Below are 221,535 nucleotides of genomic sequence, written 5' to 3' on the forward strand. Positions count from 1 at the left end.
CCACCATCATCAAGTTTGCTGACGACACCGTCGTGGTGGGCCTGATCTCTGATAACAACGAGACGGCCTACCTGAAGGAGATTAGGAATCTGGAGAACTGGTGCCAGAGGAACAACCTCCTTCTAAACGTCAGTAAGACAAAGGAGCTGATAGTGGACTTCAGCACTAAGCAGGAGAGGAACTACCAGACCCCCGTCATCAACGAGTGCCCAGTGGAGAGAGTGGACAGCTTCAAATACCTCGGAGTTCACATCACGCAGGACCTGTCATGGTCCTGTCACATCAACACCGTGGTGAAAAAGGCCCGACAGCGTCTCTACCACCTCAGACGCTTGAGAGACTTCCAACTGCCCTCCAAGGTGCTCAGGAACTTTTACTCGTGCACCATAGAGAGCATCCTGGCGGGAAACATCTTAACCTGGTTCGGGAACAGCACCATGCAGGACAGACGAGCTCTACAGAGGGTTGTGCGGTCAGCTGAGCGCACCATCCGCTCCGAGCTCCCTGACCTGCACTCAATCTACAGCAGGCGGTGCTGGACCAAGGCCAGGAAGATCGTGAAGGACCTCAGCCATCCCAACAACAGACTGTTCTCTCTGTTGAGGTCAGGAAAGCGATTCCGCTCCATGAAGACCAACACAGAGAGACTGAGGAGGAGCTTCTCTCAATCACACCACCACACAGTACTGACCCACACATATGGTTCTTACACACACACTGGACTTTCTGGACTTTGTTTTTGCACAACACTGGTCACTATATTCTTCATTTCCAGTTAATACTTGTACAGCTGCTGTTATTGTGTATATATTTATTTATATTTAGATTTCTTCATACATTCTTATATAGTTCTATATTGTGTATTTTGTTGTACAGTTATTTTATTTTCAACTTTAATTTATATATTTTATCTTATTCTTCCCAGTTAAATTTACCCTTCATTCTAATTTGTGTTGTACAGTTATTTCATTTTTAACCTTAATTTATATTTTATTCCTTCCTAGTTAAATTTACCCTTTTTAATTTTTCATATTTATTTCCTATCTTATTCATAGCCTTTCCTTTTTTGTTTTCTTTAGGTCACGAGCAGTTGTCCAAGCATTTCACTACATATCGTACTGTGTATGACTGTGTACGTGACAAATAAAATTTGAATTTGAATTTGTTCAATACCTGTCCAAAAATAACTTAGATTTGCCCAGAAGCAAAAGTCATTTCCATTTCCCCATTACTAGGCTGTAGTATAAGAGACTGCAGAACCAGACTCACCTGGATTGATTACAAGAAGGCCTATGACTCAATGCTCCACACCTGGATCCTGGAATGCCTAGAACTATATAAGATCAACAGGACCCTAAGAGCCTTCATCAGGAACTCAATGGGGATGTGGCGGACAACACTGGAGGCCAAACTCAAGCCCATAGCACAAGTCACCATCAAGTGCGGGATCTACCAAGAAGATGCTCTGTCCCCACTGCTGTTCTGCATAGGCCTGAACCCCCTCAGTGAGATCATTAACAAGACTGGCTACGGATACCGACTACGGAACAGAGCAGTTGTCAGCCACCTCCTGTACATGGATGACATCAAGCTGTATGCCAAGAGTGAATGAGACATCGATTCATTGATCCACACTACCAGGCTATACAGCAATGACATCGGGATGTCATTCGGGCTGGAGAAGTGTAGTCGGATGGTAACAAAGAGAGGGAAGGTAGTCAGAACTGAGGGGATCGAGCTACCAGAAGGCAACATTGCAGACATAGAGGACAGTTACAAGTACCTGGGGATCCCGCAGGCGAATGGGAACCATGAAGAGGCCGCTAGGAAAGCTGCAACCACCAAGTACCTGCAGAGGGTCAGGCAAGTCCTGAGGAGTCAGCTGAATGGTAAGAACAAGATCTGGGCTACCCCTGCTGGGGTAATAGGCTGGCCAAAGGAGGAGATAGAAGCCACTGACATCAAGAAAAGAAAGCTCCTTACCATGCATGGAGGGTTTCACCCCAAGTCCAGCACCCTGAGGCTGTACGCTAAGCGGAAGGAAGGGGGCTGGGGACTGGTGAGTGTCAGCACCACAGTCCAGGATGAGACAAGGAACATCCACGAATACATCACAAAGATGGCCCCAACTGACCGAGTGCTCAGTGAACACCTCGGGCAGCAGAAACCCAAGAAAGTGGAGGAAGGCGAGGAACCATCATGGAAGGACAGGCCCCTGCACGGTATGTACCACCGGCAGATAGAGGAGGTGGCTGATAACCAGAAATCCTACCAGTGGCTGGACAAAGCTGGACTGAAAGACAGCACAGAGGCACTAATCATGGCAGCACAAGAACAAGCTCTGAGTACAAGATCCATTGAGGCTGGGGTCTATCACACCAGGCAAGACCCCAGGTGCAGGATGTGTAAAGATGCTCCAGAGACAATCCAGCACATAACAGCAGGGTGCAAGATGCTAGCAGGCAAGGCATACATGGAACGCCATAACCAAGTGGCCGGCATAGTGTACCGCAGCGGTCCCCAACCCCCGGGCCTCGGACCAGTACCGGTCTGTGAGTCGTTTGGTACCGGGCCGCAAGAGTTGAGGCTCAGGTGTGAAATGTATGGTTTTCAGGGTTTTTATCGGTTTTCAGCATTATTTTGTTATCGTTTTTATCGTTTCATTCCTGGGTCTTTTCACGTGTGTTATGAATAAATCTTCTTTTTTCGGTACCGGTACTAGTTTCATTTTGTTGTATTTATCCGCGACACCTTAAAGGCCGATCCGTGAAAATATTGTCCATGGCGCAAAAAAGGTTGGGGACCGCTGGTGTACAGGAACATCTGTGCCGAGTATAACCTGGACGTCCGGGGTCAAAATGGGAGATGCCCCCAAGGGTGGTGGAGAATGACCGAGCTAAGATCCTGTGGGACTTCCAGATACAGACGGACAAAATGGTGGTGGCTAACCAACCGGACATAGTGGTGGTAGACAAACAGAAGAAGACGGCCGTAGTGATCGATGTAGCGGTTCCGAATGACAGCAATATCAGGAAGAAGGAACACGAGAAGCTGGAGAAATACCAAGGGCTCAGAGAAGAGCTTGAGAAGATGTGGAGGGTGAAGGTAACAGTGGTCCCCGTGGTAATCGGAGCACTAGGTGCGGCTAGGTGCGGTGACTCCCAAGCTAGGCCAGTGGCTCCAGCAGATCCCGGGAACAACATCGGAGATCTCTGTCCAGAAGAGCGCAGTCCTGGGAACAGCTAAGATACTGCGCAGGACCCTCAAGCTCCCAGGCCTCTGGTAGAGGACCCGAGATATATATATATATATATATATATATATATATTTGTTTTTTTCATTGTTTTTTCATCCAATGTTAGCTGAGCTCGCCATATGAGTTATTTAGTGATATTTAATGTTAAGAAGTATTCTACTGACTTTATTTTGCAGTGTTGTGAAATTCAACTGTATTGCATTCAAAAATTGTCACTAGTTGTCTTTTGCATTGTCACTTTTTTTTTTTTTTATTAATACTGGGCTTTTTTTTTTTACACAATTTAACAATCATTGTTGTAACCTTTTATGATGTATCTTTTAAAAATTATAGAACTTGATTCAATTTGATGGTAAGAACGACAAATAAAATTTTTTTGGCTTTTATCTCATTGTTTTGAGACATTGACATTCAATCATTGCCTCATAGTTCAGTGCAAAACAATGTCTTGAAAGTGCGTCTGTGGACCATCATTCAAAAGAACCACATCCAGAAAAGTATTTATTGTATGAAGATAAAGTTTCACGGCCATAATGCAAAAAAAAAAAAAAAGTTTTCTTATTTGAGATGAGGTGATCCAGCTGAGGAGATAAGATTTACAGCTCAAAAGATCTCCTGTGTCCTTTGCCCCACAGGAGGACACAGGACATCTTTTTTGGCTGTGAAATCTTTAACAAGGAATAGGCCTCAAGAGCTGTTCTGATAAAAACTGCAAAAATAAAGAAACGCCAAAAATGATGACAATTTAATCCACCATTTCTCCGAATGACCAGATCACGAGCCTGTCTGCTGAAAAGCCAGTGGGATGTCTGGAGGTGTTCCTGCAGCTCCTGAATAAAGACAGGGATATTGCAGCCATTGCAAAAATGTATACACAGCAAGCACACATTAAAAGTGTGAAAGGATTTATTTAAAGACAGCACTTGGTGCCAGTCTACTTGTGAGAACATAGAGAGCAGTAATGGACATCTGCAGATAATTTCCCATTTTTCATCAAACTGTGTCAATTGTATCATCTGAATTTGACTTAAATAAGCATACATTCATGGATGGTGTTGAAATTTCCACAGAACAACTTGTGAAGTGGCTGCACATTACAAACCACCCCCGGTCATGTGGGTTGATAAGACGTAGCCTTCCGGTAACAATAGCGGTGCCTTTTAGACTTATTCTGAGTTAAATTGACATGTCACTGTATTTAAATAGTAGAGACAGTTTTCAGTCCTGTTTCGTTTATCTCAGTGAGTGACATTCATTGTCTGTCAGCTGTTTACAGTACTCCCATTGGAAATTAGAGATTCATGGTGATCCTGAGCAGACATTCACAACTAACTGCGAGGAATTAGCAAATGATCCCTGCGGCGCATAGATCAGTGCACTTTATCTAGCTCGCTACAGCAGCTCTTCCTGTCCTGGGTGTTGAACAGCAGTGCAACCTGTGCTGGGGCGAGGTTCTGTCTGCAGTTTTCCTCCAGGATCTCTGGTTCAGAGCAGTCGTTCCCCGCCGGGAGCTGAGTCTGCCTGAGGGCTTGAAGTGGACACGTCCCCACTTTGGGGCAGTGGGCGATAACAACTGACAGAGGCGGGTGAGACACTGTTGCCAGACCACCCTCTAAAGGGGAGATGTGAGCAGGACAGCGGCAGGAGTTCTCACAGGTACTGCTGCTGTGCTCTGTGAAAAGGTCAAAGCTGAGGCCATTTGCTTTGAGCCTGATGGAGTCCGTGATGCTGTTGTGAGTAGAGTTCCGCTTACTCCCGCTGCTCTCAAACACCTCCCGCTTCCCCAGGATGTGCCGCCTAATAATCCTACGGAAGGTGTGCCGGAACTCTCGGATGCGGTAGGCGTAGATGAAGGGGTTGACCACAGAGTTGGCATGGGATAGGATAATGGCCACATACATAACCAAAGCAGGAGGACGATCACACTGAGGACAGAAGAGGGTGAAGCAGTTAATGATATGTAAAGGAAGCCAGCAGACCGCAAACAGGCCCACAATGATGGCCAGAGACTTGGCAGCCTGGACCTCTTTCTGCAGGACGGAGCGGGACTTTTCCCCATGAGACGCTTTTACTTCAATCAGCATGAGCTGGTGGCGAGCTGCCATGAAGATACACAGGTAGATGGCCAACATTAGCAGCAAGGGGATCAGCACACAAGCAAAAAAGTTGAAGTAGACCATGTACTCCATGTCGACAACATCCTCAAACAGGCACTTCATCATGCCCGGCTGGCAGGGGCTGCTTTTGGTTTCGTTGGTGCCGTTTCTTGACTCCCCACCATGCCAGCCCATCATGGGGGTCAAACCGATGATGATGGATAAAATCCAGCATATGGCAATGATGCCTCGAGCCCGCTGTCCTGTCACCAAGCTGTTGTACCTGGACAGGGAGACAATACACGTGTCAAGCTTCAATTGTCTTTCAGCTCCTGAGAACTCAGAGATAAAGGTTTGTTTCCCTCTGCCACAATGACCTCTATAAACCTCATAAGAAAGCTTCCGTCCCTTGTTTGAATTAATTATTACTGTATACGAAAGTACCCCGCTGATTTATCATTTGCTTATGCGATCGTTCCGGGGAAGCAACTCTCATACCGGAACTACAAGAGACAAGAATAAACAAACTGAGTCTTTCAGGACTCAGGACTCCTCAAAGGAAGGAGCCTATTTTTGGTTCGCCTGTAGCACAGTGTGGGAGAGCAGCTGAGACATTTGGCTTGTTTCTATCACATTCTTCAGATGTTAAAGTGCAAAGGTTAATACTGCAAACCCCCCCCCCCCCCCCCCTCTTTAGGGATGTACAAACACAACGCAGAAGAGCCCTCACATACGTATGTTCAGCAGGAGGAGTGTGTTCGAGCCCTAAAGGGCGAGACGTCTGACCGGCGCAGCAGTGCGGTAACGATGAGGTCACAGCATCACTGTCACTGTCAGGTCTGCAGATGCACCGTCGTTGGCAAATTTGCATGTTAAATCAACATCTCACTGGGTTTGGAGCTTTTTTGTTGTTATTTTTACATTACAATAATAAAAGTAAGTTTACAAAACAGGCTTACACAGTCTGTGTAAGCAATTAGAGCGATATTTGTTTGATTGCTCCGGGGGGAATTTGCCCTGTGGGAGACGCTGTTTCTGAACAGTCTTATTCAGCCATGGAATATCTGGTTCAAATGTCAAATGTTTTAACCGACAGAAATGAAATGAAACGTTGGGCGTCATCGTGAGAATTCTACTGCTTCTGATTAAAAACACACATTGGACTAAAGTAAGAATTAATTAAGAGTTAAAACGTTCCTATTTTGTTTTCCAAATCTGATCTTCGTTTCTTTCTGTGCTTGGACATGTTGAAAAAATGGTTTTTAAGTAGTAATCAGCTGTTTTACTAATGCTAATCAACTGTTTATTGGTGCCTTATTAACACACGTAATAATGCAGTTATAAAGGATTTCACTTATTCTATTAACTCATTAATTTTGCACCAATAAATGATAAATGATCCACTTTTCCTCATGGTTACTGACCTGAGTGGTATCTTGATTGCAATGTAGCGATCTATAGCGATGGCCAGCAGACTAAAGATGGAGCTCTGTGTGAGAACCAGCACAAAGCACGCAATAAACAGGCAGCCATAGAAGTTGGAGCAGAACCCGATGCTGATGACAATGGCAAAGGGAATGGCCAGGACGCCCACGGCGATGTCGGCCACAGCCAGCGACACCACGAAGAAGTTGGTGATGCTCTGGAGGTTACTGTTGAGGGCCACGGCCCAGCAGACCAACACATTTCCCAGCACTGAGAAGATGGCAATCAGCAGCTCCAGGGTGATGTAGAAAAATTTGTCCCGCATGATGAGGCAAACAGCGAAGAGGTCACTAATGCGGGGGGAGGAAATCTCACCTCAACGTCCATAGCTGCAGCCTAGCAGCTGCTGAACTCAGCCTTGTCACCTCCAGAGAAACAGCCACTAGATTCCACAAAACAGTGACTCCTTCACACCTGCTCAGCTTAAAATACTGAAAAAGAAAAATGAATCACATGGAGCTATCATCACTCCGCATGCAGGGTGCAGTCACCTCCATTCTGTCCTCATAAAAAAGCTCTTCTGCTGTCCTCTCCCCTCAGCTCCTTCCCCTCGGCGTCCTTTTCCCACGAGCTCCTTGAAAGGCTGAGATGATGCCAGCAACAGACATCACAGTGACATCGCTCTGTTGGAAATAAAAAAAAAAAGGTGCAAAAGTGAAAAAGAAGAAATGCTCCTACAGTAGAGGAAGTGAATATGGGACTTTGTATTAGGTATAAAGCGAGGCACCCTGTTTGCATTTGAAATATCTACAAACACAATACAGGTTCCTTCTTATCAGTTATGAAGTACACTTATATGGGCGTTATAGGGTACACTTATATATAGTCACAATATTTCCAGAAGCATCAGCAGCTTTAATAAAACCACAGACACCTTTCATAAAGCCACATTACACTGCAAAACAAAAGAAGCAATGTCACTGTTCGGTTGTGTGAGACTTTTAGTTGCTGATGCCTCCTATAAACAGTCTTTCTGACCCTGCAAAAGGGCAGTGGGAGAGCAACTTGTGTAGCCTCCATCAGCACGAGCATGCACGGCTCCACGTTGTAGCAAACTGCTGTCAAAATGCAGTTTGAATCATTTATACTGTGCTAAAATCCGATGTTATACTACAATACTGCAACATAATTCAGATTTGCTCTGACAAGCACAGACTTGTGACAGTTTCTGATGTTTAAGTTCAGACACTCAATTTAGAAGTTTATATCCATTATGTTTTGTTTAGACTTTGATTGTCGTGGATTTGCGATGTGATTTCCACCATTTGTGTAGCCAAGAACAGCAGACCTTGACTCCTGTGGTAGATAAAGATTTTCAACTAGTAAAAAAAACAGGGAAAAATAAGAAATGCGATCTTATCTTGTGATAATTCAAGAGAAATGGGCACTGAACTCAACGTGAACCTGTTTTATGGATTACTTCTGCAACAGTTGTGATCACATACAATAGAAAGTTCAGAGGTGTGACGCTGCATTGGCCTTAAGCCTGCTATCGTCTGAGGCACGTCCATGCAGCAGCTTATTTTGAAAATGTACATTAATATTACAGTAAAAATCACCTTTCACAGTTATAACAGTTAACTATGACCTTAACACAACTGTAGATGGTCAACTAAAAGGCTGGCTGTACTAAACTGCAAAGCCTCAATTCTACAAAGTATGTGAACATGTTAGTGTTGATTCCAGAAGCTGCGCTGTACACAGTGTAAATGCTACATGCTGGTAAATGTAGCTGTTAGATATTTACTGTTATTATTTGTTACAGCAGGTTCAGGACAAAAGGTTCTGCTACAGTGAAAATCCTGTGTGTCCAGTTTTATAATGCATGCTGTACAGTATTATACGACGGCTAAAATGCGATTCTCTCAGTTCTGTGAGCGCTAAAACTAAAACGAAACATTGTGACCACAGGAAGTGCGCGTTGAGAGATGAGTCACACTCAGAGTATCGTAGTGGGTTTTGTAGCTGCTGTCTTTCAGGCAATTCAAAACAGATAAGACCAAAGATAAGTAAATAAATGTATTACTTGTGCTTTTATTGAAAAGCACAAGTGTGTGAATGTGAGAGTGAATGAATAGTGGAATTGTACAGCGCTTTGAGGTTCTCGAAAAGCTCTATATAAATGCAATCCATTATTATTATTATTATTATTAATATTATACGTGATTATATGACTATATGTGTATAAATGATCAATTCTTTGTTAGCAATTTTTCCAAATATGATTAAAAAGTAATATTTCAATATTAGGTTTGTTTTTACCAACCCAGGCAGCTATCTTCATTGACATAATGGTTTCCCTAGCCCCTTACCCTAAACCTAACCAGAACCTAATTGTAACCCTGACCCTAAAGCCACATTTTGAGCCTCAAAAAGGCCTTCAAACTTGTGAGGACCGGTATGTGTGTTCTCACAAGTGACTGTTGGTTCTCACAAGTATAGTAGAATGCAGATTTTGGTCCTCACAAGGATAGCTAGACAGGAACACACACACACACACACACAAACAAAAGAGGGAAAAAAACAGAAGAAAAGAAGAAGAAAAAGTTAAGCTTCGTACTTGAAAAGATTTCCCTATTTTGCAAAATATCATTAGGATGCAACAAAAGGTAAAATAATGATAAAACGGGAAGATGAACAGGGAACAGAAATAACCAACAAAGGAAAGGAACACATGTAATGTAATCTGATCTTGAAACTACCAATTCCTTATTTTGGAATTTGGAAATTTCTTTGAAAAACAAATATCGTTTTTGACCCCAGAAATGACTTCTAATGATCAAATAGGACTAAAGTCTTAATGCTGAGTACAATGTATTTGTAGATAGCAGATGGCTTTTTTGGTTCAAGTCACATTAAATGATGCAATACAGTGAATCAAAGGGCTTTTTGTGCCATAAAGGAATTTATTTTCAAAAGCTCTGTTTTTAAAGGTAAAATATTTTATACTCACAAAATCTCTCATTGACCTCATCTGAGGTGGGAATGATATGATCTGAATTTTGAGAAAAAAGACTTAAACAAATAACAAAAAGGTGGATAAAACCGAACTCCAATCAAAGAAAATTAAACCTTTTACAAGAAACAGACAAAATGATCCAAAAGAGAATAAGCGTGATGATGGAAAATGGTAAATTCATATTTAAAATCTTCTTTTCTATAAGTTTAAATGGGTGGAAACACATTATTATGGAACTGTGTCTGCAAGCGTGTTGGTAAAGTGTTGCGTTTAATGCATTTAAACATGAGTTTAGAGCATGTTTTTCTCTTTTCCGTGACTTGCAGTTTTGAATAGAGTTAAGTTTTGCTGTCAACAGGATAAGGAAGCTGTCAAAAAAGAAGTACGCTTCATACGAGCAGTATTACAACTCTGCAGTACAAAAGCAGATAAGAGCAAACACCTTTGTAAACATTTTTGGGTGAAATATCGTGGCGAGAGGGAAAAAAAGAATTGTAGCACAATTCTTGGAAGTTTGATATGGCTTGTCTCAGTCAGACTATAGTTTAGATGCCTTGATAGCTTTGAGCCGTCAGCACGCAGCTCACTGAGCTTACAAATAGAAGCTGTTTTTGTGCTGCTGAATTCCCTCTGAGGGGATGTTTGTGAAGGTTAGACTGAGTTTTCAAAGATACCAGCTGTGATGGAACACAAAGGTCTTTGCTCTCCCAGTCATGCTTTTCCCTCAGGGTTAGATGAGCCATTAATACTAAAATACTGCTATTCCACGTTTGCGTGTCATCAGGAGATATCCTTTTAATTCCAAAGGGCTTATAAATAAAGTTTTAACTGTTGCTGTTTTAAGAGATGTTGGTGTGCGACTAGAATTCCAGTGTTTTTTATGTATCAGTACTTCACAGTAATAATCCCAAAGGACAAGAAAGGAAATCATGAATTTCTTAAAACTGCACCAGTGATTCTCCCATGCTAGCCACACAGTAAGAAGCTGTCCTAAAATAAAATTATGAGACACATCAGAGAAGCTCCAGGGAGTAATAGTGAGACAGGGTTAGGGTGCAAGCTTTGGTTCACAGCAGCCACTTTGAGGGATGAAATCTGTACAAATATTGATATTTATTAGTATCTTTGTACTGAGAAAGATAAAGAAGAAGTCAGCCAATGCAGCACACCAACAATAAACCACAGCACATCACCACCCTTTACCACTGCACAAGAGAAAATTAAAACTTGAGCTTCCTGTCACCGCAGGCTCTCGCTATGCTGTCCATACAAAGTGCCAATACTGCTGCAAGCACAGTGAGTCGCCTCACTATCTCTGAGCATCTGTGTTGACTCTTTTGCACTAAAGCATCGTAGCATATTGAGAAGCAGGTAACAGTGATCAAAATTACAGTCTGATTAAATAATATAATGAAATCTGGGCTTAAACAGTAGATTTTATGGTGAGAGTGTGTCACGAAATTAACAACTGGGCTAAAACAATTAGCCAAAAAAAAAGGATTTTCAAGTCTGACCGATTTATTATGAAGGCAATGTCATTGTTAGCTATATGCCAATTTTTGGCTTCACAATTTGTAATGACTTAGAGCTCAAAATGTAAAAAGTAAAGACACAAAGGGAGAGACACCCTTCAAACAAAACGAGTGTTAGCTTAAACCATTAGCTTAGGCTCTAGATATAGTTAAAAATATACTGATAGCGAAGAGTAAGCTACTGGATAACAGGGATTTAAAGTAGCCTAAAACAGATGGATAAATGAGTGAAAATAGGGCATTGCAATTATGAATAAATACCTGTTAGCTGGAATTAGCAGGTAGCTGTAAACTGGATAATGGTATTGGATAAAAGTAGTAACTAAATATTTGGATATTACAGGTGAAATTGCTAAAGCTAACGACAAGAGTAGGTAGTGGTTGAAGCAGGTCATAGCTGTTAAATTAGACATAAGATAAGATAAGATAACCTTTATTAGGTTATCTTATAGTTATATACATAGTAGATAAATACTTAAATGTGTAGCTTAGAGTCGTGTAGCATAGAACTGGATAAATGAAAGCTAAAGATAAAAACTAATGGTTCAAAATTTTATGGATACGCAACTGCTGAAAAAAATGGAAACATTTCTAGATGAATGGTTAGAAAAAAGTTATGGATATTTTGTGGTAAGTGTTGAAAACAGGCCTACTGGTCTAAACAGTGACAGTTAACTGATGTCTACTTATAAAACCAGTCTTATTAAACAACACCCAGTTTATGATGAAACTAAACACACACTGAATATGTGTCCTACATCAAGTAACAGCCTGTAACAAATCACAAAAGACGAGTAAAGTAGAGTGGTCACTGCTGTGTGACACAGTCCACTTGACTCTGTCTTTGTGTCTGCACTTGACTCATGGCCACAGTTACTCACATGAAGACACCAGGGGCAGAAAGCAGCTGTGCACAGTGACCCCCCACCTGTTGTGGCAATCTCGCTAATAAATCAAGGAATCTCTGTATGTGTGTTCTTCACATGGAGACAAACGTTTATTCTTTCTGCCTCAGACCTGGTGGCTGTGCAGCTCAGGCCCTGACCAAGTGCACTGTCCGGTCGGGGTACTTTGAATGAGTGGTGTTCCCATTTCACAAGGTCTCTAGTTGCTAGGTAACATCTTTGACTTCACAGATGATGTCACACTGTTCTGTGACCACTGTCACCAGTTTATGTAACATAGTTTATGAATCAACATCCTCCACTCTAACATGTACATGCTACTACACCTTAGGGAGGAGACTTGTTAAAAACAAATTAATTTAAGCATATGTAACATTTGACACTTTAATAGAGGGACCACAGCGCCAGCAGTGCTGTTATCATTTCATATGTTGCATTTTAGAAGAATTATTCAGATTATGTGTCATAAAAACAATGATTGCAGGACAACAGGGGTACCTGATACTGTGATGGTAATGTTTTGCTCGTTTGTTTTTGCTTTTTATGTCTTTTCTTCTTCTTCTTTTGCACTTGAACATGATGTAATTGATTGTGAGGACAAGCAAAGCTGCATTATTTCTGTGCAACATAAACTAATTACGGCACTACAGCTGTTTTATTACTGAATCTCGAGTCTTCCGGTTGCAGAGGAAGCCCAGGTCGCAATACAGGTTTAAGAGATGAAGTATTTCATTTATTAGGTTAAGTGTTCAACAGGCCGTGTTATAATAAGCTCACCGGGGATTTTGTGGAATCACTATCAGCAGACTTTTTTTCTGCAAGCCTCTGAGAAAACCCACAGTATGCAAATACGCACTAGACATCAGTTTCCACAGAAACCTCACCTGTTTCTCATCTTGCCGTGGGCACTAAAGCAAAAATACGACTGTTACATGAAAATGTTCATTCACGTGTTCATAGTGTGAAAACTGAAAGCACTGCCAGTGAAAGTGAAGTCTGCGTTTAATTCATTTTTGCGCAAGATGCAGTCAGTCGGCGCGCACGGCTTACCTTTCTCTCCGCAGGCTTCCTTTCCTACAAATGGCAAAATTTTGATATCCAAAGGCACTTGATGAAACGAGGCGACAGAAAAAGTCGACTTAAAAATATTACGCAAATGACGGTTTTCACTTCCCACTGAGCGACCAACTTCTTCAATTCACGCCTTAAATTTTCCGTCCAGCTGCACTTCACTTTTTTTTCTTCTTTTTGTAAAGTTGACTTTAAAGCGCAGCTCAATAATAAAAACACACCATCGAGCTCTGATCGACGTGTCTCCACTGAAAGAAAGAAGACTCCTGCTTTTGTCACTTCACAAAGATGAGATCTGCTCTTTACTCTCGCTCTGCTCCGGTCATGTGAGTGTCTCTCGCTCTCTCTCACACACACACACACCCTCCATAAAACAGGCTGGCTGTACCTCAGTTTCCTCTTCGGGGTCAGACAGCTAAAAGCATGCTGTGTATACGTGATGATGGTGATGATGTCACGCGTTAAACACGGTGTGTCTGCTGTGCAACTTGAGATGCTCTGAATCAGTTAAGCCGGTTATCTTTCTAACACAGAGGGACAATTATCCGGTTAGTGCTCGGTACCAGAGCTCTGTCGCGTTTTATTACCTGGATAATGTATGTTGAGTGGAAATGTAATGTTCTAGCCCCGGGCGAGGTTCAAACCCTGCGTGACATAAACAAAGGTGCAGATTTCAGGGGGATGTGCGCTCTTTTTAAATCCCGTCGTCCGGTATGAACCGTCACCACCCCTGACTCAACTCCGTCTCGCTTTCTCGCCTTTTCTTTAAAAGTCATTCTTTTAAAAGTAGTCTTGTCCAACAGTTCTTCAGGCTTCCCGAAAGTCTCCCAAAGGGTTTCTTTGGGATATTTGCTGATTTTTCACCAACTTTCAGTCTAGTCGTTGTACCTGACATTTTATTAGAGACATTTTGTGTCTGTGTGCGTATTATGCCCCTTCACACTGACCTGTGAATCATTCAATTAAAAATACAAAGGAAAAGAAAGAAAAGGCACCTAACTCAACTGATGGAGTGTTGTGTGTGTAGACACAACAATAAGCTTTATCTACACATAACAGACAACTTGGCAAAGAATCAATTTTAAAATGTCTTTCTGTATTGTGTTACCATCTTGTTACAAAAGCACAGCATTCGCTCCAATTTCTTCATCTGAACACCAAAGACAGTCTGACAGGCATAAAATAGTGTTTGTACAGCAAGATTCTCAAAAAGATGTTTGCTAAAAACTTGGCATATCTTGATGAGACAGAAGTGTCATCAGAAATGGTGTCAATAAAGGTTAGCTGTTAGGAAGCCATTCTTAATGAAGGGAAACAGAGAGGAAAGGACGAGGAAGTTACACAAGAACAAAAGTCAGTAAGTCAGTAAGGGGTCTTATGAGTGATGAATCCAATTCTGAAGTTCTTGGTTTGTCATCAGTATGTACAGAGAGGTTGAGTGAGAGGGACAGGGAGTGTCTACAGCCATCTGTAAAAACAGTAGAGGCTCAGTGGTGTTGGCGATCTTTCCAAAATTGATGGAATTATGAAGACAGAAAAGTACTGGGTCAGATTTTGAACCACCATGTAACATCTGGAAACCATCTGATTGCCAACAACACCATTCTTGAGCGTGAATATGATCACTGCCAAAGCAATAAAAGCACACCTGGATAGACATTACTGAAGCAGTGTGGGATCATCCTGACAGAGAATGGAACAAAAGGCAGAAGAGTTCTGAATCTCTCAGTCTTTTTTATTATTGTAGGGTCTTTACCTGACAGTATAAATGGCCTTAAGGCGACTGTCTTTGTCATTTGGCACTTTAAAAACAAAGCTGAATTGAATGTCCTTGAAGAAGCCTGAAGAATTGTTCCTGAACACTTCTTACAGGAATGACAAGAAAGCTGCCTAAGATTTTCCAGGCTTGTACCAAATATTGAAACTTGAAGTTTTGCAAAATCTGTTTTCCATACTGTATTTTCGAGCATGTTTGTACATGATTCAATACATTTTTGCACCCATTTTCCATTTTCCTTGCAAAATCTAAAAAAAAATTGTTTGATTTGAGACTTTTTCACAGTACTATAGTGTTGTGATCAGTCAGCTGGTACCATGTGTAAGCACGTCGATGACCATGGAAGAAAATGGGAGCTAAGGTTTAGTAGTAATTTTTTTTCCAATATAGAAGTGCTGTTTATCCAGTACTTCTGAGGTAATGTAGCCTGCTTCTTGTTTTCAGGCTACTTGGTAATAGATGAGATGTACTTGACTTCCTAAGACCATCAAAGGTATGTGATAAGATAACTGGAATGTTGGGAGGTTTTATACATGAGCAATTAACTAAACATCCAGCGGGTTACACAATGAAACACATAAATCAGTCTAATACAAAACGGATAACTGGATAAGTGTTTTACTGTCATCCAGCCTTTTATCCTTAACAAGGTCGGGAGTGGGGGCGATGGGGCACCTGGAGCATATCGCAGCAGTCACAGGGCAAAAGGCAGGGTGAGAGACAACCACTTGCACTCACTCCTATGGCCAATTAACCTAACCCCACTAAATGCATGTCTTTGGTCTGTGGGAGAAGCCATAGCACCCACAGAGAACCCATGCAAACATGGGAGAACATGCCAACTACACACAGAAAGGCCTGCGCCAGTTGTTGGAGTCAAACTCAGGACCTTCTGGCTGTGAGGCAACAGAGCTAACCACCATGCCACCATCCTGCACTGTTTTGATCATTTGATCTGAAAAGAAGCCAGCGCAACAGAAGGACAAACAAGTAGTTCATATCCGTGTGTGTGTGGTGAACTATAATGAATGAGACGATCTGAAAGCCACACTGGATTATGTCCTACTTTGTTTGTTATGTGGTACCTGATTTTTGTCCTTTAACTAAAGACATTTGCACCACAGAACGATGCAGCAAACGTATAAACTGGTGCAAGAGAAGCAGAATGCAGGAAATAAGGTTTCTGATGCTCATCATTTCCTGGGGAAGGAACATCTTCTCCACCACCCCCACCTCCCCAAGCCCAGCCCACGGCTGAAAAAGGACAACAAACATGGCTGTTCAAATGGTCCTTTATAACTACGAGAGAAAAAACAAAGCAAAACCAGAACGCTTTTTTATTTCTTACAACTGATTATCATCATAGTGTGCACTTAATACTGTAGCTTAGTCCCTTTATACACACACGCATACATACACACATTTATTCAATCAGCTTTCACTTAGCTGAGGGACTGTTTCAGCACTGCATGTAGTGTGATCAGGAAAGTAAATCCACTTCAACGACAATCTGCATCAGACTGTAAAATGTGGTATTATTATTAAAACAATACGAAAAAAGGCAACATGGAAACAAAAAGACAAATTAAAGCATGTTCAGTGAAATTCTCAGAGCATTTTCAAGTAAACAAAGAAAAATACAAGTAGCATGATGTAGTGGACCCACTAAAGACATAAAGCTCTCTTCACATCCTCTTTAAGGGCCTTTTTCTAAAGGACCAAACAACGTCGTCCATCGCGGCTGCATCATGTGGCGGTGGAATGCGCGCCCTAGCTTTTGCTGGCCGTCTGGTCTCTCCTCAGCAGGCTGGGCTCGGCGGTCATCAATCACCACACGTCAGCACACGCTGGACGTTGTAAAAAAGAAACGGTCCCAAGATCACTAAAGCGTGATCAAAACACATTCCACTTTCAGGATCGCGAGGCTTCGAATCTCCTTTGCGCCTCTCGTTCCTGTTGGGAGCAATAAAACACATGGGCCAGCGGTGGAATCAGGCAGAGCACAATGTTTTTTTAAAAGAAAACTAACAAAAGGCTGCTAATCCTCAGCGTCTCGCCATCAGCAAAGAGCCTCTGCCTTCAAAAGTCATTAAATAACTCAGTCTCACTCCATCTCGTACACAAACAGTCGATGTGACGGGCTCGTGTGCTCACTTCAGATCACTGGATGTCCACCGCTGTTTTACACACAGTAGCAACGAGCTTTTGGCAAACGGCTCGCTTCGAAATCAACACAGAAAAATGTCGTTTCTAATGCAGCTATTGATACCAGCTGGCAGCTCTACGCACCACAGTCACCTTAACCGGAGACACGAAGAGGAAAGTCCAACATCAGCTTCAAAAACAAAAAGATTCACAGCCATCGCTCATGATCAGCGTTTCTCGAGAGGCACCAACATGAAAGAGAGGGTTTTTCCACAAAACCACGTCCGCACTGTGAAACTGGTCTGGAAATACGGCTGCAGCTTAAAAATGTCACATTTTCAGTCTGAGAAATATCTGCTGAACTATTAAGGCAGGATATTATTGTGGAATACATTAAAAAAAAAAAGCTTATCTCAGTGCAGCTATTCAAAGTGTGTGTGTTATAAATCGATAAACATGTAAGACAACGTTAGCACTGACTTCACTATAATGCACTACGCAAATAAATAGAGTGAACTTGGTATGTTGAGGCACACAGCAGTCAGACAGCGTGACAGTAATGGTGCAGACTGAAGTTAGAGTTATTACATGGCATCGTGCTCCACAGTATTTCCTTAGTAATGCTTGGTCATATTATCAACTTTATTTACACCGCAAAAGCACAAAATCACCAAAACATTTTGCATATTGCAAAATGGATTACCTAATAATTTGTGTATAATTAAAATAAACGGCCTTGCAACATTTCTGGACGTTAAAGGAAGAGTTTAAAATCTTGTGTAACATATGCGTTTGGTTTCTTGCTACGAGTTTGATCTTAATATGTCTGATTCCCCCCTTAAAGGTCACACGTTGTGCACCATTCATGTGCTTATTTGATTACCTTTTGGAAGTCCAGTTCTAGCCACCTGCAGGTGCAAATATATAAATTCACCATAGACCTCGATTGTACACAGAAAGCAAACATCTGCATCGAAACATCCAGATTTTCACATCTGGGACACTCGGGGACAAAGCAATAAAGGGAGGTGCGGGTGCTTGTTGCTTTTTTTGACACATAGTTGTGCACCTTGATTTTGAACTCTTGACTCGAGGAAGGCAAGTGTTAACCACTACCATTTTCTTCTACAAGATGAAATTTAACTTAAAGGGTCACTGATTTGACACAGTACAGGAGGTCCTGTTTGCATCGCACACACAAACATCCAAGTAGTCAGAACAGAATTTCCAGGGAAAGCTCTAAAAATAGCAGCTGAAGGCAGTCTAAAGGTGCAGAAGGAGGTGACCTTGAAGGGTAAGGCGTTTGCTTTTCACAGACAGTTCACAGAACTTTTGATCACACTTTACAGATCAGAGCCAAACTGAGGTTTTCATGTCTGGTTACTGGCAAGAAAGCAGCAAAACGCATCACTGAAAACATCCACCTGCTGCTTTAACTGAAGCACTGCTTTGGCCTAAAATAAATTTTTAAAAAAAGCTCATGAAAGTGTCTAGTCTTGCTTCCTAAAACCAGAGCCTGGCATGAAATCTACAGCTGAGTCCATTATCTAAGGTTCTAGTTTTCTAGTTACTCATAGCTTGATTATGATGAAATGTGTGCTGTATGTGCCCAATGAACGAAGTGCACGACGGCAACTCCAGGCCTATAAAATACAAACACGTTATATAGTTCTTCAAATGAATATTAGTCTAAAGTCTTGGATCTATTACAGAAAACCTATCATAGTGTGTTAGTGCGGCTTAACAACAGAAAAGTGCAGCAGAGTTGTAGAACAAAGTGCACACCTGTCCTTGAAAGCAGTCAGTCGTGATCAGCATCAATGAATGAATGAATCTGAAACTAGTTTGGCAACTCCTCAAATCCTCAGCTTTACAAACTGGAGAAGAAGAAAAAAAGAGCTTGTTTTCTGGTCTCCTGCATCAAAACTCACACAGGCACTTTATCCGTTGTATGAGAGGCATCTGTTATCGCACTGCAACATCTGGAAGACTTGGAGTAAAATCCTGCATCTGTCTCAAGTCTGACCAAAGGGAATTTACAAAGTTTTAGGGGGAAATTCCAACATGACTAACCTTTGGTTTCTTATAATGTAGAAACTGAACATTTACGGGGGGAAACATCCAGTAATTATTCCCCATCAAGAAGAAAAGCCTATGACAAACCTTATGCTGCAAAGCAGAGTGTTTAAAGTCAGATTTGATGGAATTCCCCTTGAACAAACTACAACCTGGAGAATGGGTGCAGAGCGGAGAAACGTATGCAAGACCAATCCAGATAGAAGGCACTGAGACTTGGCTTCTTTTTCACGCTGCTACTTCAGGCATGAATTGGAGGAAAAGATGAACCACAGGTATTCACATCCTGTCCTTCTCATGGCTTTCTAGTATAATGGTAAACAAACAGGCAAGCCCCTGGACTACAACTCCACACAAGGGTCTCCTTAGCTGCAGTGTGAGGATGTGGCACTTGTCCAGCAAAGTCCTGGTCTGCAGTTAGTGTTGTTAAATAGCGTGGACACACTTGCAGCATGACAGTGCTGCTGTGATGCATGGGGAGGGAGTAAGGAAGAGTTGACCGTGCAGTTGGATTGTTGCTGAGAGCTCATGACGGTCAGTGTGGCTCTGATTGTGCTGCAGGAGAAGGGCGAGGGAGACGGTGAAGTCAGGTCTCAAAGTACTTGTAGATGGCTGTAACGTAAGTCATGACACTTTGCCAGTCTGGCCTCTCTGTGTGCACCATCTCATTAATGTCCTGGAAAAGACAAACAGACACTTTAGACACTACATATTTTATATGATGTTTTTCACTTCATTAAAGGGCGTTATTTATAATTTATCAATAATGATTATGGTTAAACACAACCAAGTCGTCTTGATAATAAGAGTTGCCAACTCCAGCTGTAACAGCAGTAAGTAAACCCTGAGTGAAGCATTTGATTTATGATATGTACCTACTGATGAACAAGGCCGGATAGCATTGGAGAGGATCCTGTATAATATTTACATTTTCAACCCATTCAAATAAACTTCCAGATGAGTTTGACATTCTGGGAAACTCCTTAGACTTGAACATAATCATGTTCAATGTGAGTCTACAGCTAGCACCTGGTCAGCATGCTTTCAGTTAGCATAAAGGAAAAACAGCTAACCTGGCTCTGTGGAATGGTAACAAAATCTACCTGTAAGCACCTCCAGATCTCACTGACCAACACGTTTCATCTCATTTGTGTAATCTCAAGCATCACCCTGAAGAACGAAGTCAAAAGCCATGCACCATAACTTCCTGATAAGCTGTCTCTAAAGCTAATATAACTACAAACACTACATTTAAAACACAACCCAGATATTTAAAATTGTATTAAGGGTAAAGTTAAGCATGATTACAGCTGGTCTAACAGGTGGCTGCTGTCACAGCTCTCTGCAAGGCTTCTCCTCAGCTCATTCAAGTCACTGCTGGACCTCCTAATCATGCCCGAGCCCCTCTGCAGCATTTTCAGGGGAGCTATCTGACAAACAGCACGAGGGTGATCACCTTAACACGCTATTTAAAAAGCTGGTAGCAGTCTATAGATAGCAGTGATAATTTCATTCTTTAATAACCTTTGTAATAGTTTTTGTCAACAACCTTTTTTTGTGGAACAAGACTATATCTAAGATGAAATGTACTGACAAGATGAAAATAGAAGAAAAAAAAAAAATCCAATCAGAGCCTATTAAGTTGTATACAAAGGCGGGACGAGTCTGGAATCAATCCAATCAGAAGTAATCTCCTTGTGCTGTAAAGCTTAGTAGCGCATATTTGATCTTTGTGACAAAATATCAGTTCTTGGGAGGAAAAGAAGAGCAGATATGGACACATTTCGCAATTTGATGTCATGGGTGCTTAGTGAAGCGAGGTGAGCAACTCTCCCTGTTAAAAACAGGACAAACTTTATACTCTATATTTTAGAGATTACGAACTAAATCAGAATGTTCTGTCAAAATTATCACTGATAACCAACCTAGCTGGTATTGGTTGCCAGTCTGCAATAGATAGCAATGCAGTAAGTCTTGGTTATTATGTCTGTTTTTTTATATATACAGTCTTTGCTTAACTGGTAAAAAGAATCAGAGAGTCTGTGACAGACGAAGTGAGGTTGACAGAGAACCAGTATACACTAAAAAAGAAGAAGGAAGGCTTTGTAGATTCATATTAAGACCATTCCTTTTCAGGTAACCTTACCTTACGTTGACTTTTCATTGAGCCAACATGGTGTAGCAGTTAGAAATCCATGTTGGCTAAAGCCGCACATTGTTTAAACGCATGTACGCTTGTACTAACTTAGGACGCTGTCCAAATTTGAAATAAAAGTCAGTGTATAGCTCAGATCTGTGATGATAGATGCACAAGCAGCTGAGTGAAGTTTATGAGGTTAAAAGCAGAACTATAAACGGATCACAATTAGAAAGCAGACTGCAGGTTAACTCCAGCCAGAGATCACAACAAGCAATCTGTGCGAGCTTGGCTGCCGTATTGAAAAACAATGAAAAGTATATTCTCTATGCCATCCGTTCTAAATTTGTGTCAGGATTTTTGCTGTATTTTATCTTCATTCCTGGGGTTTTATTTTAATGAAGCTTACCAAAGTGCATTTGATGCCCACGCTCTCTGCGGCCTGGAAAGCTAAGGTGAAGTTTCTCCTCTGATGAAAAGAAGCCACAGTTTAAGTCACATGTAATGAAACCTGATGATTAAAAGAAGTTTGAGCTTTTCTTCCGAACGTCACTTGCCTTCTCCTGGCTGGTGAGCTCCTGGTACGGGATGTGTGCGGGCAGGTAGGTGTGGAGCACGGCGCAGAAGGCCAGGCCATCGTTCCAGCTGCTGCTGAAGTTGGTAATATCAATGTTCTTTAAAAAAGAAAAAAAAGAAAAAACACAACACAAAGGTGATGCATTTAAACTTTGATCATACTCGACAGAACATTTACAATCCAGACCACAAATCAATAGGAAGCTATTTTCTGGGTAAGGTGTCAAACATGACTGTACAACATTTCATCCTTTGGACCTTTACATCATGAACGTCACCGCCAGATGGCCGATCTCCACATCGTTTCAGACAACACTATTGCTCATAATCAATTCTGCTTTCACGGAACCATTTAAAATGATTTATCTGCTCGATCTGATGACGGTCCTGGGATTTTATATGAAGTGTCAACACTACTCATCCATATCATATCATATCTATCATCTTTTCCACTATCAGCTGCCATCTGACCTTTAAAATCAAAAGATTTACAGCATCCTGCAAACAACCACTTAAATTATATCCTCAAATATCTTTAATGTCATAACTATAATCTACACCATATGCAGTGATGCAGAGAGAGCACTGTGTTTATCAGAAAACTACATCACAGGATATACTAAATGTTGCCCACTTCCTGGTGAAGACCTAAGATGCCATGGTAACTATACCTTAGATCAAATAAAAAGGGTTGGGGTGATGGCAGAGGACTCTTGGCACATCTGTTTATTGCTGCTTAAATCACTCTGAGGTCGTCACTGGATTTATCTTTATTTTTTTTAACCATAGCTTTAAAGAGCCTGCGGTGAAATTAACAAGTGAGACCTACGCAGAGCAGTCAGTCTGCAGCAGCAAGTAAAGGGTACTGCAAAGTTAAAGGGTGTAAAGGGAGACAAAGAGTTCATCCCAACTCAGGAGTTAAAGTTGTGACATTATTTACCTTTCTCTACAATGAGGTATCGCTGCCCGTGGCAGAGTGCACCACTGCATCTACCTATGAACGAGGAAATGATGCCGCCTTCATGTTTTTCATTTTATCTCGCTGATAACAGTTTACTGTGCAATCTTAGCACCACATTAGACCTGCATCATGTTACTGCTTATGCACACCCTCCGCTGATTCTTCTCATTAAAAGCATTCAACTAGCATCTGCAAACATGTTTCCACAGTGTGAGTAGGTTGTTTTTAACACTCATTTGGAGGATCACGTCCACCCCCTGATCATGCTAAGAAACTTTATACACAGAATCGGAACACAAAGATCGCAAACACACAAAATTCCAGCTTCATCTTTTTATTCTTGGACTCAACTAGAATAGCTTTCCATCACTGACAGTTCAATACAATCCTTATTTAGCTTCTACTGGGCTGTGTGCAGCCCCTCAGTTCATCCTCTATCTGATTGAAAAAAGCCACTTTAACTCCCATCTGACTAACAGCTCCTGACAAATAAAAGGTACTCAGAGTAATCTGAAACCTAAGCTTTTGGCTCACATACATCATTAACAGTACATACGCTGACCTCATTACATTAAACATGGGCCAATATGAGCCATTGCTACAGAAAGTTTAGTGCTAAAACCTTTAACTATTAGAATTGCAAAGGCAGTAATTTTCCACAAGGCAACATGTCAGAATGGTTGTGCAAGAAGCCTCAAGCGGAGATGAGGAGTGGGCTTCAGAGGTCTGGTGATCTCATTTCTTTCTAACTCCACACCCCCACGTTCTATTTTCAAACTTGAACTCAGCCTTTAGATTGTATGCAGCTCCCTCTAGAGATGCAGAAGCACTTTATATACTCTTTGTCACATATAGTGTACGACTACAGCTGCACTTTACCTGTAACTTTTGAAACACCTCAGTCAGCATGTACAGTTGCTTTTTATCATGGGGACACTGACAGAAGAGAGCTACCTGATAGCCCTCAGTCTTCTTCTGGCACCACTTCAGCAAAGCATTCCTCTTAGAGCCTCCGTACTCTCTGGCCAGTGCTGACAGCGGGTCCTTTCTCTCCTCTCTGTAACAGAAACAGAGGAAAAGCACAAGCAATCAGTTTTAAGACATTTTCCATACCAAAAAGGCAACAGATTACAAGTTCATCTGATTTACTTAATGAGTAAAGAAAAGCCATCATGAGCTGGGCTATGGAAAAAAAATAAAAAAATAAAATAAATAAAATAAACACAAAAAAGGGATCAAGAAACATGAGATTAAAATCACTGACAAGAATGGAAACAGACAATGTTTTTTAAGTGCCAATGTGAGCACATTAGAAACACATCAGAGGTGAATCAGTGGATCAACATGTGGTACCTTAAGCGGCTGCGGGCTGTGGGAGTGATGGAGGCGGTTGGGGAGGAGGAGGACAGAGAGAGTGGGGAGGAGGCAGCACTCATCGCCATCAGGGAAGATGACGAAGACCCCTCCGAGGCTGACATGTCCCTCTTAATCTCCTCACTGCTCCGGCGGGTCACTGTTTAAGTCACGGGAGAGGAAATCAAACTCAGCTTTTCGTACTGAACTACTGACCGAGTTAATAATAATAATAATAATAGATTGGATTTATATAGCGCTTTTCAAGGCACCCAAAGCGCTTTACAATGCCACTATTCATTCACTCTCACACACTGGTGGAGGCAAGCTACAGTTTTAGCCACACCTGGGGCAGACTGACAGAAGCGAGGCTGCCATATCGCGCCATCGGCCCCTCTGGCCAACACCAGTAGGCAAGTAGGGTAAAGTGTCTTGCCCAGGGACACAACGACCTGGACAGAGAGCCCAGGGATCGAACCGGCGACCTTCCGGTTACAGATGCGATTCCCAACCCCCTGAGCCACGGTCGAGTTACTTCATAATTAGTTCATAAAACATAGCCAGCATCTCTAACCTGAGATCGCCTTGGAGGAGTCAATGTTGGAGACCCTCTGGAGGGCAGATGGAGGTCGGCTAGCTGAGGTTCCCCTGAGAAGGTGCTCGGCTGTAAACATCACAGTAAACACATACAGAACAATTTACTCTATGAGCAACTTCCTCTGAAATGAGATGTCATGGTGGGGGCAGAGGTCAGTAGAAAGCCACATTCCAGTCCCTCCGAGTTCAGGGAATACCGACGCACAAGGCCGACACACTCACCAAGAAAACAATAAATCAGTGAAGAATAAATGGACGACTGAAGGCTATGGCCAAGACTGCACGTTCACATGAAACACTTGAACTCATTAGTGTTGAGAATGAACCGAGCAAACCAAGCACTCATTATTTCCTGCTTATCATCCTCTACACATACAGGAAACCTGCTAAGGTCCAGGCCTCTGAGAAAAACAGTCCCTCCATATACCCTGAGAGAGGGGACAGCCCATTAATCCTATTAATCACTGTGACAAAGGACTGAAATATTATATGGGTAATCCTCATGAACAGGACAATATTCTGCATGTTTATATGCGTACACCCAGCAGCTATGAAAAGCAACAGTTCCTACATAAAGAAACAGATTTATTTTTTTATGTAGAATATGTACCTGGCATGGAGATGTCTGTGTAGCTGGGCCTCTTATCACTCAAAGAGGAGAGCGGCTTGGCTGATGACATTGACCCAGTTATGGAGTGTCTCTGAAACAGCAGAAAAACACCTTTTATTGCACAGTTAAAAAAAAAAAAAAAAAAAAAAAAAAAAATCTGAATGCAGTGATTTGTAAAACAGTAGGCGGAGCTTCACTTCTGTAATGTTATCTGAGCTAAAAGCACAACACAAAGTCACGCTGATATCATTGGAGAGTGTCACATGATCAAGTATAAGAGCCTGCAATACTATGTGAAAAGGAGAAGAACCCAAAAATCCCCACCACTCAAACCCTTTAGAAGCCCAATGCTTAAAATGTACAGTGTTGTGCAAAAGTCTTGAGCTATCCCTCATTTCTTTAAATTTTTTGGTGTGACCACCTTAATAATTCAAGCCTGGACTGTCCACAGTCCAGGCCAAACTGAAAGTTTTTTTTTTATAGTTAGTTTCTTCTTCAGGACGCTGGTAAGATCCACAACACCATCACTGGCTCAAATGCAGCTCCAACTCATTTCAAAGCCTCTTCCGTGTTTTACAAATGGCTGTAGACACTCACTGTTGTCTCCTGAACCTGCTCTACATACTGACAATTTAACTAAAAATTTAAAACTTGAATCCGTGAGACCTGTTACCACTGATTTTCAGTCCTCAGGTTTTCCTTATAAATTTCCTTTATTAAGAACAGCTTCTTGACAGACAAGGCTTCAGTGAACAGTAGATGCTTCAGCTGAAGGGCCAGATCTCTCAGGTCCTGTGTCAGGTCTTTGCTGGACCTTTTCCTATTTCTAAATGACATGAGTTTCAGATACTGTTCACCTGATGTACATGTTTTTTGTAGGACTGCCTGTTCTTCTGAAAGACCTTCAGAAATTATTTTTGAAGGTGCTCAAGACTACTTTAAAAGGATTCATTATGGCACCTTGGAAGAAGCATAAGCATGTGCTCAATGAGGAATATAATTTTTGACCTTGCACTAGTGTGAAATAGTATGTAAAGCAGTAAGCTAATAAGGGACAAAAATGCTAACATGTTAATTAAAAACCTTTTCCAGTACCTGCATGGGTGAAACAGCAGCTGCTGGGGGCGTCTTCATGGGACTGGGGCTGAGGGGGGTTCGAGGTAACGGAGCAGCCGGAGCTGTTGGAGGTGTTGGAGCCACAGAGGCACCATTTGACGTTGGACCTGAGATATAAAGAAGCAAAGGTTCACATCCAGTCATATAAAGTTTAGTTGGGACCTTCTTCAGCAAGCAGACAAGCCTGATATGTCAGGAGTCCTGTCTGCAGTAAATCAATAAAAATGCTGAAAATGTATTGAGAATATATTGTTGGGGGGTAAGACTTAAATTTATGTCACTTGTCTTAGTCAGACTGGTGACTCTTGACAAAAAACTAACTAACAATATGGGCTCTCTTTGGTGAGGGAATTTGGGAAAAAAAATACAACAAAAGCAGCAGTGAAGGTCTAAAAATCTAAAACAAAGACAGTGTTGTACCTTGTGAGGCACTATCGAAGCTCTTGATGAGTGTTTTGACGGTGGGTGAGGGCTCCGAGGAGGTGGAGGATCGCCTGCTGAGACCCATCCCCTGTCTGAGAGCAGCTAGGTCCCTCTCCACTGCATTCATGTAGTTATACACTCTGCCTCTCTCCTCATCCTGCCTGGAAAACACAAAGCACTCCACTGAGCATGTGCACTCAGAGCACCTGTGGTGTCAGTTTTGACATTATCAATGCAAAAATGCCTCTGCTCACTAATTTACCGAGATAGAAAACAGAATGTGTAATTCACAACTTATTTTTGTTTTTAATTCAACTTTGGATTTAGCACAAGCCCTGCTACTGAGCATCTAGTATCAAATTTAATGAAAATATGAAATATCCCAGTTTTTTCTCCTAAAAATAAATAAAAAAATTAATTAGGAGCTGACTATTGCAGCTCTTCCACGCGTCTCTCTGTGGGTCTTACTTGCGACTCTTGACTTCGTCCAGCTCCTTGCTCAGCTTCTCGTTCTTCTCCTGTGCTTCCTGAAGTCGGCGCCGCAGGTCACCAATCTCCTCCTGTGCTTCCGACTTGATGTCATTAGCAATGACGACAGCGGTCTGCAGATCAGCCTGGAACTGACGCCACTCCATTGACTCCTCCTGCACACACACACACACACACACACACACACACACACACACACACACACACACACACGTAATGATACAAACAGCTGAACATTGTTTATGCTCATAACAGCAGACCCCTCAGCAGTATTTTATCAATACTGTATTTAGCAGTATGGATAAATTCTTTTGGCCACCAGAGGGCAGTTTTTCCTATTTGTAATGACAGACTTTCCTTATGACAGAAACATTAGCATTCATTTAAAATCAGGCCTTCATGAATTCCCCTTTGCGCTCCGTTTAGGTTTCCATCAGCTCCTAAAGGAAACATCTGCGCTTCTAAAAATGCCCCGCTTTGTTTACCAGTTAGTTGTTACGTTTTCTATCTGCTTTTTTGTGTCAAAATATCAGGGGATTCTGCAGCAAACCTTTTGAAAATTCCACAGTGATGGAAAAATTTTGGTTTGTGGAGCTAGAAGTCATAATACTGCATTTATTTAGTATCCAGATTTTATACAAAGTACTGTCTTAAAACCTAGTTTTTGTTCCTTCTAGTATAATTTGACCTTTACTTGCTCATAATCAAACAGCCTCAATCCACACTCTTTCACAAACGTGTGCACGTTCACATTCTGTGTGGCTGACTTTGCAACAGCATGTTTCGATTTTGTATCCCAGAACTCCTGTGACAGAAGATAAAAGTTATGGCTGCTGTGATTACATTCCAGAGTTGCAAAAGTCCTTCCTGAAAGCACCACTGACTGCTGGACAATACTTTTTATTTGATAAGACTTCAAAACTCATTGTTCTGGTGCTACAGCTGTGCTTCCTGGATCATATTTCATCATCTTGGCCGGCTGACAATGAGACTGGGGGATTTTTATGGCTTCATCTGACATGGTCAGTAGAGAGAGGAACAAAATATGGGAAAGGGGAAGGGAATGATATACAGCAAAAAATGGTCCAGCGCTACGTGTGACTCCCCAGGTCACTTCATGGGTGCCTCGTGTTGTTTGCACCCGAGCTGCGTGGCTATCAAGATTTTTAGGCTGTTGGATGTCAGCAGTTTTTAAAAGATGAGCACCTTTCAGTACGAATGTCCACTTACTCTCAGCCTGCGGTGAAGAATCTTAATCTCTCTCTCCATGTCGTGCTTCTGGTCCTGCAGCTTCTTCACAGAGTCTGAAATCAGAAGGCAATGTTTGGTGATGCTATCATTAAAGAACGCACTGATTCAAAAGCAGACGTCCTTTTCATATCAGAATCTCTAAGGCAAGCTGATGAGCATGCTCACATTGTTCTACTACTTGATAAAAGTTGGCCTTCAGCACAAGCGTCCACTCGAGTTAGAGTGTGTCTGCAGCCCACTTACTTTCCAAATCTGTGATAATGAGATTGTCGTGGAGTTTCAGAGCTCGGTGCTGCTCCACCTCATCCTCCAGTTCAAAGATGGTTTCCTTCATGTCAGCGATCTCTGTGTCCTTCTCCTGCAGCTCCATGCGCTGCTTCTCCAGTGCACGATCCTGCTCAGCCATTTGCTGCTGCGCCTGCTCCTGGAAGTCTCTGTATTCACTGTCCAGCTGCGCACAAACAATTAAAGTATACTTCATTTAATTAGACAGTAGACAAGACATTAGGTAAAAACTGACTGCAATAAATCTTCACAATAACCTGCCTGCTATTATAACTACACATCTGTGCAGTTAGCTCTGTATAGTCTTTGAGAATGTGTACCATTCCTTGCTAAAGGCTGACTCTGGAGAGCTGGTGATACTAAATTTGTGATATCTGAGACACTGATGGACGGGCAGTAATAAAGCTGTAATTTCATAACCCAAAAACTGAGAGTTGTTGCACCCTAGATTAAAGTAAAGACATTTAGGTCAAACGCCTCAATTTAGCTTCTATTTGCGTGAAGATCTCATGTTCCACTCACTGTCCTTGAACTAACCTTCCTGAAAGTCTCCTGCAGCCGGCTGAGTTCGCCGTGGGCCTGTTCCATCTCCTCCTGCATCTTTGCAGCTTTGGCCTCAGCCTCCTCTTTCCCCAGCCGAACACCTTCCAGCAGCTGACAGATGTCATTTTTGTCCCCCGCAGTGTGCAGAGAGTACAACTCGGCCACTCTCTGCCTCTCTTGATCCAGCTGGGCTCGGCAGCGGCTCAGCTCCGCCTGGTCGTTGCTCACGGCTGCTTTGTACTCTTCCAGTGTGGCCGCCATGGCAGCTCGATCCTGCCTCTCCGAATCCAGGAGGCGCTCCATCTGTTGGTTCCTCTCCTTCAGCACTCCCATCATCTCCTGAGCTTCAGCATTGTCCTGCTCAGCCATCTTTAACGTGTTGGATAGGTGCTGTTGCACCCCCAGTAGCTGCTCTCTCTCAAAGCGGGCATTATCCGCCAGATCTGCGTAACGCTGCTCCAGCTCCATGTAGCGCCCACTCTTGATGTCCTCCTCCAGCACGTAGGATATATGATGCTCTTCGAGGAGCGAGCGCAGGTATTCAATCTGGCGGCCGTAGAGCTCCAGCTTGTCGCTCTGCTGGCACAAGGAGTCCATGAGGATGACTTTCTCCTCTCCGAGCCGCTCGTTCTCTCCATTCAGCTCCTGTGTGATCTGCTGCAGGTCAGCCAGTTCCTGCAGTGTCGCCTGAAGCTCCTCAGCTGTGCTGTGCTGATTCTCCTCCATCTGTTGGATGCGCTCCGTCAGACAGGCTACTGACACCTCACTGGCATTGCCACTGCTACCCCTCCGTGAACGCTCCCTGCTAGGTGCACACTCTGACTCAGATGACGAGGAAGCTCCAGATGGGGCGTCCAGAGCATCGTCACTGGAGGTGACAGCTTGGTAGACCTCACTTGACTCACTATCCAGGTTGTCTGCCGAGCCTCCATGCTGGTGTCCTGTGAGAAGATCCTCCAATGAGCCAGGGGCAGAGCCTTCCACTGAGGAGGTCATAGTACCTGTGCCACCACCATCGCTGTGCCCACTGCCTGCAGCCAGTTCTGGACTCAGGGAGGAGTAGTTGAACAGCTTGTCAGAGCCATCCAGCCTCTGCTCCAGGGAGAATCCCAGAGCATTCAGCCGATCTTTCAGCATGCGGTTCTCGCTCTTCAGCAGGTTGAGCTCCTCTCTGATGGCTTGATTCTGCTCTTGTAAGAGAATCAGAGTGGACTCCACATCAGCGGCCGTGATGGCTGAAACCTGGGGCTTCTCTTCCTCCCCAGCTTCTTCCTCCTGTGGCACCTCCTTCCCACCAAGGCCGAGTTGGGCCCTCATGTCCCTCAGCTCGCTGCGAAGGTGAAGGATTTCCACGTCTTTGCTCTTGGCCAAACCAAGAAGGTCTTTGACTTTGGCTTCCAGAGCCACTTTATCATTAATCTGGCCATCTGACTTAGACTTGCTCATACGGCCCTCGGACTCTGCCAGGATCTGGCGGCGAGAGCGCTTTCCTGAGGCCACATCCCCAGCTACAGTCCCTGATGCAAGTTGCTTTTTAGCAGTGGATGACCGAAGGCGGTCTCGTAATGAACTTGGCTCCTTGGAAGTGGATGATGATGCACGTTTGGATGAAGTACCTACAAGAAAAAGTGGATTTCTTTTATCCTGGTGAAGTAACACTGAAAAAATAATTTTTACAGCTTATCTGAGAATATGAAGAGCTCAGTTTAGCAATGTTTTTGTCTCATTCTTTTTCTTTTTTTGCTAGTAGACAATTCCCATGCTCTTATTTTGACAACTAAGCTGCCGCTAACCAGCAGCTGCTGTTGTGATGATCTTCACTATCATTGTGCTGCTTGGGTCTCTCGCTCATGTCCCAACATCATCATTTTGGTGCCTCAAGGCACCTCCTATTGTAAGGTAAAGACCTTACAATAATACAGAGAAAAGGCCAACAATTAGATGAGCAATCCCTTGGCAACAGTGAGGAAGAAAACCTCCCCTTTAACATTAAGAAATCTCCGGCAGAAGCAGGCTCCAGGAGGAGCAGCTCCAGCCACGAATACATTCCAAACCTGTGGGATACATTTTTTTGAGATACCTGAAGTTGTCTTTGGCTTGCTGTCTAAGTTGCTAGCGCTTGTGCCAACAGACGTAGTCCTCTTGGTCTTAGTGACGGCACTACTTGATGAAGGATTCCCTCCAGCCATAGCCGCTAAGAGGTCATCATTGCTTTTAACCTGAAAGAAGAAAAAGTCAACACGCTCACAGAAAAATTAATGAAATCAGAAACCTTCAGGTGCTACACGCTCCATCACTTGATGAATTTTACCTTAGACAGAGGAGCAACGGTGGTGCTTTTGGCTGGGGGCTTTCCGCCGGTAGTCACGGCCTCTGACTTTCCTCGATCGGCGCTCCCCTTACTCACCGCTGGCCGGACCGTCTTCTTCATAGTGAGCTCTCTGATGCTGAAACATTTACGGCTCAATCTGTACACAAAAAGGAAAGGAGACAGAAGAAAGGTAATGTGCGTCAGCCTCCAGAGCAATAGCTCCAGTTTTCCATGGAAGAAGAATTCTTTCCACAGAGACAATTCCCTGAACTCTTAAGAAAAAAAACTGGGACCACATCAAATAGCTGAGCACTTCTCGAAACCTCTGCCTGAGCTCAGAAATTTATTCAATACAGCCGGTGTTTGGGAGCTAATTTTGCTTTTTTTTATTTTATTTTTTTTTTTTATTTGTGAAGCCTACAATGATTAGTTTCTGGTGGATTGTTAGTTTTCTGCATATTTAAAAAATATCCCGTGTATACTGTACACCCCCAGATTCAGGAATGCAGAATAAATACTGACTTAATGGCCTCTAAAGGGCAGCCTCCACTAGATGGCTGTCATGTGTTTGTAATTGTTCTCTCAGTTAGGACTTTTAGCTGCAACAATGATACCAGAATAAGTGGCCGCTGTTGGGGGCGTATGTGCAAAGAATGTGGCTTTGCAGTCTTGGCCTCAGCACAAACAAACAGGAGGTAGGGAAAGCATCTTGCTATCATCGCAAAGAACATTCAGCAGGACCAAAAAAGGAAAACGAGATTCCACCTCCCACAGATCAACCGAAAGCTCAAATATCCGGCATATCATGAGAGGCAAAAAAAAAAAAAACCAAAAAAACCAAAAAAAAAAAAACCAACACCACAAAAAACCCAAAGTAATACATTTCACCTTGAGCTGCTAAGACATGACTTAGTGCCATTCTAATGTGAGCCACACATATACCAGTTCACAATCCTTGCTGCTTTATTTAAACAACCTGACAAACCAGAAAAGATTCCTAATGACGATTTAATCTAGGCTCCTGAACATACTTACATAGTGACAGACCAAATTAGTAACAGATGACACAACTATACTCTCTCCAACAAATGAAGAGCTTTTTACCTCTCACCAACAATGTGCTAAACCTGGCTATTAAAACAGACAACCCCCCCCCCCCCCCCCCAAAAAAAAAACCGAGGAGGTTTCACTGAGGTTTTATTCGTAGAATCTGACTTGATGCCACGATAGCAAGAAAAGGGATTTGGGAAGCAGCTGGAGACAAAGAGTAAGTGCTTTTGCACAAACTTGGATGTCTTTGAGTTCACTTACGAGGGGAAAAGTGAGCTAAAGTGATTTATTGTGCACAAGCAAACCCAACTCCAATCTACCTCTGAGTCAGTGCTCTGTTATTTTCCCAAGAAAAAGTTTGCCGTTTAAAAATGGAAATAAATACACAGACACACAGTAAATCTGACTTTAAATAGAACGCTGTGAAGCTGACCAGCATGCTGCAGTGGGCCATAAATGTTTAGACAGTTAGGTGACTAAGCCTTTTTGCTGTATCACGGCTAAATAAATACACGTAGTAAAAATGAATTAATATTTAAAGTAGGGCTGCCACGATTAGTCGACTAGTCACGATTATGTCGACTATTAAAATCGTCGACGACTAATTTAATAGTCGACGCATCGTTTGAAGCTTTGTAAGATCACAAAGGACGCAGGAATGAGTAGTAGGATTTAAGAGTGTAATAACGGACTGAAACAGAAGATGGCAGCACTGCATGTACAAGGATGCCAGCTGCCGTTAAACCCCGAAGAAGAAGAAGCTGTGTCCCAGAATTCATAGCGCAGCTGTCAACAATGGCGGCAGCTAGTTAGTTTTAACTTTACTCTTATTATTCTTTCTGGGTCACAAAATAAACGTTTAACATATTTTCAGGCGAGAATGTAGCTGTGTAAACCTCAAATATCTGCTCAGTTTATCAAGACACCACATATTTTCAAAAGCGCTCCGACGTTTTCGGAGACGTCTGTTACCCACTAGCTCGTTAGCTAGGCGGGGGCTAGGCTAACTAGAGCCGTGAGAACACCGGACTCCCGGCAAATCGTTTTCAAACCCACCGCCGTCTTTCGCTAGTCAGGTTAAACATATATATAAGTCACTTAGATAACTTAAAAATGTTATTGTTTGGCTTTCTTTAGTATTTTATTTGTTCCTGAGTAAATCGGTTTGGCTGAGATTAAAGTTATAGTTTTTTGCACAGCTAAAACTGTCAAGCAGACAGCTGATTATCAGAAGTGTGAGACGCTGGAGAATATACTCCGGTGTCCTGTTATATTTTAGAAAGCAAGGAGTTTATTAAACTTCACCGAAACAATCTGCAAATTTCATTAAAAATTAATAAACTACCATCTTGTCTTTATTTTTAGTTAGCACAAACACTTCAAGCTGTAAGCTAATGATAGTTATATAAGACCAGATGCTGCTGGTGCAATAAGCTGTACGCTGTACGTCCAATGGATGATGATCTGATTAGTCGACTAATCGCAAAAATAATCGGTGACTAGTCGACTATCAAAATAATCGTTTGTGGCAGCCCTAATTTAAAGTAAACTGCATCACCAGTTTATGTTTCCCGAGAACTCAGAATGACCTGCTACCAAGTCACAACTGTACTGTACTCAAAAACAAATACCTTTCTAACAAATTTCAGCTGTGCCTCCGGGGTGCAGGTGCTGTTTAAAATATGCCATCCTGTATCAAGTCTTCTACACAGAGTCCTCAAAAAGATCCAGTTCACACACAGTCTTTACTATCACTCTTCACAGCCTTTCTTCACTATCAATATCAGTTATGAGGAGTCTAAATGTCCTTTGTGTGCTTTTTAAGTTGTAGAACACAAATACACATCACGTAAGGCTGTTTTCACACATGAACTCGGGGAAAATGTCAGGAGAATCAGGGAAGAGCATCCTCAGAAGTTTTCTTTTCATATATTTAACACACAGTTATGGAAATCTCTGACTGAAATCTCCCTGATTTAGGAGATTGTGCTGTATGGGTACGCCTTATAGGAGGAAGAAAACAGAACAATTTTGTGTACTTTGCCACAATTGGACAGCAGATGGACATTTAACGTCCGATCTGTGATAAACACTGTTGGAAAGTAATAAAGAAAGCAAGCACAGCAATCCAATCATGTCTTGCTGTGTGTGTTGGGACCCTGCGATGGCAGGAATTTGCTGCAAGCAGGTGGGTGGGGCTTCCATGCCAACAGCCAGAGCTACATGGACGACATGACCATATTAAGCATGTCTCAGTGACATTAGACACAGCTTTTCTTATAGCAGTGAGGTTTGAACTTGTTGAACTTGTTAACTAGTTACTGGCAGAATCATGAACTCTGAAGTGTGCAGAGAAACTCTGTATAGAAACTGAAAAGAAATCATCCACGATTGATGATGGAGATCCAGAGCATACTTAACCACCCAGAAGAACACTGGGGTCTTAAAATGGTATTCCTAGAACCCTGACCTCAATCCCATAGACCACCCATGGGAACACCCTTGGGAAGCAATGGACAATAAAAGCCAGCTTGTTGGCGTTTCACTAGCTGATGATGACCTGAAAGCTTTGTTGGCTCAAACGAGGAGGAAGGGCTTGCCACAACTGCAGAATCGGCTGGTTTCAGGCCACAACCCTAAACAATTTGCATGGTTAAACTGATCTTGGGTAGGGTGTCCATTACCATTTTGTCTGCATTTTCAATGTGTATTTATCATTTTGTAATTTAAACCTAAAAACATGTTGCTGTTTTGAGAGCACAAGCAGACCATCCCACCCAAATGCCAAAACCAGTCCACTGGATCCAATTCGGGAAGAGGTCAAGGGTTCAGGTTTTTCTTTTAAATTGTCACCAACGTGTATATTACCTTTTTTTAAACAGGGAAAGTTACTTTCAACAGTCGTGGTATGCAAGTCTAAAACCAAACCAGACCGGTACAAAGAAACAAAGAAAAGCCCAAATGTGTACTTAACTGTGCAAGTCCAAACACCAGCAAGTAAGCAACATCTTTAGCTAAAGACAGCCAGAAATCAGTTACAGCCAGATTGCCATTTTAAGCAATATCCAAATATACAGTGCACACACATATACATACATATATATATATATATATATATATATATATATATATATATATATATATATATATATATATATATATATATATATATATATATATATATATATATATATATATATATATATATCTGCTTCACGCCCTGGTGTGACGGGGCTGTGGCCCCCCCACACCCTCTAGCAGATCATTACATGAAGGAACCTTTTAAAAAACAAAAAACAAGCGCGTCCATGCTCACAGGTGTACACACGGGTGATCACACCCACAAACTACACCCTTTTTGGCTCCTACCTCAAAGCACACTGTGTTCTGTTGATCTTATGTGCTGCACAATAATGTTTAACATTTAGTATTTACTGTCATATTCCCATATATCATTGTGATGTTGTTTATTCTATTACTCTTGTTCTCTTCTGCTTGCTTTCTTTTTTCTTTCTCAGCAGGTGATCCAGGTGATTGATATATGCATTTTTTTTTCTCTGCCCGTTCTGTTGGTTTTTGTCTTTTGCCCTTCTCCCCCGTCCCTCTTCTCAGCTGTTTCTCGTTCCCTCTTTCTTTCTCCCCTTCTTTCCCCCAGTCAAGTCTGTCCCGTATTCAGTAAGTGAAAATAAAATAAACAATAAAAGGTGAATCAAATGGACCATTACGGCAAGGCTGGGATGGTCAGTTTGGTAAAGTAAATCCGTTGGGCATCTTTCTTTGCCTTTAGACAACAATTCTGATGGCAAAAGAGCCAAACGGGACAGGCCAAAAAAAAAAACAAAAAAAAAACAAAACACATATGTCATCCTTTCATTGTTTACCATCCTTCATGATAAACGTTCACTGTGTATCATCATTCAATAAAAAAATCTTCTGAAATGAAAAAATAAATAAATAAATAAAAAATTCACTTTGTATTTACTCATGTTATCTTTGTCTGATATTAAAATGTATTTGATGATCTGAAACAATTAAGTGTGACTTATATGCAATCAATCAATCAATAAATAAATAAGAAAACAGGAAGGGGGCAAATACTTTTTCACAGCACTGTTTGTTCTGTGCTCACATTATAATTGAGCTCTGTTTTTTCTCCCAGGCGTGCACTCAACAAGCAGCCAGTTTTCTGAATAGCTGAATGTTTTTGAATGCAGATGTCTGAAACAGAGAGCTGCTAGCTGGAGCACAACCCTTTTTCACTGGGTCTGAATAGACATGGGAGCACAGGCTGGGGACCAACAGAGCAGCTAAATAGGGCAGAGTCAGCAGCCTTTTCTTTCACTCTCCCACTCTTGAAAACAGTATGCTCTTCAACATGCACCACACACATCACTCTAACTTGGTTAAATTTGTAGAAAAAAACATATATATAAAATAGCAAAAACCCGGTGTGTTTTCCACATTCCTACACCAGCATCTGTGATCAATTACAGTATCACAAACAACCTCGCCTAACAAACAACACTCCTGCTGACTCTACATTGTTGGACTGAGTGTTCATAGTATAACAACGTGTTTAAATAAGGGACATTAGATAAGAGGAGACAGTGAATCCTGAATAAAAATCTATGGGAGAGTTCTGTAACACAAAAGAAGCGTCTCCCCTGCCCCTCACCCCGAGAGCCAATCAACAGATAAAAAGAAAAACATATCAGCCACTCATTAGAGTTTGGAATTTCAGAATTTATAAAGGCCACTAAGCAGGAGACAATAGAGAAACACCCTTCAACCATGAGTGTTGATGTTGCACAGAATGTCCACCAGGGGTCACTCTGGAACTCCCTTTTTAGCAATGCCACATAGGAAACAGGCAGCTGTTGGGCACACTTGGGCAGAGCAAGAACAAGTAAATAAGTAACTACATATAACAAATGTTACAAAAATCTGTTTGATTTGTGTGTCAAAGGAAAAAAAAAATCCAATATTCTATATTCTTAATTCACCCAATATCAATATTAGTCTTAAAAATCCTATATAACTTTGCTCTTCTACAGTGCTGGCTGATGGACCAACAACAGCTCAAACAAGATTAGCCTACAGACTGATGTGTGTACCACATATTTTTGACCATGCTCCCATCTGATAGCAGAAGATCTCTGCAGATAGGCAGGGAGGCAGTCTGTAGCTGCAAACTGACTGCCAATGCGTCACAGCCGTTGAACCATAAATTTCCCCTCTATTGCTGGGTTGTTTCCCAACAATTTAAAACAGTGAAAGCAAGATAAAAAGACAAAAGGGCAATAGAGGATCTTAATGAACAGTCAAGCAACAGCAACAACCAGATACCCCACGTTTCAAAAGACAAGAACACTGTTGAGAAGAATTTGATAATATGGAGGTATTTTGGTTATTTAAAGTCCAACAAAGAAGCAGAGCAGCGTGCACTGCCAGTTGTATTGAGAGCGTGTTTCCACTAATTTTTTTTATCATCTGAAGCAGCACCATGCTTTAGAGCACATGCAATGCAAGACTTTACAGTTCCAGACATGTCCTTATGTACCAGAACTTACAATGGAAAATGAAGAGACTGTGATATGAGAAACGCAAGTCTATTTTACTGCAAAACACGCCAATTAGCACAGTTGACAATTTGGCATTTAAGTGGCTGAGTAAAGTAACTGAACCTCATAAGCCAACTCCCTCACCATAAACATTTCTCTCAGATGCTACCTTTTTTTTTTTAGGATGGGCAGAGACACTCTTCATGTTGGCTCATGTAACATCCTTTTATTCTATGAATGCATTGTGCAAATATAAAAAGCTTTTTAAGCCTTTTAAGCATGATTTTAGTGTCACTATTTCTACTACTTCTTTGTTTCTTCTATTCATACAGTTATGTCCCTGTAACCACTGAAATTACAACTATGGCTCTCTACCCATTCAGTCACATAGGTGCTTCAAAATAACTGCTCAAATACCTGCCTGGAGGCATTTTGAAGACGGCTGCCGGGTGGCTAAACTTACATTGAGCACAACCGGTTTAAATACAGCTCAAATATTTAACAAACAGCACAGAATGAAAAGGCCAAAGTCCACAATGTTTGCCTGAAACTGGCAGACACGTCTTAAATATTAGCCAGGCTTTTGACTGTTAACAGCACAAGTTTACAGTGGAGGAAGGGTGACTGCTGAACTGACATTCAGAATCTATGAAATACAAAATGACATCAGTTTAAATGTAATAAAGGTGCCTATTTTGATCAGGATGCTGTTGAAAGAAAATATTTATAAATGTATAAATATGTCTGTGAATGTTCTCAGTCATTCAGGTCATTGTAGTCTAGGAAGCTTGGAAAGAAAAGCGTCTGGACTTCTTTAAGTTGCTTGAAGACGTTTCACCTCTCATCCGAGAAGCTTCTTCAGTTCCAAGGTCAAATGGTGGAGAGTCCCAGATTTAAGCCCTATGGGAGTGTCCCTCAAGAGCCTACAAAGGACCCCCTAATGATCTCAACCTAATCACCCGTTTCACACCGAGCCAAGGTGTGAAAACGGGTGTAGGTCACAATCAACCAAGGTTTAGAGTGAACTCATTGTGAAACCTAGCCCTACCCTATCGTGATTTACTGAGATCAAATGGCCCAGGATGTGAGTGGACGTTAAAGGGTCTGGGAAAGGATCTCAAAACTGGATTATAGATGGCAGACAGTTGATGTTGTAAGCCACCACTTCTGTTCAAAGATGGTCCTTCACAGTGGACATAGATGGGGGAGTGAAAGAAGCCATCTATGTCCACTGTGAACAACCATTTTTGAACAGAAGCGGTGGCTTATGACTTCCCAGACACCTTAACGCCCACTCACTTCCTGGGCCATTTGATCTCAGTAAATCACATGATAGGGTGGGGCTAGGTTTCACAATGAGTTCACTCTAAACCTTGGTTGATTGTGAGCTACACCTGTTTTCACACCTTGGCTTGTGTAATTAGGGGGTCCTTTGTAGGTTCTTGAGGGACACTCTCATAGGGCTTAAATCTGGGACGCTCCACCATTTGACCTTGGAACTGAAGAAGCTTCTCGGATGAGAGGTGAAACGTCTTCAAGCAACTTAAAGAAGTCCAGACGCTTTTCTTTTCAAGCTCTATAAATGCATAAAGGTGCAAAGCTCACTGTAAACCATGCAATTAAAGCTGAGATAAGCCAAGGGGCAAGTTCCCATTATTTCAAATTAACAGAGCTGTTGTAGTTGATTTCGCTGTCAATAAGTGCACTGGATCTGATCCAGGGTTGCACAAAAACATGAGCTTGAGACAAAGAAGAAACAGTGTTTGAGAAAGAGGTGGGGGGGAAAGCACAGTGGTCTAGTAAATAACCCTTCCCTGCGCTCTTTCTTTAACTGCGGGGAGGCACTTCCTTGCCATAACATCAGCTTCCTGTGGTGGCGTCCCCCAAGAAAAAGAAGAAGAAAAGAAATGTCGACCCTGCAAGGGTGACTGTTTACAAAGACAAGCAGAGATCAGTCCAGTTGAGACACAGACTTTTTCAAACCTCAAATTTGACTTAAAAAATGTCTGGTTATTAATGCCAAACAGGAATGAACCATCTTATGACAAAGCTTTAACTATTTAAATCTTTAAATCTATAGACTAGTGAGTGCTTATGGTTTTTGCACTCAGCTGTCAAATGCACATTCATCTATGCAAAGGGGTATTTATGTACTGCACCCATACAATAATACCGTTCTCCTGTACACTGCTGTTACTGAGTCAGTCTGATCACCTCCTGCAGTGACACTTTCAGTCACCTGAGAAAGAGCGGCTCCTCTGTTTTGTTTTGTTTTCCCTTCACCACCACATAGCACTGATGCACAAAGAATCACAGCCAACAACTATGTGGTGTAACCACAATATCCAGAACTGCTGACTAACATCTTACTCGTATATCTAAATCCAGTTATCAGTTTGGTCACAGTCCATGTTTAACCACTAACCATGTGAGCTCTTCTCCCAGCGGTGGACCCTCTTTCAAAGACGGGTAAATCCGGTGTTACTTGAATCCTGCCACAAACTCTGTGTCCTTGGGCCTGCTCAGCATATTTATAAGTGCCACAGAGCACGTTAAAAGTAACCGCTTAACTGATTAACTAGTCGTACATTTTCTGTGTTCGGTGCCACTAGAGAAGAAAGTCTCCAAGACTGAGATTTCCCCAAAATGTGTTTTTGTTCTATTCTCAAAGACAAATCATTCATCGGCCAGAGACCACAAAGCTATATTTCCCCTTTACTATCTTCTGGAAACTAATCTCATGAGGAGACTGTGGTATATTGATCTCTCCAAACTGTTGACAAAAGTTGAGAGACATCTGTGGACACCTGGTTTTACATATAAATATATATGTATCTAATTTTCAATAAATGGAGTATACGAATAAGTCACATCTTTGAAACAGCATGGTCAACCAAAAGACAAGCTGAGATATCAGTAGTGTTGACTCCTCTGAAACAGCAACACAAACGTCAGCCCTAATACGACGTGTGAAATGTACACGTATGTCATTTAGCCATTTTATTTTAGGGAAAAACAATCTGCCCACACTACGGAATAAATGAACATTTGTACTACCCTAGGAAAAACAAATAGCATCTTAAAATTATTGACATAACCTAGCTAGCTAGTTAGCTGTACTGTCAGGCAGGCAGTTAGTAAACTTCCTGCTTTGCCTTTCAAAACTAAAGCACCAACCTAGACACGTAAGCACACCCCTCAACAGCTACTATCGAAAATGTCAACAGACGAGTGAAAATAACAGTTAAAGATGACATGAGGTATAATGCACGCAGACACAAGATGTATTTTTTTTTTAACTGCAGATACTTTTAGCTAATGAAAAATGTTCTGCAGCAAAAATCAGGACATATTTAAAACACTATTTAACAGTTAACAAAGCATAACGGCAACTTTATTTTGAGGGAAAATCTCGATTTAACAATAGCTCTGGTTTTACTGGCACACATGAAACTACTGTACGAATGCCCCCCGCCGAGACTACTTGGCAATCTACTTATTGTGAAATTATTTATGAGATGACTCAAAGCACGCTCGTTAGCTTGACAGCTTATCCAAAATCGGGTGTAAGGGTTAAAACAACATTATAAGCAGTAGTTAAGCCAACACAACTAAGAAAACTAGGCTTGGTTGTTCATGTGACCTCGGCGTAGGTGCCTGCGTTTCTTTTCAGTCTGTTAATTTCACCGCGCTGCCAGCAAGAAATATCAACAATTATGTCGCTAATGCTATTATTAAGCTAACAATGTTAGCATAGCCGGCAAAAAGACAGCGCCCCTCCACTTAACTGCAGAAATATTCCTACCTAAGGTTCTCCTTATCTCCCAGCTTGGCAGGTTAGGGCCCGATAGGCATCCATTTGCGGTTGCTAACAGTCTGCCTAGCCCACAACGTGTTACGGCAGCGGGCAGCACCGGTTTCGGATGTCGGCTCCCTTCTGTTGGCAGCAGCCGCCGCATGAGCCTCTGCCCCCTCCCCGTGTTGGATCACCTCAGCATCACCCGCAGGAGGGACACTCCACTGCCTCCACCATAAGCAAATATGTGGTTAATTTGTAACCAAATTAACGACTTTACACGATTTAATTTAAAATGAAGAAACTGGAAAACCATTTGGATGAATGCTTATCCTCTTTTAATCTCTAAGACTAGTTTGAAATATATCTGAAACCTCAAGTATTATCACACTATTTATGCGGGCGGAAAAGTATCAGAATATAAACATAGACAGGGACCCAGCCACAAATCCGGTCTCTGGAAAACTATAAATTGAGCCTGATTTGGATGTTCGCTCCTGTTTTCACTAATCTAATTTTCAGTGAAAACATTTCATACTCTTGAATGTGGTTTAGGCTCAGTTCAGTACATTTCATTCATTAAAGAGGAATAAACCCCTTATCCTGATGACACTGTATACTGAAAAAGGACACAAGAAGAGTTTAATACTGCCAAGTATTTATTTACATATCACACTGGTCATCCTAAAAGTTATTGCTTATTTCACATGAATCAAAAGCCTTTAGACTTTGTGCTAACAAGTTTAAATACTTAAAATGATTTGGAAAAATGTGAATACACAGTGTTTTTTTTTCACAGAGCTTTAACTTACACTAGGTACAGCATGTCAATGATAAACTTATTAATAACTCTCAATACATGAGTGCATAACTATGCTTCAAGGATCCTACTGGGAAATGTTTGGTGCTCCAGATCATCATATCATTCCCAAGTGCTCTCATTTCTACAGCAGTGTGGTTTTTGTTATATAAAGGTGGAAGACTACAGAGAAGGAATGCAGAAAGTAATATATATATATATATATATATATATATATATATATATATATATATATATATATATATATATATATATATATATATATATATATATATATATATATATATATATATATATATATATATATATATATTCCAGCTGAATACATCAGTTCAGAAAGAATCTAACCAAAAAAAAGTGGATGCATGAATTATGGGTAAAAAGACAAGTGTGAAATTAACACACAGCACAGTATACATTCCATGGGTGGAAAAAAAGGGCTTTTTCTGGAATGATTTTTCCTTTCACTTCTCTGTACCTCCTCCAAAAAGAATTGGTATGTACATGAAAGTTGGCCCGGACTCCACCAGAAGAACCTGTAAAAGGTCACTACACAAACTGTATAGCACAGAAAACAGTGTTGAGGTCAACATGCCTGCATGTTGCTGCATCTTAACTACAGTTTTCAGTCTTATACATTTTAAATTCTGTACAAAATTCAGAGTGTGTAAACATTAGGATAACTGAAATGTTCTACTGATCGTCAGCAGGGAAACATTGGCACAGGTGAGCTTGAAACCAAGTCAAACAGATCTACAAAAAACAAAAATATATTTAGACTTCAAAAATATAAGTCTGAAAAAGTCCATCCACCCCACATCTTATAAAATCCAGCAGAAGTCATCCCCTATGGATATGGAGCTGATGTGCACAGTGACCAAACAGAGCGGGGGTAAACATTAACATATCGTATTCTAATATTGCTTTTAAAAATGTAAATTAAAAAAAGAAATCATATATTTTGTCCACACATCATAATCAGATGCTTTTTACTGACACAGCAGGTAAGCTTAAACAGAACAGGGCATGGTCATTATAGCTCCAGGAGAAATGGCTTTGCTCATGGTGGCTGTTTCCAGTTTTCAGTGGGTCGAAGGCTCCCCCTGGTGGTTACATGAATAGGAAACCAGCAGCGTCCACCTGTTGAAGCAGCTGAGCTTCTTCCTCACAGCGGGACGTCGCTGTTATACTTCAGTAGAGAAGAGAAGGCTCTGACGTTTGCTGTCAGGTGTGGGAATGCTGTCAAGCTGAAGGAAGTAGAGAAGGACTTGGACCTATGGAGACACACGAAGAAGGGATCAGACCCATACGGGCTCTCTAAACGCTGCAGTTTCACTCATCACGGGTTTTACCTGAGCCATGACCTCTAGGGACCAGCAGTCGTTCATGGAGATTGGCTGCGAGCTGCTTGAGAGTTTGCTGTCTTTTTCAGACGGCCGAAGCAAATTGGGGCCAAAGACGGTGGCTATGTTGTGCAAAGACATCTTATTGATGATTTCATTTTCAGCCACCCTATAAGAATGATGTAAAAAAAAAAAAAAATTAGTTTAGCAAAATCCTAACTAAACAGCACATCTTCACCAAAAGGTATAAAATGTAAATGCAAGAGATGAGGTAAAAAGCGATGTCAGCAAATTGATTCTGTATCAAAAGTGTGCAAACAATTACATTCAAATTAGTTACCATAACCATCTTTTACCACACAAAATTCATATTTAACTAAACTATGAAACATCCACCCATCTTCATCTGTTTGTGAGGCAGCAGGGTAAACAGGATATTCCGAATGTCCTTCTGGGCAGCAATGTTTTCTAGTACCTCCTGGGAGATTCCAAGATTTTCCCAGGCCAGATGAGATAAATTCGCTTACGGAAATTCTGAGTCTACCTCAGGGTTCCCAGAAAATCACAAAGATCAAGTACCACCAAGAACCATGTCTGTGGGGCTTTTCTGATGTGAAGAATCATTGGCTCTACTTTAACCCTATGTTTAAGGCTACATGTCCAGCTACCCTACAGAATAAACTGATTTCAGCTGCTTACAACACTATTCAGAGCTCATGATCATATTCTGCTTTCTCAGTACTCTTTTCACAAAAAATGGCCCTAAGAGGCAAAAAAAACCCTTGATATATAAATGTAATTCTTTGAAGATTTGACAGTCTTGTTTAATGTTCTTAAAGTGTCTTCTATTTTGATAACTCGGTACGTGCTATAACAGATTTAATGAAAGCTGTTTACCTTTTCAAGTGGTCAAGCAGGAAGAGAAAAGTCAACAGATTAGGCTCCGGTAGGGACAGCAGAAGGTTGACCATACAGCTCTCCTTGGCCACACTGTCAGAAAGAGCTGTAAGGCAGATGCACATATGAATATTCTGGTGACAAAAACAACAAATGTATCTCCTCCTGACCAACAAAGATGCTGTAGGGGTGAGTTAAACATGAGGTGGTGACTAACCAATGCCTCCAGCAAAGTTTGGGTACAACTCATCAGTGAAAAGAGGCTCCGGCAGCTCACGGAAATACAGCTTCAGTGTTCCCGCGATGGCGTTTACGTCCATCTCCCGCATCATGAGAGCCACGTCCTTGTTGTCTGCAAGACAAATGAGACATCGGTCAGTATATACCAAGGAGTACAAGAGCTTTGAGGAAAAAAAAAAAAATAAAAAATACTGAGCAGGGTGGAAGTCGATTTCTCAGGACTCTTTTCTTACATTTGTCTTCACATCAAGTATATTTGTTCTAAAACAGCTGTCTCTGTTTCCCAAGTTTAAAGTGAACTCACTTGAATCAAAGGCAGCCTTCAGCGCCTGAATGTCAGTTGCGACACCAGATACTCTGTAAATCCCAACTTCGTCCATGCCCCGTCGCTCAATCTCCTCTACACACTGGCGGACAATGAGCGGGACCTTGGAGCGTTCTCGCCTATTAATGACACAGTGGCACAAAAACAAGGTTACAGCTACTAAGAATTCCACAGATCGTAGAAACAGGGCATGTAAATCAGACCACAGCTGAATCTATTTACTTTATCACCAGTACTAATGTTTTTAAAGACCACATTTGCATCAATCTGTTCTGACTTGTGGCGGTCTAGCTTCTTTCCTTTTGTTTTTTAGTTACAGTCAAATAAGCTTTTTCCACATAAGGTAGTTTGGCATGTTTCTGGCGTGAATGACAAAATGAAAAAAATCCCCTTTGGTGCTTCACCTTTAGGGTCCTGGTGTTACGCCAAAAACAAACAAACTTTCACATATACTGACATAATGAAACATGTTAACTCTTACAAATAGATAATAATGACAGTCAACACATAACAGCTACTCACTTTGTTACTGCGTTGATTTTCACTCCAAAGACGCCAGACTGCTTCCTGGAAGGCATTCGCTTCAAACTGAACTCTCTGCCGGTGAACTTCATGGAAAGCTTCACCTCAATCTGACAAAAAGATTAGATAAAGTCAGCCTGAGTGATAACAACAAGTCCAATCCTAAAACATAACATAAAGAGGCAGCAAAGCGACTTGATGATGTCTGTTTTACTGGACTGTTAATCAAAAGTTAGCAACTGTTGGCAAGTGGCCAAAGCAGGCTGGCAAGTCGAGCCCCATAGACCCCCATATTTATATATTACTTTGGTTCAAGCTCATTTCTAGCGTCGATTTTTCATCTTGGACTCTACTAGAGTAGCTTTGCATGATTCACAGTTGAAGATGGTCCACAGTTATCATATTTATTTCATCCACCATCTGAAACAAGCTGCTCTCCCTCCCTGCGTCCTTGCTTTAAGCCAGCTTTCTTTGGCCAGGCTGCCTCTCTCAAACTGAAGGTTTTAACAGCACGTCTGCGGGGCTTCTTTGCTCAGAGCAAGAGCTACTTGCCTGAGATGTTATTATGTTTACCTACTTTCATTGCACTCATCACTCAGCTTTTAGCTCACTGGGATTACTCGCACATGCTCTGACATCATTGTCTTAATCTTAATATGAGATAAGGAAAACATAGCTGATCTCCTTTAACAACGTGGCACAGTTGATTCCAGTTAAACAGAAACACAAAAACAAACGAACTGGTTAAACGGAAGATGATGGATGGCATATTTGAGACATCTTAAAGTGGATTTTAAGCAGCCTTAATACTTTCTTAATATCTATTCATCATTAATAAGAGGAAATGGTGAGACAAACAAGGAGAACCAGCATTTAAATCTCAACATTTATCTTTCCAGTAAATTTTGTGTGGACTCGACACTGAAACCCATCAATCAGCTGCCGACTTCGGTGTCATTCCTAATTTAGCCGGTTCTCTCTGGTCAGCTGGAAACACTCACCCCATTCATGGTGATGACTGTCCTCTGCCAGTCTTTACTTTGTAGCGTCTGTGGATCCAACTAGAAGGAAAGAAAAATAAATAAAATGGACAATGAGTTCACAATTTAAAAAACAGAAAACATGCGCCTATTGATCTGAACTGAAAGTTAGTGAGCGAGAACAAATTTAGGGAAAATTTCAGTGTAATTGCACCACATGTCTCTGCTGGTGTTATCCCATTCCACTAATCTATTTGAGGCATGTGACTAACAGCAACTGCCAGCTTTTATTTACAGTGATCAGGCATGAGTAATGTGATAACATCACGCCCTCACCACTAAGCACCGTGTCTGTCCAATGCGACAGATGTTCTGTCACCCAAGAAACCATCGAATCTCACTGAGATAATCCTTTGCTCGGTGAAAACAATTTTCTTATATAATGCTTCTTTATCCAAAAGATAAAAAAAAACAATCACAGGCGCTACACTACACGTTCTAAACCTCAAAAGAGTTCAAGCCTGACAGAAATAGGGTTTTAGATATCTGCCAGGAGGAGGAAAAAAGTGCTTTCCGAGACAGCCCGCAGCTCACTTCCACATTACCACGTTACCTTTGGTCTGATCAGACTGCTGCGGACTCTCTCCCACAAACGGGCCCCTGTACTCGTGGGTTTTCTTAGAGTTGCGTCTCCCTCTTCTTCAAGCCTACCCTCTGCCTGATCCATGATCTCCTCTTCCTTTGGGTTACTCTCGCTCTTTATTTCTGGCATTTGCGTTTCTCAACTCCGAAAAGCTTTTTCTGCGGACTGATGGTAAACAAACAAAGAAAGCAGCACTGTTCCACGGATATCACAATTTTCCAAGCCGGCACACTAACAAGAGCAGCGGGTCCTTGTTCCCCGAATAACGAGCCATTGAAGAATATTGATCCTCTTCATTGAATCTTTAGTAAAAAAAAAAAATAAAAAAAAATCGTGTCCCGCTGTCCCATCTTCACATTCATGCAATATAAGACTCCATATCCTTTCATTCCACTGGAAGTCAGAAAGGAACAAAGCCACACCAGTCAGCCACGTTTGCTTGTGTGTTGTTCTACCTCCCAGATGGATTTGGGGGATTAACTCCTGAGAATCCCCTCCTACCCTCATTACCAGCATGCTTCACCCCTGCCGCTGCAAGGAGTGTTGGCTGGTAAATTTGCATATCAAGTAGCCTAAAGAGGATCCTCTCAGCCTAGTTACCGATTAGCACTATTGACCTTTAACATCAGAACTAACACGTGCCTCGTCTTCCTCATATCTGACGCATTACTTAATATTCAAATCCACGATACACCCGACTGGTGCCCTACTTCGGAGCTGCTAGCAAATATCTGAATGCTACCCCCCACCATGCCCCCTCCTCTAAAGCTCCGCTGTGTTTTGACCCACCTGTCCAGCAGTGAAATCCCTTCACTGCCAGATCAAACAGAGCCGTGAGTCTTTCTCGCTCTGTTATACTCTGGAGCAGTGCCAGCAGCTACATTCGGTCAACCCCAAAGTCTAATCCGTCTCCTGTCACTACACCCAATCAGGGGGTCAAGCTGAAGTGACCCAGTGGCAACCTCAAGACTCATTTCTTTTTCCAAAGGCAAAGGGCTCCCACAGGGCAGGATTAGCCAACACAGATAAGACAACACTGTGAAGTGGCCAGAATCAACAGACTAGAGGGCGCAAGCTCAATTTACAGAGGCAGAGATTTGTGCGTGGAAATGTTAAGATTTAAAGTCGAGATCAGTATCAACACTGGTCTATAAAGACCAGGGGAAACATCGGCCAAATAGCGTTTATGTATACAGCCTTTAATTCACTCATTTTGCTGCACAAGTTCACATATGTAACAGAGTAAAAGGTTTACAAATGGAACTTTCAGTTGAGTTCTTTACTGTGATGAAGAAAAAAAGAGCCTGTGACAGGTTGAATTAATGAGACTCACTAATGCTGACCACAGTTTAAAGGGTTCACAAAATGTTATTCCCAGCTGGAGTTAGTGTGTTGCTTTGAGCTCTTTGTAGAAGTCTTTCTGCTGACTGTAATATTCCTGCTGCATCTGAGAATCCAACGACTTGCTTCTTAAAGTCAAAGTGTTGCATGCATTTATGCACATGCCATAATGGCGCCAACTTCATGAATTATAAATTGTAATAATAAATTATACCCAAAATGTAGACTGAGTACACCAGGACCTGCCAGCAAATGGCAGTGTTCACAAGTTGTTTTTTTTTACATCATACAGTATCCCAGTGTCCTGGCACAGACATCATTTTTGTTGACCAACTTTAAAAAAAATATGTGTAGTCACGCAAAATATTATATAAACTGAACCATTTTCTAAACTCCCAGATGTTCATACTGATTTGGACCAAAGGAAAGCTGCTATCGGTCAGATCTTGAACTGGTAAATCTAATAAGAAGTATCTTAAAACTGTAATCGTTCTTTGAAGTTGTTTTTTTTATACAAACATACAAACTTCTGCTGTGACCCACATCTTCTGTTTTGTGTCTGTACCTTTATTTGTCCTTTAGCCACAATCTTGTCTGTGACCTCTCCGTCTTCTTTGCAGCACTTCTCGTAGCAGAGCAGCCTCAGCGTTTGAGAGCCCTCCAGTTCAATCTCAAACTCCTTGTGCAGGAACAGAACAAATGCTCATTAGGTTTCAGCCGTGTGCACATTTGTGTGAATTTTTGAATTTCCTTGAGTATACAATGGAGTTTTTTTTTTTTTGAACTACTCAAATAATTTCATGCAAAATATGTGGGCGAGTTTTTTGCTTGAGTAAAGGGACGTCTTTTTCTGCTTACGGATTTGTCTTCTCACCTCGTTCCAGTTGGGCTCTGTGCTGTCTCTGTACATGCGTGTTTTAGCTTTGTTCACAAAGTAGCCAAAGGCATCCACCTCCAGAGAGCAGTACAGGTCTAGCGGGTGGAAGCAGAAGAACAGAGTAATCAAAGTGAAACTTAAAACTGAGCATCCACATTAGTCACCCAGCTGAGACATGCCCAGACTGTGCTGTGTGCTTCCTCTGTCTCTGCAACTGACTGCTGGCTTTGGACCAGAACCCTCTCTTTCTCTTTAGTTAATGTGACTCTGATATTCATTTCCCAGTAAATTTGTCCCAGTCAACATCACTGGCTGTTTCCTGGGAACTATTTTTTTTAAACACACTGTGACAAACAGTGTAAAGTTTCTCAAGCAGGCGGTGATTTGAGCACTCAAAGGTGTATTTGAAGAGGCTTGTTCATGACTAATCCCACTTGTTCTCCTGCAGCTGCCCTCCCAGCTGACAGCCGCAGAGAGACAGAGAAAGCGAAAGGGAGGAAGCGGGATGGGTCAACACACAAAGTGATGTGAAACTACATGCAACCTTTACAGTAATCAACAAAATGATTTCTATTTAGAAAAAAAACAACAACTTTAAGACGCCTACTCAAGCTCTGTTTGAGCCCCGATGCAGAGTGGACAATGACATTCAGGAAGCCATATAAACCAGGTGACTCATCATCTGTGGAAGGAAAGGAGGCAGGAGGGTCAAATGTTAAGTACAACACAAGGCTGTATTAAAACGTAGATTTAATCCAATGCTATACAATCTTACCCTCCTTATTCATTGTCATTGGAATTGTGTGAACAGTCTGGAGCTTCACACACGAGTTGGTGAGCATCTGCAGCTCCAGAGAAGTCAGAGAGAAGCTTTTAAAGCCTGTATGTTACAGTGAAAGGGGGTGAAAATAACATTGAAGCTGCTTCAACAGTGCTGCCATCCTGTCTTAAATTTTTATAAGAAAAAAAAAAAAAAACATACACTTTTTCTGCTGCTCACGAATGAGCTCCCTCCACTCTGCACGCTCGTAATCAGAAGAGATCAGAAATGTGAAGCCCTGAAAGGCAAAAGGGGGAAGAGTATTTCAATAATTTCTTGAGCTCAAATGGTGCAATTTCATTGTATCAACTGCAGAGGGCAGTAAAAACCAAATTAACAATGACAGAAAAAACCTATTTCATATAAAAAGTCTTTACTCCTTTCCCTAATTCCCTCCTAAGGACCCCTGACTCACTTTGCCGTTTCTGTTGGCCACCCTGAAAGCCATGTTGGGAGACATGAGAAGCAGCAGGGACTCTTGCTCTGACAACTTCTTCCTCAGTCGCTCAATCACCTTGGACCCTTTAGTGGTTCTCTGCAGATAAACAGGAGCAGCGTTAATGCAGTGCAGGCCTGTCTAGACACTCAGCTCTACTCACATGTTAATCTGTACTTCCTCAATTTATTTTTGCTTGTTTTTTTGGTACAAAGCAGTCATCACCCTGGTGGTATGATGCTGTTTGTTCTGAACTCTGTCACATATGTTTCTGTAGTCACCTTCTCTCTTTGGATATCGTTCTTGATCTGGGAGATTTTGATCTTCAGTGCATCAATCTCCTCATCCTGAACGAGAGGAACGGGGCTGGACTCGCAGTCCTCGATGGTCTGAAAGGTCAGGTCAGCCAGGGGGATGTACCACTTACAGTCATACTGTTGCCCTTTCCTGTTGAAATACAAGATACAAGAAGGCTACAAATAAATATATTTTTTAGCTGCCTTTATAATCGCTTGTTAGCAGCGTCAGAGTACAAAAACTGTTTGATTAAACTGAAATAGTTCTATTTTCAGCAAAGGACAATTTAAGTTCCTGGGAGGAGTCACTCTCATTTCCCCAACGGGGGTTTAAACCAGTGGATGTTCCAGGTCACATGCCTGCATCTGTAACCTCAGGCTGGACGCTGACCCAGACTCACCCTGCAGCCTGTTTCTTCAGCTTGGTGCAGAGCAGCAGGTCGGTGAAGAGGAAGACGTGACGGAGTTTCCTGGAACCTTCCACCAGCTCCACCATAAAGCGATCCCTCAGGAGCTGACGGTTCTGCCAAAGGAAACAAGGGATCAGTGTGTACAAAGCATGTCACATCTCAACCAGTATACCTATCCTGCTGCAGGGTAAACAGTGGCACACCACAGGAGGTGCTGAGAGTACACCGTCTAATTTAGGTTTGACGTTGTTGCGCCGTTTAAAATGGTTTCACATTATATAAGTGCTGATGGTTGTGAATACTTTAAACGCTGCGGTGTTGCTACTGCTCTCAGATGAATTCAACCCAGTAGTATTTATCCACCCAGATTGTTTTGAAGTGAAATGCCCAGTGCTGGAAATAAAGGCTATTACGACCTTCGCTTATATATAATGGAACTAAATGAAGCTTGCCTTGTAGTGTTCAAAACGCCAAAAAGTACAAGAGAAAAACTCAGCAGTAAATTCTCTTTCCAGAAACTTTAATCCAGTGAACTTTTGCTGTGGGCAGTTTCACAAAGGAGTTGCCATGTTGATACACACAACTAAACCACATTAATAAGCATCATTATTACTAGATAGAATATTGGTTTTAGCCTCTATGAATAGTTTGTCCCTTCCTGTACAAATGCTGGAGGGAGTAATTGTTTCAAAACAAACCCATTTGGATGTTGTAAAGGATTAAAGTTAGGGGAATGGTTGTATTGGCTGGTGGATGTAAACACAGACCGCTAATAGTTTCTCTGCTAGTTCAATTCACTAACCAGGTTTCTTTTGCCATAGCTGTGTTTGCGCATCAGTTTTAATGAATGAATGTCCATCTTTTGTATACAGTTTATGCCCGTGAATAAAGGGTAGCTCTAGAGGCCGCATGATAGAATGTAAACATAATGGCGTCATCTGAGCATACTACGCACATATGCTCAGCTGCTCATTTACACAAATCTAATCAGTCAATCACATGGTAGAAACTCCTGTCATGAGTTTATCCATGTAGAGATGGTCAAGACAACTTGCTGAAGGTCAAAGTGAGCATCAGACTGGGGAAGAAAGGTGATTTAAGTGAATTTGAACGGTCTGAGTATTCCAGAAACTACTGACCTACTGAGATTTTTTCACACGACTATTTCTGTAGTTTACATCGAAGGTTCCGGAAAAAAAGCAAATATATGCAGTGAGCGCCAATTCTCGGGGTGAAAATGCCTTGTTGATGCCAGAGGTCAGAGGGGAATAATCAGTCTGAAAACAGTCAGGAAACAATAACTCAAATGCCCACTTGTTGAAACAAGATATGCAGAAGAGTTTCTCTGAACACAGCACATTAAACCTTGCAGAAGACCACACTGGGTGCCAGTCCTATCAGCTAAGAGCAGAAAACTGATGCTACAATTCACACTGGCTCCAAAATTGGACAACAGAACACTGAAAAAATTGGAAAAACATTGCCTGGTCTGATTTGGTATAACCAGCATGAAAGAATGAAGCTTGATCTCGGGGGTGACTGTCTCTTTAAGCCTCTTATGCTCTGTGTTTCAGGTTCTTATTTGGCAATAGGTTCTGATACTGGAGCCTGAGCTTATGCTGTACAATGTGATGACACTAAGCTTTCCTGCAACAGCATGCATCTAAATTCCTTTTCTTCCCTCTGACCTCTGGGATGAGGCTGTTTACAGTGACACTGCCCATATGAGACACTGCCATCCCACACCAACCACAGTCTGACAAAAACAAGGAAATCACTGCAGCATGGTTTTCCTCTGCCGTTTTTACACCAGCTCGGTTCTGGCAAGTCACAAACACGCTGGTGAAGGACTCAAGCACGTTCGACACCATCCTGGTTTCTGAAAGAGGTGGCAGGGTTACATCCGCTTATTGTTCTGCGACTTAAACAAGACCACAAACTGTCAATAATCCAATGGAAAAAAACAACAGCTGTCACTGCACAGAGTTCACACCCTTCTAATGCTATATGTTGCTGCACTAAAATGACAACTGAGGCATGCACACCGGAGGTGAAGCTAAACACGCTCGCGGGTTTAAACGCTCGGGCTAATTACAGGCGGTCACGTTGCAAAACATCAACAATGGATGCACATTTAGTCACGAGGTGAGCGCAAACAACAACAAACCCATATTTTCAATTGATAGCCAAGTCATGGCTTGTTATCTGTCGATCTCTCAGCAGGCGTTCAGACTTCCTGAACAATAAGCAAAGGAATGTCCTGGAAAACTTTCTTGAATTTGACATCCTATCCTGGTGGGCAGAACCGATTCCCAGGAAAAACAGAGGAAGTTCTCAACTGGGTCATCTGACTCAGACCCCAGAGGTGCGTGACGCAGGGGGAGACAGAGAGGTCAGGAAGCACTACTAAGCCCGTACACGCCCACTGCGAAAAGCAATTTAGACAGTAAAAGTTGATAAGGCGTCATTTCTGGGAAGCAGGGATGGACCAGCTCTGAGGGAAGGATGGGAGTGAGCACAGAGGTAATCGACGGATTTTCCTGGAGACCCCTCAACTCCGGTGTGTTTGCACGGCTTTGTCATGAGCTTCCTCTACGCTCCACTTCCTTCATGGCTACATCAGACAGGGTGAGATGACTCAGCAGCAACCTGACACACGCTTTTACAGCAGCTTCCAGGCACCTTGAACATTTTACTGTCAACAGTCCAGATAAAGTGGAAATTGCAGGCGTGGGTGTTCATTGAGAAAGTCAAATATATGAGCATAGTATTGATTAAACGCTGACCTCTCCTTTCTTTACTGTCATGGACTGCCTGCGCGGTGTGATCTCTTCATTTATACTGGACAGGAAGTTCTGGGAGATGCGCAGGGCATCCTGTAACAGCGGATAGTCTGGGTGGCTGGAAGGTGTGTGCTTCAGTAAGTCCTAGAATAGAGGAAATATGACAAACAGAGTTGTAGGAAAGTCTTCATATGGATAAAATGAAGCTCCATATCCAACTTACATGCAGAACAAGAGTACTGCGCGTCACTCTGTCCACAGGCTTGTAGAGGAGAGCTGTGGAGGAGGAGGAGGAGGAGGAGGAGGAAGAGTCAGTTCAACAGGCCTCATCACAACTCAACTACTCCTAGCAATATTGATTAACGTGGAGGCGCTGTGTTCATCTGAGTCACTACTCACTTTCCAGTGAATATTTAGCCGACTGGTCTTTGCAATCCTTTGTGCTTCTGACCATGAGATTCTGCCAGGAAGTCAACACCAGAGGAAATATTTGGAATAAGACAAAAAAAACTTGAGAAACCACAGTAACTGACCCACGGAGCAATTAAAACAACTGCTGCAGTCGCTCAGCTCATTACACTGCGAGGACTGCCGAAAACAGCCCTGTCATCACTTGTCCCGGGGAGCTGCACAACATCAAACACTTGCCTGCTGCAGTCCTGCTGTGCATAGCATGATTACATACCTCAGATATCTCTGCAAACTGAGCGTTTGCCTGGCAGCACTTGTCTGCCGTCTCCACAGCAACCTTATAGTTATCCACAAAGGCCCGGTACACTCCGAGCTGGCTGGCCTAAAGGGCACAAGCAGATAAAGCTTAGACTCGGATAGATTTTACTAGTCTGTTAGCACCACAGTGTCACAGTGTGCTGTGCCTGCTCAGGCACGAGTTGGCAGGAATACAGAGGCAACTGATAAAGCAGAGTGTGATTCAATGTTTGTGCACGTGTTTATAGAAATCCCTGCATGTATGCATCTTTAATCTTTCGTCATCCAGTGGCAAACACTGAGGTAGCTCTTATTCATTAACGTTCTATAGAGGATTTTTGCACTCCTTTACTGCTTGTCATGTGGCGAAACAAGGCTTTTATCTGGCCAGGAGACGACTCCAGGCAGTCTACTCAGATGTGCAAGATCCACTGAGGATTACATTACAGCCAAAGACTCCCACCTTTCCCCTCTCCAAGTCTCCCCTCTTTTAACGCTCATTAATGATCAAGGAATGACATTTAAGGGGCACTATAATTAGCATCTGAAAGTTACTGACTTGAGGAATGGTGGTCTCTTTGATCAAAAACCAACATGCAATTTGGTGGTTGGAGGTTTCGTGTTATTTGATGCTTGCTCTTTTTATCCAAAGGAGAACTGAGTTTAGCTGAAAGGACTGCCACTCTTTATATGGCGGCTAAATTCTGCTTAAACTGTTACAAATCAAATCAAATAAAGGAATGTTTCACTTTTATCAGCTCATCAAACACTTTGTTGTTCACTGCGTTCAGACTTCCTTGTTTACTTGTCTGTTTCTGCCGAATTCCAAGTTAATAGGAGTAACGGAAGAACATGTTCTGGCTAAAGCTTTTCATTCATGTGTCATAAAGCAACCGTCCATGAACAACAGGTGACATTTGTCTTTTTTTCCCAGCACCAGCTGTACCAGTGAGATCATTATGACAGAGGATGAGAGTTAACTGGAAGAGCAACATTCTCAACTTACAGTTATGTTGAGACTGACTTTTTTGTTTTCCAGCTCATCCCATTACATCAAACAAAGCTAAGTAAGTAAGCAAGCTGCTTAGTTACCAGCTTCTGGAAAAGGTCGCCCACACACTGCTGGTGGCTCCAGCTCTCTACTCGAGGCAGCAGAGCATCATAGAAGTCTTTGTGGATCTCATGAAGCTCCGGTACTTTGAAGAAGATGGTCTCTATCTGCTGGATGGTCAGCATCGGTTGGGATGTTGTGGCTGCTGCCCTCAGAGGTTTCATGGGCTACAAAAATAATCACAACCATATATGACCATTTATAAAGAATAACTGAAGGCCTTGCAAAATAGTAACCACAGAACATGAGTCAATACAGTAAATGCCAAAGGTGACTGACGTGTTTAGTAGCATTAGCTAAGATTAGCTAACATGAGATAATTCTAAAAATGTGAACACTGTGTCTGCAAAAACACCAAAAAACAGTTAAGCAAAGAAATTTGTCATATAACTGCAAGTTATCTTGTTTGTTTGCATGAAGAAAATCTATTATTTACTATTTAAAAGGGTTGGACCAGTCTCTATGCTAACAAAATTAGCTTACGTCAGCTATCTTATCAAAAGTTATACAAAATAAGGTAACAAAATTGTAATAATTGGATTCATTTCTAGTGTGTTTCTAATGCTAAGTGTGCTAGGTTTCAAATTGCTTTTTCTAGTTTTATGACAAAGTATAAAAGTACTTTGCTACAAATCCTGCATCCATTATTTTTAAATACGCAAGTATTAGCATAAATATATTCAGTCCTGTAAAAAGTGAAGTACACCTTTCCTGCTTCAATAGGAAATATAAGTAAGTCACATTTTGATAATCAAATGCAAATTAATTGATCATCACCAAGTTTGAGCATCTCTATAAAATCAGAGGTTTAGGCAGTTTGCTGGTCCGGAGCATTCAGGTGTGTTGACAACACCACAGTCTTCAAATCAGCAGACAACCCAGCAAATTCACGCAAAGATAAGGCCGCACTATGATCAGATTAGGAAAAACAAAAAGCCAAACAAGAGCTACATCTCGGACTTCACCGGCCTCAGTTAGCATGTTGCAGTTTATGAGAGTACAATTAGAACAAGACTGAACAAGTATGGCTTGTTTGAAGGGTTTCTGGGATAAAGCCTGTTCTCTCTGACAAAACAAAAAACAAAAACGTAGCAGCACAGTCTAGGTTTTCAAAGTAGAATATGAGCAAACCACAAGACTTCTAAGAAAAATGTCCTTTGGAAATACAAGACCAAAGTGGAGCTATCTGGCCATAACACACACCGGCACTTCAGGGAAAACCCAAACACAGCATATCAGCACAAATACCTCATACCAGCTGTGAAGCACATATGAGGTGTTTAAGGTGAAGGGGCGATAATTTGATGATTCTGCCTTGTTTTACAGCCACTGATCAGCATTGAACTCCAGAATACTTTGGTATACACAAGAGTGAAATATGAGGCCATCTGTTCAACAGGTAAAGTTTGGCCAAAACAGTCATGCAACAGGACAATGATCTCAAGCACAGCAGCAAATTTACAACAAAAGGGCAGAAAAAGAAAAGAATCCAGTTGCTGCAACGTTGTGATGAGGCCAAAGTCCAGGCTTCTATCTGACTGAAATGCTGTTCACACACAACTACTTCCAAAACCCGATGAACTGAAGCAACAACGTTAAGAAGAGGGGGCCAGAATTCCTCCTCGACGACATGAGAGACTGATAAAGTTGTACAGCAAACAACAATAACTTCAAGTTATTGTTGCTGTGATATCTTGTGGTTCTACACCCATTAAATCGTGGGGTCGGTTTTAGCTTTTCTCTGGATTGCATGTTCATGCACGTCCTTGTTACTTGTATGAACATGAAGACATTTTTTTTTCCCCACAAAGTCAAAATGCTCATTGCTCACAGTGACTCATATTCATTCAGTCATTAGTACCTCACTTACAGGCGTTTCAATTCATTTACACATTGCTGAATACCTTATTCTAAAACATTATCAGTTTATATACTTTGTATTCGCCCACAAAATAACTATTGGCTGAATCTTTTAAAATAATACAATATAAAGTATAATACTTGCAAAAGTAGAATGTAGCATGACATAGAAATACTAAAGAAAAGAATAAGAAAATTGAACTTGTTTAAAAATACTTGCATTACACCACTAAATTAAGTTTAATTAAGAGGCCCTCAGGAGACAGGAATTAAAATAGCTTGTTTAAGACAAAGGAGGACTGAGTGGATGGATAAAAGGTGACTATAACATAACTGAGGGTTTTTGTGAACTGCAAGTCAGGCAAAGCTGCACTAATGGATTCCCAGAATAAAATTATAAAACAGCTGAAAATGACCTTAATAGGTCCCATTTTCAGCTGCTACTAAACTAAAGCTAAGAACGTCTTTTAAAAGCCTGTTTTCATATTACACATACTATCAGCAGGGCCTCCAGGTGGCTGAGGTAGGTCTCTTCACTGGCCAGGATTCCTGACAGAACCCACTTTCTCATCTCTAACCCCTTCTCCTGATCCAGCTCCACCTGAAACAAACACGGGAAGAAAGAAAACAGTTGGCAAACAGGGAGAAATGGTATTCACCTACACAAAAGTGACACAGTCACAGTAATGATATGCCATTTATCAACGTGTTTGATCTTTACAAAAGCTGCCCGTGCACCTCTGCAAACCCCCAGCTGCAGATATTTTTGCTGTGGGATTATAGGAGTCCAGATTTGTAGGAGGTCTGTAGGAGTTTTACATTCCAAGAGGACAGCAGCAGAAACTCCTAGCATCTTGAGGAAGACAAATGTGTTTCTGATCCTGGAGTTGTTAGTCCAAACAGGTCAAAGACATCTGTCACCCCCAGTAGGAGTCATTCAATGAGAAACTCACTGGAGCACTGATTGCATCAAATGCTTCCATTATATTTGCTAAATAAAAAAAGAAGAAGAAGAAGAAGAAGAAGGAGGAGGAGAAGCTGCAAGTCAAGTGAACCCACCCTCCACCATGATTTCGGCTTTGAAGATCACCAAGTGTACACATCAGAGGATAAGAATACCGCAGATAGGAGAGGGGCAGACTGGAGGGGGAGGGGAGCGCCGTCTCCTTTTAACATCTGTTTACACACAGTATGTTTGCTGAGTATGTATGGTCTTTTTCAGCAACGCTGAAAAGCACTCCCATCTGGGAGCTACATGGCAAACACGTACTGGATGTTTTATTGTTGCGGTATGGATGCCTGAGCTTGGGTATCATTGTTAATGCCTCTCTGAAGGGCGCCTTATTTAGTTTGCTTGTCACTTTCAGTGGCTAAAATTTTTACATTTCAGCACCAGAAATCACAAACTGTGGGGACGTGCAGTTTGTAAGTTGGAGGCCTTTATTTAAGAAGGCAGGGTGTGACAGCAAATGCCATCAAGATATATTATGGGAAATATAGGATCACACTTTTTTTAAAGATCTTACTAAGTAAAAAAAAAAAAAAAATTTAGCAATAACAATCTTTTAAAGATTACCACAGTGCTAAGACACCGTTATGTCATAAGACTGGCACTGTGCCACATTTTGAATCAAGTCATTTGTTCCTCCAGCATCAAGCAGCAAAAAGCAAATTCCTCAACATCTTGCAGCACGTTTATCACTTATGTGCACATAAAGCATGTGGGAGCAGAATCACAAGCAACAACAGGAAAACTGAAATGAAATGAGGAAGGCCTGGGCTTCCAAAGGGTGATATTGGAAGAAGTAACTTTTCCACAGAACTGAGAAACCACAGCTACGAAATACGTTTGGAGAGATGGCAATGAAGGACTCTAACTGTAGTCATTAAAGCAACACTACCGACAGCGGGGAGTCCAGAGAACCAGATGACTGGTTGTCTCGGTTGCTCCTGATTTTAGAGCGGAGCCGTGGCGAGGAGGTAGGAGATCCCGTGAAGGACAGAGGTCCGTGGCGAGGCCCAAGCTCGTCTGAATGCTCCAGGTCGTAGCCATATGATGGAGAGTTTTCGTTGTAGGATGCCTCTGTGAGAAACAGTGAAACAAAGCACAATAGTCACATGGTGTGCTATTAAACTGTTAGGCCGTGTAGTTAAAGCAGAGAAAACATCATGGGAAATGCAGCAAACTGGAGCTTCAGTTTTTGTCAATTGTGAATAAGCCAGAAGGTGCTAACACAGCGATCCTGGACATAGTGGGAGTGATGAAGATGTGCATTTAAAGCCTAGAAAAAAAACTAGTAAAAACTCCTTTTTAATGAAACAAGAATCCAAAGAATGTCCTGATCATGCATTTTACCATCATGCATCACAGATTTTATTAACACAGTGTCAAACTTTATACAAACTTTTTTCATCTCTCTCACTGAACAAACTGAGCAATATTCTAGTGTAGGCTGGAAAAAAGTAAGTAAACTATTGAATTTAGCAGTAACAACCTTCATCAGATATTTTCAGTAGCCACCTATAAGACTTGCAAAACAATGAAGAGGAATTTATGACTGTTCCTCCAACAAAACCATTTCAGTTCATTCATTTTCCGACATGTCTTGACTGAACAGCCCTCTTCAGGTGATGCCAAAGAATCTTTGTTCATTTAAGGCCAAGACATTTCTGTAATGTATTTATGTGATATTTTCCTGCCAGTGTGTGTTTATTGTTGGAAAACCGTTTTCAGAACATAGTTGCATGTATAACAGCGGGTATTAAAATAAGGAATGAGCTGTCTTTTCCTGCCATTTGTCTTCCTATTAAATCTTTTAATCTTTGTAAACCTGTTACCTACACAAATCTACCATACAGCCAGAGCCAGCCGCTGAGGGCTCCTGCCAGGTCATCGGATTAGCCTGGCAAACTGCACGAGTAACACACAAGCTCTTGTTATGCCAACCTTGGTATATCATGCCTCCTTCAGCTTTTTTATGCAGTGTTCAACATCACAGGAAATGTGAAAGATAGTGCTTTAACTGGGCATAATATTCAATTCCATTCAAATCCACTTATATTATATTATGTAAAAAGAATTGGTCCCAACACAGAACCCTGTGGAACTCCTTATTTAACCCTAGTGTTTAAATTTACATGGATAAATTAGTGTCATTCTGGTAACATCAGGATGACATCCAGCTCACAGCATACGCTGGAAAATTAAGCTATAACAATGACAAATTGAACATAAACTCTTTATGGGTCACAACATGCCCTCATATGCACATCTGTGCTATTTTGCACTTAGAGAGATCCAAAACAACAAAGCCGAATGACTGCATCCCACAGCGAAACATGTTATACTCCCTGGATCTTGTGAAATCAGATTTTTTAAGACAGATAAAATCAGATCGCCAATGACTAGATCCTGTAATCAGTGTCAGCCAATCCTGACTCACCAGCAATTATTAGTATATCATGCTTGTCAAGCTGTGTGGAAGATCCAGAGCAGAGATGCCTATCCGCACAACAAAAAATAAAAAATAAAAATACCAATATGGAGTGGACACTTTAAAAAGACAACAATTCATAACAGTTTTATGGCTACAAGACTGGTTTGCCTCAGCTTGAAAACAGGAAAGAGAGGATTCCGGAGACTGGAGGAAGATAAAGACAAGTTTCCCTGGGGAGGCCTTGAAGACAGGCAACTGACAGGATGACATCCGCAGAGGCTGTGACAAAGGCGTCAAACAAACACACTGGGCCCAGCAGAGACAGAGAGCTGTATGAACTGCTTGAGGAGGAGACTACCGCAGTCCAAACAGCTACACAGCCCAGGGGGGAGTCCATGTGAACGGCTACTCTGGGCTTCGGTGAAATTATACATCGAGCCCGGGAAAGGATGACTAACGCATCCTCTCTCAGGCTGCAGCTTTGGAGCCACAAACTATCTAAACTAAGAAATAGCCAGAGCTTAGAATACAGTCCAAACACAAATAAGTAAAAGGGAGGATTTAAAAAATGTACCGAAGCCTTAAATACTGAGCCACTTGTGTTGTTTATAGGGACGTTTTTAAAAGCACAGCACTGACTTGGCTCTGGTCAGTGTGAGAAAGTGCACATCACAATGGACCCTCAGTGAGTGCTGTTGTTCTAGCAATCACAAGGGCCGATAGCGTGAGGGAAGTGTCCAGGCAAGTTTGTCCGGAAAATTCGGCAATTTGTCTGCTTCAGAGCGGAAACAGGCTCTCTGCACAAGGTCATCTTTTAACAAAGGCTTCCACTCCTAATACACACATTCGTCTACAGTCACGGCTATCAAATCTACATTCCAGCTAACAGTGACATGCCTTTTATAATTAAAGACTTTGCAGACAGCCCACACTTTTCAGACATACATGGAAACAGATTTGTACAGGTTCCAATAATTCACTGTGACTCACAATTTATGTCTCTTTTCTGCTTATACTAAGAAGAACCTAGGTGTCAAACAGACTTTTAAAAAGGGGTGAGCAAATAAACCAAAGTAAAAGCTGCTCTTTCACAGCTACAAACTACCTACAAGATGCAGTTGTTAAACAGCAGAGCTCGACCCAAAGTGTGCTATTATTTCACTGTTTAAAGCAGGGGTGGGGAACTCCAGACCTCAAGGGAGTCCTGCAAGTTTTAGATATCATCCTGGGTCAACACACCTTAATCAAATGTTTAGTTCATTACCAGGCCTCTGGAAAACTTCAAGACATGTTGAGGAGGTAATTTAGACATTTAAATCAGCTGTGTTGGATCCAGGACACACCTAAAACCTGCAGGACACCGGCCCTTGAGGCCTGCATTTTAACCACACTTAAAACAGTAATCCTGAAATTTCTGCCTAGCAACAAAAATACAACTAGCATTCGGAAAAATATTACTCAAACATTAAAATCTTTATAAGTGGTTTTGTCTGTGATTTGCTGAAAATCTGGTTTACTTCCTGTTAAGGCAGACTTCTTCTTCCTCAGTGTGGACAACTGCTTGATCATCTGATCGAAGAGGTTCTAACCCGGTACTAGCAATAAACTGGATAGTGATTGCAGGTTTTAAGAAATCTGACAAGCCATTAACCAAACTTTGACCAATCTTCAAGATTTATGCCACCTATTAATGTAAGTAACTTTGATCTAAGATGCGGTTAAAAAAATTCAAAATCCATTCATTTTCAAGTACTTTGCAAATGCCTGTTCATTTTATTATGGCCCTTCTAGTCCAAGAAAATATTACTAAGAGCATGACCTGGAGTCCTTTTTTGCAGCTCTGCTGTTTTAAACAGATTAGCTTCAATGCAAAATGCCTGTTTAAATTTGAGGCTAGTCATATCTGCAACTCGAAATCTTATCTTATTATAGACCAACGAAACTGAGGTAAATGTTATCTAGATTTAACAATTACTGCTAAGCTATCAGCCTCTATGTGCACATTACTATTCAATACAGTACACATTTCAGTCAATTTAAGAGTGTAATGTTCCAGCCAGCGTTGGAAGTCACAGTGAAGGAGCTATGTTCCTATTTTATTATCAGCATCCCAACAGCTTCAAAATCACACAATAGAAAGTATCACACATTTAGCTGGAGGGTGGCAAAATAATCCTGCTGTTCTGTCTCATACCCAACAAATGGTTTCAGCTGTGCAATAGAGCCGTAATAAATACATTCTAATGACATTACATAAGATCGCTGAACCCGACAGCTGTGGTCGCGAGCTGTGTGGAGCTGTGGATCAGACAGAAGCTGATTTCATTTTGGACCGTCACGGAAATCTGTAATTCCATGTTTTTGAAGGATTTCCTTTAGTTCCGTGAATCAAAGCAAATCATTTAAAAAGTATTATTACCTATTAATGCACAACACTGAATGTTTTGGTTTCCCACACCAGCACTCTGAGCACCACCCAAAAATAGATCTCAAGGATATATAAAAGGGGGCTCGGCCAAACAACTGCCAAGCCTGCTTCTGGGGAATAATCAGTCATCATGAAGCACTTTGCCTTCCTGCAGCATGTAAACAAGAGCCTTGCATAGAATACAGTCACAGCAGTTTTAATACCACAGGCATGCTGGATACACACTGGATATCCCACTGATGACAAAGCAAAGACATACACTAATCCTAATCCATAGAGATGAACTACGACAAAACACGCAGGGAGGGAGCGACAGATGTGCAGCAGAATCTTTGCGGCAGCAGCATCGGGAATTCTCTGACACAGGAATAATCATGTGGTCCCTTTTCACTACACAGCAATCACAGAAGAAGCAGGAAGTGTTATTTGGGACACTTTCATCAGAGTGAAAGTCTGTATTGGGTTTCTAAAAAATGGTTGGGGTTATCACGTGGCCATTTTAAGGTCACAGCAGTTTAAAAAATATGCTGTTTTTTCTGGAAAGTAGTTATTTTTTCATCTGTGGTCATTTAGGTTCTGGGAGCACATCTCCCTGACGTTCCCCATTCATACACAGAAGCCAGAGGAAGTGAGAACAACTGCGCGACCTGAGCACAGAAGCAGGTACCAGTGGCAACAGACATGACACTGTCTGGTTCAGACACAGCATGAGAGGGGGAGCTGGTGTGGAGATGGGTTGCAAAGCAGCTTGCAGATTTGGAGTGACTGTAGGCAGGCATCTTAAATACCTCCACCTGGTCGTAGCAGATGGCTGCCCCTCCCTGAGGCCTGGTTCTGCTGAAGGCTTCTTCCTGTTAAAAGGAAGTTTTCCCTTCCCACTGTTGCCAAGTGCTTGTTTACATTGGCGTCGTCTGATTGTTTAGGGTTATTGTAGGGCCTTTAGCTTACAATATTAAGAGCCTTGAGGTGATTAGGTGCTTTATAAATAAATAATATTGAACTGATTGAAGATGCACCACATGAGATAATTCGAAGAGTTTCAGCTGAGGGATCAGCTGATGTGGGCTGCGACTGAGATGAACTGATCTGCTGTTATTGTGGCTTGTGTGAATTAATGTCATTGTTTGAAAGTATCACAGGTAAAATTTCAATTCTTTTTGACCGATGGGGGAAATTATCAGACAGCAGCTCCCAAAAATAAAACTTAGAGGGCAAAGAGGTTTATTGATCGAGCCTTGGAACTAGAATGGTAGCATCCATATTTGCCCATTTCACTGCTGGGAAAAGACAAATTGAGTCAATCCTCAATTACTGGACCCCGCTGTGAACATATTGACTATCCACCAAAATGTCAGTCAAAGGATGGATAGAATTTAGATCACAAGCTCCCATAAATAAACGCACACATATCAAATGGACTATTTGGCTCAGAAAAGGCTGGAACTGAAATTTTACAGTAAGCATCCATAATTTATTTACAAAGTTTGAAAAAAAAAGATATGCTAAAGGACGGCCTTTCTGTTGCCTCTACAACGGTTGTATAGATCTGGAGAGGAAAGTATCACTTCTAGAAAAAACATAAGATAAGAGGCCAATGGTTGTTAAAAGCTTAGCACCACTTTATGGCTCCAAATGGATTCTCCTCTGATCTGTGGAGTCACTCGGGAAACAGCGGTGATAAGGAGGGCAAACACTGGGGCCGGTCAAAGGGTGACAGCCTTTCAAACACCTGATGTGGTGACCCCACTTCATAGCAAGTTGAGATGGACTTTACGATATGTGGTGACACAGGATAATCGGAATACAGAGTCTGAGAGTTTGATATCCGTCTATCACAGCAGACGATAATTAGCAACAAGCAACTTTATCCTCATACTGCAATTTATCAGAGGAAAAATGCCCTCAGAATTTAGGATTTTGACATTTCTAAGAAAAACATGACAGTTTTTGAGATTAAAGTAATTCATGTGAAAAAAAAATGCATGTTATATCTGACATCAAAGCTCTTCTGAAAAACTTTAAATGCGTGCTAACATGAGCTAACAAAGTTTTGTAGCTAGCTGGTAACATAGAACTTTGCTCTTTGGTCCATATATGTCAAGAAAGAAAGAAAAAAGGCAACATGCCCAGGGGCCTAAACACTAATGCTAAGGTTCTAACACACAGAGACTAGTGCCCATCTTTTATATACAGTCTATGGGCGTAAGCAGAAAGGATGTATCTGTGGTGTGATGAGGTTTATCAAACCCAGTAAACTAAAGTTGGGTGTGTGAGAGGGGAAGAAAAGCAGTTTCATCCCCTCAATCATAAATTTTGTTACTTAAATCTCAAAGAATTTCTGATTATGTTTTTTTTTTTTTTGCTCATTTGTGACGTCTGTGAGGTTATTCTCAGAGATTTGCGGTGTTTCTTTCAGATAAATGAAGGAATATCTCGGTTAAGATTTCCTTGCCCCTAATAGGCCATTCAAACTGTAAAAATGTTATCCGTCAATTCATCATCACATCTGGGCTCGTGTGGAGTGCCTGCTGGCCCGGGAGGTCCTTTAAACCACAGGCCTGTGGAACGCATTGAAGACCATCAGCACTCGCCTATGATCTGCTGTGGGGCAGCCTAAAATTAGTGCCAGTCATCGAGCGGTGTAGGTCAGAACTGGGCCGCCAAACACGGCACACCTACTAATCAACGTATGTAGAAATAGCTCGGGGTGGACATACTGCAGCTTGTAATGTGCCGCATAACAGAGCAAATAAAAGCCCCGATAACAGTTCCAGCCCGGGTAAATAAACACACAACGGTGCAAAGGCGAGCAAAAAGATTAACTCAAGTCCAGCAGCGAGGAATAATTAACACGAAGCAGGATTTATTTCATTTGCCAATTATTGTGACTTTACAGGATGACACCTTCAAGTTTGTGCTTTGTAGCAGACACAAATATAACTGCTGAGTTTTCATCACATACTGATAACGGGCAGAGTTTTCAGAAATGTAAGCAGTGACAAGAAAAAAATTAAAGTGACCTCCTGGTGTAATGAAATATTCATTTGCATGTATGAATAGAATTAAATATTAGCGAATGGGCCTCACCTGATGTGCTCTGATGTGACTGGCCAGCGGTATTCTGCCTAGCAACACACGTTTTTACAGCGAATTCGCCTTAAGGTAAACTGTACCTGAGTGCAGGCGCGTGGCAGAAAAGAATCAAATCATCTCAGATTCAGATGGTTTCATGGAAGTTACAACACTTTGAAAACTGCAGTAAGGTTTGTGTTATTCAAGCTCAAAGTTACTAACCGGAAGTATAAAGTTTAAAACACGAGCATGATTAACAAGGGTTTTTGGTTCTGATACTGCTGCCTCTTCTACTTCGCCACTGAATGTTTTGCCTAAAATAAACGTTCTACTACAGGAAAGAAAGGTTGACACAAGCACCATGGGTCAGGCCGTTGTGACAGAGGTGAACTCGTTTAGCACATTACATTTCATTAGCCACTTCCCCCCACACCCCAACAAACAGCTGAGAAATTCCATAAACACTTGGCCTGCCAGCCAGCAGCACAGAGGGCCCTTTGAGGAGAGCTGAAGCCGCAGGAGCACAGGGCTGAGGCTGAGCACGAGGGAGGATCACCGAGCCCGAGGAGGCTTGTAAACAGGCCCGAGCCTTTCCTCTGTGTGTGTATGTTAGTAACTGCACAGAGGAGCTTGAGGAAAACCTAAAGTGAACCGTCTTGCATAGTTTCGAAACAAATGTTTTTGTTGAGTTTTCTGACAGAAACAAAAGGTCATTCATGGCTTTTACTGTGAGAGCAGCTGGCGATGCCTGGCCTGGTGTACTGATGGCCTGCCAGCTTTTGACCACTTTACCCAGTACACTGCACAGAAGAACAGGTGCCTCACTTGCTCACGCACACATACACGCACACACAAAGGCAGACTTGGCAGCCCTCAAGAGCTGCCAGCACTTCCTCTTGTAGGCTTACATTTACTTAAGGAAAGGGAGAGGCTGACTTCTTCCCCTTCTTTACCCACCAAACTTCAGATGTTGATACGTAGGTGCAACGATAGGCCTGTCTGGGCTTACACGGGGAACCTCAAATATTTATGAGTCCACAATTACCCGGAGGACCGGTGTGACTCCTGCTGAGGCAGCAAGTGGTGGTCTGAGGCAATCAGACGAACGTTAGTCACCTTCCAGATAGACACTTTCTATTAATGTCACAGCGACAGCAGACAGGCCCATCTACGCTCAGAAACGGTGCCATGTCCTGACTGAGGCAGGCTCGGGCTAAAAGCATCCTAAAAGACAATCTCCTGGTTTTTGCAGAGAGGATCACGATTAAACTAATGGGAGATTATCATTTTCCCTTTTGGCTGACCTTTTTCTTTTACGCCCTCTCACTATAACACATTAACCACGAGACAGTCTACACACCCAGACTCTTATTTAGCCACAGGCACGTCAGCGTTGTGATGATAATTAATTATGGCAAAATAAACCCATAAGAAAGCTGGCCTCCTTAAAGGTCCACAGCTAATCAGCAGCTCTTGACAATTGGCCTAGTTAAACCAGAAACCAGGAGACAACACTTATTTCTTCTATTCATAGGAAAAAGTCCCCTGAGATGCATCAATTTTAGACTGGCCATTTCACAGAGTTCTCACAGCTGAGACACAGTAGGACAAGCACGCGTTTGTTTAGAGAAGTTCGGAGGTGTCACTAACGGTAAGTCACTCATTTTTTCCCCAGGCACAGGCGGACTGCCACTACGGCACTCCCACAACAGCAGCACGGACCCTGCGAAATGACATGGTGACAGAGTGCAGAAAACCCCCCTACCACCACCCAAACATGTGCAGTATATGGCAGTTTGTCTAATGGTTACAGAATGTGCAGCTAACTGGACCATAAAGCGCCTTTACAAGCCTTCTTTACTCAGTCGTTTCAAGAGATTTTAGTCAATGCCGCAGTGCTTTGTGATAAATGCAACAAGAAAAAACACTTTCCAGCAGCTCCCTGAAAGTCAAGAACCACAACAAAGAGCAATTTATTGCAAAAGCTGGCCTCAAACCAGCTCCCTGCTTGAGGACTAACTTAACAACGTGCAAAAAATAAATAAATTATTACAACATGAAATCCAGACTTCTGGTAATCCACAAAGCAAGGTCCACATGACGCAGGTTTGCCATTATGTCAGCAACATGTCTCCTCTGAAGAAAAGAAAAAAAAAGGCTGCACTTCAGACTCTTTCTGTAGTCAAAGTGTCAAGCAGGCATTACGTATCAAATAGGGAAACACAAAAGGTCAGTTGATTGGTCATGGGATGCACTATTTGGCATAGAAAGTCCAAACCTTTGTAACTGCTAATTAGTTTTTATTTAATTAGGTTTTTGCTTTCAGTTCAGTTTAGTTTCAGAGATTTCTTACACCTAGTTTGAGTTTTTTTAATTAACCACAATAACATTGCTGTTTAGGCCTGTGACAAGAGCTGTGTGCTGACTCCGTGTGACACCTACACAGTAGGGAAAGGAGCAACATTTGGAGGTACCTGGAAAAACTAGTAGTGAGCCTTGAACACAGACTGTAAAGAAAAGATGGAAGCAGCCACTTTGCCGTCACTCGTTTGTGGACTACTGTTTTAAAGCTTCAGATATAGTATTTTGGCCATCACATCTTGTTTAATTTTTCATATTTGGATGATAAAGTGGAATGCCAAATTAGCAGTGTAGGCTAGCTAGCTTGGTTAGCTAGGGTTATCTACAGAGGTACAGGGCTAAATGGAGCTTAACTGCTTCTTGACAAAAAAAATAAAAAATTTTATTTTAAAAATAAAATACCAATGATATTTCCAAATTAAAATAAAACATTTATGCTATTTATTTTTTCTTATAGGGAAACCTATAACAAGTTAGCATTTTGCTAATAAATGTCTTCATTGGCTTCACTTCTTAGCCCTGAAAGCTGCCGCTTGATCTCAACTTCTTTTGGACGCTCCAACAACTCTTACACTTTATCCACAGGAGCTATTTGCTCGTCGCAGTTTGCTTGACTGGGGCTCAGCAGTTGACTTCACAGCAACTTCCAGCACCAACTCGCAACCAGTCTGGGAATACTAATGTTTCCCTAGCAACCAGTGGTTGCCAGGCAGTCACCAACCAGTCCCTAGCCCTTTGTGACTGTGGCCTAGCAGGCACACTGATTGTGTGAGATGTGCAGAGAAGATGCACTTTGCCCCTGCCTACACTGCTACAGTCACAGCCCCTGAATGACAAGGGCATTTTTATCTGACAAAAAGGATATAACAAAAAAATGATTACAGGTGCATTATGGGTATTGGAGGCTACCTCAGTCACTACTGCATCAGTTTCTACTGCATCACTTATTTTTTGTTCTTGTTGATCATGCGATACTAAGTTGCTTTATTGCAGCTTTAATGAGTATTGATTTGCAATTTTATACATAAATGTAGCAGGATGAGTTTAAAAAATGACCAGAGGCAGCCATCCTGACAATATGCTTACAGGACTCAGCGACACATGGCACGACCGTGGAATGATGCAGACCCAGATCGAATGGATTTATGCATTTCAGTCATCCGAGCAGCGTGCTGGCTCTCACTTCATGCTGATTATATCACAGGCGATCTGCTCACTTGTCACATGCTTTTTGTCAAAGAGCTTTAGACCGAATCACCTTATGTAACAAAAACACACTACTCTGCTCATCTGCTTAATCTGACCCTGAGTGGATAATGCTTCTTTTTTGGGGGGGTAGAGACACACAGTTTTCTAGCTCCAATCTTCCAACAAGCACTCTGCTTCCCAATCAGTCTTGGGTGAGGATCTGGCCTCAACCAGCGATGATGTGTGTCCTTGTGTATCTTTTATTATGACAAATGCTCCTGCCTGCCCTTCTGTCCTTGGTATTACCAAGTTACCCCAACCACTCTCCTTATCCCTCCTAACAATGTTATATTGTTAACATGTCAATACTGCTGCTCAGTGAGTGATTCTCCTATTATGCTGGAGCATAACAACAGGAAACACCGATGGCGGGTGTTTTGAGTGGAAGCCACATGACACACTTAAAGCCCCCTCGATCCTCCTCGTTGAGCGAGTTGTCAGCGCTTTTTTCCAACCCACCACCCGTAACAAAGAACCGCCCTAAATTTATCACGCTAGACAAACCCCTTTAAGTTAATTACACCACACTAAGGACAACAACGTTGATGCGCGCTGACACAAAAACACTCAGGGTGGATAGGGCTGAGCGACCGGGAAGCCCCGGGGGGCAGATGCTGTCTCAGCCAGAGCATCTCTGCGAGAGTACTGCAGCACTCAGTGGGGCAAAGAGCAGAGAGGGGTGAAAAGGAGAGGGCAAGCCTGCTTACAAAAGGGTAAAGAAAGCCCTGCTCAAAGAAGTGCAAAGGTTCTGCTGTTCGGGATATGCACACTAAGGCCACAGTTTGCTCACAAACAGCCTGATGGCAGCTGATGATCGAGCCTAACAGAGCCAACCAGTACGGATGAGGCTTGTGAGGAGGAGGAAATAAAGCTCTCCTAACAAAAGAAGATGAATCTTCATTAAACCTAGCCTCCTTTTTTAAGGCAACTTTTATCGCAAAAGATAAGTAAGGCTGTTGAAAAGTCCTCTGGGTTATGGAAACGTTTTAGGACGGATTTAGTGTATCAGGCACAGAATGTTGAGACTTTATTTGAGTGATTACAGGTGCATTTTACACATCACTGACTAATTCGGGATCTGGGCCACCAAGGGCAGACAGACATGTTTCAGAGAGGGATTAGAGCGGGCTTTGGATGTGTATCATCTTCATGCACCAGACTCAATTTAAGTGTCAGATCACATCCACATTTGTGTATTAGAGACCTACCTAGATCTCCTTGAATGCTGTTGTCATGAGAGGTCCTGCTGGACGTGGTGGAGTCTCCATCACTGGGCCAGATGTGGCTCGCCTTGCGGAGTCCAGTGATGCAGGTGTCAGAAATCATTCCCTGCCGCTTCAGGCGAATCTGAGACAGAGGTGTGGGCGGGCTGCTGCTGTCGAAGGACTGCTGGGAGGGTGAACGGCTTTTCTCCCTGTACATCTGATAGGTGGTGGGGCTGGGAGACACCTGGCTGGACTGGCTTGAGGAGAAGTCCTCTTCGCTGGAGGTCAGGTTCTCGTTGGAGCTGCAGTCCGGCGTGTAGCCTCCTCCCACGTCGTCGAAGCTCCCTGGAGAGTAGGAGCGCCTCGGCCAGGTGAGGTGCGTGTCCTCATCTGTGCCGTGGTCCCTGATGTGGATGACTCGCATATCCCCATCACCCATCATCCCCCCAACGTACACGCTGGTGTAAGCGTGGCACTCCACCGGCTGCTGCTCAGATTTCCCCATAGAGTAGCGCCCCTCGCCTTCTTTTAGGGGGTGTGGGCTGACCTCGGAGTCTTCATATGACCCGTTGTAGCTGCAGTTCCCCTCGGTGGATCTGCCTCTCTGAACGGCCTTGCTGATATCCCCCGTGGCGGCTGACAGGTTCCCTGGGAGTGAATGCAGGGACCTCTTTCGCTCCATCTGCATGGCTTGACAGCCCAGGCTGCTGATCTTGTCTGAAACCTCCCTGTCGTTGACTCTGACCAGCCCTCGCTCTTGATGATACTCCATGTTTACGTAGAAGGGTTTCTCTTGGCCTCCTGTCACTGACAGCCCCTTGCAATCTCCCGCTGTGTGGGAGTTTGCCCTCCTGATGCGCTCAAAGTTGGATCTAAGAGCTGCCACCGAGCCCGGACCCACTGGGAAATCAGGAAGCTCAGAGTCTTGGCGGACAGGTGACACCCCACCCTTCTGTTTGCTGTCAGGGGCACAATCCATCTCAATGTCTGCATGAGGTTTGCACTTGACTGTCTTACCAGGCCCCCTGTACTTGTGCTGCTGCTCCTCTGCTCCTGCCTCATCTATGCTGGACCTCTGGCTGTCTTCATCATTTGTCTCTGCCATCCTTTTAAACCCCCATCTCTTCCCATCGTAAGACTTCCTCTCCTTTGCGAGCAGAGTCTGCAGGTAGATCATGCGAAAGCGCTCCTTGTTTACTTCCTTCTCCAGGTGTTTGATGGATGACTTGCATTTGTCCAACTCCTGCTCAATGTCCCCCAGTGAGTTGAGCTCCATGCTAGGGGGATCAGACTCAGGGAACTGCGCTCTCCATGCTTCCACAAACCCAGCTGGCTCAACCATTATTACTCTGACACAAACTGTTCAATAAGCTACCAGCAGAAGCATTTCCAAAGCTCAACTTGACTCTTTCCAACAGCTTCCATCGTGCTACGAGTTCAAGGTGTTTCTCAGAGTAATCCACTTAAAAGGGAAATAAAACATACTTTACAGTCTTTACTCACAATCATAAGAATCAAATCCGCTTTACTCCGTTTAACAAAGTCCAACAAAATGCGAGGTTATCCTTTTCTCCAACTTGATCTCCTTCTTGCGCTGTTCTCTGGAGATCGTCTGCCTTCCTCTGTGCTTGGTGTCAGACTGAGTCCTGCAGCTCTCTGGTGTTTTGCCTCTGTCAGTCGCAGCTGAGAGAGGCGGGGCTAAGTCAGAGATGTGATTTAAACCGCAAACACATCAAAATGAACACTGCTGGTTTTCTGAACTGCTTCTTCTTAACCCCAAACTGTCTCCAGGTACAGACGGTTACAGCTGAAAAATAGTAATCCACCAGGAAATGAAAACTAGCATGACAGCACAGCTATTGCGAAATATGTGGTCTTATAAAAGGAGACAAACTGACACTTTCAAAGTAAGAAACCCTGCCTGTCCCACATGGTGAGGATTTTGTGATGTTGTGTGTGCAGAATCTCAGATAGATGAAGAAAAAACGAGGTTCACAAAACTTTGTTGTAAGCGCAAATACAGCCTGACCTCTTTTTGAGAAACACACTAATCTTTCCTTCTTTCCCACCCAGCTCCTGGCGTGATATTTTGCAACACCGCACACTTGTCCTTTCAGTTACGTTCTGAAAACTAGGGCTAATCCGACCAAAGTTCAGCGTGTAGAGAACTGAAATACAGTTAACATGTGAAAATGTCGCCTCCTGGCGGCTCAAATGTTTGAGTTGGTGCGTTCAAGTACACACCGGACAGATTATTCAAATTTTAGGACTGTCTAAACATTGTGTTGCAGTTACGGTTATTCTGTCCGTACCACACTTCCTATTCTCACGGGAATTAAATTTTAAGCTTGATGCTCACTACATATTCAAGAAAATTGCGTTTTTATTCACTTTAGCTTGGAGAATTGAACTTATTTGATATGTTCACCTCAGGCAAAGGGTTTATATATGGCATTGCGCTCATATATTTCGATCGTGAATGACACTAGACTGAGGCTTTCTTCATTTACTCCTCTGACCAGTGATTGTAGAATACTTTTATACCGCCACTGTTTTGTCAGTTGAACCAAAACTATATTTTGGATTAGCTGAACACAACTCTTGAACGGACGGACCGTAAGAGCGACTTCCGGTTAGCAACCAATCAGTGACGCCGTCTTTATGGTTTCCACAGTAACCGTTGCCTTTCCTTCTGCTAATTAACTAGCTGCTTAAAACTTGTGTAAGACGATTTTGCAATTGTTGTTATAATTTCTGAATAGTGACTTCCCAGCGCAACCAGCAAGATTTTAAATAATTATTTTACGGGTTTGCGAGCTAAGCTATCTTAGTCGACGACAGAAAGCGTAGTTACGTTAGCGTTAGCTGGCTAATCAAGCAAAGAAGAGCCACTAAGTGCATCAAATCACACTTTTCCAAGATGAGCGAACAGTTGAAATTCATCGTCGAACAGCTGAACAGGGAACCATTCAAGAAGAACTTCAATCTCATCACGTTTGACTCACTTGAACCGATGCAGCTGTTGCAGATTTTGAACGATGTTCTGGCTGAAATCGACCCAAAGGTGAACCGATACTTTTATCAGAAATCTTTACCAACACTAGACGCTAAAGTTCATTACACTTGTTTCAGGGTTAACACCGAGTGATTATGTGTGGTGTTCATAGAAATAACGTGAGACTCTCACTGATGTTTATTATTATAGCAAGCCATAGACATCCGTGAAGAAATGCCTGAACAGACTGTGAAGAGAATATGTGCTCTGTTGGGGATGCTGAAATACAAACCTCCTGGTAACCTCTCTGACGTGTAAGTATATGCAGGCACTTTCAGCTAAATTTCCCCTTATCTAATTCTGATGTTTATAATGTTGTCAAATTGTCGTTGTACGCTATTTCTTGTTTCACTCAAAGTGTTTTGTTAGTTTTTTTTTTTTTTTTTTTTTTAATTCAACATCTATAACATAAAATAGTTTCAGGGTAATTCTGGGAGACGGACACCTTCTTGACTTTGTAGATTAGGCTTCAAATTTTATTTATTGCTAAAGCTTGTATAGTCACGGCTGAATCAGGTGATCCTGAACCATCACGGTGCACTGAGCATCTCTTTCATCTCTTTCCACTATTCAAGTGTCTCTTGCAAATAATTTCAGGAAGGGTCCCCACCTCTGGTGGAACGTTTTGTTGGTATTGCTAAGTGAGTAACTGATCTTTTCCAGGCTTAAACAGGACATAAGGTCTCTCAGCCATTGAGAGTGGACTCTGTCTGGCCAGAAGAAGTGTTCAAGAATTGCAGACAGGGTTTGAAGTATGTTCCTCCAATACCTTTCAAGACTGGGACATGCCCATATGTACTGGGCATATGGCCCACAATGACGATTCAAAAATGTGTAAACACAGGATGTTTTGGCTTTTGATAAATGGGCCCTGTGAAAAATCTTAAAGTATAAAAGACCAATTGTTTGTATTTTGCCCTTATTTCTCTATACTCTTTATTTTGTTTCCACTCACCCTTCAGCCAGTTCTGGCACATTGCTGACCTCACTTAGCCTGGTTCTGCCAGAGATCCTTTCCTGTTAAAAGGGAGTTCTTTCTTCTTGCTGTCACTAAGTGCTTGCTCACAGAGGACTGTGGGGCTGTTCTGTTTTTCTCTTTAATATCGTAGGGTTGTTAGCTTATGGTACAAAACACCATAAAATGATGGTTGCTGTGAACTAGCACTGTATAAATCAAATTAAATTAATTGATAAAATTAAACTCAACATGCACATCATTCATAGAGCTCTCATTTTTTTTCACCTTTTCCTTAGTTTTCACTGTTTACAGTGAATTCACATAAATAAAGTACCTTAAATCTTGTAATCACCTCACTACCAGTGAAACGCAGCAGTGGATCTTCCATGTTTTACCATTCACCTTCTGCAGTTTGAATCAGCTCTCCTCCTTCATCCCTCCCTGCAGAAGCAGCTTCAGACAGGGTCTGGTGACTGGCAGCAAACCTGTGATTCACCCAATCCTCCACTGGCTGCTGCAGAGAGTCCCTGAGCTGAAGAAGAGGACTTACTTGGCTCGTTTTCTTGTTAAGCTCGAGGTGCCTGCAGATTTTCTGCAGGATGATATCATCAATGACACTTATCACCAGGTTTGTCAGCATATTAAAGATACATACACCTCCTGGATTACTGGAACTGCTATTTTAATAAAAAGGTAAATAATGTGTGTTGACAGTATGAAGAGCTGGTGGAAGGATTTAAGACTTATCATAAGGAGTGTGAGCAGCTGAGGACTTCAGGCTTCTCCACAGCAGAAATAAGAAGGGTAACAAATACAGTGGTGTGAAAAAGTGTTTGCTACCTTCCTGATTTTTTTTTTCTTTTTTTTTTGTATGTTTGTCACACTTAAATATTTCAGATCATCAAATAAATTTAAGTATTAGACAAAGATAACACACGTAAATGCAAAATGCAGTTTCTAAATGAAGGTGTTTATTATTAAGGGGGAAAAAATCCAAACCTGGATGGCCCTGTGTGAAAAAGCTATTCCCCCTAAGCCTAATAACTGGTTGGGCCACCCTTGGCAGCAACAACTGCAATCAAGTGTTTGCGACAACTGGCAGTGAGTCTGCAGCGCTGTGGAGGAATTTTGGCCCACTCATCTTTGCAGAATTGTTGTAACACAGCGAAACTGGTGGGTTTTTGACCATGAACTTCCTTTTCAAGGCATCTCAATTGGGTTCAGGTCAGGTCTTTGACTAAGCCGCTTCAAAGTTATTATTATTTTTTCTTAAGCCATTCAGAGGTGGACTTGCTGGTGTGATTTGGATTATTGTCCTCCTGCAAATCCAAGAGCACTTCAGCTTGAGGTCACGAACAAATGGCCGTCATTCTCCTTTGTGATGCTTTGGTAGACGGCAGAATTCATGCTTCCATTTACTACTGCGAGACTTCCAGGTTCAGAGGCAGCAAAACATCCCAAACCATCACAATACCACCTCCAGGTTTTACTGTTGGCATAATGTACCTTTTTTTTTTTTTTTTTAATTATTATTATTTTTAAATGTGACATCAGCCTTTTTTCTTTTTGGGGTTAGGGTTAGGGTGTTCCTTTTGTGTTGTTTTTTAAGATATTTGTGCCTGCTCCAGCCATCACACCGGTTCTGTTTTCCAAAAATGTCGTTTATCAGAGTTAATTCTTGATTTAACATGAGCGGTAATTAGTTTTCCACACAGGACCAGGTAGGTCTGAAAAACTTTTCTCCCTTAATCAATGAAATCATCCTTTAAAAACTGCATTTTCTATTTATTCTGGTTATTTTTGTCTAATGTTAAAATGTGTTTGACCTGAAACATGTAAGTGTGATAATTATGCAAAACACTAGAAAATCAGGAAGGGTGCAAACACTTTTTCACACTGTAGTCGCGCTTTACTCTTTACTACTTTTTACTACTCTTTACTACTACTACTACACTGCTTGTTAGAAGTTACTGATTATAATCTTTCGTCAGTATGAAACTCACATATTGATTTCAATTTATATTTGTTGTGTAATAAATGACAGTAGAACTTTTTCATAAGCTTAACTGACATTCATGACATTAATTCATCTTTTCTGCAATAACAGGACATTAGTGCCATGGAGGAAGAGAAAGACCAGCTCATCAAACGTGTGGAGAGGCTGAAGAAGAGGGTAAGGCAGACTGCTCTGGGAGGCTGCGGCACTCCTGCAATGCTTGGAAGGCTTTAGAATTGACTGTGGAATGAAAACATGACCTCAAACATATATTATCAGCTCCTCTAATAAACCTGACAGGGATGTGACAGGCTGCAAGGCTGCTTAACAAGGCTAGAAGTAATGAGGTGCTGAATTTCTAGGTCTTACTTACAGGCCCTGTTAAAAGGTGAAACCTGACTCTGTCAGAGGGCCGCAGTTATTTTTGCTGACCCTCCGATGACTGCCGCAGCACTGAATGGTGTTTTCTTTCCACTAGGTGGAGTCGGTGTCTAACCATCAGCGGATGCTGGAGCAGGCCAGGCAGCTGCGGGTGGAGAAGGAGAGGGAGGAGGCGCTGACTCAACAGAAGCAAGAGCAAAAGAATCAGGTAAATACTTGGGATTACTTGTGTCATTTATCAGCACTTTTGTTCATCACAGTATATTTTAGCAAGTCATGACAGTCAAGTTAAACAAGTTTGTGGGCCGTTATGCACACTGCCTTTTCTCACTGTCTTTTGCTTCTCCTTTCTTGCTCAATGGAGTTTAAAAAAACAAAACTGTGTCTGGCACAATCTGGGTTTGGATTTAATGTGGAGTTTTCTGCTCACAGAGTTTTTATTGTTTGTTTTAGTTTTTTGTTTTCATTTCAGTTTAGTTTTGGCTGATACATCACAAGAAAGAAACTGAACTGAAATCTGTGTAGGAATTCTGTAAGAACAACAATGATTGTAGAAATATAATTTCTTGGGAAAAAGCTTTTAGAAACCTTATCTTGGGCCATTTTGGGCAACCTTTGTAAGCACCTTTTTATCACTTTTGGCTGTTGATTCTATAATAATTATCTGTCTGTGACTATTTTTGTTAGTGTTTAGTGAGCGTTGTCACACAGAATCAGCCCACCAAAGAGTCCAGTCTGGCCCACTGGCTGGCTTTGAACACTGTAAAGGAGGGCATAAATTTTGTGCTTGTTTGTAAGTTTTACAGCTTTTCCTGCTGATGTAGCCCTCACCCATGACCATTCATAATACACCAATGTCATTAACTAATAGAGAAACGGCAATGACAAAACAGAACAAGGATATTTTCTGTGAATTAACAAGTAATTATAAATGCAGCATATTCTGGGCAATGAGCTACCAGAAATTTTACTGTAATTTTAGACAATTATTTCTACAATTTAAGCCCTTTTTTTTTTAGTTGAGGTGACAGATTTCTGTCTTCTGTACACTGACAAAAAAGAGGAGTTTCACTGGTCACACAGTGAGCTGCATGCAACAAATGATATAAAATGAGTCTAATGTCTGTAGTTTAATGCTGTAAAATAACTGGCCAAATTGGTGCTCAGAGGATTTGCAGTGTGACTGCCAGGTGGCAAAACTAGATTCTAGAAGGACTTACTTTGCTGAGTGAGTTTTCTATTTTTGCATTTGTCAGATTTTAGCATTTAACATAAGAAGTGTACAACAGCAAAAAAATGCGATACAGCATTGCAAACAGTTGGCGCAGTCTCATTGGTATCAAACACATCCACGACTGCTGCCTCAGGCTGACTAACACATGTTAAAGTCTTCTTTTTATTTTCACTTTCATTGTTTCTAGATATTTTATAGACTGAAAACTGGCACATCAATGCAGAAAACAGGAAGATGATTTCATATGAAAATAGTGCTCTGATTTCCTGACAGTGCCTGTATCTGTGACTGTTTTTGTGTGTTCAGCTGTTTCAGGCTGAGCAGAGGCTGCTGAGATCAGAGCAGCAGTTGAAGGATTTGCGACAAGCTGCAGCAGATGCTAATCCAGAGAGTGAGTAGCCATGTCCCTGCTCCATGCATACAGCTGGATGGGTGGATTCAAGGTCACAACAGTGTGATGCTGGTGTCTCTCTGCTAACGGGCTTTCATCTGCTGAGACCCTCTGATTATGCTGATCTTTGAAGTGCTCTAATAGAGCTTATCTGATGGTGAAATTGTCGCCTTTTGTTCTCATCTGCTGTTGGCGTCTTTAGCCAAATGAGAGATTTACACATTTGCAGTTTCTAAAACGACTGCGGTGCAGACAGAGATGGACCTGCACAATTAAAGTCAATAATCAGAAGCGCTACAAATTTTTTAGGAACACTAAATGGGGCTGCTGATGTTTAGTATACATTTAATAAGCGCTTGTCTTTCTACAATAACATTTTGGCAGAATAGTTGTTTTACCATATATTTTTGATATTAGGCACTGAATGCCTGAAAGAGGTTTAAAATAGCTTAAAGAAAAGATTGGTCTCTTTCAGGCTTAATGAAGCGACTCGAAGAGGAGATCAAGATCAACTCCTACATGGTCTCTGAGAAGCTTCCCAAGGAGCTGGAGGGCATGAGGCGTACCGTGCAGTTCCTGCAGAAGGTGGCATCAGAGCCTGCGATGGGCCAGGCTGATCTCCAGGAGCTGGAGGACAAGGTCTGGAGGACCAGGGTTTGGTATTATGCTTGTGTACCTTCAAGATTCTAAATGTCCTTTAATTTCCTCTTTCACAGATTAAAGAAGCAGATTCTCAGATAAACCAGCTGATTGAGAAGAGGATGATGAGATATGACCCCATGGATGACAAACTCTCCCTTTACAGACAACAGGTGCTGACTGTGTTCATTCTTTCAGTCATCTTTCATTGTTCTGTCTAGTTTTGACTCTTTAATCAGCTACATTTTTTTCCCACAGGTTAAAAGGAACCTTAATGTAATTCATGTTAAGAACACTGTTACTTCTGAGATCATAATATAAAGTTGTAGCCGAGCAATAACCAAACAAATTTTGATACAGTTGTGCCAAACATCATATTTAATTACTTTAAAATGAGGCTCTTAGGGAACAATGTCTCATTTTGTTAATTGCTTCTTCTGCTCACATCTATGGTAAGAGCCACGAGGTGAGGAATCCAGGATGTGCAATTTGTGGTATGATAAAAGGGGCATGTCTGCACCAGTATAGTACACACACCATACAAACTGGAAATTTTGGATGTTTATGGAACAGAGACCTTTCAGAATCCACAAAAGGGACTACAGAATTATATTCATAACAGAGTTGGAGGAAAGATTGATTGCTGAGCAAATGGAGCTTGCATAAGTGTGCGTAGAACATGCAAATAGACCAAAGGATAGGCCTGAATGCAAAACATCTTACTGTGACCCTGTGTTTATTTCAGAAAACTCAAATTCTTAAGATGTATATTGTACAATCATTCATCCCTTTGTCCATCTGTTCCTAAATAGGTTAAGATATTTTTCATTTGAAAGGTCAACGACTGAGCACTAGTGATCTTTATTCTGTTCTCAGTGTGTGTCATAGGAAAAATGTTGTTTTTTTTTTCCAGCTCTTTCATTTTCTCATATTTTCCATGGATTTATCGTGTTTGTATACGTCTATAACCTGACCCTTGTAGGCCTCCATCATCGCTCGAAGGAAGGAGTCAAAGGCAGAGGAGCTTCAGGAAGCAAGGGAGGAGCTGGCTGCGGCAGAGAGGGAGCTGAGGCAGAGGACAAACCAGACACAAGGCTCAGATGGGGAAGAGGTCATTCGTGGTGATGAGGTACACTGCCGGTTCACACACTCACGGCAATATTTGCTGGGGATTTTTGTGTGTGTGCGTGTGTGTGGTTTTTTTTTTTTTTGTTTTTTTTTTTTTTTGGGGCTCCACAAAAAATGAGTTTTTAGAAACAGGACACCGCTATCATCTCCAGCTTTATCAAAGAAAGTGCTAGAAGATTTGCAATCCACAGAAAACACAAGAGGCTATTTTTGTTCTTATCCAAACACAGACAGGCTCACTGTCTAATGTTACTTATCCCTTTTCCCTGCTCTCCCCCACATTCCCATGCACAGTCATAAATAGAACACAAAAGAGAGAATGTCCAGAACAAGGATTGTACTGGACAAACTTCCTGAAAGTTGGCCTTTTTCTTAATCTTTAGTGTAATCAGTCTCCTAATTCAAGTCAGCTGGACAAAAAAACCTTGAGCAGTCTTTGGGTATAGAGACTTTGCTCTCTATTTATATCCCATGACAAGATGTACTCCTTGTCCTTTCAGACACGTGGTATGGTTTACTCATGCCGATCAGTTGAAGTGAACTTAACATAGAATAAACTTAAACAAAATCTGGCGCTTGAATCAAAAAAGACTTGAGCAATCACTTCTCAGCTGGCCAGTAGACTAAATTTAAAGTTACAGAGCTGACAGTGACTGCTCTGAAAGAGCAGAGAGATCCTAATGAATGGGAGCTGCGCTGGGACCATCAGAGCTCAATTTTCTAGAATCAGTTTCCATGGTTTCCTAAAGCTGACACCAGCACAGCGCAGCAATATTGCTGGGCCCAAAGTTGGATCCATGATCCCTAAAAACAAAAACAAAAAAAGATTTTGTACACTGTGATTTTCATCCCAAAATTGTTAGTACAACCAGTAAAAGCATGTAGTAATGAGCCCCAAAACCTGTTGAAATCCAGGCTGTTCCCCAAAAGGCACCAAAGCCAGAACAGCTCTGCATTGACATTATGTTAGTGGTAAAGAGGATGAAAACACAACAGACCTCACAGCAGAGTTTCCATTTAATGTAAAATGGAAACGCGGCACTTTTGCAAGTTCTTTTCCTGGGAGCGTACTGTTAGAGTGATGCAGATTCTCAGCTGAGGGAACACATTTTATATGGCAGCCTTTTGAACCACAGAACAAGCTGCATGAACTGTGTTGGCAAAGGAATGCATTAAGTTGCTGATGTGGAAAATGTGAGTTTGTATGTAACTATTAACTACATTAATAGTAAAATACGTTATTATATTGCATCATTATTTTAAACAAATGTGACAAATGGACATGTTTGGTTACACAAAAAATAGACACAAACTCTCCACCACAAAATATAGTTAGAAACAGTGAAGTATGAGGCACACTATTATATTTTACATTAGTCATGACAATGTATTACAATCAATTTGAGACTCTTTAACTGAAATTAGAGAGCTGTTTGTAGAAACAAAGAGGCCCTTGAGACGACACATGAATGAAGTGAATGGAAAATGTTTTGTCAAACGCGGCTTATCAGACTCCTCCTGTAGTTTCGGGCTATCAGCCGCAGTGGAGATGATCACTTTACCAGAGGTATTTTCCATTCTGACCATTACGTGTCATCACATGCCGCCCACCAACTGCAGGGTCTCTCTGAGGGGGGATGACGACATCTGTTCGTCATTGGTTGGAAAGTAACAAGAAACCATTTTAACCAGCATCCTCGTCACTCTGGTTAAATTTAGTCTTACTTCAGTCACAAATCCGACTAACGCTTTTTTTAAAAACTTGAAATAATGTGGATTTATTTTGATTTCCTGCTGTTTGTCCCACGTGCAGTTATTTGGAGCATACGCTGCACGGTTGAGGGTTTTGTTAACTGGTCTGCATGTGTGTGGGTGTACTGCTGAATGAGCCACCGTCCATTTTAACAGCAGTTGTTTTGGGGATACAGTGTCAGGAACACTATGCAGTATAATTCTGCTGTGTTAATTCCTCTTGCGGTCACGTCTGCCCTTGACGTTCCAAAATACACAAAGAATAAATGTGCGCACAAACACACACGCATTGATCCGCATGAAGCACATTCTGTGATTTCTGGGGCTGTTCTTCTGTGTCCGTGTTCATTTATAGCTGCTCTTCATTGTGGAGGAGTTTCAGTGTGTCCCAGCAGACATTTGGGGTGGGGAGTAAGTGAGCATCCACTTAAAGCAGTTATTCTGTCAGATGAAGCTGTTTGCTGCACATAGCTGGCTGTGAATCTCAAAGGATCGGGTGACTCTTTCAGATCATAGCATGGCCTCCAGGCCTCCTCATTGCAGCCGCTGCTGTTCTTTAATCCCTTCCCTCCCCTGGCTCAAGCCATTGTCTTCTCCTGTAGCCTTTCATAGTATCACAGCTGTGCCGGACACCATGCCTCCAAATATAAACTGTGTTTAGGCCTCTTTCATTGCAGTTTCCATATCAACTTTACACTTTCTTTGTTACAGCAGGTTTTAATGTGCTTCACAGAACCATCAATAATATCAAAATGTATGTGTCTTGGTATTTTGAAGGACCTATAATCAATATTTACATTAGATAAATGGGGAGGGTTGCATCAGGAAGTGCAGGTGACGTAAATTCTTTGCCAAATCAAACACGCAGGTCATCAAGAGTGAGACTTCTATATCGGATTGGTCGGGTCCCAGGTCAACAACAACCACCTCCAGTACTGTTGGCCAGCAGTGTGCCAGTGGAAACTGTGCTACTGTTGGCCGGGGAAGCGTGTTCGGAGGTAGTAAGGGAAGGAAAGGCACGAGTGTGGGGGTGTGAATAGGGACCTGAAATGTAGGGATTATGATTGGTAGAGGGAGAGAGCTGATTGACATGATGGGGAAAAAAGGAAGGTGGATATATTGTGCAGGAGACTACTTACAGGGAAACAAGGTCAGAAGCATTAGAGATATACTCAAGCTGTTCTCCCATAATGTAGATATGTAGAGAAATGAGCAGGGGTGAGCTTGCGTGAAGAGTAAGTGAATAGTGTTGTGGAGGTGAAGAGAGTATCAGATAGGATGATGAGCTTGAAGCTTGAAATTGAAGGGGTGATGATGAATGTTGTCAGTGTGTGTGTGTGTGTGTCCAACAAATTGAATATTAGGTAGAAAAGGGAAAGGAAGTGGCAGAGAGGGGAGAGAGTGGTGTTTGGAGGAGACTTCAGTGGACACGTAGATGAAGGACAGAGGTGAGGAGGTGGTGTTGGGCATGGATGGTATTAAGGATAGAAATGCAGAGAGACAAATGGTAAAGCTGTGGTGTTCACATACTTTAAGAGGTGATGTAAATGAGTGGAGGTAGGTGCATGCAGATGGCCTATATTCTATGCAGAAGGTACAATATGAAAGAGTTTGGATACTGCAAGGTGGGGTCCAGGGAGAATCTGAGTCTGTAGGATCACATTAAGAAGAAGAAGCAAGTGAAGCCAGAGGCAAAGATTAAATGGTGGAAGCTGAAGAAGGAAGAATGTTGAGCCAGAGTTCAGGCAGGATTTGAGCTTGTCTCAAATCCTGCCTGAACTCTGGCTCAACAAAAGTAGCGAAGAGTTACCAGATGAATTGGTGAGGAAAGAAAACAAGGAATTTGTCTTCTTTCCTGGAGGTATGATCTAGAGAGAAGAGGACTAAAAGTCGGTAGTAGTAAGACAGAATGGATACGTGTACTCGAGAGGGAGGCAGGTGGAAAGGTGAAGTAGCAAGTAGAGGTAGTAAAGTTAGTTGACTTCAAATATCTGGGAGCAGCAGCTCACAAGAGAGGTGAAGGAGAGTGCAGGCAGGGCGGCTGGGGACGAGTATCAGAGGTGACATTTGACATTAGGATAGCAGTGAGAGTGAAAGGGAAGGTTTACAAGACGGCATTGACACCTGCTATGATTTAATGTTAGCAGATGGTGGCACTGGAAAAAAGACAGGAGGCAGAGCTGTAAGTGCCAGAGTTGATACTAAAATCTTTGATGGAAGCGAGGGAAGTACTAGAAATGAACACATCAGAGGTACAGTCAGGTTGAGTTGTTTGGAGACAGTCAGAGAGGTAAGGCGGGGATGGTTTGGGCATGTGTAGAGGAGGCATAGTGGACATATTGAATATAGAGCTGCTGGGTATTTTCATGCAACCTTTGAGTAACACTAAGGCTACGTTCACACTGCAGGTCTTAATGCTCAAATCCGATTTTTTGATCAAATCCGATTTTTTTTTTTTTTTGTCTGCTTGTTCGCACTACAAATAAAAGTGTTCTTATCTTCTCCTGTGCTGATAATTGGCGTCTGTCAGTGACGTAAAAAATGGATTTAATGCGACTTGACCGTTCAAACAGCAGTCGCTTTCTGAAACATCGGATATGTATCGGATTCAGTACCACATACGAAAGTGACCCAGATCGGATTTGAAAATATCGGATTTGTGCCGTTCACACTGTCATACCATGATCGGATATGTGTCGCATAGGGTCAAAAAAATCGGATTTGATGCGCTTTCGCCTGCAGTGTGAACGTAGCCTAAATGATCTTGTTCACAGCTACAGCTAATTCAGATTCACTAATTAAACAAACAAGCATGTCTTTGGACTGTGGGAGTAGGCCGGAGTACCTGGAGAGAACCCATGCAGCCACTAGGAGAACACGCAAATAACGCAATAATGCAATCTGTCAGCTGGTTTTAATTCCAGTATTAATTACTGCACCACCAAAAAACCCAAAAGCAATAACAATCTGCCCAAAATGTGTTTATCCAGGACTTACAGGCATGTCCATAATGTGTTCCTTCGCATTTGTGACTAATGCCGAATTCTGTTTCATTGTTCTTCTAAGATGAAACGATTAGTGGCGAAACTCCGCAGCAAGGGAACAGTATACAAGAAGAAACGCCAGGAAATCGCTGAGCTGAAAGCAGATTATGGAGTCGTGCAGCGCACAGAGGAGATTCTCAAGCAGAGACATGATGCTGTCCAGCAGAAACTGGTAATTCCTGATTTTGAATTTCATGTGAGAGAAGCAGAATCATTCATTTATTTACAATAAAGCAGAGGAAGGACTGGGATTCACAACTTTACGTTACTTTGTGAAGACTATTGTGATGCTATTGTGAGGGAAGTCTCATTAAAGACACCCTTCAGTAATAATTTAATATTTAGTATTTGGACCTGGACCAGAGAAATCTTCCTAACTGCTCCTGCTGTCCTCTCTGAACTGTCATATTCATACAATAACCGCCCCACCTCCTCCCCCTTCGTCATACTGTCAGTCCAAATGTGTTGTTTTCACTTGATCCTCCCATTCACATACTCTCTGCTAACAGTGAAGTGGTAGAAGTTTCCTAGAAAGGGCTTCACACCTTTGTGTGGTCCCAGCACCTGACTTGTTGATGGGCTCTCTGACGCAGGCTGAGCTACTATTTCTGACGGTTCCATCTGCTGCTCTTCCTCTGTCTGCATCCCACACAAGGATTTGATAAAGCAATGGACGTTTTTTTTAAAGCATCATACCTCCTTATGCATTTCAGAGATCAAATGACAGACACCCTGTTAATGTTAATTTTACGTGGAGCAATATTCAGCCCCAATTCCATGAAATGTATAAATTGTAAATGAAAACAGAATGCAGTGGCTTGCAAATCTCATAAACCCACATTTTATTCAAAATGGAGTATTAAAACCTAATGTTTAATGTGAGAACATTTTAAGAAATATATTAGCCTTTTTTCAATTTGATGCTCTTTTTATACCCAATCATTTATTGACCTGTTGACAGTAACACGATTGGTTCCTGAAATGGTGAAATGTTTCAGTTTAAACAGCTGGTATGTTTTCTTGGTTGTATTGTGAATAAAATATGGGTTTATGAGATTTTCAGATTGCTGCGTTCTGTATTAATTTGCATTTTATGCAGAATCCCAATTATTGGGGAATTTAGGTGGTATGTCTGAAATCAAAGACAATATTCCTAATCATTAAAAAACAATATCTGACAATTTGTGCTGTGTTTTAAAGCAAGCCGTGGAGGCTGAGAAGGGTATCTCTGGCTACAGTGATACTCAGGAAGAGCTGGAGAGGGTTTCTGCCATCAAGAGTGAGCTAGATGAGAAGAAGGGCCGTACTCTGGATGACATGTCTGAAATGGTGACTATACTTTTTGGTTTTTTTTAATCTGAAGTGCTATTTGACTTACTGTAGGCTTAGTAGTTACTATAGATACATACTGATTATCGATTATTTAGTCTGTTCTCAGTGAGTTCATATAAAGCCAGGAGAAGAAACAACTGAGTGTTTAAAGCAGTCTGCACTCTGAGCTTTTGATTGACATGGGTTACTTGTACCTCATTATTTGAACTTTTAGCCATCTTGCTAAGAGCGTATGAGCAATCACTATTGGAACATTGTATTTATGACAGAAAATAAGGAAAAGCAGAGCATGTCCAATTTAATGTTCTTCACATCTTCATTCGGACGTAGCCAACACAGTTACAGACAGAACCCCGATAAGCATGCAGTGTCTACCATAGGCGTAAAAGGCTTATTGCACATGTGCCAACAAATACTGTTAGCATTGATGATAAAGTGAACTTAAATGACATGATTGTCTCCAGTGTTGTCAGTTAAAGCATAACTTTAACTTTAACAATGTGTGTCTGTGTGTGTAGGAGAATATGATATGCCACTGAAAAGAAAAGCACCAGTGTTGCAGTTTAATTGATTGAAGCCCATTTAGCTGATTCAGTTTTAGGGCCCTTGTATTGTGGATACAGGCTCACTGTAATTTGTAATAGACTTTTTTTTTCTTCTTTTACCGCCCACATTTTGTTTTCCCACAGCAGGGAAAAGGTGAAATTTATGATCCTGTCTTGAGCTGGACAGTGAACCAGCATGCACACACACAGTCCATGATTTGAACTATTCATTTAGCCACCATTTATTTATCTGCACTTTCCCTGGAGTTTGGCCTTTAGGGAGTTTATGAAAGTCTAAAATAACTACAGCCAAGTGAAAATTCAGCACAAGTTAGCAAATAATAACCTCTGTGTTGATGCTCGGGATATTTAATTAAAGCTGAAAGTTTGATTTTATTGTTATCAGTAATGGGAAGTTACAACAAGAATACTAGTTCATAACTTCCATCATCATCCTTTTGTGTGGAAGCCCAGGACATCAGTTGTGACTTTTTTATGAATTCGGTAGCGTGTGTACTTCTGCAGACTGTAAGATTGCTTGTTAATGATGATATCAAATATACCTGGATCCATGCTGAAAGGACGCTGTTACACTAAAATTTTAAAATGGCATTTCAAACCCATAAAACTGAAATCTGGAATGTTTCAATCAATACTTACCTACTTACACACACACGCTATAGGCACTTTCTCCAAATGTTGATCTGGTTGACAATGCTGTCTAACTTCATCATTAGTCACAGTCGTATTACCTGCTGTTTACTCTTAAGTCTGTGAATGCATACAAAAGTACATGTGTGTGTGTGATTATTGTAGGACTCCTTTTTTGTGTTTTGTTTTTATTGTTAATGCAGTGTGTGCTGTTATCTTGTGTTTTTTGAAGGTGAAGAAGCTAAACTCAATGATAGTGGAGAAGAAGTCTGCGCTAGCACCAATTATTAAAGAACTGAGGTCACTGAGACAGCAGAGTCAGGTGAGCATCATCTGAATTATTAAACGAGAACTTCAAAAAAACCTCACGGCACATCAAACGGTGTTTGTAAAGACAGTTTGATGTGCCAAAGACCACACCGAAACAAGGGCCTTCAGCTCACATGACAAAGCAGCATCCCTGTTTAACACCCAGCCTGTCAGAAAAAGGATCCTGGCAAGAATTTGGTACGGATTTTTCATTACAGAGTATAACTTTCAGAAAGAGTGGGTAATTCATGCTCCAAAATAACTTCGGCGAGTCCTAATTCTGTTTCTGCGAACAAGTAGAAGTTCACTTTTATATTGTGCTACCATGGACAAGGTCCATTAGGAGTAATTTGCATGATCCATAAATCAATGTATAATGGGAAAGCATCCTGCATCCCTGAGCTAGAGCAGAGGATTTAATTTTCCTACATGTGTGCCCAGAATTGCTCTTACATCTCAATGGGTCACGTCTGTTAATGAAGAGCTGCAACGGGAAGACATAAATAGACTCTGTAAGAAGTTAAAGTGCTAAAACTACAGCTGGGATCTTTTGTTGACATTAAACAGTGCTGTGAGCGGGACACGAGTGTTGATAATAGTGCATTTGTCTCAGTTCTGACTGTCTAGTAATGGATTTGCTTTTCTGTTCCGGTGTGTCCTGCTCGGATTCTTCATAGGAGTTAGGCCAAGAGTATGAAGAAAAGAAGGCACAGTATGAAAGCTGTGCTGCTGGTTTGGAGAGCAACAGATCAAAACTGGAGCAGGTATAATTATTATAGTGCAAGGGTTTCATATGCACAGCAGTTTAGGTGAATTTTACGTGCTTTTTTTCCCCGTGTGTTAGTACATGTTTGATCTTTAGCATGGTTATATAAGAACGCCCATCCTCTCTTTAAATCACAGGAGGTGAAAGCACTGAGGGATGAGATGGCACAGAAGGAAAACCGATACCATCATATCAACACCATGTCACAGGCAAGTATTTTGAAAAGATACAGTAGTTACTTAAAGCAGGACCAGAGACTGTGCACTGTTATCGCTGTTTTTAAGCCAAATTAGAAACATGAGTGCATACAATGTTGCAGCATTTTGTAAGCCACCTGCCCCCACAAGCACCCACTGGGACAAACTGTAAACTCGGATCTGTGCCTCTCTGTCCTCGGCAGATCCTTGAGATGCAAATACAGAGGGCAGCTGAGGAGATGAAGGCCTACGTGTCTCCTGATCCGCAAGAGAAGAAGAAAGCCATGAGGTGAGCCTGCTGAGCCAGGCCAGCCAGCTGCTTGCGAGATGAATGGCCTTTTTTATTTCAGCAGGCTCTCGTTACACTAAAGCCAGTTAATCTACTGCCACTGTTTCCTTGCTGTTGTGATGACACACCTTTATTTTTAATACATGGGGTGAAATCAGCTTGAGAAATGGCTGTTGCACACATGTTACTAATCTTCCTCTTGTTCACTGTAGGGAAGTGTACATGAAGAATATTTCCGAACAGGAGTTACTTGGCAAGGTGAGAAAAGTGTGCTGAGCGAGTGTTGACCCAGCAGATTCTAGGACGGGTCAATACTTGGAAATATTCCTTTATTCTGTCAAGAACAAGATCTGAGGACACACAGGTTAGCCAAGGTGGTTTCACAGAGTTTGCTTTGGAAGTAAAGTACCGTAATGCATAGTAAGGAATACACCTGAACATTCACATCAGGACACAAAACCAAACAATAAATTATATGTATTACTCTATAAAAGTGCAAGCAAATTCTTTATAGAATTCTCTAGAAATGCCATAAATATGCATCTAGTTTGCAGAGTTGAGGTTATATTAACATATATGGCATCAAATCTGAATTCTGTCTTTGAATAAATGCCAGTTGTTTTTATCTCAGGTCTACAGAGGACAGTAGAATGTCATAATGAGACAGATTTAACATACTTTTGTTTGCACCAGGTTGGCACAAATGTGATCATGTTGGGGTTCATTTAATTTTGAGCAAACGGAGTCTGCGCTGGGTATTTTTCACCAATATCTCTTTTCACGTGTGGTCTCCAGAAGTTGCGAGAGGAACAGAAGACGGTGAGGGAGAGCCACAGCGCCAACATGGAGCAGGTGAAGATGTGGCGTGACCTAGAGCAGCTGATGGAGTGCAAGAGGCAGTGCTTTATAAGGGCAAAGAACCGGGAGTCTATCGGTCAGATCATCCAGGAGGGAGGGGAGGACAGGCTGGTGCTGTGAGGAGTCATCTAGGAATGATGGGCTGTGATTCCACTGAGTTCAGCTTAACAGAGTTTCTGTCATCGTTCTGTCACAGGCTTAATTTTCCTCATATATCTCTTCTCTTTATACTCAGCTGTTGTTTCACTTGGAACCAGACCACTAACCTAAAGAGGTGGCGTGGTTTAAGATGCTTTTGAATCTCCAACTTAAAGAACACGTGCAGCGGCACAGGGGTTTTCACTTTCTGTGGCCCACAGGAGACTCCTTTCAATCAGAGTGTCCAAAGATAACAGGATACAAAGTGGTGCTCTTGGGATGTGGCCACAGTCAACTATTATTGGCACTGCCAACCATGACCTTGAGCATGGGTTGAGATTCCAGTTTTGGAATTCACTGGGAGCCCCCACTGCATTGAAACAGTCAAAATATTCTGCTTGTGGAATACTGTAATGGATCCTTTTTTTCAATATGGTTGTTCATATTTCCTGTGTTTTTCTATTAAATATATTTAATAATGATTTTGACTCATGTTTTCATTGTGACAGAGAAAAATATATGAATGTAAATTAGGAAAGCTATGTAGACTGTTGGAGTTTAAAAGAGCAGTTGGTCTGTCCTATTCATTGCCTTCATTTGTTCTGTTTTGTTTTTTCACCATGAATCAATTTTGCATCATATCTGAAAGCAAAAACTTTTATTTGGATGATGAAGATTCATATCTTTTTTTAGCAGGTAACACGACACACACGTCTGCCCACTGACTTTTCAGTGTGACACGTCATTCCCAGCAAATGTCTTCATGGATGTTTCAGGGTCTCGACCTCCCCCTCTCCCACAGGAACTTAATCTGCTGTTGACAGCCAATGTTAGTGGCCCTTGTGCCAAACGGATCAAGTGTGCTTTGTAAAAGGCTGCTTGATGTCCAGCTGGCTGGTGCCATGTTATTGTTGTTACAACACCTTGTGCTTCTTGGGACCTTATTAAGACATTAACAGATGATGCACGCCAGTCCTGTAAAACATCTGACAGCACTACCCTCTGAAGACCCCAGAGGAGGGCGGGGGATCCTTTTACACCTTTACAGAAAATTGGACCTTTGTTTTGCAAACACCTTTCACTTTAAACCTTTTTTTTTTGTGGTATTGGTATGTCTCTGCTACTAGCTGGTGTAAATAAATGTTCCAATTTTCTAAGACCATCTCAATTCCATCCTTTTTTCTCTCTCTAATTAAAGCGGTGATACATTAAACGAGCAATGGACTTTTTGTATTTGGATGCCTTCATTCTGTCTGCATGAAGCTGCCTATAAAGCTGTATAAGCACATTTGGGCAGAGCATTGCAAGATTATTGTAGTTAATAAAAACTAAAAAGGTATGTGGAATGATTTTTTTAGGTAATTAAATATCATATTTGGGAAATTGTGGTAATATTTACTTAAGACTTAAACTGAAAAAAAATCAAAAAGGCGTCTTTACTTTCAGTCTTAAGCTCTTGCTCGTCCCCTCGTATTACCTGTTTATATATATATTTTTTATTAATACAGGACCATCAGGGCTGCCCATGTTCAGTGTTGAATGAAAAGGACATTGAGAGGACATGTATATAATCGCCAATGCTTAAAAAAGATTTTAAAAAGCAAAACCACCACCTTTGCTGCTGCAGAAATCTCCTTGAAATGTCATGTTTCTCTCAAAATATTATAATAAATTTCTGATGTTGTGTTTTTATTGTGATGTACGGAAGAGGATTAGGGCCACTGGAAAAAAAAAAAAGAATTCTGACTTTAATCTCAGAATTAAAGTCAGAATTCTTTTTTTTCCCCAGTGGCCCTAATCCTCTTCCGTAGTAATGTCTATTCTCGACTTGTTTTTGAACAAGTTGTTAAACCTTTCCCCAGAAAAATCTGTCTATTAAACTATTAAACATTTTATACACACATTATACATATATATATATGCGCCTCTGTTTCAACTTGGACATTCATGAAGCGGTGGAAGGGTATCTTAAGGAATAACTTGTCAGCCGTATAAAGCCAACTGATAGCTCCAGGACGTCACGTGTCACACCACTATAACAGTGTCACCTGCCAGGTACACTGAGGAAGACGTGGCGGGCAATATGAAACACTTAAAATGAATGCATAGTGACCCTACACACTGTACGAAGTGACCCAATCTTCACGGCTTACATAAAACAAACCCCCCGGTATGTCGGCCTCTCATTTCCTGGTTATGTTCCGGTTTTTTTCCGGCTCTCCTTAGCTGACGCGGTCGTCCAATGATATGAGTCCACATGCAGCGCAGGGAAGAGGGGCAGCAGTGAGGCGCTTTGATAAAACCAGACTGTCGGCAGCGCGTGAAGCTACTGAGAGCTGCGCCACGGTGAGGCAGGGTACGGCACGGGAGCACAGAGGAGGACTGGACCGGGTGAATGCAGTCCTCGGCACGGGACGCTGCTGCAGACACTTTCCCACTATTTTCGGACATAACGGGAGGCGCACAGTAACCACGCGGGGAAGAGGAATTTGGCTACAAAATTTCTGTCGTGAAGGAAATCTTAAGAGGGGCCGAGAAGAGAAAGGGACACGTTACACCTCTGTCAGTAGCTGCCGATAGCTATCCGAGCTGACAAAGTCCTCGTTGCTCTAAAAGTCCTCACAGGGTAGGGAGCCACAAGGTATCCTCCACCGGTGTTCTCGGGTACAGCTGAGTGAGAAGGAGCCGTCTATCCGCCATGGAGAACGCTCACACGAAGAGTGTGGAAGAAGTTTACAGTTATTTCAGCGTCAATGAAAGCACAGGACTTTCCCTGGACGAGGTGAAACGACAGCGGGAGAAATGGGGCCTAAACGGTACGACAGCTTAAAACCGCAAAGCGACGGAAAAACAAAAACGCTGCGGCTGCGAACGAGACACGGCGTGAAAGTGTCATGTCACGGTGGCGTGGGCAGCGCGAGCTCAGTTTTTGATATGCGGGGTAAAAGTCGCCAGCATCATCATCAGACCGTATGGTGATTTGGCTGACGTCACCTCGAGGGTTTCCCGTGTTTTACACAGTAACGAGTTAATCATTACTCAGAGGCCGTAGCTGTGCACGGTAACAGTGCGTGAGCCGCCTGTGATCGCGGCCACACTGCTGACAGCAGCGGGGAAATGTGGCGCGGTAGTTTCACACGGTAACCCTGTTGAATGTTCCTCAGCAAACTGTAATACATGTGCACTGGACACTGAGCAGTGGGTACAGGCTTACTGGACCAACACTGCCAAAGTTAATCTCTCTTGTCCCAGGCTTAAACAGCTGTTTTATATTAATATCAACTGGGAGGCCATGGACGGTATTCCCTCCTTCTAGCTCACTTTGACCTTTGCACTGATTGGATTTTTATTTAAATATTTATTCCTGCTGTGTAATAAAGCATCACTGATGTAAATTATGTACCCTTGTTGGTGCTAGAAATGTGAACATATGGTCTTGCATATAAAAGTATTAAATAGTTGCAGTGTGATTTCTTTCATGGGTTTAACAGTCAAACAGAGGCGTGCATACAGAAATTCCCCTCTTTTTCACTGTTTATGACTGAATAATCACTGAGCAAAAGTCTCACATGAAACTGAGAATAAGCTGGTGGCTTTGACACCTAAATGTGCCTGAGATTTAGAGCTATGAAAGTAGCGCTCACAAACATGCAGAGAGTTGCTGTTTCTCAAGTGGGAAACTTTTTGTTGTTGTTGTTGTTGTGTTCATATATTACTTATATATATTTATTTATTTTTTCGTCTTTGCCTGCTTCCTGTATGATCCCCGGATTGACAACCGCATACCCACACACAGAGTTACCAGCGGAGGAAGGTAATCACTGCTGTCACTCACACCACTCCCATCATTTTTATGCTGGCAAGTTTCTGCGATTGGCTTGTTTTTCACTAACTCCCTCCTCTCTCTCTCCCTCTCTTTGCAGGGAAATCTTTATGGGAGCTCGTCCTCGAACAGTTTGAAGATTTGCTCGTTCGAATTCTTCTGCTGGCTGCATGCATATCTTTTGTAAGTATATGCTAGAGCGTTTGTTTTAATGTACCACACAGACTTGCTTTCAGTCATCTCATCCCAAGCTCAGTGAGTTGAAACTGAATTGCAGGCTTCTTCTCGAAATTCAGCTGAGCTTCTTAGTTTTATTCTCAACGTTAACTCCCCTGTGCTGTCACCCCCTGCGTGTCCGCGTGATGATGTGCTAATCTTAAAGTCAGAAGAAACCTTTTCACATCCCTCAAATAGCTTCCTCTTTCCACCTCTGTCTGAAAGTGTTTACATGAAGCCAAAGCCGCAGATGGGATTATTATAAAGCCCGGTGTCATAAATGGCAGCACATTATTTATTCAGCGCATAGTGCTGAAGTGTGAACGTCTTCAGTTTGTATAACGTGCCTATGGTTACACTCACATATGGGAGCTAAACAGCTGAGAAGGCTAGCAGCCCGTCTGAGGAATGGTGACAACAGCAGTAGCAGCATTGAGTTGCTATCACCATGTGCCAAGTAAGACATTTGAGTCGCCAAGCGTGACTGCTGTGTAATAACTTGCACTCGGTCTCGTCCGGGCCGCAGGCATCCAATGCTACATGGATATATGTTTGATGGCTTACACTTACATAACAGCGTCACTCCCATGTGTCTGAGCCAATTTATAAGCTATAAATGAAGTGAACATTTCCACATGGTATAAACTATAGATCCACCATGCAGCTTGCAGCCTATGAAATGTACCTGTCAGCTGCAGGGAAGAGACTTTTTAAAACAATCTTTTATGTCAAAGGTGGAATCATGGTTACCTTGCACATCTCTTCTTGTCTCTTAAGTTCTTCTACTGTGTTTAGATAAAATGTAACAAGTAAATGAGAACATGTTCTCTGATCTGCTCCCAAAAGCTAAATTGAGTAAAATAAAAATAAAAGCATTTTATTTTGCTACATTTTGCTGTCAGATATGGTCGTGCTTTTTTCTTCTTCTTTTTTTTTTTTAAAGCAGTCTTTAGCACTGCAAAGATTCATCCTTGCTATTTAATTCTATAAATGACTGCTAACTTAACAGATGGCTGAAGAAGACTTTGATAACTGAGGCTGCCTGTGTGTGTGAGAGAGAGAGAGCTGGTAAGAGTGGTGTCAGGTGATACAGAGGTGTCAGTCGCTGCTGTCTGACAGTGGAGCAGAGCACCACTCGAGACCAAATTTGGTTCCTCACCCCTCAGTGGGAGGGCTCTCTATCAGACAGAAGTGCACACCAGCGTCGGTGTAAATTTAATGTGTATATAACCATCAAACCTCTTAGAAAACTAAAAACCATATCCAGAAGAATGTGCTTGGATGAGTGATTCACATTCGCCTGCTGCATGTTTAGCTGCTCTTTATGCAAATATCTAATCAGCCAATTACATGGCAGCAATGTCAGAGGGGCTGGTCTGAGTATTTCAGAGTGTATTATTTTAGTTATTATTTTTTTTAATTAAAAGTGTGTATGGATTTTAGATGGATGGATTTAATGTTTGAAGAGGTTACTCTGGTTTCTAACACACCACAGTTAACATTTGTTTGCTATTTTCTTAGTAATCAATTCATCGACAAGCAGATTGCCATTATATTAAAATGAAGAGGGTAGCTGGTTAGAATAGTATCTTTACATGTATTGTATGCCATGACATACAATAGCGCATTATAAGCACTTCTGTGTTGAGACAGCTATTAAAGCATTATGCTTGCCTTTTTGAATTATGCCATTCAAAGGTCTTTGGCATCCACTGCAGTCAGACACTTGGGTCTTACTGAGGTTGATTGCTTTATACATTATGGCAGATTAACTAATTGCTTGCGACAGACAGGGTAATTTAAAGACCGTTTTCTCAGGAACAGCAAGCCAAATGAGACTCCGGGTCAATATACTGTAATTCTTTTCCTGGCAGTTTTGAGTGTGTGCGTGTAACAATGTTGAGACTGGTCCTTTGGTGTTCGTGATGTGAATTAAGTAAAATTGACAGGCTTAAAAAGTGTTAACTTAATGGAGGTCTGACCGTGTTAACCCCACAGCTTTCTCCACAGCCACCTGTTTGCATTATTGAATGAATTACTCATGAAGTAGCCTCTGTCCATATACAGCTTAGCCAAGCTTTATAGCTTTCAGAGCAACAGTAAAAACCAGTAATTACAATGTATGTATGTTTATATACCACTGTGCATATGAGTATATAACCAGCTGCTCACAATGAATAGAATAAATCCATTTCTAATGTTTCTAACCTAACTAGGAATTTTAAAGGTCTGCTGTTTACAACAAAACTCTGAACATTGTTATTCCATTTTAAATTGAGGACAAGAATGTGTTGTATTCAGGGATGATATGACATGTATGGATTTTAGCCGTGTGATGGGATATTATTTTCTCCCAGATATTGTATAAAAATATGCTGCTGATGATCCTAAATTATTAATAATCTCAGAGTTTAATGTGAAGATTCTGGCAGATGGCTAAATCCTCACATAAAATCAACACGGCAGTATTAAAAAGGGATCTCTTTTTGAAAGAAATAACCAGTCAAGTTTTATCAGAGATGTGAGCTTTAGTTTTTTTTCTTCCATGCAAAAACCGTGGTTAGTTCTTTCTGGATTTTGTCCCCTTTTTGTGAAGCCACAGTGGTAACAGTCGTACTCAGAGACACTTGACTTCTCTTGGATGAGAGCAGAGTTTTGTTTTTGTTTTCCCCGAAAAACTGACACAAAAGCTCACTTCAACTCAAGATTGTATTTGGTCTAAGGTGACCTTACAAAACACATTTCTGGTCATAGGATGATGATGATGTAAGGTTGATTCTGGACAGATGGAGCTGTGCTATATGCAAGCACGAGGCAGGGAGCTCTCTTTTCTGTGAAATGTCTAATAAATACTGATGGTTTATTTGACTTCTTTCAGGTCCTGGCCTGGTTTGAGGAGGGAGAGGAAACTATCACCGCATTTGTGGAGCCTTTTGTAATTCTACTCATTCTTATAGCAAACGCTATCGTCGGCGTGTGGCAGGTGAGAGCATAGCGAATCACGGCTTTGCATTTTTATTCGTACTTAATTCTGTTTTTGGACAGTTTGAGCACTATGTCTGAATATCATCAGGGTTTAGTGCATTTTTGTTGAAAAAAAATCTAATTTCATGAATATGAATGTGGTATTTTTAGCATTTCAAAGCAATGTGTTAAACTACAGTTATATTAGTATTGAAGGCGTGTCAGTGTGAGGGAAAAAATCCTAATAAAGCCGAGCTAAATCAGATGCCACCAATGTGACAGACTTCAAATAAATATCCCTTATCAGTTTACTAATAACCCCTATCAGTTTGATCCTGCGTCCAGTGCAGTGTAATCCAGTGCAACATGATCTGATCATCCAAAATGAAAAAACAAGCTCAAACTGGGTTCCCGATCTCCTTCAGAGGCTCGAGTACTGAAATCTACGTAACAGTACTGCATGTTTAATTAAACATTCCTTGTATCTGCGTTACAGCCCCGCTGTGAGTTAGAGGTTTTACCATTAAACTTCACAGGCAATGCAGAAAAACACTGCACTGAAAGTTATTTTTGTCTCAAAGAAGACTTCCTATTCAAAAGGAACAGGCTGCCGGTTTTCATCAGCAGCCTTTCTCTAGTTATTTATTTATTTTCAAACTGTGTGGGTTTGAGTGATGTTTTTCTTGCTGGTGAAGAGTAAGATTGGAAAATGAGAAAATTTAATACACTTAACACCTAAATGTCCCCAAACACAACCCGAGGAGAGATGCACGCACATCCGGCGAGAACAGTCAGTGCCCCTCCAAAGGAAGCATCCAGCTTTCTGCAATCGTGATAGTTTGCTGTACAGCAACTCAGAAATATTTGCCCTGAATCTCATCTTCTTCTCACCAGGAGCGCAATGCTGAAGATGCCATTGAGGCGCTTAAAGAGTATGAACCTGAGATGGGGAAAGTGTACCGACAGGACAGGAAAACTGTGCAGAGGATCAAGGCCAGAGACATCGTGCCTGGTGACATAGTGGAGGTTGCTGGTAAGTTGACCTGCATCTGTAATGCTTTTATACGCGTTGTTTAGGAAAAAATAGATTTGGCTTTGACAGACCTCTCTCTCATAAAAGAAGCATCAGGGCATCACATGAACATGATAGAAATAAACCTTGAAATTCACAGAAAATTGGCAATTTAATGCCACAGTTTCACTCTGAAAGACTATTTTTCCTTATGGCTTTTTTTTTTAAATATCAGAGACATCTGGTGTTTTCATAAGATAGCACCTCGTCTGTGTTTGGCTCTGCTTCAGGTAATGGTCAGGTCATATGAGTCCAGGTATGGACATGTATTATTTAGCACATGCTCAGACCTCCCCCATCCCCAAGTGCCACTGCAGCAGCACGGTGACTCACCCTGTAAGGCTGATGTATTTTGAGATTTTCCTATTAACCCATTGTCTCAAAGGGCTGCGCACACATGCTGTTAAGGCCCACTTACTGTAACTGTGCGTGTGAGCTTGCAAAGCTTCTAAAGTGTCATCCCAACTCAACACTTTCCCACCCTGCAGTCAGCGCATTTCAGCAGCTGAAATCCTCAGGATGTAAGGCTTTGGTTTTAATAGTGCAGTTTCCCCTACGGCATACAAACGTATGTAATACTGCAGAGGGATGAACGGGAACGCGTGTACGGAGTAATGAGTCCTTCAAACGCTGTCCTGATACTCTGTTTGAACCTAAGCCCCTCAAGTGATGCTTAGCGTTTTGGTGCATCGTGTGGGTTTTATTTTTAGCTTTCATTATGGATTATAGAATGCTGTATTTATAGAGGCAGTGACAGTCGTGAAGATGACAGGTGTCAGCCTCTTCCCCTCCCCTCCTGCTCGGGGGGAACAGCAGGTGACGTGGGACAGTGTTCAGCGGGACTCCTGAGTGACCTTGACAAGGGCACAGAAAGTAGGAGTGATCTGCATTTTAACATCGCATATCCTTCTAGTTGGGATATGTTTCTATACTATATGTAAATTACTTTCTTGACAGTGCTAATCATGACATGTTAATTTAGGTTCATAAGAAGTTGAGTTCAATTTTTGGCTCCGGTTAAAACAGAAACTTGTGAGTCAGATGCTCTTGCATATTAGAGACCTAGTTATTTAAAAACTCTTGATGAAGGTAGCTGGAGGCTTTGCTGTCAGCAGCTTGAGCGCAACCCAGCAGGGAGACGACTTGGATGCTTTATCCCACAGTCAGGAGTTGCTCATCAGCTCTACTTACTCGCTTGATCCTCCAACTATCCTTTACAATGGTTCCTGTCAGGCTCCCTTTTTTAATGAATAATATTTTCCTGAAGCTCCAAAGTGACCTTTGCCATGCAGAGGAGGATTGTGATGACGCAGATGCTGGCTGGGAGGCTGCTTAGCTGAGCTGCGATAGAGGACACAGAGATGAACCCTCTGTGGCTGCCTCAGCCGTGAGAAGAATAACCAGCAGCCAAACTGCACGGCTCTCTGTGAGGCTGCTGCCGCTGTGTGTTTAAACGCTGCCTCCTACTCGCTTATCAGCCTCACAGATGAACTCTTACTGAACATACAGTGGAGATGATTACGTTCTGTTAAATGCATTTTTCAGACGTTTATCTAAAGTAGATTTTTGTAATGGTTTTATTAATCAGACATTTACTATAGCATAAATATGAAGCGGTTTTAAAATGAGCAAATGCTGACATCGCTCAACCTAACTAATCCCTAAAAAGTCACATTGTCAGATAACGTGAAGTCCACTGAACTGAAGTCCTTTGCATGTAGCTGTCAGTTTACTTGCTGCTCTGAACACTCAATTGAAACCTTTTTTCGGCTTTTTTCAGTGAGGTGAATATGTAAAGATATTTTTCATCCATCCATATTAAGATATGGAGAGCTCAGGTACGCAGCTCTAGCTGTAAGCACAGAAGCCCAATCCACCAGGCGTACAAAGCTTGTGTTTGTGAGGGGAGGGGGATCTTAAACAACTGGTTTCAGACAGGATGAGCTGAGAGTCTCAACCAAGCTCCAGTATGAGCTATATAAATAAATACATTTTGAATGTGAGTCATGCAAAGCTACTCTGAAAGAGTCCAAGAATAAAAAATATGGAGCTGGAAATGAGCGTAATAGCTGCCCCTTAAGGGTTTGCAGATTTGGATGTTTGCCTTTTCTCAGAGCGGCAGAGCTCAGTTGTTTGTTCCCTGTTGCCTGTGAAATTGTGGAGTCTGGGCTTGTGGAGGGGAGTGCAGGGGGAGGATCTCTCATCTGCTCCTATTGTGCTAGAGAGAGATGACCTTATAGGGAAGTGCTTTGTGAATAACCAAACCGCCCTATCACGCTCAATGCACAGGGACCCTGCCCATCAGCACCGGCACCCTCCACTGAGATTCCAGACACCATGGATAGTATGTGGCATTTAATGTGGTCTGGCAATCGTCCGATGTCACTGAGGGACTGTCTTTTGGCAGAGGCTTCTGACTTTTCAGCAAGGCTGAGAGAAATGGTTTCATCCTGCCAGCCGGAGTAGCGGACTTCAAAAAACTCAACCCTCTGATGTAGTCCAGGAGGGTCACAGGGGTTTCATTCAAACTAAGCAGTGCACTGGTTGAGCTTGGGTTGATAGGAGTATGCATGGAAGTGTCTGAATAAATCACGTGTAACAAAGCTGCCTTAAGGTGCCTTGTTTACCTTGTTTACCTAAACCGCACTCACGGCTGGGAATCTGTTCGTGCAGTTCAAAATGCTTCATTGAAGACTGATGAGCCCTTTAAGACGGAGCAAACATAAATGCTAATAAAGAGAAATAAAATAATAATAATAATTAAAAACAGATAACAAAGCTGTAAGAAGTTTTAAAAATAGCATTACTGTAGAATAAATGAGGGGGAAATAATATAAACCACACAAATAAATGAACTAGACAAAGCAGGTTAAAAAGAATAATGTAGAATAACATTTTTATTTGTAAAATAAATAGTAATTAAATGTATAATTTATTTAATTAATTAGTAAATAACATTTTAGTGTCTCAGTACTTCCACATGCTGAATTACTAACATAAAAATATGAGAAAAACACCTGGGAAATTAGCAGCAGCAGTCTTTGATGTAAGATGAAGCGATAGAAGCAGGCCTGTACATGTTATGCGCAGTATTTAAATTCGGGGAAGGCCGGGACCAGTGCACATTAAATACTGCAGAACTGGTTCAAGGTGGGATGAGATGTCAGACTTTAAGGAACCGCTTTGATGATGTCACCAATGAGCTTTTGTTTGCTCGTGTCACCTTTTATTGATTCAAGCTTTAAAGCCCATATACAAACTGTACTTTTCTTTTCTTTTTTTTTTTGTATACGTCTTGGCCTCTTTCGATGGCAGTGAGTTAAATGTCCACATCTTTGCATGTTTGAAGTAGGCTGTGGTAAATACTCATGTAAATTATTATTATTATGGTTGGATCTATTAGATCAGTACCTGATATGGCATTGTTCTCAGCTCCAATTTAAATTTGCAGTGCCAAACATATGGAATTCCTACCATCCTCTGCTTGGCTAATTTTGGCTGGAACTTTAGTGCTCCTGGTCCTGGGATAAGATTTGTTACTATGGCAAGAGAAACACTTGCATGCTATGAAGAGCTCCAGCCAGCTGCTGCTGCTTAAGATTCATACCAGACAAAGAGCAGCAGAGATCCCAGGGAGACAGTGTGGAGATGGTGCTTGCATAACCGGGGTCAAAACTTGACACGTGTTTTGCATCTGTGACAACACAGAAGCAGGAAGTTAGAAAAATGTCACTTCTTAGATTATATTCATATCTCTCTCACCAGGCAGCAGCTAACTAAACATCACTTACTCAGGTCTTGTTTGCTGATCAGGGAAAAAACCCAACTGAATCTCACCCATTACTCTGGAAATGTGCTAGTGCAATGGCCAAAGGGCAAAGGAGACATTGGTACAACAAACTGTCCTTGCAAAAAGTAAACTTGCACAAATGAGACTGTTTGGTTAGGTTTCCCTGCTTTGGACTTCTTCCATTGTTGGTCCCAAATAGAGGAGCAAACTTTTAAACCCAATGAAAGGTTAGCGGCTTATCTGTTATAAACCATTTGCTAATACCGGATCAGTTTGCATAAATATGTAAATGCAGACGGTGAGGTAGTTAGTCAGAGATGTGCTGGAAAGCTGCATTAAGCTTTGCCTGCTGACTCTTCTGAAACAGCCCACTCTACATGACAGGAGCTCAGGCTTTTGTTCAGCTGCCATCAGCACATGTAGCCTCCTGGCCGGCCCCAAGGAAGCCTGGCCAGCATAACCACTCGCTGTCCCTGAACGCACAGCAGGTGCAAGTGCCAGTCAAAGCTGGTACTTTCAGTTCAGTCATTGCTTTGCCTGTTCTGTTTGTAAGGCACCTCTGGGAGTCATATTGGTGGCGATGTATCACCAGGTCTTAGCTTTCGCCACCGTTAAATTTGTAAACCGTTTGAGCCATTGGCAAGCCCTGAGGTGAAGACGTGGTCATGCCTCTGGAAATGCTTGGACTGCTACCAAGTAGGATGTTGACACAAAGGGACAGATGATATATACTCGCTTCACCAGAGCAGGCCTGCAGTGTAACACAGCCTCAAGACAGGTCCAGTGTGTCACGGCGTCACAGAGCACTGGTTACTTTGCATGAGAACATCAGTAGGAACCTTTGTTAGCAAGCTGGCCCTCTAGCTCCTGGTGTCTTGGCTCAGCACTCCTTAAGAAGTTTGTATTTCTTTGAAAGTAATGACGTGACACAGGAAGTGTTACACAGCCAGAAAGGATGCAAGTTTGAGTAAAAGTTAGGTATGGGCAATTCTTTAATTCAATTGTAATGAAATTATTTGACATCTATAATTGAAGTAAAGTGTTACAGCTGTGTAACTAGGACAGTGAATTCAGGGGGGCAGCCTTCAGCTCTTCCATATGTGAAGTGTTTTGCTCATTGATTTGTAGCTGACATTTGGTCGCTGGATGCTCCAGGCTCTGGTTGCATAGTTACCCGTGTAATGAATTCCTTGCCCTCGTATAGCTGTCCCTGTTGGTAGTCGCTTCAATTCTTTAGCTCAAAGTTTAACTTCATGTTGCTAATGGTTATTTCTCCTGCCATTGCTACAAGTCGGTGAATTTCACTGACATTTCACGGTCTCTGGTTTGCACATTGTTCTGTGAAAGCTCCCCTTTGGTTTGTAATGTGAAATGTCTTTGAGCCTGTGTCAGGCCATTTGATTCAGGTGCGTGACCTTCTCATAAGCAAATCTTCCATTGCACGTCTGTTTCCACATTGAGATAGTTTAAAGATGCAGCTGAGCTCAACATTTGTCTTCTCAGAAATCCTTTCATTGTCTGCCTTAATTGGCCAGTGCCTGCTGACAGATGAGTGTTTCTGGCACTCTGATGAGTTGATGATCATCCAACTTTACATAGGGTCATGCTTCCCAGTGAGAAATCAACCTTCACAGAGCAGGGGGGCTGGAGTACACATAACTAGAGCAAGGGTCTGCATTGGATTAGACTGTATAGATGCACTCATAAAATATGTTTGCAGCTTCTATTCCAAACATCTATAAGAAACTCCAAGGTAATGCAGACGAGTTGCTCCTGTGTTCTGCATCTTGCCTGTCTCTTCCTGTGGCAATGATGAGAACATGTCTGCCATCGTAGGGCCACATTTAAACCAGATCAGCAGATTGGGAAACAAGTTGAAATTCTTTTTCCTTTTTTGGCTGCATGCGTCAGTGGTCCCATTGCTATTTTCCCCCCTCTCCTCCTCCAAGGCCAAGGCTGGTTTAGCCATACAATACCTGTCTCCCTCAGTCTGGATCTGGACACTGGTACATTTGATAAAAATCACTATTTGTTTTTGGGTGAGTTTCCACTTCAGCCTTGTTTAGATGTTTTGTTACATTCTTAGATATTTGGCAGCCTAGTGCCGTTTCCTGGATTCTAGCTATATTGTATTCAAGGAGTCTTTTGTAACAATGTGACACAATTTACATTTTTAACTAAGTAGGCCTGTATAAGTAGACTACACCCACAGAACTGTGCCATAGCCTGAGCCATTTCCCCAGTTTCCATTGCCTTTATGTAAGATTAGGAAGCTGAATTGGGTCACTGCAGTTCTGATGTACCCAAATTGGCCATTTCCTTTGAGACTAGCCTTTTATGGCTCACAAGTCCTTCATTTCCTTCTGTCTTTGGTTCTTCTTCTCTATCCTACACCAATGGCAGCACTCCTTTGCTGCTGTGAGGCATAACAACCACGCTATAGTGAGCTGTGGTTCATAAATTTAGTTTACTCTAAAGCAGAGTTACTGCCTGTAGAAAATAAACACCTTCTCATCTGTTAAATCTTCATTTGGCCAGTACACCCACCCACAAATGGTACTGTACAAGGACTGCATGGGTGGAGAGTTAAGAGTGCCCTTTCTCCTTTGTTGTTAGCTTTTGTTTTTTGATTGGATATATGATTGAAATCTTTCTCTCACGTGCTAAATCGTTTAGCTTTGAATGTATCCTGGAACTCGTTTGGAGGTAGGCTTTAGCGAAGTGACTGATTCACTGCCTAAGAATTTATGTCTGCCTTTGTCACGCCCTGAAGAAGACACAAGCCCCTGCACATCGATGCTCTTATCACAGGGAAACAGCATATTAACTGGCAGCAATCAAAACATGTACTGTTAGAGTAGGTTGAGCTGCAGTTACTCCAGACATGCTCACTAAAGTATGGGACAAGTTTGAGTATTGCATAGATGTTTGCAGTGTTTTGTAGGTGAAAGTTCATATTTAGCCATATATGTTAAAATTTACCACAAGCTTCTATGTCCGTTACTTAATAAGATGTAGCCTTTTGAAATCGGATGATTCTTTTTAATAAACCTTTTACTGCTGAGCCATGCTGATGATAGATGTGCAATACTAGGTTTTACATTATCTTCCTGAAATAGGCAAGAACTTCACTGAAAAAGACCTTTTCTTAATTGCAGCTTCAGTGGTGTCTTCACTGATGCACAAGTCATCCATGCTTTGCGCACTAATTCACCCATCCCTGTCACAGATGTTGACTTTAACTTGTATGCTCCACTCTTCTTGCATTTAATGTCCATAGTTTGTGGAACTCATTTAATATTTGGTTTAATCAGATCAGAGGAAAGTTTTGAACTTTGCTCCAGTCCATCTTAAATTAGCTCAGGCCCAGACAAGGTGGCAGCATTTCTGAATCTGGTTTACATTACATGTAATGAGTTTTAACTGGGATTTGTGGATGCAGCAACAAACTGGGTTCACTAACATGGCCTGAGGCCATGAAGTTATTGCCTCTAGAGAGAAGTGTCTGTTTCCAATGTAGCTCCTCATAATTGCCCAAAGATAACTACTGCTGTCAGTTTTGTTCCTTATATGCATAGATTGCAATGTATTTTCTCTAAATCTTTTAATATAATTAATCAACTTTAGATGATTTGTAACAATTTTCAGTAGCATTATCTTTGGTTTGATATTTGTATTTGTTCTCCTCATATTTATTTGTATGGGTTTTTCCTCTCTCTCTAATTATGGATCTGCTTTTTGTAGTTGGAGACAAGGTGCCCGCTGACATCCGCATCTGTTCAATCAAATCCACGACCCTCAGGGTAGACCAGTCCATCCTGACTGGTAAGATATTTTTGCTGATGGCAGACATCAAAGTTGACATTTTTTAATTATTTGAATGCTAATCCTTGTTAAGTAATGGATAGATAGACTAAAGCTTACCTAATGACAAATGTTATTTTATTCTCTTAGAATAACTGCCCTATGAGATTGTTAATTCATTTTTTTAAGCTAAAACACAAGTATCACCACAAAGCCTTTTAAAGTAAGTTAAACCGAGGTCAGTTTGTCTGAATAAATGGTCAAAAAACAAAATTCAACTTGGTCGCTTTGAGTAACTGATGAACAGAATGAGCCCAGAGGTCTGCTGTGACGCTCTTCCCACTTAACACCTTTTTCCTCTGAGACATTCATGTGAATCATCACTGAAAGATGAATAACCAGCACTGCAGATTTGCCTGTGGAGACGACTGGCTGAGCGTTCTTCCTTAAATCATCTACAGAAGAATGCAAGCCGGTTTAACCCTCCTCTGTCCTCGTAGGTGAATCTGTCTCTGTCATCAAACACACCGACCCCGTGCCTGACCCTCGCGCCGTCAATCAAGACAAGAAGAACATGCTCTTCTCTGTAAGCCCGAGTCTGCATGAGTTATCACACACATCCTGCTGATTCCTATTACTTCTTATGTGTTTAGCTTCTGTACACTTCCTGGAAAAACAAGTTTCTGTTATTTGAGGATGTGCGCGATGATATCAGTTGCACTTGAGCCAACACGTATGTGACATGTTCTTTCAGGGTACCAACATTGCTGCAGGGAAGGCTGTGGGTGTGGTTGTTGCCTCTGGCGTTAACACAGAAATTGGTAAGATCCGTGACGAGATGGCAGCCACGGAGCAGGAGAAGACGCCCTTGCAGCAGAAGTTGGATGAATTCGGCGAACAGCTATCCAAGGTCATTTCCATTATCTGCATCGCCGTGTGGATCATCAACATCGGACACTTCAATGACCCCGTCCACGGAGGCTCCTGGATCCGTGGAGCTGTCTACTATTTCAAGATCGCTGTGGCGCTGGCTGTGGCTGCCATCCCTGAAGGTCTTCCCGCTGTCATCACCACCTGCCTGGCCCTGGGCACTCGCCGCATGGCCAAAAAGAACGCCATCGTCCGCAGCCTGCCCTCTGTGGAGACTCTGGGCTGCACCTCTGTCATCTGCTCTGACAAAACAGGAACCTTGACAACCAACCAGATGTCTGTTTGCAGAGTGAGTTTATCTCTCTCCCTCACACACACACAGAAACAGTGTTTTTGCATTACTGAGCAGGTTGGTCGTCAGTCCTTTGTCGTATTTGTTGTCCCTACTTTATGTTTGGATAAGGTGACAGCAGTTTCTTCCATTTATCTATAAAATGCTAATGCTCTCTGTAAGCAGAGAAATGGTAGTTTCTGGTTATTGAGCGAGAAGGCAGCTCGCTTTCACTGCTCTAATCTGCATCGAGGAGTTAGATGACTTACACTACTGCTGTTGCATAACTGACCTTGCGTCACCAAGCTGCAAAGCAGTGAGCTTGTAGTTTCTTTTTCTTCTCTTCCTCTCTCTCTGTGCTACTTGGCCCCACATAAAAAGTACATTTCAGCATTTATTAAAGTTTAATCCCCTTTAGTTGTCAGTTCACTGCTGTCTCAGAACTTTGGCACAGCCTGAATAAGGGTGGCATTCATTTACAGTTACTGTCAGTTGTTTCAGTCCCTGCACATTGAGTTGGCCGTGATTAAATAGCCTTGTGATTCTGCAGTTACTGTAGTGACTTATCGTAATTCACACAGAGTCGGGACATGCAAACAAAAGCCTTTAAAGAGGTGTGCTCACTGACTTTACACTCATGGTTACTAATAAAAAGCAACGTCTCATTCACTTGAATCGTTTATTACAGATATACATTTGCACCCAACATTGTACAATAAAATAATAACAACATAGCAAAAACACCATCTACATTCATGCAGCCTAAATGTAGTTTGTGATTGTACGTCCTTTTTATTAAATCCTTTTCTGACAGGCCACGATCATTCCTGAAAGTGTTCAACTGGTTACTGAAATAATTAATGGATTGCCTGTTTGCTCTAAATATACTGCAGCAGGGCAGTGCCAGGATTTTATGTCTGGCTAGTCGTTGCAGGAGGGCTTGCTGATTGTCCTCATCCATTTTCTGATATAAGCAGCCTCTGACTAGCCCTGTTTGTGTGTATACTGTGTGGCTTTGTACATCTTTGTTTGTGAGTGAGCGAAATGATCAAAGCTTCCTGCGGGAGTAGGCCTGGCACTGCGGCGTCTTCCTTTTGGGCACAGCTTCTCTCTTTAGTCAGGCTCCCTGGCAGCTTCTTCTGTTTACTTATGGAGAGAAACTAAACAGCCTTTTCTCACATTAGGCAGCAGGCCACCCAGCCTGCCCCTCACAGAGACACACTCTAACGTTGCAGCCAATTTACTGTCATTTTTTTCTGCTGCAACAGTTATTGTGTACTTTTAATATGAGCTGTAATAAAGAAACAAATCAAGTTTTTCCGACCACATCCCCCATTGCTTTCAGTCTGTGGATGAGTGTTCATGTTCTCCGCTGTGATTTTTCAGGTTCTGAGTGCTTTCATTGTTTTTTTTTGTTTTTTTTAAAGTTGTCTTCCCCAGTTGTTTCTGGTTTAGCCTTTTAGTTTTTCATAGGCTAACTTTGAAGAATATGAAGAAGTTTGCTTCCTCATTCAAAAGGTCACAAAAACTAATGTTTTTCTGTTAGTGTAAATTATATTTTTATATAATATACTAATTTGATTATTGCTTTTTTAACCTCTGAATATTTCTTGTATATGTAAAAATATCTTTCATCTTGTGTGACACAAAGGGAATCGTCCGCATTAAGAATCTCACTTTAGCTACAGCGTCTCCTTAACTCAAGAGGTCTTCAGCTTTGGTCCCCTCTCAGCACAAATGAATCAAAATAATCATGCCTCGCGTCTTAACCTGCATTTGTAGATCAGATGTGGAGGAATGCATTGAAAAAGAAATCTCTGCAATGCATTTATTTTCATCACCTCAGTTTTTGTGCCAGTCCAGATAGAAGGCAGTGGTTGGGCTTCAATCTCCCTGAATCTTGAATCTGGGTATAATTTGTTTTAATTATCTTAAATTATTTTACTATCACAGCTCCTAGATATTTGACTGTTATTACCTTCCAATTCATCTTTTTTTCTCTCTCATTTTTTGCTCAGAAGATTCATTTAATGAAAGGATTTTGAGTCTCTGTTAGATTTCATTCACAACCTGAATACTTGCCAAAGTCTTCTAGGATAACAGACAAACAATAGCATCATCTGCAAAGAGCCTAATAATATAATCTTATTTTTTTCCTTTAATCTATTCGAGTTCACTTGGAGGTTTTGTGGTTTGACAATAAAGACTCTGGTATTTCAGTCAAACACTAACATGATCTGTGTGATGTCTTCTAATGTCCCATGGACTCTTCTCATTTCCAGATGTTCATTGTCAACAAAGCTGAAGGGGACAGCTGCTCTCTGTCAGAGTTCACCATCACAGGTTCTACCTACGCCCCCGAGGGTGAAGTGTGAGTACTTTTATAGCTTCTCCATAACTGGCAGATCCTTAAATACATGGTAACATGATGTTCTGTACTTGTCCTCAGGTACCAGGATGGTAAACTAGTGAAATCCTCCCACTATGATGCTTTGGTTGAATTGGCCACAATCTGTGCCCTGTGCAATGACTCCTCGCTGGACTTCAACGAGGTCTGCACCTTTCCTGCTGCTTATTTTATGTGTTTTAGTGCAGTTTTCAGTTCTGGGGGAAAACAATTACATATGACTGCCTGTTTTGCTGCTACCCTTCTGTACATTTGGATTTAAGTGAAATAATCTTTTTATGTTCGCTTATAGACTGTATATGAAAGATAGATGTAGCTTCCAGGGTTGAAAAATTAATAAAATTTTAATCTCAGCTGTGATTTTTAGCATCCCACAACTAAATGAGCACAACAGAGTGATACTGGTCATGTGTGCTACACCAACAGAGCGCAAACCAAAGTCTAGTGCTACACAAATCATTGCTTGATGACACCCGCATGAGCCAATCACAACTTTTCCGTTGATATTATTAATATACTACAAATAACAGACATTCAGAACAGTCATGATCATTTGCAATACTTCAGATTATGGGCAAATGATGTTTGGAAGAAATGCAAAAACACACTGCGAACTCCAGCATGATGAATTAATGAGGCAAACTAAAACAAAGCAATGGTTGCTAGCATGGATCGTCCAACTTCAGCTCATAAACGGGTCTGTACAGTGTATCCATCGAGCTCACAAAGGCACTGAAATCACCAAAGCAGTCGCACTCCATTTGGCAAAGATGTGTGTAAGCTAAACACAGTGAGTAATTAAGGCTTGAGATCCATCATGCAGGTATCGTGAATGACGGAAAACACTATATTTTGCCAGGTGAATAAACACTTTATTCGTCTACAAAGATTAATGAGCAGGAATGTAGCACAATGTCACAGCTCCCCTTCACTCATCATCGAAACAACTACTGGTAGCCTTAACGATGGCTAAATCCTTCTTTGATGCACAGTCTTTGGGCAAATTTAAGATGTTTTAGAAAAGAAATGAGTGAAAGTTTGGATGTTTCAGGTGAAGGGGGTGTACGAGAAGGTCGGCGAGGCCACGGAGACCGCGCTGACCTGTCTGGTGGAGAAGATGAATGTCTTCGACACTGAAGTTCACAACCTGTCAAAGATTGACAGAGCCAATGCTTGCAACTCAGTGAGTGACATCAGCTCCCTCACTTGCATGCGCTGCACATTCCCACCGTTCGTGCTCAGCAGCTTTTTCTCACTCTCTGTCTCTTTGTCTGATCAGGTGATCAAACAGCTGATGAAGAAGGAGTTCACCCTGGAGTTCTCAAGAGACCGGAAGTCCATGTCTGTCTACTGCAGCCCAAACAAGTCCCGCTCTACCATGGGCAAAATGTTTGTGAAGGTATACCCAGTGTAATACGTGCAGATGTTTGATCTGCATTCGCTGCAGTCTTCTGCTGTGTTGTTAATGTTTTATGCCTCTCTTCTTCCTCACAGGGAGCCCCAGAGGGAGTCATCGAGAGATGCACTCATGTCAGAGTTGGCAACAGCAAAGTTCCCCTCAGCCAAGGCATCAAAGAAAAGATCATGTCTGTTATCCGTGAGTACGGGACAGGTCGCGACACCCTGAGGTGCTTGGCTCTGGCCACACGAGACAGCCCACCAAAAATGGAGGACATGATACTGTCTGACACTGCCAAATTCATCGAGTATGAGGTGGATATACATTTGCGTAATCTACTTGTAGCACATTCTTTCCAGGAGCAGACTTTCATTTGAATCTTTGTCTCTGTGTCCAGTCTGACCTGACGTTTGTCGGCTGTGTCGGCATGCTGGACCCTCCCAGACAGGAGGTAGCTGCTTCTATCACACTGTGCCGGCAGGCTGGCATCCGCGTCATCATGATCACCGGGGACAACAAGGGCACAGCTGTGGCTATCTGCCGCCGCATCGGCATCCTGACCGAGGAGGACAATACTGAGCACATGGCTTTCACTGGGCGGGAGTTTGATGAGCTCACACTCGATGCCCAGAGGGAGGCTGTGACTTGTGCGCGCTGCTTTGCGCGCGTCGAGCCTTCACATAAATCCAAGATCGTTGAGTTCCTGCAAGGATTCGATGAAATCACTGCTATGGTATGAAGTTTGTCGTACTGATCAAAACTGCCCATTTCTGCGTGAATGGTTCATTCTCTTGGCTTTGTAAGGGTCGTGTTGATTGGGTTGATTTGCTGTTGTTACTGAAGAAAAAGGCAACACTTGCTATAAAGAACATGTTTGTGTACAGACCGGTGACGGGGTGAACGATGCCCCTGCGCTGAAGAAGGCAGAGATCGGCATCGCTATGGGCTCTGGCACTGCCGTGGCCAAGTCAGCCTCTGAGATGGTCCTCGCTGATGACAACTTCTCTTCCATAGTGGCCGCCGTTGAAGAAGGCAGAGCTATTTACAATAACATGAAGCAGTTCATCAGATACCTTATCTCTTCCAACGTGGGTGAGGTCGTCTGGTGAGTCTTCTTCAGAGGAGATTAGAGCTCTTTATTGCTCAGTCTTCTGTTTTTTATGAAGCTGAGAAAAAAAGCTGTCGTTTTACAGCTTTACGTTCACACAGCAATGCTGTTGATAATATTAAGGTCATATTTGCTCCAGTTTATCATTAGCACTTTCTGACTGGAATAGTTTCTCCTGACAGCATCTTTCTCACTGCGGCTCTGGGGTTCCCTGAGGCCCTGATTCCTGTCCAGCTGCTCTGGGTCAACCTGGTGACAGACGGCCTCCCTGCCACCGCCCTTGGCTTCAACCCCCCAGATCTGGACATTATGGAGAAGCCTCCTCGCAATGCTAAGGAGCCCCTGATTTCTGGCTGGCTATTCTTCAGATATCTGGCTATTGGAGGTTGACTAAAATTGAGCAGGATTCGAGCTGTCTTGTTTTTTGTTTTGTTTTTTTCCTGCAGTACATCCAGTGAGTAATATGATGATTTTGCTGTCTTTGCTTCCAGGCTACGTAGGTGCTGCCACTGTGGGAGCTGCTGCGTGGTGGTTTACAATCTCTGATGATGGACCGCAGGTCACTCTGTACCAGCTGGTAAGTACGTCTGTCTGAGAGAACATCCTTCAGCTTCCCTCCGCTCTTTGCCTCCCCCTCACTCTCCCCTCTTCCTCCACACAGAGCCACTTCCTCCAGTGTGGCCCAGACAACCCAGAGTTTGATGGCTTGGACTGCCACGTGTTTGAGTCACCCTACCCGATGACCATGGCCCTGTCCGTGCTTGTCACCATTGAGATGTGCAATGCTCTGAACAGGTAAGGGTATTTTTAAAGAGTGGAGGAGTTCTCATGAAAGAACCATTTGCAATGACACGATGATAGACAGATTGTATAACCAGATCCACCATCTGTGCGCTCCCTCCTGTCCAGCCTGTCAGAGAACCAGTCCCTGCTGCGGATGCCTCCCTGGGAGAACATTTGGCTGCTAGGGGCCATCTGTCTCTCCATGTCTCTCCACTTCCTCATCCTCTATGTGGAACCTCTGCCTGTAAGTTTAAAAAATAAGAACAGTGTGTTCATGACTTGATGACATTGGCACAAGTCAAAGTGATCTGTCTGCTGCAGTTTTGGTCTTTATGTGGATTTTGATGCCATCTAGTGGCCATTTATTATTGTTTGTTAGGGGGAAAATGACCTTGAAAGGTGGAGCATGAGGGGGGGAAACAGATCCAAATAACTTTATTTGACCTCCTAGGACCTGGTGTCCACATATGGACATCACATTTTGGGTTGTCTAGACCACAACACTAACTTTTGCTCTACGAGGGCCTGATGTCCTCTTCTCAGAAACTACATTGGCTAAAAAGACAATTCTTTATTTTTACATTCATCAGGTCCCGATCAGCCCAAATGGCAAAGAGAAATTAAAAATGCATGCCATGAAAGAGTTTGGGTCTTAGGAGGTTAAAGTGGAAATTCACTCCCAGTTCAGGCTAACGTTACCGGCTGCATAGCTTTGAACATTAAAAATGTGGGATGGAGCAGGCGTGGATATGTGAGGCCAGTTTCTCTGTAACATTTAAAGTGAAAAATGATGAGCAACACAGAATCACAAGGCACCGCTGCCACAGGGGGATCTTTGGACATGGAGGGCTTTCCCTCCATAATCCTCTGAAGTGGACATCAGTGTGGTGAAGTACCATTTGTATCCAGGCCAAACTGATTAGAGCCTTTGGCTTCAGCTTCAGAATGGCCAAAGATGAAGCTCTCAGAGCTGAGGCAATGCGAGTGCAAGAGAGGGATATGACTGCTGGTTTGGAGGGAGAGAAAGAGAGCAGTCTGCTGGTACTTTACAGACTTTAAAAGCAAAGTGTTAAACAATGTGCCAACATTTAAAAATAAATAATTAGTAAATAACAGTGTAAACTCCTGCAAAAGATGAATATCCATTAGTATACTTTCCATAGTTAGAGCCACTTACAAGCGAGGGATGGGGTGTGGATGGCCCACCTGTGATTACTGGGTGTTGTCAGGATGGGCTTTGGAAGTTTAAGGATTATTTAAAACAGCAGATGCCAGATAGAGCCATTTTCATCTGAAATGTAAATTTGTGTTTTTTGGAAAGAAATATCAATACTACACCAGTACTGATGTATTTGATGACAGTACAGTACTCTCTGACTGCCCTACATTTTCAGATACTTCATAGAAATTATTGGGACCACCAACATAAAAAAACATAACTCTGTATATGTTAGACATTTTATCTGGTAGGGAATAAACACCCAGGTGATCTCTTCACCGCTGTTTCCCATCTTTGAGGCTGACCATCTCCTGTGTCCAGCTACACATTGAGTGTACTGACATAAGAGCCGTGTTGATCGATCGACTCTGAGCTCATCACAAAGCAGTGTATTTTTATAAAAGCTGAATAAACGTCACCACACACTTCTTACGGTCATGTAGAAAACATTGGTAGAGTTTTATGTGTTACCCATGCGGTGATAATCCTCATAAATCTTTATCTCGCTCTCTTTAAAAAGCAGCTGTAAGTTATTTGCTTATTCCCTCCCAGGTCATCTTCCAGATCACCCCTCTGGATATGACCCAGTGGTTGATGGTGCTGAAGATCTCGATGCCCGTCATTCTCCTGGACGAGCTGCTTAAGTTTATGGCCAGGAACTACTTGGAATTCGGTAAACAACTGGAGAAGCCGACAAGCAAAGGCTGCTCTCTGTCTGCATGCGCCGAGGGAATCTCCTGGCCCTTTGTGGCCATCTCCCTGCCCCTGGTGCTGTGGATCTACAGCACCGACACTAACGTGTCTGCCATCTTGTGGCCCTGACTGACTCCAGTACACTACCCTCCTTGTGCACCAGTGTGAAGTGGACATTAACGCACACATCTAACACAGTTACATTAACTCGGAACAAATTACAGCAACAGCATTTACACCTTCTCCAACCGCTGTCAGAACGCCTCTGTTAAGTACATTTAGACTTGCACATATTTTTGGGTGGCCGGTGCTCGAGTAATATTTTAACGACATGATTTATGTTCCATGTTACCATTGTGCTTTTCTCTGTTTTGACCCCCTTTGAGAATAGCTAGAGAAGCCCACTGCGTTGGAGCGACATGTTGAGCTGTACAGAGAGAATTTATTTACTATTCTGTAATAATTAATATTTTATAATTTGGGGAATGGAGATTTCTGAGGACTGCGTAGTTTAGTTCAATACTAATTTAGGGGCAAAGACTTTCAGCAGAATACATTTGCCCAAGCATGAATCACATTTTGCATCGTACTCATTCATTATTTTCTGCAGTAGGCAGAGCACAGCTACCTCAGTGCTGCTGATTTGACCATAATGACCCATTTGTCCAAGCTGTCATTTCATATGTGATCATTTGAAGTGTTGAGGTAAGCACCAGTAGAGTCAAAATCTTCACATGTATTTTAATGTGCATATATATATATATAGAGAGAGAGAGATATATCGATATATCGATCTATATATAGATATATCTATCTATATCTAGATATAGATCTATATCTAGATATAGATAGATATTTTTTTGTGTTCCTCTGTTATTTGAGGGAAGAGGGGACAAAGACATGTTACCAGCTTGATTTTGAGTAAATTCTTGGTACAGCCTGTTAAATTTATTTACTTGAAGAAAACACATTTGTCTGTGTTGTGTGTGTGTGTGTGTGTGTGTGGGGGGGGGGGGGTGTTGTTTTTGGGTTGTTGTTGTTTTTTTTGTTTTGTTTTTTTAAAGTTAAATCTATGAGATTCATTCTAAGGTTTCAGTCCTAATTTTGTGTGTTAACGACAGTAATCTTTATGTATGTAAAATGTGCACATACTGTACTTGAATATGTAAAAAGGCACCAAGAAGCTGTTAGTCTTGCAAACTGAGCACAACGTGGACGGTTTGATAGGCGCTCAGACCTCTGATTGGCTGCTGTCGGAGGCGTGTGTATATCTGTACATAGGACACGAAGTAGACTCTATACATTTCATTTCTTCCTGCATACATTCACACCCGTTTACTCAAGCGTAGCCTTTCTGCATGCGCGCTCCGATAGACCAGAGAGTGTTTTTTGTTTTTTAATTTGAAAAGCTAACTGTTGTTTCTTCCCACGCCTTCCCCCTATTTACCTGCAGAGTGAGTACACTTTGACGTGCATGCTAACTACTGCCGCGCTCTCGTCTGTATGGTGGTTGCACACACAGCTTGTCAGTCTGTCATTGCTCGTGTCGAAATGACAGCAATAACTGCTCCTTGTGTTTTATCATGTAAATACTTTAAATGGTACAAAAACAGGAGCTTATAATGTCACTAAGTGCCAGATGCACACTGAGCAGAAATGGGAACCTTGTGCATTTTTAAACGGGCTCAGTGTTACTGCTGGTGCCGCTTATTTTTGAATGTAGGCTTGCAGCATGTTTGGGCAACTGGCAGAGATGCTGGCATTTAAACGCCCCCACACCGTTACAGGACACGGTGTTGTATGTATTTCTTTTTTGAACTGCATTTGTATGAATCTTCTGCCCTCCTTTATTGCATGGCCTTTATTACTCTGAAATTCATTGAAATGATCTGCTGCTCAGATGCTTTTTACCTTGTTTTGTGATTTCTCGTGTCCATTGATCTGTTTCTTCCTGTCTCCTCTTCTTTTCTTTTTTCCCTTTACAGCAAAGTCCAAGTAAGCCCATCTCTCCTGTAAATTCCTAGCAGAAACTTTGGTTTGGTTTTGTGTTGTGCATGTGTGTTTTTCAGCACATCTTACAAGAGCTGAATGCCAGTGAAGTGATGACAGGGGCTCAGAAAGTTCACACATCATTTTTACAGAATGCCCATAAATGAATGTCTGATAGAAACTAGCCAGTTCCGCCTCATCGGTCCTTCCATCCTCCTGCATGAAGAGCCTTAGATTGCCATACAGTCCTCATGCCTTCATTTTAGACTAAGAGCTTAGTACCTTGTACAGTCAGTTGTACATTATTCTATGGTGCATGTCTGCTCAGTCAGCCATCTGTTTTACCAGACAAATGTAATAGATTATGTATAAGTTCAAAAACACAGTTCATCTTTCCTAAGGAAATACTTTTATGAGATAATAGATTTTGCTTTTTGCTTTACACTGAGATGAGCAGATTTTTTTTGCCAAATCTGGGAAGGCAGGTGTGCAGCGATGCTGATGTTTTACCCTTTTAATGGCAGGCGGTCCCTCCACTGGCATTTTTTGCCAAACTGCTGTACTGTATTTTCAGAAATGATTGTACAACGTATCACATGGACTTTGGTTTCAGGTAAATAAAATTAAAACTGTCATACACTAAGAGTTTGTCGCTGAATTTTTACTGCTGTCCAGGACGACTGTAACAGGCCACAACAGTATGACTTCATTCTGGAGCATCAGTTTCATTTATCTCTGTTGGCTACCAGTTGTTAGCTCATCATTACCATCAGAAAAGATGTGCTCAATACTATAAAATGCCTTTTTAGGAATGATCTCGACGCAGCTGTGATCCTGATGCTGGCTGGAAATATGAAGCAGCTGGAACTGAACAAAGGGAAGGGATGTGAATCAACATTTGAATTAATGTGTTTCAGCATCTCATCCCACTGCGTATCTGACCCAAGCCTGTTAAAATAAATTTTACTCTAAAACTAACCTAAATGTGAGGAAAAACTATTTTATGAAATAAAGGAAATGATTTTCAAAATAAAGATTAAGCTAATAAAAAGAAAATGTGCAGTTTTGGAGGAATGTGTGAGCACCCTTGTGCAAATATTTAGTGAGACTCCAGAGTCCACCTTAAATCCAGCCCCCCTGACACACTCCATTTGAAACCCCTCCTGCACAGCTAGAGCAGAGCGGAAGAAGCCTTAGGATTTTCAAAATAAAGCATCACCTATTCAATCACCTCAACTTTAATGTGTTTGGTAACTTATTTGCTTACTGTTCATTGTGGGTCCATGAATGTACCCTGTTGAGCTGTTTTTGCTTCTTCGCCCTCTGACTGAGCAGAGATATGGAAGAGAGAATGAACACACTGATCACCTGGTGATGATAATTTATAAGCAAGTGGGATGACTTTAGAAACAGCTCTGTGCACATCAGGTGTTTCATTATTTTATTATACATTTTAAAAATATGTACAAAATACTATAAAGTTTTGTTTTGAAATGATAAACTAAAATATTCCAAGTTATGTTATTTTGATACAGAAGGCAGACCTAATGGACGACACAAACACACACACACAAATAAGCTGAACTATTACATGACACAAAAACAGGTTTTAGAAAATTCATACAGATTTTAAAGAGCAGCAGAAATTCAATGTCACTTCTGGTATATGTGTGACCTTTATTGTGACACTTCAACACCCACCCACTGCCTCCTTTGTGGTAAACGTGTCCCAAAATAAAAATATTACACAAGTCATAGTAACTCCAGTCATTTTTTTTTTTTTAAACTTCAAACCACAGTTTACTGAATCACCGTCTAATTTTAAACAAACTTCAGCTGCTCATTTACTTGCATCCTCCATTCCTGGGAACAACCTCTCAATGCAGGATACATGACTCACTATAAATAAAGTCTTTTTTATTTTTAAATGTCTTTGTGGTGTATTGTGAACTGGCTGGCAGGCAAGAAGGGTGCACAAATAGACAAGGTAATATAAGAACTTTGGGTGATTCCTGGATTTATAATGCTATGCATCAGACCTCAGAGTGACACTGCTGAGACTGTCAGACTGATGGGAAACAGCATTGGGGTCAAAAAAGAAAAAAGAAAAAAAATGACTGGAGTTCTGCATCAAGCTGCATTTTAATAAAAGTTCTGACGGCTTCCTGTAGCTGTACTGCAAAGTTGAGCATCAGTTCATCCAGGGGCGCAAGCATTAATTGTTGTATTTAAGGTCTTAGCCGTGTTGTCGTCTTTAGGTTGGCAATAACCTCGGAGATCACGGAGGTTAAACATGCAGTACAACCTTCGTCTTGTTCCGTCTGACAGCCCTCATGGCTGAAGGCTTCCCGTGGGCTGCCGTGTGATACTGACAGAGCGTCTGTCAGTGGACCGGAGTCACTGCATACCAAACCACTGTTCCTGATCGGCCCACTGAGCCGCCTCACTGTCACTGCCCTCAAGATCGCCGTCCTCCCCGCTGCCTTCCATGTCGTCACCATCCAGCTCCACTGTGGCGTCTGTGGGGCTCTCCTCCTTCTCCATCTTCTGCATGCCTTCTAATGATTTCTGGTCATTGGGATCCAGGCTTAGGACAGAAAACCATACAGTGTTAAATTCATAAAAAATACTTACTAGATTTTATGACAGCATTTTCCCAGGATCAATAATCAGTGTTTACCTTAATGCTATACTGTACTGGTCCATGGCTTCTTGGTAATCATTGACCGCCACCAGGAAATCTCCCAGCATCCTGTGCAGGACACAGTCACTTTGATTGGCCAAGGCGTTCCGCAGGAGAGCGATCCCTTCTTCATATTTCTGTTCCCGGCCTTCAAGCAAGAAAAAAAAAAGCAAAAGCAACAATTTCATCTCATCTGTATGTGAAGCTCCTTTTTTCCTCCCTTCAAGTCATTAAACTGTAGATTTATTTATCATTGGGGAAAGGAGGAAAACAGAAATACTTAAGAGTCTTTTTTGCTGTACGTACTGAGGAGTTCAGCCTTCTTGACCACAGCCTTGGTGTAGTCAGGTCTCTGGGCCAGTGCCTTGTCTAAAAGGGTTTTGGCTTTCTCCTGAGTCACTGGGTCTTCCAGACACACTGTGGCGAGGATGGTCAGAGTCTGTGCATTGGCTCCTAAAGTCTTATAGATGTTGTTAGCCATTCCCATAGCCTCACGAATCCCATTGGATGCCAGATAACAGTCAATTAAACCTGGAGTCATTAATACTTTGTTATTGCAAACGAAACAAAAACAATCTGAAGAGCCAAAAAAAGAAAGAAAAAAAAGCTAAAAGTAAGCCTACCTTCATAGCAGTCAAGGCGGCAGGGTGCCAAACGCATGGCCTCTCTGAAATGGATGATTGCTTCCTGAACTCGGCCCATGTTTCTCAGTGCCGCACCCTTCAGCAGCAGTGCCTGAACACTATTGCTGTTCAGCTGGATGGCCTTGGCTCCCAGGTAGAGAGCCCGGGAGTAACGCTTGCTATAAAAACTGTGACATCTGAACACCGCACATTGAAAAGTTTAATGATATAAAACACGGAAATTACATGAGAGAGATTTTGTCTGAGAAAAGTAAGACTACTCACCCAGAGATCACCCACGGTTCAGCGTGCTGATCAGATATATTAAATAATCGACCTCCCAAGACTTCAACATCCTCCAGGTGTCCCTCACGGGCCATCAGGTAGCCATAAACATCCATACCTGAAAAAGCAAACATGTTTCCAAATCTGTCTTTATTAAGGCTACTTAGACTTGTGTGACACACAGATTCTGATATTAAAACTGTCATCAACTACAAAATACATGTGTAAGTCAAAACGTTCTCTCCTGTAACACACCTTTGATGAGGTAAGGGTCCAACATCTGGGCTTGTTCAAATTTGAGAATTGCATTTTTCGTGTCACCTGCTCTGAAATAGACATCTGCCAGGCTCACCAGGAGGTCCACGTTGTCCCGCAAAAGTGATTTCTTTTCCAAAGAGCTGAGAGTGTTTCAGGGAGGAAGTTAAGACTGTCACAAAACACGGCTCGCAATATTCACTCACTGTGTACAAATCATTATTGCTTTGCTCACCAAATGGTATTAATAGCTCTCTGGTTATCCCCTGCATGTATGAAGGCGTACGCTTTGATCCAAACAGACAGCCAGTCAAGGTTGGGGATACTCTGGATCGCATCCATAGTCATGGAAGCCACCTCGGCTCCTTTGACTGACAGAGAAAGAAGACCTAAAGGAAAAACACATTTTTCAATTATTTAAAAGAGATGCTAAATCCAAGCAGAAGGGTTTTTTTGTTTGTTTGTTTTAAAGTGGCATGGACATAGGAGAGCACTGCAGGTACAAACATCTTAGCAGATGAAGTGCTGCTTATGGGATTACAGAGTCTACAGTGAACATGCGTACCAATGATTGCATCCAAGGCAAGAGGGCACTGTCTGAGGACCTCTTTGTAACTCGTCACAGCAGATCGCTCCTGTCCAGCTTTCCTGTACAGGTTAGCTAGCATCATGTTGATCTGAGGCAGGAAGGAATACAAAAGGTAATTACTACACCTTATACAAGTTACTGCACTTGAACTGGTTTCAAAAGGTTAAATAGAGCTTCATACAGTTCCATATCATATGAGCCCCATTTCAACAAAACTGGATGAATAACTTAGGAAAAGTGGAGCTCTGAAAACTAGTATCCAACACTGCTTTGGGCCTAAATTTGCCAGAATTCAGGGGTCAGAATCAATGTAGGTAATTTCTGATTTCAATTAATGACTTCTGTTCTTATAACTGATACCCTAGCACAGAGGTTCCCAAAGTGTGGGGCCCAGTATGAAAAGGGGAAAAAAAAAAAAAAAAAAAAAAAAAAGAATGCTTGGACACTGCTAGCATAATGGACAGGTTTTTTGACGGGAGATGAAGCGTCGCCAAATATGTTTCCAAACCAACTTCCTTCCATGCCAAAGACTAGAAAATATGGTGAAGCATATCTTCCCTTTGGCTTCACCTGCACAAGTGCCAAGGTAGGTCTCTGCGACAGAATTAGTTTTCCCTGTGTCGGGAGCACGCGCTGGGCTCTCCAAATCCCGGACAAACAGTATCCCACATTCTTGATTTTTAGTTCACAAACGCTTCTTGTAATGACTAACTACTCCTGAAATTTTGGAGATGTTAGCTCTTTATACAGTAAAGTTACAGTGGGATACAAATAATATCAGGCTGATCCCGCCGTAATTTGTTCCCCCACTTCAAATCACGGACAAACAGTATCCCACAGTTGTTTATGTTTCTGAACCCATTTTGCACAGAGAAGCACTTTTTGAAAAATGTATTGATAGCGCGAAGGTTTTTCTTGTAAAACAAAGGGGGGCCCAGCAAAAGAAGTTTGGGAACCACTGCCCTAGAATATCATGAAAACCAACCAACTAACAAATTTTAGCATCAGTGAACCAATTTTCGTAAAGTTTGTTAAGATTTATTTCAGTCGTATTTTGACTGTAGACCAGTCTTTGACTTCAAACTGCAACTGTCACACCATTTCCAATTAACAGATTTCATACTCCTAGTTTTTACTTAGGTGATTTTACTTTAAAACAACTACTGCTGAATTGTTACAAAACCTGAACTTGTAGGTGCATTCATTATTTAGTTCTAAAGCAGCTATTTGAATTCACACAGTTACTAGTCTAATCAGTTACTATAAAAAATAAATACATAAAACTAAAGCATGAGGTAAACAGTGATTGACAGTCACTGTGTTAACAGACTGTACCTTCGGAGTCCTCTGTCTGGATGGTATCCCATCGAGCACTGCAATGGCGTCTTTATCCAGTTTCAGAATGGTGTAGCACTCAGCTATTTTGTACTTTACCTCAATCTCTGAAGGCAAACTCTGAAAGACAACATTCATTGTAGATGAACATTATTCTAACCAGTCATCCTGTTCTCTGGATATACATATGGTGCTGCAGGACATGTAAAAGCATCTTTACATTTAAAGCATTTTAAGCCTTAAATCACTGGAAGGATGAAAGGCTTAGATTTACATTGTGTGAAAGTAAAGTAAAAGAGATTTTAGTGTCGCAAAATTTTGTAAACATTATGTATAACAAAATTAAAAAAAAAAAAAAAAAATCACAACTACAGGTAAAGTCACGACTCACATTACCAGAATTTTAGTGGCTGACGAGGATCTACATTACTCCTGTCAAACTTTATCTAATGTAGTTATTAAATGTTTCAGAAAGGCAACCTTTAATTACTACGGAAAAAGTCAAAAATTCGGGAGAGATGTTCAGCATCAGCAAACCTAATGTTCAATTCTGTGTCAAGTCAAGCCAAAGATTTCTATATCAAATTTTAAATAAAGAATAATAAAAAAAACAACAACAGGTGACCAAAATGCTATTATAGATTTCAGTTTGTTTTTGATTACAGGAAATTGTCAAACACACCTGTGCCTGTATGTTAGAAGCAGCTCCACCAGTTGAAGTACGAACTTTTGATGTTTTGCTGAGCACCTTTTTCTGTTGCAGAGCCATGCTGTATTTGCAGGCAGCGTTGCGATACTCTTTGTCATGGAAGATGGCATCAGCATGGTAAACCAGCAGCTGGTACTTCTGAGCCGGCGAGAACAGCTCCCTTCCATTAAAAACACACCAACAATTAAGTGCTCAGACTGAGGAAAACCATTAAAACTGAATGACACACGAAGAAACATCAATGCAAAACTCATAAAAATTGTCCTACATAGCTACAGTTTTTAAGTCAGTCACTCTAAAGTGTCAAAAGTATGAATGGGTAAGACAACGACAAGTTTTCTAATGCAATACTAGTTAAATTTCAAGCTATTTCATAGTAGCATTGTTAAGCGCATACGCTTGTAGATGCGACTATATCGTGAAGGAGTACACACACTGTACTGTATATAATTTAAATTGCACTCGCATTTAAACACTATCCAATAATGAGTGGATAATGAAAAGCTTCGGTAGAAATAATAATGTTAGCTGATGTTGACTAGTTAGGTTGGGGCTATCGCTACCACTGGTGTGGAAAAGCAGTCTTCGGGAATTAGACGGTTCCCGCTCAGACACGACTTACGGATTGTTGTTGCTCATCGTCAGCAACAAACTACTCAAAATCCGGACATTAGAGTAAAGGCCTGCTGCAGCCATATCCCGCACATAATCTATTACATTCATTTTGGATTATTTGAAGGGCTCGCTGTAGGTTTCCGGCTCAGGTTAAAAGTTTGGGCTCTGGAACGGCTAATGTTAGCTAGCATCTGACGCATAAGACGTCCAACGGCTGACCTTCCTTCCGCATAGTGCTGCGTTTAAATGCTCTTCAAAAGCTCGTATATTTTCAAAACTTTGAAATAAAAACCTGCCTGTGAAATCTTTGATGTTGAGTAAAATAAGTATTTTATCGACTTTACTTTTATCTTAGGGACGTTAGATGAGAAGTTACATTTTACGAAATATTTTACAGACCAAGGCGTCTTTATTTAATTATTCTAAATTTATCGAATCGCACATGTCGCGATACCTTTGAATGCATCATGTTTGTTTTTGCTGCAGCAGTTTTTAAAATAGTTGGAAATTTTTGTTTCAACTATTGACTTAAACAGTCGTGTTTTATCAAATCACGCTATTTCAAAATTCTGTAATAAAAGTGTATGATATAATTATAATATATTAAAACAGTTTACATTATCGCTAATCTAATATTAAAATATGAGTCAAAAACTCAGGCTTCAGACTACCCTATATGCTAATTTTGAGATAGTGGATGAAATATAATGAAGGTAGCAGTGAGCCCCACTATAATACAAATAAAGATTATTTTGAACTCTTAATGGAGCTGGAAACAAGTATAACAGGTCCTCTTTAATGCACAAGATCAGCTGATACTAGGTTTGGGGGCCCATATGGTGATACACATATTTAGTAAGGATTGTGAGCTTAATATATCATCAGATTTTTTTTTAGATGTGTACACATGGTAGCTTATTAACTTTCCAGTAGTGGATTTCAAAATATTATTTGAAATCCACACATATGGTTTTCATATGTGCCTGTTTTCAGTGAAATCAAGTTTAATAGCAGGAAATCCATCTCTGCCATCTTTTTCTAGTAACCTATATTGACAACAGCATAATAAAACTGGAAATTTTGTTTTTGGTGTGCTACCCCAATATTTTAGTGGTCCCCATATGGCTACCCTTTTAAAAATATTCTGAAGTGCCCCTGCTTAAGAGTTGTCTATAAAGATACGACTTGAATAAGCATTGTTACTTGGGTGAACTCAGGTAAACTGGGACACCTTTGGTGTTGTGTTGAGGTGATGTTTTACATTATAATTGTTCAGGCACTGCACTTGTTTGTGTGATCACGTGTTGAGTGTAAAAAGGGCAAGTGAAAGGACAACATGAAACAGAGATAACTGGGTGAATTTTAAGATAATTTTAATTGAACATAACAATGTAACGTTGCATTTCAGTTGCATTAAACTGCCAAATGTTACTTGCTGAAAGATGCTCATACCTAATTTTGCTGACTTAATCCAGGCAATGAGCCGCCACTACGTCTAAATGATGCTCATCAAAAAAAAAGTTTGCACATCGGTTCCCCCAACCAATATTTAGGTTGGACTGAGACTGCCAAAACCACAACCTAATAGACTTCAGTAAGGCTACAAACCACACAACAATAACGATAATAAACTGTACAATAAACAACAATCAATCAGTGTAAATAATCACAAAAAGGTGTCTGTGGCTATTTGAAAAGAGAAAACACTCACTAACAATCATAGTCTCCCTGAGAACTGACATCAGATGGGGAATCCAAATGGTGATTTGGTCGGGGGTGGGGTTGGTACACATTTATGAGCCAGTGGACACTCTTTCAATGATGAGGATGTACACATCCTGGACAGGGAGGAACACTTGAGCGGAAGTCAAGAAGGCCATTTACGTGAAAAGAGAAAGACCATCTCTGAACTGAGGAGGGGGCCTAAAGGGTACTTTCACCATCTTACAATGCTGTGATTGCAGCCATTCCCCAACTCTCTGCGAATGGTACTTATGGCTATTAATCAATGGGCTTCAATCAATGGTCATGAGAATTTGCATATTAATGATCAAGGAATTGACCTCACAGCCCATTGTTCATTCCGTGGGCTGGTTTCAGTCATTGTGCAACTGTAGTGTTTATAAGGTTCGGGAATCCTGCAGTCAACTGAGACAGAAGAAGTGGATGGATGACGAAACGTTTCTCCCACTGAAAACGCAAGTCCAGATTAACAGAATCGACCTTCTGCGACATTTACCAGTCTCATTACGCTACAGTCTTATTGAATCAACTCTACACATCTCTCCACGAACGCATTGGCGAATTTTGAATTTTGATTTCGCTGCAGTACAAGACTGATACAGTTTTCCAGTTTGTTGCTTGTTGATTTGTCTTGATCAAATGTTGCTTTGAAGCCACGCATAAACACAGTCGACCGCAGGCGCGCATGCGTACAGCTCAGGCTTGTGTCAAAACACAGAGGGAAATCAGCAGCAGGCACGGGCAGTACTAAGATCTTAGCTCGGTTTGTTCGGGTTTAGCTCTTCTCTTCGTAAAGTGTTTGTCTACACGGAGTGCTTTTTTTCAACTGCGCGGGCATACCATGACCGAACAATCAGCATTGCTTCTTCGAAAACAACTGGCAGGTAATAATAATGTAAAACTAAGCAAATAGAGCCGACATAAAGGCTCTATACCTTAGCAGCTAACGTTAGCTTTTTTTGTGGCTTGGCAAAGCTGTGTTTACGCAGTAGAAGTAAGCTCAGAAAGGTAGCCGAACAGCATAATGGGTTCCTTTATCAGTCTAGCTGAGTGTGTGGCTAAGCAGCTTTGAATAGCTTACCTGTGTTGTGAATAAATACATAATTTTGAAGTATACTGAGCTCAAAAACACCTCAAACAACACATTGCAGGACCAGTCTAGCTAGCATTTGCTAGCAAGTTGGGCATTAGTTAGCTAACGGAACAAAGGAATAATCAACCAGACACTCATCTGCTCTAAACACTTTAGCATTGTTAATGGTAGCGCTGTGCACCGCAAGGATTTCATAGATCTATATACCAATACATTAGTAACCGCTTGATTGAAATTACAAATCCATAATATAGCCATTTAAGATACAATCTAACGTTTCTGATATCAAATATGGCCCAGAGTCTAACGCGGGAGGCAATCTATATTAGTATTCAAGCCCTCAATGCTGAAACTCTTATCGTTCTCCTTTTGAAGTCTTTGCAGAGACATAGTTGATTTTATTGCTGTTGTGCCCTGTAAATGACACATGGATCTCACGAGTCTTTAAAACCCGTGGTATAAAGTTTGGTTTGCAGCTGCGTGACTGTCCAGTTCCTTCAGTTCTCATCTTTTAAAAGTAAACCAATACCTCAGTCAACACTTTGCTATATGAGGTGCAGCTTTTCATTTAATGACTTTAATGCTGTAATTCAATTATAATTTACCCGATAGGATAGGGTAAAAGAACTTAATGCAGCATTCAAGATCAGGTGATGAAATCTGTCGTGGATCACTAAAAAACAACATCGTGCAGTCTTAATCATGTAAATTATATTAATTCAGTGTTAATACACTGCAGTCAAACTGGTCCATTTAGCTAAAGTAACACATTTTGTGAGTTCAGTTTCAGCACATGACAAACACAAGTGCTATGTATGTTTGTATATAGCATGCCGTATTAACATGACAGCATCCAGTTACACAAGTGATTTGGGATTTTGCACCAGCTGACCATCACATACAAATATTAGTTACTCTGTGTGTGGGGAATGAATCATTGACAGTGTTTGATGCAGTTTTTCTTTTCAAGTCAGTGATTCATATCAGCAATCTTCATTATTTTTGGACATCACGATTAGATTCTGTAAACAGGTTGTTCAAATGAAAATTTATGGATTTTCAGTTTTTGCTCAACTGCGAAGTAAAGGTTCATCTATTGTCTTCCCATAGTTCCCATGTTTGTATTCATTTTATTTGTTTAGCCATATTAGGGCCATATTATCACCTCTCAATGACATAACACAGAGCTAAGAGTTATTAAACCCCCCCCCCCCAAAAAAAGCCAAAGACAACTGTCTGAAACGGAGCATTTAAATCAGTGTGAACCCTTGTACATATGCTGACATAATTTGGTCATCTTTATTATGAATATATATTATATATGACATCAAATGAGGAAAACCACAGGTCAGTGGTCAAGTTCCTGTTATATTTTTCGAAGACTTCATCAAGTCCTTTCTGTGGGCTGTATGTGTTGTTGGTGCATTGTATTGTAGATTTTCTGTGGACGTCCACGCTGTTACAAAAAATTGGCAGGACTCTAGCATGCTTACAGACACAAAGTATAATTAAGGCTTTAAAATGAATGGATGTGGAAAGTAATTTTTCTGTTTCTTCAGTCCTTAGCAACAGACTGCTCCCATGGAACCAGAGTGTAAGATTGATCTATTTCCTATAAGACCAAGGTTAAAAGAGTGCTTCAAGCACATGCCATATTGAAAAACTGAGATATTCATCGTGATGCCTTGTGTGGGTCGGTTTCTCAGTGGCTCGGGAAAATTCAGTTAGCTCAGTTGAGTGTATATAGTACTTGTTGCTGATTCATTTTTAGTCACCTGCTCTTTGTGAATTCACAGATGTCAGATACTTCCCACAGTGAAGTGTGTCAGCATCAGTAAACAAAACATGGGTAAAGAGCTTGCGGTTTACATGATATCCACCAAATCAGTGTCTGGGACTCCAACACAGATTTATTTTCCTCTGAAATTATGTGCCATGAGTTTGTCATAATAGTTTATTTCTGCTGGGTTTTATTTACTCAAGTTTGTTGACCTAAGTGAAAAACCAGAGCTTGGTTACCTTGTCAGCTGCATCATGTCAGCTTATGTTTTCTATTAAGCTGCTACCGCTTTTTTACCCCCAGTCTCTTTTACTTGTGTACTGTTGATGTCAGCTTAACTGATTGTTATGATACCAAAATTCTGAATATCCAGAGATACTTTTATAACACGTAGTAAGAGTAGGGGTCTGTCAACAAAATATGTTAACACCGTGGATGTTGACTTCTCTTCTATTTCTAGTGATAGGCCTTTCTGTACTACAGTTCTGTTTTCACTTTGCTACTGAATAAAATACACGTTGTGCCTCTGTTTTTCCCAGAGCTCAATAAGAACCCCGTGGAGGGCTTTTCAGCTGGTCTGATAGATGATGATGACATATATAAATGGGAAGTTGTGATCATTGGTCCACAAGATACCCTTTTGTAAGTAAGGTCTTTGGTTGACATATTCAGAAACACAAAGGATGATTTAATTCAGTCATTTGACAAGTGTTTGTCCTTTTTCCCCCTGTATTTCTCACTGCAGTGAAGGAGGGTTTTTCAAAGCATACCTAACCTTTCCCTATGATTATCCACTACGGCCGCCGAAGATGAGGTTCATAACTGAAATCTGGCACCCAAACGGTAAACCCACTTCTTACCCTTTGATCCTTTTACTCACATAGTCTTCTTTGCCATCACTTGATCCCTGCATATAAATAGATTTATAAACTTTCTTTTACTGAACAGATCCGTGCGACTGACTTGAAAGTGTAATCAAAAAATGTGTGAAATTCGTCTCCACAGTTGCAAAGAACGGCGATGTTTGCATCTCAATTCTGCATGAGCCAGGAGAAGATAAGTTTGGTTATGAAAAGCCCGAAGAACGCTGGCTTCCGATCCACACAGTAGAGACAATCATGATTAGTGTTATCTCCATGCTCGCAGACCCCAACAGCGACTCACCAGCTAATGTGGATGCTGCGGTGAGTTATTTATGTCATTCTTCAAATGCTGGAAGTCCCACCTTTTTATTTGAGCAGCTTAGGTAATTTGAGAAAGTGTGAGTAAAAGAATCTGGTTCTCCTTTCCTACAGAAAGAGTGGAGGGAGGACCCTAATGGAGAATTTAAGAGGAAGGTGGCTCGCTGTGTAAGAAAAAGTCAAGAGATGGCATACGATTAGGAGTCAGCTGTAAATTCCAGGGTAAGCAAACTGACCTGCTGAGTAAGATTTGCATGGAATACCTTGCTTCTGTAAGTAATAACTTCATTCTTTATTGCAGTTAAAGGAAATGCCTTCAGAGGGAAAGATTCAGCAAAAGGCTTTTGCACCCCTTGTTTTGCCAGTCAAAGGAGTTGGTTGGCTTCAACCACGTTTTTGTGAACGGTTGTCATTTTCCGCCAGACGAACCAATTTGAGAAACCTACCAGCAAAATTATCCTGTTTCTTACCTGGAATTGTATATTTAATTTAATTTATTTTGAGAAAAAATAATGATGTAAAATATGTCACTACTGTAAATTAACTTCCTTTTTTTATCTGCTGCTGAACAGTTTCTACTTTATACCAGGTTTCTTATGCAATTTAGTGGTCAAGATTGTGTAAAACAAAATGAAAGCCTGTTGTCATTAGGTCATCACTTGTCCTCCCTGCTTCATACTGAGATAGATTAACGACAGCCCAACATCAGCTCTGTCCGTAGATGCGATTATTTTGTCATTGAATCACCGTTGCCTTTCGTCGGCTTCACAGTTCGCCCCGTCTCGTTCAGAGGGACAGGTTGAGAACTTTTTATGGTATTCACATTTTCTGAGAAAAAGCCTTCTGTTAGCATTTTCTTCAAGTGTCAGTACATGTAAGAGTTTCAAAACCATGACTCTCAACCTGCATGATCCCCTCAAACAGCTCTGTTATGTATCGTTTTAAGCTATGGATGCAAATGGAACGGCTTACGCAGCACCTTGAGAGTTATTGTTTTATTATTTTTAGACTCAGACAAGCATAGCTAATGGTAACAGGAGGTTGGTGCCAACTTCTCAGGATCAAACTTTAGTGGGATCTCGATTAGCAATCAGTAAGATAAACTTAATGCTCCGCCGTCAACAAAGAAGTCTGATAATGATCACTTAGTTGAAGTTATTGAAAATCACGGACAAGCAAATCCAGACTGTGAAAATAGCCTAAGCTGTGATTATTCTGCATGTGGACTGATTAACTGGCATCTGCGCTTACCTCAATTTAAACGGATAGCATATTTGACCAGGTTTATGGTTGAGTTCTTAATCTGTTGGGGAATACGGGGGATTTTAAAGGCTCCTTAGTAGAGTTAGGCTAGTTATTCTTACCTTGTTTTGTCGTGGCACATTTGGCTTCCAATTAGTGCTTCATATTCACTCGCGGGCTTAGACTCTTCAGGACTTTGGCTAGTTTGTGGGATAGTGCTCTTCTGTGAACATCTTGAGTTCTGATCGGTACATACTTCATTAGAATTTATCACCTTCACTCGATTACTAAATCTGGGTTGTGATCCTTCACAGAGACTTAACTCGCCGCTTAGTAAAGTGTAAGCAAGTGGGGGCTGAAGGCGATCCCCCATTTAGGCTTTATTTTAAAAAAACACTAAAAGGTTGTGTTTGGGTGGAGTCTGGAAACCACTGGCTTTTGTTCACCTCATTGATGATGTTGTTGCTGAATATTAAGCCATGATGACGTGAACTCTGTATAACGTATTGATCTGTGACTGACACTGAAACATAGCTATAACCATCTTTTGGCGCATGCAATCAGGTTTGAGGGAGTTGGGGTGAGTTTCAGTAGGATACCATTGGTAGTGCATTCTGGGTGAATGTGATGTGTACAGTTGGTAGATTTCTGTAGACTTGATTATCACATAACTGCTGTTGACATTACCTTTTAAAGTCAGAATTTTCTAACCTACCATGACCTCCTCTGACCGGTGTTCACTGTATTTGCACAGATTCGGTGCGTTTGAAATGTCATTAAGCAATACGCTCTGAAAATGGTGTGTCCAGGTAATCCACCCTAACGCCATTCTTTTTGTTTTTGTTAATTTTTTTGTTTGTTTTTCATTTTTGTTGTTGTTTTTTTCCCCATTTTGTGTCAATGCAATGTATATTGGACATGATGCTCAATAAAGTGTGTAAACAGAGTGCTTTGTAATGTTGTGTTTTACATTTTTCATGAGGACACACTCTGGGTTCAAGTATATTAGACCTCTGCTCTGTAATTGGAACCCAGTGGGAACTCTCGCGTTTCAGGGCTGGCTTCGTTACACAATAATAGGCTCTGCTGGCTGCAACATGTGCCGAGCGGACAAAGATGCCAGCAACCTCTCCGATATAGGACAGGAAATACTGCTGTGTGTATAACTGAGGATGAGGAAGCGGGTTACATTTGCTGAGAACCTGAAAAAAGAAAACTTGTTCAGAAATGGAAGTGGTCACATGAGGTAACGCTTACACGGAGGTCCTGACATCCTCGGTGAATTAACATAACTGATGGATTTATGAAGTTTCACAGTGAGACTTGTAATTTGTTGTTTTTAGATCTGCAGGCCCTAAGAGGAGATGCACGGGTGGTGAGTTAGATTTTTCTTATTTACCAGCTGGACATGAACCTTTTGTTAGCGATTTTTTTTAAATTATTATTATTATTTTATTAAATGTTTAATAGAGAGTGCATAAATCAGAGGTTTGTATGTAGTTGATGAGCTGCCAACATAGCTTCTAACATCCAGATGCCATAAACATCTGGATGTAATTTAATGCTGTTGAACTACTTGTGGTAATTTTGTTATTTTAATGTCATTTTTCTCACTTTTGTTTTCATCCGTTCATCCATTTGACATTTCATCTTTTAGCTTGGCTAAAATGTTTTACACTTTATCCACAAATTTAGCCTAACCAACATTTGTTAATTAACTTTAAACCTTTAATTTTTGCTATTTGTCCTGTTCAAAAATAGTTTTTACAATTTATCCTTAACTTACTAGTGTTAGACTAGTTTGTTCATTTCTTTTAACACCGCTTATCTCTTTGCTTTCTAACTTTTGGTTTTTGTGCCTTTTAATAAAGTGACACTTTAGTTAAACCTCTTAAATCAGCCATATCTTGATTACAGTAGATTTTAAATTAAACTGGAATATTTACAAAAAAACGTGTCATTGTCCAAATACATGTATACATCAGTCAAACACAGTATTAAACCCACTAAAAGAAATAACATTTCGATGGCACATGTCATGGCATACAGTCATGAAGAGCTTTCACAGGACGTGTAATGGGGGTGTACTGTGAAAACCCACGATTCAATAGCTTGCTCCTTTAGGAGCAGTAACCCGAAGTCATGATTTCTGTAGGATTTAAGTGTCCCATATCATTGTGGAGGAATTTTACAGCTTCTCTGCACTCTTTACGACTTTGCTTTAGTTCATTGAGATTTGTGGGGATCTCACCATATCATCTCAGTCAGTTTAAGGTCTGGACTTTGACTATTTTGTCACATGCTTGGGATCACAAGCCTGTTTCAGGACTCCAGCCAATCTTAAGCTGCCTGACAGATGGCTTCATATTTGACTTTATAATACCATTGTGTACAGAGGACTTCAGACAATTTCCTGTCATAAACACAGCATTTTTTCCTGACATGTTGCTTTTTGGTAGGCTTTGAATGTCTACCTGGTCAGCAGGTGAGAGAAATCTACAGAGGACAACACACAAAGATGCCTGCAGGCGGCCAACACTTGAAAACGATACATCCTCCAAAATCTATGATGTCTGCCCCTTTCTTACAGGTAACCTCACAAAGCTGGAACAGGTAGCTTTTGGGTTTGGTTTGGTTTTTGTTTTTTTTGACCATCAAGGGCTAAAGAACCTCTCCAGGGGAAAAAATATGGTGTTTTTTCTTTTTGCGATCCTTTACTACATGTCGTTCACTATGCTCACTCTCCCTCCACCTCTTTCCTATCTATCAGTGTTGCACTTTCGAAAAAAGGTTAAAACTGCCCCTAAAATGATATTTATTACTATATGTTAGTTGTGAGTTTTTCTAAAGTAACAAACCTAAGAAACTAAACTGATAAATTTAAATCCACCGAGAACTTGACTCATTTGACAGTAGTGACAGATTTTTATTAGCTGTTTGATAGTTTCTTCAATTGAAAGGCCAGCTAGTTTCTTTAGCAGAGCAGGCACAGGTGAAGATATGACCTGAGCTGACAACAAGTAATATTTGCTGGAAAGCTTTTGTTGCAATACAGTATCATCTTAATATGTTTTACATTGTGTTCCTTTTTACAGAAAAGCACTGGGGTTAGGGTTAGAGCACACACACCTAAAACACACATTGCTGCAGTGGGGACAGCCACTCTCCCTCCCTCCATGTAACGGGAGAACTAGTGAGTGAGTGGGGTCTGGTTTGCTTTTAGCTGCAGAGGGAGCATGGTGGCAGAATGCAGGCATGCGATGGAGGGCTAAAACCCACATACAAAGTGAAGTAAAAGTTACCAGTTTTTAAGGCACAAAGAGTGTTTTCTAAATATGTAATCCCTGGTGAATAGAAGTCATTCTGTACGGGTTTAATTCATGCCAGGAGAGGAACTTGATTTTCTCATTTAAAGCATATTTAAGGCATCTCGTATATATAATGACCTTACTGTCCTTCTGCCATGTGTAATCACATCTGTTCTTGTCTCAGGAGCCAGCTTTTACAGGAGGACGCACACCCTACCTCTACAGTATAGCAAGCATCTACAGTACAGAGCACATGAGACTGCAAATGAAGCAGCACTATCTCAATGTCCTGCACGCATGCATTCAGTCAGGTCTGTATCTGAATTCATTCTGAATGCAGTGAAAGTTTGTCTCACACATAAACTGACCAGCACAGTCCAACGCATCCTGTGTTTTGGATCGCCCAGGTCATGATGAGACCCGCAGGAGAATGCATGGAGATCATCATTGCAAAGAAAAGAGCATGTTTAAAACTGATCCAGAGAAGAGCAATGCAGCAGCAAATAAGCAACAGAGGCAAAGGAGAAGCAGCGACAGAGCTTATTCTGATGTCACACTTCCAAAAATAGTCAACAGATGATATATATGTATTTATTATGATTTATAAATAGGTTGTTGTAGGAAAAGTCTTACATTCATACACATGCTAATATCCAAAATACATCAATAAATGTAGCATATCTGTTATTAAGGCAGGTGAGACTTGTGTTGTTTGCATGTTCTCTTTGGGGACTTCATCTTCCTCCCACAGTCCAAACATACTAGGTTGGTTAATGTTGTCTGTCTCTGTATTTATTTATTTAAAAATGATTATAGTTTCTAATTATTTTTTTTTAAATTTTTATTTCATTTGAACTTGTTTTTGCTTTTAATTTAATTTCAGTTAGTTTCCATTGTGAGTTTAGATGTTATTGTTTGAAATGTTTAGTTTGTTAAGATTATCTTGGTTTTAGTCTTTAATTATTATTAGGAAAATGTAGGAATATGTAAGAGGTAAGATTTAGGAAAATCATTATAGGTATTACAAAAAACAAACATATTGCTTGAAAACGTGTATTTTGGTCACATGTAAGAGGAAAGATTTGGGAAACTCAATAAAATCTTGATAAATGTCCACCAAAGCCTTGTAAGATAATTTAAAACAAAGAAACTTTTACCAGACTAACAGGATATATTCAGGATATATTCTCTGCATTTTTAATGTTAATTAATGTTAATTCAGTAAGTTTTACCTATAAAAACTAAAACTACATAGTTTGAGTTTTTATAGGTAAAACGACTTAAGTTAACTAGGTATTTTTAGTTCCCTTAACCAGTTTATTTTCCTTTAACCAGTTGATTAGTTTTAGTTAACTATAATAACCTTGGTAATGAGCCTGTGACCGTAGAATCACTGTGATTAGCCGTGACAGGCCCGTGTCTGACATAGCAAACCATGAACTGCGTCCTGGAAGGAAACTCTATAAAAGGTAATATAAAGAACACTCGAAGAAGATGCGAACTGAAATTTGCTGTAAAAATAACATATTTAATTCTATAATAATTCTATTGATGAAAGTTGTTCAAGCTACGAAATTGTTCATTTGGAACGAACAACGGGACTAGCTTATCTGATGTAGCTAAACTGGCTAATAATGAGTTAGCTTTAGGGGGTCATGACCCCTAACATTTTCAAACAGAAAAGTGCACTTTTCTGTCTGAAAATGTTTCGTTTCATGGTATTAAGAGAAAGAAATATTAAGGTTATAGTAAAATAATACAGTATAGTAAATAACAATATTGTGTCAAACTTGAACTGTGGAGGGGCTGTGTTGTGTTTCAGCATTTGGGAAGGCTATTCATGCCCTGTCCCGGGTTGGAGATGAGCTGTGGTTCGATCCAACGGTCAAGGGGGTGAGCAGCAACAGCAGCTAGATGTAAAAATGCTCATTGACGCTTTATTAGGTACACTTTGAGTATTTGCCAAGTTAAAAAAAAATTAATGCTATTAAACTGTTGTAAATGGCTTGCTGTCCTATAATCTGTCAAAAACGATTGAATAATATCAAGTCACCACATGCCAAAGAAGCTCTATTGGATCGAGTTGTGGTTGAACTTTTTCATGTTCTCAGGTAGGCTTTAGCATTTAAACCATGCTTATTTAGTACTCAGGGGCCTAGAAAATATCCCTTACACCATTACACCACCACCATCAACCTGGATTGTTGACAGACGCCAGGAGGGAGCCATGCTTTCATGCTAATTTATGCTGACCCCACCATGTGAATATTGCAGCAGATATCTAGACTCATCAGACCAGCCAACATTTTGTAAACACTACAGATTGTTGTTAGAAAATCACAGTAGACCAGCACATTTGGTATTAACAAGCATGCAACCTTGAAAGTCACTTCAATCCTCCATTCTGATGATTGGTTTGAACTTCAGCATGGCATTGTTGTCATGTGATTTGCTAATTAGATATTTGTGTTAATGAGCAGTTAAACAGGTGCAACTAATAAAGTGACCAGTGTGTGTGTACAAGAGCGTCTGTATCGATAATCTCCAGGTGTTAAGGTATTCACCACCTTACTTCCTCCACAATAATTTCTTTCTCTCCCTCTGAAAGCTGGCCCTGAGATCAGTGAATTCTGCTCATTCTGCATACGCCTGCTTCCTCTTCTCGCCGCTCTTCTTCCAGCAGTACAATCTGGATTCAGTCAGGGAGCAGGACAGTGGACCAATCAAATGCAAGCTAGTCATGAAGGTATATCGGCATTGCTGGTTTTTCATTTGTAGGCAGAAACATCATCTTAACAAGTGACTGTTCAGTAAAATTAGGGCTACACATCATGCCGTTCTTTCAAGACTTTATGATTAAACTGCGTCTCTTTGTTTTAAAGTGTGTGCTGCCACTTTTCCGTTGTTCGACTTCTATTGAGCACAGTGTGAAACGGTGTCAGATATCAGTCAGCACTGGCAGTGACCAAGTGATCGTTCAGTTTTTCTGCAGACACGGTAGGAAACTGCATAAATGACAGTAGGTGTGCATGCAGTTTATATTTTGAACACATGGTGGCACTGTGCTCTAAGTGTCTCTGTTTTTGAGTTAGGCATAACAAAAACCTACAATGTGCGTTTCCTGGAAAGTGAGGCGCTGCAGGCAGTGTTTGCTTCACACCTCTGTCCCAATGTGCTGAAATCTCCTGCCAGGTTAGCATTTCAGCATTAGAGCCTCACTCTTCTTTTCTACAATCAGTACATGCTGGCTGCCTGTTGGTTTTGTGTTTTAGACAATACCAAAAATATATATTGACAGAAAAAAAATGTTAAAAGTAAGCAGCCAGAGCTGCCTGTGTGTGTTTTCCTCTTTCTTCAGGCTTCTAGGCGATATGGTGATGCATTTCCACGCGTCTCAGGAAGAAGTCACTCTGTCGATGTCAGCCCCGAAAGTCAGTCTGAGAAATTACAACGAGGGGAGAAATGGTCAGTTAATGTCAGACTGCCATTTAGCTCAGCCCACGTGTGGCTGACACGTTTCACAAAGTGCTTGAAAGTTGCACAAGCTTTGAGATGAACATAAAACTTCCTAACATACTGCATGTTCAGTTCTTTAAGCACATCAAAGGAAGCACTGTAACGACTGCTGTTTGACTTGGATGTACCTGTGTGACAGATCACATGAAGATGATGCACACTGAGATGTCCTTACACCCAGACGAGTTTGACTACTTTCAAGCCGGAATGGACTCAGACATAACCTTCTGTCTGAAGGAGCTAAGGGTAACGGGGTTATTTTTGGAGGCCTCCTTGCTCCTGTCACATGAGAATATTATGTGTGCGGAGAGCGAGAGTGACACTAGCTCACATGTGGGCAATTCATGTCTAAGAGGTCATATTGCTGTCCTGTACTCGGTGCTCGGTATCATTTCCATGTGAACTTTCCCCTCAGTGCTGTGACTCATTTTTATAGCAAAGATGTCTTGACCCGAGTGAGGCTCCACTACGTAGAAAAAGTAACTGAAGTTGAAGGCTCCTCATCGCATGCTTTATTATAAACTTTAAAACCAAGTAGGAATGAGTGTGGACTTTATGGGCTGCTTAAAGGTTGATCTTCAGCTATTTATAATTTGATTAGCAGAAAAAGCTGAGAGAAGTGTAATGTATAGACTAGTGTGGTCAGTAAAGCAAAATCACTGGGCTTATAGAAAAACGAGACAGTTTTGTTGGATATTTGAAATAACAGTCTGTGTACGTTCAGTTAATGAGACTTGGCCTGCATTAATGCCTACAACTCTTCACACTAATGTCTTGGAAAGTCACTTGGGCTTCCCGCTGTGAGGCTCCTCGTTAGCCCGCCTAGTCGTCTTGTCCCTGTCGGTTTTGGAAAATCGGGTTTGGACGGATTAGAAACTAGGCTTTAAGTTTTAGTCTTAGCCTTAATTTGATGTATATCTCCAGGCTGATAATAGTTAAACATGTCACAATATTAGCCCACACTTTTCAGCAATTAAACTCAGTTGTTGCTTTTTTGTTTTTGCCAGGGGTTACTGTGTTTTGCGGAGTCACATTGCCTTCCGGTGTCGGTTCACTTTGGCACTCCAGGAAAGTACGTTTCCTTGCTACTGTCATGACCTTGAGTGGAATTTATTCACTCAAATTACACAGGCTCTGTGGTGCTGTTCAACAAATTAACACCAGCTAGACTGCAAAATTCTTTAACGTTTATATATCACTAGTCACATCACTAAGTGAGCAGTTGTGGTGTGTTTGCTGCTAAAAAGTAAAAGGTGCTGACAAATAAATAAAAAAAAGAAGACACAGTGAAGGGATTTCTGCCATGGAAACGCACTTTGTTTGCAGGCCTGTGTGCTTCTCTGTGGAGGACATGGTCCTTGAGGCCACTGTGGTGCTGGCTACGCTGGCTGACTTTGAAAGCAGAGGCCCCTCACAGCCTACAGAGACCCCAGCCCCGACTACACACAGGTAACGACCACCCCTGACTTCACTGGCAATACTTTTAATCATCAGTGCCTGGGGGGAAAGAAGGGTAATTACTGCAGCTATTTTTTAAAATTAATTTGAGCAAAATAAAAAACCTGAGAAAAATCACAGAACATAAAAGGAATTCATCTCAATGAAAACACAATAGACCACACAATCTAGTTAGAAAACAAGTCATTGCCAGATAAAAATGCTTAAAAAAAAGATCAAAATCATTCAAAAAACTGTCATAAACAAAAAATCTGCTAAATACTGCAACAGATAAATCATGCAGATTAACTTTCTACATAGTCCAGATATTTTATGACATAGAGAAAGGGCCTGTTTGTTTGTTTGTTTTTTAGTGGAGTTTGATGTCATTTGTCTTACCCAGTCTATAATATCTGATAGCTTGAGCTTCCATTTACATTTTTAAGCTATTAGCCTAAAAGTTTGTTTGTAATTATGCCCCTAGATGGCAATCAATTAGAATCTGCACTCATCGGACACTTTATAGAAAACCGTTTTGCCTTCAGAAATATTCCTTAGCTATTTTAGTCCACACTGACATGACAGCATCACATAGTTGCTGCAGGTGTCTTGGCTGCATGTCCATGATGTGAAACTCCTGTTCCACCACATCCCAAAGATGCTCTGTCTTACTGAAGACTGGTGACTGTGGAGCCCATTTGAATTCAGTGTCTCATTCAGGAAAGCAGTTTGAGATTATGAGAGCTTTGTGAGATGGTACGATACCTGCTAGAAGCATGTCAGAAGATGGAGATGTACACTGTGGTCATAAAGGGATGGACGTGGCCTGCAACTATAGTGTGGCCTATGATGCTCAGTTTGACTAAGATCCCCAATGTTTGCCAAGAAAATATCCCCCACACCTTTACTTTATTTTTCAGTATTCTGTTGTTCAATATTTGTGAGTCAGCATGAATTGGATTGTCAGTTTCCTGTTTTTAGCAGACAGGAGTGCCACTTATTGTGGTCTTCTGCTCATGTAGGTTATTTGAATTACTGTTGACTTTCTATCAGCTTGAAGCAGTGATACATCCATCCATATATCTTGTATACGATTATTATTCTAACGATTTAAATTGGCAGGAGTTACATGGGTTAAGGAATTATGGCGTGTGAGGAGTGTATTTTATCATTATGTTGACCAGCTGGTGTCATTGTCGCAGTCTTTGTGCGTCCAGTTTGTCAGGTCTACAATCCAGTGTGCTGAAGAGCAGAACTACCTGAGCCTCTCTCCTGGCACTCAGTCAAGCTGGTTTGCCCTCATTGGCTGTTTTTAGCCTCTTAAGAGGCATCATGTTGCAGTAGCCAGCCTTGTGTCTGTAACGGAGATAAATAGGGCAAGGTCAGGGCACGCAGAGTTGGGTTAGAAGCCCATCAGTGTGACAGTCTATAATCCCCTCCTCCACGCTATGCTAGCCAGAGTCTCTGTCCTGCTTTGCTAGCCTGCTCTCTCCCCATTGTCCTCTACTTGTGCGTCTAGTTGGATCTTATTACACCATTCCCAGCTGCACTGCTCAACATCTGGGTCATTTGTAGCTCGTTTTGCTTGTGTACACTGCTGGAAGTCTGCAGAGACATCACCAACCCCATGATTCGACCCTCTGCAGTGCTCCTGTCCCTAATGCTCAGAATTGATCTGCATTTTAATACTTTTTTTTCCTGATGAAATTTATCATGCAGGATATTTCTGACTATATGCAATGTATTTGTGTTTTTCATGGTATGATAAGTACAATACTTGCTTGCCTGCAGACTCTGGGGCCTTTAGAAGCCTCTTTACTCCTTCCTGCTGTGCTCCTAATTATGTGTCTGGGTTACGTCTGAGGTTGACGTGTCGTGTGGTTGCATGCACGAGGTTGTTGTTTTGTTCCCTTTTACCGTGCTTAAGGCTGCTTTCACCATCTGCTGATACAATGCTAGGTAGTGTTTTTGTAAAAGCAAATAACAATGTTTTTAATATTTATATGGATTGGAAGCTACTACACAACATCCTCATTTGTAAAACTAGTAGATATGTTTATCAATACTGTCTGAATATATGTGTGTAAAAACACTCTGAATCTGTGTTGAGAAACAAATTTGCACCCATGTACCTGCGTCATCTACAGCTTGCAGACACAAGTGTGTTCTGTCTGTTCCCAGCTGTGCAGATGCAGCTGCTCTGCTTGTGGGTATACATGAGACTCAGAGCAACAACCTCCAAGTTCTTCCTGATGTAACAGAGCTTGTTGAATCCAGCCAAGGCAGCCCTATAACCTACCCACCTGTTCTGATGCAACTCCAATGCCAGGGCGACAGTGCTTGTGCTGGAATGACCCCACCTTCCAGCATGGTAATAAGAGCTCGCTCTTGATTTTTAAATCTTAACTGGGATCTGCAGATGGCCTGTGTGTTCCTTGTGGTTTGGATGCTCTACAGTCTTTCTGAGAAGTATGGTTCAGGGTGTGCTGCAATGGTTTACAATATCAGCTGAGACCTGTCTTATGTTCTTTGTCACCTTTTTAGATTTAAAGACTTTTGCTGGAATCCCAGTTGAACCCCAAACCTTTTATCAAATGTCTTCTGTGCAACTTTCCCTGTTAACACAGGTTTATTGCTTAATAGTGTTTAAATTTAAGACTCTGATGAGCCTTCAGGTCATCCTCCAAGCTGCAGACTGCACTGTGAGGACACCTCCGGTGCAGGCCCGACTCAAGACAGGAAGCGTTGCCAAAATAAAGCATGCTAGTCGAAACTCCACCATCCAAAAAATATTTCAAATGCACAAGAAGATTATGAAGGCAGATGTGCAGCACTAAGTGAACTTAAATTTTTGCCTGTGTGCATGTGAAATAACTGACTGCTCCAATACTGTTCTGCATATCAGTTCTGTAGCATGTCATTATTTTGAGCAGATTAATTGTAATGATTTATCATAGAAATATATTTAGAAAAATCCCCCGCTCGCCCCTGCGGGCGGTCAATCCTTCAAGCTCGGGTCCTCTACCAGACGCCTGGGAGCTTGAGGGTCCTGCGCAGTATCTTAGCTGTTCTACTCAAGATCTTGAGCCAGTCTCCCTGTGGACACTGTTTTTAAGTGACCCTCATGCAGTGTCCTCTGTTGTACTAAGATTTAACATAGAAATTGACAGGTGGTCAGAGCAAATGCACAAGTGCTGTAAATCTAAAATGAGAAAAAAAAAATGGCAGAATGTTCTTGAATGAACTGCATACACTCATGTTTGGCTATTTGTATCCTGTAGATCTGCTCCCTGCTGTTCGAGGCCATGTCCTCAGAACCTGGTGATGATGATGGTGCTCCCAGACTACCTGTCCTGGCATATTTCAGTGATGAGGAAGACTATCCGAGAAGCCCGTCACTCTGAGGGAATAGCAGTCGCTAATTAACAATATTCTTCTGTAAATAGTTATCAAAGTGTTAATCTCTCCAGAATAGTTTTTATTAAATATTGTTTATTGTTAAAATGTTTTTTTTTCCAGTTACTGTTCATTTGAACAATATACCATCCATGTTGTCTGTCAATAAAAATGTGCCATCTCGGGAAGATGCCACACCCATCTGATGGTAACTGGCATGCATTGTGTCTGAGGAATGTGGTAGCACAAACAAAATATACAAAGTGTTCCCAGACTGTAGAGCAGTGAGCCAAATGTCCATGTTCATGTGAACAAAACGCAGCTGCAGTGTTCAATACACATCAGAGCCATGAAATACAGCAGGTTAATAAATATTATAGTCTTTATTTAAACATTGTACACATGTGAAAATGTTTTTGTTTCTCCCACATAGACATGTTCTGGTTTAAACAGAAAGATGAGGCGGATGAGAAGGAGTCATCCAGGGAGGTGTGAAACAGGAAGCAGGGACCATGGAGCTTACAGTGGTAGTGCCAAATGACTGGGAGAAGTGCTTTATCATTTTTGTTAAGGCTGCTTGGATTGTCCTCAGTGCTGTAACACTTACCGGTAGAAAAAAAATAAATCACATTTTGCCAACTAACACTGTTCACCGCCCTGAATCTGTTCTCATTTCAACATGACACCTGACAGGGTGTCACATTAAGGAAACGATCCTTTCGATTAGTGCAGATTGTAAACAGTGATCTAAAGATCCATGGGAAGGATTTTCTAAGTGTGGGATGGCTTTAGTACTATTCCTGATTGAGTGCAGAGAGGAAGCAGATTTCAGGAGAAAGGGGGAGGGGGGATAAAAAACAACAACAACAAAACACTGGGGTTAAAATGATGGTGTAAAGACAGCAGAGCATGATGGGAAAGCTCGTTTTTCCAACTCTTATGGCTACTTAACAGTTTAATGCTTTGTGCTCAGTGCTGGCACATTTTTAGGGGGAAGGTTGAAGACTTATTTGCCAGTATCAATGACACATGATACAAGGCACATTGTAATATTACACAAAAATGTGGATTTTACCGTGAAACCTTCCTGTAGTGACGCAAAGAAACATACTGACCATTTTTCACATGAAACCTGCAGTGACATGACTTAAGAATGCGCCACTGAAGCTCTACAAGCAGGGGGAGAGGAGGGAGGGAGAGAGACAGGAAAAGCAAATGGTGACTGTGAACAAGAGTTTCTGTAAGCTACTTGACGCGGCGAACAATCCCCACGGAACAAAGAGGTTACAAAAATACATTTGGTCACCTGACCAATTTCCGCTGCGTTGAACTTTTTCAGATATGCTCCTTAAGCTTTGTGCGTTTAAGGCTGCGAGACCAATTCAGACCAGCGGATATGGAGAAGTCTCTAGCCTACACATCCATTTCATTGACACCGATTGCACATTACTCAATAGACACACACTGAGGAGCTCATGTGCATTCATCACCCATTCATACACACATCACACATAATCACAATCAAGACTTCAGCAGCAGCTGTGAGATTAAAGGGAGGACATCAGTTTGACACTATCATTTATACTATACATATATTTATCTTGAGAGGCTTTTGAGCTACAAAATACTCTTAAGTTACAAAATATGTGCAATACTTGAACTGGTATGGAAAAGGCAGCTGCCACTCTTTATGAAATCTTGTTGGATTATCCTGCCACAAGAAACAAACCATCTGTGTAAACCCATGTCACATCACACTTGTTTTGTTTCTGTTTTTGCAAACATTTAATGTAACATCCCAGAACAGCATACCATTCATATCAAACATATGCTCCCTGCCCTTTCGTACAAGTTTCCAGTCCCTTTCATAAAGGCTTCCTAAGTACCACTGTATTATTAAGTGCTTGCACAAGACGGACCCATTTATTGAGCCTTAATGCTGCCATTTCTCATGCGCTTCCCTTCTTGAGGACTGTTTAGTTCTGTTCGGCAGGCCAGTACGTGGCCACATTCACATGCTAACACACACTCTTGGGCTATGTCAGCATCAGTCTTCTCTGAATTGCAGCTTCTTTCCTGCGGCAACTATCAGAAGAGGCTGACTTATCCTCATCAGCATGCCCAATGATCCCAGCCAATGGGATTATCTGGTGAGCATTGGAACACTGCAGCCCGGCCAACAGGGTGTCTGGCCTTTAGTTGGATTTATCTGGCCACTGTCTGATGTAGAAAACGACAGAGAAAAGGGCATGTTGAAGGATTTCTTTTGTTTGTTTTTAAATGTGTGGGGTTGGCCAAGTGGGGGAGACGGTGGGTGGATGAGGCAGAGTAGATCCTTTAGGTGTGGGGGAAGCAGACATTAGCTGTACATCCTGGCCAGCAGGAATCAAAGCAGTCCATCACCTGCAGCGGCAGATGGATACTCCGTGCAGACTCTAGTCAGTGTACTCAGCGACTATGGAGAGCAGTACTGTGATGTCATCTGGTTTTCCTCCTGCATGGACAGGAAACAGCAGCCAGTTAGGTTTGTTGCTTGAAAAACATGTTTGTAACCGTTCAAATTACAAAAAAAATACTCATCTTTTTTGTAATACTTGGACACTTACCTCTTACATTCAGTCCATTGTCACAGGCAAACTGTGCGAAAGGTGACATGTAGTTGGGGTCATAGGCCAACACATGGGCCTGCTCTGCGATGCTGCGGGCCGTCTGCTGAATGCTCTCATAGTTTGTGTTCTGACGAACCAAACAAAGCAGGCATTAGGCGTTTATCGTGCCCTTTTCTGATTCTACGGCAGACATGTTTGTCACTCACTTTGAGTTTCTTCAGCTCTTGCAGTATCATGTAGTCTGGCATGTTGTCAAAGAGCCCATCAGTGGCAGTGAGGATGATGTCGCCCAGTTGTACGTCAAAGGAGGTGCTGTCTGCAGCGTCAGGGCTGAGGGACAGACACAGGTGAGTTTCAGGTAAGAGACAGGTGCAGTAATTTTTGTCATTAAACATACCGACTGAGCTTAGCAACAGAAACTTGGTTGCTAATGGATAATGAAAAGTTCAGGTAATCATCACATGAGGTTTTTTTTGTTTTGTTTGTTTTCTTGGAAAGGACAGTTGGGTCCAAGAAAAGGTGCTGCCATTATGAAGGTGCTTCAAATACACAGAGGCAGGAACCAAGTTAGTTTGCCAGTGTCGGGTTCAGTTCCTGGAAGATGTCCTTACCCCCTAAATCCAGTCAAGAATGTGATTCATTACAAACTGTCTGGACTGCATCACGACACAGTGAGCCAAAGCTCCCAGGAACAGCCTGTCCTGTGCTCTAATTTTTTAATGTATTTTTTTATGAAGCCAAAACTACAGTCACATGGGGGGAAAAAAAGCTGCTGTAGCGGCTGTTCTTGCAGCTAGTTAGCACTATGATGGCACAGCCACACTTACCAGAGCTGTTCCTCATTCTTTGTTATCTGTGCACACTGGGTGATTCATCATTAACATATTCATAAGCCAAAGACATTTGTGACACTTGATAATTACACAGCCAGTATAGTTATGAAGATAATCATTGGGCAAGAAGGCAAAAATCTGTGGGCTTATAGCTATGAAGCAATGCATCGAGAACATGATGTTTCCCTTGTATATTATTACTAATACAAAGACAGGCAATGAAAATGAATGTACAAACGGACTTGTGGCAAATAAAGAGCTGTGTGGCATTATCATAGAGAGTGCAAAGTGCTTAGCTGTATGTTTAAACATCTTTATCCAAACTTTTTAGTGCACTCTCAGGAATGCTGTAACTAGTTGTTAGCTTTGACCCTTGCACTCTTTTCTGTTAGTTGCTACATTAGTGACTGAAAGCTTAATCTGCTGATGCACTAGGACTAAATCCTTCAACCAAATGAAATGCTCGAATGTAAAAGGATTTCTCAAATCTATGGGCTGTCTGAAACAGAAGCAAGGTCAGCATTTAAGAAAAGTAAATACATATCTATAGTAACAAGTAAGTGCACTTGCAATCTTTTGTTTTTATTTATTTTTTTAAGAGTAAATTGCTTAATTTAAGAGGAGTCTGCTGGTGCAGGATTGGCTGTGGACTTGTGGATTTGCCCCATCAGCCCACACAGACTTTGACCTGAGGTAAGAGGGAAAGCTTGGCACACATCCAGGGCCTGTCCTGCATTCTAACATCTACTGTGCTGCTGCTTGGCACGCCACAGCAACGAGACACAGCAGCACGTGGCCTCAGACACAGTGGTACACTGCAGCTCGCTGCAGCGCAGTTGCTATAGACGCTCAGCCTTGCAGCAGGCCAGGTGCGCAGGCGCTACTGAATGTTGTTTCAGCAAGCAGTCTGCCTTGTTATAAGTACAGTATCATGTATCACATCTGCTGTAAAGAACACGTGAATGAGCAATGAAGTGTGCTGATGACACCCGTCCGTGTCACCGGCAGACTCGCTCAAATGAGTGTGGGAGAGCAGATGCACCAGGTGTTGCTCGTTAAGTGTTTCACCTGTCACTGAGGACGGCCCCCTCAGCCCCTGGGGGAGCAATGGACAGCTGGAAGGGGGTGTTGAAGTAGTGCTGCTGCTCATCTGAGCGGTGAACCACCTCCCCTCCCCGGACCACCAGGAAGCCAGAGTCTCCCAGGTTGGCCGTGTGCAGCCGATGACTCTGCCGGTCCAAAATCACAATGCAGGCCGTGCTGCTTCCTAAAAATAAAAATAAAACAAAAAACCCACACGTCACTTTTTATTTTCAATGCAAAAAAAAGAAAATGTTTAAGATTAAATAAACAAATAAAAATGGGTAAATGCAACACTATAGCACATTAACCATCTCTGCACCCAAATACGTGTTCAGCTCCCAAAAGAAGAAAGATGCACAGATGCAACATTTAAAGCTGGAAACAGCCAAAAATCTTTCAGCTTCCAACAACAGCGGAGCTGTCCTCACTGGTGCTGCAGACAAGACAGGACAACTAACTTATGAGTCTGTACTCAGAAGTAGAGATGGACCGATCCGATATTACGTATCGGTATCGGTCCGATACTGACCTAAATTACTGGATCGGATATCGGAGAAAAATTAAAAATGTAATCCGATCCATTAAATATCACGAAAGCACCTCACAAAACTTGCAACACGCCGTAACTCGCCTCAGAACGTTAGCACGTCAGAGCAGTATGCATCACGTGATAGAGAGGCTGTGGCATGCGGGACCTGTCGGTGGTCTGGATAGCATGTGGAGCTTCGCTAGCTACCTGGCATTTCATCTCCGACAAAGTTATCCCCGAGAGAAGTAAAGCAAGTGTGTAAGTCCATCTCTGAATGTTTGTAAAGCATTCCTGCGTTAAGCTTAACAAGCGATATATGGAGCGACTGCCTCTTCTTGCTGCTACTTCAATCATGAAACTGATCAATGATCAGCTGATCGGCTTTTCTGTCGCGAGTCCGTGTCTCTTGTTTGCTTTTGGCCCACTTTGCACCAGAAAGAGGAAACCAGCAGCTGAACAACAGCAGCACATTTAAGCTTGATCAGCTGTTGTTAGAATTTATTTAATATTACTTTCTACTCGAGGATCTTTTTCTACGTAGCTGACGCTGGTAGCTGTGCAGGGGCGGATCTAGCAAAGTTTAGCCAGGGGGGCCGATAGGGCATTAACAGGGAAAAGGGGGCACAAAGACATACTTTTCTTTCTTATTCTCATTTAAAATGTCTTGTTTTTAATAATTAATTATCTGACACCCAAAGTTTTAATTTGATGTAAAATGAATAGAAGTCAATTACTGTATATAGTAACTATTAAGTCTAATATACCCTAGTAAGCTATAGTACTTTTTCCTTTGGGAAGGTACCATCTGTGCAGTCTGCAATTTTGTTGAAGAAAGATGTTGAATCTATTTAATATTTCTTGAAAAATAATTGATTTCTGTGCATTTTTTTTCACACTGCATCAAATTAAGGTTGATTACGTCGATTAAGCATCATGAGGTGGAGCGTGAGGGGTGGTTCCCTATTTTTTATTTATTTATTTTTGTTGTTGCTGGGAGTTGGAACCCTATTAGTTAGGTTGCTTAATATTTATGCTAAGTACTCTTTAAAATACCAGAATAGGGAGGATGGTGTAGGTTTAAGTTTATTAGATTGATCAGTATTGCTGAACTATGAAATATTCTCTTTTGCATACAGGTATAACAGAATAGCTTTAGTGTAGTTGTTGTTTTAAACTTGAGTATGAACTTATACAAAATGCAGCAAGATATTTAAAAAACAGTTTTGTTGATTAAAAAACACTATATCGGATTCATATCGGTATCGGCAGATATCCAAATTTATGATATCGGTATCGGTATCGGACATAAAAAAGTGGTATCGTGCCATCTCTACTCAGAAGTTAGCAGGAAGCCAGTTAGTCGTCATGTAAAGATGCCTGACTTATTTTTATAAAAACACAAATGTATAGCACGACTTTACTCGTAAACACAGAACCACAATACCAGCAAGATGTATGGAGGTAGAAGGAAGACTAAATAGATTTTAGGACTAGGAAAACAATGATCACAGCACTCAGCATTCTGAAAATACACATCAACATCAGCCGCTGCAGAGGCTATATGTGGAAACGGGGTCAACAGATCTTCGCTTCATCAAGCGGCTAACTGATAAAAAAAACATTCTCAAGGCACATTTTAAAAAACAGGAGACAACACACCCGGTTAAGCTGAAAACAGTGTGAAAGGTCACACAGATTTAGATCAAGCGGCACAGTGCTTCGGTGTCTGCATGTCTGTTAGTTTACCAGACGTAAGGTTTGTTCGTGTGTCCATCTGATTTCTGATTAGAATAAACTGACCGAACATTTGCATTTGCATCGTTTTGCCCTTTTCAGAGGAGGCCGAGTTGTAGGACAAGTACTGTGGTTGCTAATAACAATAACAATTAACAACGGCTGAGTTCTTTTCCAGTATGGCGTGAAAGTGTGACAATAAGCCAGCATGCACAGCACTGGCCCACTGGAACTGAAAAAGGTTTGCGCTGGAAACCATTTATTGATTATTTTTAATACCTGTGCTTCTACTATTGTCACATGTAAATAAATCATCTATAACAGCAGGAAGGACAGTCATTAGGGAGTACAGACTTTAATACATACATTTCTTTAAAAAACAAAAAAGCAACACTTTCTCTTACTTTCCTTTTAGTTTTACACAACTTCCAAGTGAAACTGGGAGAAAGACAAATGAGGTCAACTTAAAAGCACAAACTTAAACAATGAGAAAAGATTTTTTTTAAATTTGTCCTTCTGTGATGAAAGGAGGAAACACGAGCTAGTGGAAGAGGCGGACAGCGTGTGATCACACCCTGCTGGTGAGTCATCTGGCCCACCAAAATATGCTCTTTGGGGGGATCAACCTTCAAAACCCCCTCACGCACTCTGACTCACTCCCTTTCGTGTCTCCAGCAGTACAAATTACTCACGCTACCGGCCTCAAGAACATTCCTTCTGCCATAAAAAAGCAACACAATACAGCGTTGTTTCCCCTGGTGCACATGTGATAACGGAATGGAAAAGTACTGACACGCGCCGAGACAGATCTGTTCCAAACACATTTGTTCACTGATGTTACGTGTTTGTACACGTTCTGTCGTCGGGAAGCGGCGCAGAGCAGGAAAGGGACCGGTGGAAGTGAAGTGCATGGAGCAGGTTGGGCCTAGTGACGTCCCCTGGACTTTCGAATGTGAGCTGGCTGTTCTATTACTCATGATGCAAAAATCTCTAGCCAGCTACCATTAAACAAAACAGATGTAAACACAGCCCAGCCCAAGAAAGCTGAACTCCATGGAAAGCCTCCTGTTTATTGCCTCTACACAGCAATGCTTTAAATCTACTGCCCTACACAGTGCAAGTATGTACCAGAGATGGAGCATAAAGATTTGTCCACAGCAGCTGTCTGCAAAGACTTGTTGTTGTTTCTTGACAATTTTCAGTAAACCCACAACGCTGTGTTCAAAATTTGTACAAATTTTAATGATTGAAAACAAAAAAAGCTTTGGTGGCCTTTATCGTCAAATGGGCACCTTAAGTTGTAGACGCGACTCAGATTTGAAGTCAGCAGATGTTCAGTGTTTTGACCTCTTCGACTACCAGCTCTCAAGGTAAATATCTCTCGTCTATGTGGCACCCTCACTTTGGTTGACCCATTTCCAGAAATGGCCTCAAGATATGAAATGATCTGATGAAGTTAATGAATTATGGACTATTTCCTATTAAGCCATGGCCTTTGAGGCTTTTAATAATGGCCACCATTATTTCAGAGCAATCTTTTCCTCTAACAGCAGAATTAGGTTTGGACCTCAATCCCAGACTGTTATAAACCAAATCGGATTTTTATAGTCAATTTTCAAAAAGTACATGTCACTTGATTCAATTTCACACTTTTAAAATTTGCTTTAGAAAAATAAAAATAAAATCCTGCCAACCAGGCCTTTAAGATCCAAGAGATATTTTTTTGTAAAGCACAAGAATTTGTGGATGTTTTTCATCACCCAGAGAACATTTTGTACCAGTTTGTATTATGTCACTTGTTGTCTGTTTCTTCTGTGAAGTAATGACGTCTATTGCAAACCAAATCAATATGTACAATTGCACCACCCTAATACTTAAGATGCGAGTCTTTCAAAGACTCGATGTGGGAGCAGTGGTCTTTTTCACCATTTTGAACTGTTAATCATAGATCACCAGTTGGTCCTGCTGAAGGTTATTTTTAGAGAGCGTCTGCACATTGTTTCTAGCTGCAGTTCAGTGTCAGATTTCAAGGCAATCAGACTTAAAGTGCAGGAGATGTGGCTTTTCTTATATTGAATTTGTTGTGCTGTAATCACCTTGATACCATCTAGCCGCCTGGGATCACATTACTTGGAAAGCATTTGCCCATCATTTCCATCGACTGTGCCAAATTTTATGGTTGTAGCCCATTTAAGCTCATGATTTGACAGATAATAAAAATATATATAAATAAACTGTTACAAGCTGAATATGGTTCTACGCTTTTGGGAAAAACTGTTTACAGTGGCTGCACTCACCCAGTAGTGGCACTTTGTTCTGCAGTAGCTCATAGTAGCTGGTTGTGAGGACTCCCACCGGGTTGCTGGGTACAAAGCGTCCTTCCTTCACTAACCTCTCACATGTCTTCATCAGTGTACCCGAAAACTGTGACGGGTCCACGCCATAGTCTCTCCAACCACCTACACCATCCGCCACACCTAAAAGGAGTTGATTTCATTATGGGAAATAATGATTAATCCCTTATTACATTAAAAAAAAAAATCTTTCCTCATAACCATTAATTGTGTAATATGTACAATGTTTAAAAACAAAACTGAAAGAAATCTGCAAACTGGAACTCCATGTTTCAGTTAAGAACATTGAGGATTAAACTAGCACCAGATATGATTTTTAACATTCCACAAGTAAGCCTGGAGGACAATGCCTTGCAGCTGCATGACGAACAACAACAATCACTCCCAGCAAGATGGAAAAAGACGCAAAAATGACAAAATGTACAAAGCTTTCAAATGTCCCATTACTCAATTCAAGCATTTCTCATACTGATTGGTAGAGTCTCTGCTCATCTAACGACTTCAGAAAGTTGCTTCAAGTAGCTCCACATTACCGTCCCGCTTTATGTTTGTTGTAATTTAACCCACCTTAAAATCTGTCCCCTCAGTTAAATGCATTAAATCCATAAGGGAAACCTTCATTAACCTTTTTACAGAAACATGGCCTGCTTATTTGAGTTTCACTAAGAGCTTTTGTCCCCAAAGGAGAACTTAGCTAGGTGCAAGGTTTTCCTAGGAAGGAAACTCTAGTCTTGTTACTCCCAGGGCGCAGACATCTGCTCCACTGACCATACATGGAGGAGTCTCACCACCCTGTGCCACAGCTAAGAAACAGGCCTCCTCAAGTCAGACACACAGTCCAACTGATGTGCCGAAAAACAACAACTTTGCGAAAATATCACAGTAATCAATAGCAATCATTTAGAAATACCCAGACAGTCGTTAGATATGCATAAAAGCTGCTAAGGTCTTCAATAATAGGTTTACACGGGATCAAGGCTTCCGTGCTTAAGAGTCTTTTTCATCAGCAGGTTTTAAAGTATCGGTTTTGGCTGCTTAAGATATTCTTTATGTCATGAATGAATGCTGCACGCAATATGAACCCACTAAAAGTTCAAGCGTACAAAGAAGATGCAACAAGCACAAAAGTCTGAAAAATACACGCACAAATTTAACACTCAGAAGGCATTGACATTGAGCCTTCTGATCAGTTTCATTCTGAAAAAACCCCCCCAAAAAAACAACAACACGTGCAACCCAAGGAGGGGCTGACCCCTGACCTGTCAGTCACGTCTTACTCAGTGTACACGGAGCAATGTCTTATTGTTTGGTTAAGGTTTCATCAGCAAACAGACATGGGATACTCACCCAAAACATCGGCAGATCTGTGTCGGGCAATGAAACACGCGTCGTCCCCATAGCACATCCCTTTCTTCAGGATCCCTCTGCGGAAATCCTTTCCAAAACCGCAGCTCGCTGTCACCAGACTGTAGTCACGGCTGTCTGTCTGAGAAAGTCCGCCGATGACAGCTCTGGCAACCAGTCTACCGTACGACAGCACGGACAACATCACCTACGACACCAGCTCCCACCAAAAAAACCGGCCAAGCTAGCAGTCCTGCTAGCTCAGCGTCGACGCGAGCACACTATTATATTGACTTGCTAGTTTGCTAACGAGGCTGGAGATGTGCGGCTGAGCTACCCAGACAGACAACAGCCGCCACGCACGCCCAGACAATGCCTCCCGCTGATATGACCACAGCCTCCGAGTGCTTTATTCTTCCGCTGTGATAACTAGGAGAAAGTTAAGGAAAAACGTCGCCCGTTCTCCTCCAGAAACCCTGTAAGCGTTGATTCTCGGCGGCCATGGCGCCACTTCTGCCTCGGAGACGCTACATAACACAAAATGTGGACCTACAGCCCTGCGGTCTCAACACACTCTGCTCCACGAACCCGGTCTTGTGACTGCTCTGACGTCAGACATCGTTACGCAACGTACACTTCCTGATATGGAAATGTTATATTCAGTCAGCTTTTACTGTATAAAAAGGCCATAAAACTCCAGTAGTAGGCAGGTTTTACGCGTAGATACACATTTTAAGGACAAAAATACATTTACATGGCCTTTTTCTGAACAATTATAACACATGGAAATAGCTAAGAATATATTACATTAAAATAAATAAATAAGAACGCAAATAAAGACATTAAGACTTTTTATTCATGAATTTGCTACCCTGTACATATACAAGACTGCTCACATCTGGGATTATTTACCATTTCCCTAGATGCAACGTAGTTTGCAGTATGTTCTATCTCCCCCTTGTGGGTATCCCTGGATGGAAACTACCCTTAATTATAAGATGTTCTTGAGCAAGATGGTTAAGTATTTTCGTTTACAACTGTTGTTTTTTAAAAAGCTGTAATTTCTTTGGAATAAATACACTCAGACAGAAAATTTCCCCCTAAAATACACTCAAATGTTTATTAGAAAGATTTAGACATTACAAGAGTGCATCTTTGTTTAATTTAGCACGACTTGTTTAAAAATGTGATGCAGTGTACAGTCAGCGTTCTAAGACACTGACGGTTAAATGAACACAATATAAAGTTTACAGAAGTAAACAGGTGTTTGTGACTTTCTCCATAGTTGTATAGCCATTAATAACATTAATTATTGACAGTGGGGGGGGGGAAAAAACAATGATAAAGGAATATGACATGAACGAAACTGGAAAAAAATTGTGCACAGCTTCAAACAAGGCATTCCTGTGCATAAGTAGCCATATTGTTACATTTTTCCTGATTGAACAGTCATATGTGGCAAAGACTAGCTGCAAAATGGGAGTGCAAAACACCTGAGGTTTTCATGGTGACATATCAATTTACCCCTGTGGACAAAACAACAAAAATATTTTGCTTTCATCGAAAAGGAGTGAATATCTTTTCAGTATTGGCAGCATGAAGGATAATCAATCCCTCAAATGCAGAAGAACAGAGCAGAACAAAGAAGTCAGAGTCTGGCCACCCCTTCATTTCTTGGCTTGCTTGGTGACCATGCTGCGGGGGGGAGTCACAGGACGGCTGCCGTTGGGCTTCTTCTTCTCAGCTGGTTTCAAAATCTATACCAGGTTGAAAACATTTAATGAATAGCTGTACACCGTCTGTACAAATAGCTTAGATTAGATCACTGCCACGAAAACGCAATGCTTAAAATAAACAAAAGGTACTGTACCTGAAAAGAGCACATGAGAGTCTCATCCACGCTCATCATGGCACCAGCGTTGTCAAACTCCCCACAATAGTTAGGCGCTGAAAACAAAGTGACGAGCTGCCTCTTTGCGAAAAATTCATAGCCATCCTCGACAACCTGCCAGTGAGAAAATACAAATTGGAATGACATGTTTACACATTTTCAAAATACATAAACTAGGAGTAGCCTCAACTAAATCATGCAAGTAGACATGAAGGTGGTCAGATCTAAAGCGCAGTCTAGCAGTCTAACCTAATGGGTTATGGTTCACAGGATCTTTAACTCAATATAAAAACTCAAAACATATTGTCAGGTTTGTAAGTGGAGTCTGAGTGGAGTTTAAAATCAAAACCAGCAGGGTGTAAGTGAAATGAAGACTTGAAGCTTTAACTCAAGCACTCCAACAAATAACAAAAAAGATTCCATTTATTGTTAAAGGCATCTATTATTAGGCCTTACTGGCCTACCACTCCAAAATAACCTTTATGTATCTAATTGGTTTGAGAGGAAACTAGATTTCTGCACCTCCTTAATAGTGGCACTTCTACAAATGCACATGCATGTTCCCTTAGATGGTTTTAAGCCCAGAAATTCTGCAGGAAAAGTTGTTATTCAACACTTTGGCAACACCTGCAGACACTGGAAGGCAACCCATCAAAGACAAACCGATCAAAAACTCTGGCAATAAAACATGTACCTGCAGAACCGGAGTTACCAGCAGTAAATACTTTATTCTGAGCTTGCCGTTACTCTCTTGACAATGTAGGCTGCTCACTTGTGGTAGATAACAATGCAATCAGTCGATGACTAGCCATACTGAATGTTGATAACAGCTTTTGGCCAAAGGCTAACGGTGCAGACTGATTCAATTTTATGTTTGTGGAGCAAATGAAGGGTGTGCTGCATCTGTCTGCGCTTGTCTGGTAGGAGAGGCTTATGACAAAGCACAGAGAGCTGCACAAAGTACCGCGAAACACCAGCCTATCAGTTTTGCAGCACACAGATAAATCTGATTAGACACTATACACTTCACAATTCATCTTGATACGTCTATCAGCAGCTACATCATCAAGTACATTAGTGGCAAAGGTTTACTGGTCACTATTAAAGTCTAGCCTGGCCTCTGGTCAGGAGTTTCAAGTAAAACTTGTGTATTTACGTTCACAATCACTTGTCTTAATTGCAGACTCAACATGCCTCAACAGTGTTTTTCCTTATTAGTTGTCATACTGACCAAACTATTTTTACATTAATAAGCTACACATTATATTCTACTACTACAAGCTACTGTCTATTCTGACAAACATCTTTTCCACAAAATTACACAAGACTGCATTGAAAGCTGAGCTCTCTTGTCTTTGCACTGGCATTAAGTGGCAGCATTAAAGTAATTTGTGACTATTCTAACATCAATTTCTCTCCATATTCTTTAAGTCTCTAGATATTTTTTTAAAAGTAAAGCTTTAGTTGAACACGTAACAACCTCTGGAAATGCGCAAATAATTTTACTTTGATGCAAACGCAAGCCAAAACGGTCAAAACCCACTGTCCACTACACACACCATGTGTGCTAGTATATCATGTCCTGTACCAAGTGTATCTTGCCTCTGGCCAGTACACGGCCACCTCCCACAGTGACGTTTCTATTTGTGATGACGGAGGTGATTACCTGATGGGCACGACAGATCAGGTCCAGGTCATGCTTGTGCAGGAACTTGGCTACCACCTCTGAGCCAAAGGTAAATGACACACCCCTGTCGTTCTCCCCCCAGCCCAACACATCCTTGTCTGGATCAGACCAAAGTAAATCGCACAGCAGACCCTGGTCAGGCACGTCAGTGGGACGCATGATGCGTCTGATCTGCTCCATGGACTGAAGGTCAGGGGACAGTCCTAAATGGAACAGTAAAGTAAAAGTACAAATAAACACACTGATACTGAGGTCAGCACCGATTGGAACTGGGTGAGCTCCATGTCAGGTAACAAACTGCAAAAACAGCGTTTCTCAAGGACAAATAATAAACGCTGATATCAAATGTACACTACTTCTAACATCATGCATACAACCAAAACACTTTAGAGTTGATAGTAGGGTTTTGTGCCAAAACATTAATTCTGCGCATTATAACCCACCGCCATGGCAGCAAAAGATCTTCTCATCAACAATGGCGGCAATTGGGAGGCAGTTAAAACAATCTGTGAAGGTCTTCCAGAGTTTGATGTTGTACCTTCTTTTACCTAACACAGTAAGACAAGAAATTATACTTCATTTTTTTCCATTATCTCATACCAACAACTTCCTCCAAACAGTTTAACCAGCAAAAGATAACGCAACAGAGAGTCTGACAGGTACCCTTAATGGACACAAGAGGCCCCAGGTTGGACATTTCTAGTCATTCAACAATACTCACACTCATCATAAAAACCATATATTCTGTTGATTGAAGCACACTCATGGTTTCCCCTCAGCAGGAAGAAGTTTTCTGGGTATTTGATTTTGTAGGCCAGTAGAAGACAGATGGTCTCCAGTGACTGCTTCCCCCTGTCCACGTAGTCCCCCAGAAACAGGTAGTTGCTCTCAGGAGGGAAGCCCCCATACTCAAACAGCCTTAGCAGGTCATAGTATTGCCCATGGATGTCACCTGCAGGGCAAATACCAAGCTGAATTATACACATTGCTATTGAGTCATACACCACTTATCATACGTCAGTACATACTATCAGTCAATTGCTGAGTCAATCTTTCTGGTAAGTAAGTGCATAGCTTTTCTTACCACAAATCTTGAGGGGGGCCTCCAGCTCCAGGAGAATGGGTTGACTGAGGAAGATCTCCCTGGACTTGAGGCATAATCCACGAATCTCGTTCTCCTGCAGCTGAACATTCTTGCCAGGTTTTGCTCCTCTGACTGGAATAAGAAGACAAAAATCAGTAAGAATAACACCTAAACACTATTCCAGATAACCCGGGCATGGCATCTCTGCCCGGACGCCAATTGGGACAAACGGTGAGTGTAGAAGCCATATGCCGTGACGGAATTCGCGGTGTTTGTGTATGAGAACACAGTGTACGTGACATGTCGTTTCACACCCTTCAGACACACCAATATTCTGAGTCAAGAGACACATTACATAAAGGTGGTAGCCGACATTAATTAAAATATTACGTTATCTTGCAAATATTTCTGATTATTGTTACTAGTTATTGCAGCAAGATGAACACGAGCTAAAGCTAGCTATCGACTATTAGCATTTACCATAACATTTAAATAATAAAACAAGTGTTTCGTGGAAATTTTTGTATTTACTTACCTTCTAAAAGCCGCTGGATGATACTATCTATGTTGAGCTTGTCAACATCAGCCATTGCAAGCGTCGGTGTTACGAAAAAATCGCTCCAGTCAAATCTAGGTCTTCGCGTTGACACACTTGTGAAAGCTAGCCCGCTAGCTATCCTAGCATTAGCTTGCTTATGTTAGCTTCGTCTATTTTCCGGCTGAGGGTAGAAGATGTTGCCGCGACCCTGATACCGTTTAGCCACTAGCCGACACTTTTGACAGCCTAATACGCTACTTAAAGATCGCGATTTTAAAAATGCCAACATCAATTGTTTCGTTTTGTTAAAAAAAAAAGGGACGGGGACTATAAAAATAAGCGTCAACCAACACAAACGGTTGCTAGCGACGGTGTCCCGTTTCTGTTTTTCCTTTGCCGCACCTTGTACTGCTAAGCCAGCGGCTTGTGCTGGTAGCTGCTACACTACTGCCCCCTACTGTGCTGGATGGGGACAGCTTCAGACCTTCTGAAGCCCTTTAATGTTTTTTCTTTGGATATTTGTTGATTTTTCACTCATTTTCAGTCCAGTCCTTGTACCTGACAATTTTCAGAGGGATATTTTTTTTAATTTACGTGCTTTGTAAGCTACTTAACCCACAAAAGGGCCCTAACTCAATAAATGAATCAGTGTTGTTTCTACACATAACACGTTGAGCCACTTTGGTATAGCCACCTGACACAATACCTGAACGTCATGTCGTTTGGAGAACATGAAAATTATACCAAACACACTGCCAACACAGTACAAAGTATATCTGGATAGAAAAACACACACTATGGTTTGGCCTCCTCAGTCGCCAAGTCCTCAACATTATCGAAGCAGTGTGGGATCATCTCGACAGAAACCAGAATAACAGGCAGCCAACATCCAAAGAAGAGTTTTGATTGTCCTTCAAAAAGCCTGCAGAACTATTCCTGAAGACTGCTTAAAGAAATGCTAAGAAAACATCCCTAAAAAAGTTCAGCCTGTTGTGAAGAATAAAAGTATTGATATCAAATATTGACTTTGAAGTTCATTAGAAATTTCAAAACTTTTGGCTTATATAGTGTATTTCCATGTATGTTTGATCTCGTTTCAATAAATTACTCCACTTATTTTCCATTTCCCTAGTAAAGTATAATGAAATTAGGTTTTTTTCACCATACCGGATATTAATTATACGCAGTTCCTGTTCTGTGTTATCTGATTAGGAAATAATTCAGTATGATGAACACTTTTGCTTCAATTTGAATATCAGTTAACCAATAAAACCCTTAGAGATGCACCAATTTCTAGACAATCAAGAAATTGATTTACATGTAAAATAAAGAGATACATAAGTACAGTAAATGATACTGGGGTATACAGTAAGTGTAATTACAGATTAGCTTTACCATTAACAGAAGCTGAGCTATGGTGGAGTAGCCACATAGAGCCTTTAAAGGACACACTGTCTACCTAGCAATCCTTTCCCTTATATTCATACACTTAAAGTACTCTTTAAGGCAAAATTGAACAAATGGGACTTGGAGCTTCTGGGTTCCAGTGTTCTTCTACTGATCAACAGTGAGCACTGAAATAAAATCACTATATACAGATAATTAAATATCACTACTTATGGAAGATGAAATACACTGAGATTCGCTTCTTCAATGCATCTCTGTGAGGTTGAATCTTTCTTTATTGATTTGTCAAAAACATCCGAGGTCAAACTCTTAATTTCACCTTTGAAGAGATTACTCATATATATTCAAATAATATACATACATATACATGTTATAATCATGAATGAATGAATGAACACATTGATCCATGTGCATATTCAAAAACTGAAGCTGAAGTTATTTACGTTTTTGCTTTCTGTTTTTGCTGTCATATGTGATCATATCTCAGCACAAATACGACCCAGTGAGGGAGGATGTGATTATTCCTGGTCTTTCTCTTCACCGTGTGTGATGACATGGACGAGGTTATTGTAGTCCAGGTTCCCTGCTACATCTGGAGGGAATGCCTGAAACATCTGCTCCATCTTTGGGTACGAAGTAAAAAAGAAAGGTTACAGAGCGTATCTGCATTTATAAAAACTCAAGGCTCAACTATCTGTTACATCGTCAGAGGTGGAGCACTAACCTCTTCAGCAGAGAATCTGTCAGCCTGGGTCGTCAGCATCTCTGTCACACTGTGGAGACGAGCAGCAATGATGAGCAAACGAGACGCAAATGTCACGAGTCGCTTAAGAACCAGACTATTACTCACAACTCTTTCTTTAGTGTTCCTTTTCCCTCAGGGTCAAAGACTTTAAAAGCATTAAGGATAGTCTCCTCTGGGTCAGCACCTGTAGATGAAAAGTGGCAGTTCTGCATTGAAGAAAAATGATTTCATTTTTTGAACGTCATATAACGGCATCTTCGTTTACCTTTTAGTTTCTCTCCAAACATGGTGAGAAAGACAGTGAAATTAATGGGCCCTGGTGCCTCCTTCAGCATGTCATCAATCTCTTCTTGTTTGACATTTAAACGGCCTGAAAAACATGGAATATATGGTGAAACAGAGGTTGCAATTAATGCTCATTTTTTTAAACTGATATATTATTTATTGAAAATAGTCCAATAAAGAGATTAAAACAAATCCACAAAAGCTCAACGGAACTATTAGATGGGTTGACCATGCCATCCAGCCCAAAATGACCAAAGAAGGAATTGGAAGGGGATGCAGTTGCTGGAAATTTGGAATAACAACAGTTTTCCAGCTTTGTATTAAAAAAAAATCTATTGAGATTTTTTTCAAGGCACATTCAACACTTGGTCCTTTAAATATATTCTAAAACCACTGGAACATTTAAACAAATGTAGAACATGAAGTCAGCAAGCTTGATGGATAGTACTCAATATAATACACAACATTTTCCAAAAATATTAAACAAAATTGAATCCCAGGTCGATAAAGACTAGAACAGATTTGTTGCAGTAAGTCAAGGTTCTTCTTATACAAAATAAAACCTAAATGAACAATAATAAAGAAAAATGAGGTATGGCTTTTGATAAAACTCTTTTGAATGACTCTATTTAATCAAAGTATTGGAATAGAAATGGAAAATGGAATAAATCACACAACAAACGTCGAGAATAACTAGCTCAGGAAATAGCTATCATTATATCCAGAGGACATAATATTGTTTATTGCAAAATGACTCAGTTGCAGGTTTAATACATTTAGTAGAAACAGTTGGAGATATTTCCAGGTATGCAGTAAATATGTTGACAGTAAACCCTAGGAAGGAAAACATATGTATTAAAATAAAAAAAACTTGGAAAGGTTTTGAGACTCTTTGAAATATGTGGAAGACCGGGAGTTTGTTGTGAACCATGTGTTATTTGAAAAGATACAAATATTCTTTTTAATGTAAATTTGATCATGTTTGTTTGCTGTGCTTTTCTTGTTTAGTTTGTGTTGTAATATGTTTAATAGGTTTGCTTGTTTATGTATAATATTAATAAGTCTTAGGTTGGGGGAAAAAGTCAGCTAATGATTAAACTCATGACTACTACAGCTCAATTTATCACTTATCTGTTTGTTCAGACGGTATTTTAAAAATGGCAATTAAACATCCCAGAACTCAAGGTGAGTTCTACTTGCTGAGACAATGAAATTCTTACATGTGAGAAGCTGGAACCTGAGAATGCCTAAGGTTTCTTTTGTTTTTTGCTGGACTTGTGTAATGTATTCATGTGAAACCATCACAACAGGAACGTGACACACAGTGAGTTTACCTAAAGCTGCAAAGGTGTCCCTGAGGTCGTTCTTGTCAATGAAGCCATCTCTGTTTTGGTCCATGATAGTGAACGCCTGCGGGAGTATACAGAGTGAGCAGACATCGCAGTGAGTAAACTGCTCAAATTCAACGTGAAAGAAAGCCTTTGGCAGAGTACCGACTTCTTTGAACTCCTGGATCTGGGCCTGTTCGAACATGGAGAACACATTGGAGCTGGCTCCCTCCGCTCTCTTCTTTGCTTTCTTGGGTGCCTGTGGGGGGTTTAACGATGACACTCTTAATTAGATCCAATAGCAATGACACACGATCATCACCTGGCTCTTCCGTACAGCCTTACTCATTATCGGTTTTACTGTCACACGTGGTAATGAGCCGACGATCAGCTCACTCTCACTAAGTGCGTGTGTCTTAGTGGGGGGGTATGCATCTATTGCACAAGAGGAAAGGTTTATACTGGGGGGCACACATTTCATTAGTGAGGATTACAAACACTGTCAGTTTGTTATGGAAATATTTATTCGAGCCTCCAGTTTTGGGAGCACACAGGGTAAGCCTAGGGAGGGTGTGGTCCACTGCCTGCACTCTCATAGTCCCAGGATCACATGAGGGATTATTCTATAGGGTGTATGTGATGACAGGAGAGTACACTGAGCCCTGTTTGATCAGAAATCCCTCAGAGGCAAGGATTATGTTGAGCTATTTACATGACTGCCAAGGAACTGTGAAAAACACCGTAAGGGGGATGCAGCGCAGTGACATCATGTTGCTCGGATTCAGGGTCCTCTCGACAGCTGCTGTCTAACCCTTGTTGTGGATTAGCTCTTGTATATCTCATGGAAGGGACCTCTGGCACTCAGATACATTTATTTAATTATTTATTTTGTTTTAAGAGGATTCATGTACTCGTGGGCAATGAGGCAGAGTTTGCTATTTCTTGCTGTTGCCCAATGCACATCACTGTTGGACCAGCGGAAACTTTATTGGGCCAAATATTACGCGAATAACCACTGACCTCTTCATAGCCTGCACCTGTTGCTCGTGTTTCTCTGCTGTCTGCTCCGCACTCCCTTTGTTTTGCTCTTTCCAACCCGGTTGGCTGCTCTTCTAAGTCTCTTTTCTGTTTTTTTGCTGCCTTTCTCTCACCTCTCTCCTCTTCATCCCTCCCATTTCCTCTCCTTAAATGTTGTGTGTGTTTTAAATGTCATTGCTCCATTTTATTGCAAACACGGAGGAAAAAGTTGCAAGTAAAAATTTTTTTTTTAAGGTCAAGACTTTCCTTACCGCCTCCTCCTTCTCCTCTCCGAGACAGTTAATTTGTTGTCATTTTGATGAAAATGTCTTCAAGTCGAGTATACAAATATCTCATCAATAGGACAACGGGAGCATTGTCCGATTGATTATTTAAAGGAAAAAAAGGCCTCACAACATATTGACATGGAGTACATTGGTGCGTTATCTGTTGTTTGAAAAGAGCAGACTTTGACGGACTGTTATACAGATATCTACAGTAAACACATTAATCACACAGCAGAAACAGACTGTCTCCTCACAGTCTGGTGCTTATTTTAAACAATGTTAAAGACAATAACAATGAGATCTGTATCCACTCACCATGTTTCAGTGTTAGCTGGATTTGGACCAAGCAGTATCCTTGCTGCTTTATGATGGAGCAGCCCCCAAAACAAGGGGCTGATATACTCACCCCTCTCCCATCTATAATGGCGCACACTTATGGGCTATAAATACTCCATGCCTTGTTTAGGCAGAGACACAGGTAAAGAGGTCTATTCTCTCACTGCCACCATTGTCTGAGTTCATGAGATTTAGGGATAATAGCCAAACACACATACCCCATTACTGAGCCCCCAGAATAACAACAGGACATAGCTCTGGCTCGGGAAGGACTGTTGTGTTTGTGACTGACAGTTGCACTTGATGGGATCCATCATCCAGCTGTCCTGTTACTGCTCCACAGAGACTGAGGGACAACCTCTGACTGGAGCCATTTCTTGGTAGCACAATAAACAGAACTGTTAGCTGAAGCTTTCTGAGCCCCAATAAGAGTTGATCATAAACAGTATGTCATGCTGTGGAAAATAGGCAACCTTGTTTATATCATGTGTTTTTTCAAAGCAGTGTTCAGTTTCTGTCCTGCGGCAGTGCTGGACATCCAGCAGTGAGACTGAGCTTCATTAGATAATTAACAAGGTAGTTGACACACTTAACACACCATACTGCAAAACACAGCGGTGTAAAGGTGAAGTTTCAGCGCTAACTGACAGCAGCTTAAGCGGATTTTATGTTGGCAGTTTGCTTCTGAGATACACCGGTGCTCTGGATCACGTCAGACTCGGGCCTTTGAGTATGTCTGCAAACTCCTCAAGTTCATACTGAGCTTGGAAAACTGCTTCCTGGTGCTCTGGTCCCACAACTTAGAACTCACCACAACACCACCTCTTTGGTATTTCTGAATTCATAATGAAAAATCATTTAGCTTCCATCTTTACCCATTTGATTTGATTTGACTCTGACGCTGAGCTCTTCCATCCCTAATCAATCACATTTGTATATTCTGCTCTTTTTTTAATCCCCTTTTATTGTTCATTACGTATCTTTTATTTTTCATATTTGATGAAAACTATCTATTATTTATATTACTAGCTTTGCTGTGAAAATAGAGACAAATGTGTCACCTTTTACTAATTTACAAAGACTCCTCTTTTATTTCTTTGACCAGTCATTTACCCAGTTTGTCCAGTAGATAGTGCTAGCAACCCACAACATTCAGTATCCAGGCTGAACTAGTATAGAAGGCATTTTGGACCAGTTTCTGGAGCATTTAAGAGCTTTCTTAGGGTGTCTCCATACATTTTATAGTAAAATTGTCCCCAGATAAAATCTACAATAACCAATCATGGATGGAAGTGACAGCATCTGACTGCTCACTGTGTGTTTATTTATGGCACACTTGTTTGTATCCAGCTAAACAGCTGGACAGTGTTTCTCCTGGTTTTCCTGACTTTTGTTAAAATGTCTAATGTCACAAACAGGAATTATTATTTATTTATTAATAAGTTATTGTAATTGTGGCTCAAATGGCACAGTGCTGTCCTCTTCCTACTTTTTGCACCATTCTGAACCTGTAATAAATTCAGAGCAGACACCCACGACGTCTGTGAGGGTTTAGCGATTTTGGCCTTAGGCGAGTGATGGGACTGGGACATTGCATCATTTTCAGCAACACTGAATCTGTTTACTTTTGTTGTCTCACGCAATTTCAAAACCTTTAGTGTTCTGGTGTTTCAAAAGTTTTATCTGCAATCAAAGTGCCTCAAATAGGGTATTTAATTATGTTGATATAATTTCTATTCATGGACATTTTAGGATAATATCACATTTTCCAATGAATAAATCATCAAACCTTTGTGTGGTTGCTAATCACCCAACTGAGGTAAATTGCACATTTAATATAGTGCAGATGCATTGTGTGAACTCATATACTTCGTATGATAATCTCAAATAACAACATTAAAAAAAGAACTCCCAGGTATTAACAATGTTGTTCGCTTTCATGAGAATGCCAGCGGAAGGTTGCAACTAAAATGTAGCTGTAAAGTTATGATTTAGTCCAAGTGTTAGCTCTTATACCAAGTTAGCACAGTTAATAAGTCAGTTATGAATAATGGGCTGTATTTAACACTTGTTTATTTTACTGCATGCAACTACGTTTCTTTCTTTCTTTTCTTTCTGCTCTCCTTTCTCTTCTCTTCCCTCATCCCAAAACTGCTTTTGGAGATGTCTGCCCCTCCCTGAGCCTCTTCCTGTTAAAAGGGAGTTTTTCCTTTTCACTGTCGCCAAGTGTTAGCTCACAGTCTAATTGTTTTCCCTCTAAAATTATAAGATCTTAAGAAGGTAATTGTTGAGAATTGGTACATTATAAACAAACCTGAATTGAATAGAATTATTCTTTCTTTAATAATTGGCTCATAATCACCTATTATTTTACAAAGACCGCAACCTGGCAAAGAAATGGACTGGAATTTATATAGCACTTTAAAAAAAATCTTACTGACCACTCAAAGCTCTTCATACACACATTTATGCCAGGATTCATTCATGCACTATATGTAATTTAGGTATACCACACAGATTTTAGGCCAGAAAATGACATTAGGCAACAGCATTAACTACTACACCACTGCATTGCCCTGAAAGGAGTCAGTATCACTGCATTTTAGAGATGAGCATTTGAACGTCCAACGATATGTACGTTTGCTGGACTGGTGATTCTAAGACTGGCCATGGGTGTGGATGTTAGCCCTGTGATGGAAACCCTATTCAGTGAGCACCATGATTCTCAACCAGTGACGGCTAGGATAGGCATTGTATAGGATAGGGTGAGGGGTTAAGAAAATGGTTAAATGCGTATTTAAATAAAACAGGCTACAGTTATAACCCTTAACCTTGCTTCTGCTGAGCACAGCCGAAGGTTCTCAGCAGCGTGCACGGGCCATCTTTCTGTTTTTCATCTCTCTATATAAATGGTAAAACACTGTTAACATATAGGTATTCTGATCACACTGATAAATGTTCGATTCATCTAAAATGAATCTCCAATGAATTATTATCAGAGTAGCTGCAGAAACGTGCATGAGACACTCTCCTCTTCCGACTGAGACTTAGGTGGAGCTTTTAATCCGTAATAAAATCACCAAACAAGCTCGGAGAAGCTGCTATCATTCATCAAAAAACCTGACACTTTATTAAATATACTGTCAGCATTTTCAAAGAAATGCCTCATTCAGCGACCTCATCAAAGCTATGATTTTATTGTTCCCATCTGTGCACACAGTCCTCATTTTAAGTAACTGTGGATTTCTTTTTAGATTAAGCTTTTACAGAAGAATGTATTAATTTGAATGAGGTGACGGGGGTTACTGGAAGAGGCCCGTAGTGCTTTGTTGATGATGGTGGTGAACGTGGGGTCAAGATTATATACAGAGCTGATTGAGGCTGTAAGATTGAGCAATTTTTCAAAAGGCTGAATTTGGATTTAGGGACCTTGACAGACACAGTCTCAGCAACTGGAGCCACATTTAAGTCCAGCTGGGTCCCTGCAGAGCCTGGGCTCTCTCTATATGTTCCTGGTGAGCCAGAACAGTGTTCCTGGCCGGCACTGGAAAATGTCTGCGATTGAAAACAATTTATTATATCTGCTGGCAGATAGAATTTCTCTAGCGTGAGCAGGCGATTGTGCACAGAGAAAACGTAAAAGATTCATCTAAGAATGTGGGTATGTACCAACTTTATGTCCTTACTTAGTGAAGTGTGCTTGATCAGAGGTGGGCTTCATTCTCACTCCTGTTGGCTTGGGGTTCACAGGGAGGACACATTGGGGTGGTGTCCTTTCCCCTGAAATTTGGAGCATCGTACACTTATTTTCCTTACACTTTCATGCTCCAATTTGTGCATTTTCTGCATTAGTTTATTTATGTAAAGAAAAACACAATCATCAGGCTGCAGCTCACACTTCAACCTATGCTGGGACCTCAGCGGCTTTCCATCTTGCTTTCAAATAATCATTCTCAGCTTTTCTCATTTAGTGGTATCCTTGCTAAGCTAGACACGGTCTTCTGTGCTTGTGCGCTTTCAGACATGAGAGTCAGGGTGTCTGATATCAGGCTACCTCTATGTCACTGATAAATTCATTCATTTTGATATATCAACCCCTCATTTTTAAGATCATGTACATATCATCTATGCTAATCAGGTTGAATGAAAACGATAAAGGCCCACAGCAGCATTTTATAATAAAGAAAAACAAACAAACAACTTTTCGAGACAATATATCAGATCATTGTTTTGCTCTGTCAGATACATCTGCTGTTGCCTGTATCTAAGGTGTCACAGAAGATGCTGCAGAGCTGCTGACTGAGACCACAACACTGTGTGTCTTTAAATATGTGTGTTTGCATGCGGTGGTTATAACTGTGTTTGAAGAATTGCATTAACTTATAATTCATTCTTGTATTTTGGGGGTTAAAAAACAGACACTTTTTGGGAGGCATTCCTTTTCTGAGTGACGTTCCCGTGGCTCTCTTCCTCAGTAACTCCTCTGCTACTTTCAGGTTTTGTTTTGTTTTTTCATTGCGGTGGGGGTGAAATGACACAGATATTGAAGTCTACACCTGTGCTCATTCCTTTGTTGAAGTGTGTGTCTCTGAGATTTATTTCTCTCCTCAAATGTAAATAAGAATAAATCACATATATATATATATATATATATATATATATATATATATATATATATATATATATATATATATATATATATGCATTCTAAATATGTCAAAATGACAACAGAAGACGATTCAACATCATCAAGCTGGGACCGCTGCTGGTTCTCAATGTATTCATTACGTTTTTCATACATCCTAATGAGTTATAAGAATCACAGTGTTTTCTATAGCTCAACTGTGAATGCTGGTTTTCTGATAACTACCTTCCTTCTTACATATGAATCCATCACTTTAGCCTCACCCTAGAGCCAGAAATAAAATGCAATAAGCAAAACTTTTAATAATTTCCCTTCTCTCTCCCCCTAAGGTGTTTGTCTGTGGCAGAGAAATATGTCATCGTCCCTGGAGGTGCTTAGATTATGACTCGAGAGAATTTAATTTTCTAACTGGGACTGATTTTTCATATAAGGGATATATGAGCGAGAAGCTACGTGGTGCAAACCATTTGGGTTTTACCTGTGCAAGAAAGCCCATCCGCACATAACCTTCCTTCTGACTCTGTGGTGTCAGCAGGGGGAGCACCTGACTCCAGTGTTGTAGCAGTACAGCAGCATCTCCAGACCAGAGGAATGAGTTATTTTAAGTAGACAAAGAGCACTCTATATATACTGCTATAGTCAGTTAGACAGTCGATTTTGTGACAGTTTAACTCTTCCCAGCATTCTGCTGTCAGTAATAGGAAACGAGCCAATTTCCTAAAATCCATCTTTATGTTTTTATAGTCTTACAGTGAGCGCGTTTACGTCCTAATTTGCTCCTCTTAATGTGAATGCACGATTAAACTCAATAGCCACCAAGTCATAGTGGCTCATTTCTATTCTATAGAAATTGATCCAGAAGAAAATCCAAATATGGTAAAATACTGTAAGTAGTAGATCATGTGGAATGTTTAATAACAAATGTGAGATTGAACTTTTGACAGTAACTGTCTGCCATCAGAAAGTGATTTAGGAAAATAGCGTAAAAACATGATTGAAATGTTCATCTTTGGGCACATTTTCCTTTAAATGTGGAGGAAGAGTTTCATAATGCGCAAGTTTGCTCTAATTTGCACGACAAGAAGGCGACATGCGGACTGATAAGTGGCATTCTAATAATAGTTGGACTACACGTATCGATAATGTAGCCCATTCTAATTTGCAACTCTGCCTCTAATTAGTCAGTCCCATGTGCTCGTGTAATAAACACGCTAAAAAAAAGTAGGCTTGGCTAAATTCCCAGAACTCCACTAATCTGCACATCATCTCCTTTCCTTTTCCAGACACTATTGATCAAACTCGGGCTTTTTCGTCACTATTGATAACTTTGCCTAAGCGAAATCAAGTGCAATTGTCCAGTTAATGTCGGGGACAGAGGCACGGATACATTTTGTTCTTATTCTTTTTTTTTCTTTTTCTTCTTTTTTTAAGACGTGGGCACTTTTCCAGAAAAAAAGAACAACTCTACTTTTTTTTTTTTTAATTCCTACTCCAACAAAAGACATGTTGGCAGACTTGTCAAACATACGTGCGGACTCTCGTGCTAAGTCTCTCCGTTACTTTTTTTAAAAAGTGGGACCGGTGATCGTAAACGTTGTTTAACGAGGGGGAATCCAGCCCACATATTTATTGCAGCCGCTGAAAAAAATCTCCTCAATATCCCCCAAGATGGCCGCCGATGTAGGATCGATGTTTCAATATTGGAAGAAATTTGATCTACGGCGGCTGCAGGTTAGTGCTATTCTCACCTTTCTCGCTTTATTTTTCAGCGGTATGCCTTGCTACTGTACTCCGGGGTGTGTTTGCTTGTTTTGGGCGGACGTGAAGCGAAAGGAAGCGCTGTTTGCATTGATAGTTATTAGAAATTGATCCCTCTCCTGCCTTTGTTCAGTTCAATCATTGATCAGCGGTGGAGCGACCGCGGAGCAGCACAGCCTTCTGTGCCACACCGATCTGGGATCAGCACCGCGGACAGCACTGATGTTTATGCATTAGCTTTTCTTCTTCTTCTTCTTTTTTTTTTTTACTCATTATTGTCCGCGACGAGCACAGCCGTACTTACATGTACGGAAACTTTTAATGCGCCTCCGAATCGCTGTCCTTGGACGTAGGCTGTAACTTTTTCTCCCAGCTTAATGTTTTATGCGGTTTGTGTCGACGGTCGTTGCGTTGCTGCTGCACCTTTCAGCAGGCTACAGTGCATTTCTTTGAATTTTACATTTTCTGCTCCGAAGGATTTGCATGTCGGGAAGTTTTTAAGTGTGACGTGGAAAGTTAATTTAGTTATTTTGCTCGGACATTTTTATTATGATAAAATATTTAATGTGCGGACTAGTGTTTGGGCTGTATTGACACAGTAGACTACTGTTAGGCTACATTCACACAGCGTTTATTCGCGGTTCACAGACGACCTTTTTCTTTTTCTTTTAATTTTTAAAAAAATTTTTGGACTGTCATGTCGCTGGCACCAAAATGTTTGTGATTAATAGCGAGGAGAATGTGGCAGGTGAGCGGTTTGTTTGTATCACAGCCATAACATGTAGTCCCGTTAAATAGCATGTCAGCCTCCGTAGCCTTTGGCTACAGCTTGAGCCACTCAAACTCAAAGTTGGATTTATGAAGCACGGCGCTGACGGGCTCGTAGCTCGCTCCTGGTCCTGGAAGCAAACGTTGAAATAAGGTTGAGGAAAGCTAAACGCTGTTTTCAGTGTCCACTCCGCCCCCCACCCCTGCTCCTCTCCTCTCCCCCCTCTCTCTCTCCATCCTGAAGCCGCATAGGGCTGCTCGGCCGGGGGAAGCTGTGTAATTGTATTCCCCGCTAATGTTTGTAAATCAGCCTCGGCCGGCGCAAGGGCACCGTCTCTGCCGTTTGACTGATGTTCTGTAACATGAGAGATGACAGGGGCATGGCAGTCCGGCTCTGTCGGAAAAGCCTGCCGAGGAGCAGAAATCAGATCTTAGTGGCTCTCCGGTTGGTCGAGTGTTATTCCAGCTCCCGGCCGCTGGACACCTCTCACACATCCAGGCTGGGGATCCAGAGGGGCGAGGGAGCTATTGTTGTTGGCGGCTTCATGCAGCGTCCTCCCTGCTGGCTCTCACCATGTCACCACGGCACCAGATTTATGATAGACGTATACATGCAATATATATATATATTTATTATTATTAAATGCGTCTCAGTAGGCGAGGAGCTAAATGTAAAGTGCCCCTTAAGGATGCCCTCAGTCAGGAGTACTAATGTGGCGGTATATAATAAAAAATGGTAGCCCCCATTCGGTAACTGATGATAATAAGGCTTATAATAACCAGCTGTACAAGTTAAATTCATGGTACCTGTAGAAAAGTGTTAACTCATACTTGTTAATGAGGCACCTTTTGCTATAACGTAGTAAATCCCTTTCAGGACGTTTATTATCAGCTTATTAATAAATAACACCTCTAGTAGTGAATGCCTTGAAGGTAGATGGCATTTGAACTATAAGTATGTGGTGCATATTATAAACAATAAGCCAATCAGGTGGAAACAGGTCATTGTGTGCAAAGGCAGAAATACAGGTGTGTTAGACTGCAACTAAGCTGAGATCCATATGTTGCTACCTGTCTTGTATTTTAGTACCTGTGATAGGTGCACATTCACTTTCACTCATTAGAGTGTTAAAACTCATTGCACGCATGCATGTGATGAAAGTTGTGGCCGTGTTGAAAATTAATCTTTTCTTCTTCTATTCGTTTTTTTTAACCCCGAAACCTTTAATATTTTTCCACAAATTTGATCACATTATCCTGCAGAAAGCAGCTCCGGTAATGTAAAATCATTACAGCCGTTTCGCCATCTATTCCCATATAGAACCCGAGTTTTTGCTCTAGCAGAGTACAACTGCAAGCTATTTATTTGAACAGTTCACACTGGAACATTTATTTTCTCATTACAAGTTATTATATCAGTAAACCGAGTGTGCGTTTTTTTTTTTTTTTTCAGTGTTTGTGCAGTGGATTTGTGCCTCTTGAGTTGCACAGGATGAATAATTCACCTGCAGGCTGATGAAAAGAGGGCAGGGAAAGTGCGAAGTGCTGAGGTGGAGTGACCTTGGTTCCTGCTGGCTGCAGGTCACCCGGCCGTTGCTGTGGTAATCATTCACACCAGCCAGATGGCATTTCCGTGGGCGAGCATGAAAAGGACGGGTCAGGGTCTGTCCTGCCAGGTCCTGCCAGGCTCAGAAGCAACTCTGGGCCAGTGTGGTACCTGAGGAGTAAGAGAGTGTTTTTGGATGGTCTGGCGATGAGAAGCCGTGGTGAAACCAGGTGGAAATGCAGCTTGATTACAGTCACGGTTTGTTTAGTTATCACACATAATGTTACCTTTAATTGCCCTTTGAGAAGTCGGAGAAAAGGCTATCGTCAAAGCAGACTTAAAAGGCCAATTCGATTTTCCTTCAGCAAACTTGGGCTCTGTGCCTTTACTACCAGTCACTGTAATCCCTCTGTTGAGCTTTTTTTTTTTTTTAGTAATGTCGCAACGCTGTGCTCATATGGTGAAATAATACTCTGCTTATTTGTTAACGTTTCTCAGCGTTGTTTCCAAAGTCTCTTGCATGAATCGAAGAGGCAGCGGGGTTTTAGATCAGGAACAAAAGCTTGTGATTGTACTACATTTAGCATGACTCAGTTGCTCTGGTGTCAGCTCTAATCCACACACAGAGACAACAGTATTGCCAAACAGTGAAATTGCTTTGCAGCCTGTGAGCCTGGCTGCCTCCGCTGCCAGCCTGCTCTGTGTGCTGTTTGCCAGTAGCTCCTCCACACACACACACACACACACACACACGCACGCACGCACGCACGCACGCACGCACGCACACACACACACACACACACACACACCCTGCAATCTCAAATTGGCTGTGAAAATCGGTCTCTGTCTCCCTTTCATTCATGCTTTCATATATTTGTTTGCAGATATTGTTAATGTCACATGCGTCACCATAATCTCATTTTAGTGGAGAGTAAGTCCAGAGCGCCTCAGATCTTGTTTTATTTATCATAATGGCTGTATCATTTTATTCACATACCGCGATTGATGTAAAAGGATTTGAAGCTGACCTCCACGGTGGCTGCTAAAAGTGCTCATTAGCTCATTTTTCAAGACTTGTCTTTCAAATCTTTGCAAGATTAAGTGCAAATGTAAAAGCCAGCTCACTTGTGCTCGCCTCTCATATAAACATTTCTTAACGCGGTTTTGTTATTCCCACTTCTGTAAATCGATGGGTGGGGCATGCCTGTCACGGTCCTCGGTATCCTTCAGCTTGCTCCTCTCTTCCTTTTGACAGTGACAACAAAGCAAATAAGAAAGAAGGGGAGCTTTTACACGACTATCTGGGGCAAATTGAGATGTGAAATCCAAGAGCCATAACCCCCGGTACATAAAACGGAGAGGAACATTAGAGAGCGAGAGGAGTGAAACAGACTTCAGCATTAAGCTGTTTAACCTCTCTGTGTAGCATTAGTGGTAGAGACTTCAAAGCAGATGCTTCAGCGTTGGAAGCAGAATGACAAATGGGTTTAGAGACAGCTACGGTGAGCATTCTCACAGGAAGACTAGGCCTGTCATTAATGTCAGCTTAATCACTTTGACCTTCCTTCAAGTAGATTTCCATACCTATCCAATCATTTTTGCCTTGCTTGGGCTCCTGTTTGCAGACTGTTTCTCTTTTTCTTGGTTGATAAGCCCTGGTGTGATGATGTTACTGTTTATGTAAACTTGAGATGTCCTGAAAGCTGTAAAATGAAAGGTTTGGATAATACCAGCTACAAACATAGTACCGTTCTCAAATAGCTCCTCCACGGAAATAAAGTGTTGTTGATTGTGATGTCCTTCGCAGTCTTTATAGCTTTGAGGAGAAAAATGACATCTGCAATCTATCTCTACTATTTTATGCCTCATAGTTTATCTCCGTCTTTTGGAAATCACGCATTTCATCATCCGTACGAAAGCGTTTAGTAGCAATGCGGTAGCGAAGCCTCCAGCCACTACTGGCAGCACTGAGTGCGTCGCTGCTCACAGCACTTAAGCAAGAAAAGAGATACTATGAAATTAATGATTCTTGTAGTCTAAACCATTCCAGTACTGATGCTAGCATGCTGTATGTATGTTAGTAGCATCAGTTTTTTTTCAATATGCCAGAAAATATTTCATATGTGCTGTTTATGCTCCATCCATCCATCCATCCATCCATCCATCCATCCATCCATCCATCCATTCGCTTCCGCTTATCCTTTTTCAGGGTCATTGGGGGGGGCTGGAGCCCAGCCCAGCTGTGTGTGTCTTAGGGCGAGAGGCAGGGTCCCTGGACAGGTTGCCAGTGTGTTGCAGGGCTAACACATGGACACAGACATCCATTCACACTCACATTCACTCCTGCATTCACACCTATGAGCAGTTTAGAGTCTCCAATTATGCTACAATCACAGGGAAAACAGTGGTTGAACACTGCAGCACAACCAGAATTATCGCGACCATAGCCAATGAACTTGTGATTTTTCTGTCTTTGAAATGCTTTGAAGATGGGAACCAGGTCTGTGAACACTTGCAGTCAGTTCCCATCTTGGCTGTTAAAATGGCATTACGAAGGAGTCGGTCTATTAGTTTGCAATTGAATTGGGTAAAAAAAATTTCTGGTGCAGGTAGAGTCTCTCTCGTGTCTTTTTTTGCACTTTTAGTAGTATTATGGCAGGTGTCAACCAGTGTTAAGGTGTACTACTTCCATTATGATGGTTATTGTTAACACGGGTCCCAGTATGTCATATGTAATGCTTTTGTTTTTGCATTTTCCAGCGTGCAAGTCAGCGTGCCTTCCTGGCTATTCTGGCCCACAATCCTTTGTGGTGAATGTGACGAAGTCATATATCCCAGTTGCATGTTTGCAGTCTTGTGAAACTTTCAACATGGAATAATAATTAGCTGGCTCCGGACTTCAAGTAGTCACAGACATAGATGACTTAAAAGTTCTATGTTTAAATAAACAGGCTCATTAATGCTAGTCTGTGTACACACAGCTGTTCACAACCATTTAGTAACCAAATTAGTTGTCAGTCATATATAGTTTTACTGAAAAAAAAAGACACACATTAAATTTTTTCATTGTTTTAATCTGATTGGTATTTCTTGCTTTCTCTGGCTGGACATGTTATTCGTGGTGAAGACGTCCACATCCGTGTGTCTGTGGTCGTGTTTTTGGTGCCATACTTTGACCAGTTTTGGAGATGATTTGTCTGTTTCAGGCGTGTTTGCTGGGAGTCATTTGTGAGGGCAGCTGCAGTACTGAAAGTAAAGAAGCGTTTTAAATAATGGATCTGAGGTTGCTCTGCTGGACAAACTATGTAATGACACTATTGTTAAATGACTTGTGCCAGATGTTTTTTTTTTTGCCTCAACCTCGCTTAGAGGATTGTGACAAATTTTATGAGGCGCCGCGCTCAGCGACTGAAATGCTGTGTGATGCAGAACTGTAGTATGGAGGTATGGTGGTCTAAGGTTGGGCTTAGAAAACACAATATTTCCCTGAGTGATTTGTAATTTTTTTAATGGATTTTTTATTGGAAGTATTTTCTACCAAAGAAAGGTTTGCTTTTATTCACTCAGGTTTTGAGTCTCTGATTCTTCCCTATCTCCAAGAATAGATACCACTAGAGGTAAGTGAGAAAGTGTGTGCGTGTGCACATGCGAGTGTGCGTGTGTGTTATGTGAGTAGACCCTTTTCAGTCACAGCAACAGAAATTGACATACCTCGCACATGATTTCATAGCACTGATCCCAAATTACTGTGGCTAATGACTACTAAGATTTTTTTCCATTTACCTGTGTTGTAATTTGCTACCTTCTTGAAGTTATGCATATTAGTTGTTTTCTCTCGTGTGGTATTGTGGGTAAAAACATAAAAAAAACCCACAGTACTTCCAATGTTTCAACAAGAACACCCCCTTGGTAGTTGACAGTGCTTCATAGCAAGAGACGCCAGATTTTTCATAGCAGTGTGTTCTTCATACTGCTGCCCCTAGGCTGGAGCAATTGTTTTGCAGGAGTAAATAACCAGCTTTAACAAAACTTCAGGGACACATTAGTGTGCTGGAGGATGGCTCCATGGCGGTAGGGCAGCCTCTTCTTCGCTCGCAGTGAGGCAGGCGGAAGCATCGCGAGGAGAGAGCTAATGGCTCATCGGCATTGGTATAAAGCTGTGTCCTCTCCCTGCTGACAGCCAGTCCCCTGCCCAGTAAGTCCATATTGAGCTGCGTTTCTCCACCGCGGCCTTGGCTTTATTTGTTTTGACTGTCTGACGCCACTGCAGACGTATTGAGCAGCAGTCCTTTCTTGTTCATTTTACTAGGCTTACAATGAATCCTGTTGCCCTCTCTCTCTCGCTCTCTCTGTGTCTCCATCTCTCTAAATAACGTGCCTCAGCTGTATTTGGGAGGGTTTCAGTTGCTGTAGTTTATTCCCCTATTGTCCATTTTGTCCTTCATGAAGGAAGAAAAAACACATTTTTGTTTTGTTTTTTAACCCTCCAAATGTGCAGCTGCCAGGTTTTCTGTGTTCTGATGCTGGTTGTCTGGTAACGTGGGTTTGCGTGGTGTGAAGGGTGCCCCTGAGCTCGGCGCGCACTCATGAGATCAATGCTTCACTAACCTTCTCCAGGTTGTCTTCGGGGATCTCAGCCACTCTCATTATGTGCCAGTGCTCAGAGTGTGTTTACCAGACTGGAGGAATACTAGTCTTACGCATGCCACCGATTTGTAAGGCCCATTTGTCCTCATTTAAGTGGGAAGAGAGAAGAACCACGAAAGACAGTCTTTTGAGTATTAAAGCAGCATTTGTTATTACTAAGCAGATGTGCTCTTATTTATCAAAATAACACAAAAGGTGTGTTATAGCAAAAGCAGATGGATCGGGCTTGTTGTGTTAGCCGGTCTCGTCTTTGTGCAGCTGCTACCCCCACACAGTTAATTACTCCCTTATTCATCTCCAACAATGGGAGGGGATGGAATAAATCTGAGCCGCGCACTCTGCCCGCTTCTTCCACCAGGAAGGTGCAGACCGGGACCCTAAAGCGAGCGAGCGGCTTCAAGAGGTACAGTTTATCATTTTTAATGGAGAGGAACAGGAAGTGGAGACGTGAAGCTCGGCTCTTGATTTATACGTCGCCTCAGTCGGGGGAGAGAAAAGAGCAGGTCTGCCTCCCTGTCCACACCTCTGGTTTGCTTCCACCAGAGTCATACCCCTGTGGTGTTCTCTGCTCCTCTTCAGCACCGCCAAAATACACTTGCACTTTGTCCGAGCCACTCTGGAGAAATGGGTAAACAGTGGGAGAATTTGCTTCACCTAACCATAAGATTGTTGGGAAAGGAGATTGCCCTTCTTTTCTTTTTTTTAATCACAAGTTATTAATATCGGCAATTATACAGGTTAACAAATGCATTTTTTTCCTGGCGTGTGGGAGCTACCCAGAAATCACTTTCAATCTTTCCGCTGCTTCCTGCCTCTCACTTTCTCAAGCTTTGTTGTTCCCTGAAAAGCCCAGTGATGTCATGCTTCCATTGTCACCTGTTCATTTACTTTCGTGGAGGAGAGCATCGGGGTATTGATTAGGGTTTGCAACTGTGTTAGCAGCTCTGCCGGTGTGTAATATAGGCCTTGAGGCTATTCTGTCTTTCCCTTCAGTCTCACGAGTGCTTTCCAGACCTTGTAATCTTAATTAAATATGCAACTTTTGATCGCAACAGGGTCACTATTTTTGAATTTAAATGTGGTCACCCCCCCCACACGCACACACACCTCCTCGTCTGAGAATAAAGGCAGACATTTTGAATATTAATGACAAAAAATAGAGGAAAGAACAAAGAAGTGAATTGAGACTCGCTTTTTTCAATTTCCCTTGTTAGCCTCCTGCTGCATTCCCCCTATAGTTTTTTTTTCCTCTTTTTTTTTCCAGATGAATTTTATGATATTTTCCTCCTACCCCTCACTCCCCCCACACTCTATCGTTCTCCCTCTTTCTCGCTCTCTCACTTCTCGGCAGTTTTCCCCAGACAGGTTCCACAGTGTTTTAGAGGGGATGGATTTAATTGCTCTGTGGGGATTGGTTGGCTGTGCCGGGCTCGGCTGTTTAATTAGTGTACCCTGCCGGAATTGGTTTAATGCTTCATGATCTTGAAATTGTCTGATTGTTCAGCCCTCTGGGGACTCTCACTGCCTACGTAGGCCAGCAGGTTTAGCTAAACATTGCTCCAGGCTTTTGCTGTATGCGGCAGGAGGAGCAGTATGCCTGAGGAACTGGAATGTGGCTAAGGTGGTGGTGGAGGAGGGACAAATCAGAGGACATGCATGTGAAGTGGACAGTCTTCTCATTCTCCTTCACTGCAGGAGGTCTGCACAGACCTCACAGGAATTTATATCTTTACATTACTTTCATCTCCGCTTGACACTCTATGGAAATCATCCAATTGACTATTAATGCAGTACCAATATTTAGACTGCAATTCAGGCTTTCTGTATGATAAGCATATGATTTTTAGCTCTGGCCAAGCAAAATAATTGCTTTGCTCCTCTGTTTGCGCTCACAGTTTCTTGAAGAAGCTTTTTTTCTGCATGCTTTGGCAAGATTGTTTTAATGCAAGCCATTCTCTGCTGCGACAAGTCCATCAGGATCATCTCACATGGGTCTCTGAGTTATGTGCTTGGTCACCTTGAGTGAGGGGAGATGGTGGGAAATTACATTTGTGCAAATGGGCGCGGAGTGTGTCTGTGTCCCCTCGGTAGCCTTCTGCAGGATGCCCTTGGTTTGGCACAATCATGGCAGCGATGTTGACCTCAACAGTAATAGCGCTTGGCATCCTGAATAAGGGAAGAGCTTCTGCTGTGTGGCCATACAGTCAGGTACATATAGTACCCACTGAAGGCTAAACTCATTGCACTTCATCAGACTGATCGAGCCCACTCACTCAAAGAACTCAACCTTGAAGTGTATAAATCTCTAGTGGATGATAATAAGAATACCTTCCTCTGCCTCTCTGCCTGGACTTCATAATGTGTTTGTCCTCACAGTGAATGATGACTGAGTGCAAAAATGATTACTGTTTGTCTGAGAGCTTCCTCTATTAGGAATCTCCAGGTAGACGCCACACGGATCATATACTCGGCAGTTGTTGACTGGATCCTCCACGCTGCACCCAGGGGGTAATATCTTTCATTGGTCCTGCGTTTATTTTTTTTTTTACATCTTCCGAGGCATCGAGCGGATGCATACGATCACCACGGTGATGGAGCACATGGCAGCTGAGATGCTCCCAAATGAGTCGCACCCTGAGCGTCATCCCCTTTTCTCTCTGGGGGAGATGCCCTGATTACAGAGTGACTTTGTGTTAGAGTTGAGGGGCCTCTCCAGCTGTTGGCATTGTTTGTGCAATGATGATAAGGGTTAGTGAGTAATCAGAGTTGGGTTGTGCTGACAGTTGTTTGATCTCTCTGTTATGAACGTTGTTCAGCTACGTCTGTACATTTTATCCATTTGTGATAAATGCTACTCTTCATGCTTCCTTTTCATTTAGCACTAAATAACAGGAGGACTACCAGAACATAACATGAAGCCGAGTCATATCAGCGGGATTGGAGATATTCATTGTTCTCTGTTATTTTTAAAGGGACACCCTCAAGTCAATTGCGGATCATGGCCAAAGTCAACAACGCCGCTCCTTCATAAATAAGCCTCAAGACTTAATATTGCAGTGCTGGTTCTCCTTCAAAGATAAAAATATTATTGCATCCCACCCCCATTCCCCGCTGCCTTTTGGGCAGGGTGTGAGTCCAGCGTCCGTCTAGACGTGCGGCATCATTAACCTGCCGCGACCTCGGCCTCTGATGAATTCACTCTCACATCCCCTGAAGCCTAGCGTTAGCAGGCCTACTTGCATCCACTGGGAACTGGGGCTTCTCCAGGCTGGCCATTAGAGCCACTAGCCTCTACTGTCAGGCATTAATAGGCCAAGTGGCCGGAGCTTCTCTCAGACTGCTGAATAATTCAGACCGTCTGGTCCCTGTCTGGTCCCGGGGCGCAGGGGGAGGTGAAGTGGGGATCAGGGTGCACGGGGCTGCATGGAGGTGCACGGGTTAATAACAGGTCTCCCTCCCTGTGTCAGCAGCTGCTCAATCCCCCCCCTCTGCAACCCCCTCAACAAAAGCACCTAACCCCACCCCACGTATGAAGGAAACCTATTCAGTTGATTAGATTTTTCAAAATGGATCAATTTTTAATCAGTGGAGCATCTGACTATGGTCAATAGCATTGTCGCTGGGAAGACAGTTGTTGGACAGCCGTCTTTATTTACAGGAATGTTTGTTTTTTACACTATGTAGATGGGAAGGCAGGAAATGGCTTAGGCAGATCATTGCACCACTGCAGTCCTGGGCCTGTCCAGACAGAGGCCTGTAACAACAGCAACAACCAACATCCAGTGCTCTCTGATCAGACTCTTTGGAAGATCACATCGAATATGAATTCATATCAGAGCAGAAAGGTGGATTAGTCTAGTATCTTTTCCTGTGTGAAACATGGGTCTGTCCAAAGAGACATCTCTTACACATTTACATCTGCCTAAGTAGTGAGTAGGAGTGAAGAGCCAACAAACTAGCTGTAATACTGCCATCAAAATTTCATTGGGCTGTGGGGAGACCCTAACATGTTAAATAATGAGGAGCCCATAAACTTAATGTTCAGAACCTCTCTGCAACTGCTGACGATGTCTAGTTATGACTCGATATGTAGGCAGAATTATGGGGGGGATCATCTTCAGAGTGCACCTCATTTTTGCACATCTGGTCTTTAAACACCCGACTCCCAATATTATTTGTGTGATCGCTTCAAAGACGTGTATGTTGAGAATGAAAATGTTTACAGTGGGCTGCAGCATTACCAGCCTTTTTTTATTATTAACATTTGAAATATAAATGCTGTATTCTTGAAACTTTAATAGGTAGTGTGGCATTCATGAGAGGAAGTTGACACAGCCTTGCTCGGTAACGCACTCTAAATAACCGAGTGTGTACTGGAAACATGAAGTTAACAAACATGTCAAAATCAAAAGCAAGCATATAAAAAAAGTTTCAAATATATTGAAAGGTATACATTTGCTCACACGACATTCTTTTCAAACTATGCAATAGACCAGATGGTGCAATATCTAATCGAATCAATAGTGTTCTCTGCTGACTGGATTAAATCAGTTAATCAAAGTTTAAATAATTATAAGCATAGTATGATTTTGTATGTACAGCCGTGTGCAAGTTCTAGACTAATCCATGGTCACAGAAGCTAAAAGACTGAGCAGGTGATGTGGCGTAGAAGGACAAAAGAAGACAGAAGGTAGTGATGGGAGAGGGAGGAAAACGCAAAACAAAGACGAAAATTCTAGCTACAAGGATAAAAAGACAATAGACTAAAATCAGAGGGAACATATTCTCTTCACAGTTCTAAACACTGACTGTAGGTAGAGTAAGCAGTGGAGTGGGTGGCTGGACAAAAACAGTAAGATTCCTAGGACGTAGCTCGGCAAGCAGTGACTAAATTCCATTTACAAAGGCTGACATTGAGGTTTGTCAGGTTGTTTTTTTCTATAGAAGAACTGCATTGTGCATATATACAAACAGATATAAATGCTATTTACAGATTGACAGACACAGAAGGTGAAATATCTTTCTGCTTTTACATGATAACATGGCACTGTGCCACGTGCACAGTAGTTTCACAACATACTGGCATCATTGCGTGTCGAATCGGTGGTATTATGAGATACTGACATAACGTGGCATACGCTGGCATGATATTATCCTCTAATTTGTATCACAGTGTAATGACATGGGCATCATTGCAGTGACCCTTTGGCGTAATGATATCACACTCACATAATGACTTACCGCTGTACTGACATAATGACATTTTGGCTTATTTACATATTTGTATATTGAGCATATCGTGACATAATGACATTTTGACATATTGACCATATCATGATGTAATGATGTTGCTGTCATTGCACTGGCCTCCACAGGGATCTGGGTCCCACTGCTTTGCTGGCATATTGACTGTGATATATGACATAAGGACACACCGAATGGCATATTGACTTATTCAAAATATTGGCAAATGGCACTGGCATGACTTGGTGACATGCCTGCCTTATTACCAAGATGGTGTTAGTGTGGCTTGTTGGCATTATGGCAATGCAACACTGGCACATAGTTGTATAAGTACACATTGACATACGGTTGCTTAAAACCATCACTCTGATGCTTCCTTGCGTCGTAATATTTGTGCACCACCATGCAGCCCTGAATTGCCAGGCTGTTCCTTAATGTCAGCGTAGAAATAGGGCTGTGCGATATGACCAAAATCTCATACCCCGATATAAGAATTCTATCGTCCCAATAACGACATAAATCACAAAAATGTAACATTTTCTGTAAATTATGTGAATCTCGGGCAGCTCGACTTGCGGGAAGTGTTTCCAGCTGCGCGTCATGTAGCTGGAGTGTTTTAACAGATGCATGAAACGATACATTTTTAGACATAAGTTGTAAAGGCCGCCGTTTTCTTTGTGAGTATTTATTACACGGCGTGCTGCGGGGAAAAGCCTGTTCTAACGTTTGAGTCTAAGTTTTATTTTTTAGCACCTGGCGGCTCTTTTTTACTTCTCATCTGTAAATAATCTGCTCTTTCACGTGATTCAGTTTATTTTGAAAAGTCTCAACAGGATCTTGAGCTTTATTGTGAAATGTTTATGTGGAACATAAGCGGACACGCGATGGTGTTACCGTCCTTGTTGCTAATGACAACACATAAAAACAGGCGCTTGTCCATCCTTAGTGTGGTTATATTAAATATAAGAGAAAGAGAGAACTTTAATACATTAATATAGCCACTACAGTAACCATCAAAACGATGAGAAAATATTGCCGTAAACAGTTTATTTTGCGACACCACGAAACAAACAATAGCATAAAATGAAACGATAGACGTTTTTATATCGTCATCCGATATATATCGTTATATCGAACAGCCCTACGTAGAAATGTTTCTGACTTTATATATTTTTAATGGAGAGCAGAACCAAGAGTAACCTGACGTTTCTACATTACCCTGCCCTGGATATAATCAACTTGGGTTACAGTTACTTGTTACAGCTTTATTTTTGCTTTATATTTTTGATGCTCCAGTTTCCATTCGATGGATGAAACACTCGGGATAACAAGAGTCCTAATCAGATGGTGTAACTAGTGAGAAAGGCTCTTGCAGAGCTTAGACTTGACATAAAACCCCCTGTCCTCCATCTAATCTTCCCTCTTAAACATCAAACTTATGCAAAAAGAAGCAATGCTCTCTGTAAGAAGTACTTATTTTTTGCTCACTAATGAAAATGTTTTGAATCTCTTTGGTGTGCTGCCAATGGCGTTGTTTTCCTTCTTTGCTCTCTGATTATAGAACTGTATAAACTGGGCGAGATTTTGAATTCTTAGTTGATTGCATGCCTGTAGCCATGCACTTTCTCTGCTTTCCTCTCTAGACCTATTTCTACTGATAGCCTTTTTTTTCCCTGGTACAGAGAGATGTAGTGCACTTTATATGCAGTTATGCTGAATAGGTGCTGATGTATGTTGAAAACAGTTTTGCAGGTGCCTTGTCAAAATGTGCAGTGGATAGGCAGTAACACAATTCTGTTTAATATGCTATCAATCACCCGGTAGATTCCCATTTGTACATACAGCATTATGAGTCTGCCTCTCCCCAGACTGTCATGACATTGCTGGTGTTTAGCTGCTCTCATGTCCTCTAACAGTCTGTCCCTATTGTCTGTTTGTCTGTTTAATATGCGAAGGTGGTCATTCAGGGAGTCGTTTTGGAACAGTGTAAACGAAATCGGCAACAATGATTAGCTGGCGCTGCAGAGGAAGTGTCCGTCTTTGTGCGAGTGCATTTTGAGACCATCAGGCCTCCCTCAGGTCATCTCGCTGCTGCTCTCTCAGCCTCGTGGAAGACACTCTAGGAAAAAACCCAAACAGCTCTAGAGTAAATACACTGTAAATGGAGTTACTTAATGGGAGATTTTGCATGCTTAATTGCAAGTATGGATTGAAGGTCCATTAAAAGACATCAGTGTCTCGGAGTCCAGCATACAGTTTGAATATACTTGAGATGGATTGATCCATTGACTTCCTTTTCTATCTGAGAGGAGTAATTACAGGCAAAGAGTACTTAATATTTTTCAATACTTTTCTGAATTTGAAAAACAAGAAATAAACCTTTGTTATTGTCCAGGCAGTCCAGTTTCTGATGCGGGAACTTTATTTTTTTTGTTTTGTTTGTTTGTTCAGTGTATGCAAGCATGCTTCAGGGTGGCACCGTAGAAGTCCAGAGGGAAATATCAGGCTTATTTATTGGAGCCTTTTTAGCCCCAGCTCAATAGCAGCAGTCTGATGGCTGGGGTACAGAGGGACTATCTGGCAGAGGAGGAAGTGGGGGAGGAGCTGGGCTTGGCGTCAGCCCCACTGACAAGCTCTTATTTACCGTTCAGATCTATGACTCATTTTATGTACCTAATCGTAAAGCACAGAGATTTATCGGTGGTAACGGGACAGTGGGGGAACACCCCAGGAGACTGCCAGATTCAGCCCCACACTACCTGCTACCCTGGCTTCAGGTTCAGTCTACCTGACCCAACATCTTCTGGGAAAAGGAAGATGAGGAAGTCAATAATTCTGTCAGGTATGGACAGCTGATAGCACATCTAATAAAAAAAGAGGGTCATAAAAATTGGATGCCTAATGGATGACTCTGTGAGGATTAATAACAGCTTATTGGTCAGGTGCAGTGACCTCTTGCAGAGCTAACAATGCATTGGCCAACTGGGCTATCGCTGCAAGCAGCACAGCAGTAGATGACCCGACCAATAAACAGTAAGGAAGATTATGAGAATTATATTACTCATACTATTTCTGATACCTGCTGTATTCCCTTATGTTTTTTTTCCTGGTTTGTGAAGTGCATTTGAATTTTGTTGGTTTATAAATAATGCATTAACTTCTGGGAGGAAAAAACCCCCTAAAGGTTGACATCCTCACTTACCATCATATTTTCTCATGTCTGCCACTCCAGAAATGGCAAACGGGGAGGCGGGGGGGCAAAAACAAGAAGGTATTGTAATACTGCCTTTGTTCTGACAGGAGCGCTCTTAGAGCCTATTTTATATTCCTGCTGAAAATTAAAATTAAACTTTCATTGTTGTGCATGCTGTTTAATCCAATAACGATCTGATGTAACAAACTGCCGTAATATCTCTCAGCATACTTAATCGGAGCGGACTTAGCCCTGTCACTTTATATTAACCTCTGCTGCAACAAGAGAAGGGCTTCACTAATCTGCCATTGTTGGGTTTGGCAGTGTGTAGCTGGTGCAAAACAGATTTGGCAGTCAGCGCAAAAAGTAAAGGCTTTATAATGACAGTGGGGCCTCTCTGCTATTTGGGCTAATAATGTCAAAATCTAATAATGCTGTGGCCCTTGGAATTAGATGGGAGGTGAAATGGGTGGGAATGGAGGTAATGTGGAAAAGGATTTCGGTGGGGATCGGGTTTGGCCTCCCCACCTCCTCTCGTTATGTCGTTCGCTTTTAAAATGGCAAATTAGGAAGCAATTTAATCCCTAATGACCTTTTAAATTCTCCCAGTGTGGGTCTGCGCATGTGTTTGTCTTGTTGTCGATTTAAAATGTATGGTTGTGAAGAGGACGGCTGAAAGAGCGTACTGTCCTGACACATGACAACATAGTTGGATGCAATTGTGTTAACAGGATATTAGATTCGCCAGGAAGCATCCGAGCAAAGGGACCTCAAGAGTCTCGGCTAACGCGGTGATCTCACAGTGCTCAGCAAGGCGGCATCTGCAGCGTCATCAAAGCGCTCGACTCCTGTGTTTCCCCCCTGAATGCAGCCTTGTAACCAAAAACAAAAAGCTGATTGGATGCTCTCCCAGCCTCCCCTCATCCCCTCTGCTGTGGATGAGGTCTCAGCCCGGGAGATAAAATAACAGTTATTTCTCATGTGCTATGCCATTTTGTCAGTTTGACTGTTCCACTTATTCAGTGTTTTTTGACTTGCTGAGCTTGAGGGGATGTGAGTGCCATTTCGCAGCTAGATCTGAGTTGTGTTGATTGAATTAGACAAAGTCGGAAGATAATTAAGAACCGCAAGGCACTGCAAAACTGTCTGCTTCCAAACTGGTGAAAATGAGACGCTGCCACATCAATGAGCTAGCTGGCTCTGCTTGATGTCAGTGGTGGGTTATATCAGTTGACACCCTTACCTCCTAGTGCTGGAGCCAGTTTCCCTCCTTTTCCCTTTAATGTTTCTCCAAATATGATTAATCACAAGCCGTTAAAACCGTTGCTTCTGACAGCGCACCACGTTTGCACAGCTTTGTTTGTTTCTTTCACGCTAGTAATATGATCCTCAGCTGCCAAGTGTGGTTTTATGGCATAAACACAACCCCAAAGAGGTGTGTCTGGGAGTCAAATGGGAACAGCAGCAACATCTCTTAGACTTAAATCACTTAGTCACTTTAAGTGTTTGCAGTCGCGTTTGAGAATTTTAAGGAACTTTTGGACATTGATCTCTTGATATCTCGCAATAATCAGATTAAATAATTGTACTGGCAGCGAGATTGCTAGCTTCTATTTTTCATGGCACCTACTGTAATTTTAATAAAGTGTTTTTACTGCTTAAACATGAAGGTACTGTAAAGTGTATTATAGTCATATTTATCTATATTTACAATTTGGCACCGATGTCTCTTGTCTACTTTGAACTATAACAAGCTTTTGTTTTGTTTCCACAAGACACTCCTTACACTCCAAGGTTATGGGAACTCTGCCGAATGCCACATTTTACCAAACGCAGCCATGACTTCTAGTCTAAACTTAAAGTAAACTTTAACAGTATTTTTGGTCATGCAAAAAAACTCCCACAAACAAATAAGCCAAAACAATCAATGATTTGAATGTAGACATGGACATTATGGCATCATTAAAAGAAGTATTGTAGTTTATTGTAAAAGCACTGCATGTTACAGTTCACTGGTCCATCTGCACAGTGAAAAAGCAAATCTGTATTTTTTGACAGATGTAACTTTTTCACAAAGTCATTTAAGAAATGGGGAGCGGAGGGGTCAAACAGCTGGATCTGTCTGGTAATGTGCTGGCAGCTCATGTGCAGTCAGGCACCTCTCAGCCTTTCAGTTTCAGCCGTTGTATTTTTCACCCCGTTTTTATGGATGCCGGCCGAGTCGTGCTTCTCTTTCATTTCCATTGGCGGATAGGTAATGTAGCTGTGAGGTTAATGTTGAGAATCATATAGCTCAGGCACAATAAAACTGACACCGCGAGACCCTAAAGAAGTATGTTTATAGTAGCGCGCAGAGTCTGCTTTTGTTTGTGTGAGGTTGAATGCGGAGAAGGATCGGGATTGTTCCGAGGCCTCCCCAAAGGGTCTGGACTGCATGCGAGGAGGGTGGGAGCGCAGTGGAACACGGGGTGTCAAAGGCTAATTTTCAAAGCCCCTCACGGGCGCTCATCTCTCACTGTGAAGTGGCAAGCGTGGCAAGTGGCTTGCATGTTGTCATGGATACTAAAGCATGGGACCCCAGAGATGGGGAGCGGGGGACGAATGGCTGCCCTGTCTATAGGATTCCTGTCAACTCTGGCCTGATAGATGGCATTGACGGATCATTTTTCATACTGTAATTGTTCTTAGCAAACACAGAATACCCTCTAGTATAAACAGTGGTGTGCCGGCGGGCTAATAAAGTGGGAAAATGGAAAGGGATTCACTGATCCACAGCCTCTTTCAGTTTAAGAGACAATGCCTCTGTTGTCCAGGCGAGGCTTTCTGATTAGAGCTGTGAAGGCTGAGGAAAAAGCCCGGCCGAGAGAATAAAACAAGGCAATCATAAAGCAAACGGCAGTCACTTCTCTGTATCGATGTGGCTAGGCGGGGGTGAAGTCTGTGAGAAGTGTTGACAGCTGAAGGAACAACAGGAGTAGGTCTAGGAGTGATTCGTTTTCTCCCCCCTCTCTATTTGGCCAGTGAAACGGTGAGGGAGAATGCTTGTCCAAGATAACAAATACAGCACAAGTGCGGATGCATAGCAGGGACTGGGAGCTCTATCTGCCAAGCTCTGAGATAGCCAAGCGCCTGAGCTGGGTGCAAATGACTCTGGGTACAAAGGTACTATTTGTTCACCCTTGTTTTTGTATGGGGCCCCGTGTCTCTGCTATTACTATTGGGATTGACCCAGTGCCATCTTGGAATGCTCTTCCTGTGCACGGGGCTGCCGAGGTATGTAAGGGACATGACCTGGGACTTATGATGTCAACTGGAATCAGCGGAGCTCCGATCCAGCTTTCATTAGTTGTGATTCTTTAAGAAATCCCTTCAGAGGTGCAGATTAATGGTGATGGCGGAGAGCCAGGGCACCAGCTGGACACAATACTTTGGAATTCTCACCAGAGCAGAGGGTGTAATGTACCCATCATATCCTGGGTGATTAAAATTTTAGCAAATTACATCAAACTTTTGAGATGCCCACACTTTTGCTCACTCATTTGCTCTCTTCATAGCTATTGAGGGAGCCTGTTTATCTCTCGCCGCCGCTTCATAGTCCAGCTGTAAGCGTTTTTGTTGGGGGTTTTTTTTTAATGCAGGAGGAGGTCGGTAGGTGGATGATTCGTTGACTAATGTGTGTGTTGGAGGGGGACCTGCAGATGTTGTGTGGTGAGGCGAGCAGTCCTGGCACTCCTCGTGGAGCACCTCGCCCTTCTGACTGCACTGTGACACGCCGTGACGCCCGAAACACTTTAGGCTGACCCGGCCGCTCACCTCCTGCCTGATGGACAGATTAAAGGACCATTAAACATAATTACTGTTTCAGTTGGAGAGGCCAACTCATCCTGTCAGAAATGGTTACAAATTGCTTTACCTCTGCTCCCCCCCGCACGGCTCTTAAATTCTGAATTTCATTACATTTGTCTACTTTCTTGCCATCAACAAGTTCGGGCTTTGAAAGCAGAAATGGGTTTAGCGCGGAGAATTGAATAGGCAAATGGTGATTAATGGAAGGGTTTGAGAAATGTATTTTTGGAGCTTGCTTTGTAAAGGTTTTTCAGCTTCTGTGGCTCTAAGCCAATCAAAACGAGCGTGATGGCTGTGGAGAGGAGTGTGACAGGTAGTTGATGTGATCTGGAGTGGAGCGGTGTGAGTGTGTGGTCTGCTGCGCTGTCTGTCTGATTATGTAAAATGTGGTGAGGTGGTGTAACGTTGGCTGGCTGTTGCAGTGGTTTTTGCCAGCTTCACAGGGCCTGTTGCCAGTTTTACATGAGAATGTGCAGCAGTGCCTCGTAATGCTCTCTCTGCTCTCGGTATCCATAAGAAAACCCACACTGCCGCCCTAGGGAAATTGGTCGATACCATCATCCCAGCTGGAGGCCCAGGCGGCAGACAGAGTTTCCCCATTTTTTAAATTTTTTTTTATTTAAAAAAAAAACATCAACACTGATGTTTACTATGAGATCTTCCTCTACTGTAACCTGCCCCTCTTGCGCCCCTTCTCTTCCTCATTTAGCTGATTATTACACCCATGGTGAGAACAAACAGTTTCCTTACTTAATAATTCACATCACTTTCATCTGATACTCAGTTACCATGGGCAATTTAGTAGTTGAATAATTTTGTGAAAAATTCATTTATTATCGCTGTGCGTTATGAATCTGCAGAGACAGAGAGTGGAGTAGTGGAGGATTTTAAATTGCGTCTGTGGAGCGAGAGATCCGAGGGTAGGTAATGTGTTCTAATGTTCTCAGCCATATGCATTGTTTTCAGGGCTCATCGGTTTTACATCGATTCCCACTGAAGTGTTTAATTGCATCATGAATATGATCTAATTCTGTCCTTTTCACTGAAACTGGAGCACTCTCTGTAAATGATGTACGGCCTTGACAGCACCACATCAGGATGTATTTTATATGGAATGTAAATTATAGTGTTAAATTAGCCTGGAAAGATAACTAGCTGGCACGGGGGAATGGACTCAACAGTTTAATTTAGTGTCAAAAGGCCGTGAAGGGATAAATCACCTCTCTCTCCCCTCTCTGCTGTGCCATATTAGGCTTTAATCATTCTCTTTTCTTGTAATATCACTTGTTTCTCACTGCTGCCTAAGGAGTTCTTGAGAACTACACTGCATTTCTTGCAGCATCAGTCGGCTGCTTACAAATGCTTCAATTTGAGCATATAGAAGACAAAGCTTGCATCTTTCACTTTCACAGTTTCCCCCCCCCCCCCTACTTGAAATACAAGCAATTTAGCTTTCCCCTGAAGATCCCAAATGGCTCCTCAAGACCTAAACTAGCTCTCTTTACTCGTAGCAGCATCTTTTTGTCACGTGAGAAAGTACTCAGTTGTAATCTATAGGGCCTGAAAAATTAGGCCAGCACGGAACTGCTGGAAACCGCAGTCCCTGGAGTGGCCACTGGAGGCTGCCTCCAAAACCGAGCCAGTCCCCACAGTCTCTTAAGTTAAAATGCCCATATTAACAGCATTAGATGGTGTGTTTATAGCCTAGTACAAAAACTTGCTTTGGTCTCCATGGGTAGTTTCCTGCTTCAGCTGTACTATGGGTGATTTGGTATGCTTTCTGGTAGAGAAAGTCACTGGTTTGAGTCCAGCTGGAGATGCAAATCACCTTTGGGGTTGAACCAGGAAGGACATCTGGCATAAACCTGCCAAACCAAACATCTGGAGCTACCCCTGTGGCAAGCATTTGTTTCCATTTGGGTCCTGGTAAAGCTAAAGTTGGGGTTCTTGCTGCTTTGATTTGATTTTAAGTCACCCAGACATAAGCAGCTATAGCTCCCAGAGGTCTGCTGGGCATCACCTCCACTACAGTGAGTTGATTTGGTGCCTTTTGGAGTATTCTTAACCTCCTAAGACCCGAACTCTTTCATGGCATGCATTTTCACTTTCTCTTTGCTATTTGGGCTGATTGGGCCCTGATGAGTGTAAAAACAAAGAATTACCTGATTTTTTTTTTTTTTTTACCTGATTTTTGTTTCTGAGAAAAATAAGATCCACGTAAGAGGACATTCGTTTTAAATTTCGATAGAATAGTGGCAGTATAATGTCCTCATAAGTGGATGTCAGGCCCTTGTAGAGCACAATTTAGTATTTTGGTCTAGACAACCCAAAATGTGATGTCCACATATGTGGATGCGAGGTCCTAGGAGGTTAATGTACATATCTGACAAATCTTTTTTTTTTTTTTTATACTTTTTTTTTCTTAGTTGCCAGGCTGTTTATATATGTGTATTGAATCCTTGGAGCTTGCTAGCCTTAGCCAATAACTTACACTACATCATAAAAAACAACAACATTATAGCCAGCACTAAAAACCTAACTTTGAGACTATAAAATGCAGAATCCAGAAACCAATGGGTGATGTCAAGGTGTCTAGGTCCATCTTTTATATTCTTCTATGGAACAGACAAAAGAAGGTTAGGAGTGTAAGGCGTCACTGCGTAGGTGGGGGTATTCTTAAACAGATAAAAGCTGTTAGGAGATAGACTTGGGCTTTATAACAAGGATCTCCCCCCGTTTCCTGTCCTCAAGGCTGGAGTGTTTGTCTGAGTGGCCTTCGCTATTATCCAGAGCTACCCTCCATAGGCCGCTGTGCCTGGGAGCAGCCCTCTTGCAGCCCGGCCCTATCTACTATGATTGTGTCCTTGACAACAACTACAAGAATCCACCTGGCCAAGATCTGGGTTTTAATGTGAGAACTCGTTTGGCTTTGTGTTCCCAGAGCCCTCATTGTGAATTGACATTCACTTTAATTCACTTCTTACCCACTTGATGGGGATGGGTACATAGATGGAGGAAGACGGGCTCAAGGAAGAGCTGAATTGGTACCTCAGGTGATTCAAATTCCTATATCTTTAAAAAAAACAAAACGTGGTGAGTCACAGACATCCTATAAACCAACTACTGCTCACTCAGGGTACCTCCTCACACTTTGAATTCCTCTCAGTATACCGCTGAATCTGACAGCTCTCTGGAGAAAAGAGCCCTTAAATTATCAAGTGGGGCTCTAGTTGTTTTCCTTGTTGTTTTCAACTCCTAAAAGGAGGGGGTAGGGTGGGCTTTGGGGATGAATTGGTATGTTAAATGAGCTATGGGAGGTCTGCTGAGTTTTTTTTTTTTTTTTGAGTAGGGGGGAGTTCAGTCAGATGAGAATTGCTGCGTTGGGTGTTTGAGGCAGCTGTGTGAAGTCATTTTCCGGGAGTGCAAGCGGGAGAGAGGTGCGGATTAGGCAGCGCCTCTGAGCCGGAACAAGTCTGTCTGGGAAGGGATGAAGGCTACAAACCATAGATCTAATTCCCTCTCACGCTGCTAGACAGCAGAGACACTCACACATAGCCAGTGTGAATTAGGCCCATTTGCTCCCCTCAGTCTGAAGCGAGCGAACACGGGGAGCAGACAGGGAGAAGTTGACATACTCCTCACATCCTGCCCTCGCTCCCGCCCCCCCGCGCTGCTTCCAGCCCACCTCCAAAAGCTGTCTCCAGCTCACGCTCGTTTTTTTTTGTTTTGTTTTTTTTATTGTTTCTTGTGCTGCAGGTCTTTATTATTGCTGACATTAACATGAACACAGTGCAAAAACAGGCTCCAGTGTAATCCTGTGAGAGGGGGTGGAAAAAGGGCATTCCACTGGCAGTGCAGAAAATGTTTGCACCTGTGGCCACATTGATCGCGTGCTTGAAACTCCAATGCTCTGAAGTTCATGTCTTTTTAATGTGTGTAATGCCTCGCCTCAGGTCATGCGATTGCCCCGAGGTTACGGAAGGTCCACGAGGCTGCGTGCGGTGGTGGATTAGCTGTCCTCCTTCCTCCCTGCCTACCTTGATAAACATGGCACCCTCTCTTTGGCTCTGCATGCACGGAGCCAAACCTAGTGCCCTCTCGTCCACACACAAAAACCTGACCCCAGAGCTCAGATCAATGCAGCTGACCCAGATACACTGTCCCCCTGTCTCTTTGTGATTGGACATACAGTGGTTTGCTTGTGGGTCAGAGGCAGCAGGGGAAGTTACAATTCAGAGCTGAATGCTATCCACCATGTAAAGCAGGCACACAGTGGTCTTGAGGCTGTTTGAATTTCACCCAAAGTGTGAGCAGTATTTCTGTTTTTTCTTGCAATTCCACCGGCATGGAAAAACACGGGTGGCTTTAGTTATTAAGCTTTTGTTTAAGAGCTTTGCTAGTTGTGAAGAAAGATGGAGATGTTGGTGTAAGAGGCTCCCCCTACCCCCCGTCCTCTCCCTGTTGTGCTTGTCTCTCCCATCACAGCCCTCTCCACCCTGCGTGCCCAGTAATGAGTTGTATTACATGCTCTGTGGTGGGCATGTCTTGTGTTAGGGGCCTGTATTCAATCTTTGTACTGTGAATGCAGGGGAAGGCTCTTTGTGTGTCTTTGAGATGCGCTGAATTGAGACGGTGTGCACCGAGTGAAGCTGATGAGGAGAGAGCGAGTCCTGAGAGGAACATGTGGATGCCTGGCAGGCAGCGAAACGCTCTTGTATGTTTGTGCGCGCTTGTGCGTAGACGCCGTGTTTACGCCGTGTGCGTTCGCCGTGTGCGTTCGCCGTGTGCGTTCGCTTTTGGAGGGGCGGATTTCAAGGAAGTGTGCTGCTGAGCTGGATGCGAGTTGAATTAGTCTTAGTAATTCAGTTTACTTATCCCCACATTTTCAAATGGCACGCCAAGAGGTAGTGTATATTATATGAATGAAAATCTACTCCAGTCGGCTCATTCATCACTTGAGCCTCTCATTGTAACCCGCTCTGTGGACTGGCGAGGGGCCTAGCTATGGGCTAAGTGATTTTTATGAGGGAGCATCATGGGGCTCAGGTCTTATTCCTTTTTGTAGGAATGCATTTTCTACTTAGATGGCAACAAACTGCATTTGCACTTAAAACATATTCTGTAATCTTCTGTTATTTTACATACAAATTGCATCCTGGGCGATGCATTCATCATTGCTCATATCCAGCCCACTCTTAAATGAAAAATGTATCTGAGATGAATAATGGATCCTTCCATAGTATAATTTTATGTTTCTTGAATATACTTGAGAGTTCCTCCTCTGCTATATCCTCTAAATTTTTCTGCCTTGCCTGGATGAAGTTTTAGATATGAAGAAAAATTACTTATTTACCGTGGTTATTGTTTACCTGAGAAAATTTTACAATATGAATCCTCTTCAGTACAGATAATATGTGGAGTATGGTGTCGAAGGAAGAAAAAAAAGCACTCTGCCGTTGTACAACTCCAGGATACTTCATATTTGAACGGCAGTCAGTCACGATCGTGTAGCGTCTTAAATGTTTAGTGTGTGGAACTCTCGGTCGGGAGATGATGGGGTTTGTAGACAGCTAGCGTACACGGCTGCTGATGTAGTGGCAGTGTGGTGGGGTTTCCTCTTGGGGGGGCTATGGGTGGGCAGCCGTGTGTGAAGCTGGGAGAATTGAGGTTGAGTAGCCGAGCCCTCTGTCTTTATCTCTAATTACATGGTGAGTCTTGGGGAGATTGGGCAGCACTGTAAAGCCCCGGCAGATAGCTTTGCGGCACCCTCCCCCTGGCTGTTACAGCGCAGGATCTAGGGGTGTGAAGCAGAACCAGGTCTGGTGGGGCCCTAATGCCCCCACAGATTTTCTCTCTGGGGAGCCCCGGGCGTTCTTTCCTCTCCATGGCAGCGCCGCAGTCTGCCGCATTCCAACCTGCCGCTCGGGGAGAAGCACACCGAGGCTCCGGGAGCCCACTCTGTCGTGCTCTACTTGCTCCTGTCGGTTTTTTGTCGTCCCCGAAGTTTCGCAGCTCGTCCTGGGAGACGTCTTGACACAGAGTTGCAGATGGGAGGCACTGGACCGAGGCAGCTGGTGTCACAATGTGGATTGGAATTCACAGTTGGGATAAAATATGAAACAAATATGTCATTACACATATGTTTTCCACTGTTTGTTCACCCAGCTGTTTCCTAGCTCAGCTCCCCCCACTCCCCCTTGCCTTGCCATATAAACCTGGGTAGGGCTGACTACTAATAATCCATGATTTGTCCCATTGTGCCCCATTTATTTTATTTTTTCCCCCCAGTTACTTATGAGCATTATCCTCTGTAGCTGTCACTTTGGTCTGCTCAAAAGAGCTGTGCCTGCTGGAATTTAATGTTTACACTTGTTTTTGATGATACGAGGCGACGCCATCAAAAGACGGCAGAGAACATACTTCACTACAAATGAAGGCAGAATAATTCCCAGTCAGTTAAGTGTCCTTTGATTCTTTTGCAAGTTTAATCTGCAGAAATCAATAAAAGGATGCACGTTGGGCCTGGGAGTCAACAGCAGCCGTGTTTGATGGGTAAACGGACAGCCAAATGGATGATGCGGGGGAGCATTCATCTTTCTTTAGGCAAATTGGGCTGCTAGGTCCCGACTAATTGATTGATCGCATGGACTTGCTGATACAATCAAAGCCTGGCCTGATTTATGGCGATAAATCGATTGATTAATAAGGTTTTCTGGGATGGGTTTGGTCCGTGATGGTGGCGAGAAGCAGGGGCGGAGGGGGAAGACACCTCCGAGCCACACATCCGTCTTGGAGCCATCAGCCGTGTTGGTTTAGTGTGGTAATAAGAGAGGCCCGGATCTCCCAGCTGACATTTACAAAGAGCCGCTTGGCTATGACCCGCTCCCTAGATTAACCTCCACTTGTTCTCATAAGTATCCCTGATATTAAAAGATGGGAAGCAGCATCAGGCGGCGGCGGAGGGGGGCAAAAAAAAGAAAAAGAAGTGTGACTTTTTTCAGTGCACCGTTTGCATACATCATTAGGGAGAACAACAAAAATCAATTGCACATTCCAGAATAAATAAAAACAAATATCTTGAGCGGGCCCTCTTGTTGACTCATTCCAGATTACATTTAGTCGGCTGTTTAAACGCTGATTTACAGCAAGATGGAGTCCATTCCCCGCACTCGCCTGCCTGTCTGCCTGCCTGTTCAGAATATGAAATGGAAGTTAAACACTGTGAATCTCCAGCGTGAGGAGGAGGGCTCTGGACGTGTGGGCAGTGTAGCATCAAATAGATTGTGTTTCCTCCCGTGTAAACGCCTAATGTGTGCCGAGCGCTCTGACACAGATGAATGTAAGGAATTTGCTGTAAAGACTTTACGGCCCTTTTGAGAGACATGGCTGGAAACCGGCAGCGTGGAACCTCCTCCACGCCCCCCTGAGCACATGTCCGCACAACACGCGCACGTTGGCGAGCGCTTGCACTTGCACTTGCACACGTGGCGAGGCGCACGGCCCTCCGAGGAGAGAGGCTACATCAAACTGGCAAAGCTGGTGCAGGCATCAGGGATGCTTTTTATTTGCTTTGGGTCAGATGTGGTGGCCCTGACGATGTGATGAGAATCATCCCACAGACCTGCTCGACGCTGTGCGCCGTATTAAGGCAGGAAACAATCTCCTGACCGAGCTTATCATTTAATATACGAGCGCTACCTTCTGTTGCACAACAGGGCAAATTTTAAAGCGACTGAAGTATAAACTGGCCTTTCAAGTGGCTGCTCCCATTTTGTGACAACAGAACTCGCCTGCCAGTTCCCCGAGCCTTTTGTGACGGAGCTCAAAGCTCTCGGCTGCTTGTTGTCAGCTCCGGTTTTATTCCCACTCTCACCGCTCTATTTAGATTCATTTATTTTTGGTTCAAATGCTGTAAAATGAAAGTGTGATGCCGAGAGGGAGGGTAAAGGGAGTGTTCCCTCTCTCTCAGACAGGTGGCCCCGGTTTATGTCGCCGGGCCCCAGGGGCCCCACTAACTGAGTCTGAGCGAGAGGAGGGACCCGTCTCTCGGCGCTACACAGGTGGTGTGAAACGCAGCCCTCTCTCCACACCTGAAATATTCAGATTCTTCCAGCGGCTTCGCTTTGATCTCACCGCAATCGACAAGGGAAAACGTAGAGGATGGGGTGGTGGGGGGTAGAGAAAACAACAAAAACAAGAGGAAGAGCAGCACACCTGAGAGCGAACAGATTGACATTTCTTAAGAGAGAATAAACAATCGCAGGTTAGCTGTGCTGCATCGCTGCAGCTCGTCGTTTCAGGTGAAAGTGGGCCACGGCAGCGATGGCTGCGTCTGCGGAGCCTTCCTACTCTCGTGCAAACTGACCTCAATGGTGAAGCTTCACAGGAACGAGTCCCCCGCAGCACGCTCCTCTGTTTCCACTTTGAAAGTTATTAGAAACCAGAAAGCAAAACCTGTCCCCAATTTTATTCAAGTGCGACACTGTTGCCGCTCGCCTAATTTTTCACGCATACCCCAGAAAAGAAAAAAACCCCCAACTTATTTTGGACGGTTATTGTGTTTGAAGCACCGGGCTCTCTCTTTTTTCTAATTCTCAACTATTGTAACACCTCCCCGTTGCTCTTTCATATTCACATCTCCATTTGAGCCGATCATTTTGGCCGACTGAGGTTATCGTGTCTTCGCTCAGGTTTCAACCCACTAGTCTGCTAATGAATCATAGGACTGTGTAATTAGTCACCCTGCATGTACAACACAATGACAATAGACACCCTGATTGTAACCACAGAGTTTGAAAGGAGCAGAACAATGCTCGGCCTTAATGATGATATATAAGGTGTTGTAATTGGCCTTCGTTTGGAGCGCTCAGTCATGGATTGTAATTTGAAGTTTCTAATTGGAGGGCATTTAAAGTTATTCATTGGTTTCAGAGTGGATACAGGATTGTTTGAAAGAGCTGTAATAAGATGTTTTCATGATACCTCTTGATACTATTTTTGAATAAGACTTTACAATAAATGGAATTAGGGCCTCCCTGGTCATACTAAGATGAATTACCAGTGCATTAGTGTGAAAAAAAAGAGGGGGAAAAGCGCATTTGTGTGTACATGTGTGTCCAAGCGTGCATGTTGGATTTAAAGAGAGAGAAGTGTTGACAAGTAGGCTGTGCTCTGGCGCATCAGGCGCCAAAAACTCTCTAAATGAAGCAGGGTATGACGAATAATGGCTGACAACACCAGTCACACCTTTTGCTGATGGTTGTAACGCTCATGCGCTTCTCCTTCCTTTTGTAAGATTTAGCATGCTGTTTGAAGACATCCTGACTGACTGGGGATTAATTATTTTGGATGATTTATCAGACTTTCCAGTCCAGAGTTGAGCGAGGTGTCAAAATGAAACGTGATTTTTAAAAAACATTTATTTATTTTCCCTCCGCATTCGCCGGTAAGTCCTCACACACAGTCTGTACACTATACACCTTTACCTGTTTATGCACAATGCAGTCAGCATTGCTGCTACACAGTGGACGGAGCTAGGGTTCCCAACCTCGGTGTCAGGACCTCACAAGGAGACATAAAATGTATCAGAGGAGGTGAAAGGAGACTTATTGGACACTCGGAGCACACATGCTTATTATACACAGTTCCTGCATGACTGCTGCAGCATTTTTCGGCTGCAGCTTGTACGTTTTTATATGACGTGCGCAATGAGCATGGGATCAAACCTCCAATCCTGTGATTACTCTACTCCCACAAATGTAATAAGGCAATGGCAAGGGAAAAGGAAAGGAAGGCATCATGTCTTCATATCATTCGAAGTCTGTTTAAGCTGCAGAATTTCCTATCGCCTCCTCAGACATGTCAGGCCTGCTGCTGTCCTGCATCGCTGCCCCTCCACTACCCCAACATTCACCTGTGGGCTCTGAGGGATAATTACTTATCATGTCCCAGATTCTACGTGTGTCATATTTTTGGGAAGAGATGATTTCAGAGCTGAACTCTCGCTATATTCTGTTGCTTTAATGAATCAGTAAATTCAAATATGAGCTCTCTGACTGAAGTACGCATGGATTGTGATTTTCTGGGCAGATACAAAAATTATGATTTGGCTGATAGCTGATGGTTTATTCTCTCTCGTCTTTATTTTTTTGTGGTCATTCATTCTGCCTTTTTCCCCATGAAAACAAGGAAATTGTCTTTACAGATGATACTTTAACAGATTTATTGCCCACAGACATTCATGTTTGTCCTGTCTTCCTCTGCTAACTGCTAACCCGTCACGGCACATAGCTGCCCCTCCCTGAGCCTGATTGTGTTGGAGGGTTCTTCCTATTAAAAAGGAGTTTTTCCTTCCCACTGTCGCCAGGTGCTTGCTCATAGCAGGTCGTTTGATTGTTGGGGTTTTGTCTGTATTATTGTTGGGTATTTATCTGTTGTTGTGATTTGTCACTAAATTGAATTGAATTGAATATAAAGTTGAGGCAAGTCTGTGTTACCTTACCTAACAGATGTGTATGCAAATAGCTGTGTGTGGAAGCTGCTTATTTGCGCCTTATTTCTCTTTAATTAGCCGTTGGCAGTCAGTGTTTGGCAGATTTTCAGTGCAGACCTCTTCATAACCATGTTTAGATAATATTTTTGTGGGTAGACCGTATACTTTGTAACTTTTTCTAAATCTTTATCTTGGGTTAAGCTCAACCCCATGTGGCACTCACAGTTGTTTAAACGAACTGGGAAATATTGGGTAATAGTGGGTATTGGGTAGTTTGGTTGAACCGCAGTGTGATGGTGACATGAAATGATGTAGAGCAAAACTAACGAAGCATCAGTTCGGGGAATAAACAGATGGAGGGGGATGCCAGGTGATAGCATCCCGCCCCCCCACAGCATCCCTGTCAGAAGCTGCATGCTCAGCTCACATTCCAAGTGTGGGGTCGCGGAGGTCAGAAGCTCCTCCCTGCTGGGTTTGTCTGGGCGGTCTAGCACCCACATAGACACACGCTGTCTGTTTGTGCCCTTAACTGACGCTCAGCTCAAGGAGGCCAGATAAGAGTTCATTTTGGATCTTTCATATGGACAGGCGCCAACGTGCACCTCTCCCCGAGCTCCTCTAACCCCTTCAGCCAAACCACTCCCTCCGCCGTTAGCGGCTGGGAGCGTTTGCCAATCATAATGTTGAGGCCAGACTAGACTGCAGTGATTGGGGCCATTGATTGTAGTGATTTGATTTATTGATCAGTCTGCCCTCTCGAATGTGGCGTCTCAGATGCGGGGCTAATCTGAGGCTGCTATGGACAATCTTGTGCCTCACAGAGAATGAGAAGCGATAAGGAAAGTATGAAAGGAAACTACACTTATCTTAATCACATACTGGTCCCCGCTCTGCCTCGTTCGCTGCAGCCCCCCGTGTGCAGATGTCAGCGCACATGTGTCTGTGCGCACACATGTGTGCCAAATCGCTCTTTTGTGCAAGACCTTGCGTGCAAAGAGTGTGTGTTGTTGTGTCAGTGTGCGTATGCGGTGGGGGTTGTGAGGCAGTACAGTCACCAGGCAGAACAGAGTGGATCTATAAATTGATGGAATTCAAAGCCTCCAGCATCGATTACCATTATAACAAACAGCAGCACACAGAATGTCTGATTATTTTTAGACAAAGATTCTGTGCTCTCAGCAGCAATTCTGCTGATGCTGTCACACTTTCAGACATCTGCCTATGATTGCAATTAGATGGGATACAAAAAGAAAAATAATACCCCCATCTGCATTTTCCCCTCTCTCCTCCTCCTTCCTATTTTTTCCCTATTTAATTTGTGCTGTCCAAGCCCACTGCACACAATAGTGATTTTGACTCAGTCTACCTCAATGCAGTACCTTGCTAGTTTTCTTTTTTTTGCACAGTTGTCAACATTTTCCACCACGGCTTGTCTTTGTGAAAGGCCAGAAAATAGCTTACCACCACAGATGTAATCAAGATGAGCTAGGTTTAATGAATCAATGTCAAATCTACTCCAACATAACACATTAGCGAGTCCTGGATTTTACCTAAAACATTCCTGCTTGCACAGATTGCTACAGCACATCATTTTGCTCCACTTTTTTTTTTTTTGTCAAGAACAATTGTGTTAATTAGCTTTTATCCAACTTCCCTTTGCCTAGAATCATCATTTAAAGAAACATAACATACTCGCTTTGTCTTTTTTTGTGTGTCAGATTTCTTGCCACCTCTAACCTCCAGTTTCTTGCCTGCTTCTCTCACCCTATGGAATCTGAAAGGATCTGTGCCTGTAGCCTTCGCTGCAACACGCTTTGCATAAACCTCAGACCTCTTAATGTAATATAAACAGCTGCTTTATCATATCATCTGATGGCTCCACTATGGGGTCCGTCTTTGGTCAGTGTCAGAAGGCCACAGTCTGCTTTTGTAAGCCAAAGGATATATGAGTCATGGTTTCACAGCTATTTTTTCCTTCCCTTGTGTTTAGCTGGTCATTGAGCCGCTAGTCCGTTTACAGGCTGCCAATAGGGTGCAGATCTAGCCTGTTAAAACCACTAAGCTCCTTCTTTCTTGGTCTTTGTTTTCGAGTCACCAAGATTGCCTTCTTCTCACGTATCGATGGGAGCACACCAGGACTGGTTCCATTCTCAAAATCCCTCTTTCCTGCCTCCTCTGGTCCCAGTGACAGCTCCGCCCTCCCAGGGGAAACTCATCAATTATGGCTGGATGTTTGACTGGCAGAGGCTTAATGACAGGAGCTCTGTATTGACCTGACTGCCACACACTGAAAATTTGGTCCCAATCGCCCTTTTTAAAACCTGTCAAATGATTACTGAGAAACTCCTCTTTGCACAGCTTGTTGCAACTTGCCTTTTCTTCCTCTTTTTTTAAGACGAAGAAATCTACATGTTCATGCAATTGATCCTGTGAAGGATGAAGCCCAACATAATGAAGGGAGATAAGTGAATTTTATCAGGGATCTTGAAGGTCCCCTGGTTGTAGGTTGAAACGGATCACATCTGATTAGAAAGCAGAGGAAAAGTCTTCCTCAGTATCTTTTGTCTCCGGAGATAGCATTGCTATTTCAGCAACACTATATTGTGAGTTTCTCCCATCATCAGTCTGAACAAGACAACCAAAGTAGCAAACCGTCTGTTCTGCCTCACTTCTTTCCAGAAAGACAGGCAGTAGGTTTCATTTGATGGGCTGTTGCCCAGGCTCCCCTCCCTCGTAATGGTCTAGAAACTGTGGGGATGCTTTCAAAATAACCGTGCCATAATGACTGCACTGTTTGACTTGCATACTGCATGAGTATCCACCATTCTCATCAGCTGAGCTGCAATAAAAGTGAGCCCAGCTTTACGGCGAAGCCACTGACGCACGGGCAGACTCAGAAAAACCACACTGTTATATCTTAAGTACTTATAAAATCCACTCAAAGTCACTTCTTGAGGAATTTTCTCTTGGCAAGATTAGCCAGTCTAGGGCCATTTGAATCTAGTGGAGGTTGGCCGGCTTCTGAAAGCCGACTCTCTAATCTCCAGGAAGGCTCATCCCAGATGGACTGTGAGGACTAACAGGAATTTATAAAGTCCTGTCGCCTTATCCTGTACAGCCATGCCCTTTTTCTTTCTTTTTTTTTTCCTTCTGTGACAGCACGATTTACAAGGAAAGACACATTTCCTTCTCACCAAACGTATCATAAATATTGGGACGTTTTGACAAGGGTAGATGTTCAAACATGTTACATTGGTCTTTGGTATAAATACAAGGCACGCAGCCTTTTAGGCATGATTGACTTCAACTTGACCTGTCATTACTTGAAAACTACACATTGCATTGCTGCAGTTTACGTTTTTCTTTAGTTTCTTTTTGTATTAATGCAAAGCAATTTCACACAGACCCAGACACACATAGAAAATAACTGCAGTGAGCTATGAAAACAACTGACCCAGAATAAAATGGGTGGTAATGTCTATTATTCGTATTGTTAGCAGTCTTCCTTAAAAGACAAAACTACACTTGATTAATCTGACTTACTGTATTGCACTATGTATCTTCTAGCTCGTCTTATTTCTTTATTTGCGTGCACCTAATCTGTTCAGTTGGCCACTGGTTTATATGTTGCATATATACCACAGGAGAGCAGTCTCATCTAAGGCTTTGTGAACAGTGAAAAAATATAATTTTATATTTGTTTATATATTTATGGCATCACCTGTAGTGAAGCTCTGGGCTGATGCTAATGCCAATGTTTAAAATAACTTGGTCGATTGTCTATACCAGTGCTTTTACTTTATGTCCAGGATAGCAAATACATTTAAAAAATGTTTTTCTTTTTTTTTATATTTAGCTTTTGCTAAAGTGACACAAATGATAAACATCAATCTCAATATGCGATGCATATGGGGAAAAATGAGCAAAGACGCTAACAGAGATTGGCTGCTGCCACAAAAACAACCAAGAAATGATGCAGTCGATAAGAACCAGACTTTCCAATATTTGTTAACTTCTTTTTTTGCTAAAAATCTTCATCCAGCAAACCTCTTGGCTATGAGCGGAAAACTGCAGCTTAGCACAGCAGCACATGCCTGGAGGCGCAACCTGGCCAGTCAGGAACATTTGCCCCCTTGTAGTGATGCTTGTGACTTTTCCGTCTTTAGCCTGTGGCGATGACGCTCTGTGTTCAGTGATCGATCACCGATTTCTTGGAAAGTGAAGTTTTTGTCAGAAATTAAATCCTTTGCAAACATGTTACACATGACTATCCATGTGTGTTGTTATAAAATTACTATAATTCAACAACTGGACACAGTTCGACAGTTCAAGTTTAAGATCTATAGAAAATAAACAAAGCTGCATGAATTAAATCTGATTTTTTTTACATGTTAGGGCACTCAAAAAAGTTAAATTGAAAGTTTTAGACCTCAGCTTGGCTCTCACTGCTTTCATTGCATATGTCAACTGGGCTGATAAATGGGCTGATAGTGATATTGGAGTGATGGATCAGTACATCCTTAGTTGTATGGTTTTTAACCTTTTAATGACTGAAAGTGTTGTTTTGATTGAACAAATTTAAAGATTCAGTGTGTTGCATTGAGGCTGAACGCCAATGAAAGAGTCAGGAAGTCAGAAAGAATAAAATGCTGTTATAGTTTTGTGACATACAATAATGCCATACCTAACATTTAAATGGACTTCTGTGGAACATTTTATAGGCTAAGACGGTTGGAGAAGAAAGAGTTAGTGGGATAAGTTTAATATAACCTCCTGTAGAGGAACCTGGGGTGGATTGATGGGCATTAAAGCTGTAGCTTTGACATTGGACGCTGCTCGTCACATCTCAGGAGCATGGACCTTGGCCAATACAGCGCCAAGGTTGTAAATGTCCTCAAGGCTTGCATGCTGTCGCAACAAACTTTTACTGCAGAGGCGATAGCATCAGTCAGGTACCTTTCTTGTAGACAAATTGGTAAAGTTGTGGCGTTAGAGTCTCAGTGTATAGCATCTCGCTTAAGACAGTGCACATTCCTACTTTAGCCCCTTTTTGACTCGCCAGTCCAGGGACTTGAACCAGCAGCCCTTCAATTAACAGACCGCTTCTCCAACCGACAGGCTGTCACCATCCCACGAGGCCACGGCTGGTTGGAAGCTTCATCCTTCCATTATCTGACTTTTTTCCCTCTCCTCCTTGTCGTGTTATGATTTATTAAATTGCCTTTAAGTAAGACTGCAGATTAATTAAAACACAGTCAATTTAATTTCCGTCATATATAAATTCGTAGTGGTAATTGAATCCCCTACTCCAGTTTTTATATTGTAACCCAGCAGTTACAAGAGAAGAAGAGCCTCGTCAATTACTGATAATCACAGTCCAAACTAAGAGGAATACACTGCTGTCTGTTTCACTGCTCGGTGTAGGAAAGCAGAGTTCGAATCTGCTTTCTCCCTTTTTTTTCTGTTTGCTGAAAGAGCCGGGAATTGGATGACTGATCAATAATATTGGATTTGCGGATGGCATGTGGTGCAGCTGAGTCCACGGTGAATGCAAGGTTCTGATGAAGGGGCCTGCTGCACAGGCAGCTATGCATAGCGGATCAGACATGTCGGCAGGGCGGAGCTCTCGTTTTGCTATGACTACAGATATGTAAGCAACCGATGTGACATTAATGGAATAGCAATTGGGGCCCGTTGTTGTAGCAAAAGGGTAATGTGGTTTAAAGCTATGGAGGCTGCTGTCGCGTATTGAAAATCTGAGCGGGATCAATATAAAGATTGGTGCGGGCGATGGGGGAGAGAGATGGAAAAGAGGCTGAAAATAGATCTGACCTGTGGTAATTACTACAGCATGTGAGGCGCTCGTGTGTTTGAATCAGGTCTCGGCCGGGCTTAAAAAACAGCCACTCATTTCAGAAGGAAGCTCCATTTGTTTATAAGGGTGTTTGTCAGGTTATTGGGCCTTAACATGTGACCCCCTCCCTCCCTTGCTCTCTCTCTCACCCTCTCACCCCATTCGCTCACTGGCGCTCTATAGCTGTTGCAAGCGTATTGATTATTTCAAATACTGATTATCTAAAAGGCCTTCTGCTACTGTAGGCATTGGATTTATTTTGGCTTAATTATTTATGGGCCAGGGCTAGCTGTAAGTATTACTGCTGTGAGATCATGAAGGATTACATTGTTAATATTCAGCAGTGTATTTTTATTTATGTACACTCTTAAGCTTTACTGGATGAGCTTTGGCCGGCTCCCTAAAGTGCCGTCTCTCTCTCTCTGTCTCGCTCTGTTTCTCTCTCCCCCCGTCTCACCGTTTGTCTGTCTTTTGTGTGTTTTGTAGAGGGAGCTAAACTCTGCAGCGTCTGAACTGGCGGGTCGACAAGAGGAGAGTGAACATTCCCACAAGCACCTGGTAGAGCTGAGCAGAGAGTTCAAGAGAAATGTCCCTGAGGTGAGTCTGGCACCCCCCCACCCCTTACACTGTCTCACACATACACACATATGACCCCCCTACATTATTTCAACTATGTGCCATTTTGCTCATCTTCACCTCAGCAGGTACTGACTGTCTGCATCACTGCAGCTGCTCAAGCCCCCGCACATACCTTTTTGAACAGGGAATTATTTCTCTTGTAAAGCCTGCATTAGCATACTGTATGTTAACAGTGCGCAGCACTTGCGAGAAATCAGGGTTAGCCTCCTCCCTTCCCCTTTCCAGTAGATCAGTTAATATTTAAATGCTGAGGCCTTGCAGTATTAGCCTCTGGCTTGGTGCGATGAGGGTTGAGGGGGCTCATTTGCAAAAAAAAGGTAAGCACGACTGTGCTGGTTGCTTTCAACTCCAAAGCTAAAGCACCACTTTATGAAAAAGTTATCTTGGTGTCAGAGTTGGCAGTGGATGTTGATATATCTCCAGGTTTATGAGATGGATCAGGAACAGGTGTCTCTCCAAACCCATTAAGGAAAGGGATTCTGACTAAACAATGTGATGAATGCTGATTAGGACGCATCCCCCTCTGCACCATCCCGCCTGTTAGGGTTCACTACTTTGTCTCTGGTTGTATGTTACAATACAGAACCAGACACAAGTTGTGATATACACTGAGCTATCAAAGCAGCTACTTTCCTTTAACAACAAGTGAACTCCGTTAGTCTGATGTATCTTCAGTTCATTCTTTTTCTGAACTCTCTTCTAACAGCTTTCACTAGAATAGCATGTTTTGCAGTCTCTTAAAACAAAGCTCCACATGGCTAATTACCATAACCAAGCACATGGCTAATTAGAATATTATTACATATACACATTACCCAAGCTATTTCTCAACATATGTTTACACACATGCTGTACACAAACGTGAAATGTGCTCATGCTAAAAAAAAAAAAAAAAGTCTAAACAGATGCTCAGATAAATTGTGTATTTTACTCCAAAGCTAGGCTAACATACAAGTAGCATCCCTAAAGTTTGCTACAGTGATGAAGCAGGCCCTTTTAGCTTCTTAGCCATAATCTCACATGTAATCTCATAGCTTTGTGTTTCTTTACATCCACTGTTTGTCTTCAGCTGAAGCGGTGTGGACCACTGACTCTGCATTGATCTTTTCATATAGCCTCTTGCTACTTCCTTCCTTCTGCTGTCTTGCCACCAGCACTATTTTCCCCTCTTTATTTTATTTCTTAATTAATAGTTCATCTGTAATTCTTAGATTTTCTTGTTGAGGGACAAACAAAAAAATTCTACCTTAAGCCAAAGTCAAATTTAAATGTTGAAGTTGTTGTTTGCCAATGATGAGATTCCTTAATTAAGACTTTAAAGCGAATGATACGGTGGCCCTGAGAGTCAAAGCACAACAGATGTTTTTTTGGGGGGGAGGAGGCATTAAGGTGACAAAACAGCTGCAGAAGTGACAGAAACTAAAACATGTGAAGGGTTGCGCCGCTGAGATACGCTTAAAAGAAGGATTAATCAGTGCCGTGAGGGAGAAAAAGGTAAGGTCACATGGTTCATGTAATACTGTAGCTACGTGTTTGCTATTAGTCGTTTATTGTTAGCTTGTCACTTTCGCAGCTTGTCACGTTATCGTCTCCACAGAAACGCTTGAGTTGCATTTTATCTTTTCTCTTTCCGTTGTGTTTTTTGTGTGTAGTTTTTTTTTGGTAGCTTTTCTATATGCTGACGTTTTCTTAAGTTGCAATGCATTTGACCTCTCAGGGCTGCCGTAGAATGAGGACTGGCGATAGATATTGATAAGACTTGATACCGATACTGTTATTGATTCTTCTTAGCTGAGCCACAACAAAACAGTTTTTATTATGTTAGAGTTTTGAACACAGTGTAGAAACTAAAGGAGAAATAAGTATTTGAGGTGTGCCCCACTTATTAAAAGCTAATGTTGATTATTTTTCAATATGTAGCTGTCAAAAGAAACATGTTGGCACTGGTAAAAAGGAGTGATGCACTTGGAGCCATATGATTCTGATGAACTGGACAATCTGGAACCAGTCCTGAATAGCTTTCCTTAATGAAATTTCATTGCATTAACTACAGTGTAGTCAGATATGAGATCTCTTTGTGGTTAGCACCACGGAGAGAAACTATTAAACACAAGCAATGCATCTTTCAGTGTAAGTACTGGAATGTGAATGTCATTTGAAGCGAACATAAGCTATAATATTTCTTCTGTTTACAATCAGTTCTTGTCTTGTCATTATTTAGGGGTACTAAAAATATCTTATTTAACCAGGACCCGTTATGCTCACAAGGGCGACCGTGGCTCAGGGGGTTGGGAATCGCATCTGTAACCGGAAGGTCGCCGGTTCGATCCCTGGGCTCTCTGTCATGGTCGTTGTGTCCCTGGGCAAGACACTTTACCCTACTTGCCTACTGGTGTTGGCCGGAGGGGCCGATGGCGCGATATGGCACCCTCGCTTCTGTCAGTCTGCCCCAGGGCAGCTGTGGCTACAACTGTAGCTTGCCTCCACCAGTGTGTGAATGTGAGAGTGAATGAATAGTGGTATTGTAAAGCGCTTTGGGTGCCTTGAAAAGCGCTATATAAATCCAATCTATTATTATTTTCTAGTTCCATATTTATGTTCTTGGACCTGAATAGCTTTGCATAATTCACAGTTAAAATATAATCTTTATTGAGCTCGTCTTATCTTCTGTCTGAAGCGAGCCGTTTTTCCCCTCCCTTTAAGAAAACTTTCTTCTGACTACAAGAGGTTTGAACATCAGGTGGGTGGGGCTTGAATTCTTACATCCAGAGGTGTATGGCTCAGGTGACTACAACAGGGATATCCCCTCGCATTGACATCATGCAGGACCAAGAGTAGAAAAAGTGAAAGAGAGCATTTTTTTGTCACATCCTGACTAATCATACTTTCAGACGCTACTAAATTCTACTAAAAGGGGCGGATGTCAAACTATCCTAACCATTACACTTAATACATCACAATACGATTTTAACAACATGTAGAATTTCATGTGTCATTATTTATGTTCTGGGCTATTTTTAATACCTACTAAGAAGCTATATAGACATCACTTATTTTCATGTTCTTCTGCTTTACATTAAAAATGTGCTGAGACCTCGATGCACCTTGCTTTTGTAAAGCAAAATGGCAATTAAGGTAGATTGAACCGAGTACATGAAAAGCAAAACCTAAGAGAGATACAGATATGATTTAGTCCTTTTTCATCATCTTCCTTTGAAATGATCAACTATTGACATGTAGGCTGAATTCAAAGGGAATATTTTTATATTTTATAAATTAACCTTCAAACTATTTGCTATGCTGCCTGCCTATCTCAGCCTGTAGTGCGCTGCTGTAATCTTGTCAGTATAATACAGGCGTTTAAGACAGGATCAGGCTGTCACCACTGGCAGCACAATCCCCTTACCTGAGGCTGCGAGAGCTCGCACACGTCTGGATCTCTAGCTAGTGGAAAGCCCCACTTTTGAAACATGCCCACTCAAACTCTTCAGGTTTAACCACTAATACTCACACCCCATTACGACGTAACTCACCGGCAGCACACGTGCAATGTGAGGGAAGCTGTGGTGAGAATCCATTAACGTGCTCTTTCTTATGTTTGTGCCGCACTGGGACTGGTAGACAGGTGGAGTGTGTGCAAAAACGACAAAGTGCTGAGACAATTTTTTTTGTCTGTACACAGGAAGTCCGGGAGATGGTGGCACCTGTTCTCAAGAGTTTCCAAGCCCAGGTGAGTCGCACGACTTTTGCATGCTACGGATCACTGATTCAGCAGCAGATTTAGCAGATTCAGCGCTTTTATCGACGATGTCTGAGGCTTTGTCTGCATAACATTATAATCTACTGAAAGGAGACACTCTTGCTTAGCACACTGACCAAAGCAGACCACTGTGCTCCTGGAAAGAAACACTTGATTGATAGGGCAAGGAATCCATGGCGTGCTTTTCATGTTACTGCTCATCTGGTGCTTATTGACTGATGCCTTTTCTGTCAAAGTGAAGTAGCATCTATCTGCCATTAGATGATCAGATATCTGGCTTCTCATATTTTCTTGGCTGAGACAAGCCCTCATTTCCTGTTGTGATGGTGCATTCAGCGTGCCCCCTCTGACGTCGCCATATTGAAAAAGTCATCTGATACCTACCAAGACTCTGCTCTAGCCATTAAACCAAGGTCATAAATCACATTTGTGAGCTGCATTATGGTCCACGAAGCAGAGGCTTATGGAAATGATACCACAAATATGTTTCCAGTCTCGTTCTCCCCCTTCTAAACTCCCGCTCAGCGCTAACCTGAAAGCCTCATCATCGGTAAACATTAGAACACTCGGCATGGATTGTTCAGATCTCTTGGAAGCGATTATTGGCAGCTTCTTTTTAATGCTTTATAATTGACTATGCCCAAGTAAGCGTGTTTTCTGGCAGGAGCTATCACATTCAGCACCCTGTGGTTGATTTCTGTGCTAATTCAATTACTCCGACTGTAAAGTTCCACAAATATCAGAAGCACCCTTCCATATCTTTATTGTGCAAACAGGAACCCAAAGGATTAATTTAAGCACCATTGATGTCTGACAACTGGGAGTCTCGAGATGTTTCATAGTAGATAAAATAGATGGCTGATAATGAGCAATGATTTTTTTCTTTTTTTTCATGTTAGCTGCAGGCCTCTCTGGGTACCTCTTGGTCTCTCTTGTGTAACTACCACAGGCTCGTGTTCTGCACATTTATAAGTAAGCCAGCTTGCAAAGCAAAAAAGCTATTTTTTGATCGCAGGGTGCAGCAGGCAACTAAGCACACCATAATAATCTAATCCTCTGGTGTTTTTCTGATACACTTTGACCTTATTGGTAATGTCAAACAGCTTGCAGAGGCTTGTGAACTTTACCCAGCGGTAGTCTGCTCGACCTCAGTGTAAGCCGTGGGACCTCGACCTGCTGCTGCTGCAGGGGGAGACAGTGGAAGGGAAGGTTGGAGTTGGATGTGCTTATTTGGCTGTGTGGTTTGGGATAGACCGAAGCTCCCCTGCAGGTGCACTGTACAGGTGGTGAACAGTAGAAAAGTCCCGGCGTGTTCTGCGTGTGCGTGTGTGAGGATGCATACTTGCGAGGAGGAAAAAAAACTGGGTCCCTGCCCCCCTTTTCTTCCCCTCCCTCATTGCAGTTCGGAGGCCCAGAGGAGTGCCTCTTGGTATTTGGACCCTCATCATGCCACTTCTAAAGGAGAAGTCGGCTCCTTTGAAGTGTTTGCGACATGACAGGTTCCCTTTCTTTTCTTTTTTCATTTCAATGTTCCCCACCCACTTTCCCTCTCTTCTCCCGTCCAATCTCGCCTTCTAATTATCACTAACCAGGCGACTGATTAGAAACACGTTGCCGACCTAGTTTTTCCGCAGAGCTGGAGGAGGAGAAAGGGTTAATCCCAGAGCTGGTGGCTGTCATTGGTCGCTTCCCTCCTTCTTCTCCTCTCTCTTTTTTTTTTCTCCTTTCGTTCTGCTCTCCTCTTTTCTTTCCCTGGAAGTTTGCTAATGAGGTCCCGTCAGAGCTGAGGAGAGGTGTTAATTTGGCCTTGTGAAGTAGGAAGGAGATTAAGGACAGTGAGGAGCTGAGTTTACGGCTTAAAATACACCGCTGTCCTTATTAATCCACAGGGCCCTGGGAGACCGGCGTTTTTGGTTTTATAATGAACACTGTCTTATTAAGAAGGTAATTTTAATAAAAATTTACGGCGAAGAAGAGGAGATGGTACACGTCTCCATGGTCTCAGGCACACCTTTGGGGCTGAGGGATATGACAGTTATTTCTCAAATAACCGATCGCTGGAGAGCCGGGCCCGTTGGACCGCGCTGTTCACACAGCTCTCTCTCTCAGAGCTCTCGCTGCCATCTGAACATACAGGAAAAACAGACTTTGCCGACTCTCACCGAGACTTCGCAGGCTTCTCAGTGCAATTTACACCTCCCTCTCACTTTAGAGTATAAACTCCCCTCAGGACGAACCGTGATTCCTGGTATGTTTGCAGGAGAGAGGCAGATTCCTCCTCACATCCGGACAATCTGAATATCAGGCCCAAATTAAGCACTCATTCTATTTTTCTCTCCTCTCCTCTTGATGTCGTTCGGCGATCTCGGAAAAAGAAAACAGCAGTATGGGTCCCTAATTACTGAAACTTGCTTTACAATGATAATCCGTAGAGTAATTTAGCGTGCACAATGAGAGTTGTGGTGCTTGCGCAGATGGAGATTCTGATAAATAGTTTGTAACGTGTAATTAGCAGCTCTGCCGGTTACATGCCATTAACCCCTCAAGCTCAGGAATCATTATTGGCCCTCATTATCAAGCAGTAAGGTACGATCGAGCTGACTAGACATCAAAAACATCAAACAGCTATTAAAGCAGTGTGAGCTGGGGGCCGGTGGACACCTGTTTATGAGTCTAACTGTGCCATTTCTTCCCCTGAGGTGCTAAAAGTGATGATGTGAGGGAAGACAATGTTTTCATGTATATTGTTGTTGTTGTTGTGGTTGCTTGTTTTTCTGTGTGAGCTTTGGAGGTCTTTTTCAAATGAATTAAGACATCTCAAAATGGCTGCTGTGTCTTGTCTGGAAAGGTGGACTGTGCTGGTAATATGACCTTTCATGCTGGAGAGCGGCACCAGAAATGTGCAATAAAAAAGACAAAACAGTTGTTTGGATTGTCATATCTGCTTTAGTGCTTTTTTGTTTTTGTCATTAAAAGCTTCTGCAACTGTATTTTCATCCTCGTTTAAGGCTTCTTGCAGATAATTTGTCCACGAGTATAAGAGCTGAGTGGAAACCTTTGCCCATAATGCCTCGCCCTGAGCTGCCCTCCCGTACTCCACGCGGCGAGGTAGACGTCCACCATCTTTGATCATCCATCGAGAGCCGACCAGTTTTTCCTCCTTTTTGATTAATTCCTGAAGGAAATGATAATTTCTCTTGAATGTATGAATATGTTATGAATAGTGGAATGAATCAAAGAGTAAAGGATGATAATTAATTACAGCGCTATGATAAAAGGCTGTGGGTGTTATGACGCAAGCTTCCTCTGTGTCATTATGAGAGGCTCCGTAATTACCTTTCTGCACGAGCCAGCGCTCCTGGCGGTGCTGGCAGTGAGAGTGCCGCTCGCTGAGTGAGTCTAACGGTCATAAAGCTTTTCCCTGCCTAATTGTCTGAGGGGCTCTATGGCACTTTCATAGATGAGGGACTGCGCCGTTAGGAAAAATGCTCGGCGACGCTACAGCTTTTCCAGCTCAATGAAGACAGATCTTCATCATGGGCTAAACCTTGCGGTTATTAGGTACAGATTGCATGAGTGGATGGCTAACTTGGGAAGGTGGTGTCGGAATGAGTGAGCAGCAGAGTCATACAGTCTGATAAAAAGCTGCTAGTAGACTACGTACAGTTTTAAAAGCAAGCTAGTGTGGATTTCTTTGTACATTATAGGCTCATATTTCTGTGCCAGTGAACCAGATCTGTGCCTCCCAGGTACCTCTGAATATTCCCTTTGTGTTATTATTCATGCCCTACCTTATGTAAGGGGCATTTACGACACCCTCCTACTCACTCCCACTCGCCCATCCTCCCATGCTTCCCCCCCCGGCTATGACCAGGCTGCTCCATACTGGGCCGACGAGGTATCTCTAATGCCTGTCTCCTGCTCGGCTGTCTTAGGCTCATTGAGCAGCAGGCCAGGCCCAGGATCTCCAGGCCATTACCTATTCATAGCACGCACCGGCCTCCAGCCTATTGTGGGGAACATAATGGGCTCCGGGGCCATGTAAACCACCGGCTTTCTGCTCCCAGTTTATCGCTTGTGTCCTTTTCATGCTAAGGAGAGGGAATGAAGGTGAGAGTAAGGAAGTTAGGAGAGAGAAGGGAGAGCCAAGAGGGAGAGGGATGTGAGGGGGCGTGGGAGTGTAATTGGACATTAGATAATACCTTCCTTGAGTCTTCTACGTCCTTTGCATCTCCTGAGGGTGAATGGCCTTGCATGTTCTCCACATCAGTGCAGAAAAGCTGCTTTGAGTCAAACGTAATGCACCTCGATTCACTCACTGTTTCAGTTTCTATTACTTTAAAGTTTACTTTTATCGATCACGATTAATCAGAGATGAACAAGCTTATATGTGGATGTTGGATCAAATGCTCTGTATCCTGCTGTAACAATGCAACTTCATTTCGTCTAATGCCAAGTCCTGTACATGAGCAGTGAATAAATAGCCTTTTTCTGAAGATACTGATATTTCTTAGAGATAGTCTAGTTTAAGTTGACACATCACTTTACATTCTAAACGTATTCAGTGCAAGACATGTAGTAAATGGCCTCTGGGTGAATTTGAACCTGGGCCTCTGGTTAACCTGCTCAGCCTTTTGCACTATACCAACATCCTTGTTGGGAATAACTTTAAAGTGACCTGTGTAACTTCTGCCAGGTACTGTGGGCACAACTGACAAAATACAGAATAATAAATGTGAAAATATTGTAATCAGCAAGTGAATTTTAAGTTGGTATATTTACAGATAAATTTAATATAAAGCCAGGACGATGCCACCCACAGGTTTGTGAACTTTGGCTTTTGAAGCCTAAAAAAACAGATAAAAGTAGAATTACCCTCACCCAAAAGCATGCACTTCCTGGGTGGTTTGTTGGTACAAAAAGACATTCAGCTGTGTCAGCATTCACTTTTCACTCAAAGAGGGCATGCTGTTAATGTGCAATGTAAAATTGTAAGGCTTATGAAGGATTTAAATGAATGAAAATAATAAAAATCTACCTGCTATCAAGTACATTAGTTATAAAGACCAAAAATGTTTATTGTAATTGTCATTTTAACATGGAAGTTTATTCAATTCCATTTAATTCAATTTTATTTATATAGCGCCAAATCACAACAACAGTCGCCTCTTTATATTGTAAGGTAGACCCTACAATAATACATACAGAGATAAACCCAACAATCATATGACCCCCTATGGCAAGCACTTTGGTGACAGTGGGAAGGAAAAACTCCCTTTTAACAGGAAGAAACCTCAGGCAGAACCAGGCTCAGGGAGGGGCGGGGCCATCTGCTGCGGCAGGTTGGGGTGAGAGAAGGAAAACAGGATAAAAGACATGCTGTGGAAGAGAGCCGCAGCTTCCTTAAAGATAGCCTCAAGTGGCCACTAGAGGAACTGCAGTTTTGACAAGCGCTTCATTTCCCAGAACTGGAGGTTAATGCTTGATATGGACAAATTACTTTTTCTAGGTGACTCGTATAGGTCGGGATTTGTTGCTAGCTACAAGTAAATATAGAATTGGTGAACACTGCCAGTTTTGTACCAAACCAGTTTGTTCTCATAAAATAAAACTGAGGGCTATAACAGAAAAAGCCTTCCACGAGAAGGACAAAAATAGAAATCATTATCTCACAGATCCAAACAGAAAACACAGGTTGTGTTTTCTTTTTAAATATGCTTGCTACGTATGTTTTCTGTCTGCAGAGGTGAGCACTTTTTTTTTTTCTGGCCAAATTGATAGCTTAAGAATTTACCATCCGTCAGCTTGGCAGAAGCTCAGACAGTACCTTTTTAAAATGAAATATCATTAATTCAGTAAATGACAACATAAACAAACCCAGTAGTTGGGTGGCAGCGTTTCCCAGCGCTGCACCATCTTTCAGCTCCATATTGGGCCTTTTGTAGAAGTTTAATATATCTGACTGCCCTTGTTTGTTTCCTGTGTGGTGACTGATTGTTGTGATTCTGCCGGGTGTTTTTATGCTGAGACGCCTCAACCTTTCCATCAGCCTTCCCAGTGTCAGTCTTATCCCTCCTCTGCTGTGCTGTGATCTGATGGCGTGTGTGTGTGTGTTGGCGTGTTTGTTTTCCTGTCCTGACTGATGCCCTGTCGGAGCGTCCCAGTTGGGTGTATTCATCATTATGGATGCGTGTTTAGAGTCAGGGATGCACACCAGGTAAAGAAGAGAAGATTGGGGGGGGGTTGTTATAAATAGGCACTTGGCTCTCTAGCCATGTGGAATTGATGAGTTTCAGCACATTCTGCTCTGCAGTGCCAGGTTTAATTTCTACCGTCCTGACAGCACAAACCTCAGAGCCCAGAGACATCACGCCTGACTGCCGCTGCTGTGCAAATGTTAGCCATGTTTGAGGATGGACGCACGCATAGTGCCGGCTGCAGCGCTCCTATTGGATGTCTGACTGGGTGTACATCCCCTCCTCTAAACCCCTGTCACCTTAACAGACAGGCAATCACATCCCTGACTGGACACTCACCAGCAGCACACAGTAACTAATCCAAGAGGCAGTTTCTAAGACTGAGCTCGCCTCGGTCTTAACATGGTCAGCTACTGGTTACGAGGCAGGTGAACGCCTCTGTTTCCTCATCTGCTCCCTCCAGGCACCCTAAGTCAGACAGCAGCAGCAGCAGGACGAACCACAGCAGCAGCACTGTCTCTGAGATTCTCTGAGTCCTGGCTCACTCTCAGCTGCTGGCAAGAGCACAGTCAAATTAGCCAATAAAAATGTGTGAAATCGGTGGCTCAGTGCCGGCGAGGACGTGCCAGGAGAAATAAACATCAGTGCTCGCACAACCAGGAAAAGCTCGTGTGAAGAGGAAAAAGGCGGAACGGGAGAGCTGCTCCGTCGATTCTACGGCACGACTCTCTGATTTCAGGCGCAGAATCGGAGCTGCACAGACACAGTCGGAGTAAAGTTGTTTCTCCCCTCCACTGAACACAGAGACCCGGCACCGGATCAGGCCGGTGTCAGCACAAGTCAGAAGAACATGAGCTTCTGTCAGAGGATACACAGGCCTCACGTGCCGAAGTGATTTAATTCCCACTGTTCATCTGCAGTGGCCTCCCCCCTCACCATCCCCACCATCCCCACCCCCACACCTGAAGCCTGGGAATACCAGTCTTCATTTCACATGATGCTCGGCTGTGAAGTTTAATTTCAGCAAAATCTAAACACGCTAATTAAATATCATAACTTTCTGAAGAAGGCTCTTGTAAAGGTACCTGAAATTTTAATTTAGACTTCAAAAGAGTGAAGACTTTAAAGCAAATCTATTGTTTTTCATTTAGACTTGCAATTTTCTTTTCTCTGCAGTGCTGCAGTACGAAGTTATGATTGATCTGGTAATTAAAATATGCAGAGAGGGAAAAATATTAACTGCTCCTTTTTTCACTTTCTTTTTGTTTTAGAAAACAGCCGACACATTTTCTCTGCTCTTTCCAGCACAGATAATTAAATTTTGCACATTGATGTTCTTTACACAGCATTCATCGGCCTCATTATTTTTCCATTTTCATCTTTCTGGTGCGAGATCGATAGATTGATAAAATGATGGAGCCTATCTTAAATAATGCAAGCGGTGAAAAGTTACACTTACTTTGCTGCTGGCTAAGTGTTTGAACTTTTTATTCTTCTTTCAAATTGTATTTAATATCCCATGAAGGTAGATCTCGCAGTATTACGTGCTAGCATAAAACATTTATTCCCATTTTTGCTGTACCTCTGCAAAAAAAAAAGAAGGAAAAAAAGATGCACCTCATCTCCAGTTTTAGTGAGCCTATGGTATATGAGATGATGCTTGTCAAGGCTAATATCCTAAATGATAAAGAAAGTGGCAATTCAAAGAAAGACAGCGTAAAGTAGGCCAATTAGTACCTAGGGAACATTTTGCTAGAAGAGATAGCAGCTCCAAATGTCACATGCACGAACATTAGGACCGATTGTTTATAATGTGACCTGACAGTTTGGGTCTCTTTAATATGGGATTAGCTACAATGCTAATTAACATGTGGCTCTATTAAAACCAGCAGCTGCAAGTGAAGTAACTCTCTTCTGATGTACGCCCCACATTAAAGTGTTGCGTCCTGATCACAAATCAGCGCCAACACTTTTAAGAGACCTCCTCGTTTCCTTTCCTATTTTCTACTGGAAGTGCGACCTCCTAAATCCCCCCCCCCCCCCCCCCCCCCACACACACACACACCCACCCCCCCAAAAATATCTTAAGCCCACAGATCAGAGTCTGCTTTGCCTTTGTCACAAACAGATATATGTTTTAAAGTCCCACTGCAGGGCTCTGTGTTTCATCAGAGACGTAAGCCACGGTGGCCTGAGGAGAATGTTAAACACATTCTCAATTAAAGCAGAGTAACTTTGCATCTCCTCGTCATTTCTCCTGCAGTCCCTGTAATTGGGTCTCTGTGGATTTAGCGGGAGAGTTCCAGCTCTTCTTGTGGAGTGGGGCTAAGGGGACAGCCAAAGAGGAAAAAGCTGCTGGTCGTCTGGCTCTGGACGCCAGCAGCTGGCAGGAAGGAACAGGAGTCAGATGCAGCCAAACGGGAGCACAGGTGGAATGAAGGCGCTCGCCCGTGCTCCAGTCCCAAACAGAGAGGCACTGTTAGTCAGTCAGGGTGAGATAAGGAGACGGGAGAACCGCCTGGGTGGCCTGGTTTTTCTACAGTTGGTTGCTATAACCAAGAAGTTGTAAACATTTCATTACAGCAAAATTATAGCTGCAGTAGTTTGAATCCGATACATGAATAGTGCATCAATAGATTACATTAGATTATAATGCTGTAATGAGATTAAGACAATTAAAGAAATGGCTAATCCTTTGACAAAACTTTTAATTGGCCAACCTGTGACAATAGGACCTGTGAGTAATTGGAGATTCCAGAAGGTCTTGTTACGTATGGAGTTGGGGCCTCTGTTCTTCCCACAGATGTTAAGCCGAATTGAGATCTTGGGTATGTGGAGACCAAGACAGACACGTTGAAACTATTCCCGAATAGTGTTTCCAGTATCCTGATGAAAGAATCCACCGAATACTATTGCCAGGATGAAAGGATGCATAATCTTTAACAATGTTTTAGTAGGCGGTACATATCAGAAAAATATTCATGTGATTGCCAGACACAAAGGCTTCCTAGGAGAATGATGCTCAGCGCCTCTACCGGCTCTCCATAATGCATCCTGGTGCCATCTGTCCCCCCTATAAACAGTAACAAATATACAAGGAGCAATGGAAGAAGACCAGTGGAACCAGTGTAGGCCCTTCCAGCTGTGGACAAAGCTCAGCGTGGGTACACTGACTGGTTTATGGATACGAAGCCCCAAGGGCGGCAAGCTGTGAGGCACTGCATGATCTAGTTAGTTTAACCACTGCAGCACCCCACATGACCTACCATGTTGGAAATGCAACATGAGAATCAGAATCCTTTATTAATCCAAGCGGAAATTATATGGTCACTGTTGCTCCAAGACAGGGAGACAGTAATTAGCAAAAGTAAAATAAATAATACACTATGTTACAAAGTTACAAAATATAC

At 42.0% G+C, this 221,535-nt stretch overlaps 12 protein-coding genes across 15 annotated transcripts in view; 5 read left to right on the plus strand and 7 right to left on the minus strand.

The window, feature by feature from the left end:
- Positions 1–3,372: 3,372 nt before the first annotated feature.
- adora2aa (adenosine A2a receptor a) lies at positions 3,373–13,645 on the minus strand. Of its 2 annotated transcripts, none has more exons than XM_085474555.1 (3): positions 13,284–13,645; positions 6,777–7,460; positions 3,373–5,635 (listed from the first exon to the last, which is right to left on the minus strand). In XM_085474555.1, the coding sequence occupies exons 2-3, from the start codon at positions 7,100–7,102 to the stop codon at positions 4,627–4,629; spliced, it is 1,335 nt and encodes a 444-aa protein (XP_085330681.1). In that variant the 5' UTR covers positions 7,103–7,460; positions 13,284–13,645; the 3' UTR covers positions 3,373–4,626. The 2 variants fall into 2 exon arrangements, with proteins under 2 accessions (XP_085330681.1, XP_085330682.1); XM_085474556.1 differs by lacking the exon at positions 13,284–13,645 and adding an exon at positions 11,590–11,681.
- Positions 13,646–16,357: 2,712 nt separating this feature from the next.
- On the minus strand, positions 16,358–42,554 carry specc1la (sperm antigen with calponin homology and coiled-coil domains 1-like a). Its single transcript, XM_085474557.1, has 16 exons — positions 42,371–42,554; positions 31,955–32,111; positions 31,724–31,862; positions 29,638–31,259; positions 29,059–29,266; positions 28,795–28,868; positions 27,544–27,719; positions 27,073–27,236; positions 26,632–26,759; positions 25,537–25,627; positions 24,904–24,993; positions 24,330–24,489; positions 23,931–24,033; positions 21,997–22,113; positions 21,849–21,908; positions 16,358–19,978 (listed from the first exon to the last, which is right to left on the minus strand). The coding sequence occupies exons 2-16, from the start codon at positions 32,072–32,074 to the stop codon at positions 19,889–19,891; spliced, it is 3,342 nt and encodes a 1,113-aa protein (XP_085330683.1). The 5' UTR covers positions 32,075–32,111; positions 42,371–42,554; the 3' UTR covers positions 16,358–19,888.
- Positions 42,555–43,498: 944 nt separating this feature from the next.
- On the minus strand, positions 43,499–74,921 carry LOC146696431 (breakpoint cluster region protein). The gene is made up of 23 exons (XM_085474558.1): positions 72,528–74,921; positions 60,675–60,856; positions 59,270–59,374; positions 56,895–57,080; positions 55,780–55,887; positions 55,494–55,554; positions 55,318–55,370; positions 55,098–55,238; positions 52,303–52,424; positions 51,887–52,052; positions 51,585–51,704; positions 51,332–51,407; positions 51,125–51,229; positions 50,957–51,031; positions 50,347–50,444; positions 50,038–50,151; positions 47,510–47,569; positions 46,509–46,618; positions 45,966–46,105; positions 45,639–45,773; positions 45,422–45,527; positions 44,534–44,693; positions 43,499–44,455 (listed from the first exon to the last, which is right to left on the minus strand). The coding sequence occupies exons 1-23, from the start codon at positions 73,864–73,866 to the stop codon at positions 44,366–44,368; spliced, it is 3,852 nt and encodes a 1,283-aa protein (XP_085330684.1). The 5' UTR covers positions 73,867–74,921; the 3' UTR covers positions 43,499–44,365.
- Positions 74,922–74,996: 75 nt separating this feature from the next.
- On the plus strand, positions 74,997–92,669 carry ift81 (intraflagellar transport 81 homolog). Its single transcript, XM_085474559.1, has 18 exons — positions 74,997–75,588; positions 75,730–75,833; positions 76,985–77,165; positions 77,252–77,341; positions 78,645–78,710; positions 79,012–79,122; positions 80,455–80,539; positions 81,015–81,178; positions 81,256–81,351; positions 82,161–82,307; positions 87,125–87,274; positions 88,303–88,431; positions 89,863–89,952; positions 90,617–90,703; positions 90,843–90,914; positions 91,106–91,191; positions 91,404–91,449; positions 91,987–92,669. Exons 1-18 carry the CDS (start codon positions 75,445–75,447, stop codon positions 92,167–92,169), a joined length of 2,031 nt encoding a protein of 676 aa, XP_085330685.1. The 5' UTR covers positions 74,997–75,444; the 3' UTR covers positions 92,170–92,669.
- Positions 92,670–94,470: 1,801 nt separating this feature from the next.
- On the plus strand, positions 94,471–119,298 carry atp2a2a (ATPase sarcoplasmic/endoplasmic reticulum Ca2+ transporting 2a). 2 transcript variants are annotated; one of them, XM_085474561.1, is made up of 21 exons: positions 94,471–95,003; positions 95,984–96,001; positions 96,111–96,193; positions 99,105–99,209; positions 100,085–100,223; positions 107,797–107,877; positions 108,357–108,442; positions 108,611–109,075; positions 111,340–111,428; positions 111,507–111,609; positions 112,516–112,647; positions 112,744–112,863; positions 112,959–113,177; positions 113,261–113,596; positions 113,748–113,968; positions 114,154–114,356; positions 114,463–114,548; positions 114,633–114,766; positions 114,881–114,998; positions 116,526–116,646; positions 118,652–119,298. In XM_085474561.1, the coding sequence occupies exons 1-21, from the start codon at positions 94,886–94,888 to the stop codon at positions 118,663–118,665; spliced, it is 2,991 nt and encodes a 996-aa protein (XP_085330687.1). In that variant the 5' UTR covers positions 94,471–94,885; the 3' UTR covers positions 118,666–119,298. The 2 variants fall into 2 exon arrangements, with proteins under 2 accessions (XP_085330687.1, XP_085330686.1); XM_085474560.1 differs by having other exon boundaries at positions 116,526–119,298.
- Positions 119,299–120,079: 781 nt separating this feature from the next.
- Positions 120,080–125,976, minus strand: anapc7 (anaphase promoting complex subunit 7). Its single transcript, XM_085474562.1, has 11 exons — positions 125,757–125,976; positions 125,108–125,294; positions 124,426–124,545; positions 123,067–123,178; positions 122,737–122,890; positions 122,502–122,644; positions 122,247–122,364; positions 121,962–122,158; positions 121,645–121,869; positions 121,336–121,486; positions 120,080–121,242 (listed from the first exon to the last, which is right to left on the minus strand). The coding sequence occupies exons 1-11, from the start codon at positions 125,855–125,857 to the stop codon at positions 121,053–121,055; spliced, it is 1,698 nt and encodes a 565-aa protein (XP_085330688.1). The 5' UTR covers positions 125,858–125,976; the 3' UTR covers positions 120,080–121,052.
- Positions 125,977–128,183: 2,207 nt separating this feature from the next.
- LOC146696435 (ubiquitin-conjugating enzyme E2 G1-like) lies at positions 128,184–133,734 on the plus strand. Its single transcript, XM_085474567.1, has 6 exons — positions 128,184–128,376; positions 130,905–131,007; positions 131,111–131,208; positions 131,371–131,549; positions 131,661–131,768; positions 131,848–133,734. The coding sequence occupies exons 1-5, from the start codon at positions 128,334–128,336 to the stop codon at positions 131,745–131,747; spliced, it is 510 nt and encodes a 169-aa protein (XP_085330693.1). The 5' UTR covers positions 128,184–128,333; the 3' UTR covers positions 131,748–131,768; positions 131,848–133,734.
- Positions 133,735–137,262: 3,528 nt separating this feature from the next.
- On the plus strand, positions 137,263–145,294 carry rad9b (RAD9 checkpoint clamp component B). Its single transcript, XM_085474563.1, has 11 exons — positions 137,263–137,565; positions 137,919–137,989; positions 138,705–138,842; positions 138,979–139,093; positions 139,189–139,288; positions 139,455–139,561; positions 139,752–139,858; positions 140,620–140,684; positions 140,939–141,061; positions 143,231–143,420; positions 144,331–145,294. The coding sequence occupies exons 1-11, from the start codon at positions 137,532–137,534 to the stop codon at positions 144,451–144,453; spliced, it is 1,173 nt and encodes a 390-aa protein (XP_085330689.1). The 5' UTR covers positions 137,263–137,531; the 3' UTR covers positions 144,454–145,294.
- pptc7a (protein phosphatase targeting COQ7 a) lies at positions 144,810–155,519 on the minus strand. Its single transcript, XM_085474565.1, has 6 exons — positions 154,935–155,519; positions 153,531–153,710; positions 148,956–149,154; positions 147,261–147,384; positions 147,052–147,181; positions 144,810–146,939 (listed from the first exon to the last, which is right to left on the minus strand). Exons 1-6 carry the CDS (start codon positions 155,134–155,136, stop codon positions 146,881–146,883), a joined length of 894 nt encoding a protein of 297 aa, XP_085330691.1. The 5' UTR covers positions 155,137–155,519; the 3' UTR covers positions 144,810–146,880.
- Positions 155,520–156,024: 505 nt separating this feature from the next.
- Positions 156,025–160,548, minus strand: LOC146696438 (serine/threonine-protein phosphatase PP1-gamma catalytic subunit A). Its single transcript, XM_085474564.1, has 7 exons — positions 160,129–160,548; positions 159,594–159,725; positions 159,231–159,461; positions 158,953–159,057; positions 158,489–158,712; positions 156,802–156,936; positions 156,025–156,688 (listed from the first exon to the last, which is right to left on the minus strand). Exons 1-7 carry the CDS (start codon positions 160,181–160,183, stop codon positions 156,599–156,601), a joined length of 972 nt encoding a protein of 323 aa, XP_085330690.1. The 5' UTR covers positions 160,184–160,548; the 3' UTR covers positions 156,025–156,598.
- A 1,247-nt stretch (positions 160,549–161,795) lies between these two features.
- Positions 161,796–165,599, minus strand: myl2b (myosin, light chain 2b, regulatory, cardiac, slow). Its single transcript, XM_085474568.1, has 7 exons — positions 165,516–165,599; positions 164,066–164,155; positions 163,903–163,978; positions 162,549–162,653; positions 162,389–162,467; positions 162,263–162,311; positions 161,796–162,161 (listed from the first exon to the last, which is right to left on the minus strand). Exons 1-7 carry the CDS (start codon positions 165,516–165,518, stop codon positions 162,057–162,059), a joined length of 507 nt encoding a protein of 168 aa, XP_085330694.1. The 5' UTR covers positions 165,519–165,599; the 3' UTR covers positions 161,796–162,056.
- Positions 165,600–171,684: 6,085 nt separating this feature from the next.
- cux2b (cut-like homeobox 2b) overlaps positions 171,685–221,535 on the plus strand; it is a 97,938-nt gene continuing 48,087 nt past the window's right edge. The window contains exons 1-3 of one of the 2 annotated variants that reach the window (XM_085474569.1): positions 171,685–171,912; positions 208,016–208,126; positions 211,851–211,898. In XM_085474569.1, the coding sequence (XP_085330695.1) occupies positions 171,850–171,912; positions 208,016–208,126; positions 211,851–211,898 (222 nt within the window). In that variant the 5' untranslated portion in view covers positions 171,685–171,849. Of the gene's footprint in view, positions 171,913–172,136; positions 172,688–208,015; positions 208,127–211,850; positions 211,899–221,535 lie in introns of those variants that run through there. The other variant, XM_085474570.1, reaches the window with a different exon arrangement.

This window comes from Copadichromis virginalis, linkage group LG12, assembly GCF_057382275.1.
Source record: "Copadichromis virginalis isolate Kocher_CV1m ecotype Utaka linkage group LG12, C_Virginalis_male_GT1.1, whole genome shotgun sequence".
NCBI lineage: Eukaryota > Metazoa > Chordata > Actinopteri > Cichliformes > Cichlidae > Copadichromis > Copadichromis virginalis.

What these genes read in the sequence shown, in the direction of transcription:
- pptc7a (XM_085474565.1), bottom strand. Translation starts at nt 155,136, where the DNA reads ATGTTGTCCGTGCTGTCGTACGGTAGACTGGTTGCCAGAGCTGTCATC. An exon ending in CAGATCTGCCGATGTTTTGG is followed by an intron (nt 153,711 to 154,934) that starts GTGAGTATCCCA and finishes AACTCCTTTTAG; the next exon opens with GTGTGGCGGATGGTGTAGGT. An exon ending in CAATGGACTGAATGTAAGAG is followed by an intron (nt 146,940 to 147,051) that starts GTAAGTGTCCAA and finishes CTGTCCATGCAG; the next exon opens with GAGGAAAACCAGATGACATC.
- LOC146696438 (XM_085474564.1), bottom strand. Translation starts at nt 160,183, where the DNA reads ATGGCTGATGTTGACAAGCTCAACATAGATAGTATCATCCAGCGGCTT. An exon ending in ATATGGTTTTTATGATGAGT is followed by an intron (nt 159,058 to 159,230) that starts GTGAGTATTGTT and finishes TTACTGTGTTAG; the next exon opens with GTAAAAGAAGGTACAACATC. An exon ending in CTCTCATGTGCTCTTTTCAG is followed by an intron (nt 156,689 to 156,801) that starts GTACAGTACCTT and finishes AACCTGGTATAG; the next exon opens with ATTTTGAAACCAGCTGAGAA.
- rad9b (XM_085474563.1), top strand. Translation starts at nt 137,532, where the DNA reads ATGAACTGCGTCCTGGAAGGAAACTCTATAAAAG. An exon ending in TCGATCCAACGGTCAAGGGG is followed by an intron (nt 137,990 to 138,704) that starts GTGAGCAGCAAC and finishes TCCCTCTGAAAG; the next exon opens with CTGGCCCTGAGATCAGTGAA. An exon ending in GTGCTGAAATCTCCTGCCAG is followed by an intron (nt 139,289 to 139,454) that starts GTTAGCATTTCA and finishes CTCTTTCTTCAG; the next exon opens with GCTTCTAGGCGATATGGTGA.
- LOC146696431 (XM_085474558.1), bottom strand. Translation starts at nt 73,866, where the DNA reads ATGGTTGAGCCAGCTGGGTTTGTGGAAGCATGGAGAGCGCAGTTCCCT. An exon ending in GCAGTACTCTTGTTCTGCAT is followed by an intron (nt 55,239 to 55,317) that starts GTAAGTTGGATA and finishes CCTCTATTCTAG; the next exon opens with GACTTACTGAAGCACACACC. An exon ending in CAGAGCCCAACTGGAACGAG is followed by an intron (nt 50,152 to 50,346) that starts GTGAGAAGACAA and finishes TTCCTGCACAAG; the next exon opens with GAGTTTGAGATTGAACTGGA.
- ift81 (XM_085474559.1), top strand. Translation starts at nt 75,445, where the DNA reads ATGAGCGAACAGTTGAAATTCATCGTCGAACAGCTGAACAGGGAACCA. An exon ending in TGGCTGAAATCGACCCAAAG is followed by an intron (nt 75,589 to 75,729) that starts GTGAACCGATAC and finishes TTATTATTATAG; the next exon opens with CAAGCCATAGACATCCGTGA. An exon ending in ATGCTGTCCAGCAGAAACTG is followed by an intron (nt 87,275 to 88,302) that starts GTAATTCCTGAT and finishes TGTGTTTTAAAG; the next exon opens with CAAGCCGTGGAGGCTGAGAA.
- myl2b (XM_085474568.1), bottom strand. An exon ending in AGATCCAGGAGTTCAAAGAA is followed by an intron (nt 163,979 to 164,065) that starts GTCGGTACTCTG and finishes ATACTCCCGCAG; the next exon opens with GCGTTCACTATCATGGACCA. An exon ending in GGAACACTAAAGAAAGAGTT is followed by an intron (nt 162,312 to 162,388) that starts GTGAGTAATAGT and finishes TCGTCTCCACAG; the next exon opens with TGTGACAGAGATGCTGACGA.
- specc1la (XM_085474557.1), bottom strand. Translation starts at nt 32,074, where the DNA reads ATGAAGAAGACGGTCCGGCCAGCGGTGAGTAAGGGGAGCGCCGATCGA. An exon ending in CTTCGATAGTGCCTCACAAG is followed by an intron (nt 26,760 to 27,072) that starts GTACAACACTGT and finishes TTTATATCTCAG; the next exon opens with GTCCAACGTCAAATGGTGCC. An exon ending in CTCCTCCAAGGCGATCTCAG is followed by an intron (nt 24,490 to 24,903) that starts GTTAGAGATGCT and finishes TGACTTAAACAG; the next exon opens with TGACCCGCCGGAGCAGTGAG.
- LOC146696435 (XM_085474567.1), top strand. Translation starts at nt 128,334, where the DNA reads ATGACCGAACAATCAGCATTGCTTCTTCGAAAACAACTGGCAG. An exon ending in TCTTCGAAAACAACTGGCAG is followed by an intron (nt 128,377 to 130,904) that starts GTAATAATAATG and finishes TGTTTTTCCCAG; the next exon opens with AGCTCAATAAGAACCCCGTG. An exon ending in TGAAATCTGGCACCCAAACG is followed by an intron (nt 131,209 to 131,370) that starts GTAAACCCACTT and finishes TCGTCTCCACAG; the next exon opens with TTGCAAAGAACGGCGATGTT.
- adora2aa (XM_085474555.1), bottom strand. Translation starts at nt 7,102, where the DNA reads ATGCGGGACAAATTTTTCTACATCACCCTGGAGCTGCTGATTGCCATC. An exon ending in GCAATCAAGATACCACTCAG is followed by an intron (nt 5,636 to 6,776) that starts GTCAGTAACCAT and finishes CTCCCTGTCCAG; the next exon opens with GTACAACAGCTTGGTGACAG.
- anapc7 (XM_085474562.1), bottom strand. Translation starts at nt 125,857, where the DNA reads ATGAATGTAATAGATTATGTGCGGGATATGGCTGCAGCAGGCCTTTAC. An exon ending in CCAGACAGAGGACTCCGAAG is followed by an intron (nt 123,179 to 124,425) that starts GTACAGTCTGTT and finishes TTCCTGCCTCAG; the next exon opens with ATCAACATGATGCTAGCTAA. An exon ending in TGCCTTGGATGCAATCATTG is followed by an intron (nt 122,891 to 123,066) that starts GTACGCATGTTC and finishes TTTTTCCTTTAG; the next exon opens with GTCTTCTTTCTCTGTCAGTC.
- atp2a2a (XM_085474560.1), top strand. Translation starts at nt 94,886, where the DNA reads ATGGAGAACGCTCACACGAAGAGTGTGGAAGAAGTTTACAGTTATTTC. An exon ending in AGAAGAACATGCTCTTCTCT is followed by an intron (nt 108,443 to 108,610) that starts GTAAGCCCGAGT and finishes ATGTTCTTTCAG; the next exon opens with GGTACCAACATTGCTGCAGG. An exon ending in ATGTGCAATGCTCTGAACAG is followed by an intron (nt 114,767 to 114,880) that starts GTAAGGGTATTT and finishes CCTCCTGTCCAG; the next exon opens with CCTGTCAGAGAACCAGTCCC.